Source organism: Notechis scutatus, chromosome 5, assembly GCF_049901735.1.
Source record: "Notechis scutatus isolate UNSWTSFEM ecotype Mainland chromosome 5, rNotScu1.2, whole genome shotgun sequence".
In the NCBI taxonomy this organism is placed as follows: Eukaryota; Metazoa; Chordata; class Lepidosauria; order Squamata; family Elapidae; genus Notechis; species Notechis scutatus.
Genome location: NC_142013.1, coordinates 67546524 through 67789152, shown reverse-complemented (window position 1 = coordinate 67789152; position 242629 = coordinate 67546524). Strand labels below are relative to the sequence as shown.

The 242629-nt window shown below is 38.5% G+C and overlaps 6 protein-coding genes and 1 non-coding gene across 20 annotated transcripts; 5 read left to right on the top strand and 2 right to left on the bottom strand.

The window, feature by feature from the left end:
- Positions 1 to 14469: 14469 nt before the first annotated feature.
- Positions 14470 to 20585, top strand: SAT1 (spermidine/spermine N1-acetyltransferase 1). The gene is made up of 6 exons (XM_026674900.2): positions 14470 to 14786; positions 15903 to 15954; positions 16042 to 16125; positions 18370 to 18471; positions 18563 to 18603; positions 20078 to 20585. Exons 1-6 carry the CDS (start codon positions 14721 to 14723, stop codon positions 20246 to 20248), a joined length of 516 nt encoding a protein of 171 aa, XP_026530685.1. The 5' UTR covers positions 14470 to 14720; the 3' UTR covers positions 20249 to 20585.
- A 30933-nt stretch (positions 20586 to 51518) lies between these two features.
- APOO (apolipoprotein O) lies at positions 51519 to 111041 on the bottom strand. 7 transcript variants are annotated; one of them, XM_087966909.1, is made up of 9 exons: positions 110910 to 111041; positions 94670 to 94780; positions 93680 to 93799; positions 93293 to 93347; positions 91432 to 91527; positions 87042 to 87133; positions 84562 to 84657; positions 77811 to 77894; positions 51734 to 52052 (listed from the first exon to the last, which is right to left on the bottom strand). In XM_087966909.1, the coding sequence occupies exons 1-8, from the start codon at positions 110916 to 110918 to the stop codon at positions 77838 to 77840; spliced, it is 636 nt and encodes a 211-aa protein (XP_087823035.1). In that variant the 5' UTR covers positions 110919 to 111041; the 3' UTR covers positions 51734 to 52052; positions 77811 to 77837. The 7 variants fall into 7 exon arrangements, with proteins under 7 accessions (XP_087823036.1, XP_087823035.1, XP_087823034.1 ...); XM_087966908.1 differs by having other exon boundaries at positions 84550 to 84657; positions 110910 to 111039; XM_087966910.1 differs by lacking the exon at positions 77811 to 77894 and having other exon boundaries at positions 51519 to 52052; positions 84550 to 84657.
- On the top strand, positions 70116 to 72958 carry LOC113414122 (FERM domain containing kindlin 2). Its single transcript, XR_015749978.1, has 2 exons — positions 70116 to 70242; positions 71820 to 72958. It is a non-coding gene; the product is annotated as an FERM domain containing kindlin 2 (transcript).
- An 8-nt stretch (positions 111042 to 111049) lies between the features above and the next one.
- On the top strand, positions 111050 to 154663 carry C5HXorf58 (chromosome 5 CXorf58 homolog). 2 transcript variants are annotated; one of them, XM_087966906.1, is made up of 9 exons: positions 111050 to 111223; positions 113520 to 113613; positions 115289 to 115388; positions 129744 to 129838; positions 130779 to 130890; positions 132330 to 132461; positions 136121 to 136350; positions 149948 to 150089; positions 152074 to 154663. In XM_087966906.1, the coding sequence occupies exons 3-9, from the start codon at positions 115341 to 115343 to the stop codon at positions 152209 to 152211; spliced, it is 897 nt and encodes a 298-aa protein (XP_087823032.1). In that variant the 5' UTR covers positions 111050 to 111223; positions 113520 to 113613; positions 115289 to 115340; the 3' UTR covers positions 152212 to 154663. The 2 variants fall into 2 exon arrangements, with proteins under 2 accessions (XP_087823032.1, XP_026530681.2); XM_026674896.2 differs by lacking the exon at positions 113520 to 113613 and having other exon boundaries at positions 111106 to 111223.
- Positions 154664 to 156554: 1891 nt separating this feature from the next.
- KLHL15 (kelch like family member 15) lies at positions 156555 to 197560 on the bottom strand. 5 transcript variants are annotated; one of them, XM_087966902.1, is made up of 4 exons: positions 189941 to 190080; positions 187752 to 187858; positions 165464 to 166175; positions 156555 to 159847 (listed from the first exon to the last, which is right to left on the bottom strand). In XM_087966902.1, the coding sequence occupies exons 3-4, from the start codon at positions 166166 to 166168 to the stop codon at positions 158738 to 158740; spliced, it is 1815 nt and encodes a 604-aa protein (XP_087823028.1). In that variant the 5' UTR covers positions 166169 to 166175; positions 187752 to 187858; positions 189941 to 190080; the 3' UTR covers positions 156555 to 158737. The 5 variants fall into 5 exon arrangements, with proteins under 5 accessions (XP_087823028.1, XP_026530673.1, XP_026530675.1 ...); XM_026674888.2 differs by lacking the exons at positions 187752 to 187858; positions 189941 to 190080 and adding an exon at positions 197472 to 197560; XM_026674890.2 differs by lacking the exon at positions 187752 to 187858 and having other exon boundaries at positions 189941 to 190158.
- A 208-nt stretch (positions 197561 to 197768) lies between these two features.
- Positions 197769 to 216695, top strand: EIF2S3 (eukaryotic translation initiation factor 2 subunit gamma). Of its 3 annotated transcripts, none has more exons than XM_026674894.2 (12): positions 197769 to 197849; positions 200068 to 200131; positions 202261 to 202388; positions 202500 to 202621; positions 206138 to 206232; positions 207395 to 207553; positions 210946 to 211080; positions 212241 to 212335; positions 213515 to 213659; positions 214492 to 214661; positions 214784 to 214956; positions 216223 to 216695. In XM_026674894.2, exons 1-12 carry the CDS (start codon positions 197781 to 197783, stop codon positions 216284 to 216286), a joined length of 1419 nt encoding a protein of 472 aa, XP_026530679.1. In that variant the 5' UTR covers positions 197769 to 197780; the 3' UTR covers positions 216287 to 216695. The 3 variants fall into 3 exon arrangements, with proteins under 3 accessions (XP_026530679.1, XP_087823029.1, XP_087823030.1); XM_087966903.1 differs by having other exon boundaries at positions 202261 to 202401; positions 202479 to 202621; XM_087966904.1 differs by lacking the exon at positions 200068 to 200131 and having other exon boundaries at positions 202261 to 202401; positions 202479 to 202621.
- A 4936-nt stretch (positions 216696 to 221631) lies between these two features.
- ZFX (zinc finger protein X-linked) lies at positions 221632 to 238341 on the top strand. Its single transcript, XM_026674885.2, has 8 exons — positions 221632 to 222278; positions 224201 to 224289; positions 225121 to 225684; positions 229502 to 229645; positions 230331 to 230474; positions 230560 to 230694; positions 231475 to 231612; positions 235942 to 238341. Exons 2-8 carry the CDS (start codon positions 224229 to 224231, stop codon positions 237126 to 237128), a joined length of 2373 nt encoding a protein of 790 aa, XP_026530670.1. The 5' UTR covers positions 221632 to 222278; positions 224201 to 224228; the 3' UTR covers positions 237129 to 238341.
- The last annotated feature ends 4288 nt before the right edge of the window (positions 238342 to 242629 follow it).

The following is a 242629-nucleotide window of genomic DNA, read 5'->3' as shown; positions in this document are numbered from 1 at the left end:
AAGTGAGTCCAACACTTGAAATCAGGTGACAGCAACAAATGGGAATGTCAGCCTCAAGATATTTTCCACATCTTATATTTTCTGCATCCTAACTATTGCATCTTCTCTGCTGCTATGCTATACTATTTCTTTCGGCTGTCATTAGCAACGGGGGGGGGACTTGGAGGGGAAGAAAGCTGGAGGTGTTTTGCATTCCTTTGCTGTGGGTAGCAAGGGGAGGGGGTATATGAATTCTTGTCTTTAACTTTCCATTTCTTGGCTAGCTTCTATCCCCTTTTGCGCAGCTGCGAAGTTTTATCAAAATATGTCAAGGTCAACGGACAGAGGCCTCATCACCACCTGAAGATGGCCACATGATCATATTCAGAACTTTTAATTGGAAGAGTCATTTGGACTTTGGGGGGTGGGAACAATTCCATTCCTTTGTATATGTGATCTGCGCGCCAATTCCTCAGATTCGGAATTAAATCTGTAGCTTCCACTTTGATTTCCAGTAAAAGGATAACTTTGCTCTAACCCATGGAGTCTGATTATTTCTTTCTTGGATTTTGAAGGGAGCACAACCTGACGGGTGGATATAGATATAGTGATCTACATCTGAAGGACTTTTGCTGCCAAGGGAATCAATAGTTGTATTAAAGTATTTAATAGGTGCTACCATCACAGCTACATGGTAATTTATGTAAAATTGTTGTGTACGGGTATCAACCTCCTGGACAGTTCTGTCAGAAGCAGCACAGTCAATAATACAAATTAAAGTTAGATAAATTAATTAAAATTAAGGCTGTAACCCTGACTGGATTGATAGTTTCCTATCTAGGCTGTTGGTTTGAGCTCCAAGTATAAAAAATTGGTTGCAAATGTTTCATTGCCATTCAAGAAGACATCATCGGTACATTTTGAACTGTGCTGATCTTTCAGAACACAGCTCTTTAAATACCTTTTTATAACATGCAAATTAGTCTGAATGTTGTTTCTTCGGATATTTCTGAGACATGGTCTGATTTAAAACTGTTTGATTGGCTGTCTGTTGTTGCTGGGCTGTAGTTAAGTACCATCTGTGTGATGCAGATAAGGATTAGAGTTGTTTTATGGGTGCTTCTGAGTCATGGTCTGGTTTCAGCTTGTTTGGTGAAGCTAGGCAGAATCACATTCTATACCTGTACAATCAGCACAGCCCCCCACCCAAAGCTGTGTGCTTTCTCTACTTCTCTTCTCCCTATATACCAATGACTGCATCTCAAAAGATCCATCTGTTAAAATACTGAAGTTTGCTAATGACACAACAGTGATCGAGACAATGATGAATCTGCATACAGACAGGAGGTTATACAACTTGCCTCATGGTATAACCGGAACAACCTGAAACTGAACACACTCAAAACTGTAGAAATGGTGGTAGACTTTAGAAGAAACCCTGCCATAGTACCACCTCTTACAATACTAGACAACACTGTATCAAGAGTAGAGACCTTCAAATTTCTAGGTTCTATCATATCACAAGACCAAAAATGGACACCTAACATCAAAAACGTCATGAAAAAAGCACAAGAAAGAATGTTCTTTCTGCGCCAACTCAGAAAGCTCAAACTGCCCAAGGAGCTGCTGATCCAGTTCTACAGAGGAATCACTGAGTCTGTCATCTGCACCTTTATAACTGTCTGGTTTGGTTCTGCAACCCAACAGGACAGACACAGACTTCAGAGGATAATCAGGACTGCAGAAAAAAACAATTACTACCAACCTGCCTTCAATTGAGGACCTGTATACTGCACAAGTCAAAAAGAGGGCTGTGAAAATATTTACAGACCCCTCACATCCCGGACATAAACTGTTTCAATTCCTTCCCTCAAAACAACGCTATAGAGCACTGCACACCAGAACAACTAGACACAAGAACAGCTTTTTCCCGAAAGCCACCATTCTGCTAAACAAATAATTCCCTTAAATCTTGTCATCAGTCCTTATCACCCATCCCCTCCCACTTGTGACTGTATGACTGTAACTTTGTCGCTTGTATACTTACAATTTATATTGACTGTTTCCTAGTATGATTGATTGCTTATTGTACCCTATGACTACCATTAGGTGTCGTACCTTATGATTCTTGACTCCTGACAAATGTATCTTTTCTTTTATGTATACTGAGGGTATTTACACCAAGACAAATTCCTTGTGTGTCCAATCACACTTGGCCAATAAAGTATTCTATTCTATTCTATTCTATTCTATTCTATTCTATTCTATTCTATTCTATTCTATTCTGTTCGATAGTTTGAGTGGCTGGCTGTTATTATTGAGATGTGGTCCAAATTCTTGTGAGCCGATGGGTGCCTATAGATGGATGTATCCTAGGGGTCTGCAACCTTAAACACTCAAAGAGCCATTTGGACCTGTTTCCCACAGAAAACACCTGAGTGGGTGTGGCCAACTCATAACTCACTCCCAAGTCACATAATCCCCCCAGCCATGCCTACCCAGGTTTTGTGGCTCCCTGTTTTCTTTTCTGTGGGAAACATCTCTCTCTCTCTCCCCCTGTCTGTCTCCCTCTCTCTCATCTCTCTGTCTCCCTCTCTGTCTTTCTGTCTCTTTCTGTCTCTTTCTCCCTCTCTCTCATCTCTCTGCCTGTCTGTCTGTCTCTCATCTCTCTCTATTTCTTTCTCCCTCTCTCTGTCTCATCTCTGTCTCTCTTTCTCCCTGTCTCTTTCTTTCTTTCTTTCTTTCTTTGTCTCTCTCCTCTCCCTCTGTATCTCTTTCTATCTCTTTCTCTATCTCTCATCTCTCTGTCTGTATCTCTCTCATCTCTGTCTTTCATCTCTTTCTCCATCTCTTTTTTTTTAAAACAAATTTTATTAATTTTAAAGACAAACAAACCATCATTAACCATTAAATACATGAACCTCTTTCCATTATAAATTTTACAAGTCAAATAAAACATTATTTTATACAATATAATTCTATTTTAGACCATTTCCATATGAGCATACAAATATCTCTTATCCAATTTCTCTTTATTACTCTTTACTCTTATCCAATTTCAATATTATTATTTTTCTCTATATTTATCCAATTTATAATTATCATCTATTTCTCTCTGACTTGGTTACCATTATTCTCATTCTATATTCCTGCAAGGTTTTATTAATTCTCCCACATACATAAACACACAAAACACAAAAATATAAGAGATCTTTTAGGAAAGTAACTTGGCCCCAGAAACCTCTCTCTACATGGACTTCAATTATATTCATGCTCATCTTACATGCCATTACCTATTTTATTTACCATTCTATATCTTCTAAATTAGCTTCTCCACACATTTCACTCTTCTTAATTCTATCTTATTTAATTCATTTTAATTTAAATCATTATATTTGTATCTTTTGTCCATTCTTTATTATCCATTTGTCTCATTCCCTATAGTAAAAAGAAAAAAGAGTTTCTCTTGAAATCACTAATCAGAGTACGATGCCTTTCTATCATCCCCCTAAATTAACATTTAAAATAACACCTAATACCCAATCTGATTCTGCTTGGTACATTCTATCTACTAATTTTTAAAAAGAAAAATAATAAATCCAAAATGATTAAATACATTACTAAACATTTCAATATTTTAATCTCTTATTAACTCTTAAACCATTCTAATTTTCTATTTCTAATACAAATGCTACAGTACCATCTTATGTACCTTGCAGAATCTTTTTTAAACAAATTATACATTACCCTTTGTCCCTAAAAAAAATTCATCTTTTCCCATCTGGTTTCAAAGCTTTGTGGCTTTTCTCCACCTTTTCCCTTTCTTTCTTCTCCCACCAGGCCTTTCTACCCCCCCTTCTCCTAGCCTCTGCCTTGTTAGCTTCCCTTCTCTGTTGTGTTCCTTTTTTCTTTTGTTTTCTAGCATTATATTGATTTTGCATCTTATTTTTCTCTTTCTTGGGTGTTTTTTTAAATCTTAAGTCCTTCATTTTCCTTCCTCTCTTTCTCCTTTCTTTCTTAATTAAATTTTGAGATTCATTAAAGATGGCTTCTTCTTCTTCTTCTTCTTCTTCTTCTTCTTCTTCTTCTTCTTCTTCTTCTTCTTCTTCTTCTTCTTCTTCCTCCTCCTCCTCCTCCTCCTCCTCCTCCTCCTCCTCCATCTGTTGTTGTGTTTGTTGATAGATAGCAAGCGCCATTTCTAAAAAGAGAAAAGCTTCCTTTACAGCGTCCTTGCCATCTCTTTTTGTTTGTTCATATTCTTTTCTCAGTTCCTCAACGGAAAAAGCCATTATAAATCTTTTCTTTTCTTTTTTTCATCTTTCTTCTTACAACAACCAAGATGTTTCAAAAATTAGAACAGTCCCAAAATCCCAAAGTCATCACTCAGTCCCAGCCAAAACAAAGTTCTCACTTTCTCTTCCTGGGGTAATATCAATCAAAAAAAGACCAAATCTGTATTTTAAAGCCTTATTGCAATAAATTTCAGTCTTTAAATCCTTAAGGCATCTCCTCCAACAAGATCTTAATATATATATATATATATATATATATATATATATATATATATAGTGTTCGGCTTGGTTCGGGTATTTTCCCACGTCATTGTAGTTCTTTTAAAGTTGTAGCAACGTTTCAGCAGAATCTCATCTGCCATCATCAGGCTTCTGTATTGTGTCCGTCTGTGGGTCAGACTTTTACAGTGGTTTCAGATTTAAATTTGGGGCAGCCTATTGCTGTGCCAGAAAGGTTTTTTCTTCATCCTGATTGGTTGGGAGTCTTGGTCTGTGTTTATTGGTCTCGGAGTTTGCTGTGTTCTGCTTGATGGGTGTCTCTGATATCTTCTGTCTGTTTTTTGGCTCTTTTTGTATCTTGATTGAGGACAATATATATATTGAGGACAATATATAGATTGAGGACAATATATATATTGTCCTCTCCCTTCCCACTTATCACAGAAAGCAAGTTTTAGCTTTCTATAAAAAGACAGGTTTCTCAATATCCATTTGTTGATTCCATAGGGAAGGAGAGTAAACTTTCCTTTCAGCACCTCAAAATTGCCGCTTATAGTTCTCTTCTGGAAAGTATCATTCAGAAAGCCATAATTTTCAGGATGTTAAATATGTCTTAAAGTCCTGGGTCAGCCAAGAAAAACTTTCACTTTAAAAAAACTTTCTCCTCTTCCTCCTGCACATTCTTACCCAGCTGCCGGCTTCTTTGTGGCGGCCATTACGGACCGCCGCTGCACCGTCTTGAGAAAAGGGGGTTTTGCCGGCCGGGGAGGGGGTCTGCAACACCCCCAAACCCCTCTCCGGATCCCCCTATCTTCAGCCGCCCCTGCAGGGCAGCCTTAGCCTCCAAACCCGTCCAGATCGGAGGCACCAAAACGGCTAGCACCGCAGGGATCGCGCAGTATCGCGAATCCCTGCCGCTAGCGAAGCCGACAAACCGGAAGTCCTCTTTCTCCATCTCTGTCTGTCTCTCTGATCTCTCTTTATCTCTCATCTCTTTCTCCCTGTCTCTCTCTTTTTTCTCTCTCTCTCCCTGTCTTTTTCATCTCTCTCTCTCTCTCTCTCTCTCTCTCTCTTGTGTGTTCCCTCTTGAACCATTTCCAAAAACAGGCAAGGGTTGGGGTTTTTTTGCCCCCCAGCTGTGGCTCCCTGTCAGATGAACCCACCACTGGCTGGCCCCACCCCTCGCCCTCCCCTCCCAGTCACTCCTCGCCTGGCCTCAAGAAGGTAAGGGCAATGGCAGGGGATAGAGGCACACTCCATGTTCCAAAACGGGAGCAAAGCGCCACTTGCCTCATCTCGCGGGTGCTTCTCCCAGTCCTTGTTGAAGTTGCATGGACCTCAGTCTCTTGGAGAGACACGCAACTTGCTCTCCACCCTGAGACACTGGCCCAGCCTGGATGCAGCTGATGCTCCGCGTCTTAATGGGCTCCAGGAAGAGGAGGGGATGCCATCTCCCCCATTGTGAAGCACGCTAAATTTAACTGTGCTGTGCAAGATGCTGCAAGAGTAGCAGGCAGGCTATGGAGGTGATGAGAGCAGCGGCTTCAGCCACAGCTGGGCCGGGCCAGTGTCTTGGGGCAGAGAGCAAATTGCACATCTCCCCAAGCAACTGAGATGCATGCAGCACCAATAAGGGCCAGAAGAAGCACCTACAAGATGAGGCAAGTAGGTAAGGGGTGCTACACTCCTGCTCTGGAATATGGAGCAAGTCTCCATCCCCTGCTATCACCCTTACCTTCTCAGGCCAGGTGAGGAGTTACTGGAAGGGGCGGGTGAGGGAAGGGGCCAGCCAGTGGTGGGTTCAGCTGACAGGGAGCCACAGCAGAGGGATGAAACAGTCGCATGCAGCTCTGGAGCCGTGGGTTGCTGACACCCGATGTATCCTGTAGGAGTTGCTTGACCTTTTATATGTAGTCAGACTTGTCTAGTAAGATTATCATTCGACTTTTGTCGTCTGGTAAGACAACGATATTGTTATAAGGTTTTTTCCCCAAAAGTTTTTTATTTTTTATTTGCAATAGATCTTTCCTTTAAACAGTGTCAACTGGTACATATATCTTGTGCTAACAATTATAGTTTAGTACTTTTCTTACCAATAAATAATAATATAATAATAATAATAATAATAATAATAATAATAATAATAATAATAATAATAATAATCCTTAATAAATCATTATCTCTTATATCTATTATCTTTATAAACAATCTTAACTTATTTCTTTATATATTCATCTACTCCATTTTAACTTGTTTTATTTTCCAACCATTGATAAAATAAACCCCAATACCATGTAATATTCAGTTTCTTCTTTTTCTTTAATTGCCAGTGTTAATCTATTCATCTCTGTACATTCAAATATTTTCTCAGTCACTTTTTCCTCTGCCGTAATTTTATTGCTTTTCCAATTCTGAGCAAATACAATCCTGGCTGCTGTTAATATATGGATAATCAAGTATATTTTTTCTTTACTGTAACATTCAGGTACATCCCTAGTAAAAATATTTCAGGTTTCAAATCTATATGTTGCTTTATCATTTTTTCCAACTATGTGTGTATTTTTGTCCAACATCTTTTTGCTTCTACACATGTCCACCACATATGGTAATATGATCCAGGTGTCCGGTGGCACTTCCAGCATTTAGCTGATTTATCTTTAAACATCTTTGCCAGTTTTACTACTGCAAAGTGCCATCTATAAAACATCTTATACAGATTCTTTGTATGCTGTCGATATTGTTAATTTACAGTTTCTTTCCCACAGCTTCTGCCATTTATCTAGTAGTATAGCATACCCGAAATTTTTTGTCCATGCTATCATCGTTTCCTTTACTTGCTCTTCGTCTAATTTAACACCTGGTAACAGTACAATTTTTTGATCAGCTTATCTTCTGTTCCTGTTAATATTTTATCCAGCTCTGTCAATTCCTTATGAATACCTTCAACTTTAACATATATTTCATATGTTGATTGTATTTGCATATATGAATACCAATTCATATCAACCCTTTGTTCATTCAATTCTTGTTTTGTTTTGAGCTCACCCTTTTCATTCAGTATATCCTTATATGTAACAATAGTTCCCATTTTACAAACATTTGGGTGTCTAAGTGTTTCTGTTGTCGATAACCAGACTGGGATTTTCAAATAATGTTGTTCTGTAGTTTTTTCCCATGTTAACAATAAAGCATTCCTAATAAAATGCTTTGAAAGTAACCATGTATTTTGCTTCCTCCATACCATAAAAAGGTGTGCCAGCCCAATTGCAAATCATGCCCCTCCAATAACGTTGTATTTCTTACAGTAATCCATTCTTTCATCCATGTTAGTACCGTAGCTTGATGATATAATTCCAAATTAGGTAACCCAAACCCTCCTCTAGTTCCTGCATCCTGCAGCATTTTAAAGTTAATTCTTGCTTTTTTCCCTTGCCATATATATTTCAATACTATTCTGTTAATGTCATAAAAATATTTTTTCTCCAGTTTTATCAGAATTGTTTGAAAAATGCAATAGTTTTGGTAGTATATTCATCTTAATTGTTGCTATTCTTCCTGTTAATGATAACTGCATATTCCCCCATTTTTCCAATCTGTCTTGATTTGTTGTTTCAATTTGTAATAATTATTTTCCTTAATCGTTCCACATCTGGCCGTTAACTGAACCCCCAGATATTTTACTTTCTTTGTAATCTGAATATCTAATCTCTCCATTAACTCTCTTTTCTGTTTCTCTGTCATATTTTTACCAATATTTTAGTTTTCCTTTTGTTTATTTTGAATCCTGCCACTTTTCCATATTCCTCTTTCTTATTTATCAACTTAGCTCCTGTTCCTAGTGGTTCTTCTAATATAAAAACCAAATCAGCTGCAAATGCCTGTAATTTGTATTCTTTTCTTATTTCCATCCCTTTTATCTCCTTGTCTTTCCTAATATTTCTATTTAACACTTCTAAAGTTAATACAAAAAGTAATGGTGACAAGGAGCACCCTTGCCTTGTTCCGTTCTTAATGTTAACTTTTCCAATCAATTATCCGTTTATCATCACCTTTGCATATTGTTTGTGATATATTATCTTAATCATTTTAATAAACCTTTCCCCAAAGTCCATTTCTTCCATTTGTGCCAGCATAAACTGCCAGTTCATGTTATCAAAAGCCATCTGTGCATCTAGAAATATTAATGCCATCTGTTTTTATGAATGTGCTTCATAATATTCCAGAGTGTTCATGATTATTCTCATATTGTCTTTTATTTGTCTCCTAGGTAAAAGAGTTTATGCCACTTCTAACAGGTTTATTTGCATTTTCAAAAAAGTTTTGTTTGGAACTTTTTACTTTATTCTTTGTCTATTATTTCCATTTTGTGCTTTATTACAGTGGTCGCCAACTGATAGGCTGTGGACTACTGATGGTCTACAAGAAAATTTTGGTGGTCCGCAGAGAAATTTTACCCCTAAAGCAATTAATCCAGGATGTATGGGAACACAAGGCTGCACCGCCCACATGGTCTGCGGGAACACAAGGCTTGCATCGCTTGCATTGCGAACAACATGAGGTAGTGAGGGGATGGGGAAAGGGCAGAGGGGGGAACTTGCCCCATGTGCCCCATGCGCCTTTCCTGGCTTCTTTCTTCTGCTTTTGGCTGCACACAAGGAAAGCAGCAAAAGTGTTTCTTTCTCTCTCCCAAACTCCACCAGAAATGAGTCTTTGGGACCCTTCAAGGCATCCTGCTCCACGAGGCTGCGCTGGCAAAGACTCATTTTTGGCAGAGTTTAGGGGAGAGACTTCTGCTGCTTCTGCTGCTTTCCTTGCATGAAGCCAAAAGTCTCTCTCTCCCCCTGAGAACGGAGCTGGAGCTGGTATCCTGCGATCCCAAATAAAGAATGATCGATCGGTAGGAAAATGGGGTGGGGAATTTTCCTGCAGAGTTTTTAAAAGATTTTCACAGGATCTCTGCAAACAGAGACCCTGGGAAAATCCCCAAAAAATTCTGCAGGAAAAGATATTTTATTTTTTGTCTCTTTATAATCTCTTTGTAGTCCGTCTTGTAATAATCCGAGCAAGTCAAACCAAATTTTAAACCACAATGAGGTTGCTATGACTTCTCCTAAATTTCTTTCTTCAGGTTCTTTTATACCCTAATCCAAGTCACATTTATTGTACTTTCCAAAAAGAAGAGAGTATACAAAAAACAATAAAAATATGGTATAACAGCATTATAGCAAAAAAAGAAGATAAAATATTAAAAAATAAAAAAATAAAAAATAAGCGGAAAAAGAGCAAGAAAAAGGAAAAAATTCCCTTGAAAATTTAGTTAAAAATTTAAAACAATAAAGAAGAAAAAAAAGGTAAAAAGGTAACATAAAATAATGTCCAAAAATTAACATGGTAGTATTATAATAAGTAAAAAGTAAAATCCACATTAGGCCACCAGCTTTCAAACTCCAACCATCAGTTTTTCTCCAACAATAAATTCCACAGTGCAGACTTGCAGTTGTTAGACAAAACAGTCCAGGAGAAAGGGATTTAGTCTTCTATTTCTTTGTGTCTCTTTTGTTCTTTTAGTTTCCTAGAGTTACACAGTTTATGATGAAAGTTGTATGTCATTATCTGTCTATTCACATAGTATCAAGATCATGTAGTCTTTCCCTCTTTCTCCCTCTGTCTTCTATTTTCCTCTTTTGCCTTTAGATGGCACTGTTGCACTGCTTTCTTTTTCTCTTTCCCTTTTTATTTTAGGCCCTTCATAGTTTATGTTCAGATGCAGTAAATTAAAAAGTCACAAGAAACAAAAAGGGAAAATCCAAATGTCTCTTCTTATTTCCCTTAGCTTAATCCAATAATTTCAACAAGTCAGGTCCAGTTTTAATATTACTCTCCATTCACAAATCCTTGATTAATGACTTCCTTTCACTATTTGTTCTGGAAACCACTTTCCTCATCGCTTTCTTCTGGGTGGGGGTGGGGGGTGGGGTTAACCCACCTCCACCTTTATCTTTGGCTTTCTCTTTCACCCTTTTCTCCCTGGGGGCTCTTTTTTTAAAGAATTTTTTAAAAATTCTTTTTCACTCAGTTCGATCACGCTTTCTAGTTCTTCTTTCCATTGGCAGCTGCCCCAGCCTCTTAGTGGCTCACAATGGCTGCTTTCCTTTCCAATCAGCTGGAGAGGTTGTCTCTGGCTCAACTAGGGATATTGCAGTATCCCTGGGATCGACAGAGTATGCCCCTCCTTGATTATCGCCCCTCCAAGGCGATTTAGGGCAAAATGGACCACCAGCTGTCAGAATTTTGACGGCACCCCAGGAGCTCTGAGAAACTCAGTCGTATCACCGTAATGTCAGCTCTGCCCCAATATTGTTATCAGTTTTGATGGACTTCATTGCTGTTCCTGTTTTATAAAGACGCTGGAATTTTGTTTGTATCTCAGCATCGGGACAATGGTCTGACATATTTGTTGTTAGGCTTCTTCGCTGAGATCTTTCTATTTTAAGGCGTTTTCTAGGCTTGCTAGAAATTTTGTTTTTGATGCATCTTCGTGGATGAAGTTGAATCCCTTAATCAGGACTTGTTGTTCCTCATCTTTGAGTTGTCAGTTGGATAGGTTCTTGATCCAGGCTTGTTCGTTGTTGTGAGAGTTGTTAGCTGTTACTCTGGATATCTTGCTTCACAGGGCAGTGTGCTTCTTTTCTCTTTTATTTATTGTTCTGTGCTCGATTGCTGCATTCAAACTTTGCATAAGTTGTGGTCATGCAGAGGTGGTATTCAGCCGGTTCAGCCCAGTTCAGCCAAACTGGTTGTTAACTTTGTGTGTAGTTCAGAGAACTGGCTAATCCCACCACTGCCTGGCCCCGCCCCTCCCCTCTCCAGCATTCCTTGCCTAGGTCGGCTTCTCCTAAGGCTATTTTGGCATCTCGGTGCTCCTTCATGGGTGGCAACCTGCAGATAGAGGCAACAGTGGGGCAGCCCTCCCTCCGTGGGCCTGGCCCAGTGCCCTTCCTCCTCCTCAGAACTGCTGCCATTCCTGCACCCAAGCGAGGCTGCCCTCTTGGCCTGCATCTGCCTCCTGAGTGCACTCTACATCTGCCTGCACAAGTTCATCAAGCAGTTTGCCGAGCACACCCTGCTGCCGCCTGCCATCCAACCATAGGTGCACCCTTCCCGGCCTGCGTGATGGACTGTGGCACCCGGTGAGGCCAGAGACACAGAAAGAGAGAGGTATAAATGGGCGATTGAGACTGAGTATGTGGCTGATATTTGGCTTCTAGCACCAGAGTGTGTGGGGAAGGGAAGCAGCCAGGCTGCCACTGCCTTTCATTGGGGCGCATGTAGCGAGATGGGATTCCTCTTGCCATCTCTTTTCTCCCTCTCGCCGGGCATGGCAGCACTTCCTGCCCTTCACTTAGCCACCCACCCCCTTTATCAATGCAATTTGTGGTTGGCAGGTGGGGAGAGGTGGGGAGAGGGAGGAAGGGTATTCCCAACTCCTGGGCCGACTGGCTTCTTCCTGGCAGCTGTTTCTCTGCCTTTCAGCATCAGCCATCAAAGACCAGGCTTTTGTGGGCAGAAGAGCTGCGCTACAATGGAGAAATGGGAAATAGAGCGGCCAGCATGAGGGAAAGACGAGGAACACAGAAAGAGGAGAAACAGCCTCCTCCTTCTTTAATGCTGGCCACTCAGTTGCCCGTTTCCCCATTACAGCACAGTACCATGGAGCTTGTCCCACCCACCACCACCCACATGCTCTCGCTTCCTCCAAACATTTCTTTGCCTGCCTGATTTCCAGCTCCGTTGTGTTCCTCCGTCGCGTTTCTCACCATTATGTACAGGGAAACAAAAGTTTGTGGGACCTTTGTGCTTTTCCTCTTTCCCTGCTCCTCATCTTTCCCTTGTGCCAGCCTCTCCATTGCAGCACAGTGCCCAGGATCCGCTTTGATAGTGAGGAGGGAGGGAAATGGAGCAGCCAGCTTGAAGGAAGGAGGCCGCTTTTCCTCTTTCCCTGCTCTTCTTTCCCTCATGCAGGCCTCTCCATTGCAGCGCAGCACCCAGGATCCACTTTGACAGCAGGGCTCCCCTAAGCCTACGATGGAATAATAAGCCCCAATCTTTACACTGGAGGACGGGAAGGGAAGGTTTTTTGGTGCAGGAGCATTGCTCAGGCACCCCCTCACTGCCCATCTCATGGCAGAGCAACTTCTCCATCGCTGGGTGTTAGACAAGGGAAAGCAGCTGGAGCAGGGGGCGGTGGGGAAGACTTGTGTGAAAACGTACGAGCCAGGGAGGCAAATTGGAGACAGAAGAGGGGTGACTGGAGAGGGCCTCTCTCTCTCTCCCCGATCCCTGATTTATTGGGGAGATGGAAGAGGCAAGAAGCAGGGTGGAGAAGGGAGCAGGGCGGCCGTCTCCTTTTCCATGGTTGGAAGCAGCCAAAATCTGCCCAAGAGAGCTTGGCGGTGATCCAGAGGACAAAATCAGTTTTCTTTTCTTTTTCTTTTTTTTTTGCACAAAAGGAGGGGGGAGTGCACAGGATGTGGGCCTGCTAATGTGTGATCCCCAAAGTGGCCATAATGCAGGGCAGTGCAGCCCTCTAAGCCAAAATGGCTGGTTTCCCAACTTGTTTGAGCTTAGCCTAATGCATGAATAGAGGCACGAAGCTGGACTGGCTGCATATCATCCTGGCTGTGGTTAGGAACCCAGCTAGGGCTAGCTGTCAGTCCCCAATGGGGTGGTCTCCAGCGGTGTCAGCCTTAACTTCTCAGGCCAGGCAAGGAGTGGTTGGGAGGGAAAAGACAGGGCCAGTGCGGTAAGAGGCAGGGTGAGGCAAGGCACCCCTCAATGTGAGTGATGTCGATGTAAGTGATTAGGGCAGAGAACCGATTGTTAAATTATTTGGATCCCACCACTGGTCCAATGGTATTATTGCATAAGAGCTTTTGCTCATTGAAGCATTTTATGTATTTGTTAAAACAGTTGTGTCTGTTATCATCAGTCAGATCATGCATTTACCATTCTGTTTTGCCATTCTGTTTTCTGTAATGTAGTTAATGCTTTGAGAAAGTATGTTTTGTTGTAGGCATTCATGAAGGAAGAATAGTTGCTAGTGTGTGGAAGCTTCTCTGCAAGTGAAGGTCTCCCAATGACAAGTGGCGTTGAGCGTTGGACGCCCAAAGGTGATTGCAATGTGTTTGAATATTAGTAGCTCGGGTTGGTAGGCTGTTGATTTGAGCTTGGCAATTTGGTTGCAAATGTTTCGTCACCATTCGAGGAGACTTCATTAGTGCATTTTGAATTGTGCTCATCTGTCAGAATACAGCTCTTTAAATACCTTTTTATGAGATGTAAATTAGTCTGAATTTTGTTTGTTGGGGTATTTCGGAGTCATGGTCTGATTTTGGGCTGTTTGGCTGGCTGTTGTTGCTGGGCTGTAGTTAAGTACTGTCTGTGTGATGCAGATTAGGATTACAGTTGTTATCTGGGTATTTCTGAGTCATGGACATGACCATGGACATGCTCAGATCATGACTCAAAAGCACCCAGATAACTAATCCTAATGTGGCATATGGAGTGGGGGTGAATATGCAAACCTCTTCTACAATAGCCTCATATTGATGCTGCAAAGTAAAAACTACTTGCAGTTGTTCTAAATATGGGGACCTTTTGAAAGAACATCTGCTACAGAATTGAAAGGGTTTGAAAGAGGATTAGAGTAGAATGATTTATGGTAGAAATAAGCAGTCAGGTTTCCCTCCAGATGTTTCCAGCTTGGAACTGATCAGAACTAAACCCCAAAGCATCTGGATATCCTAGCTGCCCACACTTAAAAGATCTCTGTACGGAACATGAGCTGCTCCATAAGATGGTGCTGTCCGCGCAACCCAAAGCCTGAGTAACTTTTTATGCAGCCTCAGTGCGTCATTTCCTAGAAAGATGAGGTAATCAGTAGGAGAATGAAAGTGGGGGAGGGAAGGATGTGTGAAGTGGCGTTTGTGATTGGCCGAGAGGACTATAAATAAAGGCTCTAGCGGAAGCTATTTAGGCAGTGTTACTGGCGCTCGTTCACCGGGTTTGGTTTTGTTCTCGGTGCTTGAGGGAATGCTGCCTGCCTGACTACCTAACTGCCTGTGCCGCCAACGCCGCGCCCGGGACGCGAATGAAGAAACTTCTTCTATTGCTCTTCAACTATCGGGGACTCGCGAGAGGGGGGGGACGCAAGGGAAAACGCCGCCGAAAATGGCCGCTTTCCATATCCGAGCCGCGCGGCCCGAGGACTGCGCTGATATTCTGCGCCTCATAAAGGTATACCTCGCTTCGTGTCGGTCTGGGAGCCTCTCCCGGTCGCCGCACGCAACTGCGACTGTTGGGGAAAATCTTAATAAAGTTAAGCCCAACGCCGTCCGGTTCGCCTCCTTTTGTTCTTATCGGAACAAATAACAATTTTTGCGTAATATAAAATATGGGGCTCTGGAGACATCGGAGGGAAGGGAGTGGGAAAGCGACGGTTTACCCCAGGAACCAGAAAAGCGGTGCGATTCCCCACACGGGTTCGGCTACTTTTCTCAACAGCCTTCCAGAGACCATGAGACACTCGGGAGACATCAGCACGGTCGACAGCAAAACGCACTACAATAACAGTCAGGGTCCTGACTGCCTTTTTTCTTGCTATTCTTTATATACAATTTCTCCTTTAAGAAAACAAAGGTTTCCTGGCATTTTAAGAATCAGCATTTTGTTTGTGCGATATGTTTTCATGTGCCGAACTCTACAAAAGCTGGCCTTTAATCTGTTAGAAAATTAAGTAGTTGTGATTAATTCTAGATAACGTGCATTGTATTTATATTGTTTAATTTCCCTCCAACTTTTGCTGTTCTTTTTTCTCCTGTTCAAACTATAAATTAGATATCATAATTATATTACCTTTTTATTGTTATATTACCTTTATTATGTAGAATAAAACAAAACTTAAGCAATTATGAGATGTATTTGTTTAAAATAAGCTCAAACTAATGTTTTTACTGCAATAAAGTAACAGCAGACAATATTTTACTGCCAAATATTGAACCTTCTCCAACTGAAGTTTTACCTTTGTCCTAAAGTGCTTTTCTTGTTTTTTTTAAAAGGTTAAATCTAACATTTCACTTAGGGGCAAAAGTCCTAGGGTGGGGTGGGGGTGGAGATTGCTTTGTCAACCCTGAAACAACCTTTCCTCCCTTTCGAAACACATCTTTGCCCTCATGAGTTGGCAAAGAATTCCTTCCTCTTAGGAGAAGGAGTCTTTATGATCACTAACCTCTGTGATACTATTAATAAGAAAGTGGGTTAAAACACATAACTTTCCAAATAAAAATAAATGAACTTGTGGCTCTTTATGCCTAATGGAATAGAAAATTAGCCATAATATTTTGTTTTGGACAGGAGCTTGCTAAATACGAAGATATGAAAGATCAAGTAATACTGACTGAAAAAGGTAATGGTATACTTTAAAATAAATCTAGTTAATTTACATGGGAGATTGGGAAATTAGTTAAATCATCCATATGTTATCATTCTGCAGATCTTCTTGAGGATGGTTTTGGAGAACATCCTTTCTACCACTGCCTTGTTGCAGAAGTGCCAAAAGAACACTGGACACCTGAAGGTGAAACAAACATTGTAATGTTTAGAAAAATATTAAGATTTAAACATCTTTAATAGAATTATACATAAATATTCCCAGGTTAATACTGAAAACATGAAAATATATATTGGATTCAGATCTTGTCTTCCATGAATGGAAGGGTTTTTTTTAAATCTAATTGATCAATTCTGCTGGCAGGGAATGGGAGGAGACATTTTTAATGATTCCTTCCTTCCCATCCGCATAAGTACCTACTCTGGAGAATCTGAGGACCATCCAGAATAGCATAATAGCTGACAGTGCAGGGAAATCTAGAGGGGAGGGTTAGAGAATCACCTCTCCTGTTCCCTGCTGGCTGGATTCTACTGAGCATTTCATTCAAGGAATGCTCCTATTGGCAAGAGCAAATTCTGAATCCAACTTGATGTCTTTTGTTTTTTTTAAAAAAAATTGCTTTGTTATCCTTAACACCATGGAGAACCAGGTATCCAGGTATAACAGTAGAAGAAAAAGTGTAATTCCACTTCATTTCATGGTTATTGTTTGACCCTAACTTATCGCAATGCAAATCTGTTAAATCTCATTTTCTTTAATTTGTCCCAATCTTCAGGTTACAGTCTCTAGCTTCGCCATGTACATGGCCCTTCCGTGTACATGGATGGGCGGGGAGGTAACTAAAAGATCCGTTACACAATAAAGTAGATGATCATGATATATGAGGTAAGGTCTCCAGGGACAAACACTATTCCCAAACATTTACCTCAAGTAAGAAGAAAGTATAAAAACACTCGGTAGATCAGAAATCATACATGTAATTTCTGTTTTTAGAAATCTATAAAGCATATTAGACTATAAAATCAAATTGGAGTCAGTAATGTCTTATGCAGATGTAACTGGAAAAGGCCAAAAATTGAAAAGTGAACACTTGCTCCTTTTTAAAAGTAGTACCCTGTTTCTCCAACAATACGGCCTCCCCCAATAGGAAGTCCCAGCATGTTTTATAGGCATGAAATGAAATTAAGCCCCTCCCCCCAAATTAAGGCCTATATTAAAACATGCGAAATGGGGGGAATGGTGGGGGGGGCTTGCCATTAGGAAGTACTTTTGTTGCACACCCGGATATGGTGCTGCCTGCATTGACCCTGATACGAAGTGCCCACCAACGCCGAGGTCAACATCCAAGCCGTCGCTACCCGCCCGAAGATGCAAGGGGGGGGGGGATTAAGTCACCCCTGAAAAGACGGCGTAGCCATTTTTTCGGGGCTCAAAAAAAAAAAAGACCCGGCCTTATTATATGAGAAACATGGTAGTGAAAAACACTGGTAGCAATTAACATGGCTGTTGCAATTCAACTGAAGATTCAGCTGCAATTCAGCTGCTCTTAATAATGTTTAGATGTCACAGATGAAACAAATGCTGTTGCCTCCTTTAAAGCACCTTTGCATTGTAAATAAAACTTTAGAATTTATTTAGAAGATAAATACCAAGGACTTTGATTTGGGAAAAGTCCTGATATATAAATGTAAGAACAGTCAATTACCACAGCATTCTGATCTGCCGTTGTGAATTTGTTGAAGTTTGTATTGATCCAACATGGTATAAATAGGATATGGAAGGAGTATTTTTAACAACAAAAAAATTCTAATTTTAATGGCAAACTGACACAACTGGCCATACATTTCAGCTGTACAGTTACTAGGCATGTGCAAGTTCAGTTAACTGCATCTTATTAATATGACATTTTCTTCTACCAGTTTTTAATTGATAGGGATCTGTACTCTGCTACTTCTTATTGCATTTATTGAATTTCAAATGTTTACTTTTGCAGCATAACAGATTACTGTATTTTCCACTCTATAAGATGCACTTTCCCCCCCAAAAAGTAGGTGGAAATGTCTGTGTATCGGTTGCCAGTCGGTTGCCGAGCCACAGGGGTGGGGTCCTTTTACAGTGCTGAACCCCGCCTCTTCTGTCTTTGTCATTGCCCATCTCTTCTGTCCCTTTTCTGCAATGGAGGAGTCAATAGGCAGAGCTGGCACATGAGACAACACTTATCTGTGGTCCTCTCAGGTTTTGCCTGATTTTTTTTTCCTCCTCTAAACCTAGGTGCATTGTATGGTCAGGTGCATCTTACAGTGCAAAAGATATGGTAATTTTGCATGATTACAATATCTATTTTGATAAATGCATGTAAAATATGAAGTACACTTAGTTCTGTTTTAATGATGTACTACCTATGTAAAATAAAAATACCTTTCATTGCAGGTTATAGTATTGTGGGCTTTGCCATGTATTATTTTACTTACGATCCATGGATTGGAAAATTGCTGTATCTTGAAGATTTCTTTGTGATGAATGAATTCAGAGGTATCTTAGATATTAAACATTAATATTTTAGAATCATGTTATAAGCTGTATACAAATCTGATTTATAAAATTAAAATTTTCCCATCTTTAGGCTCGGGCATTGGTTCAGAAATTCTGAGGAATCTAAGTCAGGTAAGTAGATGATTATGACTTTCCATTGTATGGGGGGGAAAGCAACTGATCAATTATAGTTATTTCCAGTACAAATGGAAATTTCATCTGATCCATTCATACTTTGTTTTACTCATTGATGACTATCTAGTGGGTCTCTAAGAACAATTTTCAAAGATCTTTGTTTCCAGGAAATAATTTTAGAAGATATATATGAATTACTGATAATGTAATTCCCTTTTGGTTCTAAGCCGAGTTATATAAAACATAGAAATTAGAAAAAGTAAGCCAACAAATATTAACGGCACGAAATAAGAAAAACATACTTAAAATTACTTTACCCCAAACCATTTAATTAATTCTCCATATTTTCCAACCTTGTAAACCATGCTTACTTCCCACATATGTACACTTAATTTGATATATTACTTTTTGTTCAGTTATTCAAAAACAATTTAATGATAAATCTGTTACACATTTTAAAGGCTCATTTTGATTAGGATTCTTTCACAGACAGGATGCTATATTCAAAATATATTTGTGCATTGAAGTGTGATACTCTTTCCTCAGCAAAAAAGTATTTGCATGATCTTAATTCAATCTACATTTGAGCTCTTTGTGATAACACACTGAATCATAGTTCTAAAACCTGTTCAAAAAATTATTTTTAAATACAGTTGAAGCAATAAGGAATTCTTAGTCCCATAAAGCCAATATTATTGAAATGCTATTGTTGAAATAGTATATGTAGTTCTTACTTAACTATGGCTATTGGGACTAAAATTTCCATTGCTAAGTGATGCAGCTATAAAACACCACATGACTATGCTGCTTAGTAATGGAAATTCTGGCCCCAGTTGTCATTCTTCAGCAAACCATTGCATGTTGTTAACCAGGAAAGTCACATAATTGCCATTTGCCTGCTTCCCCATTGACACTGCTTATAGGAAGCCAACAAAGGCTGTGATGTAATTATGAACTAGGTGCCGAGTCTTGATCGTTATCATGTGAGTAGGGACATTGCACCAGCTGTAAGTACAAGGAGCGGTCTTAACTACCACTTGTTCAGCACTGTCTTTAAGTTTGAGCAAATGATCATTAAAAGAGGAACACCTGTATGTTAAATGTATGTATTGCAGTATTCATCCAGTTTTTCAGTGACTTTATACTATGTTGTGAAAGTTTTTAAAAATTGATATTGAGGTTAACCTATAAAACACTCATCTTGGGTTGCAAAGCAATCAAAAATACATTTGGAATTATTTTTTTGTAGCTGTCTGGGAATCTGTAATTTTGAGGCATTCTTAATGCAATTCAAATGAGCACACAAGGAATATTTAAAATTGGCACTAATTTTAATATATATTTATATATAGATATATACATTTACAGTTACCATGTCTATATATACCATGTACCATATATACATTTACAGGTACCACAAATATGCCACTACTTTTACTCCTATGTTCATGTTCTTTATTTCTTTCTTCAGATTGCTGTCAAATGCCGTTGCAGCAGTATGCACTTCTTAGTAGCAGAATGGAATGAACCTTCCATTAAATTTTACAAAAGACGTGGAGCTTCTGATCTATCATCTGAGGAAGGATGGAGACTCTTCAAAATAGACAAAGAGTATTTGATGAAGATGGCAACTGAAGAATAAGTGTTGTCAACCCAATAACCCAAATACAAATTAAACGTGTAATTTCTCAGTTTGCTAGCCCTGTGTTACTTTTCTTTCATTTTAATATTGAAATAGTTAATATATATCTTAAACCTAAAGCTCTAATACTAATAGTGTAGATGTTACTGTATTGTGGAGTTCTGAGACTCCAACGTAGCAACCGTTTACTGTCAGTACATCTCTGATCCTGAAATGTCTTATTTGTAACTTCATTGTAAGTATCCTTCAAATGTGTACAGTGTACACTATGGTATTTTTTGTTTTCAATTATTTACATTTATAAGAAAATAAATGTTTTCTTATTAGTGATCACAAATGCTTACGTCAACTTTTATTTACTGGCCTTCTCCAATCGTTTATATCCATTGCTGTCTTTTTGCAATCTCATATATTATCACTACCTTATATCCCTTTTAATCCATCACCAATTTGAAGAGCACTCAAGATATTACTAGACATTTAATTCATTGGGAAGTTTCACACAGATTTAAGATAAGGCAACCTAGGAAAAGTAAACTATTAGGGTGCTAGTAGGGTGCTATCATTTTTAAGGATTTTCAAGCTTGACACTAGAGAGTACACAAGGTACACAAAGGGGAAAAAGTAGTGAAATAAATTAGGGAAGGAGAAGTCTTTCCACTTTTCTGTTCAAAAAATATTTTAGTCACATTGCAGATAAGCATATGATTCATTGGTTCAACTACTGTAGGCAATCCACTACATTTTTCCCTATCATAATGCCCAATGTTCCCTTCTACATTATTTTCCATTATTCAAAATACACAGTAACCTGCAATCCTATAATGCACATAATCTTTCTTGCCTGTGAACGTATTCTGGGTATAGCTAATTAAAGTTCTGCTTTCCTGTGGACATGCAAAGATATGTAATCTGAAGTGGGCCACAACTAAAAGGTTTTGGCATATGACTGTTCAGTTTTGTTTGATTTATATTCTGCCATCTCATCTTTAATATCCCTATTGCAATACACTTACAACTAGACTTTTGGAAAGTGTATTTTCATATATATAGATAGACTGTACAGGAATATTGGATTCCATGGACTATCATTTCTATTACTCAGCATTTCCTAATATTTTTGATAGAAACACTGATCAAAACATCACATACAGGTTTGAATTCCTTCATCTTTTTATACAGATCCTCTGTTGACTAATAGAGGACTATTTGTAGCTCAGGGTTGAAGTGAGGTGGTCTCTGGGCTTGGTTTTTTTCTTGCAGATGTTTCATTACCCAAACTAGGTAAAGTCATCAATGTCTGGCACTGATTATGTTACCTGGTTTTAGCTAATGTCTGCACAAAAATAAACAAGCTCAGATAGCACCAAGGATGCTGTTAATTAATTTCATCATTTTTTGGTAACTTCACTATCACCTTATGGAAAAGCAACACATCTTTTGAAATCACAGCACCAGTCTTAACATGGCTGTTACAATACCTCTGAAGAGAATGTCAGATCCATTTATTCACTTATTGCCCTCTTCCTGTTTCCTACTTATCCTGTAATCCCTTAGTTTATAACCCTAGCAATGACACCTGTCTGCCCTGTGCTTTGATTTATTTCTGCTCAGAAGCCTCTGGAGAGCAGTGCCTGGGAACAGTTCCTTATCTCCTTCCCAGGATAGCTGTTTTCACATCTTTGCACCTGTGGATTGGCCTATTCAACATCAGACTGAAGGGAGGGGTTTCTAATTCCTTTACCCTAATGGAATTGCCGAAGGGGAATTTAGATCCTGCTTTGCTCTTGTCTTGCAATCACTTCCTTTCAATAAAAGTTTCCTTTTGAAATGCTGCTGTTTCAAGAGTTTGTATTTTCTTAAACGGGGAGGAGAGGTGGGACCTTACATAAAGCAGGATCTGCAAAAGTGGTCAACCCGGAGAAGCAAATTCGCTCTACCGAGGGGACCTTATAAACAATGTCTGAACAAAGTGGTGAGCAAGGGGAGGCAGAATGCCACTGTGAGACCTCTGTCACCACCCAGGCAAATGCCGGCTCCATCTGCCCCATCAAAGTTATCGAAGCTGTGTTGGAAGGCTCCACAAAGTCCAGGTGGTCAATCAGAGTGGGGAAGAAAGACAATTGAGACAACAGAACCAGAGGAGTCAGTCTCACCCATGGCAGCTGGCAACCGGGCTGGAAATGTGAACTGGAAGCCATGTCAGACCAAGAAGAACTGACTGAGGAACTGGCCGGGGACAATCGACTTGAGAGACGTCATGTGATTCGTGATGGAAGTTTTGAAGAACTTCAGAGTCTGGGGGAAGTTGGATCCTCACTGGGGGGGGTGGCTGAGGCTGCAGCAGCAGTCAATGGATCTGGAACCGCCACCCCAGATCCAGCAGCCCATCCACTGCTGCTACAGACCAGCAGCTGCCCTGCCAAATCTGCCCCATGCAGTGCCATCTCCCACGAATGTCCCTGGTCAGCCCAGAGCACTGCAGCTGGAAACCCCACCCCCCATGAAGTAGAGTATGGCAACCCCACAACAACTGGGGTTCTTCCTGGCACATGTCCTCACATACATGCAAGAGTACGGGTGGGATTTCAAAACCCAGGGTACCCGAGTTCGAGTTGTCATCCTGGTGCTAGAAGGAGGGGCGGCCAGATGGATGGTGAGCCTCCACAATGCCAATGCTCCCAAGATGAGAAATTGCAACCGTTTTATGATGGCTTTTCACCACCAGTTTGACGACCCCCTGGTGGACCAAAAAGCTCGTGACTGCATCAGAACCATGAAGCATGGCCACCAACTGGTGGCTGAATACACCGAGGAATTCTGAGACCTCACCTGCAGGGTAGCCTGTCCAGAAGACATCCTGGTGAACTGGTTCAGAGTTAGCCTGAATGACGACCTCTACCAAGCCTGCTGTGATGACCCGGGACATTACACAAAGGCAACACAGTCAAATAAGCAAGAAGAGTCCCTTTATTATCTCCAACTTTGCTCTCCAGTGTCCAGGTTACCTTCGGCTGGAGAAAAACTCTCCTAGGAACTGTCTTTAAGTGGAGGAAATTCAGTCCAAAAATGAAATACATACAAACTGTAACTAAAAATCCAAACAAACCACACTGCAGTAATTAACTTGACAGGGCAGGAGAAGGAATTGCAGACTGGAAAGCACAGCAAAACACACAAAGTTGGGAAGATGCCAGGAACACACATAAACCTTGATGAAACCAGATAATTCACAATTTGCTCCCAACAACTTGCTGTGCGCAACTTCCCTTTTTAAACACTGTGTTCCCAGCTACAACTAATGAAGGGAATCAGGGCCCTTTCCTCCCCCGTAAGCCACGCAACTCACTTCCCTCCCTTCCTCCCTCCGAGGCCTAGGATGAAGAAGGGGTGGGCCTGGGTCCTCCTCCGAACCCCCTCTCCCTTGCTCTACCTCTCCCCTGCTCTGCCCAGCAGGACTTTGCCCTTCCCCAGTTTCTTCCACAGGCAATGGAGCCACACACCCACTCCCTGTTAGCTGCTCGGCCTCCCCCTCTGAATCAGATTCCAACAGGGGCATGACACCTGCCTAGCCAGAGGAGCCCCAAACCGTATACATGAATGATATATCCTAGCCAAAGAGGTAGAGATCGACCTGGCCAGTACTGAGCAGGGGAAGCTTTGAAGAGATCCCTACCCTGGGAAAATGGGAGGCATCCAAGCCAAACACCGCCCTAGTACCAAGATCATCAGCCTGTTACAAGTGCGGGAAGGAGGGGCACTGTACAGCTGAGTGCCTTTTGAAAACTCCTGCCTGGAAACCTGAATTCCTGTCAGGTGGGAAGCCCGTGAAAACCACCCCATGCAGAAAAGACAATGCACGGAGAAGTGGAGAGGCTGTGGAGTTTCATCCCCTCGCAAAATCGGGAGAAGGAACTTCGGCACCACCAGGAGAAGGACCAAGCCAGTTCGAAAGCAACCCTGAAGACGACCCACTGGTAAGCGAACCAATTGAACCGCTCACTCTACTCCTAAGACTATTGACCTCAGCCGGCGGAAAAAGGTAAAACTTTCAACCGTCCTGGACTCGGGGCGCACCTGGTGCTTAATTAGCCCAACTCTAGTGGGGAAACTGGGCATCTACCTGCGGAAGCTAAAAATCCCCATTGCATTTTGCCAGTTAGATGGATCAGTTGCGGGGGGCGGGAGAGCCAGCAACTTTTCCCACAGAACTCTAGACATAGACATAGGGACCCATGATGAGAAGCTCACATTCATTGTGGCACCCAGAATGGAATGGCTGCTAGTCCTGGGACTCACCTGACTGAGGAAGTGGAACCCAAGAGTAAACTGGAAGCAGGAGACCCTAAGATTTCAATCAGGAATGACCGGACCGAATGGCCAAAGGGAGGAACTGTGAGGAAAGCCAAACAAAGGAACAGCTGTGGCCAGGAGAGCCACGCCAACTCAGGGCATCCCCAGGGAATACAAGGACTTAGCAAAAGTAGAAATTAGGCTCCAAAAGCAAAAAGAAAGACAAAAGCAAGTTCCAAAAGGCCAAAGATCCAAATGACTATCACAAATAATAAGCTGATAAGGAAGGGGTTTGTTAAAGTAAGTAATAGCCCAGCTTAAAAAAGAGAAAAAGAACACACTGCACCTATTTAGTTATCCAAGGCTTTTGTTAAGTTTTATAACTCTTCTCTAGAGTCTTATCGTCTTTTTTCTGTAAACTTCAACACCAGACTCCAGTTACTGATAGAAACCCAGAAGAGCACCTGCAATAATACTCTCCCATGCTCTTCCCTCTATCTCATCAGACAGGCTCAAAGTCCTTGAAAAGAAGTCTCAATTCTTTCTCAGCTTTGTCGGGTAGAGAGAACAAAAAAAAGAGAAACAATATTTCTAAGCCTCTAGTTGGCAGTGTTGCAAAGTTTCCTCTGCTTTCACTTTCTCCCTCCTTTTCCAAACAAAATATAATAAAAATAATTAAAAAGGAAAAAGGGATTTAGAAAAAGAAGCTAAAAGGGAATCTCTAGCCTAAAATATTATAAAGACAAAAAGGAGAAAAGACAAAAAAGAAAAAATAAGGTAGAAAAGAAAAGACCAGTCCAGTTCAAAGCAAAAAATCATATATGAAGAGTCCAGCAAAAAAAAAGAAAAAATTAATTTGACTTCCTGTTTAAAATCTCCGCTTAATCACTTCTGTCTAAGATTTCACATATTCTTTCTTTTCCTTAGGGTGTCCTTTCAAATCTTAAAGCAAAGAAAAAATTCTCACCAAATCGGCACACTTTCTCTTTCCATTCTCTTCCGTTTCGGAGCTGTCCCAACTTCAGGAGCTTTAATGGCTGCCTCTTTGCCGCTGGAAAAAAGAGCTTCTCCTGGATCTACCAGGGACTTTGCGGTATCCCTAGGATTGACAGGATGCACTTATTACATTCACCGTCTCTTCAGGATGGTTTAGATCCGTTTGGACTGTCCAGGAGCAAAGATATTGGCGGCGATCTCAGACCTTCGCATGCCGTATCGTCGTGACGCCAGCTCCGCCCTCCCAAGGATGAGATAATGATAGAAATCTTGGCTGAAGCTCTGGAAATAACCAAAGAGAAGATGATGGATGGAATAGACGAGGTCTTTCGAGTCTTCACAAGATATGCAATGAGAAATAGCCTACCAAGAGAAGTTCACATCAGATTTACAAAGAAAGCCATTAAAACGCAAATATTGCAGGTGGCAAGAGAGAAAACATTGAAATATAAAGATAAGGAGATTGTGGTCCTGAAACAAGTGCCCAGAAGAGTGAGAGAGATGAGAAGAGAATATAGATTCCTGACTAAAATTCTACTTTAAAAAGAGGTGAATTATAGATGGTTGATTCCAGAAGGTTTAATGTTCACATGGCAAGAACAGAGGCACAGAATTGACTTAATTGAGAAAGCTGAATTATTTTATACAGAATACTTTGGAGGGAAAGAGGAGGAGACAGAAAAAGAAATGTCACTAATTGAATTCTAAGAGGACTGCCAAATAGCGACTGAAAAAGAAGGTGCAGTAGGCAGAAAGGTGGAAGCTAAAGAACAACGTGAACCAAGATCTATGTGAGCTGCCAAACCTACCTATAAAGTATAATCATGGAAGAGAAAAAACTGATTACAATTAACATAAATGTACTTAACTCAGCTGTTAAAAGATGGAAAACTTTCCATAAATTAGAGAAATTAAAATTTGATATAATCTGCCTACAAGAAATACATATTAAAAAGCAACATGAACTGTTGATACAGCCAAAGTTAGGGAAAATATTTACTTCTTTGACACAATGCAAGAAAAGAGGAGTGGTTTTATATATTAAAGATATTATCCCAGCGAAATTGATCTATACAGATGATGATGGAAGACTATTAATGGTGGAAATAATGGACAATAATATGGAAACACTCCTGATTGCAATCTATGCCCCGAATGACAATCAAGAAGAATTTTATAGAAAATTACATATGAAAATAATTGAACTGGACTATGCTAATATCGTTATGATGGGAGACTTTAATGGAATTGTAGGCAATAAATTGGACTATACAACAAAGAAAACAACAAAGCAAAGCAGAAAGACTCTCCCTAAATCTTTTTTTAAATGACAGATGAAATAAATTTAAAAGATGCATGGAGAGAAAGAAATACTAAGACTAAACAATACACCTTCTATTCAAACAGACATTTATCATGGTCCAGAATAGACATGATATGGATGTCAACAGAATTGTTCGCTAATATCCAAGAAATAAACATTGAAACAAGTACTTGGGCAGATCATAATCCAATGACAATTGAATGGAAAGGACAAAGAAGAAGATCTAGATGGACGTTAAATATGGACGTTATATTAAAGGAAAAAGACTTCACACAGTGGATGGAGAAAGAACTGGCTTTTTTCTTTAGGGAAAACAAAAAAGAAGATACATCAATCCAGAATGTATGGGATACAATGAAGGCATATGCCAGATGCTTGATAATAGATTATACAAGGAAAAGAAATACCACGAAAAGACTAGCCTCTAAGACATTAGAAGATGAGTATAAAGGACTTGAAAAAGAGTTGCAGAAAATGCCACAGAAAAAGGACATTAAATTAAAAATGGATATAATTAAACATAAAATGGGATTAATGGAAAAAGAAGAATTTGCACAGAAAATCAGAGGTGCGAAACAGAACTATTTTGAAGATGCAAATAAACCAGGTAGATGGTTAGCATATAAACTGAGAAAGGAGAAAGAATCAAGGAAAATATTGCAACTAATAGATAATCAAGGCCAAGTTTGCTATGGTAGTAAAGAGAAGAAGGAAATCATACAAGAATATTATGGGAAACTATACACACAAGAGAATATTGATGATGAAAGAGTTAAACAATACTTACAGAATGCTAATCTATCCCAAATACCTAAAGAGATTGAAATAATGTTAGAAAGCAATATAACGATGATGGAGTTAACTGAAGTACTTAAGAAGCAAAACAACGGAAAGGCACCAGGCCCAGATGGACTTCCGGCGGAATTTTACAAAACACTACAAGAATCATTGAATCTTCCATTACTAGAAGTTATGAATGAAGTTATGTTAAAGAAGAAGATACCTAAATCATGGTCAGAAGCCTATATTACACTTGTCCCAAAAGAGGACGCCGACCCATTACAAATCAAGAACTATAGACCTATTTTCCTACTAAATGCAGATTATAAATTTTTTGCTTCAATATTGGCAGAAAGACTCAAAAATACCTAAATAATTTTATCCACCCTGATCAAAATGGATTTCTGCCAAAGAGACAAATTAAAGACAATATGAGAGTAATCTTGGACACTTTGGAATACTATGAGGTACACCCTGAAAAACAAATGGCTTTGATATTCTTAGATGCACAGAAGGCATTTGACAATATGAATTGGCGATTTATGTTATTACAGCTGGAACAGATGGGCTTTGGTAAAAAAATTATCCAAGCAATAGAAGCTATATATCATAAGCAAACGGCAAAGGTAATGATAGAGGGAGATTTGACGGACTCCATTGATATAAGAAAAGGAACAAGACAAGGGTGCCCACTGTCACATTTGTTGTTTGTGTTAACCTTGGAAGTGCTAAACAGAAATATTAGAGAAGAAAAGGATATAAAAGGGATGAAAATTAAAAAGGAAGAATTTAAATTGCAAGCATTCGCAGATGATCTGGTTTTCATTTTAGAAGACCCACTAGAAACAGCATTAAAATTGATAGAAAAGGTAGAGGTATATGGGAAGGTGGCCGGTTTGAAAATAAATAAAGACAAAACAAAGATTCTGACAAAGAATATGTTATTAAGACAAAAGGAAGAATTGGTGGATGTTTTGAAAATCCAGGTCACAAATAAGATCAAGTACTTGGGGATACATTTGACAGCAAGATGTTAGCACACAAAAAGAGAATAACTATATTAAACTCAAGCAGCAGATAGCGCTAGATTTGGTGAAATGGTAAAATTTATAACTGTCATTAATAGGGAGAATATCAACAATCAAGATGAATATATTACCCAGAATTTTATATTTGTTCCAAACAATTCCAATTAGGCTTGGAAAATATTATTTTGAAGATTTAAATAAAATTGTGTTGAAATATATATGGCAAGGTAAGAAAGCGAGAATAAAACTAAAACTTCTGCAAGATGCTAGAGTAAGAGGAGGATTTGGTTTGCCTAATTGGGAGTTATACTACCAAGCTACGAATTTGATGTGGGTTAAGGAATGGATAACATTAAGAAACACTAGATTGTTGACATTAGAAGGACATGATCTGTTGTTGGGGTGGCATGCTTTTCTATGGTATAAAGGAACTAAAACACAGGGGTATTTTAGAAGACATTATATACGGGAGTCTCTGTGGTTAAACTGGGAGAAGACTAAAAGGCAATGTTATTTGAAAATTCCAGTCTGGCTATCGACTATTGAAGCATTTTCTCATCCTATAATATACAAAAAGGAACAGTTAGATATGGTGAAATATTGAATGAAAAAGGTGAACTTAAATCTATGCAAAAACTAGAGGAACAAGGTATAAAGATGAATTGGTTTTCATATGCGCAAATACATTCTAGGTATGATAAAGATTCTAAAACAGAAGGTTTCTATGATAAATTGACTGATTTAGATAAGATTTTGATAGGTACTGATGAAAAGATGATTAAAAAATTGTATGGATATTTATTAGAAATTAAACTGGAAGAACAAGTCAAAGAAACAATGATTGCTTGGGGGAAGAATTTTGGATATGGGATTGATCTAGAGAAATGGCAAAAATTGTGGTCTCAAAATTATAAAATGACAAATTTGTATAAGATGTTTTACAGGTGGCATTTCCCCGCAACAAGAATAGCAAGAATGTTCAAGAACAAATCTGAAAAATGTTAGAAATGTCATCAGATACCTGGCTCATATTACCATATGTGGTGGACGTGCGTGGATGCCAAAAAATATTGGACTCAAATCCACACATGGTTGGAAAAAATGACAAAAAAAAGCATATAGACTTGAAACCAGAGATATTTTTATTGGGAATTTTACCTGAAATATACAGTAAAGAATTGAAATATTTGATTGTAAATGTATTAACAGCGGCTAGGATTGTATTTGCTAAAAACTGGAAAAATGAGAAAATACCAACACAGGAGGAAGTTATTAAGAAAATATTGGAATGTGCTGAAATGAGTAGATTGACATTTGAAATCAGAGAGCAAGAAGATAAACAATTTTATAAGATTTGGGATCTATTCTATCAATGGTTAGACAATAAAGTACAGTAATGAAATATGTAGATTTTTAGAACATAATGAATATATAAAGATGTATTATTTTAATCATATCTACAAAATGATTATAGGATAGATTTGAGATGATAATATGAACTGTTATAAAACAAATTAAGTAAAATATGGATTATCTTGTAAAACATGAATGAATAATACTATAGTCAAATGATTGATTAACAATGATATTAATGTATTTAGGAATATTTGATTGACAATATGAAAACATATACAATGTAAGTGTAAGTGAAGACTATGAAGTGGAAGCACAAAACAATTTGTAAACCAACCGACACACTGTACGTACATATATGGAAGATGGCTTGATGTTTTTATGTTGTGTTTGTCTTAAAAACAATAAAACTTTAAAAAAATTAACAGACACTGAATAGAGATGGGCTGTCTGGGAGAAAAAGCCATACGCAGTGGAATGGGCTCTCCTGACTTGGAGGACCCTCCAAGAGGGGAACAAAATCCCTTTTGAAATGTGGACTGATCATAAGAATCTGGAGGCCCTTAAGACCCATGGAAACTTTCCCCAAAACAAGTGTGTTGGGCTCAATATTTTAAGCTTTTCAAATTCAGCCTTAAATACTTCCCTGGAGAGAAGAATTTTCTAGCAGACACACTGTCCAGAAAGCCACAGTATATGTCAGTGTGTGCTCCCTTCAAGATCCAAGAAAGAAATACTCAGGCTCCATGGGTTAGAGCAAAGTTATCCTTTTACTGGAAATCAAAGTGGAAGCTACAGATTTAATTCCGAATCTGAGGAATTGGCGCGCAGATCACATATACAAAGGAATTAAATTGTTCCCACCCCCCAAAGTTCAAATGACTCTTCCAATTAAAAGTTCTGAATATGATCATGTGGCCATCTTCAGGTGGTGATGAGGCCTCTGTCCGTTGACCTTGACATATTTTGATAAAACTTTGCAGCTGTGCAAAGGAGATAGAAGCTAGCCAAGAAATGGAAAGTTAAAGACAAGAATTCATACACCCTCTCCCCTTGCTACCCACAGCAAAGGAATGCAAAACACCTCCAGCTCTCTTCCCCTCCAAGTTCCCCCTCCCCCCGTTGCTAATGACAGCCGAAAGAAATAGTATAGCATAGCAGCAGAAAAGATGCAATAGATAGGATGCAGAAGATATAAGATGTGGAAGATATCTTGAGGCTGACAGTATAATTGCGAAAAAACCAAGGTGATCAAGCCCCTGCTCCCAGCCTTCCAGCTGGCAGCCAAAGTGATAACCAGAGGCAAGCTAAACAAGACCCTCTAACACAGGGGTCCCCAACCACCGGTCCCCAGACTGGTACCGGTCCGTGGATCATTTTTTACTGGGCCGCAAAGCTTGAGTGCTGCAAGGGGGAGAGAGGGACAAAAGAGTGCTATAGTATGCCCAGCGCTAGTCTCCCTTTTCCTCTCCTTCTCCTTCTCCCCCGTCAACCACGCACACGCACGCGCGCAGATAAAGCTGTTGCTGTTGCTGCTGCACCACGACCCGGAGGAACAGATTGAGCACAGGCGCTGAAGGAGCGCCACGGCGTCCGTCACCAGAGTGCAAAGAAGTGGCGGCGGCGGCGGCGGCTGCGCCTCCGACTTTCCCGGGGAAGGTCATTCCCTGACCAGTCCCGCTTCCCAGCCCACGCTTGCACCCCTCCCCTCCCCCCTGCTGCCCACTTCCTTGCAGGCGGAGGCGGGAAGCTGCGAGAAATTTGGCCGTGCTTTCTAGCCGGCTGTGCCAAGTCTTTTTTTTTTTTTTTTGCCCGAGGCTGGAAAGAAGAAGGGCGACAGGTCACTGAGGAAGGTGAGAGAGACTGAGAAGGGAGAGAGAAGCCCGGCTAAAGCAGCTCCGCGCTGCTTTAGGGACTAGTAGTAGAAGGTACCGGTCCGTGGAAGAATAAATAATCGTAAAACCGGTCCCTGGTTCAAAAAAGGTTGGGGGCCACTGCTCTAACAGACAATGCCATCAGTTTGCATTTTCCTTACCTATCCATGCACACGTCAATGCAATTTCATCAAATTGTTTTACCTTAATGTGTAAAACTTGTTTTTGTTTTGTAACTTTGAGTCAGACTTGATTTCTGGCAGCAGGTCTATGCAGCTTTCTTAGCAAGATTTCAGAGGTGATTTACTATTATTATCTTCTTCCTAGGCTGAAAGTGATTGGACCACTCTAAAGACATTCAGTTGGCTTCCATGTCTAAGGCAGGACTAGCTATCAAGTCTCCCGACTCCTGGTTTGCTTTCCTACATTTGCATCAGCACATCTTGTTGAGATGTTTTTTTTCTTTCCTGAGGGTTTTCTACAAAATATTTGGCAAACTCTTGCACTTTTAAAAAATTAGCCAGTTGTTTTCCTGGAAAATTCAGAAACAGAGATAAATGATTGAAAGGTAACATATCCTTCCATATCCTTTTCCTCTGTGAAGGTGGTACCTCCACCCTACCTTCATTATTTGTCAGGCTACAGAACTTTTTCCCATTCAATTAACAAGAATGAACTTCTGAAAACCAAACGTATCAAAAGGAATCCTTTATTGAGATGAGACAATTTATGTAGGAGTTCAAAGCAGCATCTAAGGTCCCTCAGACATACAGGGATAGATAAGGGAGTTTAGCACCCCTCCCCTTATCCCGATGTGTATTTAGTGAAACAAAACCTAGTATGTTAATTCCCCACCCCACCCCTTCTGTAGAAACAATCTTTTTCACAGTTTTCCAGGACACATCTCACTGTGGAATTTTTATGCCTCTCAGAGGTGATAGGTTCCGGCCATCTGGGTTTCCTCCCTCCATTGTATCATGTGTAGGTTATACAAATTCGCTATAAGATTAAATATATTCAGGTTACATCAAGAAAGGATTTCTTTATCAGTCTCCGCCCCCCTTTCCTCTTCCACTGAAGAAATGACAGATACACAGATCTGACATCCTGCCCTCCTTAAAAAACAGATAGGTCTACCTGGAAAAAAACAAAAATCATGCATTACATTTGCAATTCAGGATGGTTTATCAGGGTATTTAAGGTGGAACTTTCATAGTAGTGTGGGTGCTTTTACGTGTCGTTTGGCTACCCACTCATTTTCTGTGGAAGGTGTTTCCAAGCTACTAAATATTGTGTGGATCCATGGTGAGTGCGTGAATCAAGGATATCTTTAATTTCAAAATGTTGTTCCCCATGTACCATGATGGGGATTGGAGGTGTGGGAAGGGGGGGACGTCTGAAGTTTGAAGTGATCTCCGGTTTGAGCAAGCTACAGTGAAATACTGGATGAATCTGCCTAAGTGTTTTTGGAAGTTGAAACTCTACCGTCACGGGGTTAATAATTCTGGAGATGGGGAATGGGCCAATGAATTTTGGTGCTAATTTCTTAGAGGGTTGTAATGATTTTAAGAATTTTGTGGACAAATATACACGGTCCCCAATCTTGAAAGTTTTAGGTTCGCAACCTTTTTTGTCTGCTTGAGCTTTGAAAACTGCTCTAGCTTCCTGTAAAGATAATCTTACCACTGGCCACATGGCTTGTAAGTTATTTATCCACTCCTTAAGGAAGGGGATTTCAGGTTCTTTGGTGGGTAGGTCCGGCATGGGGTTGAATTCTTGGCCCGTGGCTACCTGGAATGGGGTGAACCCCATGCTACTACGGACTGAGTTATTGTATGATACTTCTGCAAAAGGAAGAAGGTCAGTCCAATTGTCCTGTTGGTAATTAATAAAGCAACTTAAATATTGTTCTAATATGCTGTTAACCCTCTACGTTGAGCCATCCATTACTGGGTAACTTGATGACGATAACCCCTAGGTGGAGCCTAATAGGTTTAAAAATGCCCGCCAAAATTTGGATGTGAACTGAACACCCCATCTGAGATAATCCGTTGGGGAGCTCCATGAAGGCGATAAATGTGTATTAGGAACATCTTTGCCAATGCCTTGGCAGTTGGGATCTTCTGGCATGGAATAAAGTGAACCTGTTTGGAAAAAAGATCAGTTACAACCCAAATGACAGTATTTCCATCACTTTTGGGAAGCTCCACTATAAAGTCCATAGAGATCTCTTTCCAGGGTGCAGAAGGGTCTGCTACTGTTTGTAAAAGTCCAGGATATTTTCCTTGTCTTCTCTTTGCAGCAGCACAGGTGGGGTAGCTTGCAACATAGCTTTCAATGTCCTTTTTGAGGGATGGCCATCAAAATTGTCTTTTGATGAGGTGCAGGGTTTTTACAAACCCAAAGTGTCCCGCTATTTTGGAGTCGTGGCAGCGTTTCATGAGGTCCATTCTCTGACTTGCAGGGACATAAAGTTTGTCCCAAGCCAGTCCATCTTTGAGTAAACAAGTGTTTTTGTTAGCTTGGAGCCAGTCGTCCTAAAGTAGTGCCTCCTTAAATATTGACGTCGTTGTGTCTTCATTCAGGGATGATTTTTTTTTCTCTTGTGCCCGGGTGATTACTTTGACTGCTAGTTGGGTCGGTTGGATCATCGGTTTTATAATCTCAATCTTTTTACTGTTGTATTGGGGTTTTCTAGACAGTGCATCTGCTAAGAAATTCTTTCTCCCAGGAAAATATTTGAGAGTGAAATTAAATCGTTTAAAGTATTGAGCCCACCTTGCTTGTTTTTCGGAGAGTTTCCATGGATTTCTCAGGGCTTCCAGATTTTTGTGATCAGTCCATACTTCAAAGGGGATTTGGTTTCCTTATAGGAAATGTCTCCATGTGAGCATTGTCCACCACACAGTATATGCCTCTTTCTCCCATATGGCCCATCCTTGCTCGGTTTCCATCAGTTTCTTGGATGTATAAGTGCATGGTTGTAATTGTCCACTTCCATTCTTTTGGAGGAGGACTGCTCCAACTGCAACCACTAGCGCCTGCTTGGATGACAAAAGGTTGTTCGGGATCTGGGTGCTTAAGGACCGGTTCTGCTGAGAATAGACGTTTGAGTTTCTCGAATGCTGCTTGGCATTCCATTGTCCAGATAAGGGGTTGCCTTGGTTTGGGTTTCGCAAACCCTAGGAAGCTTTGCAGTTGTTTGCGGGTGTGCGGTGGGTCCCTGTCCATCACAGCTTTTACTTTCTGTGGGTCCATCTCTATTCCCTCGTGGGATATTCTATACCCCAAGTAGACAATTTTTTCTTGGTGAAATTCGCATTTAGAGAGTTTTGCACATAGTTTAGCGTCTAAGAGTTTTGTGAGGACTGCACGGAGTAGCTTGATGTGTTCTTCCATTGTTTCCGTGTAGATTAAAATATCATCAAGATATACTAGAACTCCTTTATATAAAAATTCATGAAGAGTTTCATTGATCAATTGCATAAACACGGCAGGCACTCCTTGCAGTCCAAACTTTAAATTGGTAGCATCCCAATGGTGTGTTAAAAGCTGTCTTCCACTCATCCCCTTCCTTTATTCTTATGCAGTAATATGCCTCTCGTAGGTCTAACTTTGAAAAAAAAAATCCTTTCGAGAGGTGGGCTAACATGTCCTTCATGAGGGGGAGTGGATACATATTCTCTATGCAAATCGTGTTTAATTTTTTGTAATTAACACACAAGCATATGGAGCCATCTTTCTTTTCGTGGAATAACACTGGGGCAGCTATTTTTGGTCGGGCAGGTTCGATGAAACCCCTTTTAAAATTTTTGTTGATAAATGCTCTAAGTTCTTTCAGTTCTCTGGGAGACATGCAGTACATTTGTGGTTTGGGGAGTTTAGCCCCTGGTAGAATTTCTATAGTGCAGTCTGTGGCGCGTTGGGGTGGGAGTTCATCAGAAGATTCCTCACTAAATACTTGGACCAGATCCTGGTACTCATTGGGGATGTTAATGGGTTCAGCCGACTGTCTGGTCATGGCTGACTCTCCGTTCTCTGTTCCTTTCTTTATCCTTTCCTCTAAGCTATTTGCAAATACTACATCTCTCTGAAATTGTACGGTTCCTCTCCACCAATTTATTTTTGGATTCCATTTCTGCAGCCATGTGAGACCTAGGACTAGTGGCTCTTCCATTCCTGGGGCTACAATGAATGTGAACATCTCACTATGGTTCCCTAATCTTATTTTCAATGGTTCTGTGGTAAACCTAGCTGGCTCCCCCCGCTATGGTTCCATCTAATTGGCAGAAAGCGATGGGATTTTCTATTTCTTTCAGTTGGATCCCCAGTTTCTCTGCAAGAAGGGATTTATTAGGCATCGAGTGCATCCCGAATCCAGCAACGCTGCAACTTCCTCCCCCTTCCCTCAACTGGGGATAAACAGTCTTAGGGGTTCAAATGGGTTGCTTACCAGCGGGTCATCTTCCGGATTACTTTCGGACTGGCTCAGGTCCCCTCGGAGTGTTGGGGATTCTTCCTCTGGGTTGGGGGGGGATCGGAATCCCACAGCTACTTGGCCTCTCAGGCCAGTCTCCTTTCCTCAAGGGCTGGATGTTCCAGGTTTTCCCCCTGATGGGTGGTCTGGCTTTCTGGCAGGGTTTTTCGAACAGCATTCTGCTGCACGATGTCTCTCCTTTCCACACTTAAAGCAACCAGACGTTCTTGGAATTATGGTGGTTTGGGGTTTGAAAATTTTCCGTTTCCCCAGGGGTGGGGATCTTTTCCAAAACTTGCCACTGCGGTACCGGTTACGAGTCATGTCTATCTCTGCCTCCTGTGCCATCATGTACCATTCATGCAGGAGGTTTGGGGCCCCATGGGCCAGGCAGGCAGCGTATAGGTCATCATTTAGTCCATCTTTGAACCAACAGACTAGGATATCCTCTGGCCAGTCGACTCGACCAGCCAGGTCACGAAATTCCTCGATGTATTCAGCTACCAGGCGACAGCCTTGCTTTACAACTCTGATGTGGTCTCGGGCTTTTCTATCGGCAAGGGGGTCTTCAAAGCGGTGGCGTAGGGCTGTCATGAAGCGGTCGAGGTTCCTTAATTCTGGGGCGTTGACATTTTGGAGCGTCACCATCCATCTGGCTGCTGCCCCTTCAAGGGCCAGGGTGACGAGTTGTACTCAGGTTCCCTGGGTTTGGAAATTCTGCCCATATTCTTGCATGTAGGTGAGCACTTGCGCCAGGAAAAATCCCAGTTTCTGGGGGTCCCCATCGAATTTTACTCCCAGGGGTGGGACCTTCCTCTGCAGTTGTATGTCTCTGGGTTGGCCAGGGTTAATCCCCTGTTCTGGGGCATTTAGGAGTCAGGTACCTGGTATGGCTGCTGGTTCTTCAGCTTGTCCCACTGCCCGATCATTCTCAGCTGAATCTGGGGTGGCGGCTCAGGTTCTATCATTTTCTGGTTTCCTCACTCTCCTGCGTTGGCATCCTGGTGCATCCCTCACCTCGAGGTTCTCACGAGGCGATTTATGTACCATCTCAGTCGGTCATTGGCCAGTGGTTCCTCACCCCATCTTTCCTGATCCGATAGGGCCTCCAGCTCCAATTTCCATCCAGGTTTACGATTGCCTCGGGTGAGGGTTACTCCCCTGGTTCTTCCGTCCCAGCTGTCTCTCTTTCCTATGCCTATAGATCACTGGGGCTTTGTGGAGGTTTCGTAGGCAGCTTCGCTATCTTTGATGGGGTGCACCGAGTCAGTATCTGGCTGGGTAACTGTCGATATTTCTCCTCAGCATTCGGTTTCCCCTTGGTCCTTGCTGTACTCAGACATTTTCCTTTCTTGCAGGTCTCCTCGGTAGAGTGAAGGTTTTTTTTTTTTTTTTAAATGCTTTATGTCAGGCTACAGAACTTTTTCCCATTCAATTAACAAGAATGAATTTCTGAAAACCAAACGTATCAAAAGGAATCCTTCATTGAGATGAGACAATTCATGTAGGAATTCAAAGCAGCGTCTAAGGTCCCTCAGCATACAGGGATAGATAAGGGAGTTTAGCACCTCTCCCCTTATCTCGATGTGTATTTAGTGAAACAAAAGCCAGTATGTTAATTCCCCACCCCACCCCTTCTGTAGAAACGATCTTTTTCACAGTTTCCCAGGAAACATCTCACTAGGGAATTTTTTTTTTTTTTGAAACAAATTTTATTAATTTTAAAGACAAACAAAACATAAACCTTGTAGACATTAAACCTCTTTCCCTTGTAAATTTTTACAAGGCAGATAATACATTATTTTATACAGTGTGATTTTAATATATCCCATTTCTACTTAATTATCTTTTAACACTCTCATTTCTTCTCTTTAAATTTAGTCATCCTATTCATATTTCCCTCTGTCTTGTTTGCAATTATTCTCCTCCCGCTTTCCTCCAAGGTTTTATTAAATCTCAGATAAACATACACACACAAAACACATAAAGTAAAACTTCTTTTTCAAAAAAGTAGCTTGGCCCCGGATTACCTCTCTTTGTATGGACTTCAATTAAATTCATATTCATCTTATATGCCATTACCTATCTTAATTACCATTCTGTGTCTTCTTTATAACTTCTCCCGCTTTCAACTCTTCTTAATTCTATTTTGTTTATTATCTTAATTTAAATCATTATATTTCTATCCTTTGTCCATTCTTTTCCAATTGTCTATTTATCTCATTCCCCATAATAAAATAATAGAATTTCTCCTGAAATCACAAATCAAAGTATGATGCCTTTCCATCGCACCTCTAAATTAACATTTAAGGTAACACCAAGTTCCCTATCTGATTCTGCTTAGTACATACTACTTACAAAAAAGAAAATAGTAAATCCATAACATAATTAAATATATAATTAAACATTAAATCTCATAACATTCCAATTATCTATTTCAAAAACAAATATTGCAATAATATATTCATACTAACATCCACACAAGTCAATTAAAATCTATATTTAAACTAAATATTTTAAACCTTCCTTTTAATATTTTATTAAATCTTAAATTCTACCATTATTAAACCTTTAATATTTTAGTCTTTACTCAAGTCTTATAAAATTATAATTTTCTATTTCTAATACAAATACTACAACTATCTTATGTACCTTGCAGAATCCTTTTAAAACAAAATTATATTACCCTTTGTCCCTAAAAACAATTTCTTTTTCGCATCTTGTTTCATACCCTTGTGGCCTTTCCCCCCTTCTTCCTCCCTGTCTTATCCCATCTGGTCTTTTTACCCCCTTAACTTCCCCTCTCTGTTGTATTTCTCTTTCCTTTTGCTTTCTAGCCTTGTATTGATTTTGCATCTTATTTTTCACTTTCTTAGATATTTTTAAAGTCTTATATCCTTTTCCCCCTCTCTTTCTCCTTCCTTTCTTAATCAACTCTGTGGGTTCGTTAAAGATGGCTTCTTCTTCTTCTTCTTCTTCTTCCATCAGTTGTTGTATTTGCTGATAAGTAGCAAGCGCCATTTCTAAAAAGCAAAAAATTTCTCCCACATCGTCTTTCTTTATTTTTCCATATTCCTCTCTCAGTTCATCAGCAGATAAAGTCATTGTAAATCCTCTTTTTTTTCTTCTTCTTCTTCTTCTTAAAACAGCCAAAGATATTTCCAAGCTTAAAACAATTCCCAAAGTCTCACTAGGGAATTTTTATAGTCTTCTCATCTCCTGGCTGTGCCTCTCAGAGGTGATAGGTTCCGGCCATCTGGGTTTTCTCCCTCCATTGTATCATGTGTGGGTTATACAAATTCGATATAAGATTAAATATATTCAGGTTACATCAAGAAAGGATTTCTTTATCAGTCTCCCCTCCCCCTTTTCTTCTTCCACTGAAGAAATGACAGATACACGGATCTGACATTAATTATCATAATATAGCAGACACTGGGATAAAAATCCACGTCTCCAAGAGATGAATTTGAGCCAAGAGGTCAAAGTACTGATGCTTCTATTTTACCACTTGTCCTATGTTCAACTGCAAATGGAAAAAAATGGATGCAAAACAAGTCTTCAGGGGCAATATATAACTCATATTCAATAGATTATCTGCTAATACTAAGATTCTGGAAACTCAGCTGTCACTGTATTTTAACAGCATTCAACCTATATAATCCACAACTTGATAATTCAACCAAACTGCTATATTATGACAGTAATATAGAACAGGCTATTTCCTTATTACAATTTAATAGTCAAGTACAAGTCATACTTTTTCATTCAGTCTTTATAATCTATAGACTTTAGAGCCAGTTGGTTAAGGCACCAGACTAGAAAGCATAACTCCATGAGTTCTAGTTCCATGAAAGCCAACTGTGTTGACCTTAGAACATTTTCTTTCAGCCCAATTCACCTCACAAGGTTGTTGTTGTAGTGAAAATAGGAGGAGGAAGGAATATTAGGTATATTCTCTGCCTTGTTTGTAGAAATAATAAAGGATGGTTAAAATAAATATTTTAGTGATTATATTTTAGTGATTATGTTTTAGTGAGTCACCCAGAAATACTGAAATTGGATGGCATATAAATTTGTTAACTAAATAAATTACATAATCTTTTTGGTATCAAACCCATGGCATTGTTTAGATTTTTCTCAGTAACATTCATGTTAACTGAATAACCATCAATAATCATGTTGGCTGCAATGATTTGATAAGTATGAAATAACATTGAAAAAAAATCTATTGAGTTTAATTGAAGAGATCATGCAGCAATACATTTTGGTTTCAGTCTACTATTTCATCATTACTGTACTATGTAAATTGGAATATACATATTCAAACACCTCAAAATAAAGACTATCCTTTTCTTAGAGGGTTATTTTTAAATAACCAAAATTCAGCAGAATCAAGTAGCAAAATTTTCCTTAAAAGAGTGCACTGTATTAAATAGAAAATTGTGTAACTGAATTCAGTCATATTTACCCCATCTTTATAGAAAAACAATTCTATAGGCTGTTTGCTATTTATAGCTTATTAACACAACTCACATGGAAAAGCTATTGAGAATGCAATAAATATTAGATTACTTGATTCATGACAATCTTTTCATTTGTCCACATTCAGTTTTATCCAGCAACAACTTTTACATTCTTTTAGAAAATGTGACCTTGATTATCTGGAATTTTCTTTCATTAAACATATGTGCATGTCAGCACCAGAATCTGTTGTAGAACTACTGACCATTTTTGAACCACCTGTTTCTTATGTGATCTAAGTTAGTTATAAGATTAGGTTTCATCTGTTTTTAATAGAGTAGAATGAATAACCTAGAACATATCATAGAACATGGGTGTCAAACTTGATCATGTCACATGACGTATTGTGACATATCATCACTTTTTTTGCCTTTGTGGAGCTGGGATGAGTGTGGCCTGCACATGACAGATCTGCGGGCCACCAGTTTGACACCCGTCATAGAATAACAGAGATGGAAGGGATTTTGAAAATCTAGTCTAACTCCCAGCATAAGCAGAAGAGTCTATACCTGTGATGGCGAACATATGTCACACGTGCTGGAAGTGACATGCAGAGCCATCTCTCCAGGCACGCCAGCCATTGCCCGTTGCTCTTCTGGGTTCCGGCACGTGCATGTGTGCTGGCCAGCTGGTATTCACGTGTGCAGGAGTGCTGGAAACTGGAAAAGCAGCTCCCGGAGCACCTGCACACACTGTCCAGCTGGTCTTCCCGTGCACATGTGCATTAGAAACCAGAAAACCAGGTGGCCAGCATGCATGCGTACACCAGGAAGTTAAGCTTCCAATGTCCGGTGCTCCTGCGTGCTCAGGGAGCTGCTCTTCTGGTTTCTAGCACACGGGCGCATGCTCCTGTTGTGGCACTTGGTGCCAAGGCTCGGGTCCCCACTTTGGGTCGTGGGGGTGGGGTTGTTTTGAAAGAGCTGGGGACCGGAAAAGCTCACGGCACTTTCATCCAGGGGGGGGGGGGGAACAACAAAGGGGGGGGTTTTTTTCTTGGGGCCGGTGGCCGGACTGGGGGTTGGGCCCCTGGTCTATACCATTTCAAAATGTGACTGAAATGGCTGTGTCATTCTCTTTTTGAAAACCTCCAGTGATGGGACACCCACAACTTCTGAAGACAAGGCATTCCACTGATCATTGTTCTCACTGGTAGGAAATTTTTCCTTAGTTCTAGGTTGCTTCTGTCCTTGATTAGTTTCCATCAATTGGTTTTTGTCTGCTTTCTGATGCTTTGGTAAATAGTTTCCCCCCTTCATCTTTGTGACAGTCCCTCAAATACTGGAACACTGCTATCCTATAACCCCTATAGTCTTTTTTTTCATTAGACATACCCAATTTCTGCAATCGTTCTTCATGTCTTAGTCTCCACCCCACCAATCATTTTTGTTGCTCTTTTCTCCCCTCTTTCCAGTCTCAATCTTTTTTATATTGTGCTGATCAAAGCTGGATGCAGTATTCCAAATGTGGCTGAGAATGATATGCAAATACAGATTAGAATTACTTATGTGTTAGTGCATTAGTTGTTTTATAGTCATTGCTAGTAGTTGAAGAAAGAGGCCAAATTGCTGATGAGAAAATGCTGCTGCAACAGATTGAAACTCCTTGAAAGCTCCCCTTTCACAAGTTTACTTTCAGCCTATATGAACAGATTAGACTGTAATTTGTGGGTTTTGTGAAATATTGTGACTTATTTTAGGAGGAGCCCTTCTATTCTACTACTATACTATATTCAACAGCACAGTATTAGCAGTAGAATCCTTCATGTTTTTGGATTCTATAATCTCCCAGGATTTGAAATGGTCATCTAACAGTAGAACCATATATTAAAAAACACACACACAAAGAATGTTCTTCCTGTGTCAGCTCAGGAAGTCCAGACTGCCCCAGGAGCTGTTAATACAGTTTTACAGAGGAATCATTGAGTCTATTATTTGTACTTCTGTAATGTCTGGTTTGGTACAGCATCCAAAAAGGACAGGTACAGATTCCAAGATAGTTAAGACTGCAGAAAGAACTGCAACCAGTCTGCCTTCCATAGACCTATATATTGCATGGGTCTGAGGGTTGAGAAAATATGTAGACCCTCACATCCTAGACATAAACTGTTTCAACTCCTCCCCTCAAGATGCCACTATAGGGCATTGCATGCCGAAACAACTAGACACAGAGACAGCTTTTTCCCTTATGCCCTCACTCTGCTAAACGCCTAATTCTCACAATACTATTCAATATCTATGTACATTATATTGTCTATGTACCAATATTATATGGCTGTAGCATTAATAATAATAATAATAATAATAATAATAATAATAATAATAATAATAATAATAATAATAATAATAATATACAATACAAAAATGACAGTATACACAGCAAACAAGATAACTATGCTGGGTTTCGTATCACAAATCACTAGTCGAACACTTCCCAAGTGTTTAGGACTGCGTGATGTATCGGCGGATTATGCGAGCAGATCCTAGTAAGATGGCCTTCTATAGCTGACCAATGGTGATCTTGTCAGCGCCAATTGTTTTTAAGCACTGGCCTAGGTCTTTAGGCACAGCACCCAGGGCGCAGAGTATCACTGCAACCACCTGCAGTAGTTTATGCCAGAGTCTCTGCAGTTCGATTCTCAAGTCCTGATATCTGGTGACTTTTAAAAGTTGTTGTTGTTGTTGTTGTTGTTGTTGTTGTTGTTGTTATTATTATTATTATTATTATTATTATTATATCGCACATTGGCACTTTTGTCTACCTATCGAGTCCCTACCAAGGACATGGGATAGGCAACTCTGGATATTTGATGGTGTTAGAGACATCGTCGCAGGATGGAAGCAGTTCCAAGTAAAGCCACCTTCTGCAATTGACTGATGGCAAATTTGTCAATGCCAATGATGGTGTTCAAGTGGTGCTCCAGTTGTTTTGGGACTGCACCCAAAGTGCTATTTCTATTGTTAATACCCTTGCATGCCCTTGCCATTGTCGTTCTATTTCTATTATTATTATTAATATTATTATTATTAACTTTTATTCATTAAACATGAAACTCAGTCAACTAAACATTTAAAAATGTATCACAAATATCATTGAGTGGCTCTGAAGGCTGATAGGAGTTGCTGCCAGCATCCTAGATATCAACTAAGTATCTTCTTAAAATGTATGTTGTTCCAAGTAATGCAGTCTTTTGCAGCTCCGCTGGCGCTACAGCAGAAAGCTGCAACTTCTTGATGTATTTTACAAAATTCTTGGACATGGTACCAAGTGTCCTGATGACCATGGGCATCACTGTTACATGTTTCATCCATAATCACGTAGTTTCAATGGCCAGTCACAATATTTCGTGATTTTTTCCAATTTATTTTCTTCGACTCTGGCATCTCCTGGCACAGCGATCTCAATAAATTGTACATTTTAGTTTCTGACAACTGTGATATCTGGTGTCTTGTGTTCCAAATGACAGTCTGTCTGTATTCAAAATTCCCACAAGATCTTCACCTTCTTATTTTCGACAACTTTTTCCACTTAATGTTCCCATGACTTTTCGGATATAGGTAAGTTGTATTTTTTACATAATGACCAATGGATTAATTTAGCAACTCGGTCGTGTCTAGCTTTGTAATCAGTTTGTGAGATTTTGCTGCACTCACATATTAAATGTGAAACAGTTTCAACTTTGTTGTTGGAAAGTCGGCAGTTTGGATTGTCAGTGGAATTTTGTATCTTCATTTTCTTTTCTTTTTTTTTAAACAAATTTTATTAGTTTTACGAAACAATACACAAACAATCAAGGCATAATAACATAAAAGACCTTTTCTAAAAAAAAAACAATAGATCATACAAAATAGTTCCAAATTGTAATATATATATTTACGTTATCTGTTCAACCTCGTATCTTATCCCAACTTCTCCTTTTCATTCTATTATCCAAATTATATTTCTTGCTCATTAGAATTTTATTGCCTTTCAAAAACAATACACAAACATACAAAACATAAAACATAAAAAACATAAAACATCTTTTCTGAAAGCTGCTTGATCCCGGGTTAAAACTCTTCGCACAGACACAAATTCAAAAATCATATTTACTTTATATATCATTCCATATCTTATTACCATTTTCAATTTTCTATATAGCTTCTTCCCTCTTTTATCTTTCTTATTTTTATTTTATTTATCTTATCTCAATTCAATTCATAATACTTATCATTCTTTGTCTGTTCTATTTCCAGCTATCCATTCATCTTTTCTCTTTAAATATACTTCTCCTGTACACTGATTGGAGTGATGCCTTTGACTCTTTCCCCTAACTTAATAATACTTAATATAATACTTAGTTTATATTGGGATTCTGTTTAGTACATTCTAAAATTACACAATAAATTTTATGAGAAAAACAAAAAACAAAATAAAAGCATATAAAACCACTATCAATACCATTAAAAAGCTAATCATATATATTGATACTCATTTATATCTTAAACATTTTACTCTAAATACACATATAAAAACACAATCTTATGTACCTTCCAGAATCCCTTTTTCAATTAGATTTACCCATTGTCTCTAAATAAGTTTTGTTTCTTTAAATCTTGCTTCCCACCATTAAGGCTTCTCATCCCCTCCTTTCTCTCTTGCTTATTTTTCTCCTTGCCCTTTTTACCCCTTTGTCTCTCCTCCTCCCTTTTCTTCTTCTGCTTACCCCCTTTCTGTTGTTTTCTAACCTTGTATCCACCTTTCATCTCATTTTTCTCTTTTTTGATTGTTTTTTCAAACCTTAAAATCCCCTTTTTCTTTTCCTCTTTCTCCTCCTCCCCAAAAGGAACCCATTGTTCATCAAAAATGGCTTCTTCTTCTTCTTTGTCTCAGTCATCCCGCTGCGTAGTCAATTTTTCATAAGTGCATACTGCCATTTCTAGAAATTGAAAAAGAGTGCCCAAAGTATCTTTTCCATCTTGTTCTTCTTTTTTATATTTTTGATATTCAATTTTTAGTTCATCCACAAGCAATGCCATCGTGAAGAGAAAAACTTTTTCCAAAACAACCACCCAAGTATTTTTAATCAAGAATAATTCCAAAAAGTTCCAAAGTCACCAAAGAATCCAAATAAACTATTTCTTTTAATACTTTTTCTTTCTTTCTTGTATTTCTCTTTCTGGGGTTACTGTTTAATCAAAAAGTTCCAATTAAGATATATCTTTCTTTAAAGTTCTAGGCAATCTCCTCCTTTTTCAAATTCTGCTCCAATTTATTTTTTTCCCCTCTCCCTACCCACTTACAACAACAATTTTCCTTTAATTGTTCAGAAATCCATACCTCCAATACAGGCTTTCCGATTTCTTAAGTTGTTAAATCCAATGTCCAGGAATCCTTTATCGCTTGGCTTTATATGGGGTGGGAGAGTGAAGAAAAAAAAACTTTCCCTTGACAGCTTTCTCCACCGCTTTCCAATCTTCTTAGGGATACAATGTATCTTTCAGGCAATTCAAGCAATTCAGTTTCCAGGGTATTTAAAAGTTTTTATTCTCCCGGCTCAGCTAGCACTTTCACTTCTCCTGTTTCTTCTTTCTCCTTCTTCCTCCAGCACAATCTTATCCAGCTGCTGGCTTCTTTGTGGCGGCCGTTGCTGACCGCCGCTCCACCGCCTTGAGAAAAGGAGGTTATGCCGGGTGGGGAGGGGGTCTGCGATACCCCCTAACCCCTCTCCGGATCCTCCCTATCTTCGGCTGCCTCTACGGGGCAGCCTTATCCTCCAGATCCGTCAGGATCGGAGGCACCAAGACGGCTAGCGCAACAGGGATCACGCAGGATCGCGAATCCCAGCCGCCGCCGAAGCCTGGCAAACCGGAAGTTTCCGTATCTTCATTTTCATGGCATTAGTTTGTAGTGCTTGTTCTTGAGCAGCAAATATTAAACCTTCCGTTTCTTTCTTGATGGTTCCCATCTTAAGCCATGCCCATTTCAAGTTGTTATCACATTTTCCTTCAATGTTTTTCAAGTGCTGTCCATGCAAAGCTTTGGTTTTCCACGCATTTAATGTCATCTAGCTGTTTTTCCTTATATTCTGCCTTTGTTTCTATTGTTTTTATAATGTTCTCCGTTTTCACAGCCTCCAGCAGTTTCTCAAAGCCTTGAGCAAGTCCGGTAAGAAAATAGCAAGAGAAGGTAAGGGCGATGGCGGGGGATGAGAAGCGGCTGGCACCTCACTCTTGCTGTAACTTCTTCCGGCCCTTGTTGGTGCTGGGCATGCCTCAGTCTCTTGGGGAGATGTGCAATCTGTTCTCCACGCTGAGACACTGGCCTGACCCAGCCACAACCGACGTTGGCCTTGCTAACACGAGGGCTGGCGGGGTGGGAATGGGATTTGGGAGGATGGGATATCAGAAAGGGGGACAGCCCCACAGTGCCCAGTTGTGGCTTTAAGCTCAGGGCAGCAGGAAAAGGGGGCTGGACCCACCGAACCTTGCATGTCCACCCGAGGTTCGGCTTGGAGAAAGCTGGAGCGCCCTCGCCAAAGATGCTCGCCCATCAGCCGGTCTCCCCCTCTCTCTGTATCTCTCTCTCTCTGAGTATCTCTCTCTATGTCTGTCTATCTGTCTGTCTGCCTGTCCCTCTCTCTCTCACTGTCTCTGTGTCTCTTCTCTCTCTTGGAAAGCCGAAACTGGGCCAAGCCAGCAAGCCCTCCTTGGAGCCTTTTATTTCTTCTTTTGGGAAATCTGGGCTGGGTGAGGAATAAGTGCCAGCCGCAGCAAAGGCTTCCCTTTGGGTGACCCTCCTCCTCCTCCTGCAACCCCCTAGCTGGCTGTGGCGGGGCTGGGAGGGTGAGCATGTGTCGGGAGACCCTCAAGCGAGAAGCCGGGCTCAGCCAAAGTGCAGCAAAGGTGCGCACGGGGCAGGCAGGCACTCACTTGAGGGTCTCCCTGTACGTGTACACCCTCCTGGCCCCACCACAGCTGGCCAGGGGGTTGCGAGAGAAGGAGGGGGAGGAAGAGAAGGGAAGCCTTCACCACAGTTGGTGCTCGTTCCTCACCCAGCCCAGATTTCCAAAAAGAAATAAAAGGAGTAGCAAAGAGCCCCAAGGAGCTTGCTGGCTTGGTCCAGCTGGAGCTTTCAGAGAGGGGGGATACACACAGAGAGAGGGGGTAGAGAGGCATAGACACACACACACACACGATACAGATACAGAGAAAAAGTGGGAGTGAGGGGAAGATAGGGAGAGAGAGATACACAGAGAGAGACACTGAGATACAGAGAGGGGGGAGAGGAGAGAGAGATACAGAGAGGGGGAGAGAGAGAAGATAGGGAGAGAGAGAGATACAGTGAAAGAAGGGGAGAGAGAGAGAGAGACAGAGGGGGGAAGAGAGATACAGAGAAGAGGTAGAGAGAGAGGGAAGGGTTTTGTGGCTGGGTAGGCATGACTAGGGGTCATGTGACTGGGTAGGACTGAGTGACATCAAGTTGGCCACACCCACTCAGGTTTTGTGGCTCCCGGTGTTTTTTTTTTCTTGTAAGAAACAGGTCCAAATGGCTCTTTGAGCGTTTAAGGACGCAGACTCCTGCTATTGGCAAATATGATCTATGGAGATATTTTTTAAAAAGAACCATGCTCTTTACAAAATAAAACTAGAAAAAGCGGATTTCGGTTTGTCGGCCCGCGAGCGGCAGGGATTTGCGAGAAGCTGCGCGATCCCCTGCCGCGCTAGCCGTTTTGGGGCTCCGACCCAGGCGGGTGCGGAGCTAGGCTGCCCTGCAGGGGCAGCTGAAGGTAGGGGATCCGGAGAAGGGTTTGGGGTGTTGCAGACCCCTCCCGGCCGGCAGAACCCCCTTTTCCCAGGACGGTGCAGCGGCGGTCCGTAATGGCCACCACAAAGAAGCTGGCAGCCGGGTAAGAATGCGCAGGAGGAAGTGGAGAAAGTGCTTGAGAGGAGAAATTTTTCTTGGTTCCTAGGACTCTAAGACATATTTAACAAAATTCCTGAAAAGCATGACTTTCTGAATGATACCTTCGAGAAGAGGAAAAAAGCGGCAGTTTAATGGTGCTGAAAGGATAGCTTACCCTCTTTTTTTACGGAATAAAAAGTGAACATTAAGAAACCTATTTTCTTTAGGTGAAAATTGGCTCTAAGCGGTGAGTGGGAAAAGAGGGGATTTTAAAAAAAAAATATTTGTATGCTAAGACTTTGTTGGAGGAGATGCCTTAAGGATTGAAAGACTAAAATATATTGTAATAAGACTTTAAGAAACAGATTTGGACTTTCCTTTTCTTTAATTGATACTACCCCAGGAGGAGAGTGGGAACTCTGTCTTGGTTTGGACTGACTGAGAACTTTGGGATTGTCTTATTTTTCCTTTGGAATATTCTGGCTGTTGTAAGAGAAAAGAAAAGATTTATAATGGCTTCTTCTATCGAGGAACTGAGAAAAGACTATGAGCAAGCAAAACAAAATGGTAAAGCTGGTTTGAAAGAAGCTTTCCTTTTTTTAGAAATGGCGCTTATTAATTATCAACAAACATTACAACAGATGAAGACAGCAGAAGAAGAACAAAGAAAGGAAGCCATCTTTAATAAATCTCAGAACTCGACCAAGAGGGAAGGAAGAGGAAAAAGAAGAGAAATAAAGGACTTAAGATTTAAAAAAACATTTAAGAAAGGGAAAAACAAAGTGCAAAATCAATATAAGGATGGTAAACAAAAGGGAAGAGGAATGCGACAGAGAAGGGAAGCCAGTAAGGCAGAGGCTAGAAGAAGGGGGGCTAGAAAGGTTTGTTGGGGGAAGAAAGAAAGGGAAAAGGTGGAGAAAAGTTACAAAGTTTTGAAATTAAATGAGAAAAAAGAAATTTTTTTAGAGATAAAGGATAAGTATAATTTCTTCAAAGAGATTTTGCAAGGTACATAAGATGATATTGTAGTATTGTATCAGAAAAAGAAAATTTAAATGGCTTGAGAGTTGATAAGAGATTAAAATGTTGGAATGTTAATAATGATTGGTTTGAAAATATAATATGAGGGGAGATTTAGAATATTAAACTTTAATTAAAGAGTTTATTAAGATTATGGTATTGATGTTATTATAAAACCTTCATTATAGTATTTTGTTTTTAATATTTTAATCTATTGTTTAACTATGTATTTAATTGTTTTAGATGTATTATTCAGTTAGAATGTACCAAGCAAAATCGGATTGGGTATTTTAAAGATTAATTTGATTAATTTAGTGGGGAGATAGAAAGGCATCATACTCTGATTAGTGATTTCAGGAGAAATTTCTTTCTTTTTAAAAGGAATGAGACAAAGGTATAATAGAGAATGGACAAAAGATATAAATATAATGACTCAAATTAAGATGATTAATTAAGATAGAATCAAGAAGAGTGAAATATGTGGAGAAGTTAATATAGAAGACTTAGAATGGTAAATAAAATAAGTAATGATATGTAAGATGAGCCTGAATATAATTGAAGTCCATGAAAAGAGAGATACCTGGGTCCAAGTTACTTTCCAAAAAGATCTTTTATATGTTTTGTGTGTGGTGTGATTATGTTGTTTTTTTGGGGGGAAAATTAATAAAACCTTGTAGAAATACAGAATGAGAATAATGGTAACTAAGTCAGAAAGAAGCAGATGAAATAATAATAATAAAATTGAATAAGAGTGAAGAGAAATAAAGGGAAATTGGATAAGAGGTTTTTGTATGTCTATATGGAAATGGTTTAAAATAGAATTATAGTTTACCTGACTTGTTAAATTTATAATGGAAAAAGGTTTAAACATGTAATGGAAAATGATGACTTGTGTGTTTTGAAAATTAATAAAACTTGTTTAAAAAAAAAAAAAAACTAGAAAAACAAATGTGTTTCTTAATGTTTTGGCATTACAAACTGAACAAAGAAGTAAGTCAGTGCCCCATATTTTAGGAGAGAAATGACAACACAAAAACTTTTAAAAAGCTCCTTTATAAGCATCACTACAGACTAGATCTATTATGATTCATCTTTTCCTTTGTATATACGCATAGATGCTGAGAAGTTATGAAGGCACACAGAAAATTAAATAGTAACAATCTCTCCAACTAGTTTCATACAGAATTACATTCATACAAGACCTCATTTTCTTTATAACCTCTTGATGAATTCTAAAAGAAACTCCACATAATTGTCAAAGATATTGTACAAGATTTGAAAATGAAATGTCTTTAAAGAAAATGTCTCTGGTTTGAGTGTTTAATATCCTTACATATGTAAATTCTCAGTCTTTATTTTGTCTGCTTGTTTCAATTCATTTGTAAATGTTTATATTTGACTCTGAAATTGATAAAATAATTGTATTTTATTATTGTGCTAACCTTTTTTTTCCCATCAGAGACATTTTATGCAAATAGCTGTAAGCACTTCACATTTTATCTGTCATTCCCAATCTAGGGTTGCATATTTGGATTTCTATGCTGCATAATTTTTCTTTATGGATGCCCAAGAATAAATCATTAGTTATACTGTAATTAGTTCCAACCAGTTGAACATTCTAATCTATAATCAACGGTGCATTCAAACAAGAAAAAAACGCTAAAGGAGAGTTTTGTTCCCATCAGTCTAGAGAAGCAAGCTCACAGATGCTCCGTTATATACTTCCCATTGACTTCTGTTACCCAGAAGAATTTAATTTGCATAGGAAAGGGAAAATTCAGACAACCTATTGTATTTTTTGATATTTTTTACCCCTACCCACTTTGACCTTAGCTTTGTTACTTCTTACCAAAAATGTTGTTCATTTTATCTTAACTTGCTATACAAATGCTAATAAGATAGCACAATGTAATTAATAGAAAACAAAGAGATCAATGTTTTTTTCAATACTCATTTTAATTAAGTCTATAAACAGTGACAAGGGACTAAGAAGTTTTAACATTAATTTGCAGCCTAATCTTAAACATTTATATAGCATTATATCTCATTAAATTTAATTAAACATACTTCTTTGCAAGTATTGCTCAGGAATTCAGAGAGAGACTCAGGTCTTGAAGGAGTTTAAGATGATCATGCAAAACTTTGACCGTAAGTCCAAAGCTGGCAGAATACAATCATAGTATTTCTTATTCAGATAGATTCCAAGCCAATCTTTCCAAAGGCTGTGGCAAACCATGTTCAATCTTCATAGATTCTGTAATATTAAAAAAGTGTTGATTTATATATGTTATCTATCCATCTATATTCAAAAGAATAATGATATAAATTAGATTATCTTGAAGTACATCTCACCATCCCTGTACTAGGATATTCAAATATGGCTTATAGTTATCTGGAATGCAATGAGTCTTTTACATCTTTATTCATTCACAGAAATAAGATTGGCAAAAGTTAAATTCTGACTTAATACCGTGTTTCCCTGAACAAAGACCTACCCCAAAAAGAAGCCCTAGCCTGATTTTCACACTTGTGCCTAAAACAAGCCCCACCCCCTCCAAAATAAGCCCTATTTAAGCCCCACCCACCATCTGGTTGTATGAGAAGGGATGAGGCGCAGGCTTAAAAATCAAGCTAGGGCAGGGTTGGGGAGGAAGAAGCTGCTCCACGCACCCCGCACCCACTTTCCTTAGGAATGCTGTGGCCAGGCCTCCTATGCTCCGACCCATCATGCCACTACCCAACTTGTTCTGCAGCCACTTGTGGCCGCTCACAACGGGATGTGAGCGCCTACTTCTTCCTGCTTTAGCTTTACCCTCATTCAGGAGCGTGGCATTTCACCTATCTGCCTTTTGCGAACTTTTGGCTGCACACAAGGAAAGCAGAAGCAGCAGAGACCCTGGCTTGTTTCTCTCCTCCAAACTCCGCCAGAATGAGTCTTTGAAGCTCATCGCGCCAGCTCCTCGCATAGCCTCTCATGCCAGAATGCTTCAAGGCTTGTTGCACGTGTAAACAGCAACACTGCTGCAAGCTTTATCACACTGGCACAGCCAATGTCCTGCAAAGACCCTGCTTGTTTCCTTCCCCAAACTCCGCCAGAATGAATCTTTGTGAGGCCTCTTGCACCAGCTCCTCGTGCAGCTTCTTGAAGCATGACGCTACAAGGCTTGTTGTGGCATTGTGCAAGCTTCATCACACCAGCACAGCTGGTCTCCTGCCATGAGCATCTGTGTCAGTATGTCAAACCTCACGGCAATGCAGCCGTTTCCGCGAGCAATGGCACAACAAGCCTTGCAGCATCCTGCTTCAAGTCTCAAGGGTCCAAGGCCGGACGTGGGGAGGACCAAAGCAAACATGGGCCCTTCCTGCCCATGCAGGTATGGCAAGCCCCCGATTGTGGCTCAACACCAAGAGGCTGCGCCAGTATGACAAACCTCATGATGGTACTACCGTTCACATGTGCAATAGCACAAGCCTCGCAGCATCCTGGCATGAGAGGCTGCGTAAGGAGATGGCATGATGAACCTCACAAAGGCTCATTATAGCAGAGTTTAATGGAAAGAAACAAGCAGGATCACTACAGGACACCCGCTGTGCCGGTGTGATGAAGCTTGTGGAGGTGTTGCTGCTCACGCGTGCAATGGCACAACAAGCCGCAAGGAGCGCTTTTGGGAGAGGGCAAAGGGAAAGCGATTTGGCATTGCCTTCGCCCCTTGCCCTCAGCCCCTGCCTTTGGCTCTCCAAGGGTCTCTCCCAGAACCAAGTGCTGGTGGAGCTCAACCAGAGAAGTGGCCCGCAGGCTTTCAGGAGGAAAGTTGAGGCTGAGAGGAGCCAGGGCAGAGGGAGAGAAGGCAATGGGGAAGTGATCAGTCCAGTGCCACCCCAGCGCTCTTCTTTCCTCAGAAATGGAGTCTTGGAAATGGCAGCCCCAGGCAGGGTTGCTCGGGCGAGTCAGTGGAATGGCTCGGGAGGTCGCTTTGCACCTGGGACATTGGAAAGAGCCCTGCAAGGAGACAATGACGATGCCCAGAAAGACAGAGAGACAGATAGAGTGAAGTTCATTGAAGACGCTCCCTCTCTGGCCCACACAATGCTCAACCCTGGGGATGAATCAGACACTTCGCTGGACAAACCGTCCTGCACCAGCCCAGGCTTTCTAAATCTGTCACTCCCCAGATTGTCCCCCTCGCAAAGCCCACCCTGATGCAAATGCTGCCTCCAGCCACCTCTTCATCATGGTGAAACTGCTCTTTGAAAGGGCGATCTACAGGTGGGGGGTGGGGGAGATTTCCTGCACATCATCTTTTCAAAGAGGAGCCCTTCAACACACACACATCCAAAAATGCTTCTTCCATGGCTTCAGAGCCTCCAGTCTTGCAATCCTGTGCAGAGAAGGCAGAAATTTGCTCTGAAGCTGCGGCAGAGCATTGCTCAAGGAGACCTCCGCAGTAATATTTCATTTGCTAGAGGCAGTGGGTAGAGCGGCACCCACGAGACAGCTGTTCCATGGACGGAATTGCCTGCTGCATCCGTCACCATTAGGTAAGGAGGGTGCTAGGCACCTGGGGTGCTTCACTTGGTCTCCTGCCGCTTTTGCAGCCACAAAAACCACCATGCTTGCTAAAGGAGGCGGCCTGAGCAGCACCCACAAAGCAGCTGTTTCGTGGATGGTGGGATAGCCTGCTGCAACCCTTCAGGAAGCTGGAGCAAGGGGCCGCTTGTCCCTGCCTTAATATTGGTACATGGGGAGAAATAAGACCTCCATGAAAAGAAGCCCCAGCCATTTTTTCAGGGGTCAAAAGAAAATAAGACCCGGTCTTATTTTTGGGGAAACACAGCAGAAAAATGTGACAGAATTATCAGGAGCAGTATGAAGAAATCTCTTTGCTTTTCTGTACTATTTTCCAATTAATTGATACAAAGCCCTAGTTTCAAATTGATTGAGGCCTGGATTATTTTAATTACTCAGAATACTTCTGAGCACATGGGAAGTAAAGGTACAGTTTCATATGAAAAAAAAAGCAGCCCATCACTGCTTCTTAGAAAAAATTAAGGTGAATAAGTCAGCAGAACAACTAGAGTGGCTAATTCTATAAGCAGAAAAGGAAGTGGGATGAGAAAGTGGATTGTGATACAGAATGCATAGAATAGAAATGAACTAGAGAAATATGGCTGTGTCAAGTACAAGGAGTACAGATGAAAATGTTTTCCTAAATTATGTAAATAGAGAGTTAAATAAAAAAAATTTTTTAGTGTTCTTCCTGCTTGTTTGCTTTGTATTTAGACTCTGGAGCAGTTATTTGTCTGCTAGCCTCAACGGTTTGATCTTTAGATATACAGTAGTACCCTTGAGACTTTCTGAGTGTACCAGCTCAAAAGAGAAGAACAAGATTCCTATTTGATGTTAAAGAGACACACATTGGTATTTTGAGTAATCTGGAAATGTTCATTACTTCATGGGTAGAAATTTTTCTGTTTGTTTATACAATAACAAGAACTATGAATTGAATGGACAGGAACATAGGAAACATATGTTGGATTAGCTTCTTCTCCAAGTTGTTCAATGTATCTTTTCCAACTGGCATCAGCTAGTTCTCTACTTTCTGTCTGAAAGGTATTTTTGCTAGAGAAGCCAAAGTATTATTTCTCTTATTGAACAGCATAGCAGAATTTACACGCTGATTCCTATTTTAAAAGCCTTTAAAGAGTTACAATTATCATTGTAACTTAAAAAGCTGTGCATGTTACCTTATCTTTGGAATTATCAGAAAAGATATCTTCAGTAATAAAATACAATTAATGGTTTTTAAATTATCCCTATTGGCATGTTTGCTTTCTCGGCATGTTTAAAAATAAATAAAATCTAATCTAATTTTATTGAATATTTAAAATAAACATTTTTTTCTAAAATCCAATTAAACAAACAAAGCAAACAATGGGCATTAAGTGTTAAAAAGTTAGTAGTAAGAAAACAAGCCTGGACTTCCGGTTTGAGTTTCTTCGCTGACAGACCGAAACCGTGATCGTGCGCGGTTTCGATCCGTGCTCGCCGCTGGAGCGCCCCGAGACGGCTGGTTTTGGGGCTAAGCCACCCTGTAGAGGTGGTGAAGAGTGGGGAGACTGCCAGCAGGGTTGAGGAGAGCCACATCTCTCCTCCACAGCTGGCTATTACTCCCTTTCCCGAAGGCGGTTGCAGCGGTGGTCAGAAGAGTGAGAGAGATGAGAAGAGAATATCGATTCCTGACTAAAGTTCTACTTAAAAAAGAGGTGAATTATAGATGGCTGACTCCAGAAGGTTTAATGTTCACATGGCAAGAACAGAGACATAGAATTGACTCAATTGAGAAAGCTGAATCATTTTACACATAATTTTTGGGAGGGAAAGAGGAAGAGGCAGAAAAAGAAATCTCACTAATTGAATTCCAAGAGGACTGCCAAATGGCGACTGAAAAAGAAGAAGGTGCAGTAGGTGGAAAGGTGGAAGCCAAAGAACAACGTGAACCAAGATCTACAAGAGCTGCTAAACCTAACTATAAAATATAATCATGGAAGAGAAAAAACTGATTATAGTTAATATAAATGGACTTAACTCAGCTGTTAAAAGAAGGAAAACTTTCCATAAATTAGAGAAATTAAAATTTGATATAATCTGCCTACAAGAAGTACATATCAAAAAGCAACATGAACAACTGTTGATACAGCCAAAATTAGGGAAAATATTCACTTCCTTGACACAATGCAAGAAAAGAGGAGTGGTTTTATACATTAAAGATATTATCCCAGCGAAATTGATCTATACTGATGACGATGGAAGAACATTAATGGTGGAAATAATGGACAATAATATGAAAACACTCCTGATTGCAATCTATGCCCCAAATGACAATCAAGAAGAATTTTATAAAAAATTACACATGAAAATAATTGAACTGGACTATGCTAAGATAGTAATGATGGGAGATTTTAATGGAATTGTAGATAATAAACTGGACTATACAGCACAGAAAACAACAAAGCAGAGCAGAAAGACTCTCCCTAAATCTTTTTTTAAAATGGTAGATGAAATAAATTTAAAAGATACATGGAGAGAAATAAATGCCAAAACTAAACAACACATCTTCTACTCAAATAGACATTTATCATGGTCCAGAATAGATATGATATGGATGTCAACAGAATTGTTCGCTAATATCCAAGAAATAAACATTGAAACAAGTACCTGGGCAGATCACAATCAAATGAAAATTAAATGGAAAGGAAAAAGAAGAAGATCTAGATGGACGTTAAATAGTACTATATTAAAGGAAAAAGACTTCACACAGTGGATGGAGAAAGAACTGGCTTTTTTCTTTAGAGAAAACAAAAAAGAAGATACATCAATCCAGAACGTATGGGATACAATGAAGGCATATGCCAGATGCTTGATAATAGATTATACAAGGAAAAGAAATACCACGAAAAGACTAGCCTCTAAGGCATTAGAGGATGAGTATAAAGGACTTGAAAAAGAGCTACAGAAAATACCACAGAAAAAAAGCCATTGTTAAAAATGGATATAATCAACCATAAAATGGGTCTAATAGAAAAAGAAGAATTAGCACAGAAAATCAGAGGTGCTAAACAGAACTATTTTGAAGATGCAAATAAACCAGGTAGATGGTTAGCATATAAATTGAGAAAGGAGAAAGAATCAAGGAAAATATTGCAATTAATAGATGACCAAGGCCAAGTTTGCTATGGTAGTAAAGAGAAGAAGGAAATCATATGAGACTATTATGGGAAACTATACACACAAGAGAATATTGATGAGGAGAGTTAAACAGTATTTGCAGAATGCTAATTTACCCCAGATACCTAAAGAGATTGAAACAATGTTAGAAAGCAATATAACGATGATGGAGTTAACTGAAGCACTCAAGAAGCAAAATAATGGAAAGGCACCAGGCCCAGATGGACTTCTGGCAGAATTTTATAAAACACCACAAGAATCGTTGAACCTTCCATTGCTAGAAGTTATGAATGAAGTTATGTTAAAGAAGAAGATACCTAAATCATGGTCAGAAGCTTATATTACACTTGTCCCAAAAGAGGACGCCGACCCATTACAAATCAAGAACTATAGACCAATTTCCTTACTAAATGCAGATTATAAAATTTTTGCTTCAATATTGGCAGAAAGACTTAAAAATACCTAAATAACTTTATTCATCCAGAACAAAATGGATTTCTGCCAAAGAGACAAATTAAAGATAATATGAGAGTAATCTTGGACACTTTGGAATACTACGAGGCACACCCTGAAAAACAAATGGCTTTGATATTTTTAGATGCACAGAAGGCATTTGATAATGTGAATTGGCGATTCATGTTATTACAACTGGAACAGATGGGCTTTCCTAAAAAATTTATTCAAGCAATAGAAGTTATATATCATAAGCAAACGGCAAAGGTAATGATAGAGGGAGAACTGACAGACTCTATTGATATAAGAAAAAGAACAAGACAAGGGTGCCCACTATCACTTCTGTTGTTTGTGTTAACCTTGGAAGTGCTAAACAGAAATATTAGAGAAGAAAAAGATATAAAAGGGATGAAAATTAAACAGGAAGAATTTAAGTTGCAAGCATTCGCAGATGATCTGGTTTTCATTTTAAAAGACCCACTAGAAACAGCATCAAAATTGATAGAAAAGATAGAGGCATATGGAAAAGTGGCTGAAAATAAACAAAGATAAGACAAAGATCTTGACAAAGAATATGCTATCAAGACAAAAGGAAGAACTGGCAGATCTACTGAAAATTCAGGTCACGAATAAGATTAAGTACTTGGGGATACATTTGACAGCAAGATGCAGTACACTAAAAGAGAATAATTATATCAAACTTAAGCAGCAGATAGCGTTAGATTTGGCGAAATGGGAAAATTTACAACTGTCATTAATAGGGAGAATATCAACACCAAAATGCTTCTTCCATGGCTTCAGAGCCTCCAGCCTTGCAATCCTGTGCAGAGAAGGCAGAAATTTGCTCTGAAGCTGCGGCAGAGCATTGCTCAAGGAGACCTCCGCAGTAATATTTCATTTGCTGGAGCCAGTGGGTAGAGCGGCACCCACCAGACAGCTGTTCCATGGACGGAATTGCCTGCTGCATCCGTCACCATTAGGTAAGGAGGGTGCTAGGCACCTGGGGTGCTTCACTTGGTCTCCTGCTGCTTTTGCAGCCACAAAAACCACCATGCTTGCTAAAGGAGGCGGCCTGAGCAGCACCCACAAAGCAGCTGTTTCGTGGATGGTGGGATAGCCTGCTGCAACCCTTCAGGAAGCTGGAGCAAGGGGCGCTTGTCCCTGCCTTAATATTGGTACATGGGGGGAGAAATAAGCACCTCCATGAAAAGAAGCCCCAGCCATTTTTTCAGGGTCAAAAGAAAATAAGACCCGGTCTTATTTTGGGGAAACACAGCAGAAAAATGTGACAGAATTATCAGGAGCAGTATGAAGAAATCTCTTTGCTTTTCTGTACTATTTTCCAATTAATTGATACAAAGCCCTAGTTTCAAATTGATTGAGGCCTGGATTATTTTAATTACTCAGAATACTTTGAGCACATGGGAAGTAAAGGTACAGTTTCATATGAAAAAAAAAGCAGCCCATCACTGCTTCTTAGAAAAATTAAGGTGAATAAGTCAGCAGAACAACTAGAGTGGCTAATTCTATAAGCAGAAAAGAAGGAAGTGGGATGAGAAAGTGGATTGTGATACAGAATGCATAGAATAGAAATGAACTAGAGAAATATGGCTGTGTCAAGTACAAGGAGTACAGATGAAAATGTTTTCCTAAATTATGTAAATAGAGAGTTAAATAAAAAAATTGTTTAGTGTTCTTCCTGCTTGTTTGCTTTGTATTTAGACTCTGGAGCAGTTATTTGTCTGCTAGCCTCAACGGTTTGATCTTTAGATATACAGTAGTACCCTTGAGACTTTCTGAGTGTACCAGCTCAAAAGAGAAGAACAACATTCCTATTTGATGTTAAAGAGACACACACTGGTATTTTGAGTAATCTGGAAATGTTCATTACTTCATGGGTAGAAATTTTTCTGTTTGTTTATACAATAACAAGAACTATGAATTGAATGGACAGGAACATAGGAAACATATGTTGGATTAGCTTCTTCTCCAAGTTGTTCAATGTATCTTTTCCAACTGGCATCAGCTAGTTCTCTACTTTCTGTCTGAAAGGTATTTTTGCTAGAGAAGCCAAAGTATTATTTCTCTTATTGAACAGCATAGCAGAATTTACACGCTGATTCCTATTTTAAAAGCCTTTAAAGAGTTACAATTATCATTGTAACTTAAAAAGCTGTGCATGTTACCTTATCTTTGGAATTATCAGAAAAGATATCTTCAGTAATAAAATACAATTAATGGTTTTTAAATTATCCCTATTGGCATGTTTGCTTTCTCGGCATGTTTAAAAATAAATAAAATCTAATCTAATTTTATTGAATATTTAAAATAAACATTTTTTTCTAAAATCCAATTAAACAAACAAAGCAAACAATGGGCATTAAGTGTTAAAAAGTTAGTAGTAAGAAAACAAGCCTGGACTTCCGGTTTGAGTTTCTTCACTGACAGACCGAAACCGTGATCGTGCGCGGTTTCGATCCGTGTCGCCGCTGGAGCGCCCGAGACGGCTGGTTTTGGGGCTAAGCCACCCTGTAGAGGTGGTGAAGAGTGGGAGACTGCCAGCATGGGTTGAGGAGAGCCACACCACTCCTCCACAGCTGGCTATTACTCCCTTTCCCGAAGGCGGTTGCAGCGGTGGTCAGAAGAGTGAGAGAGATGAGAAGAGAATATCGACTCCTGACTAAAGTTCTACTTAAAAAAGAGGTGAATTATAGATGGCTGACTCCAGAAGGTTTAATGTTCACATGGCAAGAACAGAGACATAGAATTGACTCAATTGAGAAAGCTGAATCATTTTACACAGAATTTTTGGGAGGGAAAGAGGAAGAGGCAGAAAAAGAAATCTCACTAATTGAATTCCAAGAGGACTGCCAAATGGCGACTGAAAAAGAAGAAGGTGCAGTAGGTGGAAAGGTGGAAGCCAAAGAACAACGTGAACCAAGATCTACAAGAGCTGCTAAACCTAACTATAAAATATAATCATGGAAGAGAAAAACTGATTATAGTTAATATAAATGGACTTAACTCAGCTGTTAAAAGAAGGAAAACTTTCCATAAATTAGAGAAATTAAAATTTGATATAATCTGCCTACAAGAAGTACATATCAAAAAGCAACATGAACAACTGTTGATACAGCCAAAATTAGGGAAAATATTCACTTCCTTGACACAATGCAAGAAAAGAGGAGTGGTTTTATACATTAAAGATATTATCCCAGCGAAATTGATCTATACTGATGACGATGGAAGAACATTAATGGTGGAAATAATGGACAATAATATGAAAACACTCCTGATTGCAATCTATGCCCCAAATGACAATCAAGAAGAATTTTATAAAAATTACACATGAAAATAATTGAACTGGACTATGCTAAGATAGTAATGATGGGAGATTTTAATGGAATTGTAGATAATAAACTGGACTATACAGCACAGAAAACAACAAAGCAGAGCAGAAAGACTCTCCCTAAATCTTTTTTAAAATGGTAGATGAAATAAATTTAAAAGATACATGGAGAGAAATAAATGCCAAAACTAAACAACACATCTTCTACTCAAATAGACATTTATAATGGTCCAGAATAGATATGATATGGATGTCAACAGAATTGTTCGCTAATATCCAAGAAATAAACATTGAAACAAGTACCTGGGCAGATCACAATCAAATGAAAATTAAATGGAAAGGAAAAAGAAGAAGATCTAGATGGACGTTAAATAATACTATATTAAAGGAAAAAGACTTCACACAGTGGATGGAGAAAGAACTGGCTTTTTTCTTTAGAGAAAACAAAAAAGAAGATACATCAATCCAGAACGTATGGGATACAATGAAGGCATATGCCAGATGCTTGATAATAGATTATACAAGGAAAAGAAATACCACGAAAAGACTAGCCTCTAAGGCATTAGAGGATGAGTATAAAGGACTTGAAAAAGAGCTACAGAAAATACCACAGAAAAAAGCCATTGTTAAAAATGGATATAATCAACCATAAAATGGGTCTAATAGAAAAAGAAGAATTAGCACAGAAAATCAGAGGTGCTAAACAGAACTATTTTGAAGATGCAAATAAACCAGGTAGATGGTTAGCATATAAATTGAGAAAGGAGAAAGAATCAAGGAAAATATTGCAATTAATAGATGACCAAGGCCAAGTTTGCTATGGTAGTAAAGAGAAGAAGGAAATCATATGAGACTATTATGGGAAACTATACACACAAGAGAATATTGATGAGGAGAGTTAAACAGTATTTGCAGAATGCTAATTTACCCCAGATACCTAAAGAGATTGAAATAATGTTAGAAAGCAATATAACGATGATGGAGTTAACTGAAGCACTCAAGAAGAAAAATAATGGAAAGGCACCAGGCCCAGATGGACTTCCGGCAGAATTTTATAAAACACCACAAGAATCGTTGAACCTTCCATTGCTAGAAGTTATGAATGAAGTTATGTTAAAGAAGAAGATACCTAAATCATGGTCAGAAGCTTATATTACACTTGTCCCAAAAGAGGACGCCGACCCATTACAAATCAAGAACTATAGACCAATTTCCTTACTAAATGCAGATTATAAAATTTTTGCTTCAATATTGGCAGAAAGACTTAAAAAATACCTAAATAACTTTATTCATCCAGAACAAAATGGATTTCTGCCAAAGAGACAAATTAAAGATAATATGAGAGTAATCTTGGACACTTTGGAATACTACGAGGCACACCCTGAAAAACAAATGGCTTTGATATTTCTAGATGCACAGAAGGCATTTGATAATGTGAATTGGCGATTCATGTTATTACAACTGGAACAGATGGGCTTTCCTAAAAAATTTATTTAAGCAATAGAAGTTATATATCATAAGCAAACGGCAAAGGTAATGATAGAGGGAGATTTGACGGACTCCATTGATATAAGAAAAGGAACAAGACAAGGGTGCCCACTGTCACATTTGTTGTTTGTTTTAACCTTGGAAGTGCTAAACAGAAATATTAGAGAAGAAAAGGATATAAAAGGGATGAAAATTAAACAGGAAGAATTTAAGTTGCAAGCATTCGCAGATGATCTGGTTTTCATTTTAAAAGACCCACTAGAAACAGCATCAAAATTGATAGAAAAGATAGAGGCATATGGAAAACTGGCTGGTTTGAAAATAAACAAAGATAAGACAAAGATCTTGACAAAGAATATGCTATCAAGACAAAAGGAAGAACTGGCAGATCTACTGAAAATTCAGGTCACGAATAAGATTAAGTACTTGGGGATACATTTGACAGCAAGATGCAGTACACTAAAAGAGAATAATTATATCAAACTTAAGCAGCAGATAGTGTTAGATTTGGCGAAATGGGAAAATTTACAACTGTCATTAATAGGGAGAATATCAACAATCAAGATGAATATACTACCCAGAATTTTATATTTGTTCCAAACAATTCCAATAGGCTTGGAAAAGATTACTTTGAAGATTTAAATAAAATTGTGTTGAAATATATATGGCAAGGAGGGAAAGCGAGAATAAAGTTAAAACTTTTGTAAGATGCTAGAATAAGAGGAGGATTTGGTTTGCCTAATTGGGAGTTGTATTACCAAGCTACAAATTTGATGTGGGTTAAGGAATGGATAACATTAAGAAACACTAGATTGTTGACATTAGAAGGACATGATCTGTTGTTGGGGTGGCATGCTTTTTTATGGTATAAAGGAACTAAATCACAGGGGTATTTTAGAAGACATTATATACGGGAGTCTCTGTAGTTAAACTGGGATAAGACTAAAGACAATGCTATTTGAAAATTCCAGTCTGGCTATCAATTATTGAAGCATTTTCTTACCCTATAATATATAAAAAGGAACATACAGTTAGATATGGTGAAATACTGAATGAAAAGGGTGAACTTAAATCTATACAAAAATTAGAGGAACAAGGTATAAAGATGAATTGGTTTTTATATGTGCAAATACATTCAAGGTATGATAAAGACTCTAAAACAGAAGGTTTCTATGATAAACTGACTGATTTAGATAAGATTTTGACAGGTACTGATGAAAAGGTGATTAAAAAAATGTATGGATATTTATTAGAAATTAAACTAGAAGAAGAACAAGTTAAAGAAACAATGATTGCTTGGGGGAAGAATTTTGGATATGGGATTGATCTAGGGTAATGGCAAAAATTGTGGTTTCAAAATTATAAAATGACAATGTCAACAGCATCTAAAGAAAATTTGTATAAGATGTTTTACAGGTGGCATTTCCCCCCAACAATAGCAAGAATGTTCAAGAACAAATCAGAAAAATGTTGGAAATGTCATCAGACACCTGGCTCATATTACCATATGTGGTGGACTTGTGCGGATGCCAAAAAATATTGGACTAAAATCCACACGTGGTTGGAAAAAATGACAAAAAAGCATATAGATTTGAAACCAGAGATATTTTTATTGGGAATTTTACCTGAAATATATAGTAAAGAATTGAAATACCTGATTGTAAATGTATTAACAGTGGCTAGGATTGTATTTGCTAAAAATTGGAAAAATGAGAAAATACCATCACAGGAGGAAATCATTAAGAAAATATTGGAATGTGCTGAAATGAGTAGACTGACATTTGAAATCAGAGAACAAGATGATAAACAATTTTATAAAAACTGGGATCTATTCTATCAATGGTTAGAAAATAAAACATGGTAATGAAATATGTAGATTCTTAGAAAATAATAAATATATAAAGATGTATTCTTTTCTTATTACATCTACAAAATGATTGTAGAATAGATTTGAGATGATAATATGAACTGTCACAAAACAATTTCAGTAAAATATGATTATTTCATAAAACATGAATGAATAAAAGTATAGTCAAATGATTAACAATGATATTAATGTATTTAATACTTGATTGAAAATATGAGAATATATACAATGTAATTGTAATTGAATTCTACGAAATGGAAGCACAAAACTATTTGTAAACCAACCGGCACACTGTATGTATATATATGGAAGATGGCTTGATGTTTTTATGTTTTGTTTGTCTATGTTCGTCTTAAAAATCAATAAATATGAAAAAAAAGAAAGAAATGGCCACCTCAAAGAAGAACTCGACAAAAAAAGAATGTGCAGGAGGAAGATAAGAAGAGAAAGTCTTGGTTGACTGGGTTAAACTGCAAAAGCAACAACGTAAGGTACCCTGGAATTTAAACCATAAAAAAAATAACATTGTTCCCAAATAAGATTTTGAAGCAGCGAAGGAGAGAGGGAAGGGAAAGGATTTGGGTTTTTTTTTCTCTTCCCTTCCCTATACTGACAGCTAAGAGACTTCAATTTTTTTTTAAAAAAAAATCCACTTTGACATCAATAGGCATTTAAGCTGAAAATAAAATGTCAAAGGGATAATAAAGATTTCTGGATACTTAAAAGCTTTTAAAAGCAGGAAAGGAGAGAAAAAGAATAAAAGGGCAGGATCTGGAAAAAGGGAGGAGACTGCCTGGAACTAAAAGGAATTTACAGTGAAATCTCAACAAGATTTCTTTTTCTTTTTTTTTAAGCAAATTTTATTAATTTCAAAGACAAACAAATCATCATCAACCATTACATATTTGAACCTTTTTCCATTATAAATTTTACAAGTCAGATAAAACCTTATTTTATACAATACAATTCTTTTTTAAGCCATTTCCATATGAGCATAAAAATACCTCTTATCCAATTTCTCTTTACTTCTCTTTACTCTTATTCAATTTCGCTATTATTATTTCATCTATTTCTTTCTGACTTGGTTACCATTATTCTCATTCTGTATTTCTACAAGGTTTTATTAATACTCTCAAATACATAAACACACAACAAACAAACATATAAAAATCTTTTAGAAAGTAACTTGGCCCCAGGTACCTCTCTTTATATGGGCTTCAATTATATTCATGCTCATCTTACATATCATTACCTATTTTATTTACCATTCTATATCTTCTATATAAACTTCTCCACACATTTCACTCTTCATAATTCTATCTTATTTAATCCATCTTAATTTAAATCATTATATTTGTATCTTTTGCCCATTCTTTATTATCCCTCTATCTCATTCCTTATAATGAAAAAAAAAGAATTTCTCCTGAAATCACTAATCAGAGTATGATGCCTTTCTATCCTCCCCTAAATTAATTAGATTAACATTTAAAATAACACCTAATACCCAATCTGATTCTGCTTGGTACATTCTATCTACTATTTTTTTAATAATAATAAAAACGGAGTAATAAATCCAAAATAATTAAATACATAGTTAAATAATAAATCTAAATATTAAATTATAACATTCCCATTGCCTTTTCAAAAACAAATGCTACTATAATAGTTTTATAATAACATCAATACCATAGTCATATTAAACTCTTTAATTAAAACTCAATATTCTAAACATTCCCTTTAATATTTTATTAAATTTTAAAATCAATCATTATTAAACATTTCAACATTTTAATTTCTTATTAACTCTTAAGCCATTCTAATTTTCTATTTCTAATACAGATGTTACAATACCATCTTACGTACCTTGCAAAATCTTTTTTAAGAAAATTGTACTTTACCCTTTGTCCCTAAAAAAAATTCCTCTTTTCCCATCTAATTTCAAAACTTTGTGGCTTTTCTCCGCCTTTCCCCTTTCTTTCTTCCCCCACCTTCCTACCCCCTTCTTCTAGCCTCTGCCTTGCTGGCATCCCTTCTCTGTTGTGTTCCCTTTTTCTTTTGTTTACTATCATTATATTTATTTTGCATCTTATTTTCTCTTTCTTGAATGTTTTTTAGATCTTAAGTCCTTCATTTTCCTCGCTTCCTTCCTTCCTTCTTTCTTAGTTAAATTTTGGGATTCATTAAAGATGGCGTCTTCGCCTCTTCTTCTTCTTGTTGTTCTTCTGCCTCCATCTGTTGTATTGTTTGTTGATAGTTAACCAGCGCCATTTCTAAAAAAAGGAAGCCTTTTTCCATACCATCTTTACCGTCTGTTTTTGTTTGTTCATATTCTTCCCTCAGTTCCTCAAAAGAAAAAGCCATTATAGATCTTTTCTTTTCTTTTCTTTTCCCTCTTTCTTCTTACACCAACCAAGATATTTCAAAAAATAAAAATAAAACAATCCCAAAATCCTCAATCAATCCAAGCCAAGACAAAATTCTCCCTTTCTCTTCCAGGGTAGTATCAGACAAAAGAAAAAGAAAATCCAAATCTGTATTTTAAAGCCTTATTGGAATTATATTTCTGTCTTCAAATCCTTAAGGCATCTCCTCCAACAAAATCAAACCAGATGAATATCTTTTTGTCCTCTCCCTTCCAACTTATCACATAAAGCTAGTTTTACCTGAAAAAAAAAACAGGTTTCTCAATATCCACTTATTAATTCAGTCGGGAGGAAGAATAAACTTTCCTTTCAGCACCTCAAAATTGCCGCTTATTTTCTCTTGTGGAAAGAATCATCCAAAAGCCATAATTTCCAGGAATTATATTAAATATATCTTAGAGTCCTGGATCAACCAAGAAAACTTTCACTCTCAAAGGCTTTCTCCTCTTCCTCCTGCGCATACTTGCCCAGGTGCCAGCTTCTTTGTGGCGGCCATTGCGGACCGCCGCTGCACCGTCTTGGGAAGGGGGTTCTGCCGGCCGGGGGGGGTCTGCAACACCCCAAGCCCCTCTCCGGATCCCCTATCTTCAGCTACCCCTGCAGGGTAGCCTAGCTCGGACCTGTCCGGATCGAGCACAAGCGGCTAGCAGCGGCAGGGATCGCTCAGAGTCGCAAATCCCTGCCGCCGCAGCCGACAAACTGGAAGAAATCCTCAACAAGATTTCTAAAAAGATACATTTTAACTGAAACTTGGTAACAAAATAGTAGAACCCCAGGAAGAGAAAGTAGAAAAAAGAGGCAAGAAGAAACAGGTTGGGAGTATTTGGATTACTTGGTGATCTTTGGATTTTGGTTATTGCATTTAAATGACTAAAATCAATCGGTGGTTGTTTAAAAGTGTTTAAAATGGCACCACTTTTAGAAGAACTGAAAATGGAACTTAAAAAGTACAAAGAAGATACACAAGAAGGAGAGGTTCTTTTGGCTTCATATTCCAACTCTTAGAAATGGAGATCTGGAACTATGAGAAACAACGAAACACTTGCAGAACAAGAAGATTGGGACAAAGAAGAAGTTATCTTTAATGATCAAGTAATTTTATGGGAGGGGAGGAAAGGGGGGAAAGAGAATAAAAGTTTAAGATTTGTAAAAACAACCCCAAAAAGAATAGTTTGAAAAATAAGTATAATATTAGAAAGCAACAGAAGAGGGGATTACAGAAGAGAGAATTAGAAGTAGAGAGACAAGGGGGTAAAAGGGGGAGGGAGAAGAGAGAGAGGGAAGAAGGAAAGGAAAAGAAGTTATAAAGGACAGAAACAAGATATAGAGAAACAGGGAAAAGGTATAAGAATTAAAAGTATAGGCCTGTTTAGAGATAATGGGTGAAAACTTAATTGTAAAAGGGATTCTGCAAAGGTACATAAGATAGTATTGTTATATTACAAATAGAAATAATTTTAGAAAATATGATTAAAATGATGGATAAAATATTTATCGTAATCTAGTGGAATGTTTGTTAATAAATAAATGAAATAAAGTGAATGAGAGAATTAAATTAGGAAAGGATGGGAACATTTTAATTATTATTACTGATTTATAAAATATAAGTGAAGAGAAATATGTGGGGGGAAGAATTATGGAAAGTTTATAAGTGTTCCCAAGGAAGTATGATATTTAATAAGAAATGTTAAAGATGTTAAGATTTTCATGAATATTAATGATAGAATTGAATTGGAATGGAATGAGTGTTTTATTTACATATATATATAATCTTTTTTAAGAATATAGTATTTTAAGAATGTACTAAGCAGAATTCAATTGGACGTTATGTATTATATTGAATGTTATAATCTTAAAGGTACACATTGAAGCTTAAATAAGAGTTGAATGGATAAAATTAAAAGATATAAAGGTGTCATATTCCAATTAGTAACTACAGGGGAAATTTGTTTAATGAGAAAAGATAATATGAAATTGAAACAGGACAGACAAAAGTATAAATATAATGATTTGAATTGAGATGAGATAATCAAATAAAGTTGAGAAAATTAAAAGAGGGGAAAACTATGTAGAAAATGTAAAACAGTAATAAGATATGGAATAGAACACTAAAATGAGCATGAAATTGAGTTTGTGTCTGTATGAAGAAGTGTAACCCGGGACCATGCTATTTTCAAAAAAGATGTTTTATTTGTATTTTTGTTTTTGTGAAAACCCAAATAAAATTTCAAAAAAAAAAAAAAAAAGAAAAGAAAGAAAACAAGCCTAACCACCAACCTCACCCTGAGTTTGCATATCCTAGCAAATTTGCATATTTCTTCACTTTTTTTTCTTAGCAAGGTTGTCAGGATTTTTTTTTGTTTGAGGTCTATTCTGAATATATTTTGCTGTTGTATTTTGTACTAATTGACCTCCTAAGATGTTCAAGGGCAATTTTGTGCAGAATGTATTGCAGTAATCTAAAGAAGATGACATCTGTTACGGATTATTATGATTAGGTGTCTTTGTGCCTTGAAGGCTTGCAAGCCTCAGACTGGACATGCACTAATGCACTTCACTGAGGCCTTGAATGGCAAAGACACATTTAAGAGTGTGTGGCAGAGCTCCACATTGTGCTCCTTCAGGGAGGTTGCAGCTTTTATCCAGAGTCAGAGACTCTGGATGAAAGCTAAAAAGATGGGAGTCCCATTTAAAAGGCAGTATTAAGGCAAAGATTAATTTTGCATCAAATAGGGGAAATAAGATTGGGAGAGAGCATATTTGGAATAGATGGCTTATTTAAATTATAGCAGGGAAGGTTTGTACAGTATTGGTTGCAAGAGGGAAGGAAATTTTCTGTTGGAGCATTGCATCTTCTGACCTTAAATGGTCTGTTGTATTTCACAGTGGCGCATAGCATTCGATCAGCTAGAAAAAATGAGAACTTTGTAAAAAGTTTATAGATACTTTTTGGGGGGGTCTCTGGTAATAAGAACTGTATACTGCCCATAGGGTGGGTTATGAATCGATAATTTGGTTATGTCTCCATAGTACGATGCAATCAGAATAAATCAGCTATATGAACAATCCAAATGGGCTATTCTTTTGGAAGAAATCGAGTGCACAGAAGAGGAAATGATGATGTTTGCAGCACTGCAGGTAAGTGTTGGCCCTGAAGACTCAGAGCTCTTTTAACTCTTGGTTTCTGTTTTCAAAGAATCCTTAGCAAACTCTGAAATCCTTGCTGTCCTAAATTTCATATATTGCATGTATTCTTTTTTGAGTTAGAACATTTTGTCCCAACAAGTATTGCCTTTTTTTTTTTCCTGTAAGGTTTGCTTGAACCATTTTAGGGAATCTAAAATAGATTTGCCTCCTTTCAATGTCTCATGCAAAATAATTTGGCTTCTTTTTTCACAAACATGTTTGTATCTTTTTATTAGCTTTTAAGCAAACAACGAGTACATTAGGTTACTGAACCACAAGATTCTGGCACTTAGCCTCTCAGGCAGCTGGTGATAATTCCTGGGTTTCCCAAAAATATCTTTGCCCCTTCCTCCGTGTTCTCAGTCTGCAGCACATTTGGCAAACAAACTTATAAACACATTTAATGTATTTTTCACTGTACTTTCTTTTTCCCTTCTAAAGAAATTCCTTTCTATACTAGCAGTTTAGGGAGTCTCACATTGAACTCATTTGTGGTCTGTCTCTATACATAAGACGTACCACCTAGGAGCTCAAAATCTTCCTGGATTATTAGAACTCTCTAGGTACAACATAATCTTTTGAGGCCAAAGCAGATTGTGTTAACTATATCTAGAACTAAATGAAGTTTTGACATCAAAGCCACTTTCATTCTCTTAATATTTTACCATATGTGGAAATGCTTAGTGGCCACTTAAAAGAATCATAGTTATGGTAATAAGCAACAGCTTGTTATATCCAATTTCATTAATTAATACTGAAGCATCATTGGAAGCAGAATTACCTAGTATGAGAAATGGGAGGGCTTTGTATCATGTAAGGTACTCTATTTAGTAAAATAGTAAAAAAGACTAAGCTATTTCTTTCCTGGTTAATATAGGTATAGATATGTTTAAAGTTGTTGTTAGAAAAAAAAATAGAAGTAAAGGGAGATACATAGTTGGGAATATGCTTCTACAAAATGTTATACTCATTGCAGTGTGCTAAGTGAAGGGACTATTCATCATGGACCAAGTCTTTCCACGTAAAGAAAATTATTTTTGCTCTAAATCATGGGTCTCCAACCTCTGGGCCACAGCCCATTACCAGGCCGTGGCCCATTTGGAACCAGGTCATGCAGGTGGCAGGTGAGCCCATGCATGTGAAGCTCCATTTGTGTGGGCACATGCTCTTGTACAAATGGAGCTGTGTGCACACAGATGCTTGTCACGCCATCCCCATCCCTGCCAATCTGCCAAGCCAGAAAAGTTGGGGAATGCTGTTCTAAATACTTCTTATAGAAATGAACTAAGGGATATGAACCCAATCATGTTAACTACTGAATCAAAAACAATGAGCTTTATTTGTAAAATGAATTCTACATTAAGAATTAGCTGAGTTAAATCACAAAACATGTCCCACACTTGTCTTCTAGCTGTCATTTAGATTTTTTATTAGATATGATACCAAGTGCTATGAAGGCTACATTGTATTATCACCAGCGTTTGAGCAGATCAAGAGGATACGTACAATTATTTTTCATTTTATTTCAGTACCACGTCAATAAATTGTCAATCATGTCATCTGAAAATCACTTGAATAACAGTGACAAAGAAGTTGATGAAGTTGACGCTGCCCTTTCTGATTTGGAGATTACTCTGGAAGGTGGGAAGACCTCCACAATTCTGGTAAGAACTGAGAAGTAAGAGCTTAATATTTTTCCCAAGAATGTGAGACTAATAGTCCAGACGCAAGAGAAACATGCTGGTCATATATGGGCAGTTTGAGAAGAATTCAGTTCATAACTAAAACAATAGGTATCTGGGTTTCTGGAGCATCTTTAACTGGATTAGGTAAAATCCTGCTAGTCCTTTTCATTGATTATTCCATACTGAGTTAGTAAACTACAGGTAGTCCTCAAGTTACGACTGGTCAAAGTTACGATTAACCTCCTGCTTATGATTTGTTTTTGGAGTGAAATGGCCATATAGTCATCACATACACATGGTCACATGATTACATTTTGGGTGCTTGGCAAACCACTCACCTTTATGGCTGTTTGAAGCATCCCATAATAATAAATGCGATTTGTTGACTTCCGGTTTGAGCTTCTTCAGCGACAGACCAAAACCTCGTCTCTCCGAGGCTTCGATCCGTGCTCGCCGCTGGAGCGCCCCGAGCCGGCTGGTTTTGGGGCTAAGCCACCCCATAGAGGTGGTGAAGAGGGGGAAGACTGCCTGCAGGGTTGAGGAGAGCTGCATCTCTCCTCCCCAGCTGGCCATTATTCCCTTTCCCGAAGGTGGTTGTAGCGGTGGTCAGAAATGGCCACCACAAAGAAGAACTCGACCGGGAAAGAATGTGCAGGAGGAAGATAAGAGAAAGTTTTGGTTGACCGGGTCAAACAGCAAAAGCAACAAATAAGGTACCCTGGAATTTAAACTTAACAACATTCTTCCCAAAGAAGATTTTGAAGCTGCGAAGGAGAGAGAGAAGGGAAAGGATTAGGTTTTTTTTCTTCCCTTCCTTATACTGACAGCTAAGAGACTTAAGCAAGAAACTGGAAAAAAAAATCCACTTTGACATTAATAGGCATCTAAGCTGAAAATAAACATCAAAGGGATAAATAAAGATTTCTGGACATTTAAAAGTTTTTAAAAGCTGGAAAGGAGAAAAAAAAAAAAGAATAGAAGGGTAGGATCTGGAAAAATGGAGGACTGCCTGGAATTAAGGAATGGAACTGTAATTAAAAGGAACTTACAGTGAAATTTTAACAAGATTCCTCAAAGATACATTTTAATGGAAACTTGGTAACAAAATAATAGAACCACAGGAACAGAAAGTGGAAAAAAGAAGCAAGTAGAAACAGCCTTGGATTATTTGGATTACTTGGTGATTTTGGATTTTTTGCATCTAGATGACTAAAATTAACTGGGTGGTTGTTTAAAAGTTTTAAAATGGTATCACTTTAGAAGAACTGAAAATGGAACTTAAAAATGGAAAGAAGAACACAAGAAGGGAGAAGTTCTTTTGGCTTCATATTCAATTCTTAGAAATGGAGATCTGGAACTATGAGAAGCAACAAGAAACACTTGCAGAACAAGAAGATTGGGACAAAGAAGAAGCCATCTTTAATGATCAAATCATTTTAAGTGGGGGGGAGGAAAAGGGGGAAAGAGAGTAAAAGGTTTAATATTAGAAAAACAACCAAAAAGAAGAACAATTTGAAAATAAGTATAATATTAGAAAGCAACAGAAGAGGGGATTACAGAAGAGAGAGTTAGAAGTAGAGAGACTAGGGGGTAAAAAGGGGAGGGAGAAGAAGAGGGGAAGAAGGCAAGGAAAAGAAGTTATAAAGACAAAACAAGAAATGGAGAAACAGGGAAAAGATATAAGAATTAAAAGTATAAGTTTGTTTAGAGATAATGGGTGAAAATTTAATTGTAAAAGGGATTCTGCAAAGGTACATAAGATAGTATTGTTATATTATAAATAGAAATAACTTTAGAAAATATGATTAAAATGATGGATAAAATATTTATTGTAATCAGTGGAATGTTTGTTAATAAATAAATGAATTAAAATGATTGAGAGAATTAAATTAGGAAAGGATGGGAACATTTTAATTATTATTACTGATTTATAAAAATATAAGTGAAGAGAAATATGGGGGAAAAAGAATTAATTATGGAAAGTTTATAAGTGTTCCCAAGGAAGTATGATATTCAATTGAAAAGAAATGTTAAAGATGTTAAGATTTTCATGAATATTAATGATAGAATTGAATTGGAATGGAATGAGTGTTTTATTTACATATATATATAATCTTTTTTTAAGAATATAGTATTTTAAGAATGTACTAAGCAGAATTCAATTGGACGTTATGTATTATATTGAATGTTATAATCTTAAAGGTACACATTGAAGCTTAAATAAGAGTTGAATGGATAAAATTAAAAGATATAAAGGTGTCATATTCCAATTAGTAACTACAGGGGAAATTTGTTTAATGAGAAAAGATAATATGAAATTGAAACAGGACAGACAAAAGTATAAATATAATGATTTGAATTGAGATGAGATAATCAAATAAAGTTGAGAAAATTAAAAGAGGGGAAAAACTATGTAGAAAATGTAAAACAGTAATAAGATATGGAATAGAACACAAAAATGAGCATGAAATTGAGTTTGTGTCTGTATGAAGAAGTGTAACCCAGGACCATGCTATTTTCAAAAAAAGATGTTTTATTTGTATTTTTTTTTTTGTGAAAACCCAAATAAAATTTCAAAAAAAAAAAAAAAAAAGAAAAGAAAGAAAACAAGCCTAACCACCAACCTCACCCTGAGTTTGCATATCCTAGCAAATTTGCATATTTCTTCACTTTTTTTCTTAGCAAGGTTGTCAAGGATGATCTGAAAGCTCTTGCTTCAACTTTACATGAATCATAGCATACCATGCTGTAAATTATAATGCGCTGTGATATATTGGTTTAGAACTATATCTATTTGATTACAGAGAGTCAGATTCAAGTTTGCTCTCAGCCATGGAAGCTCTTCAGGCGACTTGAAGCAGTCACTTTCTCTCTTTCATCCCAATCTAGCTCACACAACAGTTTTTATGGGGGGAAATTTATTTATTTATTTGATTTGTCAATCGCTTACAAGATAATAGGTATAAGTATATACATAGTTATGAATACGTGAGATGGATACGTATAAGAAGAATAAAAAGAAACAATACGACAGGGACGGTAAGAATGATTGGTGCGCTTATGCACGCCCTCTACAGACCTTTTAGGAAAGGGGTGAGGTCAATAGTAGACAGTCTAAGGTTAAAGTTTTTGGGGTTTGGGAAAGAAACTACAGAGTCAGGTAGAGTATTCCAAACACTGACCACTCTGTTGCTGAAGTCGTATTTTCTGCAATCAAGTTTGGTGCGGTTAACCTTGAGTTTGTATCTATTGTGTGCTCTTCTATTGTTATGATTGAAGCTGAAGTATTCATTTGCAGGTAGGACATTGCAATGTATGGTTTTATATACTATATTTAGATCGGACTGAAGGCAGTGTAGTTCTAGGTTTTCTAGGTCTAGAGTTTCAAGTCTGGTGGCATAAGGTATTCTGCAATGAGTAGAGGAGCAGAGAACTCTTCTTGAAATATTTCTGGACTTTCTCAACTGTGTTAATATCAGATACATGAAATAGGTTCCAGACTGATGAGGTGTATTCAAGTATAGGTCTAGCAAATGTTTTGTATGCTCTCATTAGTAGTGTGATATTACCAGAGAAGAAGCTACGTAGGATTAGATTAACAACTCTTAATGTCTTTTTGGCTATGTAGTTACAGTGGGCTCTAGCACTTAGATCATTAGAGATGAGTACTCCAAGGTCCTTGACAGAGTTTGATCCTCAACAAGGTCTTGACTATTCAGCTTGTATTTTATTTTCTGATTTTTTTTTGCCAATATGTAAGACAGAGCATTTATTTGTTGAGATTTGAAGTTGCCATTTGATTGACCATTCTGATACATAGTCAAGGTCCTTTTGGAGGGTAGTAGTATTGTCTGTGGTGTTGAATAGCTTTACATCATCAGTGAAGAGAACACAGTTGCTCTTAATATGATCACAGAGGTCATTTATGTAGAGTATGAAGAGAGTTGGTCCTAAAGCACTGCCTTGGGGGACACCACTGTTGACAGGTACAGAATTTGATAGAACGCTCCCAATTTTGACCATTTGTTGTCTGTTTGACAGAAATGCTTCTATCCAGTTATGTAGGTGTCCAGAGATTTTAGTTTCAGTAGTAGTTTGTACCACTGAATCAAAGGCTTTACAGAAGTCTATGTAGATTGCGTCTATTGCTTTGCCCTGATCGAATTGTGTACTCCATATGTTTTTGCAGTGAAAGATTTTTATTAGAGAGTAGGTTGTTTGTCTCTAAGTGGAGGAAAATGGATTGGTTAATAATTGATTCCATGACTTTACAGGTGACGCAGCATAAGGAGATTGGTCTGTAATTTTCAACTAGGCTGGGGTCTCCCTTTTTGAAGATGGGTGTCATGCCCCTGGTGGAGACTGACTCTGAGGAAGAGGAGGAACAGCCAACAGGGAGTGGGAGTGTGGCTCCAGAGGTGGTGGAGGAGGCTGGGGAAGGGCAGAGGCCAGCTGAGCAGTCAGAGGAGGATCCAGGCCCACCCCCTATTCATCCTAGATCATGCAGGGAAAAGCGAGGTCTAATCAAGAGATTACCATGATCCTCCTCGTGGCTTGCAGGTGGGAGCTATGTATATAAGTTTGCAATTGTGCAGTTAGAATTTGCAGGAGTCAATTTAGTGTTCACCTCGAAAGAGGTTTATCTTTGCTGGCGTTCTTCCCATGGACTTTTCTCGGTTATTTTCCTGGACTTTATGATTAGTTATCTTGGCTTGCTTCGGAACTCTCATCAATGTGGTTTGTTTTGGTTTTCTGTTTGCCTCATTATTTACTTTTGTGACTTTAAACTGTGCCTAATAAAACAGTGAAGTTAAGTTGAAGGCCTTACCGGACTTTAATATATGTTTTGGGTTATTTTTGAGAGACTACGGGTCATCACAATGGGGATGACCCCAGCCTAATTGAAAATTACAGACCAAATTGGAAGAGGAAGTGATAGAGACATTATGTTGAGCTCCTGACAAAAAGGCAGGATATACATTTAATAATTCAAGTGAATATGATGGCCAAATCTGAAAAACTTATTCTCACTTACTGAATCCAAAGTTTATACAGTTGTTAGGAGGGCAACATATTTAACAATGGCCATTAAATGGAAAATTTTAAACTGCTAACAGCTATGGTGGAAAAAATGGAGGGGGAGGGAATTATTTATTTACTTAAATGATTTATAGAGCAACACATTCACAGCAATTATTCTGAACAGCACACAAAGATTAAAACCTTTGTAACAATATAACCCCACGGTGTATTGGTTAAATAATAACCCTCCATACAAAAGGCAGATCACCATCAAAGATCACTGAACTACCTGGCCCAAATGCATATGGAATTGTGCAAGAAGAATTCAGCATGTTTAAATGTATTCTACTTAGCCCAATTTCATTTATTCTAATTGTTCATAGGTTTCATTGTTGCTGTACTAATATTATAAAGCACCTCAAATAATTTATTTTAGATAATCTTATGATTTAGTATATACTTTCTGTATGAAAAGTGGACCGTTTCTGGTCAACTAAAATTGCTCATCTTCATATAGTAGATTAGTTTGATTTGGCATGTGCGTTAAATTATTCCACTTGTTAATTAGAATATTATTGGAATAATTTGGAGCAGAATTCAGAAATATGTATTCTTATTCTGTTTCTGATTAATTGTTAGAATAAAAATAAATATTTCTGAACTTTGCTCCAAATTGTTCTAATAATGTTCTAATTAACAAGTGGAAAGATAGCAGTAAATGGATCTTTATTCTATCACTGGTATTCCTTATAAAGAGTACAATTTTAACACTACAATTTTATCCTAAGAACAGTACATGCTTGCTTTTCTTACCTGTTCAACAAGTAGTAATGGAGTAGTTTATTTTACTGCTCTTTCTTCTTGTACTTTCAATTCTTTATCACTTTCTGCGTTGGACTTAACAAATAAACAAGAAAATAAAAAAATACAGATTGAAGATATTTAGAAACAAAGTGAGAGATAACCAAGAAAGAAAGTCTTACAAAATTACCTCCTGAAATATTTATAAATATTTAACACCTCAAATACCATATGTTCATGTTAAGATGGTACCTAATTTTTATTTCTCCTAAGCATTCATTTTGAAATATTTGAGAAAAAACTGATACGTGGGCTTGGATTTGGGGGACAATGACACAAAGTGACTCCTTTGATTATATAACTCTGCCTATGGACAAAAAATATTTTGAGATAAATAATCAAATATCTGAGTAAATGAGACACTTAGTTGAAAAAGCAAGATAGTATTGTGTATTAAAAGGAAAAATGTCTGCATCTATTTTAGAAATAAAATAGGTGTTAGCAAACTTTTCATGATATATTGATCACATTAATTTATTTAATTTTAACCTCAGGGGGATGGCGGTATTGCTTTAGAGACTAATACATGTTACTCATAGAAAAAAACACAAACCTATTACAAAAACCTGTCCAATCCAATACCCTCTGATGCAGTGACAATGGTGCTGAGCAATTGATTTCAAAGAAACCATGAAGAAAACATGCAGTTTTCATAGAAAACTGGAATAAATGCAGACACTTCGAAAAGAAGTATTGTCAAATGTCCCTTTAAAATAGCATCATCAAGTGCTTCTATGACAGGTAGAAAAATACCCCTAAACCTCCCTAGGAAAAAAAGGTAAGTTTTGGTGATAGGAGATTCAATTCTCAAGGGAACAGAACCAGCCAGTGGTGGGATTCTACCGGTTCACAACTATTCGGTAGAACCATTTATTAATTTTCTGAGAGTTTGGAGAACCGGTTGTTGGAAGAAATCTCCTTTTGTTTTTTCCTACTTTACAGGGCTAATCCTGTAAGGAAGGCAGGAAGGAAACATTCTGGTGTAGTTTCTAGTCTAATCTTTATTGCCCTGCTTACAGAAACTGCCTCTCCATTAACCCTTATTACATTCTTGGCAGTAATCCTAGACCTTGCTGTCACCTCCAGAGCCGGAGGTGTTTTTTTTTCTTTTCTGGTACTTTGTTGGGGCTTGATTTTCTTAAAGGGGAAGGATTGTTTTAAACTTTTTACACTGCTGTTGGGAGGAAATACATCCCTGTTGGAGTGCTTCCAGCCAGGATGCAACAATAAGCACTTTGAAGAAATAATTGAATAATGAAGCAGAGCTGCTGGAAAGAAGCTTTTAATGACAAGGAACCAAGATGAGTGACATTCAGTAAGGCTTCTTGGCTTGTTAGAAAGATTGACATTCAAACGCAAGTTTACATACCCTTTCTGAGTTTTGGTTTAAAACTGGTTTTTGGTGAAGTTTAATTCTGTGCTTGATGACGTTTAATACTGTGTTTATTGATGGGATAATTTTCCCTATTCAGCTTTGTTTGGAAGGAAAAAAATTTATCTCTGTTCCCGAAAAGAAACTGGGTTGAGAAATCTGGCTAGTTCCTGTGTCTATTTGTTCTGGTAATTGGTTTAATAAGCAACAGCTACTGTGTTTGCTCCTTTGCTACATTCTAGCACTAATTGCTTTCTTTGTTATTAAGCTTATCTCAAGTGTTTACACTTGAGCTTGCCTAGGGTGTGAACTCTGGCAATGACCCAGACAAGGCTTGTGTTTTAGTTTTAAAAGCATTTAAACTGTTATGATTTAATTATTTGTATTGTGTTTGAATTTTTTCCTGCCTCATGGTTTCTTTTTCGATCTGGGGAGGGGGTCTTCCTTCACTGCATTAGTGGTTCCTAGCACTGTCCTTTTGGGGTGTACTTCCAAGAGGCGGGATGTAAGCTTGGCATTGATTTTTTAACTGCCTTTCTGGGGGGCATGTGATCTTTCCTTAAATCTGGATGATTTCCTTAGGATATCTTTTGAGGTGAGTGAGTCCAGCTGGTATCTTTAAGTGGTGCAATGGATCTAAGGATTGCTTCTCCTGGGTGTGCTCTTTCTGGACAGCTTAAATGACCTCTCTGCAAAAGGGTTTCACTTTATGAGCAAGAGTTGGCTGCTGATAGTTATCATTGCATTTTAATTATTTTAATTCTTCAAGGTGCTCTGGCACCCTGCCTGATTTGTAACTCGGGCTTGCAGGTCTTTTTAATCTAATAATTGGTATTTGGAGCAGCTTTTTGCAAGCAAAGAAGCTTTTTGTATTTTTGTACAGGTAATTCTTGACTTACAACGGTTCATTTAATGACCATTCAAAGTTACAATGGCACTGAAAAAAAGTGACTTATGACTGTTTTTCACACTTATGACCCTTGCAGCACCCCCACGGTCACAAGAGGCCAGGCGAGGAGAAGCACCCCTCAATGTGAGTGATGTCAAGTTGGTGATGCCCACCCAATCACATGACCACCCAGTCACGCCTACTCAGCTGGTCATTAGGGCAGAGAACAGGTTGTTAAATTATTTGAATCCTACCACTGGAACCAGCTGTCTGAAGACCAGACACTCAATCCAAAGAGATATGTTGTCTCCCTGGAGCTAAAGTCAAAGATGTGGCTAAGAACCTAACCAAAATAATAAAACCCAAAGATTACTACCCTTTTCTACTACACGTAGAGACAAATGACATGAAAATGGACCTGAAAACAATATTGAGTGATTAAGAGCAGCTAGCCAAGAAAGTTAAGGAGTTATGTGCACAAGTAGTTTTTTCATCTGTACTGCCAAAGGAAGGTTGAATAAAAGATTCTAAAAGTGAACCACTGGCTAAAGGATTGGTATTGCCAAAATAACTTTGGATTCCTGGACCATGGTCTGCACTACCTCCACGATGGGCTTCTGGCAAGGGATGAGCTGCACATCACAAAAACTGGGAAGAATGTTTTCAGAAAACAACTGGCTCAACTTATCAGGAGGGCTTTAAACTAAAATTGAGGGGGGAGGGTGTCCAAACTTTAGGATTTTCAGGACCTAATTCTAAGCAAAAACCCCTAGAAAACAAATCAAATAATGAGGTAAGAAGGGATGGGAAGGAAGAGAAACTCAACCATCAAATAGGAGACATAGGAAGCATACCAAGAGTCAGACATAAAGATCTCAAATGCCTGTATACAAATGCACAAAGTTTGGAGAACAAACAAGTGAACTTGAATTATTAAGCCATGAAGGTAGATATGATATAGTTGGAATCACTGAAATATGGTGGGATGAAATCCAATTACTGGAACATAGTAATAGAAGGATACAAACTGTTCAAAAAACCCAGGCCCCATAAAAGAGGAGGTGGATTTGCACTCTATATAAAAGACATTGCTACAAAAATGTACGAATCCAAAGACAAAAATCTCCTAGAATACATATGGGTCAATATAAAAGAAAAAACGAATGACATTGCCATAGGTGTATACTACAGGCCACCCAACCAAGTAGAAAAAATAGATGTACTTTTTGGTAACCAATTAACAAATATATGTAGGAAACACACTATAATAGTAATGGGGGAAGACTAAGAGAGAAATCGAATAGGTTCCTGACCAACTAAGGTGACAACTTTGTTGCCCAAAAGATAGACGATGGAACTAGAGAGACAACCATACTGGACTTAATTCTCATGAACAGAGAAGAAGTGATAGAAGGAGTTGAAACTACAGAAACGTTGGGTGAGAGTGACCATGTCATAATAGAATTCAACATAAACACAATCAACAGAACACAATGATACCAGAGTCTTAGATTTTAAAAGAGATGATTTTAACAAACTTAGAGAGAATCTGGGAAAGATTCTTTGGATGAAATTCCTAAAGGAGAAAACAACTCAAGAAGCTTGGAAAACTCTGAAAAATATGATCATAAAGGCCCAGACCAGCACAATACCACTGAAAAATAAAAACAAGAAATTCAAGATGAAACCAGCATGGCTGCACAAAGATCTTTCTGATAAACTGAAAGTACAAAAAATGGACACATAACTAAGGCAGAATATCAGCAGATAGCCAGAATCTGCAAAGACAAAATCAGGAAAGCAAAGGCTCAGAATGAACAAAGACTTGAACAAAATAAAAATAAAGTTTAGATAAAGCAATAAAAAAAGTTTCTTTCAACATATAAATAGCAAGGAAAAAAATCAATGAAACAGTTGCTTACTTGCCATCTTTTCTCTAAAGAGAAAAGATGGCAAGTAACAGGCAGCAGAGAGAAAGCAGAGCTGCTTAATTCATTCACAAAAAAGAAACTATAGTCCAACCTACCAAAAACATAACTGTAAAAGACAGACTAGAAATAAAAATTAAAATAAACAAAAAAATAGTAAGAAAACATCTGTCTGATCTTGATGAATACAAATCACTGGGACCTGACTGATTATATCCCAGAGTTCTAAAGGAGCTGGTAGATGTCATATCTCAGGACCACTGTACCACATCTTTCAAAAATCCTGGAGCACCAGGGAACTTCCAGAGGACTTGGAAAAGAGCTGATGGGGTTCCCTTCTTCTTCTTCTTAAAAAAAAGGGGGTGGTGGGGGTGGTGATGGAACCAGACTCAGGAAACTACAGATCAATCAGCCTAACATCAATACCTGGGAAGATACTGGAAAAGATAATCAAAAACCAGATTTATGATTGGCTTACGCACAACAGTGGAAATGTAAAGAAACTCCAAATGAATTAAAAATAATTAGGAAAATCTGGATGTGCGCAGAGATGGACAAATTGACAAAAGAATTAAAAAATAAGGATGAATCGGATTATTACAAAGTATGGGGTAAGTTTTATGGTTGGTTAGAAAAGAGAAAGGATCAAGACAATAAGAAATAATTAAATGTGTGTGTGTGTGTGTGTGTGTGTGTGTGTGTATTATATATAGAATATAAACATGCACTATTTTTATATGTGATTTCACAATGTAAGACAGTTGTGGGTTAGGAGGATTGTACCATGTTCAATGTTTTTAATGTTTTTGTTTTTGTTTGTGTTTGTTTAATAAAATTTTTAAAAAAACACACCAGATCTATGAACATATACAAATGAGTAAAGTAATAAGTCAGCACAGGTTTGTTAAAAACAGATCATGCCAAACCAATCTTACTTCATTCTTTCATATAGTGACTAAATTAGTAGACCAGAGAAATGCTGTGGACATAGTATACTTAAAGATTTCAGCAAGGCATTTGACAAAGTAGATTACAACCTACTTCTTGGTAAGCTAGAAAAAAGTGGGATAGATAGCATCACCATCAGATGAATTTGTAACTGGGTGACAAACCATATTCAACAAGTAGTCCTTAATGGTATTACGTCTACATGGAGGGAAGTAAGCAGTGGAGAATAATAAGGTTCCATCTAAGGCCCAGTACTCTTCAATATCTTCATAGATGAGGGTATAGAAGGGAAACTCAACAAATTTGCAGATGATACTAAGCTGGCAGGAATAACCAACACCCTAGGGTCTGCTGCTTGAGTGGGGAGTTGAACTAGATGACCTACAAGGTTCTTTCCAACTCTATTATTGTTATATATTGGCAATCATAAACTTTATGTTGTCCCCTTCTGGCTTAGAGAGACTAGCGAGACAAAAATTTAAATATTTATTCTTTCTACTAAGATTTATCTCAAATTGTAATGATCAACTAAGACAGCGGGAATAAAGTTCATGTTCTATAGTTGTTATAATATACAACTGCCATTCGGTATATCCAGCATAGGCAATGGAAGGGAGTTGTAGTCCAAAATACATTGAAATTATCTAGAAGTTTATCTTTACCCTAAAGTATAATTTGTTTCTTTGTTAAATTTATTTGCTGCCCATCTCACCATGGGGCTACTCTGGGAGGCTTACAATAAAATGGAAAAAATGTAAACACAACATTTTTATGTTATGCAAAGGAACAAAATAATAAAAACAAACAATGGAAGCACAATAGTATGAAGTTTAAAAAGATGGGAAGAGAGGGAGCAGGTAACAGAGGGGGGAGGGGGGGGGGTCAGTTAATTAGTTTGATAGCCACCTCCAGTGATGTACTCCCCTAATGCAGCAGTCCTTTCTGTCTTGGTAGGCCAGTGGGCAGGGGGAGTCAGACGGGATAGTTCTGTGTGACAAGCAACAAGCATGTGAGTGCCCATCAGTGGTGGGACTCAATATTTTTTTACTGGTTCTGTGGGAGTGGCTTGGTGGGCATGGCAGGGGAAGGATACTGTAAAATCTCCAGTCAGAGATAGTATTTGTCGGTTTTCCGAACTATTCAACATTTTCCATACTGGTTCTCCAGAACTGGTCAGAACCTACTGAATACCACTTTTGGTGCCCACCACTCACAAAATGGAGCTGTATGTGAACACAGGCTCGCTCACCGTTCATGTGGCCTGGTTCCAAACAGGCCGGAGTTCAATTTTGGGCAAGGCCAAGGGGTTGGGGGCCCCTCCCCAAATGGATCTCCAGACCAAATGGCAGAGCAAGGTCTTCAGGCCTTTCCTAATTATTACTGAAGTTTGTGGAACCAGCATATGATAGCTTGTGTTTATCCATAGCATTTATAACTACAATACAATATAAGGACAAATCAGCAGAAATGAAGAAGTACATGCCAAATCAAAACAAAAAAGCCAAGAACCACCAAAACAAACTCATCAGGAAAGAAATATTTCAGATACCATACCTTGCTACTTGCTTTTGCAGACTTTTTCTTTTTTGAACTATCTTTCCAAAGAGATTCTAGGCTTATATATGCTTGTAGACTCCAGTCATATAGGCGAAAGCCAGTTACCTTTCAAAAACCAGTGATATGATGATAGTCATCTTAAGAGGTATACTTTGGCTTTATCAATTTCAATAAATAGTACATTTCTAAGTTTAAGTAGTATAGCAAATCATGACACTGAGAGAAAAAGCTATAATTATAATGTAAACCAGATAGCAAGATATAATTGCTACTTTATTCAACTTATACTAAAATACTTTGATCATATACAAACACTGATATTCCCATTATACAACATTTTCAATTTCTCCAGTGCCACCATAAAAGTGAATTTATAGGTCAGCCACAAGTATTGCTCAGTATGACTTTGTTATAATATAAATAAAGTATATAGCTGACATTTATTTGGAAAAGGCAACACAAAACAAAAAAAGCATCTGATTTTCTTACCACTTTTGAAATAAACTGTAAGTAGAAATCTTGCTTTAAATTATTGCTTACAAAACAAATAGAAATTCCTATTTTACATAGCAACATCTTGCACAACCCCGTATTGACAGGAAGTATTTCCAGAAAGCTTTTAAGGGGCCGCAAATCTGTATAGAGAGGGCAATTTTTTTTCTGCTTGTGTAAACACCCTTAAATTTCCATGCTATGATTCAATAGAGAACAAATTATAGAGTTACAAAATGTGAACAGATGTAGCTAAAACTATGATTTTGAAAAGTGTGAGACTTGACAGAAACAAATGAAAACATTTTTCTCTGAGAACATTTACAGTTTAAAAACTGAAATTCTGAATTTCAGCTGCAAAAGCAGGTATGCATTAGTTCTGTGCATTTATTAACAGAACTGAAAACTCCCACCCTAAACAACTTCATCTTCCATCATTTCACGTTTAAAAAATATTATACTTTCAAGACTCATTTAATAGATGTCAAGAATGATTCGCTCTTTCACCTAGTTACTTCTTTGCTCTCAGCTTGCCTACAATTGGGAGGGGGGTAGTTGGAATGTCTGCAGTGGGAATGGAATGCCAAGACTGTCTGCAGATCCCGAGACCCTGCTGCCAACCCCAAGATCATGCTGCGCAGGTGTTTGAACGATACAGGCCGTTCTCATAACAAAAGGAGCTGATTTAATTGGACAACACAATGAACTAAAGGGGGTGGCCAAAGGGTTTAATTCTGTGGGCTTTTGCATGGGAAACTCAGCTGGTTTCGTTTCTTCTGTGCCAATGTAGTGTATTCAATAAAGTTTTACTTTTTGGGAAGAATAATGTCCTAGGAGTTCTTTTTTTTTTTGGGGGGGGGGGGGGGGGTATTTGCTAGCTGGACAGCTAACAATAGATAGCTTGGTTGGTTCAGTATTTACTATGTTTCCCTGAAAATAAGACCCAGTCTTATACTTTTTTTTGCCTCCAAAAGAGGCACCAGGTCTTATTTTGGGGGGGGGTGTCTTCCACTGTTTCACCTCACGGCGGCATTGACAGCCCTGCCCAGCAGAAGCCCATGTGGTCGCTGCTGGCCCACTTCAGGAAAGTCTTCTGCAGTCAAGAAACAAGTTTTGACAGTGCCTCTGATGGTGAAAACGGAGGCCACGGGGTGCTGCACACGTCAACCTGGAGCTCTTTTATGGGCTGCAAAACAGAGATGGGGGGCAATGGTATGTAGCAGCAGAAGAAGTGGGCCGGCAAGGTGAGACCTGGCTGCAACTGTTTGAAGATAAAGCAGTTCCACCATCTCCATCACCACCCTAGCTTGATTTTTACCTGTGTGCCTCACCCCACCCTGTGCAACTAGGTACAATGGAGTGGGCAGGGTCTTAATTGAGGGTAGGGCTTATGTTGGGTGCACATGCAAAAATCAAGCTAAGGCTTATTTTCAGGATAGGTATTGTTTTCAGGGAAGCACAGTATCATTGGAAAATATTGCACTGTCTCAAATTATATTCAAGAAAGGATGGCTATACAGTTCTAATATACTTTTTTAGCTGCAACTGGTTAAGTAGACACACTTTATAAAATAAAACAAAGAAATAAATAAGCTGTCTTCAACATTACTAAGAAGAGGAAAACGTAACTGACAAGAAAGGAAACTACAGGAACCCACACATTTTTTTCATAAGAGGCTCTGCAGAAAAATAGTGATATTAAGTATGTGCTAATGAGAACATTTTGTCTCCTGGATTATTCATTAAGGAATTAGAATTAGACTTGCAAATCCCTAAGATCTCCCTAACTGATATACCGGGATAAATAAAAAATCATGATGGACTGGGACTAAGTAGACTCAACTATATTTGTATGTGTATGCACCCAGACATATTAACTCATGTCTATATTTACACTTTAGCCCAACACTTTGGACTAAATGTATTATTTAAGTAAAATTACAAGATTACAAGAAATATACGAGTACATAAATAAGAAAGATGATTTTAATAATTACCTTGGCAACAGCAACTGTTTGCTGTGGATAGTAGACAGCAGTACCAATCCCCACGAAGCTTATTGGATACACCAATCTTTTAATTTTGGAACCTATTCCATAGAAGAAATGTTATTTCTGATGTGTGATATACTGAATAAGATGAAATTAAAAGGGCTTACTTAGAGTACAGCATACAATGTCAGGGAAATCTACAAATGCTACACACAATGCAGTCCTGATAGCCTAAATTGCTAGTTCATTCTGTTTAGTGCTTGCGTGCCTATCCTTGGTGCACCACAGGGGACAAACTATTTTACACTAGCTGACTAGCAGTGTTCAGGTTGCTGAGTCTTCCAGACTCCTCTGCTGATCTCACCTCGCCTTATGTTGCGTTGTCTCACATCCGACTAGGTCTAGAGCTGGCTTCCCCTCACATCACACACAAACATAGCTAGGTTTTTCCTGTCGAAGTGGTATCCATTTATCTACTTGCAATATTGCATGCTTTCAAATTGCTGGGCGGGTAGGATCTGGGGAGTGAGCGATGGGAGCTCATTCTGTCTCACACAGATGGGCTCGAACCGTGTGCAGACCATTTCTGGCCAACAGTTCCACTGTCATTAAGTCACTGCACCATGTCTCCAAAAGGGTAGATTCTCAGCCTGACAAATTACTTTGGCAATAAGTAGGCAGGGAAAAGTATATAAAATGATGACAATTAGATATAAAGATATAGGAAAAGTGAAGTGAAGAGCAAAGGAATACTAAACACTGTAGCAAGATGATGCAAGCCTGGCTTTGATCATTGAAAGTCCCTACCCACATATTCTTACTTTATAATTCAATCTCCAAATTCTAAAACATCTGAAAAAGTACATATTGTCTGGTCAAATAGATAGATTCAACAAATGATAAAGACTTGCTCTGGTAATTAAATGCTGTTTATAAATAACTAGTGTTTATATTGTGTCAGGTTATTCATTTATCAATCTATCCTGGAAGGATTTCTGATTAATAGAAGATATAAGGTTTAGTCAGGATTTTTTTCTACCTCTACTTCATCTACTAGAGACTGAGAACTTATACCATATACAAGACATACCTTATAGCTATTATCTTTGACATGAATTCAGCAATAATATGAATACAATGCTTATTTGTGATGTCATACATACATACATACATACATACATATGTGTATGGTATTCAGCTTTGTTCAGGTATTTTCCCACGTCATTATAGTTGTGCTTTTAAAGTTGTAGCAATGTTTCGGCAGAATCTCATCTGCCACCATCAGGCTTCTGTATTGTGTTTGACAATTATAATGACGTGGGAAAATACCCAAACAAAGCTGAATACCATACATATAGATACCCGCAAAAACTCATTCGGGTTTTCTCCCACATAAAATTGGAAGTATCTAGGCGACGTTTCGATGAAGTCTCATTCATCATCTTCAGGCTTGTGTCTTCGGCTTTGTGCTTCTCAGAGTAATGTGAGCTGGGGATTTGAGCTGGTGAGCTGTGATCCTGTTGTTTGGCTTCATGTGGTTATGAACACATCTGACTACCAAACCAAGTTAACCAACCTACTCCAAGACCCCACATACAAACCCCTAAAGACAGACCCCACCACCTACCTAGAAAAAACCACCAGATCCAAAATAAAGAAATCCAGCAAAGAATCATACCCAGAGAGAAATCATCCAGTTGCCCTAAGCTTTATGGTCTCCCCAAGATACACAAAGGAACCCCACTTAGACCAATAGTCAGCTCCATAGGCTCACCTCTACAAAACCTAGCCAAATTTCTCACCAAACAACTACAACCCTATGCAGAATCCATCAACTCACACGTAAGAAACTCATTCCAGTTCATCGAGATCATAAAGAAACAAAACTTACAACCCAGCGACCTACTAGTGAGCTTCGATGTCATATCCCTCTTCACCCAAGTGCCAATAAAAGATGCCTTGACAGCCATCCAAAATAAATACAACCCCCCCAAGCACATCCTAGATCTGACCAACCACTGCCTATCCAATACATACTTCACCTACAACGGACAAAAATACAAACAAATAGAAGGAGCACCCATGGGATCACCCCTCTCACCTGTCATCGCAAACCTCTACATGGAACACTTTGAAACACAAGCTCTAGAAAAATATGATCACAAACCCAAACTCTGGCTCAGATACGGAGATGACACCTTCATAATCTGGCCACACGGGAAAGAAAAACTGAACAACTTCCTTACACACCTCAACAGCCTATACCCCAAAATACAATTCACCATGGAAACAGAAGCTAACAATCAACTTCCCTTCCTAGATGTCTTAGTATACAAAAAATTCAATGGCTTCCTAGGACACACCATCTACCAGAAGAAAACACATACAAACCGCTATCTACACGCACTCTCACACCACCACCCAGCACAGATCAATTCCGTAGCCGAGACACTCATCTCCAGAACAAAATGCTTAGCCAACGAACAACAGCTAAAAACCGAACTAAACACTCTCACTAACGTACTAACAGCCAATGGATTCCAAAAAAAGAAGATTACCCACCTAATCCAAAAAGAAACCCCAACCAAAATCCAAGACAGAGAAAAAGAGAACGGCAAAGCCCTCCTCCCATATATAAAAGGCACTACAGACAAAATCAGCAAGATCCTCCAAAAACACAACATTAAAACAGCATTCTGCACAAACAGAAAACTATCCACCATCCTAAGAAACCCTAAAGACAAAATCGAGTTAGAAAACCAAGGGGTATACGAAATCCCTTGCACCGCCTGCCCCACCACATACATCGGACAAACTAACAGAAGAATAAGTGCATGCATTGAAGAACACAAGAACTCAATCAAAAAAGAAGAACTGACCTCTTCCCTGGTCCAACACCTCAAAGCCACAGGACATGAGATTGACTTTAAAAATACCAGAACTATCACCAAAACCAAACACTTCAACAACAGAATAATCAGAGAAGCCATAGAGATAAAAAAAACGCCCACACGAAAAAACGCCCACACGAACAAATGAGATGATACCTCCCGCCTACCAGCCATTTGGAAACCCGCCCTCATGAACAAATGAGTACCTAACATGAAGAATGACACCAGACCCACACCCACGAGGGCCACACAAGATGCTACCACCACACTTCCACGTAGAAAGCAGACTCACACGCACACAGATGATGAGACATGACCATGGACCAGAAGCCGTACCGCAGCTGCATCACTACCCGCTTCAAACCCCTCCAACCCATACATGAAGCGAACGGATGCCCACCATGAAAATGTGGCACGACCACGAACGCGAAGCCAAACAACAGGATCACAACTCACCAGCTCAAATCCCCCGGCAATTAAGACTAACCTGAGTACAACCAAGCCCCCCACCTGAACAGAACACACCCCCAGCCAATCAAAATACAGCCAGACCCCCCAACCAATCAGAACACAGCCAAACTCCCAACCAATGAGAACACACCCCAACCAATCAGAACACAGCAAAGCCCCCATCAGGTCACACCCCCACTAGCAGTTAAAAGGAAGAAGCAGCTGAAAGCTCACATTACTCTGAGAAGCACAAAGCCGAAGACACAAGCCTGAAGATGATGAATGAGACTTCATCGAAACGTCGCCTAGATACTTCCAATTTTATGCGGGAGAAAACCCGAATAACCAAAGATATATATCTATATATCTATATCTATATCTATATCTATATATCTATCTATCTATATACACACACACACGCACACACATATATATATATTGCTACAACTTTAAAAGCACAACTACAATGACGTGGGAAAATACCCTAACAAAGCTGAATACCATATATATATATGTATGTATATAGATAGATAGATAGATAGATAGATAGATAGATAGATACATAGATAGATAGATAGATAGATATAGATATAGATATAGATATATAGATATATAGATATATAGATAAATATATACATATACATATATATATGGTATTCAGCTTTGTTCGGGTATTTTCCCACGTCATTGTAGTTGTGCTTTTAGAGTTGTAGCAACGTTTCGGCAGAATCTCATCTGCCATCATCAGGCTTCTGTACTGTGTCCGTCTGTGAGTCAGGCCCCCACAGTTGTTTACTTTTGAATTAGTTGGTACAATTGTTGGTTTGTAATAAGTATTTTTACACCTGTGTTATACATGGTCCTCTTGTCTGAAGCATGTTCAGCTTATTCCAAATAAATTCTAATGCTGATGTATTGAATTTTTTATTTTGAGTTTAATGATGGTAACACTCTGGTTAGGCATCACAGTAACAATTAACTGTACATCGCAGTTTAAATTCTACCTTGCTTAGAGAAAAAGGACACCAAAATTTGAAGAAACATTGAAAACATACCTCTTGCCAAGAATAATCCAACAATACCAGCAAAACTTATAACACCAAGCCTTGGATAAAATCCTGGAGGTGGAGCTTTGATGATTTCATAACTCTCTTTAAAAAAAACAGTATTACATTACCTACTGATACCTATTTACTAGAGTATTTAAATAGTATTCTGGAGTATTAAATTATTATTTGTATATTTCCATTATAAATAGCTAGTTACAAAATTAGAAATACATTTGATATATTGGTATCTAATATAATAAATATTGTTAGTTAGAAAGATATTTGCACAGTGTCCTTGTGACAATCTTGCTGGTAGGTTAGACTAAGAAACAATGATTGACTAGGAAGTATCAATCAACTTTTATGTTTAATTGGGATTTGAATCAGGTATACCTGCCATAATCAAATATTAACAATTGGTCTTCTGTTTTCACTGTTCTTTACTGTTGCTATTGTTCACTGGTAATTAGCATATCAAGATCAATTTTCCAGGCCAGCATTAAATTTGAAATGTAATTGTATCATATTTCTTTTCTTTGTTATTTATAAAGCTGTTCTCTTGGAAATTTTAAAAAAATATAATTTAAATGTTATTTATTTATTTATTTTGCATTCAGATGAAGACATTTAACATTTTGATCAAGTTTTAGACTTTTTACTAGATTGACATACTTTATCATACAAATAAATACAGTATATTATACATTACTTTCCTGAAATCCCTTTCTCTTCAATCTGTTCTGTGAGAGGAGGAAGGATAACAAATAGGACATTGCTTACAGAAATTGTGTGCTTTTTAAAAAACTGCACCCTCTCAGAGTGGCGAGATCGGAGAGGAAAGCATTTAAAGAGAGTAAGGTAGTTGCATAGTGTGCCCGTTTTAGGCTGTCAGTGCAATTTACTGCTTTTGATGTTTGGAAGACTTAATGTTTGGAAGCTTAATCTCTTGTAAACCTTTCCTCATCAATCTCCCCACTTTTGAAGGAGAAAATAATACAGATCAGGCATAGGATAATGCATATTGCCTGTAATGGCAATCATGGATTAAGGGACACTGTAAAGGTAATAAATTGTCTTAAATTGGCTATAAAATTATTTTTTCAGCCATTATAATTTTGAATGGTTGCTGAATAAGTAATTGATAAGCAAGGACTATCTGTGTTTGCTGAAATGTATGAAAGCACCTGTAGAGTACTAACTTCTCTGTTAAAACAGTTGCAAATGGTAACTGAAGAAATGGATGTTCAGCAAGGACTACCTACATCATGGAATTCATAAGAATTGTTCCTTATTCCTCACCTCCAACCCTCATGTTATTAAAGCAGCCTAAACATATTTTTGCTCAAAAAGTAACTTAATGAAATTATCTGAAAGGATGTTATGGCCTGTTATAATTAGGCAACAGGAAAATATATGCCAGGGGAATGTTAAAAGAAGAGAGAGAGAAAGAGAGGTATTGGGTTCTGGAACTGTTCAAGTAGACATTAAATAGCATTTATTAAAGATGCTTTGGTTTGGATTTCTAAACAGAGCACAGGGTTTGTACTCTGGATCCCAAATGATATTTTCAACTGTATAAACATTAACTTACTTTCACTATGAATGCCTATATCTAAACCGAATTTAGATATTTGAAGTCTATTTATATAAAATATCTTCCAAATAATCTTTTTAAGTATCCTTCTACTGTTGTCAGAAGGGTGTATACGACCTTATTCATAAAACAATCATAGGCAGTGGGAATGTAAGCAGATTGTATAATGAAGTTACAGTACTTTAAAAATATGTACAGTAACACAAGAACATAACAGTGTATTGTAATATTTCCACAATGCGTATAGTTTAATTTCTGGAAACATGCTCTCACCTTTAACATACTCACAGGCCTTTTCTACCTTAGGCATAGCTTTCCCAGTACAGTCCTAAAGAGGGCAAAGTTGAAACAACTATTAGTATACTAAAAGATTGCAGCATTTCTTCCAAAGCAATTTAAGTATGAGATATTCCTTGGTCTTCCCAGTGTAAACCATAGGCCCTGGCATTTTTAACCCAACCCTGATTAAATTTGTGAGATCAGACAAGATTGGCTACCACCAAAATAACTGAGTTGACAAAGTAATAATACTGAAATTATTGTGTTTACAGTTTAGATTGCAAAAGAAGTAGATTCTACTCATATAATTTGTGCGATAAAAGCTACTTGCTTATACAAATTATTCAGTTATTGGGATGGTAACAAAGTTAAATGCTGTACCTGAACCCAAGCTGCATATGGCTCCAAAGAATGCCGCAGATGAGAAATAGTTTGTTCCAGTTGTGACTCTGGATCTTCCACATACTTTGATTTTGGTGATGGACTGGTATAGAGTGAAAGCTGTAAATACCAGTAAATACAGTTATTACTTATGTTCTAATAAGTGTTTATTGGGGGTTCTCCACATGGGAAATTCTTCTACATTAACCAGAATGAGGCAGCACTGCAACACACCTTCATAAAAAAGAAAAACGTATTGGCAAAAATGTATAAGGATAGATCTGCTAAATATTGGAAATGTAATCAAACACCTGGTTCATATTACCATATATGGTGGACATGTCCATAAGCTAAAAATATTGGATGAAAATACATACCTGGTGGGAAAAAAATGATAAAACAGCATATAGACATGAAACCAGAAATATTCTTATTGGGCATTCTACCAGAAAAATATGATAAAAAGACTATATACTTGATTTTAAGTGTATTAACTGAAGCTTTGAATATGCTCAACAATGGAAGTGTGATGTGATCCCGACAGATGGGGAATGTAATTATGAAAATACTAGAATGTACAGAAATGGATAGACTAACACTTATTATTAAGGACAAAGAAGAAACTAAATACTTTTTGACATGGGACATTTCATCGATTGTTAGGCAATAAAAACAGAAGTTAGAAAGAAAGGGACATAAAAAGGATAAATGTTAAAATGAAAATTTGTTAAAATGGACAAACAAAATGTTGTTACTACAGTATTAATATTATTGTGATTAATTTTATTGTGAACATTTTGATTATGATCACCTAAAAACAACTGTACAATCAGACAACACACTGTTTGATTGAAATGGAATTTTTTATATTAATAAAACAAATAAAACTTGAAAAAAATAAAATAAATAAGAATAACTTCATTAGAAGAGAAGAAATCTAAATTATGAATCTACATACTGAAATCATTTAGAGAAGAGATAGACTCATACCTCATCAATTTTTAGTAGGTTCTTTTCGGATGATTTATTCTCAGCAGAATCAGCATGTACATGTACAGCAAGCAAGCTTAAGGTAGCAGGTGTAGCAATCAACTGCCTTATCTAAATATAATAAAAATGGAAATATTTCATATCTACCAATGGAACTGAATAGATACATATTTTCGCAATTCAAACATGAATTTAAGCAAAATTATTGTCAAGCGTCTGCACAGTTTTAGTAAAGTAGAAACTTAAAGATACATGCAAATCCACAAAAGTATATTTTTGAGTCTCAATAAGTCTGTTCCTTGTATCTCCTGTACTTGATGTGTACTACCATATTTCACCAAAAATAAGATACGGTCTTATTTTCTTTTGGGCTTGAAAATAAGCACTCGGGCTTATTTTCGGGGAGGTCTTATTTTTTTTAAGTGCAGGAGGCAGCAAGTGCAGGGGCGAACAGGAGTGGGAGAACAGCTGCTGTTGGCCCCACCATCCCACTGTCTGCTTGTCCATGGCTGAAATGGGCCAAGCTCTCAGCATGCCTTGGTCTCCACCTGCCCTGCCTGCTGGCCCAGCTGCTGCTGGGAAACTTCTTGGCCATGGCGCCTCACAGGGACTCTTTGCCCTCCTGGCAGGGTGGGTGGAGATCGGGGTGGCTTGAGATCGGGGTGGCTTGAGAACTTGACCCTGATTGAGGCTGCCGGCAAGTAGACAATGGGACAGAGAGGGCAGGGCCAGCAGTAGTTAGGGCATGTTTCTGGGGTGGGTCTTATTTTCAGGGAAACACGGTATGTCAGATATGTAAGTTTAGATAGCTGAAACCTGTGTTATTGGAAGAAAAAATTCTACAGGAGCCAGGAGCTTAAAACAAAGCACTGGACTGATTGTGGGGGAAAAGCCAATGACATTTTCCAAAAAGAGATGTAAACATGTTTTTGAAAAGAATTCATTCTCTTGATCAAATTACAAGGTCAGGTTTTTATGATCAATTAGTATTTGTTTTGGACACCATGACCTAATTCTAGAAACAAGGGAGTGGCATATGTTTCTTGTACAGCAAGGTTTACTTTTATTCAAATGGTTCATCAAGTATAACTCTCCTTTTGGAAGTTCAATGCTTCTACAACTCCCTCAAACATAGCAGAAGCTTAAACCAAACTCAAAACCTTAATGCATACAACTAAGTCCTAGTATTTCTTGCCATTAACATGTAGAGTTCAAAACTCAAAAACAATCACATAACAAACAGATCTGTGCAGATCCTTGTGCAATAAACACAGGATGGTTTCAAAGCAGCCACAGTGAGCTTTCAAGGGAATGCAGTTACTCTGTAAGATGTTGTATTTGGGTGTTAATCAGCAAAAGCAATAGTGATTTGCCATAGCTACAAATCATACAATTTGGAAGGGAAGGTATATGTTCTTCCATAATAAAAGAAGGTAAGCCTACTTTAAAAAATAAAATTGCTTATGTCAGCTCCCAGTCCGCCAGCCGGCCTGGAGCTGCCATTCAGGCGGGGGAGGAATGGCATGGGACGCATGCACATGGCCGCTGATGGCCACACCAGGTTGCCTTTCAGGCGGAAGAGGAGCTGCCAGCTGGGATGCCCACATCAGTTGCACGCCTGCCTACCTCACATCTGGCATGTCGCAGGTATCCTACAGAATGCCTGCTGCATCCATGGAGCCAGTGGATGGCCAGCGGAGGCACAGACTTTGAATACAGCTGATTCATGGCAGAACAGCTAATTATCGGTGTGTGCAGGTGCAGGGAGCTGGACGTGCTGGCCCAGGATGAGCAGCTAGGATGCTTCAGGAACACAAAGAGCGTATTGGCAGTGAGTGATAGGTGCGAAAGGGAAGGGTGGAACCGCAGGGCGGGCCTAGAGCACAATATAAGGGATGGAGGAGTAAACCATGGTAGCGCTGACTTTGATAACTTTGTTGTTGGTCACTCCATGATAGGTTCACATTTACAAGATAAAGGTTACCACACTGAACTATGTTGCTGGACTTTCTTGACATGGGACACTGCAATGACTTTCTTGACGTGGGACACCAGAACATGACGGGAAGTCAGTGCTACCTTTATTTTAATTCACCCCAGCTAGTACCTCTTCCCTTGGAGGGGGAGCTGTAAGAGATGGCAGAGGGAACAGAGGCCGGGGCAGAGGCTGCAGTACGAGAGGAACCATCCACCTTGGAATCCCTGACAGCACCACAAGACGCCCCTGCCCTGGATGTGTGTCCCAAGGAGCGGGCTGGCTCAGGTATTCCAACTGTCAACCAGGAGTCATATACGTCCATGAGGGATGCAGGTCAGAGGGATGTTCCAGCAGGGGAGTGGTGGAAGAGTTTGTCGGTGACTGCAGGTGCTGGGGAGTCATTGCCCACATTGATCCTGTCTGGCAGCCATTTAATGAAGTGGCAGGAAAGGCACCTGACTGAGGATGATGAAGGGGAGTGGAGCTACTCCACTGCACTTGGCAGCCAAACCATGGACTGGTTGAGGGAGAGGTTTGGAGAGGTCAGTTTTCGGGACATTGGGTCCTGGTATAGTGGGGACCAGGGGGAAGAGGCTCAGCTGGCCTGGTGCCATCGCTATCAAACCAACAACTGACAGTTCCTTCTGTGCATTTCCACTTAGCCAGCCCGAAGTTGCAAATGGAGGCAGATCAAGGGCGCGCTAGGAAGCCCATGAGGGGATCAGAGCCTGTCTCCACTATTGGACATCCAAGTTACTACCTAGGGGGGAGTGGTCATCAGTGGGTACCTGCCAGTGTTGCCAGCCCCCCAGGCACATGCTTGGCCGGCGGGTATCGGCCAAGAGCAAGGGGTCTGGCAATTGTGGGGCCCACCAGCGCTGAGAGTAATATTTGATGGCAGTTCAGATAAGGTGGCTCTCCTCTTAGGCCTCTTTGGCCAGGTGGATTGGTACGCACCCCTTTACACCTCCCAGTGGGCCATGGTAATGGCCGTAGAGGCAGTGGAGGATGAGGCAGCTGACTGGGTGACTGATCTGTATAGCGAACATGGCCGGGAATTAGGAAATGCCAGCCTGTTCTTGGAGGCACTGTATGAAAGGTTTGAAGACAACACCAGGGCCCACAGGGCAGAGGAAGAAATGCTGGCATTATGGCAAAAAGGTAGGCCAGTTATGGACTACATCTGTGAATTCCAGAGACTGAGGGGCTAGCCAGAATGATTGCTGATGCACCAGTTTAAGACAGGCCTTGACTGCATGTTGCACCAGGGCTGTCTACTGGGGCTTACCTCCATGCTTGGGTGCCTGGTATCCAAAAGCTACGGAACTGGAGACAAAGTTGCAGGAATACAGACCAAAAGGGGAGGTGCCTGTGTGGCCACAACAGTTTCTGGACTGAACTCCAAGCAGTGCCCCAGGGGCACTGGACCCTCGGGTGGCTCACCTGAAGGCCACACCAGGCCCGCCATCTATGTTATGTTTTAGGTGCAAGAAATTGGGTCATTGGGCAGCTGAATGCACCACCTTCACTCCAAAAGCAAAGGTGGGGACATGAATTCTGAGGAACACGGCCAAGAAAACTCTGGTGTGTTAGGAATAACATAGGTTACCTAACGTAGTTTGGGTAAAATAATATATATAAACTATGATAGTGAGTTTAAGTGTGTGTCACTTTAACTGCAAAGCATGTAATTTTGGGTGCGGCTGTAAATCGCCATAAGAGGGAGCAAGAGAACTTGATTGATTGCTGGCTTACTGGATTGCTTGCAGACGATGATGGATTGATGGTTTGTTAACTGCGTGTTTCCCTGCTGTTGCTGAAGGAAGAAAGGAGGTTTGACTTCTTCATATCTCTACTGCGAAGAGATATATTACTGGACTGATATTTGTAAGTTTAATGACCTCTTTTTCGACACTGGACTTTGCAACTGATTAATCCCCGGACGGACTGAACTAGTGAATGATATATGGACTGTTCTTGACTATGCTAAAATCTATTACTGGAATAAACTATTTAACTAGCACATTGTATCTGTTTTACTGAGTGTAAGCTACAACAACGTTTATCTCACATATTTGCCTGCCTGCCTGACTGCCGTGCAGGTTCTGCTAGGGTGTATATCCCTAACACTGGTTATGGGCCCAGCTGCACAGTCAGACTAACCAGGATATAACAGGCTTATATAAAGTGAGAGTTTGTGTAGTTACACAATACTGTAAACAGACAGCTGTGTTTTATTAATTATAGTTTAATATCCAGAAAAAGATGGCACAAGTCAATTTACCAAGTTTGTCTCTAATATCCAAACTGGATGGAACAAACTATGTTTCATGGTCTATGAAATGCAGCCTACTTCTACGCAGAGAAGGTTTGTGGAGTATAATTCAAAACCCACCAGAGGTAGATGCATGGGATCCGGAAAATGAGGATGATGCCCAGAAAATACAAGAATATAAACTGAAGAATGAGCAAGCTCTCTGTATAATAGGACTGACACTCTGTGACCAGCAGCTTGTCCATATTCGTGGAGAAGAAATAGCTGCTAAGTGCTGGGAGAATTTAAAGAAGATTTATGTTCGAGACAGTGTAGGAGCACATATAAATCTTACACGGAAACTGTTCAGAACACATCTTCAAAAGAATGGAGACATGTTGACTCATATAAACACAATGAAGAGAATTTTTCAGGAACTGCATGAAAAAGAACTTATCTTCACAGAACTCCATCAGGTTTATATAATTTTGTCTTCGTTAGATGAGAGTTATGACGACTATGTAACTTCACTGGAAGTACTGCCAAAAGATAACCTCACGTTAACTGACATTACTGGCAGATTAATTGAAGAAGCCAGGAGAAGGCTTGAAAGGGATCAACTCAGAAGGGAACCACAAGAAGAGAAAGAATCTTCGACAGCCTATACAATTAGAAAATGTTTTAATTGTGGAGGAAAAGGACATTTGGCTAGATTCTGCAAGAAAGGAAAACGCCACAATGCCAGCCAGAATGCTAAAAGGCATCAAAAGGATGAAAAACGCATAGAGTTAGCCATGTATAGCAATGAAACTGTGAATAATAATTTATGGGTTGTAGATAGTGGAGCATCGCACTGCATAACGAAAGATAAGAAAAGATTTGTTAAGATGTCCATGAGTTCACAGCAGATATCTAATGGCTGGAAAATGAAAGCAAAAGGTGAAGGTATTGCACATTGTTCTTGCATAAAAGAAAATGTAAAAATGTTATATGTACCACAACTTAAGTTTAATTTGCTTTCGGTTAGAGTTTTGGTTAAACTAGGTTATGTAGTTACCTTTAGGGGAGAAAACTGCATAATAGAAAAGGAAGGTAAAAAAGTGACTGCAACTTTAAAAGGTGAATTGTATGTGTTAAATGATAATTCATTAGAGGTAGCTAACACAGTATATAATAACGTTAAACCTCATGATGAATGCATACATTTGTTACACAGACGTTTAGGGCATATAAATTTTAAAATGCTCAAGCAAACGGTTGAACTGTCTGAAGGTATAAAACTGAAGCCTTGCAGTAAGTATTTGCACTGCAATGCTTGTAGTCAAGAAAAAAGCAAGGTAATACCAGCAAATAGAATAAATGGATTTAAAACTAAAGAACCTCTAGAGGTCGTATTTGCTGATATTATAGGTCCTAAAAAACCAAGTGTGGGAGGTGCTCGTTATATACTAAGTATAATGGATCATTATTCTAGATATGGTTTCTGTTATTTAATGAAGAGTAAAACGGAAACATATCAGAATTTCTTTAATTGGTTGAAGTTTGCAGAAAGAAAAACTAAAAGGAAACTAGTAACTCTTGTAACTGATAATGGTACGGAATTTATAAACAATAAATTCCAAAATAGACTGAAGATGGCAGGTGTTGAACATAAAAAGTCTGCACCATATAGGCCACAACATAATTCCTTTATAGAAAGACGAGGCCAAACAATACAGGCAATGGCTCGTACTATGTTGTCGGATTCAGGATTACCTGAAACTTTGTGGGGAGAAGCAATAATGTGTGGTAATCATATATTGAATAATGTTGTTAACTCAACAACAGGTGAATTACCATTCACACGGTGGCATGGTAGAAAACCTGACCTAAGCTACATGCACACATTTGGAGCACCAGCATGGGTGCATATTCCTACACAACTGAGACATAAGGGGCAGCATAGGGCTAAAAAGTTATTCTTTGTAGGTTATGAATCTAATCACAAATCATACAGATTCTGGGAAAAAGGTACACCTAGAGTTTACTGTAGTGCTAGTGCACAATTCCTTGAACATGTAGGATGGGAAAAACTGGAGCAAGATTCAAGTAAGGATGTAGTCATAGAAACCTACAAAAGACCAAAATCACATATCAGTAATAAGAAGAGTACAATTAAAGAGGAAGTACAGGAAGAGCACATAGGACCAGAAGAGGAAGAAATAGTTGAACAGGAAGAAATAGATAACCAGGAACAGGTAGTACATGAAAGTCCACCTGTAAGCCCTGTAATACCTAGACGATCAACACGTGAAACCAGACCACCTGACAGGTACCAAGCAAGTGTAGTTTGCCAAGTTATTAAAGTTCCAACTACTGTTGAAGAACTTAGAATGTATCCAGCAAAGGAACAAGAAAATTGGCATAGAGCAATGGAGAAAGAATTAAATTCATTGAAACAAATGGAAGTTTATGAAAATGTTAAATTACCTCCAGGTGAAAAGTCCATTGGATGTAAATGGATATTTAAATTAAAAACAGGTAAAAATGGGACTGTTATCCATAAGGCTAGGTTGGTAGCTCAAGGATTTAATCAAACTGCATGTGATTATGATGAAGTATTTGCACCGAGTCTAAAAGCAACAACCTTGAGAGCAGCTTTAGTGTGGGCAGCTAAGAAGAATTATATTATAAATCACTTAGGTGTAGAAACTGCCTATCTGCATGCACCATTGCAGCACACTATATACCTAAAGAAACCTGTAGGAATTAAGGATAATAAAAATAATAATGACTGTTGGAAGCTTAAAAAGAGTCTCTATGGATTAAAACAATCTGGTTACAAATGGAACCAATATATTGTTAAAGATTAAACAATATAGGGTTTAAAGCAGGTTTAGCTGATCCATGTGTATTTAAGAAAAAGAAAAATGGAACAGTGTCATTATTATTGTTGTTTACAGATGATATTGCCTTAATTACAAAAACTAATAATGAAGCTACTGAAATAATACCATTATTAGGTAAGAGGATAAAATTAAAGCAATTAGGAGAGATAAAACAGTATCTAGGATTGACAATAAGTAAAACCAAAAGTGGCTATAAGATATCTCAAGAGGATAAAATTTATCAATTACTAAAAACATACAAGATGGAACTTTGTAAACCGGCTAAAACTCCAATGAGTCAGGAATTTGGCCACACTGATGCTCAAAGTCCAAAATTCGATAAGACTATTTATCAATCACTAATTGGTAGTTTATCGTATATTAGTAATTGGTCAAGGCCAGACATTGCTTATGGCGTTAATCAATTGGCAAGATTCAACGCTGAACCCACTGAACAACACTGGCAAGCAACAAAACGTATATTAAGGTATCTTAAAAGGACAATGCACTATGCATTGTATTTGGAGCCAAAAGATGATCTGATTTTAAGTGCATATGCTGATGCAAGTTTTGCAACAGACATAAACACTAGGAAATCAACTTCAGGTACGGCTATACTATTAGGAAAAGCACTGATTGGTTGTAGGTCAATTAGACAGCAACACATAAGTATGTCCACAATGGAAGCAGAATTTTCATGTCTATCTTTATTATGTACTGATTTAATTCTGTATAAACAGTTGTTACTAGATATGGGAATAACTGTTAATGATTCTATTGTAGTTTATGAGGACAATCAAGAAGCCATACGGTTGGCTACAAATATTGCTGTAAAAACGAGATCTAAGCATACAGATCTTAGATATCTGAATGTAAGACAATCTGTAAAAAATGGTTTAATAAGATTGGAATATTGTATGACTGAAGAAAATATTGCTGATCAGTTTACAAAAGCCCAAGGCTCAGTCAAACACAAAGAAAGTTGTGATGACTATGGTTTAAAATTGTAAATAGATATCTTCAAAAAAGGTGACCCCAGCCTGGTTGAAAACAACAGAGCAATCTCACTGTGTTGTGTCATGTGCAAAGTCATGGAATCAATCATTAACCAATCCATTACCCTCCACCTAGACTCAAACAACCTACTCTCCAAAAAACAATTTGGTTTTAGGAAAAAATTGTCCTGCAATCTGCAACTCATACACTGTAAAAACATATGGACTACTCGACTCGACTAGGGTAAAGCAATATATGCAATTTACATAGATTTCTGCAAAGCCTTTGATTCAGTGATACATGACAAACTACTTTTAAAACTAAGCTCTTACAACATTTCCAGATCCCTTCATAAGTGGATTACTTTGTTCCTGCCAAATAGGCAACAAATAGTAAAAATAGGAAGTGCCCTATCAAACTCTGCACCAGTTAACAGCAGTGTCTCTCGAGGCAGCATTCTAGGACCCACACTCTTTATACTCTACATAAATGACCTTTGTGATCACCTTATAAGCAACTATGTCCTCTTCGCTGATGACATAAAACTATTCAACACCACCAACAATGCTACCTTCCTTCAAAGCGACCTTGATTATCTGTCTGAATCAGGGGTGGGATTCTAGCGGTTCGGACCGGTCCGGTAGAACCGATTGTTATGATTATGTGCAGTTTAGAGAACTGGCAAATCGCGCCACTGACTGGCCCCTTCCCTCCCTGCCCTTCCCACTCACTCCTTTTCATGCTGCCTGGTGAGCCTTCCTTTGCTTACTCGCCCAGCTGCCTCCCATGCGAACACTCTTCACTTGGCCTGAGAAGGTAAGGCCAATGGTGGTGGGGGCATGCTTGGCCAAAAGGAGTGCAAGGGAGATGGACACAGCAAGGCTTACTACCACCACTGCATTGCCTCCCTAACGACTTACTGCTGCCACAGTATTGCCTCCCCAAACAGCCTCGTATTGCCTCCCCGAACGGCCTCTTATTGCCTCCCCACTGCCTCCCCACATGGCCTTGTATTGCCTCCCTGAACAGCTTCATATTGCCTCCCTGAATGGCCTTGTATTGCCTCCCCGAATGGCCTCGTATTGCCTCCCCAAATGGTCTCATATTGCCTCCCCGAACGGCCTCATATTGCCTCAGCACTGCCTCCCCACATGGCCTTGTATTGCCTCCCTGAACAGGCTCATATTGCCTCCCTGAATGGCCTTGTATTGCCTCCCGAACGGCCTCGTATTGCCTCCCTGAATGGTCTCATATTGCCTCCCCAAACGGCCTCGGTATTGCCTCCCCATTGCCTCCCCACATGGCTTCACATTGCTCCCCAAACGGCTACCGCTGCCACTCTCCTCACCCCTTCCACCTCTTCCCCCTTCCCCAGGGAAGGGAGAAGGCAAAAAGCAATTCCCAGCCTTGAAGCTGGTTAGCTAGTGATGAAAGGGTGGGGGCTAACGCTAATCCCCTTCTCTTGGCAAGGCTGGAAAGGAGTAGAGATGGGAGGGGGGAAACGGGCAGAGGCTTCACAATCAAAGGGGTCATTCTCAATGATCTGGAGCCGGAGCCACCTCCAGTTAAACATACCTCTCTGAGATTCAGTGGATACCTCACGCATACGCACCTCAACTTGGTCTGCCGGGGCAACGCGGCCATCGCCAAAGCAGTACGGGGTTCAGAGCAAAGCCTCTCCTAAAAAAGTTCTAGGGAGACGAACCCAAACTTGCACAAACCTGCTGTCCCTTCCACAGCCAAGAAAACTTCCATTCAAACCAGCACTGCCTCACTCCTAGGAGGTGTGGGGGAGAAAGAGAATGAATGGGAGAAAAGAAAAACTTGGGCGACGAGGGAGATTGAGAGGAAACGAGGGAGAGGCTCTCTATACCCTTCTCCCAGGCTGATCACAAATGTTGAAAAGCTTCTGATTGCACTGTCTTGCTCTGTCATTCTTTCTCTTTCTTTCTCTCTCCTCCCATTAGTCTTTTTCTTTTCTTTCCAACCGCAGAAGCCTCCCAGGCAGGTAGGAGCATAAAACAAAAGAGAGACCTGAGAAATGGGAAAGAGGGAGTAGAAGTAAGGAACAAACTTGCCCCAAATGCCATGTCCGAATAACTTGCCCTGGGGGCAGGATGGGAACCCAGGCGTCTCACTCTAGGACAATCAGGGGACGAGCAAGCAGCAATCTCCATGTCTCGGATGCACCAGCCGTGGCCACAAGGAAGGACCCTCATCTCCTTTCTCTCTGCCGCAGGGAATTCCAATGTGTGGCAATGTAAACAAGCCGCCCGTTCCCTGCCCCTTCCAACTCCCTGCAAGTCCACCTCCTCCCCACAGCTGCTCCGGAGATGCTTGCTTCTGCCGATCCAAGTGCCCTGCCAACACAGTGCATGCACCCCAATCAGTCAATCACCGGGGTTTCCTGGGAGGCGGGCGATGCTGCCGGGCACTTGGAAAGTACTTCGGTGACCGGCCCAATGCTAAAAACAAACAACGAGGTAAGATGCGAGAGCTGATTGGAAGCGTGCATTTGTATTTGTGTGTGTGTGTGTGTGTGTGTGTGTGTGTGTGTGTGTGTGTGTTTGTTTCAAGTGGGTCTCCTAGCTTTAGAAGGAGAGAGGAAAGGAGGAAAGGAAGGGATAGAAAGAGAAAGAGAGAGAGAGAAAAAGGGAGAGAAAGAGAGAGAGAGGGAAAGAGAAGGGGAAAAAAGAGAGAAAGAGAGAAAAGAATAAGAAAGAGAAAAGGGAAAGAAAGAAAAAGGGAGAGAAAGGAAGAAAAGGGATAGACAATGAAAGAGGGATGGATGGGACAGAAAGAAAGAAAGAAAGAGAGGAAGGGAGGTAGGAGAAAGTGAATGAGATATATGGATGGATGAATGGATAGATACATGGAGGGAGGGGGGAGGGAGGGAGAGAGAGAAAAAAGGAGAGGAAGGAAGGACACAAACCCTGGCTTCAGAAGACTCTTTGAAACAGCACAGCAATTTAGGGCTAAAAGGATCTCAGAGGTCATCTTCTAGTCCAATCCCCCTGCTCCAGCATGAGATCCTTACAAAATAATAGAATAGCAAGGTTAGAAGGCTGTGTGTGTGTGTGTGTGTGTGTGTGTGTGTGTGTGTGTGTGTGCATGGCTGTCAAAACTCCAAAAACAGGTCAAGTAGAGATAATGTGAGGATTGTTTTGAATATGACTGATATTTACAATATCATAATGAGAAACAGGCAGCCTTGATATTTTAAGATGCAGAGAAGGCCTTTGACAATTTAAATTGGGTTTTTATTTTAAGTGCCGGAAGAAATGGATTTTGGAATGAATTTTATTTAAGGAATCAAATCAGTTTACATGTCACAGAAAGCAAAAATTGTCATTAATGGTGATTTAACTAACTCTTGGGAAATTCAAAAGGGATAACCCTTGTTCCCTCTGCTGTTCTGAATAGAGCAGAGGTGTTACATCGATTTCATTGAGTGCTGCATCAGAGTTGTGTTTGATCTCAGTGGGCCAGGGTGGGCATGGCTAGTTTCATGTCACTCGTATCAGGGGTGCCTACAGTGGCCTGAGCACTCTGCCAGTTAAAACGGGCTCCAGAGCTCCATTTTTGGCTACGACGCCCTCCTGCAACCCTCTGCCAGTGAAAACGGAGCTCGTGAGGGATGCACGGAGCCCGCCCGAGCTCCGTTTTCACTGGCAGAACCATCACAGGCTGGTCCTTTGCTGTTTCCAGGGCAGCCCCATGGGCCAGATCTAAGCACCCCATGGGCCGGATCCGGCCCATGGGCCTTGAGTTTGACATCCCTGGAATAGAGATATTAGGCAAGATGGGAAAATAAGGGGTATAAGTATCAAGAAGGAAGTTTATAAATTGAGGGCATTTGCTGATGATTTGGTTATATTCTTGCAACCCCAAAAATAATATAGAACATTTGATGAGAAAATTAAATGGGGTTTTAAGGGGTTTTAAACTAACAAACAGAAAACAACATTGATTAAGAATATGTTACTCAGGACAGTGGCATATTGACTAAAAAGTCAGGTTTTGGGGTCGAGAAAAAGGTGAAATACTTGGGGATTATGTTGACACAAACAAATATAAAATTGTTTGAAAATAATCATGTGCTTATTTGAAGGGATATTAAAAAGGACTTACAAAAATGGGACAAACTGCATTTATCACTATTGGATAGAATTTCAATAATTAAGACGAACATCTTACCAAAAATGCCTTTTTTATTCAGACATTACCAATACTTGCAACTGATAATCCATTCAAACAATGGCAGAGGGATATTTTCAAGTTTATATGGCAGTGGAAAAAACCAAGAATTAGATATAAGCTACTGCAAGATGCTAAGGAAAAAGGGGGCTTGGGATTACCAGATTTGAAATTGTATTTCAATGCATGCTGTCTGGTCTGGTTAAAAGAGTGGGTGAACCTCCAGAGAGTAAGGGGCTACTTGATTTAGAGGGTCATGATTTAAGGTTTGGATGGCAGTTATCTATGTATGATAAAGTTAATATTGATTTTAATAATCACTTTGCTAGATGTGCCATACTGAGTTTGGGATAAATATAAAACAAGGTTCTCCATGAAGTTGCCTCTTCGGGTGTACCCCCAGGAAGCCTTTTTTAGAAAGGAATGATGGCAAAACCAGAATGGTGGATGTACAGTAAAATATCTTTCACCTCTGATGACCCAATACTAAAGTCAAGGGGAAAGCTTGAATTAAAAGGCTATGTTTGCCATTACATATCAACAATTAAAAGATTTAAACTAGATAAAAAGAGTTATGGGTTTGACTTTGTTAAAAATGAATTGGAAATCTTACTGTGTGATAGTGATGAACACAGTACTGCTAAGATTTATAAAATGTTACTGAAATTGAATTTGAAAAGTGAACATGTAAAACGTATGAGTCAGAGGGCAAGGAACTTTTGATATAATGTGATGCTTGCAAAATGGGAAAATATGTGGACAAAAGGTTTAAAGTTCACATTAAACTATAATTTAAAAGAAAACTTCTATAAGATGACGTATCACTGGTATTTAACACCAGACAAATCTATAAAGTATACGGGTATTTCAAATGACTGTTGGAAATGTAAAAGCAAAGAAGGGACTTTTTATCATTTATAGTCAACATGTGACAGACAAATTTTGGAGTAAGACTCATGTTTTAATACAGAAAATTCTTAAAGATAAAGATGAAACCAGAAATTTTTCTTTTAATGGGTTTAATGGAAAAAGGTTTGGAAAATAAATTTGGAACTTGATTATATATGTTGACAGCAGCAAGACTACTGTATGTATAAAAATGGAAGGACGCTTCAATTCCCATGATGGATAAATGCCTACAGAAGCTGATGGAGTTGGCAGAAATGGCTAAACTGGTCATTTTGATCAAAGAAAAGAATACTGTATGAGTACTTTTGTTTTACTACATGGAGACCACTTCAGGACTTTGTGCTTGAGATGGAAAAAAAATGAAACTTTGATTTTTGGTTTTATTGATTACACTTTTTTATAGAAATGCTAGTTTATATTATTATGAAAAAAATAAAAAGTTGAGGTTCAATATTAATGCTTTATTTTACTGCAACAGAGGGAGTCGGAAGTCAACACTTTTTTTCTTCTTTTTCCCTCCCCCCCCACTTCTCTCCCCCTCCCCATTTTCCTATTTGCTTTTGTATTTTATTCTATAATCTAATAAAATGTTTAAAGAAAAAATACTTTTTTGTTGCTAGTGTTGATACCATCTCGAGTTCTACCGTAAAATACACGCAATGTTTTTTCTGCCTTCCACTGCCCAGCATGCACACTTTAGTCACCATGAGTACCAATTATATTAAAAATGGATTCAGAGAAGTTAAATAGATTCTTTTAAATATATATTTAGAACTTACATTGTAATATAAATATACGGTATATAAGCATGATGGTTTGACTATTGCAATGTGCTCCAAATGGCAGTGTTCTTGAAGACTATCAACTGGTGCAGTATGCAGTGCATGCCTTAGTATGTCCATGTAACTCCTGTGTTTTGCATGCGGCACTGTTGACAGTTTAATCCTACATAGCATAGGGCCTGGTTATTGGTTGCCTGTCTTCCATAGTATCTGCCCAGTTCAATTTGATCTGGCAGGGTTGATTGGGATCTAGTTACCTTCGATTAAACGCCATCTATCAAGACCCTGAAAACCTGCCTTTTCTGTCACAGTGCCTGCTCTACAGAATGATGTTTCCCCCAAGACCTAAATGCCCCTCTGATATTTTGAAGGGGCCTGAAGAATTGATTCTTTATCCAGACCTTTGATAGGGATGACAGAAGCCTCATTTTAATTTAGGTAATGTTCTTTTGTTTAAACTTGGTTGGTTATACTGCCATGTCTACTTTTGGGCTTGTTGTTGTTTTTGTTATATTTATGGTCATATTTTCATGTTTTCTCTCATTTGTAAACTTCCCAAAGTCTCTGGGAGTTGGGCAGCACATAAATTTAATAAATAATAATTACTATACTGTATATCCTAATTTTCAAAATGCTACAAATTTCCAATACCAATCTATCTTACAGGATTGTTCTTGTGGGGAAAATAGAAGGGAGCACTGTGTATATTCACTTCTTTTAGTTACTTACAAAGTTATAAAGGTGGGATACTTATCCTTCTAATAAATAGATTGAAATTATGTATTATTTATTTATCTAAAAATTCAACAGTAAAATCAATTACCTGAAGAAGTGAAGTCTCTAGATTCTAGCATATGTGCAAGCAGGAGCTAGACTGCCATCTGTTGGATATATTTAACTACATTTGAGTAGGGAAGCTGAACTCAATGGTCTCTATTTTATTATTCTATTTTAATTAATAGGTATTAAAAGCTGTTAACTGACAGCACAAGTAATTAATATGTTATAATTAATTAATTAACCAACATGTCCAAACTATACTATAAATGAACATTCAGCCTGGAGTCTGAAAACAGATTTCCCATTCAATAGTGGACATGAATTAGTTGACAATATGAATTTGAATGACATATAGCCGTGATGGCGAACCTATGGCACGCATGCCAGAGGTGGCACACAGAGCCCTCTGTGGGCATGCCAGCTGTCACCCCAGCTCAGATGTACGTGCATGCGCACGCACCTCCCGCCTGCTAGCTGGTCTTCAGGTCTCTGCTGTGCATGCGCAGAGAGCAGGGGGCATACACGGGGCACGTTTGTGCATGCGCGGGGCACATTTGTGCATGCTTGGGACACATGCATGGGGGACACTAGCACATGCATGGGGGATGGGACACATGCACGGGGAACGTGCACATATTGCATTTTGAGGATGCACGCGCACATGCACACTTTGGGTACTCAGTGCCGAAAAGGTTAGCCATCACTGACATATAGATTATGAACTGGATTATTTCTATACCATTACTTGTTGGTATAATTCCTCCATACCAGGTTAACGTTTAGCTTTGTTAATTGTTGTAGTTTATTCTTTTTTATATCTGCTCTACAAGACAAACATGTTTTCAAAATAAGAAGTTCCTTTTACTACATCTTTCTCCAAATCTATGTCCTCTAGATATGCAAACGTAATACTGGCTAGGAACCATGGAAGTTATGGTTCAGGACTTCTGGATGCATTCATTCATTCGTCTAGCTCAATCTTGCGATCAACTTTAAATACAGCAGCTGAACTAACTTTTAAAAAAATGTAGGCGTTTTAGTCTTTTTTCCATTTCATTTTTGCATCATTTAACATGAGAAAGAATTAACATTTTGTGACTATTTCCTAATTCTAATAAAGATAATACTCAACTGTACATTCGGAAGTGTTACTTTAGTTTTATCGATCATCGCTTTATTAGTGATTGAGCTGTTCATATCTCATTACGCGCTCGTCTTTTCTCCTCTCTTACCGTTCCTTATTTATTTATTCGGTAACAAATGTTGGCGTTCGAGGCTGGATAAACCTGCACGAGTGCAATCCCGTCCCTCTTCACCTAGCCTTTCTCCAACTAACAAGCAAAAGCCCAAAGAGTAAGTATTGTTCTACAGTTGATTTCAGACAGCTCAAAATACGCACATTGCGTGGGCAGCACCAACGATGGAGAAGACTATGTCGCCAATTTTGTTCCTGAAAGTACTAAGGAAACTTTCTCACCTTGAACATAGCGGTGAAAATGTGTTCTCCTGATGTGTGGCCAGGGCTGATGACGTAAAACGTATGCGCTTGATCTACGGGTACTGTAACGGTAAAAGACGGCGGACGTTACGTGCCACTTAAAAAAAAAAAAAAGCACTATTCAGAGGCGGGTATTGCTTGTCCTGCTTGCTGTTAAGTAAAGCGTCTAGTATCTAGGCAACCGCTAAAAGCGGTTGAACTGGAGATGCTGCCAGCCAAAGGTGCGGGATGATGTGGAACGATACACCCAGATCGCCTTTCGTCCTAAACGAAAAGGAAAAGGAAAAACAGAGGTAAACCTTCCGCTCTGTTATTCCAGGAGTTTGACTGTAATATGACACCGGGATAGCATAAGCCAGGTTTTGAACTCTGTTATGGACGACAATGTGTTCTCTTTGTAGTTTACAAAATCATATAAGCTATATGTTAGATCTAGCATACTTGCCTAAAATAAAAATCAATAGTCACTTTCCAGCATGGAAATTGAACTTACTTTGTTGCCACCAAACTCAGGGAACCTGAATGTGGCGCAGAATTGATAAGAAATTGATGCCTGGATCTGAGAGACACAAAGGGGCTTCTTTGCCCACCTGAAAATATGAATCACCAAGTAATTCAGGCGAAGCAAAAGAATTAAAACAATTAGTCTTTTTTTAATAATTTAAATAATACAACCAAAAGAGGAACAGAGGTAGATGCAAGCATTTCATATTGATTCATCAGTACCTACATTGCACTAGCACGGTTAAAATCACCCTCTAATATAACATCTAGCAAGAGCATTAATTAAGCCTATAACATGCAGGAAAGCAACCAATGACAAGCCTTATGCCCACAGGAGGCATAGATTGACATAAAGCCGTTTCTGCATGCACAAGGGGGCTTCAAATGGTTAATTTATTTATTTTATTTATTTATTTATTTTGTCAAGCGATTATGAGATAACAGGTATAAGTATAAATATGGTTATGAATACATGAATTGGATACGAATAAGGGGGGGGAAAGCAATAGGACAGGGACGGTAGGAACGTTGGTGCGCTTATGCACGTCCCCTACAGACCTCTTAAGAAAGGGGTGAGGTCAATAGTAGACAGTTTAAGGTTAAAGTTTTGGGGGTTTGGGGAAGAAACCACAGTCAGGTAGAGTATTCCAGACATTGACCACTCTGTTGCTGAAGTCGTATTTCCTGCAATCAAGTTTGGTGCGGTTAACCTTGAGTTTGTATCTATTGTGTGCTCTTCTATTGTTATGATTGAAGCTGAAGTATTCATTTGCAGGTAGGACATTGCAATGTATGATTTTATATACTATATTTAGATCGGACTGAAGGTGGCATAGTTCTAGATTTTCTAGGTCTAGAGTTTCAAGTCTGGTGGCATAAGGTATTCTGCAACGAGTAGAGGAGCAGAGAACTCTTCTTGTGAAATATTTCTGGACTTTCTCCATTGTGTTAATATCAGATACATGATATGGGTTCCAGACTGATGAGCTGTATTCAAGTATAGGTCTAGCAAATGTTTTGTATGCTCTAGTTAGTAGTGTGATATTACCAGAGAAGAAGCTACGTAGGATTAGGTTAACAACTCTTAATGCCTTTTTGGCTATGTAGTCAGTGGGCTCTAGCACCCTGTCCTATTGTTTCTTTTTATTCTTCTTATATGTATCCATCTCATGTATTCAAAACTATGTTTATTCTTATACCTGTATCTTGTAAGCGATTGACAAATCAAATAAATAAATAAAGTATAGTGTTTTCTGTCTGAGCAGGGAATTGGAACTCCAAGGTCCCTGGCAACTCTGTTATTCTGTTAAGTGTATTCAAGGACTTCTGAATACTGTTCTGCTCCACTCAGTCTCAAACGGTGAGATGGGCAGCAATAAATTTAATAATAATAATACCTACCTTGACCATCAGCGAGCCACCACCTTGACATAATTGTGGGACTTGTGTGTTTTGTGGAAGATAATTCAGAGAACTATGCCAGAAATTCAGCCATATGGACAGGTCTCATCAGAGGAATGAGACAGAGTGTCTCATAAAAAATGTGGTGAGATGTAAATTATAGAAACCCATACTGGCTCAATCATTGCCCGATCACAAGGATCACACTAGGTATTGGAGTTCCAGGACATCTGGTGAAAAATGGGCTACATGATTCAGGACTATTGGCTGAGTAACCAGAGCCAGCAGCTGCAGAAATGCTGAAAGAAAAGGTATTTGCCCATTGCAAATATACAGAGCAAAGAAATAATCATCTGTTATTACAGATCAAACCCAGCAAGAAAAGGATATTTAACAAGAGAGCAAAGATAGTACCAATAATAATAGGTATCTTGGTTGCAATCCCAAAACAACTGGACCACCACTTGAACACCATTGGCATTGATAAATTCACCACCAGTCAATTGCAAAAGACAACTTCACTTGGGACAGCTTACATCCTGCAATGATACCTCTAACACTATCAAATGTCAACATCTGCTTGTACCAGGTCCTTGGGAAGGACTTGATAGGTGGATAAAAATGCCAAATTAGTCTGAACATCTGGCTGACTGTGCTCATCATATTATGCTCTCTATTGCTTAGTGCTGAAAAGACAAGTTCTCCCATATCAGTAGAAACAACCTTGGATAACAAACAAAAACATATTTTCCTGAAGTTAGAAAAGAGGCCTAGCCTGGTAGGTTAAAATGCTAATATCATTTTTAAAAATGCTAATAATATAGCCTACAATTCCAAATAATACTATTTGGATGATGACGATGGTGATGGTGATGATGATGATGATGATGATAAAAAATGTTTTGAAATACCATGCTTAATATGGTAAAAAAAACCAGAAATCGACATACTGGAAAGTTATCCCAAAGCAGCTAAAATATATGGCAATTCTTCTATTAAAATTGTTAACACTATATTCATATATAATGAGTAATAAATAAATACATTTCCAATGAATATAAAAGTTATTTCTATATTTTTAATAAAGATGAAAAATGTTCATATAGAAAAAAACAGTAACATTAGGAATAATTTAATAATTAAAGTTGTTCTATGGTTTTGTGGAACTGATGGAAGTGTTTTGATATTGCATGGTGAAATACAAAGTCATACACTGGTATGACTAGTCCATATACAAAGGAACATACAATAAGAAATAAAGAAGTGAAAGAATAGGTGGACATGGACCTATTCAGGTGATTTGGAAAGTTAAAATAATTTGACAGCAGATATGGGTAGATAATAATATGAAAGGAATTATGAGGGAGATACAAGAGGCATATATATATATATATATATATATATATATATATATATATATATATATATATATATATATATATATATATATATATATATATTTTCTTAAGTTTTCACGGTACTTACATGTATGGTATTCAGCTTTGTTCGGGTATTTTCCCACGTCATTATAGTTGTGCTTTTAAAGCACAACTATAATGACACTGAGACAGTTTTATGGCATGATCTAGCGATTGACTGAAATGAGACCAAAGGAAAAGGAAGTATCAAAGAAAAAGTCAATATGTTTTAATAACTTTCTCCATGTGCCTCTCCTCTCAGGGAAATCCCATACAACAATTCCAAGAAATAATAAATATACCTTTTAATTCATAAATTATTCCCCTTATTCCTACTTATCTTTTTATATGGTCATTAGTTTCCTTTTTATTGAAAATATAAATTATCATTACAAATCATATGCAATTAAGCTTGTAATAGTGTGAGATAAAATATCTGACTGACTGACCAACTGATTAACCTAGATAAGCTGTCAAAATAATATATGGGAAAACAGGATGTAAAGAATTCAATAAATGTTGGGAAAAGACTAATTAGGAATATAAATGGAATAAAGTCACACTAAGATCAGTAACACAAAACATTACAGTTACTACATCTCTCAAGAGATAAAATCCCTAAAATAATTATATCTCAGGTTTTTTTTTAAAGTATCATGGCTAGACAGTTTAGATGTATCAATCATAAAGCTATGTCTTTTCACTTTCCCAATTTTCTAGTTAAAGGAAGGATAAAAATGAAACCATGTAAAGACAAGAAATACTATCTGAGGCTGGTCCAAGATCTTGGGGTATTCCATATCATCTCAGACTAATTTGACCTCATTCTAGATTTGCTCTGAATATTATTGATGTTGGGATGTACACCTCTTATATGTATCACATGTAAGGTTTATGAATCATAAACAATATAGGAATGTCTGACTTGTTACTAATAATTTCAGTCTAGAAATATTTGACTCTTCTAAATTGTCTGTTCAAATAATTTTCCAATAGTGGCACACAAAGTTGGAAACATTTACTTTTTTCCACCAGGGTTAAAAGAGAGCAAGCAGCTGTAAAAATTCAGAAGAGATGGTGGATACATATGACAAAAAGACTATTTAAACTTCTGAAACACACAGTTCGTGCAGCGGTAATGTATACAGTGATGCCTGACTAAATGTAGCATTATTATTCTACCCCTTAACTTCTTTTTCTTTCCACACACCATATTTTAAGATAGATCCCCTACATGCAGACATGTTGGTAGTGTTCACATAACATAAAGATTTCTGATGTATAAAAGTTTCTGTCTTGCTTCGTAATATCAAAGTTGTAGAAACAGTACAACTACCATCTGTGGCAAGCTATGTCAAGAGGCTGCTGAACAACTAAACTGAAATCCAGGTCAGATATCAAGCAAAAGTTTCCAAACAATCATAAAACAACAAAAATAGCATCCAAGGATAAATTCAGGGGTTTATGAAACAGAGATCCATACATGTTAAAGGAATGAATGAAATAGCATTGTTCCAGCTATTAGCATGTATTCAGAGCTGGTATTCTAAAGTCAGAACTCTCAAAAACGTATCCAGAATCTACCACAATTAGCCGTCAGGTCAGATAAAAATTCATTTTGACAAATGGTGCCTGATGTCTAAATAAGGTCAGCACTCTTATTTCTCAGCTAAATGCCATGTTTTTTTCAGATTCACTTTTGTGCCATCCAACTGTTTTACCATTTTCCCTGATTCTGTTGAAGGTTTCCAACCACGTGAAAATTTGAATCTTTCCTTTACATTACAGACTACAGAATTTGATGCTATCTGGAAAATTAAAATTCTGAAGGTTTGGTGTGTGTGTGTGTGTGTGTGTGTGTGTGTGTGTGTGTAAAAATATAAATGTACCATGTTTCCCTGAAAATAAGACCCAACCAGAAAGTAAGTAAGTGCTATGATTTTTAGGATGCTTTTAATATAAGCCCTACCCCAAAAATAAGCCCCAGTTAAGATCATCAGCCCTGGTGGGGGGTCAGCATAGGAGGTGGCAAGTGTGCAGGAGCTGACAATATTCAGCAGCAGCCCATTGGCTGGCACATGCTGGGGATGTGCAGCCCATGCAGCGCAGGTGTGTCCGAGTGTTGCAACCACCTGGCCATCCATCCAAGCAGCAGGCGGAGGCAGAGATATATTTATTTTAATAATTAAAGCAGATCCATATCTGAGCTTAACTTTCACCATTCAAAATACATTAGAGTGCAGTATTGCACCTTTACAATATATGCTCTCCAGGAATATAGACCTGCAAACTGTATATACATATTCAGTATATTGGCTAGGTTTTATGGCTTGATAGTGGCACCAGTTGCATTTCTTTGCATATATCACAGTTTCTTCACTCTTTTCTTTCAGCAACCCGCTACAAATTTTGAGAGGGTTTCTGCCATTAGTAATGGGAAAGTAAAGATTTATTTTCATCAATGAGCTGATTTTTTATTGGCAGTAAGAAACCAATTATTCTGTTTCCAAAACAATTGAAAGAGGAAACATTTAAATTATAGTACATATTCTAAATTAATTTTATATAGTATAAAAATAAAATATCCCCACATTTTTAAAGTCTCATTTTTTCTTATATGTATAACATATTTAGCTTTTTTGCATCATTGTCTCACTGCCTTTTTTTCCACTGAAAATTGTGCAGCCATGGCCACTTATCTCTGTCTTACATTTGTAGTAATTACAAATAATATATTGCAAAATTTATTTTTAGAGTTGAACAGCATTATCTTATATTTCAATTACTGTTATTTTGCCTAGAGACGGGATGATTTAGTAGTCTTAGTGCCAATAAATATCTCAATATTCTAATTAAAATGTATTAAAAAGCAGATATTCTTTTTTCTGAGTGAAAAATTTGAAAACCAGGTCTTTAATATTGTAGCATGGATCATGTTATTCAGTGTTCCTCCAAATAGTGATATAATATGATTTATTTCAGGATTTTCCATATCACTCTCTTTCCCACATCTCATCCCAGTGATATTCAAAACTGCATAAATACTGAGTATGCAGAGTGCTCATTGAGCTATTTGCAAATACTGAGTATGCTGGGTGCTCACTGACCTATTTGCTTGTTCAAATATTTCTCCAAATATTTCAATTTCTAAATATTGGGATATTTTAATAATACTGTTGCCTCTCTGTTTCTCCCCTGAGCTGTTCAGAGCATCCAGTAGTGGGAGGTGCTTCAGTCTCCTCTTGGATTTGCAGGATGCTCGTCCTCCTCCATGGGACTCTTCCTCAGTGTCCCCCAGTTTTTAGCTCAGCCTTTGTTGAGATAGGTAGCTTTCCAGATTGGCCGGAATAGCAGCTAAAACAAAAGAGAATGAAACATCAGGTTTGCTTTTTCACTAAATTCAGGGGCCTCTTTTTTGTCATCTAGGAGTCCCAATAGCCTATGATGGTCTCTTTAAACTCTGACTGTTGGCACTAGCAGCACTTTTCTAGAGGGGATAAACTTTCAAGGAGATCGAATTAGCAATTCAAAGCCTCTACAGCCTCCAGTGTTTTCTCTCAGAATTGAGCATTGGGGCTCACTTCCTCTTTAGGAAAAGCCATCGTAACAGCAGTTCAAACGTATTTTACAGCTGCTTAATTTCCCAGTCACCTCATGTTCGGCTCTTAAATGGCTGAGGCTCTTCCCCCGTACAACACCAAAGGGGATTGGAAGCATAAGCGCTTCTTATCCTTTCCTGCGTAGTCTCTTTTCACTGTTCAGAACAGTGATTCAAGCAGGAACTAGGCTGCTGGACTCTCAAGGCCACACCAAGCAGGCCGCAGGCACCATTTTGACCACGTGGCACCCATTCACCATATAAAAAAAAAAACCTGTGAGAGGATTATTGTTCCCTACTGGGATCCCCTCGTAGAGACCACAGGATTGGCTTCCCTGTTCCCGAAGCATCGGAGCAGCGGCCCTGATTTGTTGGCTAACCCGCACAGAATATAAGTCCAGTGGCTTGACGGTGAGCACCGCCTGTGTAGAGCAGCTGTCGCAGGCCATTGTTACCATTGAGTTCTGGCTTGAAGAGGTGTTGATAATTGGATTTTAATTGATTAGATTGGAGATCAATTCTACAAATACCAAATTTGAAGGGGATTACAAGAAGTTTATAAGGATACCCTGCAGCTTCAGGAGCAGGCCCCGGGTGTGCCAACCACCTTATATTTTAAAGCTTCATTGACAAATTTATAGTGGAAATGGCAAGCGGCAAAGGCTCAAAGGCCTCTACCTCCAGAACAATGACCAGGGCCCTGGGCAAATCCAAAGCATCCATAGGCCTTCAAAGGCTGAGGAGAAGGACGCCATAGACACCATCAGGCTATAGAGAAACAAATGAACAAGCATATAAGGGAGACAGACCGGACTTCACCAACCCCATCTCCCACTTGCAACATCCAGGCCTATACACCCCTGCCTCCTCCCCTAGATATTTCCCTTCCAGACAGAGCTCTGCCAGGCAACCTCCGCCCGGTACCTCATCCATAGCAGCCGCACCACAGCGGGCCCCTGAGGCCACATTTACTCCAAAGGCAGGTGGCCTCCGCCAAGGTTATTCCCTCCCTGTGGATGTGCCACCCAGGATGAGGGCATGGATGGAACTAGCAATAAGACACAGGATTGCAGCTGGCGTTCAGCAGTCGATATGGGCCAGAAGACAGTCCACTATGTCAGAATGTGAATCTCATTCAGGCCGGTCACTTATCAAGATGGACCCACAAATTCTTCAGGTACATCCCCAAGGGGAATTTTCTACCTTTCCCGACATGCCTCCCTAAGGGTTTCAGGGGTCAAGAACAACAGATGGACCACCTAGAGGCAAGGTCAGCTCATAACATCGATCCAGCCCTCTCAGAGATAGATCCACTGAAGAAGGGCATGTCAGAAGATGAGGGCCTCACTCCTGACCAACCAATTTTCATGGGACTTTTTCTCCTGCAGTTATTCAGATCGCTCTTTTTTTAAAAAAAAAATATTAAAAAACAAACATACACATACAAAACATAAAAACATAAAACCATCTTCCATTTTTTACATACAGTATGTCAGTTGGTTACAAATCTTTTGTGCTATTCTTTTGTTGTCATTTACTCACAATTTATATCAATTTTCACATTGTCGAACTAATATATGCTTGTATATTTATCAGTTATTAATCATCCATGACTAAACTATTTATTCCATCATTTTATATGAGATGTTCCAAGTTTTATCTTAAAATTTATGTTATACTTTCAACCAATGGTTATATATGTCAATATTATGTCTTATATCAATCTATTCAATTTCTATCACAAAATTATCTAGTCTATTATATTACCATGCCTTTTTGTCCAACCATTGATGAAACAAATCCCATATCATATAAAATTGTTTATCTTCTTGTTCTCTAATTTCAAATGTCAATTTACTCATTTCAGCACAGTCCATAATTTTCTTAATAACTTCCTCCTGCATAGGTATTTTATCATTTTTCCAATTCTTAGCAAATACAATCCTAGCCGCTGTTAGTATATTTACAATCAAATATTTCAACTCTTTGTTGTATATTTCCGGTATAATTCCCAGTAAAAAGATCTCTGGTTTAAAGTCTATATGTTGCTTTATCATTTTTTTCCAACCATGTGTGGATTTTAGTCCAATATTTCTTTGCGTCCGAGCATGTCCACCACATATGGTAATATGAACCAGGTATCTGATGACACTTCCAACATTTATCTGATTTATTCTTAAACATTCTCGCAAGTCTCGTCAGGGGTAGATGCCACCTGTAAAACATCTTATACAGATTTTCTTTATATGCGGTTGACATTGTCATTTTATAATTTTGAGACCACAATTTTTGCCATTTTTCTAAATCAATCTCATATCCAAAAATTTTCCCCCAAGCAATCATCGTTTCTTTAACTTGTTCCTCCTCCAATTTAAATTCTAATAAATGTCCATAAAATTTTTTAATTACCTTTTCATCAGTACCCATCAAAATCTTATCTAAGTCAGTCAACTTATCATAAATACCTTCTGTTTAACATCTTTGTCAAATCTAGATTGTATTTGCAAATATGAAAACCAATTCATTTTTATACCTTGTTCTTCCAATGCGTGCATAGATTTAAGTTCACCCTTTTCATTCAATATCTCACCATATCTAACTGTTTGTTCCCTTTTATATATTATTGGATAAGAAAAAGCTTCAATAGTGGAATTTTTAAATAATATTGTCTTTTTATCTTCTCCCAATTCAAAAACAATGCCTCTTGAATATAATGTCCTCTAAAATACCCCTGTGTTTTAGTTCCCTTGTACCAAAGGAAGGCAGGCCATCCCAACAGCAAGTCATGCCCTTCTAAGGTCAATAGTCTATTGTTCCTTAATGTTATCCATTCCTTTACCCACATCAAATTTGTTGCTTGGTAATACAACTCCCAGTTAGGCAAGGCAAACTCTTATTCTTGTATCTTGTAACAGTTTTAGTTTTATTCTTGCTTTTTTGCCCTGCCAAATATATTTCAACACAATTCTGTTTAAATCTTAAAAAAACTCCTTCCCTAGTCAGATTGGAATTGTCTATAAGGGACAAGGCAAGGTTGTCCACTGTCGCCCCTGCTGTTTGTGTTAACATTGGAAGTGTTGAATAGGAATATTAGAGAAGATAAAGAAATAAAAGGAATGAAAATCCAAAAGGAAGAGTAAAAATTGCAAGCTTTTGCAGATGACCTGGTATTTCTATTAGAAGACCCATTGGAAACAGCACCTAAATTAATAGAAAAAATAGAAGAATATGGAAAAGTAGCAGGTTTGAAAATAAACAAAGATAAAACAAAGATACTAACAAGGAATATGCTAGTAAGACGAAAGAAAGAGTTGGAAGAAGTTTTAGAAATACAAGTCACAAACAAGGTTAAGTATTTAGGGATATACATTACATCAAGATGTAGTACACTGAAGGAGGATAATTATTTTAAACTCAAACAGCAGATTGCAACAGATTTGACAAAATGGGGAAACTTACAATTATCATTGATTGGGAGAATAAGTACAATTAAGATGAATATTTATTCCAGACAATTCCAATCTGACTAGGGAAGGAGTTTTTTTAAGATTTAAACAGAATTGTGTTGAAATATATTTGGCAGGGCAAAAAAGCAAGAATAAAACTAAAACTGTTACAAGATACAAGAATAAGAGTTTGCCTTGCCTAACTGGGAGTTGTATTACCAAGCAACAAATTTGATGTGGGTAAAGGAATGGATAACATTAAGGAACTGATTTGTCGCTTTCTGTAAATATTGCTTAACTTTTTCTTCTTAAATATTCTCTTGAAAATACAATTTCCCATAGTAATCTTGTATATTTTTTTTCTTCTCCTCATTTCCATAACATGTATGTCCTTCTTCATTTATTAGTTGACTAATCCTTCTTGATTCTCTCTCCTTTCTCAATTTGTAGGCTAGCCATCTGCCTGGTTTATTTGCATCTTCAAAGTAATTATGTTTAGCGTTTTTAATTCTTTGTGCTGGTTCCTCTTTTTCCATTAGTCCCATTTTATGTTTAATTATATCCATTTTATTTTTAATGTCTTTTTTGCAGGGACTTCTGTAAGTCTTTTTCTAGTTTTTTATAATCATCCTCTAATATTTTGAAAGTCTTTTTCTGTTTTATATTTCTTTTCCTTGTATAGTCTATTATCAAGCCTCTTGTGTAGGCCTTCATCGTGTCCCAGAGGTTCTGTAGAGATGTATCCGCTTTTCTATTTTCTTTAAAGAAGAAAGCAAGTTCTTTCTCTATTTTCTGTTTAAAGTCTTTTTCTTTTAATATTGTATTATTTAAGGTCCATCTGGATCTCCTCTTGTATCCTCTCCAAGTAACTGTCACTGGGTTATGATCTGCCCAAGTGCTTGTTTCTATTTCTCTCTCTCGTATGTTAGCCAGTAGTTCTGCTGACATCCATATCATGTCTATTCTAGACCAGGGGTCCCCAACCGCCGGTCCGCGGACCGTACCGGACAGCGGAACAAGCCTTACCGGGCCGCTGGTTGCTGGGCGCCGCCATCTTTTTGGTAAAAAAGCAATTTTTCGTCAAAAAGATGGCGCCAGCGCTTCGGTGAGCTTTTCCAGGTAGAAAGCCATTTCTACCGAAAAAGCTCACCGAAGCGCTGCGCCGCCGCCATTTTGACGAAAAAATCGCCCGGTGACGTCACCGGAAGTGATTTTTCGTAAAAAATGGCGGCGCCCAGCTGACGCGGAACCGGGCGCGGCGCCAGCTGACGCCGGAACCGGGCGCGCAGCGTCGAAAGGTTGGGATCCCTGTTCTAGACCATGAAGCATGTCTATTTGAGTAAAAAGTGTATTGCTTACTCTCCACGTTTCTCTCTCTCCAAGCATCTTTTAAGTTGAATTCTTCTGTTACTTGAAAGAAGGATTTTGGTAATATCTTTCTAGCTTTCTTTGTTGATTTCTGCGTTTTGTTATCCAACCGATCATTAACTATTCCATTAAGATCTCCCATCATACAAATATTAACATAGTCCAATTCAATTATTTCATATGTAATTTTCTGTAAAATTCTTCTTGGTTATCATTCGGAGCATAAATTGCAATTAAAAGTGTTTTAGCATTATTGTCCATTATTTCCACCATCAAAATCCTTCCATTATCATCTGTATAAATTAATTCTGCCAAAATTGTGTCTTTAATATATAAAACCACACCTCTTTTTTTAGATTGTGCCAGCGTTGTAAATATTCTCCCTTTTTTTTGTTTAAGTATATATTCATGTTGTTTTTTAATATGTACTTCTTGTAAGCAAATTATATCAAATTTCAATTTCTCTAGTTTATGAAATACTTTCCTTCTTTTAGTAGCCAAATTAAGTCCATTTATGTTAATCGTAATCAATTTTCTTTCATCCATGTTAGGCTTTGTGAGAGGTTTTTATTGCTCTAGTAGGTCTTAATTCTCATTGCTCTCTGGGTACACCACCTACTGCACCTTCTTCTTTTTCTTTTTCAATTACTGCTATACACTCCTCTTGGAATTCAATTAGTGACTCTTCCTTTCTAGCTTCTTCCTCTTTTCCTCTAAAATATTCTAAGTAGAATAGCTCAGCTTTTTCAACTGTGTCAATTCTGTGTCTTTGTTCCTGCCAGGTGAACAAGAGGCCTTCTGGCATCAGCCATCTGTAATTTACTCCTCTTTTAAGTAACTCTTTGGTCAAAAATAAATATTCTCTTCTTATCTCTCTTACTTTTCTTGGTACCTGTTTTAGCACCACAATTTCTTTATCTTTGTACTTTAAAGTTTTCTCTCTTGCCACCTGCAATATCTGTGTCTTGATAATCTTTTTAGTGAATCTGATGTGAACTTCTTTTGGTAGTCTGTTTCTCATTGCATATCTTGTATAGACACGGAACATTTCATCCATCCCATCCATCATCTTCTCTTTGGTTATCTCTAACGCTTCTGCCAGTATTTCTGTCATTATTTCAGCAAGATTTTCACCCTTTCCTTCTTCTACATTTTGAAATCTTAGGTAGAATTCTGATCTGTCAATTTCCCATCGTAATGGTTCGCATCTGCCCTTCTCAATATCACTTAATCGAGTATCAATATCTCCAATTTTCTTGTCCCTTTGAGTATCTTCTTCAATTTTAAAAAATCTATCTTCATATTGCATCATCATCTCTTGAATATTTTCTACTTTCTCATCTGTCTTTTCAATTCTTTGCTCAATATTCTCCATTTTCTTTTCAATCTTCTGAATTCCTTACCTAATCATCTTTAATGTCACTTCCTTCTCTTTCTCCGGTTGTAAGATTGTCTGTATTGACCGTTGTCCTCCACATGGTGAAGAGGCTATTGGTATTGAGGAAGCTGGTGCTGTTGTCTTTCTGCTCATCTTGTGTTTACCTGTAGAAAGGAAGAGAGAAAAAGGAAAAAAAAAAAAAAGGAGTACAGGCAGGCAGTTGCCACTCCAAAAAAAAAAAAAAAAAAAGGGAAAAAGAAAAATCTTCAGGCACTTATGTACCTTAATCCAATTATTTCTCTTAATAAAAAAGAGAAAAGGAAGAAGGTAAAAAAGTAAAAAAATAATAATTACATTCTAGTTTCTGGAATAGAAGGTTAAAATCCAAACATAAAAATCCAAACTGGGGGGGAGGGAGTAGAAAAGGAGATGGAAAATAATCTAGAGCTAAGCCAGCTGCTGCCACTAAGTATCCAAGGCTCTTTAATAAATCAAACTCAATGTTTCTGGTTCCGGTATTTTCAAGGTCACTTCAATCTTCTTTCTTTCAACTTCAGCTCAAAACTCTAATTATTTAGTTTCACAGATGAGCACCTGTATAAACAATCTACCATGCTCATCCCACTATCTTTTCCATTGCAAAGCTCAGAGTCCTTGAGTATAGCAAGTACATAAACAAACTGAAAAAGAAACAATATGTCCAAGCCTCTAAATGGCAGTGCTACTTTTTTCCACCTTCACTTTCACTCCCCCCCCCCCTGTATCCAATACCAGAAACAAAAAGAGAAAATGGAGTCCTTCCTTTTTTTTTTTTTGAAGAAAAAAAATACAACTCAAATCCAAAAGAAGAGTCTTAATCAAAACACTTTCAAAAAATTATTTAAAAAATAAAATAAAAATAAAAACAAGGATGAAAATTTAAAAGAAACCAGTCCAGTTTAAAGTTCAGTAACTTTACCAAATTCAAAGTTCCAATAAAAAGGGAAAAAGAAAAAAAAACTTTCACTTTAACTAGTTTAATTTTGCCGCTTAAACTCTTTCCTCTTCACTTTTAATTTCACTTTAAATCTTGCAGGATGTTCTCTTCAAGTAATAATAAGTTTATCTCACCAAACTGACACACTTTCCTTCAATCTCTTCCGTTCCGGAGCTGTCCCAGCTTCAGCAGCTTGAATGGTTGCCTCTCCACCACCGGCAAAAGGGACTTTGCGATGTCCCTGGGATTGACAGGATGTGCCCTTCTCAGTCACCGTCTCTACGGACGGTTTAGGTCCAGTGGGACCGTCCTGCAATGGAGATATCAGCGGCAATCTTGGAGCTTCAAGATTGCACGCTGTACCGCTGAGACACCAGCTCCGCCCCCGATCACTCTTATTCAAGGCCAAGACAACTGCGCGCCTTGATAAAGTGACTACCTCTCCTCAGCAACCAAATTCACAGGAAGAGGCAGATGACTTAGTTTTTTCTCAGCCTGTAAATGAGGCTGATGTAATACTAGTCCTGCAGATGTTTTCCGACTGCAGAAACAGTGGGCTTCCACATCAGTGATCCCTGCCCCTACAGGATTTGACCGGAAATTTTATAACCTTGCCCCTGAGTTTTCCAATTTCCTAAACACACCCTCAGTTGATGATCTGATAGTGGCTTTGGCTTCCCCCTCCGCTATCCCTAGTGAATTGGAGGAGGCCCTTAAGCCGGAGGATAAGAGTGTAGAACTAGCTCTTCATAGGGCTCATCAATGTGATGCGTGGGCTATAAGAGCGACCACAGCCGCATCTTTTTTCACACGGTCTTCCCTCAGATGGCTTCACCACCTGCAGGAAACCATCCCATCCTCCAGTATACGGGCACACTAGGACATTGCCAAACTGCGGCGGTGGAATTTTCAGTGGACGCAACCTTTAATGCAGTAAAGTTTTCTTCTAGAGCCATCGCATCTCAAGTATCAGCAAGGCGATTACTTTGGCTCAAGCATTGGCAAACTGACACCAAGAACAAGTGAAACCTTGCCTCAGCGCCTATTTCGGGTGAAAAGTTGTTTGGCAATGCCGTGGATCCGCTCCTTATAGAAACAAGGAACAAAAAAAGAATCCTTCCTTCCCTTTTTCGGAAGTCAGACTCCAGGAGCTCTCAGCCATTTCAGAAGGGCTCCTTTAGTTCCTTTTATCAGGGACCCTTCTCCCCAAGATTTCAAAGGTCCCCCGGATTTCGGCAGGGACAGCAATCTGAGAGGTCTGAATTTGGGGACAGGAATAGAAGGGGAAGACAATCCAAGAGACAGTTCAGGGGAGAAGGAACTAGGGGTTTCCAACGCCCCAAATAACTCTTACCTAGACACCCCCATTGGTGGGAGGCTAAAGTTTTTTGCCGATCAGTGGGATGCCTCAACATCTGATGCTTGGGTCAGGGACACGATTAGATCCGGGTTAGCTCTGGAGTTTTGCTCCACCCCTCCGAACTTTTTCATGAGATGCCCAAGGTCTAGAGACCCCGAGAAAAGATCTCTTATGAAAACTGCTATCAACCACCTATTGGAGATTCAGGCCATCTGACCAGTGGCACCAGACCAACAGGGCAAAGGTTTTTACTCAAACCTCTTTGTGGTACCCAAAAGTTCGGGGGGATGGAGGGCAATTTTAGACCTCAAATGCCTCAACCGTTCCTTAGTGTACAGAAAATTTAAAATGACAATTCTACAATCTATTTTACTCAGCATCAGACAGCGTGACATCCTAACGTCAGTGGACCTCACAGAGGCATATTTACATATTCCAATTCGGCCTTCCCATAGCAAATTCCTCAGATTCTGTTATGACAGTTTGCATGTTGAGTACATCTCCCTCCCTTTTGGTCTAGCATCTGCCCCCAGGACCTTTACTAAGGTTCTGGCAGTCCTGGCCGCTCATCTCCGAAATACTCCAGTCAGACTACAGTGCTTTCTTGATGATATTTTAATTTTGTCATCTTCCTGTCAACAGGCCAGGGCAGATACTCTTGTTACCTTACAGTCCCTACAACAACATTGTTTCTGTATAAATTGGGCCAAAAGTCACCTAGCGCCCTCAACCCAGCTAATTCACCTGGGAGCTATTATAGATACAGTGTAAGGTAAGGTCTTCCTCCCTCCACACAGGCATGAGAACATTAGTCAACTATCTCAGGATATCAGAACCATCAAACAAGTGCCCCTAGCTCTTTTATCTAAGTTATTAGGGAAAATGATCTCCTGCATTTCTATTGCTCCCTGGGCTCAACTCCATACTAGAACCCTGCAATGGTACCTGCTGCCATACCAATGGTCAGGAAGAGACAACTCCAATGCCTGTGTCACTCCTCCACCAAAGGTCTTGAGAACACTTTGTTGGTGGACCGTCCCGTCTATCAACAAGGGATGTCTTTTCAAGGACCCCCACAGGGCCATCACCACAGATGCCAGTCTATTTGGCTGGGGGGCTCACTACCGGTCTCACATGGCACAAGGGCGTTGGACCATACCAGAGCAATTGTGCAGTATATATTGGCTGGAACTCAGAGCAGTTCACCTGGCTCTTCGCAACTTCCTCCCGCACCTGTGGTCCAAGCAGGTCCTCATTCTGACAGACAATGTTACGACAAAGGCCCACATCAACAAACAAGGGAGCACCCATTCCAGACAGCTGATGAGAGAGGCGGAGAGATTGTGCCTCTGGGCCGAGATCAACTTACTTTCCATCAAAGTGGAGCACATCTTGGGTCTGTCAAATACCCAGGCAGACTGGCTCAGCAGGGCCACAGTCGATCAGGCAGAGTGGCGCCTACATCCAGATTTTTTCTGGAAGTGACACAGAGTTTTGGCCAACCGGTCATCAATCTGTTCGCATCCCCCAACAACACACAACTATCCAGGTTTATCTCATGTTACCCTTCTCAGGGAGTGGAGAACATCAATGCACTTCACTGCAGTTGGCCTCCGGGCCTGCTGTACGTGTTCCTATAATTCCCAAAGTGGTCTGGAAATTCCTACAGGAGAGGCGGAGTTGTTGCTAGTGGTGCCATACTGACCCAAGCAGACTTGGTTCACAGACCTTAGGGATCTGTCATCTGCAGCACCATGGAGAATACCGCCAGACAAGGTCTAACTCTCTCAAGGGCCAGTTCAGCACCCAGAGCCTCAATGGCTCCACCTAGCCGTATGGAGATTGAGTGGAGACGTCTGAGGAGCAAGAAAATTTCCACTAAGGTTATTTCTACCATCGAAGCAGCCAGGCGCCCTTCTACAAATCGCATATATATAATGCAACTTGGTCCATCTACTGTCGTTGGTGCACGAACTCTCACATTGATCCCACTTCTCCATCAGTGGCACAGGTTTTGGAGTTCCTGAAACATGGCCTAGACAAGGGATTATCCCCTAACACCTTGCGCAGACAAGTGGTGGCCCTAGTTTCGGTCTCTTGGGGTGATCTCTGCTCTCTCATCACCCTCGCATTCTCAGTTTCCTTAGTAGGGGCAACAAACTTACGACCCCCAGTAATACATCGATACCCAACCTGGGACCTTGACAAAGTCTTAACAGCTCTCACAAAGGGCCCCTTTGAGTCCCTAAGGACTTCGAATCTCCGCTTCCTAACCTATAAGATGGTCTTTTTAGTCGCAATAACTTCAGCATGAAGAATTTCCAAACTAGCAGCCTTATCGGTGAGACAGGACCTTTTCCATCCTGACAGAATTGTCCTCCGACTAGACCCAACCTTTATACCAAAGGTTAATTCGGCCTTCCATAGGGCACAAGAGTTGGTCCTTCCTAATTTTTGCCCACAGCCAGCCCATAGACTTGAACGTCATAGGCACCGACTGGATGTGAGAGGAGCATTACACTTTTATATAAACCGCACCACAATTTTTAGAAAATAAGAGGCCCTCTTTATTTCATTCCAACCTACCTCTCTAGGATGTAAGATTTCCTCTTCAACTATCGGCAGGTGGTTAAGGGCCACGATTGCAAAAACATATGAGATGCAATCACTGCTAATTCCCAGGGGTATAACAGCCCACTCTACCAGGAGTGTGGCGACTTCGGCAGCATGGGCCACCCAGGCACCAATACATGAGATCTGTAGGGCAGCAACCTGGGCCTCTCCATCGCCCTTCATTAGACACTATAAGATTGACATTTATGCCTCTGCTGAGGCTGCATTTGGTAGGAGAGTTTTACAAAATGTCCACAGGGACCAAGGAGGGACTTCTAATTAGACGGAGGCCCTCCCGTAGGACAGTCCAAGCTTTGGCATGTCCTACTACTGGATGCTCTGAACAGCTCAGGGGAGAATGGGCATTGGTATTTACCTGATACGCCCGTTCTCTGTGAGCTGTAAGAGCATACAGCCCCACCCTTATCCATCTGGTGGGGCACTATTCCGGCCAAAAGCTAGATAGGGTGAAGTATAGAAGGTTTCCACACTTCGATTTCGCCAAAACTGGGGGACGCTGAGGAGGAGTCCCGTGGAGGAGGAGGAGTGTCCTGCAAATTAAGCCCAGCCTATCCAAGAGGAGACAAGTACCTCCCACTACTGGATGCTCTTCACAGCTCACAGAGAACGGGCATATCAGTAAGTACCAGTGCCCATTCTCTTACCAACCTCAATCTGTGCACACAGTGATCATAATATCTCTGTAAATAGAACGTTGCAAATTATTGGGTAAATACTGTATTTCTTTCAGGAATACTGCATTAGCTATGACATTTTAAAAAGAGTGAGTCCTTTAGAAGCTGAACTTCTTAAAGAACCTACTATTCAATATAAAGTCCGATTCAGGTAAAATTAGTACTTTTATTTTCTTGTTTCCATGTATGAGATTACTTTTGTCAATATGACAATGTTTTTGTATACAAAGAATTCCCCTGGAAGCAGTGCATTGTAAGCACCAATCATATTTTATAGGCAGCAGAGTCAAACAGTATGAGGGAGACTGCCACTATATTCTACACAACAAGTCAATTGTGATTTTTTTACCATATTGTTCAAACATATTGCATGGATCAGATTGTGATTAAGGAAAAATGTAGAAACCAGACTAATAGCAAAATAAGAAACGTGAAGAAACAGAGATTAAAACTTTATTCTTTAATCTTTATTCTTTAATCAAAAAGTGTTTATTTATGCCATAGGAGAGCATTCAGATTTTCAGATGGGAAGTTTGAAATATTATAGTTTCTATTCAGTAATTTTTGTGAACATGTAGTCTTTAACACATACATATGTTGATCTGATTAAACCGATCACTTATTGATAAGAAAGATAAAGCAAAAGTTATACTGTACATTCAGAATTGGTTTTTATTATGATTGCTGAGAGATTTTTCAGAATGTTCTATCCAGTTGTAATTTCAGAAAGGGGAGACATTCACTAAACTCTTGGGAATTGTATGTGGACAAATGGAAATTGTTTCTCTTCATGACAGGAAAATATTTACTGCAAATAGAGTCAATTACCAAAAGGAATTTTTGCATAAAGTACCTATGCTGACTCAGATTATGATAAAGAAAGCAGACTAATTTATTTCTACATTGTGCTTAAATCAGAAATTTAGTTCTTTTGGTTCCCTTAATTTACAGCCGTATAAAATTTTTAAAACTAATTATGACTCATATTGACAATAGGAAACACTTAAATAAGTTATGATTTCTAAGGCAGAACATAACAAATAAGTTTTCCATGAAAATAGTTACTCAGTTTTGTTATTTCCTCCCTTCAGATTTGCTGGATCTGATTTCCCCCCTTTTATTATATTTAAAATATTTTGTAAATCAAGAACCAAAACCAACCAATATATAAGTGGGAAAAAAGTAATAACATCAGAAAGTAAGGTAATTATTGTTGGTTTTGATTATTTTCTATTTATCCAAACTTTTTTTGCATGTTTAATATCTATCATATGTTATTTCAGCTGGAGTAGACATGTAACATACTTGTCATAACTTGCAAATTTAAGCATTTAATATTTAATCAAATATGATTTGAGGATGCCTTTACCTTTTAATATATCTGTTAAAACTCTTTTTAATAAGTGGTTCTTGAGGGTGAAAGAATTCTTTCAGTTTTTTTAAAGAAATAGTTATTTTAGGAATATAGTTGGATCTCTGAATTCTCAAGGGTTAAATGTCAATGTTTCCTGCAAAATATGTGAAATTCCACAAATATCTGTACTCCAGCTCAAATAGTCGCAGATGTTTTTATGCATGTCTATATACTTCAGATGTGACCTGTAACCTAAAATCATGTGGCCTGAAGTCCCAAAAAGAAAATACTTTCATCCAGACTGGGAGACAGAGGAAGAGAGTGCTCGTCACCTCTTCTAGCAGTCATTTGATGACAGCTTTACCTGCCATCTGAGCATAAGCAGCTCAACAAGTCCTCCATCTGGCACTGGCGACAGGAAGCCAAGAGTGGAAGAGGTGGAAATGGTGGCACAGGTGTGATTTCAGGCCTGTATGTAAAACAGTGTTTCTCAACCTTGACAACTTGAATATGTGTAGCTAGGGAATTCTGGGAGTTGAAGTCCACACATCTTCAAGTTGCCAAGGTTGAGAAACACTGATGTAAAATATTAGTATAATAAATTTCACTATTGCTACCACAAAATACATGAATATGGAGATCCAACTATAACAACAGTGCTAAGGTATTGCTTGGTAAATAACTACCTTAGAAATGTAAACCTTGAGAGTAAAAAAAAATCATATTTATTCCTCAAACTATACTTAATTGATTTATGTTATGTTTTTCTGCTCAGTAATTTTTTTAAAATATTGCTTAGTATCAATAACAATACTTAAAGCAATGAATTATAGAATACAAACATTAAAATAACTATCAGTTAAAATATGGTGAAATATGGTAACAGTTAAAATATGCTGTTTCTTGGTTACTGTTTGGAAGGCAGAGTAATACAAGTTGAATATAATTTACAAAGGATTTCATTCCATAGTCTGAAAATAATAAAAAGAAAGATTTTCACAAACAGATAAATGGGAATTTAAATGGGCAGAATTTAAATGGTCACCATATTTTACCCAATTTTGTCCCTCTTGCCCACCCCAAAAATGGCATGGGAAGAGAACATTGAGTTATCAAGTTTTCAATATATTGGCTCTCATGATGTGCTAAATTAGATGTTGGGGTAGATTTGTGAGGGAAGAGGAAATGCCCTTTTATTGTAGGAATAGGAATATTTTCCATTAAGCATCTGAACTCATTCTTAGTAAAATATTATCAATTTTTACTTTATATTTTCTAATATTTTTAGGCAGCTGTTGATGCTTGCAAATTAATGGGATATCGGATGTATTATCATCAGATTCTTCAAGATGAGCTTCAGAATAAAAGGCATGGAATAACAGATGAAATAGATATTGCCACAATAAGAGATTACATGCAAGTAAGCAGTGTTTAGATTTATCTATCACATGGGATTATATAATTTAAAAAAATACTAAAGTTCCATTCAGTCAAGTCCAATCCCCTTAGAATCCAAATTAAAAGCATTTTCAATACATAGTTCTTGAATAGTTCTGTTGAAAGGACCTGTAGCATTTATGATAAATGGTTCAATTGTTAAACTGCTCTTGCTGTTAAGAAGTTTTTTCCTAATATTAAATCAAAATCTACTTCCTGTAATTTAAAATAATCACTTCATATCTTACATTCTGGGACAATACCACAGGAAACAGGCCCTGATATTCTGTTTGACAACTCTTTAGATATTTGAAAATAAAGATTGCCCTCATCATTTGTTTAGCAACCATTGAAAATTACAATACTGAAAAAGTGATTTATGACTAGTCCTAATACTTACGACTACCACAGATTGCCTGTGGTCACATGATCAAAATTCAGGTACTTGGGACCAGCATGTATTTATGATGGTTGCAGCAACCTGGGTTCATGTGATCATTATTTGTGACCTTCCCATCCAGTTTCCAACAAGCAAAGTCAGTGGGGTACCACATGATTTGATTAACATCTGTGTGATTTGTTTAATAAGCATGGTTAAAAAAGTTCATAAAATTGGATGTGGTCATATGATGCCTCATTTAATGACAAATTACCCCTTAATAACAAATTTATTGATCCCTATTACATTTGTAAGTAAAGGACCGCCTGTAGTTGTCATAATCTCCACCCATCTCATTATAAGCAATCCTTGACCTATAGCCATTTGGTCAGGTATTGTTCCAATAGTGGTTACAACTGGTGCTCAGAGTTCAGGCTGTCTCAGCATCCCTCTGGTCACATGATAGGGATCTGATTGCTTGGCAACCCATTAATGCTTATGACCAATTACCAAGCATCCCACAATTAACCCATTAATTTTCTGGGGAAGACAACAGAGAAGGTTCAAAGTTGCTGGAGTAAGTTGTCCCCCTCCCATGCACCTTCCCCTAGGCTTTTTGCACTTGTGCCATGCTTGCAACTCATACACTCACATGCAACATCACCACCCTGCACTGTGCCTTCCCTATACTTACCCAACTTGCACCACATCTCTGAAGCACCCTCTTCTTTATTTTTACTAAAAAGCATTATGTGAAATACTTAGCTGACTAAAGCCATGATGAAAATGATGAAGGTCAATATTTACGGTTCTGTCTCTTTACTATGAATATTTTTATTGCACATTCCTTGATTTAGAGAAAGTGTATCATAAAATGACTAGGATAGCATTTTGGAATATTTTACATAGTGTGACAGAAACTTGTTCGCTGAATCTGATAAAAATAGTAAATGATAAAAGTTTAGCCTAAGAAGGAATAAAGGGAGTGTTTAAAGCTATTCAGTTTGGATAAAAGGACAAAATGAGCATGTATGGTGGTTCTTTTGTTGCTAAATGTATTCATATATTAATACATAAATGTTACCTGTGGTAACACTAGAGATGTGATGATTGGTGATATACATATGTGTGTATATCTATATCACCAATATATGTATATGTTTCTAGCTGAAAATGGAATAGGTTACAGCAAATTAATCATAAAAACAAAACAAATACTAAAAAAAAATACATTAGGAAAAAGCAAAGGAAAAACATGTGTCAACATGTAACAATAACAATAGTGTAACAAAAAAATCATTTATGTATTTATGTTTTTAGAATCTGTTTTGTTTTTATGATTTGTCTAGAGTTGTTGGTTCTGTACTCAAGCCCCACACTATCCTATGTGTATCTCGTCTGAATTTGTAGATAGGACCACCACTCTAAATTTACCTTCTGTGCAGTCAGTTCTGTTCTAGTTTTCAGTTCTCCTTGCCCATTCAGTATATCTCTATATCTGACAATTTTCTCCATATTTATCAAATTAGGGTGGATTGGTGCTTCTAAGTGTGGAGAGCCAAATATGGGTTTCCATATAATTTTGGTGTTTAATTTTATTCCATACTGTTAATAGTGCCTGTCTTAGATAGTGTCTCTGGAAATATTTATGCGCTGTACCTTTTCCGTACCACAAGAAAGCATGCCAACCCGTTTGGATGTCATGACCTTCCAACATTAGCAGTCATTTGTTCCTTAACCTGATCCATTCTTTTAGCCATGTAAGTGCTGCCACATGGTAATATAATTCCCATTCTGGCAGGCCAAAACCTCCTTTCTCTTTGGTGTCCTGCATTAGTTTCAGCTTAATTCTCGGCCTGTTTCCTTGCCATATGAATTTTGACATTAATTGATTTAAATTCTTAAAGAAGCTTTTCTCTGATTTTATAGGGATATTTGGAAATAGATAGAGTATTTTTGGTAGTATATTCATTTTTAGAATGGCTATCCTACCCATTGAGATTTGCAGATTCTTCCATCTTCCTAGGTCTGTCTTGATTTGGTTTATTAATTTAGTATAATTGTCTTCTTTGAGGGTTATGCATCTTGCTGTTAAGAATATGCCTAAATATTTCACCTTTTTCACTACTTGAATGGTTCACATGCAAAGCCCTGTCTCCCCAGAAGAGCTGCAATGGCAGTCACAACAGGGCAAGAGACAGGAGCAAGAACTGCCACCACCCTTTTGCCCCCAGCGGCAGCAGGAGCAGAGGGGGAGGGAATGTTTGCTGGATGGGCATTCAACTGCCCTGCCCGCTGTCCTACTGCCACTGGGGGTGAAAGGGTGGCAGCAGTTCTCGCTCCTGTCTCTCGCCTGTTGTGGTTGCCGCTGCTGCTCTTCTGGGGAGGCAGGACTGTGCAGAAGCTGACTCCACACAGGAGAAACATCTGTCCGGTGCTGGGGTAAGTGGCACGCTGGCCAGGAAGCAGTCGCGCTCCCTTGGCAGAAGTGGGGGAGGTTCCACTGTCTTGTTCTTGGTGGCGGGTTGGAGAGGGGCGCTTCATCCTGGCCAGAGTTGGGGCAAAGTTCTCCCACCTGCTGGCTCTCCAACCCAAGCCCCAGGAACACTGACACCCCTGAGGCCAGGAAGGGGCCCTGGTTTTCCAGCAGAGGGAGGCAGCATTCCCCTCCCAACTTTCTCTCCCTGTCTCAGGCTGTGGAACTGGGTCATTGTTGGGGATGTCCCGCCATCCCAATGAGGAACAGGTAGGCAGGCAGGGAGGCGAGAGGATCCCAAAAGGCCAGGTGAAGCCGGTGCATGAGCACCAGCCAGCTGGTCTTTGTGTGCATGTGCACCAGATACCAGAAGACCAGGCACACTGGAAACCAGAAGACCAGGTACACTGGAAACTGGAAGATCATCTGCTCTTTTGGTTTCCTGCAAGTGGGTGGGTGCGCGCTTGCGTGTGCATTCCCATTTTGGCACTCAGTGTTGAAAAGGTTTGCCAACGCTGTCATGGAGCCTTTTAAATGGTTATATTGCCACAGTGCATAGCATTCTCTTCTGTCTTTTTATTATTGTATTTTAAATGTAGGTTTTAATTGTTTTTTCTTGGTAGAAGATTATGGTTTTACTTATGTTATATATGCCATTGAGAATTACATGCACGTGAGATAGGAAGCCATATACATTTAATAAAATAAAATAAATATATAATTAAGCTACGCAAACTTAATTGAATTATATTTGACATTTCATAAATGTTTCTTTATGACTTTTTAGTATGCCAGTCATATGGATGAAACTCCAGCATATTATGGTGGCAGACATAATTGTTGGAGAAGGCTGACATTGGAAAATTGGCCTAGAGCAATGATAGTGTATGACATCATGGATTATGCACAGTCTGGGAAAGTGTCTGCTAGACTTAGAGCTGAACTTCCATTTCTGTTGCTGAAACCACAGAACGAAGAGACATGTCGTGCTCAAATCTTGGCTGTTTGTCAAATTAGGTAAACAATGTCAATTGTCGCCAAATTTGATTGCTAACTTTCTTTGGAATGTCTTTCCTCCCCTTTATTTTTATATGTTAAACACAGATAAGAATTAATACCAAGCAAAATGTCATATTTGTAAGTACAATTCCAATTTCTTAAACCTAATCCACTAATGTTATTTGTTTGTTTGCTTAATATGGCTGTTCATGTCAAATATATGATTTAGGTGCCTAATAAAACAGGATAAAACAGTTAAATGAAATTATAAATAATATAAATTGTAAATAAAAAAACAGCTGTAAAAAAACAACCAACAGCGACAATTAATATTACCCCATACAGCAGGTTCCCATACTTCTAGGGCCTAAGGTTCAACAACAAAACCAGGTTGTCAAGACTCTACAAAAGGCCAGCAGAGTAAGTCCGGTCTAGAGGAATAATGTTCCACAGGGCCATGACAGAAAAGGCTTCCTTCCTGCCCACCACCAGATGACATTCCCTGGTGGACAGGACTCAGAGCATGCCTCTCCCAGATCTAACAGAATGGAAAGATAACTACCAGCACCTCAAAAATAGAAAGCCATTGGTACAGAATGCTATTTCATCTAAACTATTGTGAAAGGTTTACTAATAACCATATTCCAAAGTTGTAGCATTGTCTACCATATGGAAAATGGACAGTGTTCAGGTGGTAGAAATGTGGCTTCTTGGTTTCTTGGTGTTTAGAAATCTTCATTGCGATAAGGTCTAAACTTGCCCTGTTATTTTATTGGCAAATATTGATGCAATGTCAGACAAGTGCTAAAGATCATTCATGTTTCCCATTACATTGCTGTTTCTAGCTGGGCTGCCAGTCATATCATTTCATTATATTTTAAACATGTTGTTTATTTTGCCTTATCCAGATGATTTCCTCTTCTCAGTTTAATAAAATTTCCATTGCTATTGAGTGCAATTATACAAATGTTCTCATCTAAAATAATTGGCACACTTCTTCATAGGACTTGAATCTTTTTTTCGAGAAGCTTGTGAATACCTGTTTCTATAAGCTGTTCAAGATTCTGAAATGGAACATAGTATTGGTTCAGCCAGGGGTCATGGTTGTTTATGACAGGTTAGAAGAGCTAAAGGCTGGTTTAGTAGCATCATGTTTCCCTGAAAATATGACCTACCCCAAAAATAAGCCCGATTTTCACACCTGTGCCTAATATAAACCCTACCACAAAAATAAGTCCTAGTTAAGCCCTGCCCACCATCTGGTTGTACGAGGTGGGGAGAGGTGCATGTGTAAAAATCAAGCTAGGGCAGGAGGGTTGGAGCTGTCCCACAGGCCCCGCACTTGCTTATGTTAGGACACCCTGACACCTGTCGCACTGCTGCCCAACTTGTTCTGCGGCTGCTTGCAGCCATATGCCACCTAGTGCATCACACCGGTGCCACCGCTCATGGCATGAGGTCGCATGGAACATCGCACCAGCGCCTCCCTGCTGCATGGTTTGTTGTGCTGGTCCTGGCGCTCACAGCAGGACACCGCATGACATGCCACACCGGTTCAACTGCTTGCTCACACAATGCGCCACACAGCCTCCTGCCGTGAATGGCTGCACTGGTGTGATTAGCCATGCAGTGTCAGGCATTGAGTGACCACAACAGAAGTCAGGCAGCGGTGCGACATATGTCATGGCGTGGGAGGCCTGGCTCCGATGGTTCTAAGGTAAGTGGGTAAGACTTCCCCCTAAAATAAGACCTGGTGCTTATTTTGGGGCCCAAAAGGAAATAAAACTGGGTCTTATTTTTGGGGAAACAGGGTAATTACATCTTAATGTCTTCTTAGTACTACAAAAGGAAGGCAATATAATTTTACATGTTGCTGTAGGAATATTCAGTTTGCCCATTTGTCCATTACTTTAATTATTATATTATATTATATTATATTATATTATATTATATTATATATATCATATCATATCATATCATATCATATTATATTATATTATATTATATTACATTACATTACATTACATTACATTACATTACATTTATTATATTATATTATATTATATTATATTATATTATATTATATTATATTATATTATATTATATTATATTATATTATATTATATTATATTATATTATATTATATTATATTATATTATATTATATTATATTATATTATATTATATTATATTATATTATATTATATTATATTATATTATATTATATTATATTATAGAATAGAATAGAATAGAATAGAATAGAATAGAATTCTTTATTGGCCAAGTGTGATTGGACAAACAAGGAATTTGTCTTGGTGCAAATACTCTCAGTATATATAAAAGAAAAGATACATTCATCCAGAGTCAAGAATCATAAGGTACAACACTTAATGATAGTCATAGAGTATAATAAGTAATCAAATCATACTAGGAAACAGTCAATATAAATCATAAGGATACAAGTGACAAAGTTACAGTCATACAGTCACAAGTGGGAGGGGATGGGTGATAAGGAGTGATGAGAAGATTAACAGTAATAGTAGTGCAGATTTTGTAAAAGTTGAACAGTGTTGAGGGAATTATTTGTTTAGCAGATAAATATTAGAGTGGATGTGATAACACAGATGTGACATTGGTTGCTCTCAAGTTAAAGAGAGTTAGAATAGGTTAGTACTCAAATGGGAGTCTACCAGGAAATACCTGGTCTGTGGAGTAGACTTTTTCTAGAATATTTTTCAGCCTTCCAAATATTATATTTAAACCATAGCTGATGTACAGACATAAAAAAACAGAAAATTATTTCAATGATAGTATTATATGCATAGGAAGATGACTCTTTGTTTAAAATACCTCCCTTTCCCAAATGAAAAGGATTTAGGAAAAAATGTGAATATAGAAAGTTCGCATAATATACAGGAACCTACATTATCAATTGAGGACATACAAATAAAGTATGCTTGTGATATATTTGGTATACCTGTTTCAGAGGTGGTATTCAGCAGGTTCTGACCAGTTTTGGAGAACCGGTAGCGAAAATTTTGAGTAGTTCGGAGAACCAAAAAATGCCACCTCTGACTGGCCCCGCCCACATCTATTGCCTGATCAGCTGGGTCTTCTTTTGTTGCCCTGCACAGAAGAACGGAGCTGGAAAACTGGTCAGTGGGGTGGGGAGAGAATGGAGATTTTACAGTATCCTTCCCCTGCCATGCCCACCAAGCCATGCCCACCAAGCCACATCACGCCCACTAAGCCATGCCCACAAAACCATTAGTAAAAAATTGGAATCCCACTACTGACCTGTTTGTGTCTATGTTTACATATCTGCTGCAAGTTACACTCCTCACCATCCAACCCCCAAAAGGCAGAGATGATTGCATTAGTAACTATTCATTAAAAAACAGCTTCTTGTTAAATAGCTCCATTTAAACAATAAATCATACTGATCTGCATGTACCAATTGTTCTTTCTCTCATACATAAATATCTGTTGCACATAGAAACATATCATGCATGCATTCCCCTTCCTCTTCCATCAGGAACAGTTAAAAAAAATGAGAAAAGCACGCCAGCAAATAGAGTAAGAATAGGTGAAGGAAAGGAATGAGAACACATCTGGATGGAGGTGAGAAAGAGGGAAGCAGTAATTGGATAGAGAAAGAAAAAGGAAAAGAAACTATTTGGTCATTATGAAAAAAGACACATACAGCAGGCAAAAAGTCCCCTCCCCTTTTAGTCTAGATTCAGATCAGGACATGGTATGAGACAGCATAGGTCACATTTGTTGCTTGCCTGTGGAAGGCAGGAAAAGCATTTCTTTTTATTTATTTTATTTATTTGATTTGTCAATTGCTTACAAGATAATAGGTATAGGTACCGTATTTGCCGCGTATAAGAGCGACTTTTGCCCTGAAAAACATGCCTCCAATTGGGGGTCGTCTTATATGCCGGGTGTCGCCCTATCGCCCGGCAAATAGTAATTGGGAAGCACTGCGGCTGCCCGCGGCTGAGGCACTTTGTGCACCGTGGAAGCGAATCCCGTGAAGCCGAAAGGAGCAGCCAGCCTTCTCCCAGCTCCCAAGGAAACGAGGCTCGCACCGCCCGAGCTCCGCTGAGGTATCCGGCTGGGGCTGTCAGGAGTTGTTACTGGCATGGCGGCTCCGCGCGGCTCCAGTCCCGTTGCCTCGGGAAGGAAGGCAAAAGTCGCGGCTCTTCCTTTTGCCTTTCCTTCCCGAGGCAACGCTGACTGAGCAACGCGGAGCCGCGCCGCCAGCGGGCAATAACTTCTCCTGACAGCCCCAGCCGGATACCTCAGCAGAGCTCGGCGGTGCGAGCCTCGCTTCCTTGGGAGCTGGGAGAAGGCTGGCTGCTCCTTTCGGCTTCACAGGATTCGTTCCACGGTGCACAAAAGTGCCTCAAAAAAAAAAAAAAAAGTGCAAAAGTGGAGGCGTGCGGAAGAGGGGCGAGTATATAACAAACTATATTTTGAGTGGAAATGTTGGGGGTCGCCTTATACGCGGTCGTCTTATACGCCGGCATATACGGTATATACATAGTTATGAATACATGAAATGGGTACATATAAGAAAAATAAAAGAAACAATAGGACAGGAATGGTAGGCATGTTGGTGCGCTTATGCACGCCCCCTACAGACCTCTTAGGAAAGGGGTGAGGTCAATAGTAGACAGTCTAAGGTTAAAGTTTTTGGGATTTGGGGAAGAAACCACAGAGTCAGGTAGAGTATTCCAGACATTGACCACTCTGTTGCTGAAGTCGTATTTCCTGCAATCAAGTTTGGTGCGGTTAACCTTGAGTTTGTATCTATTGTGTGCTCTTGTGTTGTTATGGTTGAAGCTGAAGTATTCATTGACAGGTAGAACATTGCAATGTATGATTTTATATACCATACTTAGATCAGACCAAAGACGGCATAATTCAAGGTTTACTAGGTCTAGAATTTCAAGTCTGGTGGCATAAGGTATTCTACAACGAGAAGATATTTCTGGACTTTCTCAACTGTGCTAATATCAAATACGTAATGTGGGTTCCAGACCGATGAGCTGTATTCGAGTATTGGTCTAGCAAATGTTTTGTATGCTCTAGTTAGTAGTGTGATATTACTAGAGAAAAAGCTACGTAGGATTAGGTTAACAACTCTTAATGCCTTTTTGGCTATGTAGTTACAGTGGGATCTAGCACTTAGATCATTAGAGATGAGTATTCCAAGGTCCTTTACAGAGTTTGGATCATCAACAAGATCTTGACTATTCAGCTTGTATTTTATTTTCTGTTTTTTTTTGCCAATATGTAAGACAGAGCATTTATTTGTTGAGATTTGAAGTTGCCATTTGTTTGACCATTCTGATACATAGTCAAGATCTTTTTAAAGGGTAGCAGTATTGTCTGTGGTATTGAACAGCTTTACATCATCAGCGAAAAGAATGCAGTTGCTCTTAATATGATCACAGAGGTCATTTATGTAGAGTGTGAAGAGAGTTGGTCCTAGAACAGTGCCTTGGGGGACACCACTATTGACAGGTACAGAATTTGATAGGACACTCCCAATTTTGACCATTTGTTGTCTGTTTGACAGGAATGCTTCTATCCAGTTATGCAGTTGTCCAGAGATACCATAAGAGTTTAGTTTTAGGAGTAGTTTGTCATGTACCACTGAATCAAAGGCTTTACAGAAGTCTATGTAGATTGCGTCTATTGCTTTGCCCTGATCGAGTTGTGTAGTCCATATGTTTTTGCAGTGTAAGAGTTGCAGATTACAGGATAGTTTTTTCCTGAAACCAAATTGTTTATTGGAGAGTAGGTTGTTTGTCTCTAAGTGGAGGATAATGGATTGGTTATTAATTGATTCCATGACTTTACAGGTGACGCAGCATGAGGAGATTGGTCTGTAATTTTCAACTAGGCTGGGCTCTCCCTTTTTGAAGATGTTGATGACCGTGGCTTGTGACCATAGGTTAGGCAAGGAGCTGGTCCTGAAAGATTTTTCAAAGATTATGCTTAGAGGTTCGGCTATGGCAGTGGATAGCTTTTTTAAGAAGTAGGCACATATTCCATCCGGTCCAATAGATAGAGATGGTTTTAGATTGCGTAGTGATTTTTCAACATTGTCTTCTGTAAAATCAATATGTATTAGATCATTGTAGTTGTCTGTGGTTCGGCTAGGAAATACTGGTCATGATCCATTGCTGTTTACAAATACTGAGCCAAAGAATGTGTTAAAGATGTTGGCTTTAATGGTGTCGTCGTTGCAGTCTTTACCATTAGGTCCTATCAGGGGTGGGATGGACCTTGAGTCTTTTAGTTTGTTGTTTACAAAATTGTAGAAAGCGTGGGTGGAATTGGTGGGTAGAAGGTTTTCCTTTTGTTTAATGTGATAATTGGTGCATTCAGTCTTTATCTGGTGGCATAAATTTTTGTATCGGCTTTTGAAATTGGCAACGTGACCAGTTTTGTTTTTCCGCCAGAGTGATCTCTTTTTGGATTGAAGTTTCCTTATTGTTATGGGTAATTTGTTTTTTCTGGTTTTGGGAGTTGTTGGTATATATAGTTTGATGACTCTTTTGACTTCAAGTAAAAATATGTTGTAATGGTCTTCAACAGTATTGCATCCAGTGAATAGAGATTGCCAATCAAGAGATGAGAGATCGTTGTCTATAAGATCATAGTTGCCTTTTTTTGAAGTTATAATTGGGGATTACGTCATTGTGATGATTTTTGTGTGGGCGTATGTTGAGACAAAAGTCAATCATATTGTGGTCACTGCTGGAAAAGGGTTCTTTAGTTTGTATTCCGTAAATTAAATTCAAACTATTGCAGAAGATGTGATCGAGGCAGTTGTTTAGTCTAGTGTTGTTGGTTACTAGTTGTTCCAGTCCCAGATTTGTAACAGCATTGTAGAAGGTTGCGTGTATGGGTTCAGTTGTACATTCTTTTAGGGTCCAGTCAATATGAGGTAGATTGAAGTCACCAAGAAAGATAAAAGTGTGTGGGCAGGATGCTGCCCATGTTAGTAGTGTATTTAGCTTGTTTACATGTTCGATGTCATAATCAGGTGCTCTGTAACATGGTAAGAATCAAAATGTTATATTTAAGGATAATTCACAGATGATGGTCTCAGGAAGAGCAAGCTCCTGGGTAACTTGGATGTTTTTTAGATGTAAGGACTTTTTATAGAAGATAGCAACACCACCTCCTCTGCGAATTTCACGATCTGATCGGTAAACATGATAGTCTCTTACTGTGGTAATGGAGTCAGGGAGAGATGCATTGAGCCATGTTTCACAGACAAATTTGATGTCGAATTTAGCCATATTTAGTAAGAGGAGAAATTCAGGTATTTTATTCGCAAGGCTTCTTGCATTGAGTAGCTTGCATTTAAGGCCAGCAGTAGTTGGAATTGAGGTAGTTAGGGGCGTGCGTTCCCAGTCTTGGGTGATGGTGGATTGGTTGAGGTAGGGTTGTGGTTGAAGGTTAAAGCTGAGTTGCGGGTTGTGTGACTTACTTTTGATACAGTCAGCATGGTAGTCAATGTACAGGTCCTTCTCTCCATTGTCTAGACGTTTTTTTAGTTCAGTGCAGAGTACACGGGAGCGGGCACATTGCTGTATGGTTAGGTCAGGGCAACAACAGAGGTTCTTATGGTTGGTGTTGGTTTTGGCGAGTGAATTTATAGTGTAAATGAATTTACGTTTGCTTGATTCATTTTTGAAAATGACCCTGCAGAAGCGTGGGGACACAGAGCCATCTCTGTTTTTGAGCTCTCGGCCAATGCGGGAAATGTCAAGTATTTCATCAGGGGAGATGGTTGATGCTTGATAATCACTGATGATGTTTCGGACAGTTGTGATGTCATCATTATCATTGATGTCCTCTAGACCAAATAAGATGGCATTTGGACGTTTCCGTTCATGCTCAACAGCTTCTCTGATGAGGATTGGGATACCATTATTTGTCTGGCTTATGTTTTTTGTGGATTGGGTTGTGGATTGGATTGTGGTTGTTGGGTAGAGATGTGGTTTGTAGCTATTGGATGTTCAGGTTTTTGCGTTGTGTCTTTTTTTTCAAGATTGGATAATCTTTCTTTTAAGGCGTCCAGGGATGCTACTATGGTGTCAAGGGATGTTATTCATGTTTCAATGGTATCAACTCTTTCCAACAGATCCAGTTTGGGTCTGCATGATTTGCAGAGATATGGAAACTGATTGGATGATTCTAGGTATTGAATCATTTGCTCGGGTAATCCCAAGCAGTCATGATGAGCGTATTTGTTACATAGAGAACATTTGATGGAATTTTCATTATCCTTTAGAGTTTTGTAGCATTTAAGGCATGTGCAGGAGTCTTGTGGTTCATTGGTGGGGATTACTTTCTCTTTAGGTTGTGGTTTGGCATTGGATTTTTTTCTTGGCATGGTAGCTTTGTTAAGATGGTACGTTGATTAAATTAATTAATGGAACAATTTTGGGTAATCAATATAGCCAATATCACACCAATCAATCAATTGCAGTAATCTCTCTAGTCAAATAATTTTCCTAAGCAACAATCAGCCTAATCAATTAATTACACTAATCGCTAATCAATTAATTACACTAATTATTAATCACACTGTTCAATTAAATTCACTAAATCACTGATTTTACTAATCAATTAAATTACACGACTCTTGATCTTTTAAACTAATCAGTAATCACACTATTTGCACTAAACACTCTAATCACACTAATCAATTAAAAGAATAAATCAATTAAACCATTGATGAAATATTTTATAGAAATTGATTATCTAATCATTGATATAGGTGATGAGGTAGAAAAGTTGTAAGTTTTGAGGTAATGAATTAATCAGTGTTTGATTAAAGTAATGAGGTAGTATTGAGAGTCTGCAAGGAAAGGGTTAATTGTTTTACTAGCAGCTGTGATTTACTGGGTGAGAGGAATTTATTGCTGTGATTGCTGCTGCTATTACTCTGTAAGCAATAGGCTGTAACAAGATGTTCAAAGCACACTGGATTTTTGAAAGAGAGCAAAACTCTCTGAATTAAAACACTTTAACTACAATCAATATGTCTCTGAATAAGATTGTTTTCCAATAGTTTCCTAAAGTTCTTCAAGTTGAGTAGTAGTAAAAATACAGTCCAGAAATTTGGGTTAACCAATCCAATCTGTCCTTTACTTTTAAAGTTACTTCTAGTTGCAATATCTTTTTTTTTTTTAACTAAATCTAACAGTAACTCCAGATCATTAATCGCAGCTATTTTCCTCCTTTGAGTCCCACTTTCCAAGGAAAATTCCACTGCAGAAATTGGAGTGATTCTTACCAAGACTAAGCACACTGTTACAAGATCTTTCCTTTCTTTTTCACTTCTGTCTCAGCTGCCTTCCTGGCTTCGATTTAGCCATGCTGGCAGTTCTCTTTTTAGTTCGGATGGAGGGGTTTTCTTCGGGTCAGTCGAGGAGACTCTCCTCTCCTCACGACAACTGACCACCGAAGCATTCCTCTGCCTTTACCACCCGTCCAGGGTGACTTTCGGCTCCTAAGAGCCTCAGGGCTTTCTTGTCCCTCCTTGTTTCTCCCTGCCAGCTGTCCGATGTGGCTCCGGGGAAACTGTGTGGGGATATTAATGGAAACACGTTGTCTGGCGTGGAAGATACTTCTATCAGCTGTGTGAGGGTTTTAAATGAAGGTACATTGTTTGCACTCCGCTGGCTCCAAGTGATCCAGTTCAAGAGCTCCACCAGTGTGGTTAATAGGGCTCGATGGAAAGAGCTTCACTTCTCCGGATCAGTTAGCAGGAGCTCCGTTAGCATTATTAGGGCTCCATGGCTTCAGAATCTAGTGTTTTGGGGGTTGTTTTTTGGGCTCTGGTTTACTCACGGTAACTGGTCCAGGTGGCAGCTTTAAAAGTGAGTTCTGGTGCAGGTGGTGGCTTTATAGGGAGATAGTGCTCCAGGAGCGAGAGCCTCACCTTCCTAGTTGGGCGCCGCCATTCATCCTTCTTGACCTCTCAGCAGCTTTTAATACCATCAACCATAGTACTGGAGGTTGTCTTGGACTCATATCTTCCATTCAATGAGCAAATGGAAGCTATGGCCAGGAAATCCTTGCACAAGTACATGTAGTGCAAAAATTCTTAAACTGGGACAATCGGCTCAACATCACTTAGGCTACAATTACTTCTCAAGTAACTTGGATTATTGCATGAGGCTGCCCTTAAAAACAATCTGGAAGATGCAGCTGCTCTAGAATCTAACAGTGCAAGTGAGTTATAGATGCATCTTAATGCATCATTGTAGTGGATCTCCTTTGCAAGCTGCCTTGTTTCCCAATAGTCTTCCAAGTGCAATTCAAAGTATTGGGTCATGATCTTCAAAGCCCTTAATGGCATGCATCCCAAACATTCCAACAGATGTGTGCTCAGCTCCCTGACTTTAAAATGGGTGTTGGCAACCCACAGCTCCAGATTCGCATGCAGCTCTTTCGTCCCTCTGATGTAGCTCCCTGTCGGGTGATCCCACGACTGGCTGGCCCCATCCCTTGCCCTCGCCTCCCAGTCACTCCACACCTGAGAAGGTATAAGGGCGGGAGATGGAGATTCCATATTCCACGGTAGGAGTGAAGCACCCCTGTACTTGATAGGTCTTGTAGGCGCTTCTTCTGGCGGCTCGCTCTCGCCTCCTGGATGTCAGTTGCTCTGATGCACTGTCCCCCAGCCAATTATCGGTACACTGCTAGCCTGCCATCCACAGTGGGCTCTGAAGTGGCAGCGGCAGCAGCAGTGCCAGAGCGACCTGCGTGTCCAGATTCAAGACATGCACATTTCTCCCAGCCTCCTCCTGTGGTGGGGAAGGTGACAGGCCTGTGGCCAAAAAGTGCTGGGATTGCACCTTGGATGGAAGGGGGAGACTCCCCAGTTGCCAGCATGCTCCTTGGTTGCCCTGCACCTGATCTGCTTCAGAGATGCTGCAGCTCCTGTCACTCCATTCGTGCATTGGCTCATCCTGGAAACTGAGTACTGGATGAGTGTAAGGATCTGTCTCTATCTGTGGCTAGCCTACCGGACCTTGCCAGACACACAAGAATTATTCATGTGCCCGATTTATCCCAGATAAGTGGCTTTGCATCTGCATGGGCAAGTTACATTATTCTGTTCTTGTGCAAACACACACAAACACACAGATTCAAAGGGGAAGAGCTGTCTTTTATACCCAAACACGTATTCTTGCAGCTACCTGCTCTTGCACATGGATGCAGAATGGCTGGGATGGGGGCTGCTTTACAAACATGCACTCGCTTGTGGGGTTGAGGTTTTTTTTAGGATTCTTAGAGCAGATCTTTCACATCTGCTCTCTCTCCAGACGTCAAATTCCCACCACCAAGCACCAGTTCATGGGTTCCTTACCTCTCCGAGGGCGGGGGGGAGAGAGAGAGAACACACACAGAGACAGAAAGAAAAGAGACAGAAAGAAAAGAGACACAAAGGAAGAGAGAGGGGGGAGAGAAAGAGAAAGAGAGAAGAGACAGAGAGAAATAGAGAGGAGACAGAACGAAAGAGAGAGAAGAGACAGAGAAAGAGAAGAGACACAGAGAGAAAGAGGGAGAGAAAGGAGACAGAGAGGAGAGAGAGAGAGTTGTTTTCCACAGAAAACAAAACACCAGGAGCCACAAAATCTGTGTAAGTGTGGTTGGGGGGGGTCACGTGACTGGGTGGGAGTGATTTTGAGTTGGCCACACCCGCCCAGGTTTTGTGTCTCCCAGTGCTTTCTGTGGGAAATGGGTCCAAATGGCTTCTTGAGTGTTTAAGGTTGCAGACCCCTGTCTTAAAACAATGCCTTCTGGCAGAACCAGAATTCCTTTTCATTTGTGGTGCCTGCTCGATGGAATGATCTCCCCTTTAATATTTGAACTGGCCTCAATCATGTTGGTTTTAAGAAGGCCTTGAAGACCTAGATGTTCTTTCAGACTTTGGGACCAAAATGTTAGATGGCTTTATTCTGAGAGGTTGAATATATGCAGGGGTGGGATGCTACCAGTTTGCACCTATTCGCTAGAACCGGTTGTTAGCATTCTAAGCAGTTTGGAGAACCGGTTGTTAGAAGAAATTACTGGCCTAATCCTGTAGGGAAGGCAGGAAGGAAACATTCTGGTGTTGCTTACAGAAACTGCCTCTTCATTAACCCTTATTACATTCTTGGCAGGACTAGACTTCCTGTCCCAGGAACGTCTCTGGAGTTTTTTTCCCCCCTCCTTTGCTGGTACTTTGCTTGTGTGGAGTGACCATTCAAAGTTACAATGGCACTGAAAAAAGTGACTTATGACCATTTTTCACACTTAGACTGTTGCAGCATCCCCACAGTCATGAGAGGCCAGGAGAGGAGATGGGTGCCTCAATGTGAGTGAAATTGAGTTGGCCACACCCAGCCAATAACATGACCACCAAGCCATATCCGCCCGTCACATGATCACCAAACCACGCCCACCACCTAAGCCACACCCACAGAACCGGTTGTTAAAATTTTTGAATCCCACCCCTGAATATATGTCCAATTGTATTTTCATTTTTAGATTTGTGATATTTTCTACTTTGTGATTGGTTTTATGGCTTTATATTGTCCAAAGTTTCATACAATATTTAATCATGTAATCTTAAATTAAAAATAACGTAAATAATAACTGAGGTTTAGAGATTATTTTTAAATGCATCCATGGTTTTCTGGTATGCATAGATACTTGAATTTCTTTCCCATTTCTTCATTTTCATCAGTCATGTCATCCTCCAGTTCAGGGGTCCCCAACCACCGGTCCGCGGATCGGTACCGGACCGCGGAACAAGTCCTACCGGGCCGCTGGCTTGCTGGGCGCCGCCATCTTTTTGATGAAAAGTGCTTCCGGTGAGCTTTTCCGGTAGAAAGCTCACCGGAAGCACGTTTTCATCAAAAAAGATGGCGCGCCAGCGCTCCAATGAGCTTTTCCGGTAGAAAGCTCACCGGAAGCACTTTTCATCAAAGAAAGATGGCGGCGCCCAGCTGATGCCAGAAAGCTCACCGGGCCTTTTCATCAAAGATGCGGCGCCCAGCTGATGCCGGTACCAGGCCGCAGCGTAAAAAAGGTTGGGGATCACTGCTCCAGTTCACAGGTATCATTTGGGAATAGTGTCTTGGGTACTGCTGGAAACTTTAACTTTTCTACTTCTGAAAAGATTCACTTAAGTTGCTGCTTTCCAGAAGTGAGAGACGAGAAAGTAATAGCAATGTAAATTTGCACACATGTTCCTTAATAGGAAGAAAAAAATAAGTTAGCAACTGGACCTTCCAGAAGTGTCTGTAGCGACATTAATTAGCTTCAAAGTGTGTGCAATTTTGTGACTGAGGCCACACCTTTTTTATGTGCACTGCATGCATATAAAGAGGGCTGGGGTTTCAGTTATTTGGCCACACTCACTATTTTGAAGCCATGACTGCTGCTATATACATCTCTGCTTCAGAGCACAAAAATAGTAGTTTTCACAGTATTTATTTTAATATTTAATGAGATTTTGCATCCATAGTAGCATTTGTAGTGTAGGATCTGTGAAAATGATGTTCAAAACATCAGTTCTTTTCTAGGTCTATGTCACCTGGTTTCATAACTACCTCGCTGTCAAGACAAAAACAAAAGGCAGCCCAGAGAATGTCACAACGCCGCTCTTATCAAGCTAGGCAGAAGATTGCAAAAATGAAGAAAGTTTATAAAGCTGCGAAAGAAGAGGTAAGCAAGGATAAAGCACATGAAATATTTGGTATTTAGAATAGTACTGCAAGATCATTAGAAGTCTATCAATATGTTTTAAAGGGATTTAATCAAGTTTGTTAATCAGGTTTTTGAAAACTACTTTTAGTAGAGTGTTCAAATGGTAGGATATAGTTTAATTGTACTGTATACGGATGGCATACTTGTATATGGTATGAAATAACACCTGGGGAAAAAAGAATAAAACAGGTGCCGTGACTAATTTTTTCTGTTATTCAAACTGATAAAAATATTTGAAAGGGGGTGTGCTTTGCTGGCCAATGAATTTTATGATTACATAATTTGAATCAAATTATGAATCACATTATTAGAAAATGGTTTCCACCTTCCAAAACCATAGTGGTCTAGAGAAGTACATAATTTGGCCAGGGATTTGCCATAGCTCATTTTACCTCAAAAGTTTAAAAATGAACCTTTCCATCTCTTGTCATCTTTACTTGAAAAGAACTTACTATGACTTCAGTGGGATTTATTACCTAGTGATAAGACTTTTATATAGACCTGATCGAAGCTCATTTTAATTGTTTTAGTAACATCAACATCTTCATACATTATATTCTTTCTTTGAAGATTTAACTTCATCTGTTATAACTTTATATTATAGTTTTCCAATGTTGTGTAGTTTCTTTTGTCCTGACATGTAGGATATAAATGAAAGGGATATATAGGATAATGAGACTGGGGTATAACATAAATGAATTAATATCCTAAAAAGTATTCAGGATAGTCTCCAAGAACCAGGTATAGACTTTGCTATAGATAGGCAAGGAGGTCCCAATATGTGGGATTAGTTGGGTACATCTAGCATTTTGAAAGCTCACCAGCTATTTCAAGAGAAAGTAACAAGGCATAAAGGAAATGTTTGTGCTGTATTCTTTCCTCTCTAGTCTTTACCTAGGGTACTCCCCAATTCAAAAGTTCTTTTCCTCAAAAAGTAACCAGAATTTCAAACAAAATTGTTTCAGCTGGGGCAACATGTTATTTTTTTTTCTAAGAAAGTTTATGGGACCCATTTGATCCAAAGACATTTTGGAAGCAATAACAATGTAGGACATTAACAATGTACTATGTAGTATTTATTTTTATGTTATAAATTAAAATGATTTTAAATAGAATTTCCCAGATTCCAAGTGAAGTGTATCCCAAGATATATCACAAGTATGGAGAACATTATGTACTTTGTAATAGCTATCTGCATTACAAATAACTGGAATATAGTTTAAGCTGACACAAATTTTTTAAAAAATATCCAGGAAATTATAGGGATGACATACTATCTTTCAATTTTCAAAATGTCTTTGAGAACATCTTTTGAAGGTACCCAAGGACAATTAGTAATCAAGAGATAAGAGAAGCTGTCTGTGGGAAAATTTGGGCAGTGGTTCAGAACATTGCTCACAGCTCCATTTTAAGCCAACTATTGCCTATCTTTTCCTTCTGATCATGGGAACCATATGAAACTCACCCTCTAGCATAATGGCTATAACACAAGGGGCAAGCAAACGTATGTGCACAAACACATACAACCTGTTCTGTTACATAAATATGCTTATATGATCACCGCTGGCTAAAGGAGTTAGAAGGCCATACAGTACTGTGCCTGTTTACTATTTCTAGTTGTTTTAATTTACTAAAAAACCCACACCAATCTAATACTTTGTTTGGATTAGATAAAGAATCTAATTCCAGAGCTGCAGTGGGCATATGAATTTTATGTCCAAGAATACTGTTTGTCCAAAGATAGATTGCTCAAAGAATGCTTAATTCTGAGAAGAAATGTGCTTAGTTTTGGTTGAAATATTGAAAAACTACAACTACATTCTAAATCTCAAGACAGCTGCATTTGTATTAAAAATCTCTGCAAAACAAGAATTTAGTTTAAAACGTATACCATTAGATTTCACTTTCAAATTATGTTTGCTGTTTTATATTTTGTGTTTAGGACTTAAGCAGTCCTTCTTTGAGTGATCATTCAGCTGGAGATCCAGGGCCAGAAAATCAATTTTGTAATGAAGATTGGGAGCAAGAAGCAGTAACGCTTTATGATTGGGCAAGATCACTCCGAACTGAAGATATTTGAGAAGATTAATCAGAGATAATTTTTTGTTCAAGTGTTCATTTCTATCATATGGTTGCAGCAACAGTTGAAATTGTTTTTCCCCATATAGTTTTTCTGCTCTTTTTGCAGACATAACCATGGCAGATTACACACAATTCTCTGGCTTCAGGAAATTCCTAACAAAACAAGTTACTGTTGATAGAAAGATGTGATATTATGTGAGAAGAATAAAGTGATATAGCCAATGTGCATCTGTTACAAGTAATAACTTGAGGCATCTAGGTGGAAAATAATAGGAAAGTTGATAAATACTAAAGGTAACTAAAGAGATGCTTCCCAGTATGCATTAATAAAAAGGAAACACCTAAAACCATCACGTTTCAGAAGATTTACACAACTGCTTCAGAAGTAGTTTCTAGTTCTTTCTGTACATCTGCGCAACTACCCTTCCATTCAGTCTACCAGGAAAACATTGATTTTTCATGCTTATCCATTTACTTATTTATCAAATTTGTATGGCCGCACATCACACCAAAGGCAAGGTTGACAATATACAACACTAGATAAACTTATGTGAGACATCTGTGGACTGCTTTCAAAACAGCCACATCAGCCTTGCAAAGGTTGCCACTAGTTTTATGTTTTGAAGAAAGGCAATTCCTTCAATTAATAAAAAATTAGCAAAATAAAGTAAATTGGCTGTTACATATTTTTTAAAACAATTCTTCTAAATGCTTTACATAGCCATAGTAGTTTCAGCTTATCAATAGGCAAGGCTAAGCACTTTTAAATATTGCTTTCAAAGAAAAAAGTACAGCTTCATTACTTTTCCAATCAAAGTTATTAAGGCTCTAAAGCCTGTCAAACTTGCGGCCATTGGGCCAGATGCATCACACACTGGCCATGCCCACGCCTGGTTTAGTGAAGGAGAAAAGTTACAATACATCATATGACAATGCGAATTTGACACCCTTGCTCTAAAGTATTCAAATTTCATTACATTGTTAAAATTTACAATTGGTCCAAACTGTTCTATTTGCATTTCAGATCAGCTGAGAACTTTCACAAGTAAGCTGTCATCATTCCGACCAATGAACTCAGGAAAGTCAGGACTCTGACACTTGGGTTAGGTTCAGAAAGTCCTTTATTGAGTACATCCTGTTGGCAATTAGAAAGGTGAAGCCAGCTCTAAATAGTCCCTGCGCTTAGGGATAGTTAAAATAATAGGATTCTCCCCTCCCCTCTGTCTTTTAGGTCACATGGGCCAATCAGATCAGCCACAGGTTCCCGCTCAACCAAAAAATGAAAAAGCATGAGAAAGAATGGCTTCAGCTGAAGTCATTTTGCAGGTTGACATAAGCCAATATATATGATTTTAAGAATGTGAGGAGACTTAATTGAAAAGGAACAAAAATAATATAGAAAATCTATAGTGAAAATTAAAAATATTTTATTTACATTCTTATTTATATACAATTTTTACACCTCGCTTAAAAACAGAACAGAATATATATGCATGTCTGAACATAATGCATTCACAGGATGAGCTGGATTAACATTTACAAAAAAGTAGAAAGAAAAATGTTTTTAAGACTATTAAAAGATTGCAGTTTCACAACTGCTTCAGGTAAATTATTAGAACTGCACAGTGCATATTTGAATAAGTATTCCAATTTATTGTAGCACAATTCAAAGGTAACTCTAACATGCAAACATTTTGTGTTGAAAAGCAGCATTGGATTATGCACAAATAACCATCCTGCAACAGCAACTTCTCCAACTATTGTTACTAATATATTCTCAAAATTTGACATAGTATTTGAAACTATTGATAAAACTTATAAAATGTAATCCTAATTAAGATTTATTAATTTAATTCAGAATAACCGGTCCTGATTTTCATTCAAATGTCTGTCTCTGTCCCTTTCCCCCCCCCAAAACTGAATAAATCTTGTAATGCTACAATACCATAAAAATGAGAGAAAACAATTTTCTGGTTATGGAACTTTAAGCAAGTTTTGTTTTCAGGTATTGGCCCTTATTTCCTTTTCTTGTTTATATTGATAATAACAGAGGCATTCTTGAATTATGTATAAATATTCTTGCTTTAGAAATTGAATTTTATTCTTTAATTCCATTTCTTTAGAATATCAGTAGTTTATGTGATAAGGAAATTCAGAATTATCATTCAGCCACTTTATCATATCAATAAAAAATGAGCAGTGATGAACTCTATGAGGTTAGCCTAGTGGTTGTTATGGTTTTACATGTGATCATCTTTTTTTTTGTACTAACTTAGTGTAAGAAATGGATCTACAAATCATGTTTTAAGTTTTTATTTGGGGTCTGATTTTTATATGGTATCCTTCTCTTAGTTGTACTACTTTTCTCCACTAAAATAGTATTCACAAGTAAGTTATATCAACATGGACATGTCATAAAATAAAATGCAAGAATAGGCTTTCTAGAGTAATCTGTTTAAAAAAAATAATCTATAAAGCACATGTAAACATTCATTAATGCAAGACACTAAAGTTTTTGGATAGCCATTTCTTCTTAAGAATAAACAGTCTTTTTGTCTTCTTCTAACACCACCAAGTGTTTTTTTTTTATACAGACTCCCAAGTGAAATGAACAGGTCTAGTGCACTATGCCTAAATCCTGTAAAAATGTTCATGTTTTCTTTCTCTTCCATTTTGGCACTAAAGTTGGCATTTTAATTATCAATGAGATGAAACTGGTTTAAACCAAATAGTGAGCTTTTAGGAAAGCATGGAATCAATAATTTGGGAACTGCCCCAAAGTTCAGTAAAAGTTGAGTAGCTATATTTTAAATACATTTAAATAAAGAAATTATACTTGTGACAGACATGGATGGAGAAATACCAAAGAACTACAATTCTTAATACTGAAAGGATGAATAATTTGCTGTACTTGCTACATTCTTACATTCTTTTCTTTGTAACCTTAAGTTACCTTTATATGCATAGGAATTTCAAGAAAGTACCATTAAGAAGAGTATCATAACCACAGGAAGATACATAATAGGTGAGAAATCATCTGACATTTATAAGCTGAAAAATATCGGCCTTTTAATCAAAGAAACAAAATCAACATTCACATTTAGATAGATAAGTTGTATTTTTGTGCAACAGTAGGATTGAAAAACTTGACATCCTAAGTAGGCTAACTTTAAGTATCGGTTCAGTAACTTATTTGAGCTAACTTTCCATTAAGTATGCAAACAACCAGGCTTTTGTATTACAATGGATGAGAAATTAAATAAAAAGCACAAGCGCCATAGACCCACTACATTACATTTGTTGTGCCTTTTCAGATAGCTTACTATAATTGAGAAAGCAATTCATAACATATCTATTAATATATTTCATAATTTTACTATTGTCTCAGTGGTAAATTATTTTTTAAAACTCTTCTATATGATATCCAGGCTGATTCAGATATTGATCAGGCCATATAGCATATAAACTTGGCTATGGAGGATTCTGTTTTAAAAGCATTCCTAGAGTAAAAATGCCTTTAATTTATCAACTCTGCATGGATAGACACATGTTGGTACATTTTATTTAAAAAATTATATATAAGCAGTGAAAACCTTGGCCTTAGAAGCCCTTTGAGATATAGCTGCAAAAAGACTGCCAAATTCTCCTAAAGGTGCTTTTTTTCAAGAGGCAACTAGGCAAGTCTTGGAAAAAAAGCATCTTTGGGAAAACCTGGATGACTGAGAATCTCCATAGACAGGATTATCAACTTAACTTTAAAAGAGTTTAGAGCTATCACTATTCAAATATTACTTAAAAGCCAGGCAGATAAGCCATTGCTGAAATTTAACCTAATGATTTCCCCCAAGTTAGATGTAAACAAAAACTCTCATTCTCTTACAGACATAAGTCTTTGATCTTATAACAACCATAGTGAAGCAACAACAGTTAAGTGTCTAAGCTTCTCTGCTATTCATACATGTAATAATTAACATTATACAGAAGTGGCTCTTTAACATACTTGGAATAAAATTCCCTTCCATTTTTATCTGATCTTATCCTGCTATCACAAACACTTATAGAATTAGTTAATTTTAGTCTAATGAATAGACTAAATAAAAGCAAAAATTCAAGAAGTTATTGAAAAACTCTATACTTATTTTGAGAGATTTAGATTATGTTCCTCTAGCAACGTAAGTTCTTAAAACGGGATGTAAGAAGTTATACATCACATTCTGAAACATGCTATGGATTAAACTCATTTACAATTTCCCCCTCTTTATATACTATATTCTATATACTAATATAAAAATGAATAGGTCCGTAGCAAAATAGGAGAAATAATGGATGAATGCGTATATATAGACATTAGTATGCTGCTTTTATTTTATAAATAAAAGATCAGCATTATTTTATTCATTCAGGAACTACTGGCGGTATATACCAACTGATATGCCTTCAAAACTGAATCCAAGCAGGGTTGTTTTGTCTTAAAACAGAATAAAATATATTTCTGTGCTACATTTTCCCTAGCACATAAATTCTGTTATTATGTTGTCAGTTACAGAATTAAAATGTGGTTACATCTTAGTAAGTTTAGTAGCTGTCCAATGTCTACATTAAAAGAAGTAAACAATAAGTTACACAAACAAGAGGATCATTTTTGGTTTAACATGCATTTGCATTTGTGCTAGTAAGATATTTTCAGAAACATATGCAACTTATGAACATTCAAATTTGTCTGTGTGCAAGAAACTAATGAGAAAATTTGGCCTATCATTTTTAATAACATGACTTCAGTAAATATAGCACATTATAGGGGTAATTTATACTCTTGATCTTTGAGATAATCACAAAGTAATATTGCCCCATGAATTTATCTTTCAGAGAGAAAAGCTTGGAAAGAACACAATTATACAATATAATGACATTATATATCATTTGCTTCAGTCAAGTATGTTGTTGTTTACCACAACAAAATTGGGAATTTATTACATGCATAATGTTAAACTCCAAGAATGTAGCATATTGCTATATAGAGGTTCCCAAAATGCTAAAATAAAATTGTGCAGCTTATATCTTTCTTTTACATGAGCTCTGAATCTCATGAAACCGTTTCAGCAGTCTGCCTAGAGTTAGCAAGTTTCAAATTGTCAGGTATTTTTCACATTTCCAAATTACTTTAAAGAGATAATGAAAGTTCAATGTCAATCCAAAGTTTTATTCAAATTGAAGGAGATCACTCATTTTCAGACATGTGTCCACATATTTAGAGAGTGCTTTTAACAAAATTTTATTGTCCAGAGGTGGGAACTTCAAATTTTGCCAACTACAACTGGCCTTGTGGAGTGAGGTTGTTCAACAAAATTTCAAGGGATACAGGATCCCTCTACTGGCCAGCCACCCTATTTAGAAATAGTGAAGCCAGTAATAGTTTCAAGTTTGCTGAAATAATGCTGAGTCAGTAAAATCTCTGTTTTTAAGTACAACAGCTTAATCAGTGGAAGGAAATGGTTTTGTCAATAGCTGATAATACCTGGAGAAAATTATCTGCTCATAGAGAGCAGACTTTTATGCTTATTATACACATTTCTGTTCAGTATTTTGGGGCAAAGCACTAAGAAGATAAAACTTGGATTTTTTTTAAAAAAAATGCACACACTTCTTCCTTATTTGCATTAAAAGGAGTTCAAATATTACTCCATCAGTCAACATATACATTGAGAATGAACCTTTAAATTATCCAATGAATGTATATATGAAAAGATACCACCACAGCTAAAATTCTACAGATATGGCTGATATCTGTGCACTATTAAAAATAGATTTTTAGCTGCACATAAAAATATGCATTTTATCTTGACCATACTTTATACATAAAATTTATTCACAAACAATTAAAACAAAGGCAGTCTAGGATTTTCATTAAAAAACTTAAATTACTTTTAGAAACTTATTTTTCAGCAAGACTAACTGGAACTATTGCATAAAATTAAGGAAAATCATATAAAAATAGAAAACTATTTTAAATTGTGACCAATATCAAAAGATAATGTGTCAAATTTGTTCAGGGGGCATAAAAGTAAAAAAGTATTGAAAAAACAAATAATGTACTTAAAACAAAAGGCCCATTGCACTGCTATATTAGAAGAGAATCTGTTCTAGTAAGGGTGCCCAAATTTTCACCTGTTTAAAAAATTAAAATCCACAATACATTTGCTTTTAAACTATTTTTCAAAAACTGTATTTTCCAGTACTTTCCGAACCACAAAGTTTTCTTTAAAGACATGTGTTCATGTGTATCTATTATGGTTTTACAACAAATAAAATGGAAGAACATCTTTTATTTTTTCTTCTCTCAAACCATATATGTAAAAAAAAAAAAAAAATCATTATGAAACTGCAGTCATTCCTAATAAACTTCGTAAATACATTCCTGTATACTTTTTCTTTATTAAGATATTACACAGGTCAATCACATTTAATTTGCTTTATTTCCCTCTACTTATTCTGCTTTTCTCATGAGTACTTTCTTCTTGAGTCTTTTAACTACAACGTCTAACATGTTCTAGCACATATTCGGGAAAATGTAGGCTACAAACTTGTAAACCATCAAGTTTGCAGGGCATTCTTGGATATTCATCTTCTTTCCATTTATTATCTTCAGGATCAAAAGTAAGAATTGAATCACTGTAGTGACCATTATAACAAAGGCCTCCAAGAACCATTATCTGCTTGTCCAGAACAGCCACACCATGGCCGCTTCTACCAATTGGCATAGAAGCCAAAATTGTCCATTGATCAGTATCTGGATCGTAAACCTCTGTAGAAGGGCAGCCTTGAGATTCAAACGAGGCTCTCAGGATTACACAGACACCTCCAAAAACATAAAGCTTGCCATTATAGGAAAGCATTTTGTGAAAACATCTTGCATAATTCATTTTGCATTTGTTTTCCCAACAATTAGTCACCACTTGAGTCCTCCTTGTTCGCTGCTCCACAGTTCCTTCTTTACTGGGATCAAATACACACACCTGCTTGGATGTAGAAGATGACGTTATTCCACCAGTGATGTACAATTTGCTGCCAAGAACAGTTCCTTCATGTCCGTATTTATTGACCGGATAAGGATCTACAAACTCCCACTTGTCTTCTGTAATATCATATCGTTCGGTTGAATAAAACGTTTCATCTCTTGTTCTTCCAGCTACTGCATAGATGTATCTTCCAATAACACCAACAGCAAATTCTGACCGTGGCACAGACATATCTGCCATTCGCAACCAAGAGTTTTGCCTTGGATCATATCGGAACACCTTGGAGGAAGCATGAAATTCACCATCTGGCCCCAACTCTTCCCCACCCAATAAGAACACAAAATTATTAACAATAGCAAGGCAATCTGGTCTCAAAGGTACTTGTGGGCCTTCTAACTCCCACCAGACCCTTGGCTTGTGCAGGAGGAGGATTTTGCTATTTACCATGCTGTGTCCTATCATTCCTCTAAATACTGCAGTCTGGGGTTTGGCAGAACGAATACGATTTGATTTCATTTCCATCAAAGGCTGTTGATGCACACTATGGAAGTAATTCATAGCCTGCTCCACTTCATGCCGCAACTGCCTGGAATAACGATAAAATTCTGAAGTTTTCACCTAAGGATAGAGCAAAATACATATATTTATTTTCAAGGTGCATCTACCCTCTGAAACTAGGCAGATTCTAGGTATTCTAGATACTAGCTTACAGAACTTACCACATAACATGCAATTTAAGTCAATATAATTTAAATAGTAGTCCAATCTCAAAGTAATGCTAAAAATAATATTCAGTTTACCAAATATACGCTTGCTAGTTATAATTATACCCCAGGACTTAAGAACAGTCATATTTTTACTTGCTTCTAAAAGTCCATGAGTGTGAAGGCTATCCTTGTATCAGAGTATTTCAAAGTATTTCAAAGGACCACATATCTACAAATACCTCATGCTGGGATCCTTCCCACCATAACACTTGGCCCGTTTAGGAAAAGGGCATCATCTGTTAGGGAGAGGTGTCCAATGTAGGCTCCAAACTATCTATGACTTTTGTATGTAGCATGAAAAATTATAGAAAAATTGTTCAGAAATAAGTTGGCTAATTTCCTGAATTAAGGGAAACCATGAAACAAATACTTCAAATACGATTTACTAGCTGAAATAAAAACCCAGAAGAGCTTTTAAATAATCTGATCAACCAGTGTCACTTCTATTGCTGCTCTTCAGAATTGCACAATTCAGGTGGTTATCGGTCACACTGAACTTTTTTCTCATTTTCAGTACGACAGAACCCAACACTGATTTGTTTAGGCATCTTTTAAAGTAACATTTTTAGATTGGCCTTCTTCATAATTAACTCCTACCATTTATATCTTTAATATACCAATACTTTCAATAAATAAGAAAATCCCCTTTTCCATATTTTTATATCTATTTCTCCCAGGCCATAAAAATTTGCAATAAAAGAAACTAATTAAAATATCTAGTCCTCTGAACATGCCTTTCAAATTCTAATTCAGAAGCTATCAGGCCCTAAACTAAAATACAAAAATTAACATATCAGCTAAATGCAAACTTGTATTTTACTAGTTCATTTATGCAGTTCGACATAACAACATAGCATCACCAATAATGAATTCCCTAATACTAATACTGAATTCCCCAAAGCTCTATTTTTATAGAATATTAATGTCTACTCTAACATTGAGGTAAGCTTAGTCCAATTACATATTAAATCAACATAACGTGATTTACTGTTCCTTGTAGTTGTGGTTGTCACTTTTGTCATGTGATTATAGATGTCTTGCAATTACATTGCAGCATCCCATGGTTGCATGATAGCCATTTGTGACCTTCAGCCTCCATTAATAGGAAGCCAAATAACAATCACATAACTGTTCTGACCCAGCCTTCGTGAGCCACAGTAACTGTGGGATGCTGTGACTGCATGAAATTCACCTAACAACGGCAACTGGAACAACCACAACTGCTATTATAAATCAGCAGGGTCATATTATGTCACACTTTATGACCATGTCTTTAGTGAAAAGAATTGCCAGTCCCAATTACCATAGTTAAACAAGGACTACCTGTATTTTTAAATTTTTAAAATTAAATATTTCCCTATATATATAAAAATAGGGGAAAGTCTCCATTTACTAGCAATTGCATGAATGAGAATTATGCTCTCTCATTTTCAACCTACATGAATTGGTTTTTAATACAACACACCTTTCTTAGTGCAAGAGTGTGTCTCTATCTTGCATCTTATTTATCAACATATTGAGACCACGAACCTAGAAATATATTTTAGTTGATAAGGTTTTTTTGTAAATTACATTAGAGATTTTGAAATTAACACCTACTTGATATTTATGACTACTTAATTTCAAAAAGTATTGTTAAGCTTAATTTTAATATTTATATTTCTAGACATCCATCTTTAAGACAGCCTCAAAAATAATGTGTTATAAGTTACACCCCTTTTGGTCTTCACCATGAAAATGATTATTTACCAATTAATGTACTTTATTTCATAAATTATTTATATGAAACTTTGAATCATGTGATTAGTGTACAGCATGGATCTTGAACAGTCTACTTGTTATATTCATAAAACATGAATTCTGAACACAGAAACAAATGAAAAATCAATTTATGTAATAAGTCTTTAAAACAGTTTTGATTGGTCCACATCAAGTTCCTTTTCTTAACAGTACCCATTTCATAAAAAGGAAACATTTCCTTCTTCTATATTTTGCCAATGAAGGTTCTGGAACTTTTAATTTGTCATTATTTGTTTTAAGAATCCTTAATTGTCATTCTAGGTCTAAATGCTACCAGCTACTAGATTGAGCATTATTACCTTATTCCTCTTTTTTACCACCCCACTCAAAAATGCATATGAAGATACCTTTTACTTAATAAATTTGGATAAAAGAGATGGTGCTAGAGCAAAGCATTTTGAAAATAAATGGACAGAGTTCCTGGACAAAAAGTTATTACAGGTAGTCCATGCATAATTATGGAAATTGGAATCCACAATTCTATTGTTAAGTAATGGAGTTCTTAAACAAAACTTCAGGTGTCCTTGACAGGGTTATCAACTCACTTCCACCACAGTCATTAAGCAAATTGCATGCTTTAACTGAGACATCATGTGGTTGAGACTTGCAATTTTACTGCCAAATTCTCTACTCCAGGGGTGTCAAACTCGTGGCCCACGGGCTAGATGTATTACATGTTGGCCACGCCCACTTTCATTTTAACAAAGGAGGGGAAGTTGCAATACATCATACGCGGTGCAACACACTGCGAGTTTGATACCCCTGCTCTATTCTGTTTGTTAGACGCCAACTGTGAGGTGTATAGATGACAATCATGTGATTGTAGTACACTGTGACAGTTGTAATCACCCACTAGTTATGAAGTGCCTGAATCTCAATCATGTGACTGCAAGGATCCTGCAAAGGTTTTAAGTGTAAGGACCAATCATAAAGTTAATTCTTCAGCACTGTCAAAACCTTGAATGTTCACTAAACAGGGCAATCGCTAAGTGAGGACTACTTGTACAAACGAGACTAAGTATATACTGCAAATAGGAGATGAAGGACAACAATATGGATACAAATGGATGCACTAAGAAAAAAAACCCAGAAACAAAAGGATGAAACAGATATAAATATAGTATCTAAAAGTGAATGATGCAATTAGCAAATATCATATATGGAAAACAAATTAAAGTTCAGCGCTTTAATCAATTCAAATATTTGTAAGCAATGATTACAGTACACAGCAATCATATTATTTATTTTTAAATATTTTTTTTTAAAGTCTAAGTAGCATTATAGTTAAATGTTGGAAAATATACTTGTAATACTGTTGGTTACTTAGCTTGATCTCTTAGCATGTAGTTATTTTATTTTTAGCTCAAAATATATAATTTAAGAGAAGTTGTGTTTGTGTGTGTGTCTGTTTCCTTAAAATATAAACACAGTAATAAAGACTTCCTTTGCTCTGGAAATTTGCTTTTAATGTCAACTACATCAATTAAGTTTCATCTAACTCATACCTTTATCAAAATATACATAGATTTTAGTATGTTACAGGCGCAATATTTTTAATTTTAAAAGAAATGCTTTTAATATTAAGAGAAAACTGGGCAGTTGACACATCTTTACACTATTATAGTTCACAGTACACTGTTATAGTTCACAGATAACTTCAATTTTACAAATTATATTTGTGTATTAGTGACATCATAAGATAATAATTTTTGAGCCAAGGTACCTCAAATAGATTTACAGAATATGTCCAAAATCAAGGAGCCATGACTTCAGTGAACTTGAAATTTGACAAATTTTATAAAATATTTTATCACATAAAAATTAATATAAAGTATCTTATGACATAATACAAAATGTCATAAAACGTTTTGTTTAAACAGATACATCGCTGAATATCTCCTTGAATTTTAAAGAGCTTTTCTAGTGAAGGCAGTACATTAGAAGCTCTGTCACTGTTTACGTCATTGAGGAATTTGGTAAGGAAGTATGTCTGAAATAGCGATCTGTGGGTCATAAATAGTCTGGCACTTTTAAAATTAGTCACATATTCTAGTCATCAAAAGGGAGATTCACATATTCCAGGGCAAGATTTTCCAGCCCACACTGACACATTGAGGTTGTCCAAAAAGTCCAATTCTAGATAACATGAACTATCTCTTGAGGTTTTTTTCTCCCATTACACTATTGGGATTTTTTTTTATTTAGAAATTATAGAAGGGCAGTTATTTATGCCATCAGATTTAGGGGTCAGGGGAATGTAGGTATCCTATCCAAGAAGGATGTTACATTGCTTACAGGCTATATATGCATCTGATGCATAAGTAAACTTAGAAGGTAAAAAAAGTAAAGGAGTCCCTGAGGATCTTACTCCACTAGCTGTTGCCAACTCTAGAGGGCGGTGCTTATCTGTATTTCAAGGCCTTTAAGCCAGCACTGTCTGAAGAAATTTCCATGGCCATGTGGCCAGTATGACATCAGGGAATACTGATTCCTACCAAAATGGGTACCTATTTCTCTACCTGCATTTGTAGACTTTCGAACTGCTAGGCTCGCAGGAGCTGGGGTGAGGGTAGGAGTTCACCCCATTGCTTGGCATTCAGGACTCGAACCCGGCTGCCGACTTTCCAGCCAAGCCGTGTCTTAACCACTGAATCTCTGTGCTGTCAAAGCATAGAAGACCCATCCTTTAATTACATAAAGAGGAAGTTCTTATAGTTGGCCTAATTTAATTTTTTATATTTAATTTGCTTAAGGAACATTACATAGGTTGTACAGACCTTACTTTCTATGTTTCTTCATCCTTATTCATATTCTATCTGGTTATTTTTTCTTTAATATTTTCTGTCCTGACCTTTCCAATTTAAAGAGGCTTTCTAAAGTCAAACTGTGCTCAACTTCTTAAAGTCATACTGTATGTTATCAGTAAATCTGGTCAATAAACCAAGTCCTAATTGGTTCTTGTAATTTCTTACACTCCCAACAACCAAAGATTACCAATCTCAATGTAGAGAACATCTACCATAATGCCTACTGTTCTGCCATTGAAAAATAATAATGCTGGAAGTGGAACCACAATTTATATTCCCAGTCAGAGAAGAGAAAAGAGAACTATAACTTAGTACTTCACATCTCTTTTTATAAAGTCAAAAAACAGTACCTATTTTTTAAATTACTGATCCTGCACTGAATCTGTTAGAAGAACAAAATAAAGCCAAGGAGGGAACACTTATGTACCCCCTTTTGAGCTCCTGTACCAGTGGGATATGTATCAGATCAATAAATCAAGTTTAAAATCTAAAGAGATTCATTTTCTAGCAGACTCTTATATTTTTAAATATATAAAACTTCCACAACTATGCCATGTCAATACACAAACCTCAGATTTCACTGATTATAATAAACAGTCTTGTAGGCTTTTTGCTACTGAATGGTTTTCACTTTGATTGATAATCAGAAAAGCTGTAAACCTACCAGTTTTCTGGTTGTAAATTCTTTTAGCTTGTAACTGGGAAACTTTGCTTTAAAATGAAAATGTCTCATTTCAGACATGATTTCAAGGTTCCACTTTCTAAAACACTCTTACATTTCCCCTTCAACTAATTTTACCTACGAATAGCATGCTGCCCTAAACACATGAATGCTATCTACTGCTTTCAAATGCACCAACCTTTTCAAAAACACTGCATGGTGTCATCAAACAAAACCTGATATTCTGAATGATGGTGTCAGTATGTCTCCAGCGTCTTCTATCATGCCGCAGCCATGTCTGAACAGCCTCATAGAGTTCTATCTCTGGGAATCTGCTCAGATGATCGTTATCCAAATAAATCATAAGCTTTTCAAAACTGAGACAGGACAAAAAGTCAGGTCTGGCCATGAGAGGCACAAAATTTTCTAACAAAAAGGAATCCAGTTTTTCTCTTACTCCTTCAATGTTTACACCAAAGTCATCTAAAAGTCTCATAATTTCTGCACAGTTTTCCAAACATATTTTTGCTAAAAGAAAGGAGCAGCAGAACTTCACCACTTCAATAAGTTGAACATACATGGCAGCCTGCAGGATCTCATGAACAGTGCTCATGCTCAGTTCAATAGTTCCATAGTACATGAACTGGAGAACATGGCTGAAGCCTGTTGCTGTCAGTCCTTTTAAGTAGATTTTGTCCTGATCTCGTTCCCTCATATCTGCAGTAAACATAATCCTGAAGTAATCGCTTTGGGTGGCAAGAAGTGCTTTATGAGCTTGAAATTGGTGATCCTCAATGACAAGAGTGACATCAAGCAGTAATCCCTCCTCATACAATGTTCTGAACCCAGCTGAGACACTGGTGTCATGGATCGAGGAACTAAATCCTTCCACGTCCCCTGCCATGAATCACCTGGAGAAATGTAAACAAAGAAATCTTTAGAATTTCATGAAATTCAGAAGGCTGAAAACCTTAATATTTAATCCATTGTCTCATTTTTTAATCTTGAATAATAGAATTGGCATCTTATACATCAAGACAGTATAGAAAATCTTGCTTTAGCAAAAGTAATCATAACAATCAGTTAAATATTTGCTTAAATATTAACTTTTAAACACTTTATCCCCAACTATGCATATTAATGATAATTGCTTCATGGAACTAGGTTTAAACTACAAAATATTACATTTGAACAAAGACCAGCCTTATTTGCAAATGAAGGGATGATAGGGCAAAAGATGCTACATTTAGTAAAAAAAAAAATTAAACATCTTTGAGTCATTCTTGACTAATTATGATTGGTTAGATGTGTTCAAGCAGTTGTCTTGGCAAGATTTTTAAAGCTTTTTAAAATTTATGTCACACAAACACATTTATACCAATTTAAGATCATCCTAAACTTCTGTAAAGTTGAACAGCATCAGTCATAATGGTGAAGTGAAGATTAAAAACTATTAACATAGCACAAAAACCAACAATCAAACCTTATAAAATACTGAGATCAGGTAAAGTCCACAGTATTTCAGGTGCTAAAAGGCATAAAGAACTAGACAAATGCATCTCTACTGCAATTAATAATATGCTCATTTTAGGGAAGATTCAGCAATGTAAAATAAGCAATTATGTTTCATAACCCCAATCTTTTAAACATTGTTTGGAAACGGGATAAATTAAGCTAAACTTTCCTTTTAGTATTTCCAAATATAAAGAATTTGCTTACAATTTATATTCTCAGCTGTTCTAGATAAATAAGATAGGAAATACAACAAGATGAACTAATCCCACTTTATTCTAAGGCTACATTAACAGAATCTTGCAAATCTGAAAGTAGAAATCTCCCTCCGTCTCTTTTTATCACCTGATTAGGATGGATCCTTTCTAAGTTTCTTTCTCTGCCCATTATGCGGTTGGGACTCTTTCTCAAGGTCATATCTACTTACAATTATAATATAAAAGACCAAACGATAAATTTCTTAATATAACATTTATAGACAAGCAGCATACAGAATCACAATGCAAGTGTATTTTTTAATAATATTGTTATTAGTATTATTATTAAATATTAATATTTAATATGTTTTAAATCAGTTATATTTTAATTCTTCATCTCCTCTGCAGGGGTGGGATCTGACCAGTGTAACTACCGGTTCGGGTGATTTATGATTTGCTGTGCGCGCGTGTGAATCGTCGTCAGTTTGCTGCCTGGACAGCTGAGCGGCGCTGTGCATGGGTGCGCAGCGTTTGAAAAAGCATTTTTTCTGCTTTTTCAACTGCAGCTGTGCCACGCAAAGCAGCTGAGGTTGAAAAAGCAGGAAATAAAAGTCAGGTAAGAGCCCAGGCGGGCGGGTAGGCCAAAACAGCAGCAGGCATAGAACCGGTTTCACGTCTGCTGCTCTTCAGAGCTACCGGTTCTACAAAGCCGGACAGAACTGGCAGAATCCCACCCCTGCTCCTCTGTATCTTCAAACAGATCAGTACAGTAATATTCTGGAGCATGACTCCAAAGACCTTATTTCAAAGTACTCTTCCTAAATTTCTGTCCTAATAAACAAATAATTAAGAATCATTTTTGAAATATTAAGTTACATAATTTTAGATTAATTAGATTGTTTTAAAAACTTTATTTTGTAAGTTAGCATTTTCAATTTTGTTTTGTTTTTGAATATTTTCTTTGTTAAATCAATAGCAGAATAGTATTTTGAAAGTACAAGACATAAATAAATAAATACATTGTGATGAAGTTAAGAATCACAAACTTACTCTCTCTACTGGAGGCCCTATGGATTATTCTGAATCTTAGTTCTAAAACAGACAGACAAATAGAAGCTTGCACTGTAGGGTCTAGTTCAAATATGAAGTCAGTAAGATGTAAAACATGTATTTGTAGGAGATGACTGGGCTGAGTCTGAGGGATGTGTCAGCCTGGTTATCTCCTACAGCAGTGATCCCCAACCTTTTTGACGCCGCGGCCCGGTACCGGCATCAGCTGGGCGCCGCCATCTTTTTGATGAAAAGTGCTTCCGTGACCTCACGAGCACGTTTCATCAAAAGATGCGGCGCTCAGCGCTCGTGAGCTTTTCCGGTAGAAATGGCTTTCTACCGGAAAAGCTCACGAGCGCTAGCGCCATCTTTTTGATGAAAACGTTCTTCCGGTGAGCTTTCTGCCCGGAAAAGCTCACCGGAAGCACTTTTTCATGAAAAAAAGATGGCGGCGCCCAGCAAGCCGCGGCCCAGTAGGAGTTGTTCCGCGGACCCCTGTCCTACAGCATTTACAGAATATCCTACACTGCAGGTGATGGTTGATAACATGGAATACTCATAGGTAGCCAGAAATTTGTCTCTCAAAACAATTTTGCTGGTGCCACTCAGTCAAAGTTGGGACAACCCAATTCTTCCTTCCTCCTGGCCGATTGCCAAGAATCAGGCCATGCAAACGAACAAAGTGCCATCCACACAAATGCAGGATTCAGGCAGCAGGCAAAACCACCCCCAGTCAGCAGAAAAACCATCTGCCACTGAACTGATCCTTGGCGTCCAAAAGTTGGAAGGGGGCTCCGTTATATGATGTTTCAAGATGAGATTTTAAGATCAATTTGACATTCAAAGAATGATCTACAACAACTCTAAAGTTTATTTTTATAATGAAAAAAATAATGTAAAAAGATAAATGTGAAACTTAAAAAAAATGGAAGTCGTGAGTTGCAGCACTTGGAATAGCTTCTTTTCAGACCCAAGCTATATGCTAGTCAGAGACTGAAATAAATTATCTCTCTGTTTCTCAAGCCTAAGCCTTCTCCTCACTTATTTTTTAATTTTTTTAATTTTGTCAAGCAATTATATAACGGGTATAAGTATAAACATGGTTATGAATACATGAAATGGATACATATAAGAAAAAAAAGAAACAGTAGGACAGGGATGGTAGGCACATTGGTGCGATTATGTACACCCCCTACCGAACTCTTAGGAAAAGGGTGAGGTCAATAGTAGACAGTTTAAGGTTAAAGTTTTTGGGGTTTGGGGAAGAAACCACAGAGTCAGGTAGAGTATTCCAGACATTGACCACTCTGTTGCTGAAGTCGTATTTCCTGCAATCAAGTTTGGTGCAGTTTACCTTGAGTTTGTATCTATTGTGTGCTCTTGTATTGTTATGGTTGAAGCTGAAATATTCATTGACAGGTAGGACTTTTCAATATATAATTTTATGCACTATACTTAGATCGGACTGAAGACGGCATAGTTCTAGGTTGTCTAGGTCTAGAATTTCAAGTCTGGTGGCATAAGGTATTCTACAACGAGTAGAGGAGTGGAGAACTCTTCTTGTGAAATATTTCTGGACTTTCTCAATGGTATTAATATCAGATATGTAATGCGGGTTCCAGACTGATGAGCTGTATTCAAGTATTGGTCTAGCAAATGTTTTGTATGCTCTAGTTAGTAGTGTGATATTACCAGAGAAGAAGCTACGTAAGATTAGGTTAACAACTCTTAATGCCTTTTTGGCTATGTAGTTACAGTGGGCTCTAGCACTTAGATCATTAGAGATGAGTACTCCAAGGTCTTTGACAGAGTTTGGATCATCAACAAGGTCTTGACTATTCAGCTTGTATTTTATTTTCTGATATATTTTTTTTGCCAATATGTAAGACAGAGCATTTATTTGTTCAGATTTGAAGTTGCCATTTAATTGACCATTCTGATACATAGTCAAGACTTTTTGAAGGGTAGCAGTATTGAATAGCTTTACATCATCAGCAAAAAGAACGCAGTTGTTCTTAATACAATCACAGAGGTCATTTATGTAGAGTATGAAGAGAGTTGGTCCTAGAACACTGCCTTGGGGGACACCACTGTTGACAGGTACAGGATTTGATAGGACGCTCCCAATTTTGACCATTTGTTGTCTGTTTGACAGGAATGCTTCTATCCAGTTATGCAGTTGTCCAGAGATACCATAAGATTTTAGTTTTAGGAGTAGTTTGTCGTGTACCACTGAATCAAAGGCTTTACAGAAGTCTATGTAGATTGCGTCTATTGCTTTGCCCTGATCGAATTGTGTAGTCCATATATTTTTGCAGTGTAAGAGTTGCAGATTACAGGATAGTTTTTTCCTGAAACCAAATTGTTTATTGGAGAGTAGGTTGTTTGTCTCTAAGTGGAGGATAATGGATTGGTTAATAATTGATTCCATGACTTTACAGGTGACGCAACATGAGGAGATTGGTCTGTAATTTTCAACTAGGCTGGGGTCTTCCTTTTTGAAGATGGGGATGACCGTGGCTTGTGACCATAGGTTTGGCAAGGAGGTGGTCCTGAAAGATTTTTCAAAGATTATGCTTAGAGGTTCGGCTATGGCAGTGGATAGCTTTTTAAAGAAGTAGGCACATATTCTGTGTGGTCCAATAGATATAGTTTTAGATTGCGTAGTGCTTTTTCAACATTGTCTTCTGTAAAATCAATATGTATTAGATCATTGTTGTTATCTGTGGTTCGACTAGGAAATACTGGTCATGATCCATTGCTGTTTACAAATACTGAGCCGAAGAATGAGTTAAAGAGGTTGGCTTTAATGGTGTCATCGTTGCAGTCTTTACCATTAGGTCCTTTCAGGGGTGAGATGGACCTTGAGTCTTTTAGTTTGTTGTTTACAAAATTGTAGAAAGCACGGGTGGAATTGGTGGATAGAAGGTTTTCCTCTTGTTTAATGTGATAATTGGTGCATTCAATCTTTATCTGGTGGCATAAATTTTTGTATTGGCTTTTAAAGTTGGCAACGTGACCAGATTTGTTTTTCCACCAAAGTGATTTCTTTTTGGATGGAAGCTCCTTTATTATGGGTAATTTGTTTTTTCTGGTTTTGGGAGTTGTTATTGGTACATATAGTTTGATGACTCTTTTGACTTCAAGTAAAAATATGTTGTAATGGTCTTCAACAGTATTGCATCCAGTGAATAGAAATTGCCAATCAAGAGATGAGAGATCATAGTTGCCTTTTTTGAAGTTATAATTGGGGATTCCGTCGTTATGATGATTTTTGTGTGGACATATGTTGAGACAAAAGTCAATCATGCTGTGGTCACTGTTGGAAAAGGGTTCTTTAATTTGTATTCCGTAAATTGAATTCAAACTATTGCAGAAGATGAGATCGAGGCAGTTGTTAAGTCTAGTATTGTTGGTTACTAGTTGTTCCAGTCTCAGGTTTGTTACAGCATTGTAGAAAGTTGCATGTTTGTTGCAGATAAAATTACTTTCTTCTGCAAACACATTCTACTAAACAGAGTACTCTCCAGGCTAAATTCATGGCAGTTTCAGCCTGTTTCTCTCTTACTTCAACTAACTAAAGCAAACTAAAAACCAGTACAGTTAATCCCCAAGTTACGAGCGTTCAGTCAGTGCCCGTTTGAGATCAACACCCCCTTGTGTTTACAAGCAAATCCCAAAATTACGAATGTTACAGCACCATGGCAGTTGTTCGCCCTTACGTCTGCAACATTCACCCTATTCCCCCTGCCCCCGTTCCCCACTCCCATCCTACCATGCCCAACCGAATTACCTTACAAGATCGGTCTCCTCTCTTGCTGCCGTTTGTTTGCTTTTGAGGAAGAGGAGAAGCTCCTGGGGGCGTAATATCACGTGAGTTGAGGCACCCATCCTCTTTTGCAGAGGCTGGGTGCCTGAACTCTCATGAGATCACGTACCCCAGAAACTTTCATTCTCAGCGCAAAATGTGTTTATGGTGCCTGTCTCCTGCTCCTCCCACCAACTCCTTTCCACCACCACAGGCACACTTTTTGCCCAGACAGAAACTGGAAGTTTCATCTGCATGTAATTGAGGCCTTTGAAAACAGAGGGATTCACTCCATTTTTAAACACCCCATAGGCACCTATGAGACCTTTGAAAAACAGTGTTGGTCTTACCTGAAATGCAACTTCTAGTTGTATTGAAGGAGAATCCAAAGCATGGATTGTCTCTGCTTCCTTGCTTGAAGACTGAGCCAATCAAAGCTTAGTCCCTACTGAGCATGCCCAGTTTTTGATGAAGACTAAATGATTGACTGGAGATTTTCTTGGTGCTCTTCCTGGATATTCCTGAACTCAGGACCTGACATAATCAGGATGGGTTTGGATTCTCATCCACTACAACTAGAAGATGCGTTTCAGGTAAGACCAACGCTCTTTCTCAGTTGTACTGGTCGGAGAATCCAAAGTGTGGGACAAACTAAAGCAGGCTGTCCTAAGGGTCGGCAGTAGTCTGGTCCTGAGTCTTCACCTCCATATGCACTCTCTGCAGTACTCTTCTTCCAAAGGCTGCTTCTGCTGATGTGAAGACATCTAGTTTATAATGCCTGATGAATGGAGATGGTGATGACCACGTTACTGCCCTACAGATTTCGATAGAGACCTGCGTGTTCCAAGCTGTCATTCTGGCTGAACTCCTGAATGGGCTGTCACCCAGCCAGGCAGTGGCAATGATTGGATCTCATAAGCCTTTGCAATGCATGTCCTAATCCACTGCCCTATGGTCGATGGCAAAACTTTGTGTCCCAAGGAATCAGGCTTGAATGATTACAAACATTGATTCTGTTTTCCTAATAGAGCCTGTTCTCTTTATGCATATATGTATTACCCTGCTAACATCCAAAGAATGCCACTTCTTCTCCAACCCATGGACTGGTTTCAGGCAAAAGTCCGGCAGTACTATCTACTGCACTCAAATGGAATGTGGAGTTCACCTTTGGGATAAAGGTAGGGTCTAGTCTCAACACTACTGTGTTTGGGTGACATATGCAAAGGTCCTCCCTTATGAATAGGGCTGCTAGTTCAGATATCCATCTAGCCAATGTAATGGCCACTAAGAAAACCACCTTCAGAGTGAGCAAACATAAGCTAGCCGACTGCAGTGGCTTGAACCGCTCTATCATGAGTGCCCTCAGCACTTTGGTCAGATCCCAGGTGGGATACCTGTGTATTACTGGCGGTTTTAAATTGGTTGCTCCTCTGGTGAACGGACGCACCAGTGGATGCAGGGCAAGGGACTCTGAGGTAGCACAGCCCAAAATTGATGCTATTGCTGCCACCTGTCTATGTAAGGTATTGGAAGACAGGCCCTCATCTAGACTCTCCTGGAGAAAGTCTAGAGTATGTGTCACCGACACAGTGGTTGGTTCAAGCTGAGCTTTAAGGCACCAGCTACAGAATGCTCTCCAGGTGGCATCATAAATTCTGTTGGTCGAAGGCGTCCTAGAAGCCTGGAGTGTCTGTATGACCTTGGTTGAGCATTCCAATTTACTCAGTGCAGCCCTTTCAAGTGCCAGATGGTCAGTTGGAGCCATTGTGGTTCTGGATGCTGTACTGGCCCCTGGGTCAGGACTATCCTGTCTGGATTCTCCATGGTCTGCCTACTGATGGATCAACCAGACCTGCGTACCACGGCCGTCGGGGCCAGTGGGGTGCTACGAGTAGGACCTCCGCCTCATCCTCTATCACTCTTTTGATTACTCTGGGGGTCAATGGGAGTGGGGGGAATGCGTAAAGTAGATCCTTGGGCCACGCCCCTCAGAGGGCAATGGCTCTTTTTGCCCCCAGCGTTGAGAACCCTGAATAAAATCTCAGCAGTTACGTATTCGTTGGGGACGCAAACAGATCCAGGACTGGCTTCCCAAACCTGTGTGACAACTCCCTGAAAAGGTCTGGGTGTAGACACCATTCTGCATGGTTGACTATTGTCCTGTTGAGCCAGTCTGCCTGCACGTTCTCCATCCCCGAGATATGTTCGGCTCTGATCGATAGGAGATGCCTCTCTGCCCAGTGGCCTAAATGCTCTGCCTCCTTATAAGCGCTTGGGAGTGGGTTCCCCCCGCCTGTTGATATCTGCCTTAGCAACCACAGGATTATGATGTGCTGATCTACTGTATTTGCCTTGAATGTCCTTAGGACCAGGTGCATAGCTCTGAGCTTCAGCCAGTTGATGTTGTTTCTGAGGTCTTCCTTGGACCACTTCCCTTGTGAGATTTGAGACTGGGAGTGGGCCCCTCTGCCAAATAGGCTGGCATCTGTTGTAATTGTCATTCGACTGGATTCCTTGAACCGGCATCACCTGGTCATTGCCTGTGATTTCCACCACTGGATTGCTTCACTTTTGGTGGGACCCGCACCCTGGTTTTTGCTTTGCCCTTGCCTGCTCTCTGGTAAGAGGAACCATTATAATGTTTTTGCGTGCAGCCAAGCCCAAGGTACTATCGAGATGCACGATATCATTTCCCCTAATAGTTGCAAGAGCAAGTCCAGAGCAACCACTGGTGCTGTGAACACCTGACCTATCATTGCTTTTATGCTGTTCTGCCGCTCCTGCGACAGATAAACCTTGTAGGAGTGGGTATCTATGACTGCCCCCAAGTGTTGCAGTCGCCTTGTCAGATCCAGATGGCTCTTTTGGAAGTTCACATAAAACCCATGTTCTTGTAATGTCCATACTGTGGTCTCTACGTCCTCCTTCACCCTTACGGGGGAGGAGGACTGTATTAATATGTCATCTAGGTCGCATTGGACGCGTATTGGTATTATTCTGAGATGGGCCTGTCAGTACGATAGTGCTGCCAGTACTTTGGTGAACGTTCTGGGCACTGAAGAGAACTCGAATTTTAAGGCCCTGTATTGGTAATGTTTTCCCGTGTAACAATCTCACAGGAAACTTCGATGTGGTTGGACAATCAGGATGTGCAAGTATGCCTCTGTGAGGTCTACTGATGTCAGGACATCTCCCTCTCAGACACTCCCCAGGATTGACTGTAGGGATTGCATCTTGAATCTCTTGTACTCTGTGTATCTGTTCAGTCTTTTGAAATCTAAAATCGGTCTCCATCCACCCATCCCAATGCCTTCTGGACTACAAACAGGATTGAGTAAAACCCTTGCCCCTGTTCGTCCCTTGGTACCAGGTGGACCGCTTGAATGTCCAACAGATGTTGAACTGCTGTCTCCATGATGCCCCTTTTGGTTCTCTCTGTTATAATTGGGCACCTTCTGAAGGCATTCAGAGGTATGGAGAGAAATTCCAGAGCTAAGCCTTGTTTTATTGTGTTCAGGACCCACTTGTCTGTTGTTGTTGCTTCCCATCGGTCAACAAATAGGCCCAGTCTTCCGCCGATGGGTGCGCTGTTCTGGTTGTCACTTTGTGTGTCAGAAGATCCTGAATGGTCACTTTCCTTGAAATCGTTGACCACCCCGTCTCTAAGTCCGGTTCTGTACAGCTGGCATGCCTGTGTGTGTGTATGGTCTCTGGGGGTGCTGGTGACCAAAGCCTTCCCCAGTGGCTGGAAAGGACTGCCTTCGCGTGTAAGGTGAAGGCTGCCAATCTGTTCGGCCATATATCCTAGGCAAGATCTTCCTCGTCCTTGGTCTCTACCAGCATGGACTCAATGGCTTCCCTGAATAGTTTATTCCCCTTAACTAGGGCAGAAGCTAGTTTCCACTTGTGCTTCAAATCTGCCTGCCAATGGCAGAGCCAAACCAGGTGCCTGTCTGTCACCGAAGTTGCAATGGCCTTGGTAGCATATTTGACACCATTAAGGGTGGTGTCAGCTATGAGCTCCAATGTTGCTCTCATCTTGTTCAGATCCTGTTGTGATTGAAGATCACCAGGTGGCGCCCTTTCCTGCATTTGACAAAGCCATATCAGGGCTGCCCTGCTGAAAAATTACACAGTTGAGGTAGCCTTTACTGCCCATGCTACTGCCTGGTGAACCTTCTGGAGGGTCTGCTCCGCCTTCTTGTCTTCTCCCTTCAGACCCTCTTCCACTTCATTGGCCAAGATGGTTGCTGATATAGAAGCTGCCACTGGCCCATCTATTGTTGGGATCTGAATCATTTTGGCCAATTCTATGTTGTAATTCTTCTTTTCATTCCCACCTAGTGTTGGGAATACCACTGGTGACCCTCCATCACCTTCTTGAACAGCTCAAGTGAGGGTACCATCTCGCATTCCACCTTAGTTCTTGCAAAGAGACGATCTTTTGGGTCTGATGAATCTGGTACCGATAGCTTTGTTGCTGTGAAAATGCCCAGGCTTGTTGCTGCTTTGGCTTTACCTAGCAACATCTTAAACAACTTTTGGCAAAACAAGCCAGTGAATGCTGGAGCCTCTGTCACCTTCCTCATCAGAAAATGCTGTTTCCTTCTGTTCCTCCTCCTGAGTCTGAAGCCTCACTTTGGGTGTATGACCACATTGAATTGGTTCTGTGGAAACTCAATTCCTCCCGTCTGTCTGGCTAGCAAGAGATGCTGTTTGTTAGGTATCCTTTCTTTATTCATTGGTAAGGGTAAGGCTGAAGGTCCTGCTCCTCCCTAACCTCTGTTAGTACTTCTAACATCAGGGCTTTCATCTCATCTCTAAAGGTAGGCTCCCTGAGTCCTACAGCTGTAGGATTAAAACTAGCTTCTGGAGCCAGTCTCCTCCTCTTTGGGAAAGGTTCCCAACTATTACTGAAGTCCTGGGAGCCTCCCTACATCTCTGATAAACACTCTTCTTTAAACAAAGAGCAGGCTGAATATACTGCACACCAGCTCCCTCTGGCGTTTGCTCACCAGCTCCCTCTGGTGTTGCAGTTCTGGCACTATTCTCTTGTTGCCTCGTTTCTATTGGTTTATTTGTTGAAGCGTGGGAATTTCTGTTCCTCTCTCCCTCCCTTTCTTCCTTTGCAAAACTCTTCTCAATGGCTCTTTGTCTCCTTAAAGCCTCCCTTTCATCAGCCTTGGACACCTTGTGCAAAGGCTTTTCTTTCTTTCCCATTACTGCTGTTCTACTGGCCGCCTTAGGTCCTTTAGAGCCCTGTTCTCTAGCTGGGCTTGGGTCAGGCAATCCCTGAACCTCCAAGCCTGCCTCCATTTCCGAGAATTCAGCTATGTTGTCCCCTTTTTTCCTTGAGACAGGCAGCTTTGCCCATGCTGGAGTTCTGCTGTTGCGGTCTGATGTTTTTTGATCGCTTGAGAGTATGCTCAGCTGCAACTGAGTAGTGACTCTGCTATTGCTTGGGACCCTTCTTTAGGGAAACGGCTCTGGCTGCTTCAGGATGAATGAGTTCTCAGGCGTCTGCTTGCTTGGGGCTGCGGCTTTCTTCTAAGCCCAAACAGCAGTTTGGTTCCGCTCCATGACCTCAGGATGGCCAAGCGTCTGTCTGCTTTTCCCCCTGGGTCTCTCTGAGTGGCAGCTATGTTTCAGGATGGCCAAGCGCTAGCCCGCTCGCTTGCCGCTTCAGAATGGCCAATTCTATGTCAGGTCAAAAAGTGTCCCAGTGATGGCGGAAAGGAGTTGGGGGGAAGGAGGAAACAGGCGCCACAAACACTTTTCGTGCCCAGGAACTTCCATTGACTCGTCTCTCTCAAAGGGAAAGAAACTGCAGCAGAAAGGAGACAGTTCTTTGCAAGGTGAGTCCAGCATGGCAGGGAGGGAGAAACATGAGATATCTTAGTGGGTTGGGAAGGCCTCGGAGGCCTGTTCCATCACTAGGTCTCCCATGGCCTTCCTTACCCTGAGTACTTCATGTGCACTTAACGAGCCACACATTCGTCCACGTATTAAATTAATGAATGTGAAAGCAGGGAGTGATCTTCTTCAAGGTACAAGATTCACTCCCATAAATATTCAAGATACAAATGGAATGGGCAGGCTCCATTACATTTATAACTTGAGGACTACCTGTATTATCACATAATTAGAGAATAAGTCTGTTTTTACTTCATACCTCGAAACATTTACTATTAAAATGTATCATCTTTTAAAGAAAATATAAATGTCAACTTACATCTTCCCTTTCTTTCAAGCTTGCTGCCAGGAGGGCAGAGCTGATATCACAGTAACATGACGTGTCTCACAGAGAACTCCGTGGGACTGTTGAAATCCTAACTGCCGGGTGGTCGTAATTCGACCTAAATTGCCTGGGAGGGGCGTGAATGAAGAGCGTGCACTCTGATGATCTCAGAAAGCCCACAATCTCCCTGATTGATCCGGAGAAGGTTCTCTAAATTGACAGCAGGGGAAGGCCATTGCGTGCCATTCCCAAGCTGGAACAGTCACCGGAAGAAGTGAGAAGGCAGAAAGAAGGTGTGATCAATCTGGTGAGAGATTTCCAACACTGAACTTTTAATTTTAATAGAAGACACCCCCCGGGGGGGGGGGGAATAATGTAGTGAAAGTGAGACCCAAAGGGGGAGGTGGAATTGGTTTGTTTTTTAATATTCTACCTCCAGAAGAAAAGCATCGAGGAGAGCTTTAAAAGCCATTATTGAAATAGGAATTTGGCCAAAAGGACTTGTTGAAAGAGCATATTTAGAAAACTGGTCTGGGTATTTTAATTTTTAAGTTAGAAATTACTGGACACTATAAAAACTGACTATATTGGCATCTTCTTTTTATAAATATTGCATTTTACAATTTGAATTAGGATATACAGTAAAAAGGAGGAAAGAAAGAGAGAAGCAGAGCAACAGTGCCATCTATAGGCAAAAGTGAAAATTGGAAGACATAAGAGAGAAAGGGGAAACTATACACACAAATAATCTTGAGAGCCTGAACATTTAATGATAAGAAGTTGTTTTGACCGAAGAACTAAGATAGAGAGTGGAATACGAAAATTCTTTTTTCAAATAGTGTAGCTCTTGGAAGTTAAATGGAAATAAACCAGAAAGCAAACAGAAGCTGAACAGTAAAAGACCTTCCTTTCTTTTTTATTTGGTTTTTTTTTTTCCTTTGCTCTGTGAACTCTCTCCTTGGATATAAAATAACTGGTGGTTGAACTTTTGGGGAAGAGGTAATCAGGTGGCACACAGTTATCTGTATGGGCACGCGAGCCCTAGCTAAACTTACCTGCACTGCGCATGCACGCACAACCCAGGTGATTTTTGGCCCATTTGAGGCCGTTTTCACCTTTCTTGAGCTTCCAGGAGGGCGAAAACGGCCTCCCCCGGGCTCCAGAGGCTGAAAAATGGGCATTTCCGGTATTTCCTGAAGGCCCATTTTTCAGACTCCTGAGGCTGCAGAGGCATTTCTCGAGGGCGAAAATGGCCTCAAACAGGCCAAAAATCATGCTTTCGCACACCACAACAAAAAAAGTTCATCATCACTGATATAAGCCCTCCATGAAGACATGAAGGAAAGAATAGGAAAAGTAGAAGAAAAAAACAGAGAAAGTAAAAGACAAAATAGAGAATTTTCAACAAATGATGGTGAAAAATGAACAACATATACAAAAAGTAGAAGAGAAAGTTGAATCCACAGAAAAAAGAGTGGGAAAGCTTGATTATAGGCTTACACTAGCAAATCAAAACAAAGTAAAAATAAGATTATTATTTGAGATTTCAGAACTTGGAAGAGGAGAAGGGAGAAAATTTAGTGGAGATAATGCAGAATTGTTGATGAGGGCTTTGGAAGTGCCCAAAGAAATTTTTTTTGGCCGAGATCAATGAAATATTTAGAATGCACACTAGATATGCAATAAAAAATAGACTTCCTAGAGAGGTCCACATGAGATTCACTAAGAAAGCAATAAAACAGATTTTGCAGAGAGCAAGAGATGATCCCTTGAAATATAAAACTAGAGATTTTGGATTACCAAATTGGGATACAGACTACCAGGCTGCGGTGTTAACATGGATGAAAGAATGGATTGTATTGAGAAATGTCAGATTATTGAAATTGGAGGGACATGATTTGCAATTGGGTTGGCTGCCTTCTTATGGTATGGGAAAAGTAAGATTCATGGTTACTTTCAAAGACATTATATAAGAAATGCTTTACTGTTAGTGTGGGAGAAAATTAGAGAACAGCATTATTTGAAGACACCAGTTTGGCTTTCGAAGCACATTCACCCAAATATTATTAATATGGGAAATATTGTTAGATACAAAGACATTTTGGATGAAAAGGGTGAGCTCAAAACTAAACAAGAATTGAATGAACAAGGGATTGATATGGTTTGATATACACAACTGCAAATAAAGTCTAGATATGAAAAAGATGCTAAACTATATGGTTTTTATATAGGATTGACAGAATTGGATAAGATATTAACAGGAACAGAAGACAGGTTGATAAAAAAACTATATCTATTTATTGGGTATCAAATTAGAAGAAGAACAAGTGAAGGAGGCCATGATAGCATGGGCAAAAAAATTTGGCTATACAACAGAATTAGAAAAATGGCAGCAATTGTGGGATAGAAATTATAAACTAACAATATCAATTGCATATAAAGAAAACTTGTATAAGATGTTTTATAGATGGCATTTTGTGCTGGCAAGATTGGCAAGGATGTTTAAATGTTGGAAATGCCACCAGACACCTGGGTCATATTACCATATGTGGTGGGCATATGTAGAAGCCAAAAAATATTGGACAAAAATACATACGTGGTTGGAGATGATGATACAACAGCACACTGACTTGAAACCTGAAATATTTTTGCTGGGGATTTTACCAGAAACTTATAGTAAAGAAAATGTATATTGGTTCACTTCAGCTTGTTTCTTCATGTGAATTTTCTTCAGATCTTGCCCAACCATTGTTGTATTCAGTTCATTCCTAGTAGAAGTACCTTTTCTATAAATCTATGGAGTCAAGGGCTTTTCTTTCCTAGGGATTGAGCGCAGGCAGCCCTGACAATAACTTCATAACGTACAATTAATTTTCAGGAGTTTTGCATGGTATTTTTTTCAGACCTTCAACCGCAATTAACAGGTTAAGGAAAAAAGTATTTCAAAAACAAATATGAACTGAAGTACAAGTAACATCGCAGTACTTGATGTTTCACTGTTTACCAGAGGATTAATAAAATCTGGTCCTCATCTCATCATCATCACTTTAGCCATTCTCTATCTACTGCAGGATGGAGGCCTTTTCCGCATGTTTCCAACCAATACGGTCTTTTCTTTTGCCAATTGGACCCACAATTGATGTTGTCGATCCATCTTGTTTTAGGTCTCTTTCGTGGTAACTTATTATCAAGTGGGATTCATTCTGTGACTGCCTTGGTCCACCTGCCATCAGTTCTTGCTATGTCACCAGCACATTTCCATTTCAATTCCTTTTACTCTCTTTTGATGATATTGTATACTTTTGTATCAATTGTGAGGCTAGTGTCCATGTTTCACTGGCATATGTTAGAGCACATAGCACACACTGATTGAAAACTTTTATCTTGGACTTCTAGTTTGGTCTGCCTCGAAGACGGACTGAAATCTGCTGGGTTGAGGGGAGCCGCATCTCCCCTCCTTGGCTTGGTAATTACTTCCCTCCGAAGACTGCTGTGGTGGCCAATAAAATGGCCACCCCGAAGAGGTAATCTGATCGGGACAAGATTGTGCGGGTGCGGTGAAGAAGAGGACAGCATAGAAACCAGGAGAATTGGGGCAGAAGGTACCCCGCATTTAAATTTTTCAAAATTGTTAAGAAAGTGGATTTGAGTGGTGGACAAAGAAGAAAGAAATATTTAACAGCTTAAGTGGCTTTGTATCCTAAAAGGAAGAAGCTGGGAGAAGAAGCTCGCGTTTGAATTAATTAAATATATAACCCTGACACTAAATAGGCATAATTAAAGCTGGATTGGATTGTGTCAAGGTGGAAAATAAAATTAAAAATTGACATTTGGACTTACTGATTTTGGAACTTTAAAAATCTGAATGAGAGAAAAAGCCGGAAAAAAAAAAAGAATTGATTCTGAATACAGCAAAGTGTGCCATCTAATGGAGAAGGGAATTGTTTATTTGCATCCCTTCCTATTTTAAAGTTTGGATCTGCTAAAGACTTACTTGATACGAAATAACCCAAATTAGGACACTACAAAATAGAGACCCTGTAAAGTGAAAGTGGAACATTAAAACAAAGGAAAAATCGTGGGATAGTTTGGTGTTTTTCCATAAACTTTAATTTATGGACATTGAAATGTGAATTAACCTGGAAATCTTCTGAAGAGGAACTAATAAGAGTTAAACATTGGAAAAAACTTTATGGACATTGTTTAAAGATGGCAGGAATGCTTTTGGAACTAAAATTGGAACTTAGAAACATGAAAGACGTGCTACAAGAAGGCAAGTCGCTTGGTTTTGCTCTACAAGTTTTAAAAATGGTGATTTCAGAATATGAAGAACAATAAGTAGGGCTAGAAGAGAAGGAATCAATTAAAGAAATGGCCATCTTAAATGAGCATTTGCAACAATGAAAACTTAAGCAAAGGGGGAAAAGAAAGGGAACTAAAAATAGGAGGTTTGAAATTGTAATTAAAAAGGTGTTTAATTTGAAAACCAAACAAAGTGAAAGGAAACAGGAGGAAAGAGAATTCCAGGAGTACTGAAAAAGGAAGGGGATAGAAATCGGGGTAATAAAAAGAGGGAAAGAATGAAGCAGAACCATGAAATAAAGAAATATGGTAAGCAAATAACAATTAAAAGGAACTGTTTATTTAAAAGGCATAGAGATAATGGTTAATTGAGATTTAAAGAAGGGGATTCTGCAAGTTGACAAGGGGTAGTTTAAATAAATTAGAAATAATAAACTATCAAGAAAATAGTGGAATATAGATTATTAAAATGGGAATGGGAATGATACTGTTCTGTTATTGTAATGATTGTTTGCTCCTTTCCCTTTTTGTATGGAATTAAAAGAGGTAATTAGAATGACATTAACAATGTTTAATGAATTTATAAGTTATAGTTGAAATGGAGTACAAGTATTGTTGATAGGAGAATATTAGTTCTTGCAAAGAAATGAAGAGATTAATTATGTTGTTTTTTCATTCTCTTTAAATCAAATATACTTTTTATGTAACCAAAAGGGAAACTTGTAGACCCAGGCTTGAAAGAGACATATGCAATGTAGTAACTACTACAAAGTTATTATGGATTTTTTCTTTAATGTTAATTCAAAATTAAAACTATTGGAATCTTAGGGGGGATTAACTATGTGATATGTTAACCACAGGGATGGCATCTCGAAATTGGCAATAATAGGGGTGTTTCTTTGTTTGTTTTTCTATACTTGAAATGTTTGAATTGAGATTAAATTCTTGGAATGATGAATTAAATATAGGTGAGGAAATTGCAAACCTGACAGAAGAGAATATAAAATATGACTGTGAAGATATTTAAAGAGGCATTAAGGAAATAGATTAAGTAATGTACTGAAAAAAATTATAAAATAAGCTGGAAGAAGCTAGATGATCAAAACTAAAGAAAATATACACTGCTCAAAAAAATAAAGGGAACACAAAAATAAGACATCCTAGATCTGAATGAATTAAATATTCTTATTAAATACTTTGTTCATTACATAGTTGAATGTGCTGACAACAAAATCACACAAAAATTATCAATGGAAATCAAATTTAGCAACCCATGAAGGTCTGGATTTGGAGTTACACTCAAAATTAAAGTGGAAAAAAACACTGAGGCTGATCCAACTTTGATGTAATGTCCTTAAAACAAGTCAAAATGAGGCTCAGTAGTGTGTGTGGCCTCCACGTGCCTGTATGACCTCCCTACAATGCCTGGGCATGCTCCTGATGAGGTGGCGGATGGTCTCCTGAGGGATCTCCTCCCACACCTGGACTAAAGCATCCCCCAACTCCTGGACAGTCTGTGGTGCAACATGGCGTTGATTGATGGAGCAAGACATGATGTCCCAGATGTGCTCAATTGGATTCAGGTCTGGGGAACGGGCGGGCCAGTCCATAGCATCAATGCCTTCATCTTGCAGGAACTGCTGACACACTCCAGCCACATGAGGTCTAGCACTGTCATGCATTAGGAGGAACCTAGGACCAACCGCACCAGCATATGGTCTCACAAGGGGTCTGAGGATCTCATCTAGGTACCTAATGGAAGTCAGGCTACCTCTGGCGAGCACATGGAGGGCTGTGCGGCCCCCTAAAGAAATGCCACCCCACCCCATTACTGACCCACTGCCAAACCGGTCATGCTGGACGATGTTGCAGGCAGCAGAACATTCTCCACGGCATCTCCAGACCCTGTCACATCTGCTCAGTGTGAACCTGCTTTCATCTGTGAAGAGCACAGGGCACCAGTGGTCGAATTTGCCAATCTTGATGTTCTCTGGCAAATGCCAAACGTCCTGCACGGTGTTGGGCTGTAAGCACAACCCCCACCTGTGGACGTCGGACCCTCATGGAGTCTGTTTCTGACCGTTTGAGCAGCCACATGCACATTTGTGGCCCGCTGGAGGTCATTTTGCAGGGCTCTGGCAGTGTTCCTCCTGTCCCTCCTTGCACAAAGGTGGAGGTAGCAGTCCTGATGCTGGGTTGTTGCCCTCCTATGGCCTCCTCCACGTCTCCTGATGTACTGGCCTATCTCCTGGTAGCGCCTCCATGCTCTGGACACTACGCTGACAGACACAGCAAACCTTCTTGCCACAGCTTGCATTGATGTGCCATCCTGGATGAGGTGCACTACCTGAGCCACTTGTGTGGGCTGTAGACTCCGTCTCATGCTACCACTAGAGTGAAAGCACCGCCAGCATTCAAACGTGACCAAACCATCAGCCAGAAAGCATAGGAACTGAGAAGTGGTCTGTGGTCACCACCTGCAGAACCACTCCTTTATTGGGGATGTCTTGCTAACTGCCTATGCTTTCCACCTGTTGTCTATTCCATTTGCACAACAGCATGTGAAATTGATTGTCAATCAGTGTTGCTACCTAAGTGGACAGTTTGATTTCACAGAAGTGTGATTGACTTGGAGTTACATTGTATTGTTTAAGTGTTCCCTTTATTTTTTTGAGCAGTGTATAAAGTAAGGTTAAGGTATGTTATCAAATGTGAAAGATGAGTAGGAAATGAAAGTCCAGTTTGTATGGAAAATGTATTAACCTGGAATCATGCTGTTCACTGAAAAAATATGTTTTTAATATGTGAAAATTAAATAAAACTTTTTCAAAAAAAGAAAACTTATCTCTTCAGGCATAGGGGGAGGTCGTTCTTGAAAATTATATTTATCTTGCTGAATTGCCTGCCAACCACATTTAACAGGTCGTTCAATTTCCTTTATTGTATCACCTACCATTGAGATCCATTGGCCAAGGTATATGTAGTGGCCTACAATATCTAATTCTTCTCCAGATATAAAACTTTATTTGGTGAATTTATTAAACGTAACCTGGTTCTTTTTCAAGTTTATTTTTAAGCCAAATGGTTCTCCTGGTTTGTGGAGCTCTTGTGTCTTTTGTACCTCTTCTGGGTCTTGTGAGAAGAGAACACCATCATTTGCAAATCTTAAGTGATTTAAATAGGTGCCATTGATTTTTACTCCATCTTTTGCATAGTCTAGTTTCCTACATACTTCTTCAAGGCAGGCTGTGATGACCTGGGGCGTGGCACAAAGGCAACACAGTCAGATAATCAGTAGGAGTCCCTTTATTAGCCCCAACTTTGCCCCCAATGTCCTGGTTACCTTCTGGGCTGGAGAAAAACTCTCCCAGGAACAGCCTTTGGCTGCAGAGAATCAAGTCCAAAACGTGGTCAACAAAAACTGTAACTATAAGTCCAATCAAGGAAAGATGAGGTAATTAGTCCAGCATGGCAAGAAAAGGAATTCCAGACGTGAAGGAACAGCAGTAATTCAACACGGTTGGGAGGATCCAGGAATGCAGATAACCAAAGACAACATAAGATAAACTCAAGTTTGTTCCCAGAAGATGCCGCACTCAGCTTGCATCTCTTTTAAACTGTCATTCCCAGGTGTGGCTAATGAAGGGAATCAAGGCCCTTTCCTTCCCCATAAGCCATGCAACCCACATTGCTCTCTTCTCCGTTCCTCCCTGTGTGGCCTAGGATGAAGAGGGGGTGAGCCTGGGTCTTCCTCTGAACTCCCTCTCCCTTGTTCTACCTCTCTCCTGCTCTGTTCAGCCGGACTTAGCCCTTCCCCAGTTTCCTCCACAGCCAACAGAGCCACACTCCCACTCCCTGTCAGCTCCTCGGATTCAGACTCCGACAGGGGCATGACACAGGCTGAGAAAAGGATAGGTGATATTGTGTTGCATTGTCATATACCTATATTGATTTCCACTTTAAGATAATTAGGGAAAATTGTTGCCATTGTTTTTTCATATATTCATTGTAAGTTTATGCAAGCAGTGTCAATGCTTTGGTTGAGCAATGCATTAATTATTGCTTGCTGGAATACTGACTCAAATGTCTTTTTGTGTACTAGTTGTGCCTTTCAATGACTTGCTGAGTAACCTGGATGTGATCCATTTTTGAACCCTGTCTGCTCTTTTGGTAATGCATAATTTAATGTTCTCAAAAAATTTTTTTTGCTATTATCTTGGTGAAAACCTTTTAGATGACTGAACGACGGTTTATTGGGCAATAGTTCTTTAAATCATCTTGGGCCCCTTTCTTGCGTATAAGAATCAGTTCCACATTTTTCTATGCATCGGATATTTCTCTTCTCTGAGGCATCTCAAGTATAATTTTGCTAGTATCTTTGTAAGTTGTGATCACCAGCTTTCATCATTTCAACCATAATACAATCATTTCTTGAAGCTTTGGCATTTTTCATTGATTTCATTACACTTGATACTTCCTTCACTAGGATATCTGGCATTTCCTCTTTTGTGGATGTTGTTACTTTTGAATGATCTTAACCTTTGTATAGCTCTGAATAAAATTTTTCAATGATTTCTAACTCATCTATATTACTGAAAATTAAATTACGCTTGCTTGCCTCTATCATGATCCCCACAACCATGTATGCCAGTGAGACCTGGAAGGTGTCAGCGAGTATTAAGAGACTCAATGTCTTCCAAAAGATGTCTTCACCGAATCCTAACGTTTAGCTATTTTGACCATGTTACTAACAAAGAAGTGATCCAAAACAGTATCTCTTGCAAATTATATAACACTGTCACATGCAGAAAACTTCAACTTGCAGGTCATATTCTTCATATAACAATCGAATCCCCAAGATGGCAATGTGATGGACTCCCCTGATGCCAAACATCTAAGAAGACACCCTCAAAATACATAGCGAAGAACGTTCATAGAAGACTTAAAGACTTTAAATATCACATGGCAAGATGTTGAAGTACTCACTCCAAACTAAAAATATGGAGACCCCTTCCTACCTGATATGCTGCCTTGCATGGGAAGATCTAATGTTAATGCTAACGCAGTAGTCATATATCCATTCAGGTCCATCAAATACTCTCAGCTACATACATTTTTCAAGTATTTTAATCACATTTCAATTACTACAACAAGCTAGCTATCCAGTTTTTCTACAAGTACAGAATATGAATTGAAAACTATGACACCTTTCCAAATTCCTACTGTTTTCATACTTAGTCCAGATTTTGGCTAGTTTCTAGTGATACAACATGCTAATTTTCTGAAATCAGCAACATATAGATATATCTATCACCCTGTGGTTAAAAAAGCAAAATTAAGACCATTCAGATTTCCAGGTGCTAATACTGCCTTCACCAACCTGGGCATTCTCCAAAAGTATGGATTCCAGTTTCCAATATTCTGCAGAGCAAAATGTGAGCATGCAATCAGCAAGGGTCATAACAGCATACAACAGACTGTTTATGTCTAGGAATAATAATAAAAATCTTATTTATCATTAGAAATAAAAATTAACATGATATAGTAACTGCAATGAATTATTTTTCCCACACATTTCTTTTTGCCTAGAACCAATTATGAATGTAAAACAGCCTGCTCTAGAACTTAATTATTTATGTACCCTTACTACAACTATTTGTTTAGCTACAATTTGAAGTTACAACAGCACTGAAAATTGACTTACAAGTGATCCTCGCATTTATGACTGTCACAGCATCCAATCAGGTGATCAAAATTCAGGCTCTTGGTAGCCAGCATGTATTTAGAATAGTTGCAAGCATCTCAAGGACATGTGATTGCCATCTGCAATCTTCCCAATCGGCTTCCAAAAGCAAAGTTAACAACCATGTGATTCATTTAACAACCATGGCAAAAAAAAAGGTTGTAAAATTGGACGCAATTCACTTAGCTGCCTTGCTTAACAGAAATTCTGGTCCCAATTGTGGTTGTAAGTTAAGGACTACTTTTACAGAAGGCTGAAAGCAAGTATGCACACTGTATTTCATCTTGAAATCACTAATGACAAATGAAGTGATGTCATGGGAAAAGACATCCATATTATTCCATAAAGATCTTATTATATTGAAGGACAACACTTATTTCTATTTTTATAATTTTCATTATACAATCAATTAAACTAACTGAAAAAGCCAACTGTGGACTAACCCTGTAGCATATTTTGTTCTTAAAAAATGATGCACTGGTACCCTACTAACATCTAATTACTTGAAAAATGACCCAGAAAACTATTTTTAATATTGTTACAAAAATGACACTGCAAAAAATATATTATTATTCACTGATAAATACAAAAAGAGATCAGTATTGCAAAATATAAACGCATTATCTCAAAATAAGTTATTTTTTCCTTTTTCTCTGTTTAACTGGATGGCAGTTAAGTGAGCTCAAGGAAAGTTACACTATTACACCAGATCAAAGTTCAAGTTAACTATGATACCAATTATCTATATGCAGGATTAAAGATTGTCAATACTGGAATAAAGTATTGTCAGATACTGTAATTCATATCAACATAACTTTTGAAACATTTTCCAAATATTGCTGGGAGGGAACAGGATGAAGCTAAATTGAAATTAAAGCTAAATAGTTCAATTCACTCAGAATTAACACAGAGACCGAGAAAATGGATAACTTATTTTTGATATAGTAGACTGAAGTTCTCTGGAAACATCACTAATGCACAGAGTCACCCATACTCTAACCTGCTTTTCCACCTTTTTTGTTTTGCTGAATTAAAAGAGAAAAATAAATGCCACAACAACAAAAATATCTGAATATAAAATATACTTTTTGTATTTATTCCTAAAGCCATTATCCATTATCCATATTCCCAATTATCAAGAAAAGTAGCCAACCACCCCAAAAACGCACCCCCTTCCCCAACATGGGACAGTAGCATCTATAAACAGAAAATCTTTCCAGCATTTCTCTATTGCAAATTTGAGCGAAGATTTCCTCTCTTAAAATGAAAGTGTTGCCCCTTCTACATTAGAATTTCGGAGAAAAGTAAAAAGGCCTAGTTTAAGCGTTCATTTTGTGCCAAACATGGTAGCAAGAGAATGAAAAGAAGTAGGAAAGCTTTATCTGAGAACGATCCAAAGGAAAAGTACAACCCAAGTAACCCTCAAAGAACAGCAGAGGCCAAGAACAGGGATAGCTACGAGGGAGAACATCCCACTCCCAGCTTCACATACCTCTCGGCAGCGCTGAAGGCACAGATTTTCCCGCTAACCCTACGAAGAGGGGCGGTCTTTGGGGGACATAACGACAGAGGAGAGTCTCACAGTGGGGCTGAAGTATCTGGACATTGCAACTGTGTTGAGTCTAGGATATCTCTTCGTCAACGCGTTCGTGAGAAAGGCCTTTTTCGGCGATAACGTCCGGGCACTGGCTTTTGCCGGGCCCTGCTTCGTCCCCCTCCCAGAATCCCTGCCTTTCTCCTTTCCCTATCACAGTTGTTTACCTTCTGGTTTGCCTAGAACAACCACAGTCGGCATCTTCCCCCAACGACAAGCACCCCACACTGACCGTCACTTCCGCTGTTGTTGCTGCCACCGCCACCGCCACCACCTTAGGAAAGGCAGAGAAATACAGAAAAGGAGGAGGAAAAATCTCCATGAATACGAAGTCGCTACTGCTGCTGAGGGCGTCGCAATTTTCCAGTGTCGCCACCTTCCCATTTCACGCAGAGCAGCCGCCCTATTCGCTGCCTTCGCTGCCTCACAAAAGTCGACAACCGCGTACGCAACACTTAGCCCCACCTCGCCCGGCGCCCTGGCCTTTGAATCTCCTCCCCTTGAGGTTTTCATTCATCTTCGCCCTTCTCATTCGGCATCTTCTTCGCCGCTAGGATTCCCCGGCTTACGTTCTTTTTCCATCCAAAGTTTTATCTGTTTGGCTTTAGCTACAATCCCGTTAATTCATATTGCAAACCAGGTAAAAATACCAGATTTATTTCATGGGATATACATGAAGAACTAATATACTCAATATACTCAAAAACTAATTTACAGTAAAAGATGTCGCTTAAAACGTAGTCAAATCTACTTCAATTTATACTGATTCGTGGACACATTTAAAATTTAACTGCTTTAAACAAATTTAATAAAGTTTACAAATTGTCACATATCCTTTATATTTAGGGAAATACCGGTATCTTTCTGGAAACTAGTTTGATGAAAAAGCTTAATGGAAGGAGATTCAGTTTATTAGATTTGTAAAAAATGCTATGGAAAACAATTATCCACATCATTTTTCCTCAAAATAATTCTATGAAACGTTAGACTGAAAGCATGATTAACTGCGGGACAGTCTACATTTTTATTTATCCTTTCTAGGCATTAACATCACAATTTCACAACTCATCTTGCCTCGAATGTCTACCTGCAGAGAAAGAGTACATACTAAAATGCTAAGTGCATGGTGTAGCTAGGACTTTTAAGATTATTAATACAGATTCACTCCAAAAACAACTGCGGCATAATCATTATTATTCAACACAGGGATAAAAAGCAATCTTTTTAATAATAGTATTATGCCTCCTTGATACTAAACAAACAAGGGGAGGCAGAGAAATAAACCAGGTGGCTGATACTGTCCTTTCAGGTACAGTTTTAAATAGAATAGAGTGCAGTTGGCATTGATTAAAAGATTAGGGGCATTAGAATCCAATATCCAAAAGGTTGTCCACTTTTAGACAGGTATAATACTGTAATGTTAATTCATTTTTTTCTGATAGGAACAAATTAGGCAATGGTTGTTTTCCCAGATTAATTAATATAAAATCAAGGGAATGTTAAATATGCAACATTGTCCAATGACCATAATTCAGAGACATTGCAATCGTGTTTAAAGTACCTTAACTCATGCTTATTAAACAATGACTTACCGAATTAGCCAAACTGCTTTAAAATAAATAGACTGGGCCATAACCTAGCCCTAGCTATTTCATTTTAGTGCATCAAAATTTGAAACCTAATTACATATATTAATATATTTAACATCAGTGCTTCTTAAGTTGCATAGATCAGGGTCCCTAACCACGGGCCGCGGACCGGTACCGGGCCGTGGAGCACTCTTTACCGGGCCGCAAAGAAAAAAATTAAAAAAAATGGCGGCTTTCTTCGCTTCGGTGAATGCTGCTGGGATCGGGATCAAGGACACAAATGAAAGAAGGGGAGGGAGGAAGCAATCGAAGCCTGTCCTGCTCTCTGGCTCAGCTCTCTCAGTCGCTTCTCGCTCCTCCACCAGCCCAGGAAGAAACTGTTAAAGAAGCCGGGTGGGGGTGGCTTCTTCTCGCCGCAGCTTCCGAAGCGCCTTTCACCCACGGCCCATGTTCATCCACAGTGCTCCGCTGCCTGCCTGCCTGTCTGGTTGTTTGGGAGCAGCTTCGGCTGAGAATAATAACTATTCGCCTTTTATCAGCCGGCTGCTCCGAAACGAAGAAGGCAGGCAGGCAGGCAGGTAGAACGGAGCACTGTGGATTGAACCGCGAGCGGGCGGGCGGGCGGGGTGGGGTGAACGGGCGCTTCGGGGAAGCTGTGGCGACAGGAAAAGCCACCCCCGGCTTCTTGGGCTGCTGTAGGAGCGATAGAGTGACTGAGAGAGGAACGAGGCAGACACCTGAGGGAGGGAGGGAGGGAGACACCTGAGGGATGGGGCTGAGGGAGGCAGGGCCGAGGCGCTCCTGAACTTCCCAGTGGTTTGCTGGCAGACGCTTTATTACCCGACTAGGTAACAACATCAGATGTTACCTAGTCAGGTAATGAAACGTCTGCAAGCAAACTACCAAACTCGGATTCTCTCCCCGGTCCTTGAAAAAATGTTTCTGCTTGAAACCGGTCCCTGGTACAAAAAGGTTGGGGACCACTGGCATAGATGATATTCAATTTTTTCATTCATTTCCCACTACACAATGCTGGGAATACAAGGACAATGTGGGATTAGGCTAAACCAGTGGTTCCCAAACTTTTTCAGTCCACAGCTCCCTTGGTGCTACAAACTCATCCTCAGTGCCCCCCACCCAGGGGTGGGATTCAAATTTCTGTGGGCGTGGCCTAATTTGAGGGTGTGGCTTGCTGGTCATGTGACTATGGGCATGGTTTGCTGGTCACATGACTCGTGGCTTGTTGGCTGGGCGTGGCTTGGTGGTCACATGATCGGGTAGCTGTGGTTTGGTGGTCATGTGACTGGGTGGGCGTGGCCAGGTGACTGGTAAACCAAATACAAGTGATCCTCACTTAATGGCCGGTTGTTTAGCAAGTGTTCTAATTTATGACTGGCCTCCCCAGAGCCACTTGACCTCTTTTTGGAGTTTTGACAGCCATGCACACACATACACACACACACCCTTCTAACCCTGCTGGAGCAGATCATTGGACTAGAATTGGCAAAGCATCTGTGATTAGATTCTAGTAGTGAATAGAATATAATCAGAGATGCTTTGCCAATTCTTGTTGATTTGTTTTATTTGTATTTCTTTATTTTATGTTTCTGAATTGCATTGACATGTGTGTCCCTTCTTGTGCACAGCCCAGAAGCTTTTGTGATTCTTTGCAGCAAAAATTACCGACCTCTGGCTTTGCTCGACTTTTCAAACGCGCGCCACTGCCACTTTCTAGGTGCCAGCCCCACAGGTCCATCCCATTGAGTCTGCTGCACCAGAGGGACCTGCCCAAGCAAGTCCGAGTGGAGTGGTGCACCAAGTCAATGGGGTGAGCCTGAGAGAGGGAAAGAGAGAGAGAGAAAAGAAAGACAGGGAGAAAGAGAGAAGGAAGAAAAGAAAGAGAAAAGAGAAAGAAAAAGGGACAGACAAAGAAAGGGGGAATGGAAGGAAGGGACAGAAAGAAAAAGAAATAAATAAGGAGGGAGAGAGGGAGGAGAAAGATAATGAGATATCTATTCTAGTCCAATCACCTGCTCTAGCAGGGTTAGAAGGGTGTGTGTGTGTGTGTGTGTCTCTTAATTTACCAGTACATTTTGGTTTTGCCTTCTTCAGAATTGGCACTGTAATACATTGGGGGAAAGTAATTTTTTAGGGTGGAGGTCTGGTCCAATGGATCCTGTTTAAAGCCTCAACAAAATGTGAGAGCTTCCTGATAGTCCTGACCATGTTTCGTCCACAATAATAGAAGCCAAAGATGTTTCAATATGCTGGCAAAGATGCTGGCAAAGATGTTTCAATGTAGAAAAGGGCCTCAGTATAAACTAGGACTCATTTCAATCTGATGCATCATCTCTCTCTCTCTCTCTCCCTCCCTCCCTCCCTCCCTCCATCCAGCCCCCCTTTCTTTGACTGTCCCTTTTTCTTTCTTTCCCTTTTCTCTTTCTTTTCTTCCTTCTCCTTTCTTTCTTTCCTCTCTCTCTTTCCCTCAGGCTAACCCCATTGACATGGTGCACTGCTCTTCTTGGACTTGCTTGGGCAGGTCCCTCTGGTGCAGTGGGCTCAGTGGGGTGGACCTGTGGGACCGGCACCTCGAATGCCGCGGTGGCGGCATGTTGGGAAAGTAGAGCAAAGCCAGAGTGGCTTTGCTCTACTTTCCCAATGTGCTGCCGTGTACGAGGCCCAGCCCCGCAGGCTTACCCCATTGACTGTTGGTGCAACCACTCCGGTGCAACAGTCAATGGGGTGAGCCTGTGGGGCTGGTGCCTTGAATGCGGCAGTGGCGGCACATTGGGAAAGTAGAGCAAAGCCACCAGAGTGGCTTTGCTCCAGTTTCCTAATGTGCCGCCGCTGTGTTCGAGGTGCCGGCTCCACATGCTCACTCTATTGAGCCCCTTGCACCGCTCCAGTGCAACAGTCAATGGGGTGAGCCTGCGGGGCCAGCGCCTCTAATGTGGCAGTGGCAGCACGTTGGGAAAGTAGCGCAAAGCCAGAGTGGCTTTGCTCTAGTTTCCTAACATACTGCCGCCATCACGTTCGAGGCACCGGCCCCGCAGGCACGTTGGGAAAGTAGAACAAAGCCAGTCTGGCTTTGCTCTACTTTTCAAACGTGCCGCCACTGCCGCGTTTAAGGCAGAGGCACCGGCACCAGCACTGGAGCAATGCAACAGTCAATGGGGTGAGCCTGTGGGGCCAGCGCCTTGAACGCCCCCCTGCCGCCGCTTAGTGCCCCCCTGCCGGCCCCCTTGCCTCTTAGCACCCCCCTAAGGCATCCCACCACCACCCAGTGGGCAGTACCGCCCACTTTGGGAACCACTGGGCTAAACATCACTTTCAATCTCCCCATTATCTTTCCTGGGTCTCTTGGAAAGCAGTAAAAATGCCAGTGCAGCCAACCAGTGGTCATAAAAATACTTAGAAGGCAGAGGAATGTTGATAACAGAAGTGATGTTTGAAGTTGAGGAATGCTCTGCAAAACAAGACCAAGGGAGCTACAGTTATAAATAAAAAAATTAACACTAATGGCTGTTCTAATACACAGCCTCTGCATTTTTAGTAACACAATTAGCTTTGTAGGCTCATCTTCATTACATCAGTACCTCTGACTTCATGAATTACATGTATTTTTTGATTTGCATAAGTCTATATAAAAGGATTGCATTCCCACCCCTTTTTGGATGTGCTATTGCAGTCCACCATACTGATATTAACAGAATAGAGTTGGAAGGGACTTTGGAGGTGTTCTAGCCCAACTCCCTGCTCAGGCAGGAAACCCGATACTATTCCAGACAAATGGTTGTCCAGTCTCTTCTTAAAAACCTCCAGTGTTGGAGCACCCATAACTTCTGGAGGCAAGTCATTCCACTATTTGCTCTTGTCAGGAAATTTCTCCTTAGTTCTCCCCTTGGTTAGTTTCTATCCATTGCTTCTTGTCCTGCCTTCAGGTGCTTTGGAGAATCAGTTGACCCCCGCCTTGTTTGTGGCAGCCCCTTAGATATTGGAATATTGCTATCATGTCACCTCTAGTCGTTCTTTTCATTAAACTACCGTGTTTCTCCAACAATATGGCCTCCACCAATAGGAAGGCCCAGCATGTTTTTTTGGCATAAAATCAAATTAAGCCTCTCCCCCCAAATTTAGGCCTATTTTAAAACATGCAAAATAAGGAAGAAGGGTGGGGGGACTTGCCGTTAGGAGCACCCCGTGGGCAGCAATTCCTCGCCACCAGCCGCTCCTAACGGGTGATCATGGCGAAGCACGGAGAGCTCCCTACTCCCACCTTTGCTGCAGACATCTCCGTGTGATCGCGACCCTGTCCTTTCCACCTGGCGCCCTTGCTGCTTTCTGGCTCTTTAGAAACCGGCTTCGCGTTTGGAGCACTGCCGCTGTTTGGAGCTCCAAATGGCAGCGGCAGCTCCAAATGCGGAAGCTCCAAACATGACGGTGGGCGATCTTTTTATTTTGGTCCGCGCAAAGTTCAGAGCGAGCATGAGAGGGAGACCGCGATGCCTTGCTAAAGAGCCAGAAAGCAGCAAGGGCGCCAGGTGGAAAGGACAGGGTCACGATCACACGGAGATGCCCAAAGCGCGGAGCGCACATAACTAAAGGCGGCGCACGCAGTTGGCTTGGGGACTACAAGGCAGCATCTGCGCCTCTTCCCAGGCGCGTCTCTAGGCTGCTTCCGGAGCTACGGGACGCTCTCCGTTGCCTACCGGCCCTTCTTCCTGGGCTCCCTGCCGTGGGGTACACCCACTTCCTCCTGCAAATTACTCCTCGCAACTCTTCTCTCCCTTTCCTCTCGCTCCAAAAAGATCGCCATCGTTCCCGCCGATTTGGGCTTCCAGCCACGTTGTGATCCACTAGTGAGGTTGCCATCTCGGATGGACGCATCGCAGTCTCCCTCTCTTGCTCGCTCTGAACTTCGCGCGGACCAAAATAAAAAGATCGCCCGCCATCATGTTTGGAGCTGCCACTTCCGCGTTTGGAGCACTGTCGCTGTTTGGAGCTCCAAATGGCGTCGGCACTCCAAACACGGAAGCGGCAGCTCCAAACGTGGCAGTGGAATGGGCAGAAGGGAAAGCAACAGCGGCGGGTGCCAAAGGTGTCTGCAGCAAAGGTGGGAGTAGGGAGCTTTCTGCGCTTCGCCATGATCACCCGTTAGGAGTGGCTGGTGGCGAGGATGCAAGGGTGGGAATTAAGTCACCCCCGAAAAGACGGCCTAGCCGTTTTTTTAGGGCTCAAAAAAAAATAAGGCCCAGCCTTATTATGTGAGAAACACGGTAGATACACTCAATTCCTGCAACCATTCTTCATAAGTTTTAGCCATCTTTCACTTTGTGAAAGAAATTTGCATTTCTACTGATGGGTATTCTGGTCTCCATCGTTATGTCCACTCTCATAAAGGAAGTACAGTTATACAGGTGGTAAAGTGGCTCTCTTCTAGTCTTGTGCATAAAAGAATTTGAATCAACTTGTGCATCATGACTGTCTTTAAATCAATTTCTGAATTGTATTAATGGTGTTCAAAATACACATTTAGTTATAGAATTGGACCTACTATCAACTTTTTTTTCATTATTTGATTATTTTATTAGATTGCAAAGCTACTCAAATCAAAAAATATTCTGGGCAATGTACAATATCAAAAGCAAATAAAAACAACTTACAGAAAATTATAACAAAAGATTAATATCAATTAAGATTATACATATTATACATATATATCTGATTTAGTAAATCATTCCTGCAATAACATTTTTTCAGTATTATGTTGGTACCACAGTTCATCTGAAGAGCTTACAAATTTGCTTCGTACAGGGCAGAGAACAATATATTTTTATAAAACAGTGGTTGGGAAACTAACGTTTATAGATTAAGATGGTGTACAAACCAAGTTGTGTTTTATAAAGTATGATTAAAATAATATAGGTTTAGAATAATGATGATTAAGGACCGCACACACCAAGTTAGAAGCTCGGCCCAAATTAGCAACAGGCACACACCAATGAACTCTGAGCAAAATCGTATCTATAGTATGGTAGTACAATTTCTGCAACTGACAGTCTCTTTACATACACTTTTAGTACCATGAGGTGGAATGGTATTAGGAAAAATTATAGTAGAACTCTAACGAGACATCCCTAAGCAACGATACTTCCGGTTTGGTCGTAAACTTACGGCCCTCAGCACCACCCATTCCGCAGCTGGCCGAAGAAAACGCGCTCTGTCGCTGTCATGCCTTTCCTTTACACGCCGGTTGCATCAGCAAGGCCCGGGGTCCTTTGAGAGCAGCCCAACATATTGCCTGAGCCAACCGCGAATTCTTTCCAAGCTCCTCCCTGGACAAAGCAAGGCGGCAAGATGTAACTCTGTTCCTAAATATTTTGTAGCATCGTCTGGGAGTAAGCTGCGTGCCCCTGAAATTATTGGGTTATGTAGAGAAAGCTCAGGCAGACTCGGCGGACTTCTAACTTTCTTTCAGGCAAGATGGCGGGGACTGAGGCGGGAGTGACACTGGGGCAGCCGCATCTTTCCCGGCAAGACCTGACTACTTTGGTAAGAAGAGAATTCGGAGTGGGGAGGGTGCGTCATCTGAGTTTTGCAGTATTCCAACGGCTGCCCTACGCTATTTTTTGCCCGGTACTCGAAGGCTGGGTGATGGTCGGCAGTTCAGAAAATCCGCCTCGCATTGCTTGTCTTTTGCTTTTTGTTCCTATCAAAGGATAGTTAGAATGGGAAGGAAAGGCTTTATTGACCGGTGGGAAAGAAATCTCCCAAATATTCTGACGCTTTCCCCCCACTACATACAACGTTACTTCATTTAGTACGAAAGTACATAATGCCAGGCAGAATGATTTCCTACCCTTACAAGCTGGTTCCAACGAAAGAAACGTGATCTCTATCGATAACTGAATTCCGACGTTATATAATTGTGTTCAGAGAGAATGTTTCCCTCTCTTTCTGCTTCATTTTGTAGCGCAATCAATACAGGATAGAACAGAGAGAAGCTGAGTTCCTATTGCATACTGTACAGGCTATGCTTTACTTAACAAGTTATGTTCGATCAGGTTTGCATAAAAAGTCACATTATAAAGTTAGAATGGTAGTGCATTCCCAATCCACACCTGGCCTTAAGTATACAGGTAGTAGCTGTGATCTTCAACGCTACTAATGATAATTATGAAAAATTGTCAGCATGGAATGTTTTCATTTCATTTGAGAAATATATGCTTACAATATATGCATTTGACAATAATAAATTGGGTAAAAATGTTTCTTTGAGTAACGATGCATTAACTCATTACCCATTGCAACAAGAACATTTAAATAGCCATATACTAAAATATATTCAAAAATCTATAATATTCCTATTATGAAATTCAATAAAATTGACAATAATAATTTGTTGAAATGACAAAAAGCTCATTCAGTGATATTTTATTTTGATTTATTAAATTTATAGACAGACCACCTCACTGTTAGTGACTCTGGGCTGCCTATAATTTTAATAAATTAGTATTTTTATAATATGGATAGCCCTCAAGTTAAAACCATTAATTCACTTTTGAAGTTACAATGGTGCGGAAAGAAGAGATCTATGACCGGTTGTCAAAGTCTGGTAATACTTTCTGATAAGTGGTTTGGGGTAATGAAAAAACAAATTTGTAAAGCACTGTTTCCTGATTAAAGGTAAAGGTTCCCTTCGCACATATGTGCTAGTCATTTTTGGCTCTAGGGGGTGGTGCTCATCTCTGTTACAAAGCTGAAGAGCCAGCACTGTCCGAAGATGTCTCCATGGTCATGTGGCCGGCATGACTAAATGCTGAAGGTGCATAGAGCGCTGTTACCTTCCCACCAAAGTGGTCCCTATTTTTCTACTTGCATTTTTATGTGCTTTCAAACTGCTAGGTTGGCAGAAGCTGGGACAAGTAACGGGAGCTCACTCGATTCGAACCGCTGAACTGCCGACCTTTCTGATCGACAAGCTCAGCATCTTAGCTACTGAGCCACTGCGTCCCTGTTTCCTGATTAACCACATATAATTTTCTCAAAAGTTGCTAACATCTCTGAAATCCCATTCTTTATGTCTTGAATTATAGTATTTTCCCATCTCCTAAGGATAGGTTTTTTGCTATTATTAGAGCACAAAAGCCACCTTTGTTCTGAACATATTAAATTCCAAAAAGTTGGCATTATTCAATATACACATGGTATCTTTAAAAACAATTTTCTCAATATTTCTGTCAATGTATAAATTTTTTACAATGCCATTGTAAAATTCATCCTTAATGGAAGATTATAGATGTTGTCCAGTAGATATGAAAAACAATATTTTGATAAATTCATTTTTAAACCACAGGACATCAATTTGATAACTTTGTATTGTGCGCAAGCTTTATAGCTAATCATCAGATGTATATAGGATAATTAGAAGATAAAATAAAATGTTTTATGGCATGAACAGCTAGTGGATAGTCAATTTATATAACTACTTTTTAAGCATTATTTCAGGCCACATTTAAAACTATCTCATCACTCTAAAAACAGTGGAGGGAAAAGTGGTGTATTAGAATTCAGTTTTATTTAGTTGCAAATTAATCTTAAACTATGTGTAGAATTCATAGTAGAGCAAGTATCTAAAGTACAATTTTACTTGAATAGTAAAATCTGGACTTGAGATTTCTCCGTTTTTATATTGTGGAAACAAAATAATCCTATATGCATTTTGGGATCTTTAATGCTCTGGAATTTACTAATAATCTGTTATTTGCAGGATGTTACGAAATTAACACCTCTGTCACCAGAAGTGATCAGTAGACAAGCTACAATTAATATAGGTAAGAATATAACAAATTATAACTAGAAGTTGGTGACTGGCATTAACTGCATGCTATTCACAGTGCAATGCTTCAATAGGAGCTGTTAGAAAATACTATATGTTTTTTTTTATTCATTTGTTTATTAACCTAAAATGTGAGCCTGTAAGACATAAGTGCTTGGGTAGATACTCTGGAGGCCTGGCAGCATAAGAGCATAGAGATGGGAGAAATGTTTAGACTGAACAGTGAAAATACAGATGTAGATAGAGACAAGGATCCAAGAGAGGAGTATGGGAGGCAAGCTAAAAAATGAATAAGAATTGAAGTATTAAAATGGAAAAGAGATGATGGATAGAAAGGAATTTCCCCCCTTTTTAATGTAATGATTGCCTGATTAAAAACTAGAATAGAGGTAGAAATAAGAATACACGCTCTTATATAAAAGTAATAGCTAGATGGAAAGATTAGAGATTGAAAGATGGTATTATTAAGTATGTTTAAATAATATGGTGATCGGCACTAAAATGGCACATTGAAACATTGAATAATTAAGTAATAAAGGACTATTATCTTAATATAAACATATATATTAACACTATGATTAGTAATGGTGACCTGACTAGAAGCCAGAATAGAGGTAGAAATAAAAAAATAGGGGGAATATTAGCACATGTATTTTTTATAAAATAGAACAAAAGTAATAACTAGAGGGAAAGATTAGAGGTTGAAAGATGGCATTACTATGTAAGTTCAAATAATATTGTGATTGGCATTAAAATGGAACATTGAAATATTTAATAATTACTTAAAAACATGTATATTAATACTAGGGTTTCTTAAGTTTGATTAATGTAACAAATATTATTAATATTGTTGCCACTTGTCCCAAAATGAATAATACTCAGATGCCACACTGTTCATGTATTGATGTTGATGTCTATTTTAAAAATAAAAATCCAAAAAAATGATATGTGCATATACGTAACTCTGCAGGTATACTCTGTATTGTTTAGTTGGTTCACAAATCATAATTCCACTGTTTTAATCAGTTCTAATCTGAGTTGATATATGTATCTGTGGGTAGAGATTAGAAAATTTTGAAACTTCTTTTTTCTAGGATGTATAATGCTTTATGGCTTGACTGTTCAGTTTCTTTAATTCACCACCTAAATAGTCTGAATTTGTTTTAATTTGTAAGTCCTAAATGGTTTCCATCAACACCCCAACACCCCATTCTATACCTTTCTGGTTCTTTCTTTGAACTTCTTTCTAAGAAATGTCTTAGTCCGTGTGTGTGTGTGTGTGTGTGTGTGTGTGTGTGTGAAGGAGAGGGAGAGGATGAATAAATTCATCTCATTCCATGTTATGTTCTAGTTAATCTTGCTACACTGAAAATAATTAAATTACATAGAGTACAGTCTGCATGGGAAGGAAGGTTAGAATTCAAAAGATCATCTTAGAATTCAAAACATCATCATAGAACTGATAGTGCTTCAAGTATATTTAAAAGGTTAACTGTAAATAAACATATTGCTGACAGTATTAAATCAGGCCACCAGTTTATGAGATGCGGTGGCTCAGTGACTAAGATGCTGAGCTTGTCGATTAGAAAGGTCGGCAGTTCAGCAGTTTGAATCCCTAGCACCGCGTAAAAAAGTGAGCTTGTCCCAGCTTCTGTTACTTGTCCCATCTTCTGCCAACCTAGCTAGCACATAAAAATGCAAGTAGAAAAATAGGGACCACTTTGGTGGGAAGGTAACAGCGCTCTATGCACCTTCAGCATTTAGTCATGCCGGTCACGTGACCACGAAGATGTCTTTGGACAGCACTGACTCTTCGGCTTAGAAGAGATGAGCACTGCCCCTAGAGCCAGAAACGACTAGCATGTATGTGCAGGGGAACCTTTACCTTACCAGTTTATGTTGCTCACTGAAATATTTTTCCATGAATGCACGTAATCTAGGCATTGTTTTATGTCATTTTAGTTCTGTTGTCCATTATAATACAAGAAAAATGAGTTTTTCATAAATACTTGGAGATAACATTAATATATTCAATATTTAAACAGATGTTGGAGATTATATAATTCATTCACTTCTTAGGCAATTTTTATGAAATTCATAACAAATTTTGCTTTTAAAATCTAGGTACAATTGGCCATGTAGCTCATGGAAAATCAACAGTAGTAAAAGCCATTTCTGGAGTTCACACAGTCAGATTCAAAAATGAACTGGAAAGAAATATCACTATCAAACTTGGCTATGCCAACGCTAAGGTTTGTCCCCACTGTACGTCTAATCAAATTATAAGTTTTTATTTGAATCATAATCTTGTTTTATCTAAACTCAGCTGATTGCTAGTAAAGACTTATTGTCTTTCTCTGCAGATTTACAAGCTTGATGATCCAAATTGTTCCCGACCAGAATGTTACCGATCCTGTGGGAGCAGTACACCTGATGAATTCCCTACAGATATTCCTGGGACCAAAGGGAATTTTAAACTAGTCAGGTGACAAATCTAATTCAACGTGATTTGTTTTTATACATAAATTTTGTGTGAAATTATATGTAAGTAAAGCAGGTAGAGTTAAACTTTGATTTCACTGGAAAACATTTTTTTTTCAAAACTTTTCAAAACCTTTTCCTGATTATTATAATCCTTCAAACTGAACACAAATATAATTTCAGAATGATTGTATCATATAGGAATAATGAGAAATATGAAATTAACATTTAATGACTATAATGTATTTAATCATATAATATTCCAACACACTGCAGGAGTTCAGTAGGACAAAAAATATTTTGCTGCTGGTTTTCATTTGTACTCAGTGTCCAATGTAGCCTTTTTAAATTTCAGTCTTATTAGTTGTTTTTAGTGATTAGAAATGGAATCAGTATGTTGATTAACTGAACATTTCCATAAATTCTATTGTGCTTTATTTATAATTATTTTATATATCTCAAGTCATTAATGTTTATATTTCAAACAAAACATATAATAGAAAAAAAGTAAAATATAATCTTTATATATTCCCTAGCCTAGGCCAGTGATGGCAAACCTTTTAGAGACCGAGTCCCAAACTGCAACCCAAAACCCACTTATTTATCTCAAAGTGCCAACATGGCAATTTAACCTGAATAATGAAGTTTTACTACCTAAAATAATGATAAATAATGCAGAGTTCAGCTAATTGCTCTAAGAAAAATGTAATAAATGCACTTTTATGCACCTTCATTTTTTTTCTGCTTTTGAAATATTACGTTTAGCAACAATAAAAAAAAAACTTTTGTAATATCATTTCTCTTTTCCTCCCCTTCTCTTTACCCCTTCTCTTTCTCTCTCTTTCCCCCTTCTCTTTCCCTCCCTCCCTCTTCCCCCTCTCTTTTTCTTTCTTTCTCTTTCCCTCCCCCCTCTCTTTACCCCCTCTCTTCTCCTCTCTTTCCCTCCTTCTCTCTTTCTCTCTGTTTTTCTCTCTTTCCATCCCTCTCTTTATATCTCTTTCTCTGTCCTATCTCTTTCTCTCTCTTCCCGCCCTTTCTCCCTCCCCCTATCTATCTATTTATCTATATATCTATCCGTGCTCTCCTGTCCAGCTTCACATGTCCTGTGAATCCAACTACTTGGGCTGTGAAGGGGGAGTGGAGGCAGGGTCTCCAACTTTTTGGACCTCAGGGACCACCAAATTCATAATTTTAAATCCCATGGACCACTAATATGAATCCAGCATGCCACTCGCTGAAGCGCCTGGACTTCCACTGACAGGATGGGGTCCTTCAGGCACTTAGCTTGGCTACCTGTTTCTGCAACCTTAAATACTCAAGGAGTCATTTGGACCAGTTTCCCACAGAAAACAAAACACGGGAATCTCTCATCTCTCTCTTTCCCTCCCCCCCTCTATCTCCCTTTCTCTCCCCACTCTCTCTTCCCCTCTCTCTTTCTCCCTTTCTCCCTCTTTCTCTCTTTCTGTGTGTGTGTTGTCTCTCTTTCCCTCTCCCCCTCTCTCTTTCTCCCTTCCTCCCCCTCTCTCTGTGTCTTGTCTCTCTCTTTCCCTCTTTCCCTCTTTTCTCTTTCTCCCCCCTCTGTCCCTGGGGGGAGGGGGAGAACCTCTGAACTGGTGCCAGGTGGTGGGAATCTGATGTCCAGAGGCTGAGGAGCCATGTGCTGAAGACCAAATGCTGGGGGGGAGGTGAGGCAATCCTGCAGTCTCCCTAGCAAACCCATGCCGTGGCTGGTGGCTCCTGCCTCCTGTCTCAGGGCATCAAGGAGGCCGAGCAGCAGTGGGAAGAGCACGGACCTCCTGAGCCACAGGAAGCTGCTGCTAGCAATGCCCTCAGGTGAAGATGTTGTGAGGGGGAGGCTTGACCCCTCCCCTCAGGAGCCACAAAGTGCTCACCACCCCTCTGGCACCCGCCAAGCCTCCTCCTTCCTACTGGGCGTTTGAGCGCTTCTGGCGAGGAGGAAGAGAAGCACGGTGGGAGGAGGCTTGGCAGATGCCAGAGAGGCGGCAAGCGCTTTGCGGCTCCTTGCAGGCCAGGAAACACCTGGGTAGGGCTCCGATGCCATGATCTCCCACGTGTTACCCTCCCTCCCCACTCTCATCAGTCCATCCACTGCCGGTATCACCCCTGTTGCAGACACGGTGCACTGCGGACTACCAAATTTTTCTCAAGGACCACCAGTGGTCCGCGGACCACTGGTTGGCACCTCTGCGTTAGAGAGCCACACAAAATAAGGCAACTCCAAGCTGGATCCTGTTGGGGAGACCCCCCCACTTCCCTCTCCCTCTCTACCCCTGCGGCGGGGGCCTGGGAAGCCTGAGTGCAGCTCCCTGCTCAAAGGTGACCAGCAAGCAAACAAATGTGGTGCTCTGGCTGGGAGACAGCAGCATGGAGCCCCACCTCTGGCCAGCGAGAGCGGAGCAGGCAGGGCACGCACCTTCCCTGCTACTGTGCTGGTGCTGGCCGGGAGGGACACTTGAGCTGAATTTTTGGAGCTGCGCTCATAGTTTGCAAGCAGGCTTGGGAGACCCCAGCTCGTTTGGTTCGCATCAGCACGGGATAGGAACGCAGAAGGCAGAGAAAAACCATGCCTCTCGGCATTCAGCCCTCAAAGACTCCTTTGGGTGACTTTTTCTGTTTTTGAAACATTGCGTTTAGCAACAATAAAAAAAGAAAAACTTTTGTAATATTACTTCTCTTTCTCCCTCTCTCCCTCTGTTTTTCTCCCTCTCTCTCTCTCCCCTGTGGGGAGGGAGGAAAGGAACCCATTACTGGTGCTGTGTGGTGGGAATCTGACGTCCGTAGGCTAATGAGCTCAGGAGCAGCGCGCCAAAGCTCACCAACACAGGCAGCTCTGCAGGAAAAGAAACTGCTTTTTTTTTTTGGCCGAGCTGAGTTGATGCAGGGTTACATTGTAGCTCTGTGTCACAATGGGCTTCAGGAGGAGGGCAGGACCCTGTCTCCTCCATTGTGAAGCGCATGAGTGAAAAAGTTCACTCAATCAAATACAACTTCGCGAGTTCTTTTTCTTTTGTGAGAAGTTGGAATTGATTGAGTGAAACGCGATGAAGAAACACGATTGGAGCTGGGTTGGGGAGACCACGCGCGTGCCCACAGAGAGGGATCTGCATGGCACGTGTGACAGGTTTGCCATCATGGTCCTGGGAAGAATACAGATCTGTTTTATTTAAACTCATCAAATATGTTAATATTTGGCACAGGAAAAAAGTTAATATATGGCATAGGAAAAACGAGGGCGTGTATATCACACACACATGCACATATGCACAAAACATACATGGTGCAATATGTTATTTAAAAGCAATGAAATTAATACAATTTTTAAAAAAAATAATCTATTAGAATCTTATAATCTCTCAAGAAAGATACATCTTTTTTCACATTTACTATAATATATACAAATTCATGTTTTTTACATTTCTACATCTAATAACTAATATAATTCTTTTGCGAGGAAATATTTTTTGTGGTAATTCCATTTTTTCCTTTCCTTATATTATAGACATGTCTCTTTCGTGGATTGTCCTGGCCATGACATTTTGATGGCTACTATGTTGAATGGAGCAGCTGTCATGGATGCAGCTTTACTGTTAATAGGTAATTATTATTAGGAGTTAGATATTGCAATAGACCCATGGCATTATTGTGGCTAAGTAATTTTACTGTTAATATTATGCTTGCAAGTTACATTATATCATGTTATGCTGGAGACGGCAAAACTCTGGAGGGATTTTATTGATAGATATATGCATTCCTAAAAATATAGTGGAAAGTAGCTATTGGGACAAAGAGTGCAGGGAAATGAATGACCACCAATAGAGAAAGACAAGTGATTCTCATTTCATCCTCATTATTTTTCTTAGCAACGACTAAGAAGTTTTAAACACTGCTGTGTAAGCATCAAACATATTGCCTGATTGAATTTAATAAGGTTTTGAAGCAAGTTAATATATTATGTACTATTTTCTCTGCTGGAAATATATGTAGTTTCTACATATAAACCTATCTTCCAATTAACTGTCATTCCTGAACAAGAAAAGGCAAAGAGAATGGTGTCAGAGGTATGCATTTAGATCATGGAGAGCTGCACACCTCATTCAATCAAAGGGAAGTATAGGCTTCTGGAGTCACATTCTGTGCATGCTGATTACTTGTTCTGCTCTCAGTCTCCTGAAATAAGGATAGGGAGTTTCTCGTCTGCTGAGTTATAGAATAGACATAAAATTAGTGTCTGACATTAGCAGACACTAAAGTAGGCTTCCTGCTATCTCTGCTTTAGAAAGGAAGAAAGTGAAATTCACAGCAGTGTGAAATAAATAGAAATCCTTTGCCAGATCTCTTCCTAGATACTGCACTGAATAGTTTATAGTTAATGCATTCAGTCAACCTCACATCTAATACATTTTCTCTCTTTTTTGTCACATATGCATATGTATGTTAGCATTGAAATATAGGGGTTTACAGAGATAAGATTGTGCTAGTGTTCATATTGCTGCAAGGATACATTTCCCGGATTACATAATCAATTAGAGACACAAGCTTCACATCCTTGTAAACAAGGTTTCATTAATTGTAATCCTTATTGTAACAAACTATATTTATTACATGAAATTCACATGTACAGCTTCACTCTCAGGTGTTCTAATTATTCCTAACTATAATTTACAGGAAGATTTGTATCCTGTATTTTAACCTTTTTATTAAGAAGTCGATCAGTGTTCTATATTCTGTTGTAAACATTGTTTTTCTGTTATTTCAGCTGGCAATGAATCATGTCCTCAACCTCAGACTTCAGAACACTTAGCTGCTATTGAAATTATGAAACTGAAACACATTCTAATTTTACAGAATAAAATTGATTTGGTCAAAGAGAGCCAGGCCAAAGAACAGTATGAACAAATCCTAGCATTTGTGCAAGGTGAGTTTCCAGGTCAAAATTAAGAAGTCTCTCTTGTTTACTACAAGCCAACTTTTTGTCTGGCCTCACAAACAGCTCATTTTCACAGTTATTGCCATATCAAATCTGTCAAACTAATTTTGCAAATTTTAGTAAATTTAATCCAAGATCAGAACTCCAAAACAAGCAAGCAAGCAAAAAGCGACTAAAGGTTAAATGGGGAAATTCAGTAAAGAAACCAAGTCAAACTCCATGAAATTCTTCATAGCAGGGACCTTGACAAAGTGAGAGTCAAACCAAACCTTCATATATCAAGATTGCACCAATAATTTAGACTTGCTCCTTGTTCCTTAAAAGATCTTAATCTAGAAGAATAGTAATGGGTTCAGCAAGAGGTTCTTTTTCATGGTTACATATTTTTATTTATTAAATTGGGTTTGTTAAAAATAGATCATGCCAAACCAATCTTATTTCATTCTTCAACATAATGACTAAATTAGTAGACCAGTGAAATACTATGGACATAATATACATAGACTTCAGCAAGGCATTCGACAAAGTAAACCACAACCTACTTCTTGATAAGCTAGAAAAAAGTGGAATAGATAGCACCACCACTAGATGGACTCACAATTGGCTGACAAACGTACTCAACAAGTAGTCCTTAATGGGTCTATGTCTACATGGGGGGAAGTAAGCAGTGGAATACCACAAGGTTCCATAGGCCCAGTGCTCTTCAATATCTTCATAAACTACTTAGATGAGGGAATAGAAGGGGAACTTACCAAATTTGTGGATGATACTAAGCTGGCAGGAAAAGCTAATACCATACATCAGGGTTCTGCAATCTTAAACACTCAAAGAGCCATTTGGACCTGTTTCCCACAGAAAAGAAAACACCAAGAGCCACAAAACCCTTTTGACTTCTAAAATGAAGATATTACTGCATATATCGTTTTTTAACCTTTATGCTATGTATAAAAAAAAAAAAAAACTATAGTGGGATTCAAGTAATTTAACAACTGGTGTGACTGGGTGGGCGTGACCAATTCAACATCACTGCCACCCAGTCACATGACACACACACCCAGACATGCCTACCCAGCCAGTCCTTAGGACAGAGAACGGGTTGTGAAATTATTTGCCCCACCTCACCCCTCCCCTCCCAGCCACCTCTTGCCACACCCGGCTTCAGGTGTATTGTCTCTCTATCCATCTTGGTCTCTCTCTCTCTCTTATTCTGATTCTCCAACGCTTCATCTCTAACTGGGTCTTGTTGCCCGAGAGACAGCAGCAGGAAATGGCAGGCGGCTACTTCTGGCCCTTGGTGGTGCTGGACGCATCTCGATTGCTCAGGGAGATGCACGACCTGCTCTCTGCCCCAAGACACTGGCCTGACCCTCGGCCAGCGCTGCTGTTGTTGCCAGGAGCGAGTGGGGCAGGGTCTCATTGTGGCCAGACGAGGAATAATGAATGGAAAGTGATCAAGGAAAGATTCAACCTAGAAATTAGGAGAAATTTTCTGACAATGAGAATCAAATCAGTGGAACAACTTGACTTTGGAGGCTGTGGGAGCTTCATCACTGAAGGCTTTCAAGAAGAGATTGGACTGCCATTTGTCAGAAATGGTATAGGGTCTCCTGCTTAGGCAGAGAGTTGGACTGGATGACCTACAAGGTCCTTTCCAACTCTGTTAATCTGATTAAATAGATAGATGTTTGTAGCCACCCAGATAAATGTACATAGTCACCCAACTTACACATAGGTGACTCTGCAGCTTACAAAATGATGTGATGGAATGTGTGGATAACCTTAGTGAATGAGGGGTAGAGATGCTGCCTAGGAAATAATCAGATGAGTCCCAAATGTGTTTTTTCCAAAAGGCAACTGGACTCACTTAGTTTTTTCTTTGAAAACATTTCACTTTTCATCCAAGAAGCTTCTTCAGTTTTAAATGAAGAAATTAGAATTGAAGAAGCTTCTTGGACGAGAAGCAAAACATTTTCAAAGGAAAAAAAAATCACCCAGTTGCCTTTTGGAGAAAGCTCTTGGGACAACCATTACCTGTATGATTGAGAATCTCCATAGACAATCAGATGAGAGATGGAGGAGTCTCCAGTGGTTGGATAGAAAGAAACTTTAAGATTAGTCCTAATTGATCAGATGTTTAAAAGGGACAAGAGGAAGTTTGTACCTTCAGTCATGCAAGATTCTGTTACTGTTAACTTATAGTAAAGTAGAATTGCTTATTTACTTGTGCTTCTTGTCTGACTTATCTAGGAATGTTATCATAACAAACTGTAGTACTTCTAGTAGTTTGGTTGAGCATTAACCAGTCACTTTTCGTTTGCAGTGGAACATTTAAATGTTGAACCAACAAATACATGAAGAATAGAGACAGGCAATTCCATTTGTTTGCAACAGTACTGTCTGTGTAGAATTTGTAACTGGTGTTGGTACATATTACAATTATACTCTTGTCTGAAATTTTAAAGATTTTCAAGATTTTCTATTTGTAATAGCCTGTATCTGTTAAAAGTAGAATATTTATCCAGTTGATTTCAAGTCATTGTAGATTGCTCATCTCTAAGTATTGTATATTGTTGCTGTCTTTTGCTTATCTGTTCTCATGCAAAATTATAGACTCAGATTTTGCACTAAATACTCTTGCATTCTAATAACAAAAAATAGTAAAGAACATTAATCTGAATGACATTCCATTTGTTTCTTGGTCTTTTCTTAAAAAAAAATTATTGTAAGGGATTATCAAACATCGGTGAAAGAAAAGATGAGGGAGTTTTTATTCTTTTAATCATCAGACCAGCTTTTGTTTGTTTTTTTCTTATATAAAACTCTTTCATTCAATTCAGGAAGCAGAGGAATATACATATATTTCCTAGCAGAAAATAATCCTGAAAATGCTCAATTACTTTTAGACAAGAAGAAGCCAGAAAAGCCATTTTTATGATTAGAAAATAATCTTTTTGCTGATTACTCAGAGGAGGAATTTGGAGTGTTGGCTAATTGTAACTACTACTTCAAATTGAAGACCAGTAGATGAACTGAAAATAAATTTATGCTTCAACAGAAGGGAGCATTTTTTCACTACAAATTCTTTCCTATCCTTAATTGTGACATGAAGAGCTCTTTGAAGCATAAAAATCAAATTACTTTGGACCTTGAATCTTTGCCATTCTTCCTCAAACATTATTTTTTGAGGAATAGAATTAATTCATTGAAAATTATTATTACTTCCAAACCAACTTTTCTTTAGCAAACCATTCTGTTAGTGAATCTGTATGGTTTCTTTTTTTCTTCTTCTCCAAAATATATGTATTTTGTAAATATATTTTTGTTCTGGAGTTAATGTTAATCATAATAGATATTATATATGTGACTGTTTGTTGAAATAGGTACAGTTGCAGAAGGAGCTCCAATTATTCCAATCTCAGCACAGCTAAAATACAACATTGAAGTTGTTTGTGAATACATTGTAAAGAAAATTCCAGTGCCTTTAAGGGACTTCACATCAGAACCAAGGCTTATTGGTAAGTCTATTTGAATCACTGTTCGATTCTATGTAGAAAATACACTAACACAGGAATTTGGTTAATGATGTGATTACTGTAATCATTGATACTACTGTTAACCTAGTATCTTTTCTACATAGACCTTATAGGAAATATTTTGATATGACAAATTTAGCTCAAATTCAACAGTGCTATATATCATTAATTCTAAGTGAAAGTGATATGTTGTGTGATTAGAATCCAGCAGACACACATTTAGATGAATTGGAACACATTAAAATAGTGTATTTATGTAACATATTTTATAACTTCATAATGATGTAAATTTCTGTGCCCTCTTAATGGAGTGATGGTAAGAATAGTCATAAGAAACCTCACTGATTTCATATGGCCAGTATTATTGATTTGAGGACTGCAACATTTAACAGGTTATAAGTAGAACTCATTATTTTGTATGGATAATAGACTTTTTTGTCAAAGCAAGAGCAGTTTGGTTCATAATCATGAGGTCCTTATTCAAGAAAACTGAATAGATGGCTCCCATAAACTGATTTTGAAATTCCAATTTGTAAATTACATGTCTTGAAAGTTTCTGTTTAAGAGAAATTAATGAAATTAATTAGGGTATCCGTCGGAATCCTGACACTGATATTGTTTTGTGCTCCTAGAATTAGTAACTTTTTTTGAATTGAACCTTGTCAGATATATTTTTGTAAGTGGGTAAAATGTCTAGAAATTTATTTCTAGACATGCAATGTTTGTTTCAAGGGTTTGTAATAATGTCACATCTATCACATGAAGGTCGATCAAGAAACTGATTTGAGGAAGCAGTCATATATATTTTTAGTTTCTTTATAATTATTTTTAATCAAATAATCTTACCATCTTATCGTATCATGAGGACCCAGATAGTTGGGGGCAATATTCTGACTCTGTAAACTGCTCAGAGATGCCTGTAAACCACTTAGAGAGGGCTGTAAATCACTGTGAAGTGGTATATAAGTCTAGGTGCTATTGCTATTGCTATCTTCCAAAAAGAAATATGGAGCCAACAATATACACCAAATCAGTGGCTTAATGAAGTATTAGATCCAGAGTGTGACTAATCGATAAATATATTATGGTATTAAAAGTTTAAAGTTTTTTGCAAGCTGAACTTAATGGAATATTCTTTTCAGTTATTAGATCCTTTGATGTTAATAAGCCTGGATGTGAAGTTGATGACTTGAAGGGAGGTGTAGCTGGTGGTAGCATTCTTAAAGGTGTATTAAAGGTAATGTTTCTTTTCAATGCTGATTAACAGGCTGTTATCATTTTATGTTAATGATAGAATTGTATGTATTCTTCCACCTATTCCTTTTGCATATGTGGAAGTTGAGGCATTCTCCAGAACTTGTTTGGGGAACATTAAGGCTAGATTAAAACTAAATCCTGTTGGATGAATCAAAGTCCATAAATTTAGATATAATACTAGTATAAATTGATGTTTATGACAGTAACTGTCCCAGGCCGTGTGTGTACAAGCATGTGCATGCACACACACACACACACACACACACACACACACAAGTGGTTGTTTTTTTTACTAAATGAGGATTGCAAACAAAGGCGCTTGCAGTATAGAGCAAGTTCCCACTCCTGTCCCCCTCAAGTTCAACAAGTTTGGCTTAGAAATGTTCCAAATCAAAGCAGCATGCAAAAAAGTAGTGAAGCAAAGTCCAAGGGTCAAAGCTTGTGGTCAGTATGTCCAGGCTCAAAATCAGGGTTGTAAAATTTTGCAAGTCAAGCTACAAGGAATGAGAGTTAACAGGCAGTTGTCAGTTGAGAGCTCTATTGCCTATTCTACACTCTTTGCAGCCCACCAAACTGATGTGTTGGGAGGGGGTGGTAATTCCACACACTCATTTTCAGAAAGCTAAGGCAACTGTGAATGCTATGTTTTGTTTTGCCTTACTTCTTTTGCCTAATTCACATGGAAGTCCATTTGGTGGTGCTAGAGCTGGCTGCTTATCATCAGTCAGCATTTCTGAAGTTCACTTTGGTTCTGGTTGCTCATCATTAGTTCCCTCCTGTGAATCTGAGAATGGAATTAGCCCAAGAATAGAATCAATGACATTGTTTCAAGGTCTTTGTTGTGATCTATGGAATGGTTGGTGTTTTCTTTAGAACAATGATCTCTATGCCATACTCTCCATCATTTATGTTATCTCCTTAATTTCTATGATGCTTATGTAAACTGGTGATTGGGGGGGGAAAAGCACTCCCATTGCTTCTGAAACTAATCATGAGTGTATCTAGACACATTATATAGAAAACCAGTGTTCTACATAAATCTGTACAAACCATAGCTATAGTGAACTGATATAGACAATTGGCTATAAAATCCATTAACAATGCACTATATAGAAATTGATGTGCATTAACCTACCTTTCTAATATCTTTTATTATTAGGTTGGCCAGGAACTTGAGGTGAGACCTGGCATTGTCTCAAAGGATAGTGAAGGAAAACTTATGTGCAAGCCTATTTTCTCCAAAATCGTATCTCTGTTTGCAGAACATAATGATTTGCAATATGCTGCACCAGGAGGCCTTATTGGTATGTCTGTTTTATATTTATATTTAAGAGATCATGGAGAACATGGAAGATAAGACTTGGCTATGAATATACAGTTTCAGGAAGTTTTTATGCAACAACTATAAATGTTTGTATACTTTTTAAAACAATTTTAAAGTAGTTATAGTATTATATGTGCATTATGTACATATAAAGTAATTCAAGTTAAAATTGAATACTTTTCAGTTTCATTTAATAAGTTTCATTTATAGCACAACACAAGGTGATAGAATGAAGATCTATAAACAATAGAGGAAAACATAAGATTTTTTTTTAAATTTTAGCTCATACACCAATGGCTCTTGGTTGAAGGGGAAAGAAAACTATAACTCTTACAACACTTGTTTGTTTTTCTATGTAGATGATTTAGGAGTCTATATTCCTGGTAGTGATGCTGTTTTACTGTCAGCTGTGTCCTTACTAACTGTCACTTTTACCCCTGAGAATGTGTTTTGAACAACTTAGTGTCTTTTAAATCATCTAGAATTCAACAAATGTTATAATATTCATTTATTAATACATATTTATATAGTATTACAAATAAAATTATAAAAGAGTGATAAAAGAAACTTTGGAAAAGTGAAAGCTTATATGTGGCCTAAACAGCAGAATCTATTTTTGGCAAATTCATTTGAATTATTAAACTGTTCTTACAAGATCCAGGAAAAAGAAAAGAATCCATTGGAATGGCCACCTAATCAATTTAAATAAATAAATACTACCCTAAAAGCACTGAATAGTGTCAGGTGATTTAAAAGTAATTTAACAATTGAAAATCTGTGGCTTTTAAAAAATAAAAGTATTTTGTTATTAGGTGTTGGTACCAAGATTGATCCAACTTTGTGCCGAGCTGATCGAATGGTAGGGCAAGTTTTAGGTGCAGTTGAAGCACTACCTGAAATATTCACAGAACTTGAAATTTCCTACTTCTTGTTGAGGCGACTATTGGGTGTCCGTACTGAAGGGGACAAGAAAGCTGCCAAGGTTAGTTAAATTATTTCTGGTGAATCTGGATATTCTGTAAATTTCTGTATTTTAAAAGGGATGCTTGAAATTTAAAATGGTACAAATTGCATGTCTTTAAAATTCTTGACTACTTGTTCTAGGTGCAAAAATTATCTAAAAATGAAGTACTTATGGTAAACATAGGATCTCTTTCAACTGGAGGACGGGTCAGTGCAGTAAAAGCTGATCTGGGGAAAATAGTGCTAACTAATCCTGTATGCACTGAAGTAGGAGAAAAAATTGCCCTTAGTCGAAGAGTTGAGAAACACTGGCGGTAAGTTGATTTGAAATAAAACATAATGTATCACTTTAATACATTTTAAGCTAAACACAAATTATTGGATGAATCTAGCAGAAAAAGCAGAAAATATAAAATTGGTATCTATTCTACTGGGTGTAATCCATGATACTTAATACTAATTAATAACTTGTTGGACCTGACATAATGTTTCAAAGAACACTAAACACTATGTTTTTAAATGCTGGTAAATAGATATTCCTTTCCAGTCTACCCAATAGTTTTCCATTTATACTTACATCCTGCCATTCTATAGAGGTTGAGAGTGTTTGTTGAGAGTTGCCTCAAACCACTAGATGGGCGGCAAATGTAATAATAGATAATAAAATAAACTCCTCCATAAATTTTTCAGATTACTTTTGTATTTTTGCAAACCCTTGTGTTCCCTGATGTCTCTTCCTATGCATAAATGTAATATTTTAACAACGTAAAAACCACTATTTAGAGATTGCAATTTGTATTTATAATGGTAAAAATTCTAAGTTCAATAAAATAGTATTGTAGTAGTAATTTCAGTTATTGGAATGTCACACAACTCTAAGGATTGTTGTTGCTTGTGTTGATGTTTCTTATCAAATATAATAAAATGTCAAAGATGCTAAATAAATTGGACACAGGTAGTCTGGTTGAAGACTGCCCTGTTTAGCAACTGCTGAAAATCATAATAGAACTGAAAAAGTAAGTTTATAGTTGGTCCTCAAACTTATGATGGATGCAGAATTCCAAGGTCATATGATCACAATTCAGACATTTGGTAAACAGAATCTATTTTTGATAATCTCAGTCTTCTACAATCACATAATCACAATTTGTGACCTTCATGGGTAGCTTTTGATGAAGTCAATGGGGAAAGTGACTGTAATTGCAACTCACAGTCACGTGATGTTGTGCTTAATGATTGCATGTGATTTGTTTAACTACATCAGAAATTACGTAAGTCAAGCATGGTCATTCACATGTTTCACTTAACTGTGTTGCTACCAGTTCCAATTCTCATGTGAGAATTTACTTGTATACAGTGGTGTACAAACATTTCATATTGGAGCAATTAGACTTTTTGTTTTTGTTTTTTTCTGATAATGGCCAATCCCAGCATTCCAAAGGTGATTCATGAATTATCTGGATGGGAAATGTTTACTAATGTTTGCATAATGTTATCTTATATATTGTATTTAGAGGATTTTCTTCTAATTTATTTTTGATGCCTCAAAGTTCTTCTAATCTGCTCTTCTTGTTTTCTAGTTTAATTGGATGGGGACAAATTAGAAGAGGAGTGACAATCAAGCCTACTGTGGATGATGATTGAAAGTAAAAAAGCAATTCTTCAATTTGTAAAAAAAATGCCGGTGTTTCCATACAGTTGGAATGCATTTTAGTGAGGAAGCTGTTGCAAAGATAATGTCCATATTGTATTGAAAATCAAATCTCTCACTAAAAGTCTTTACAGTATCTGCAATAAATTAAACAAATTAGCAAAGATGGATCAAATTCTCCAGTATTTCACAAAAACTAAATTTGTTTTATGTTTATGTCAGTTTTTAGAGACTGTGTGGGGCTGACAATTTGATTTTAAACAATGTAACTCAAGACCCCATAATCTGATTTGGAATTTTGCAAATTGCTTGTTTTTTCATTTAACTCTTATAGGTAACAAAAAGTTGAAATGTTTGTCAATGAAACAAATTTCAATAAATAAACTTTTCTTGGAAGATGAATTTCCTTTCTTGTTGTATACAATACTTTGACCTTGCAACAAATATGATTCTATGTATTATTGAATACTGTTATATTTACAGTTAGATGGTCCCAAACCACAGATCTTATTTATCTGTCAGATGTTTTTTAAAAACTAAACCCCTTGAGAATTTTGAAATATAATTCCAATTACACAGCCAAAATAATATATTTGCAACCACAATGGACAGTATCCAAAAAGGGAAGTGAATTACTGTCTATTTTAATTCTATTTGGAAAAGGTTGACATTATTGTATAGAAATGCCATATAACTGAATTGCAAGTTGAGAAGTGAATAGTGATTTATATGGTAGATCCAGTTTAATGTAATTATGATGCAATACTTTATCAGCAATTCCCGACATTTAGCTACTTAGTATCCTGTGGGATTGCTAATAACCATGAATAATTATTTGAAATAGTTTAGCTGGGGTAATACATTCATTTTGATGATAGCAATTGATCCTAACCAAGGTAACTTTAAGTTTATCTACTTTTCAATGTCTCTTCTCTTGCCATAATTTAAATAGTTATCCTTGGTTGTTACCTGTTAGGTGCAAATCTTGGCATTTAATGGAGTCAGCTATCTTAACAACTATCTTGACAGCAGTAACTGGAGTTACTGCAAAAATACTGATTACTTAACTGCATGGCAGTGACTCCTGATTTATAAGCTCCTGATTGTCATCTCAGGATTGGGACTGGAACTCCCAAAATATCCTGGGAAGAAAGACTGATGAAACTTGTGAATCCATAACCTCCATGGCAACTATGGTCCTTTTCAGGTAATCTGACCTGAGAGGATATAGATTGGTTTTTATTTTATTCCAGATGAATTGTGATCTAGAAATGAAATATACTGTATATCTCGTGACTGTCCAACATTCAGGCAGACTGATTGAGCAGGGCCACTGTCGACCATTCCAAGTGGCGCCTGCACCCAAGCCTCTTCCGGGAGATGTTGGATTGTTTCAGCCAGCTGATCCTCGACCTCTTTGCCTTACCAATCAACGCCCAACAACCCAGATTTTTCTCAAGATTCTCAGCTCAGGGAGTGGAGGGAGTCAACACTCTCCGCTGCCCCTGGCCCCGGGGCCTCCTCTATGCCTTCCCCCTCCCTCTGATATCCAAGGTAATCAGGAAACTGTTAAAGAAGAGGGCGGGAATTCTTCTCCTGGCCCCATACTGGCCGAGACATTCGTGGTTTGCGGACCTCATGGACCTCTTGATTGTTGACCCCTGGAGATTGCTGCTGGACAGTCTCCCTCAGCCAGGCCCCCATACAACATCTGGAGTCACAATGGCTCCACCTGGCCATCTGGCGCTTGAGTGGAGACTTTTGAAAGGTGAGGAATTCTCCAACAAGATCATCAAAACTATACAAGCCACGAGGCATCCGTCCACTAACTGCATTTATAATGCCACTTGGAAGAACTTTTGCAAGGGACTCTCCCCGAATATGCTATGTAGGCAGCTGGAGGCCCTAGCATCAGTTCTCTCCTGTGGGGATCTACAGTCTCTCGCACATCACCCGAGGGTATGTAGTTTCCTCCGAGGGGGCTACCAATTTAAGACCTCTAGTTGTCCATAGATACCCCACCTGAACAAGGTTCTCACAGCGCTCACCATTTGAATCCTTGAGAACTACCAGCCTCCACCTTTTAACCTATAAGGTGGCTTTCGTTTTGGCTATAACGTCCGCAAGGAGAAGGGAGTGAGGGAGGACCTTTGTGTCTTCCACTCCGATAGGATGACTCTTGGCCTAGACCCAGCTTTCATACCCAAAGTCAATTCCTCTTTTCATCAGGTGCAGGATTTGATTCTCCCCAACTTCTGCCCAAGGCTGGCTCATGCCTTAGAGAGGCAATGGCATTTCTTAGATGTGAGAAGGGCCTTCGCATTTATATCAACAGGACTGTTTCTCACAGGAAGATGGGAGGCCCTCTTTGTCTCATTCCAGCCCTCTACCCTAGGGAGGAAAGTCACAGCTTCAACAGTGGGCAGATGGCTGCGGGCTAACGATTGCAAAGTAGTATGAACTACAGACCTTACTGGTGCCGAGAGGAACCACAGCGCACTCCACTAGGAGTGCGGCCACACCAGTGGCTTGGGCTATACAAGCCTCGATTGAAGAAATTTGTAGAGTAGTGATGTGGTCACCGTTGCCCTTCATAAGACATTACAGATTGGATGTCTTTGCCTCTGCAGAGGCTGCCTTTGGCACACGTGTCCTACAAGAGAATTCACACAGTGAGGGAGACTACAAACCAGATGGAATCTGTCCCGTAGGACACGCCAGCTTAGGTATGTCCCTGGCCTGGATGTTCGGAACAGCTCACTGGAGAAGGGGCTTTGGTTCTTACCTGATACGCCCATTCTCTGGGAGCTGTGAAGAGCCTCCAGCCCCACCCAGATGATCGTCTGGTTCTGGTTCTGATCCTGGTCAAGAACAAAGAGCAACGGTGAACGAAGTATGGTATAACCTAACACTTCCATTTCACAAAAACTGGAGACAAGTGTCAAGGAGGTGGGTCCTCAGAACTTTGCTCAGCCTATCGAACAGCAGATGAAACATTACCCTGGCCTGGATGCTCTTCACAGCTCCCAGAGAATGGGCATATCAGGTAAGAACCAACACCCCTTCTGTTTTCATTTTTTAATCTTTGTATGAGTAATGCAGTTGCTATACTCTGCAAGTATTCATATGGATGGTTTAAAAATAGTTTAATGTTAACTGTATTTTTTATCCTTGAAATTTGCATATATTGGATTTTTTTCCTGTTCTATAGTTTGAAATAGTCAGATTCTGTTCTGATAAAAGTTTATCCTGTCTCCTTTAAAGCTTTGGTCTGGGAAAATACTTAATAATGTTCTCAGACTGTTCATCAATCTATTTAACTATGAAACACACCTAGCATTTTACTGGGATCAGTATCGAACTCCAAGGAATTTCTGCCATGAAAACAAAATTTATGGGGGACAAAAACACAGCCTTAACCTAGAATTGGTTCTCCTGTTGCATAATTTCTAGAGATCCCCTAGAAACAAAATATTTACATTGCCTTAAATATTGTATTAATCATTCCATCATAAAAAAATTTAAACCAAAATATCTTGATTTTCCAGAAACACAAATTATTATTCCAGGCTTGGAGATTATGCCAAAGAACACAGATGTTGACTATTATTTTTGTTGGTTAATAAACAAAAAGAGAAAATGGATAACTAAAAAAGGCTTGGTTTAGATATCACACTAGGTAATATTATGTTCATCTTAATTCAAAAAATGTTTTATTCAAACAAATCCTAGCTTAGGATAATGTACAAAACTTCCTATTATCTATTGTATCAGTAAGGATTGTAACCATGCAATTGCAAGATATACTTGGGAGTTTAACAAACTCCCATTAATCACTGATGCAGTTGTATTGTCCTGTTATAGTTGCATTTCAGCCAATATCAACAGAATATCAATATGACTGGCGTTCATAGCTTACATACAGGAACTGTACTTTTCAGGCCTGAAAATTGGCTAAGAATGGCACAATGTAGGAAGAAATCTATACTGCTCATAATATAATTTCCAAACATTTTTTTTTACCTCTATGCTTATCATTTTTGTGATTCCATTGATCCATTTATAGTTTTATATTTCTGTATGTTTGGTGTATCATAAAATTTTTGCAAACCAGCCAATTTATACAATTAATATACCATATTTTATTTGGTTATGAAGAAAAGGTTTGCTGATCAAACCAAAAGATCCCTCTAAGTCAGAATTTTGTTTGCAAAGTAACCAGTTGGATGCTTCTTGAAAGCCTCAAGTTTTAAAATGGATTTAATGCAGATACTTTGACAAAGAACCAGCTTAATCCTATTTTTAATTCTGAATTTCCAACATTACATCATGTGACACTGAATTCCATAAACTTGGTGTATAAAATGTTATTTGAGAATGGATAGTTGTTCCTACTTCAACTTTTAATATAGTTCTTCTAAATATCCCCCTAAATGTCATACATTTTATTAAACCAAATGTTATTAAAATAATTAAACCATGCAATTAAAATAATATTAGAGAAACAAGACACACAACAATTTACTAAATGTGGTAATGTATTTTATTGCTAATAATTGAAGATACACAGAAGAAAATATAAAAACAAGAGAAGTCTTCTCTAACCTTGTCATCCCGTTCCAGAGGATGGATTTCAGTTCTCAGAATTCCCCAGCTAATTTGCCTATACTGGACCTGAGAATTTTGCAACTTGAAATTTACTTAAACTTTAAAAATGCTATCTAAGCTTAATAGAAAATATAAAAATATTTTGAGCATCTATATAACATAAAGACACAAAATTATGTTCTGCTGTTGAACACACATTTTTAATAGAAAGAATGAAATGGGATATGATACATATATGATTTGCATCTTAGGGCTCCAAAGGAAATGATCCTTAACTTGATTCATAACCATATCAAGTATCCACAATCTGATTTTGATATCTGAAACCATCTACATAACTTAAATAATTGTGTTATTAACAAAATACTAGATTGCTACAATGAATTATACATTAAATGTAAGTTTGCAACAATGAAACTTGGAATATTTTGAAACATTCATTTTACAACAAAAAAAGGTGCATAAAGACACACAGGCACCCAATGTCTAATGCTCGCCAAATTTGTATTTGCTAACTAAGGTTGCACATTCTGATTTGGAAAAATAGCTGTACAATAAATAGTACCCCTGACTCCCTATAAAACCAGAAACAGAAAACATGGTAGATAACCGAATTTACCAAAACGATTGATAATACATGAACCGGGCTTAAAGCACAGTACTTCAGTTTCCTGGCCTCCTGTGTAAGAAAAATACTCTCCATCAAATGGAGAAGGGGAGGGCGGAGGGAAGAGATAGAGAGCGGGATAAAACTTTCATTAAAAATGCCGTAATAAGGTACCTCTTATTTTCTTTTTCAAAAGGCTGTGGATAAATTTATTTTCGGCAAGCGAGGGGGATGTTTTACGATTCGGGAGGCGGGGGTGCCCGGGGCAATGCCTGTGGAGAAGCCACCCCAAAATGTTGGGGATTTTCCAGGCCTAAAGAACTCATTCCCCGGCGCCGATTTCAGCAAGTCTGAGCCAGGAGCGGAACTTTACGGCCGAGCTGGAACGGAGGCGGCGGCAGGAGAGGCAGCTGCAGCGGGAGGGGTTTGCAGGGACCCACCACCCTTATACTTCATCCACCCGGCCCGGCCCGGCTCCTTCTCGGTCGCGCGGCCGGTCTGGCCCGGCCCGGGGCCGAAGAGCAGGCGGCTCAAGCAGCAGCGGCGCCGGCAACTCCTTCCGCATTTCCCTGGTTCTCTCACGGGCAGTGACGTGACGTGCTGACGGCTGCCCGGCCCGGGGAGCTTGGCCGCTTCCACTCAGCTCCGAGCTCGGCCCCTCCCTCCCCTTCGCTCCCGCCCGCCCGCCCCGCCGCCGCGACACTACCACCGAGATCGGCCCAGCTACGCGGAGAAAGGCCTCCCAGAGCCCGCCGCCACCGCCCCGCCTGGTAAGCAGCACGGGACAGGCCCAAGCTAGGCCCTTACCCCAGCGCGGAACCAGGCCTCGACTCCGGAGAAGGCCGCAGCTAGGCCGCGCAGCGTTCCTTCTTGCAGGAACGCGCCGGAAGCCTTGTAGGGGGGTCGGGCAATTGTAGCTCAGCTTCCAGAGAGAGAAAGGCGGTGGGCTGTTGTAGGATGCACGAGAAATGGGGGTCAGGCATTCTTAGAGGACAGTGGGGCCAGGCCTGAAACGAAGGGATCGCTGCTAGGAGGAGACAAGATGGCGGCGGCAAGGGAGGCTTTAGGAAGAGTGCCGGACGCCATCTTGAATTAATCGCTTCTGGCCCCAGACAGTCCCCATTACAGGCGGGCAGGGCAGGGCAGGGCGGAGACGGCGCCAGTGGGGGAAGCTTGCCCCTCCCCTCTCTCCCTCCTTTTCTTGTGCCCAGTTGTCCTGCTCGGCTACTCCCGATCCCTGTATATTTTAGTCCCGCCACATTCTTCCCTTTCACGTAATATCCAGCGGGTGCAGAGGCATTTTCTGCCTATTATTGCTTTGCCTCCTAACCCTGCATATCAGACAATGACCGACGGAACACGAGTGATTATTCACATAGTTCCCCCTCCCCCTTATGCTGATACAGGAAGGGCTGTTTGCAGCGCTTGGTGGTGGGTTTTGTCTTTCCGCAAAAAATAACTTCCTAACCATGAACCAACTGCCAGTGGCGACAGATACCGAGGAAAATATAGTCTGGATCAGTTGCATTAATTAAGAAAAGCTGATTGCATGATGGGCTTGAGGGAGCAAGCCTGTCATGAGGGAGCATAGTGGTGCCACAGCTTAAGCACCAGAATTAAATTCAAAATCCCACCAGAAACAAGCTTCCAAGTGCACACTTGTGCAGAGAGAAAGTAGTCAAGGAAAACATATGTTCTAATAAATTTTTTAGTAATTAGGTGTCATAAATCCTGTGGCCTCTTGTCCATTTGATAATTTTAATTTTAGTAATCAAGCAATCATCGGTACTAAATACTACCATAGGATGGCTAATAATTTATAATTTGAATTGTAGAAATTGAAAAGCAGCCTAGAGATTTTTTCCCCTATTGGTGTGATATGCGAAGTAGGTAAATTGAATTAGATTTTGTTAAAACCCTCAAAAGTAAATAATGGTATTTTATTATTGTTTTGAAACAACATATTGCAGTCAGTAAACAAGCATCTGAAAAACAAATGTGATAGCTTCTGAGTAGTAAGGGTTGATGTAAAGAATACTAACTTGCACTAGAAGAGAAAGTATTAGTCAAGACTTCTACAGAAGATACACAATTTAGGCAGGAAAGCAAAGATGTAGAATGTATTTATGGGAATGCATATTTCAACAGATGCATTCACAAAGGCATGAGCAGGAAAACTTTTTATACATGAAATGAATGGAAGCAGAAATGTACGCCAGATACTATAGTACTGGTATTACATTTTAGTATAATGTATTCAGGACTCAGCAATGCCAGTCAAGCAAATAAAAAGTTTTTAATTATCCAGAAGCTTTAGGTATTAAAATAGATGATATTGGGAAAATACAGTTAGTACTTGCTAACTTTAAGATTCAGATTATACCAAAAGACTATAGTCTAACCGAAAATGCCACAATGTTCATGTATAGGGAGAAAAGCATGAAATGTTACAAAGAAGGTATTGATATTTTGTTCTGGTACAAGTGAATTCTCTCATTGCTTATAAGAGGCAATGAAGGGACATCAACATAGCCATTCTTTTTGTGCTTACTCAGGAATGGGGCAAAATGTTCAAGTCTCAAGGATATGACAATTTTTCCCCCAATGCAGCTCTGATTGCAATATATATGACGTGCTAGTCTGGGACACTTATTAAAAGTCTATACAAAACACATTCATTTTGATTTTATAGACATTGTGACTGATGAGATTTAAAGGCCATGGATGAGGATGGGCTTGAACTACAGCCACATGACCCACGTGCATTTTTTGATCCAACAGGTATGTAAGAAAATAATACGTAAGCTTCTTTTCCTAAACTCTATAACTATTGGGTCTTTAGTAATGAATCCAGATTACTTTTATTACTCAAGTCTGGATCTAATTTATTTAATAATTAATCTAATGTAGAACTATTTTAGAATAGTTAATCTATTTTTAGGCTGAAAAATATAAGGAATATTATATATGTTTCAAATATTTACATATGATTATTGTTGTGTACCAGGAAATATTGCTGGTTGCTAGCAAGTAGGAAGCAAATTATATAGAATATAGGTAGTCCTCGACTTACAACCTTTCATTTAATAACTGAAGTTATACTGAACTGAAGTTATACAGTACTGAAAAAGTGACTTATGGCCGTTTTTCATGCTTACCACCATTGCAACATCCCGACAGTCACATAATCAAAATTCAGATGATTGGCAATTGTCTCATATTTATGATGGTTTTAGTGTCCCGGGGTCATGTGATCAACTTTTGCAACCTTCTGAGAAGCAGAGTCAATGGGGAAGCCAGATTCCTTTACAATCATATTACTAACTTAAGAACTGCAGTAATTCACTTAACAACTATGGCAAGAAATGTCATAAAATGGGGCAAAACTCACTTAACAATAGAAGTTTTGGCCTCATTGTGGTCATAAGTTGAGGACTACCTGTGTATGACTTCCATAATTTGCATGTCAGGATGAGTAAAGCCCTTCAGATTAAGTTTGTTTCTGATATGGTAAATAAGTTAGAGGTATCCCTGTTATATCATAATCAAAATTTGATGATTATTCCTTAACTAAGATGTATGATAATATAGGATATAATTTATATATTCCAGGAGCTGATGAAACGCATTTGAACGGAGATGAAATTGTTGTCGAAATACAGGAAACTGTATATGTATCAGATGTAGAAGATTCTGACATAGCTGTACATAATTTTGTCCCTGATGATCCAGATTCTGTAGTAATTCAAGATGTCATTGAGGATGTGGTTATAGAAGATGTTCAGTGTCCAGATATCATGGAAGATACAGATGTATCTCAAACTGTTGTTATTCCTGAACCAGTGCTGGACACTGATGTCACTGAAGAAATGTCTTTATCACACTGCAGTGTTCCAGAAGATGTTTTATCATCTGAAATAGCTTCAGCAATGGCAATACCTGAACATGTACTCACAAATGAATCAATACATGTACCTGATATTGAACATATGGAACATGTTCATGACCATAATAGTGTTGTAGAAGCAGAAATTGTCACAGATTCTCTTGGAGAAGATGTAGTTTCAGAAGTCTTAGTGACAGACTGTGCTTCTGAAGCTGTAATTGATGCCAGTGGAATATCTGTGGAGCATAATGATGAAAAAAACAACTGTGAAGACTACCTGATGATTTCCTGTAAGTGTCTGGGTAAACTATTTTAAGGACTGCAGTTTAAACTACAGAATTTTCATCCAGGCTATCCCACTGATTTTGTTCTTGGATTTTTGTAGTGCTAATCTATACAACTTGTAGGCAGTTTTAGATCCTGACATTTCATGTATCAGGAATGTAACAAACACATTTAACTCTATTTCCATTCTACATAATAATTGAAGTGAATTAGTTTCTGGTGCCTAATATAAAAATAATTTGTTTGGTAACAAGAACAATTTTGTTGTTAAAAATAAATAATTTAAAGTTAAAATAATAAAATTAGCATTAGCATGCCTATGACTTTAACATTTAAAAAAAAATGTTTTGCAGTGAACATTCCCATTTCGTTGGGATTGGGATTGAATATTAGTATCACTTTAGTGGGATGGTAACAGTGTTCAGTGCACCTCAGCATATCGTCATGTCAGCCACATGACTACTGTAATGTCTTTGGACAACACTGGCTCCTTGGGCTAGGATATGGAGATGAGCTCTGCCTCCTAGAGTCAGACATGACTGGATAGGGGAAACTTTTACCATTACCTTTTTTTACTATTAAAATATCCATTTGTTGCTGCATCAATCACCTATCATTCTTTGATCATTGGGCTGCAAGCTTTGAACTAATGTGCAAAATCCATCACTTGACACCTGTTATTATTAAAATCATAGAGTTACTATATGTTTTTGAGACTGATAGACTAGTACTTTACACTTATTCATAGGATCTGAAATACTCTTCTTCCCCAATTTGCAAGGTACCCATTCTTACATTATTTAGTTCCTACTGGAAATCCAGAGCTTTCTATGGATCATCCTTATATGTAAATTTTGTTATTTTTGTTTATTTTCCATTCTTCCATCTTTTTAATGAATAAAAGTTGTATATCATTTTAATCTATTCTTGTATTTCAATAATTTTAGGTTTAAGATGCAGTTGTTTAAGAAATCTGTATAGGGATATATTAAATAAATATATTAATCTCTGAATGGTTGCCAGCAGAAATACAGGATGGAGAGCTAACTGGCAACAGTTAAAGGATTGAAGAAATATTGATTTCTGTTTTTTTTAATCAGAAAAGAATAATAGAGGAAGTGTACAGTGATGAACAGTATATGATAAGTGAATATGGTAGCAAAAGAAGAATGAAGTGAGAGGGTCAAATATACTGGTAGTCTGAAACTTACAGCCACAGTTGAGTCCAAAATTTCCATTGCTAAGCAAGACAATTGTTAACCCTATTTAACCTTTCTTGCCACAGTTGTTAAGTGAAACACTGCAGTTGTTAAGTTCATAACATGGTTGTTAAGTGACTCTGGCTTCTCCACTGATTTTGCTTCTCAGAAAGTTGCAAAGGGGATCATATTACCCAGGACAAATGTCATAAATACAGGCCAGTTGCCAAGTGTCTGAATTTTGATCACATGCCCATGATGATCCCACAATGGTTGTGTGAAAAACGGTCATAAGTCACTTTTTCAGTATTGCAACTTTGAATGGCCACTAAATGAATAATTGTAAATCGAGGATTATCTGTAACTGGAATAGGAAAAAAAAGAACTATTTCCTAAATTGAGAACTACTTTATATAAATGTGCACACTCTTGTGGCTAATATTTCTAGGCAAATACAGATCTTAAAAACAAATGTATTAGTATCTGTGATTAACAGGCAACATGTTGCAGTCTATTTCTTAAGTCACAAGCTCTTGATTTGCTGTTCCATGAAATTACAGTTTATTGCTGAGTTCAGTGTCTTTTGCAGGGTAGTGATAATGTGCTTTGTTGCCTTTTTCTTAGTACTGTAGTACTATTGTTTGCCAGATGCAGAATTGCAATAATATTTAAAGTTGTTGAAAAATACAGTCCTAAACGAAGGAAGTATTCCTGCATCATTAACAAAGCCGCATTATACACTAGAAATCTAGGAGTAATCTTTCATGATGTAACAGCAGCTGACCAACAGTAGATGATGTGAGGACTTCTCTATATCCTCTTAAAATTGATTTGTCTTTTTTTCTTAATAATATGCAGACTGCTAGACTCTTATTATGCATGAGCGTGTTATAATCCTTATTTCCTAAAAAATATACTTTACTATTTTTCTTGTGGAAATTATAAATCTGTATTTGTTATGATTTGATGTGAATAGCTGTTGTAATGTGCTAGGTGAAAGTTTCCCACAGCGTTAATTTTTTCTTACAGCCTTATTAGAAAGTTGTACATGTTTTATACTATTTGTATAGTCTAGTCTATCTATAAGATTATTGCAAAGTAATACGAAAACTCGCTTTTCAAATTCAGTATTTTTTACATAATCTAATTATGCAATGTGACATACTGTAGACACTTATTTTGTTGATTGTGATGGAAATTTAATTTATTCCTGTAATATGTGAGATATTGTGGAGGATTTTGCTGATAGTGTCTTTCCCAGCCTTTTAGTTGTTTAAAATCATTCCCAATGTAACTGCAATGCATTATTGCAAAATGACAAACCTATGGAAATTACAAATTATATGAAATGACCATATATAGAATGCTATTGTATATGGGAGATATGGAAAATAAGAGGAACAATTGATAAAGAATTAACAATTCTTTAATTAATAAATTGAATTAAGAAATGCTGTGAAACTAAGAAAAACAAGAATGATATCGCAGGTCTGAATAAAGGTAATTGATTTTGTAGGTTGAAGATCATGAATGCTTTGATAAATTTGAATTAAAGACAAATATGTATCAGAAGCTATGAATGAATTTCATTTATATTGAGGTGTATAAAATAGTATTTCATAGATTAATTATAATTTCATGTTAAGAGTCATGAATGGATGATAGAAACAAGATAAGCATGATCATGCATACCTATTCAAAGGAAAGGCTTAGCGAAGAATACAAAAATGATGAGAAGTATTGAATGAGGAGCAGAATATTAGGGTTAGTGTTGGGGTTGGCATGTGAAGCATGAGTTTGAGAATAAGTAGCATGAGCATGAGTAGCATCAGTAGTGAATCAGGAAGAAAAGGAACAAGGGGAAAATAGAATGATTGCAAGAAGTACAAAGCCTGCTTGTAAAACATAGAAAATGAATGGAAAGTAGACATCAGGAAAAATGTGGAAATGTCTTGGGAAAAATGGAAATAATTAAATGAAGAGTTATACTAATGAGAAGTATACGAAAGAATTGTGAAATTGTGAGGTGAAAGGCTGTGGATGGGATATATAGATATAGATATAGTAATATTTCTGTGTAGAGAAAAACAATTGCAAAAAATGTAATAAAAATACAAGAAATTGTTATGATTAAAAGATGGAAAATGTAGACAGATTTGAAATAAAAACATTTGGCGAATGAAAAAGTTAAACAAGAATTCTTTTAATTGGAATTAAAAATAAAAGTTATTCAATAATTGGGGTAAAACTCAAAATAAGGGAAGACTGAAGAATTTAGCAAGTATGGCGCAGCATTTTCCTGAGCAGATTGGATACAGACCAGATTTCTGCTTAATGGATATTGAAAAATGTATGAATGTGAGGAAGAAAGTTTATTGTACTTTTGTGGATTTAAAGAAGGTGTTTAATAAAATAAATAAGATTTAGTTATGGAATGTTTTGTAGGAATATGGAGTTAAAGGCAATAACAATAGTGTACTGTGGAAATAAAGTATATGTGCAAATAAATGGAATGCTTGGCAAATAATGGATGTCCCCTTGGGTTTTAATGTATAAACACATAAATGCTTGTAATTTATGTTAGAGGTATGTTAATGTGATAATATTGTGGATTTTCTTGTAGTGGATGATGCTGTCAAAACAGAAGCTGACAACTCTGTTAACCTTAAATCTGAGTCAGAAAGTGATCCATGTAAAATGGATGGCATTTGCCCAGAAGTCATCAAAGTCTACATTTTCAAAGCTGATCCTGGAGAAGATGACATAGGTGAGGTTTTCTTAAATGAAAGAAAAATAATAATATTTTGATGCTTAGAGGTCTCAAGATGAAAACTGAATCTTCAAGAAATGTTCTGAGAATTTGTCATACTAAAAGTGAAAAGAACCTTGAAACACCCTGTGAATGACATCCCTAACTGTTGTTGTTGCTGTTGTTGTTATTATTATTCATGTAGTATAACATATATAGAGCCAGTTTGGTTAGGGTTCTGGCCTAGGTGTCTCTTACGCATAAAAGCAGACTGAGTGACTTTGGACCAGTCAATCTCTCAGGCCAACTGACCTCAAAGGGTTGTTGTGGGGAAAATTAAAAAGCAGGCAAACTACCTATGCTTGCCCCCTTGAGGTATATATATTTAAAGGTGGGTTAAAAATCTACTAATAAGTTAAACTTTGGTCAGTTATCTCACTTCGTAAAAATACAGACTATATACTTAGTCTGTGATCCTATACATGTTTATTAAATTAATATAATGAAGCTTATATTTCAATAGGATTTTCATAATATCCCTCTTGTTTTACTCAGTTCTTTCCAAATGTCTAGTTAATAGATCTTCTTTCACGCCTTTTAAACATTTGTATTACGCTATTTTTTTTCCAGTTTCTTGAAGTTGAACCATAGTGTAATAGAAGCATATTCATACAAATAATGTTGATAATTTTTTTTAACATAGGAGGCACAGTAGACATTGTGGAAAGTGAATCTGACAATGACCATGGTGAAACTTTAATTAACCAAAATAGCAGTGTTCGCATTCCAAGAGAAAAAATGGTCTATATGACAGTAAATGATTCTCAGCATGATGATGAAGATTTAAGTAAGTATGTGACCTTCATTTGGAGTAAAGATTTTAAAGGTTTTTAAAAATATACAAAACACACATTACATGTTTCTTCTATTAGATGTTGCTGAAATTGCTGATGAAGTCTATATGGAAGTGATAGTGGGAGAGGAAGATGCAGCAGCGACTCATGAACAGCAAATTGATGACAGTGAAATCAAAAGCTTTATGCCAATAGCTTGGGCAGCAGCTTATGGTAGGTCATTACTCCCCAAAATTAAAGATTACTAGTAAGGATATTGGTTTTTGGTCTTCTGTATTAAAAAAATTAATCTTTCTGAATTTCAGCCAGAATTACATATGAGTACATATATATTATTTGAAATGATTTATCGTTTATTTGAAACTGTACAGGAATTAAGAAGAAAATTGTAACATAACATTTAGATTTTTGTCATGTTTATTATACTTATTTTCTTTTCATCGGAACTTCCAACCTGGGTCCATTTCTTTTACATGCATCCATCAATGTGAGAGAAAGTTTGAAGCTCTCATCCCATAAAGGTGGAAGGTTTCTAGTTGACTTACAATCAGCCACAATATTACATGCATCTTCCAGTGGCCTTGGAAAAATAGACTTTGGTAATTGGATTCTATGGTGTCTGTTTCCCAAGAGCATCTTATCTATCTTTTACAGTATTCTTTCTACCTGTATGTTTGTCATGATGTGATTAAATTCATGCTGCGAATATGTATGTATAATACTTGAGGCTCTTTCCATGGTTAGTGAGGACAGTGAGAAAAATATAGATATATATTGGCAAAAGCCACACGTGAATAACTCACTGAATAGAAGAAGACTTGATTTTTTAAATCTAAATCTTGCTTACTGTCTTTGTTGACTACAAAGGTATCCAAATATATTTATTAACACCAAGAGCTCATTTTTCAGACTTATCTTTTAAAAATATAAAAATCATATTCAGAGATAGTACATGGACTAATCCTTAGAATGCTAAATTCTGATCCACACTAGGAAATAATGATGCAGTTGAAAACCGAAATGGAACTGCAAGTGCCCTCTTGCACATAGATGAGTCTTCTGGTCTTGGAAGGCTAGCAAAACAAAAACCAAAGAAAAGGAGAAGATTGGAATCCAGACAATATCAAACAGGTAATAACTCAGCTTCTGTTTGCTTGAAAATAGAATTGGAAATGGAAATGCATTCTCCATTAGCATTTTTAAAAGCATCTATCTGTATACGTTCTTGGTGGGAGTTTTGTGTAATATTGCTGCTTTATTGGGGTTCAAATATCAGCACAAAATGTATTTGAAATGGTTTCAAATAACTTTTTTTTCAGGAGGAAAATTATGAAACTTAGGTTGAATGCTATAAAATAAGAAAAATGGAAAAGAAATTAAACCAGGGATTGGTTGAAACTCTGCATGGAAGTTTCAACCAATAGAAGATGCTGAATAATACACATTGGGGATCATTTTTAAATATGTTTGAATATATCCACCTGTTCTCTGGATACATCCAATATGATATAAGATTTTGAACATAGAATACATTTTTCTAATGATTAAAAAAAAACTCATAGTTTTGCTTAGGGAAGACTTGTTTCAAAATCTTATAAGTTTTAGATACATACAGAAACTCCCATCAGGTTAGTTATGCCAACTAATGCATTGCTTACAATTCTCAGGATATGATACACACTTTGAAAAGAGGTTGACACAAGTGAACTTGTCAACAGAAAGTTATGTCCTAACCTAACACACAACACGGAAAGAAAATGAAGCTGCACTGGCATAGCATTCAAGAACTTATTGAAGGAATGCAAGAATTAAAGGAAATTATCCTAGGCATACTGCAATGTTACATTGCTACACTGTACAAATGGGTTTTGGTGAGACAGAAAATGGGAAGGTTTGCAATTGTACTGCACTCCTTTGGACAGAGAGCTCTGATGTCATTCTTGGGATCTGCTGGAGCCATTTTCCCATTTAGGAGTCACAGTTCTAAGTGCTCCTATTGGGACCATTTTGGCCATTATTCTTCTCTTCTCCCCCCATTCCCTGCCCCGAGACACATATAATAAGAGACAGTTTGATATACTAATTAGGGCATCAGATTAGAAATTAGGAGTCTTAGTCCTGCCTTTAGGCACAAAAACCGTCTGAGTGACCTTTGCTTAGTCACTTTTACTCAATCCTAGGAAGGAGGCAATAGCAAACCATTCCTGAAAAACCTTGTCAAGAAGACTGAGAATTAGACACGAATGGAAGAAATACCATATATGCACACAAATACACTACATAATTGCTTCCCAATGTCCATTGTTAATTTATTTGGTTACATGGCTACATATGGTTACAATCTTATGTTTTGAAGAAGTAATAGTACATATGGTAGGTTACAACTGATATTTAAAGTGAAAAATACGTCTTATGGTGGGGCAAGTGTGACTAAAAGTGTGGATGTGGCAAGAGATGGGATGTAAAGTAGCTGAGAAGGCTGACATTAATAAATCTTACGAGGGTTGGACAAGAAAGAGTTGGACCAAAAGACAGCACTGAGGCATTGGTCACAGCAGAACAAGACCAGCCATTAAGTACCAGATCCATAGAAGCAGGGATGTATCACTAGAACAGGACCTGAGTTGTAAAGTGCAGACAGGCTTCAGGGATAGTCCAATATGTAGTAGCAAGTAGTTGGCATTGTATATAGGAAGAGTGTGTGGGCTAGTTCCCTTCCAAGTCCAGATGGGAAATTCCACAGAAGGTTGTGGAGAATAATGGCTAATATCCTGTGGAACTTCCAAATCAGAGGTGGTATTCAGCAGGTTCTGACCAGTTCTGAAGAACCAGTAGTGGAAATTTTGAGTAGTTCGGAGAACTGGTAGTGGAAATTTTGCGTAGTTCGGAGAACTGGTAGTGGAAGTTTTGAGTAGTTTGAAGAATCAGCAAATACCACCTCTGACTGGCCCCGCCCCCATTTATTCTCCACCTCCCAAGTCCCAGCTGATTGGCTGGATTTTCTTTTGTTGCCCTGTACAGGAGAATAGAGTTAGAAAGCAGGTTAGTGGGGTGGGGAGAGAATGGGGATTTTACAGTATCCTTCGCCTGGAGTGGGTGGGTATTGAGATTTTGCAGTATCCTTCCCCTGCCAATGCCCACCAAGCCACACCAAGCCATGCCTACAGAACCGGTAGTAAAAATGTTTGAATCCCACTATTGTTCCAAATCCATGCAGATTGGCAGGAAAAGTAAAGGTCAAAGTTGTCCCCAGTGGTGGTAGAAGAAGAGTGACTCCTAAACTAGGAAAGTGGCTCCAACAGATTGCAGGAACATAAGAGCTCTGAGTCCAGAAGAATGCAGTGCTAAGAATAGCTAACATACTATGTAAAACCCTCAACTTTCCAGGTCTCTGATAGAAGATTCAAGATTGAAGAAAACTCATAATGCACACACATTTTTTTAGTAAAGAAGGCAGCTGACATACATTATATTCTTTCCTTCTCCTATTTTCCTCACAACCCCCCTGTGAGATGGTCTGTATTGAAAGAGAGTGACTTGCCCAAACTAATCCAGATGGCTGTCATGCCTAAGGCGGGACTAGAATTCACGACCCCCTGGTTTCTAATTAGCATCTTAATCAGTACACCAAATTGGCTCCCAACATAGTCCCAATCTTATATTTTCAGGAAATAATAGCTTATGTATTTGGTTACATGCGATGTTTCAAGTGAGATATATTAGATGGTGGGGTAAGTATGACTAAAAAGTACAAGTAGTCCTCGACTTACAGCAGTTCCTTTAGAACCATTGAAAGTCACAAAGGCATTGAAAAAAGTGACTTATGACCTTTTGTAACCCTTTGTGGCATCCCCACAGTGACATAATTAAAATTCAGATGCTTGGCAGCTGACTCATATTTATGACAATTGCAATGTCCTGTGGTCATAAGATTACCTTTTGCCACCTTCTGACAAGCAAAATCAGATTCACTTAACAACCATGTTATTAACTGCAGTGATTCACTTAATAACTGTGGCAAGAAAGGTCATAAAATGGGGCAAAACTCACTTAACAAATGTCTCACTTAGCAACAGAAATTTTGGGCTCAATTGTTAAGGACTACCTGTATAAATATCGAGAGTTGAGAAGTGAAAGGAAATAGGCAGTTTACCAAATCTTCCAAACTGTTGGGATAAACACAATTATTTTAAATCAATTCTATTTCTTTTGTAGTTAGGAAAGATATTTAGGAGCAGTTGCATCTCAAATTTTAATAAATAAGCAGTCAGTATAGTCAGCTATTTTACCATGTTATGGTCATGAACATTTAGCAGTAACTTACATTGTTTATGGATGGACAGGGCAAAACCATAGCAAACTATAGTGACATCATTTTACAAATGCTACCACCAGGTACTTGCTTCTTAACATCTGATGCAGTATGCAATTTATAGCATATTATGGTGATGTCACAGTCATCCGTTGCTCCATTCCACAAAAGTATAAGGATATGGATATTAAAGAGAAACAACTGCAATAATGAATACAATAAGATTATGTATGTATTGATGTGTGCCTGTTGCCAAGACAACAGGCACACACATTGTTATAGGTGTGGTTAGTGTAGAAGCCATGGACACACACTTCCTGGCATCTTTAGCAATTGTGAAATGCATTTGAGGCCTGGCCAGTTAATGGAAGAGCAAGATTGCTATTAAAATTCGGCCTTTTGCTGGAATAGTTACAGTGACTATCAAGGGGTATAGATATACTGTGTAAGTATTTGCATTAACTTTTCTATGATGTTATGTAATATCTTTCTGAAAATCTCTGTTCAAAAACATAATTTCAATCTATAGTTAACATTACATTCTATGAATGACTGGTAGACTGATTTCTCATTTAAAAGTAACATACTATCTTCAACTTCTGTCTTGATGGATGTTTTCCATCAATACACACAGGTATATGTGTATATCTGTGTTGTATACTTTTGGAGAGTATTATCTTCAAACATGTCAGATATGAGTCATTTCTTGAAAATATATCTATTCTCACAAGGTTCCTTTGAGAGAATGCAGATGTTGCAATTGCTGACATATCAAGATATTCCTTTCCACAGGGTTAATTTGTCTAATTAAGTGATATGTTGGCACTTGACATTGCTCCCAATTATTGAAATTCAATAAGCCTTTCATATTTCTGTTGGAAGATTTTTAATTTTGAGGCACAAAGCTGACATACCATTGTAATTACTTCTTGACAATTAATTGATCTGAACTTAATTTGCAGTTTGAGCAGTGTTCAGGATTTGATATCCTATGTATGTCAGTGTGAAACTTAAGCATGTGCTTAATTTTGCTACTAAAGCTAATAGGAATTTAAAATGTATAACTTCTGTGTAATTATGCTAGTGCTTGCCAGGTATTTAGTAAATGCCATTTTTATTATTTTTTTCTTTTTTCTTTTATTATGCAGCCATAATTATTGGGCCTGATGGCCATCCTTTGACTGTCTACCCTTGTATGATTTGTGGAAAGAAATTTAAATCCAGAGGCTTCTTGAAAAGACACATGAAAAATCACCCAGAGCACCTTCTTGCTAAGAAAAAATATCGATGCACTGATTGTGATTACACTACAAATAAAAAGTTAAGTCTGCATAATCACCTTGAGAGCCACAAGCTTACTACCAAGACTGAGAAACTAATTGAATGTGATGAATGTGGGAAAAGTTTCTCTCATGCAGGAGCTTTGTTTACACATAAGATGGTGCACAGGGACAAAGCAGCAAACAAAATGCACAAGTGCAAATTCTGTGAGTATGAAACAGCAGAACAAGGATTACTGAATCGTCACCTTCTAGCTGTACATAGCAAAAACTTTCCGCATATTTGCGTGGAATGTGGAAAAGGATTTCGGCATCCATCAGAGCTCAAGAAACACATGCGAATCCATACTGGTGAAAAGCCCTATCAATGCCAGTATTGTGAGTATAGGTCTGCTGACTCTTCTAACCTGAAAACTCATGTAAAGACTAGGCATAGTAAAGAAATGCCATTCAAGTGTGACATTTGTTTTCAAATATTTTCTGATACCAAAGAACTGCAACAGCACATTCTTATGCATCAAGAAAGCAAAACACATCAGTGTCTGCACTGTGATCACAAAAGCTCAAACTCAAGTGATTTAAAAAGACATATAATTTCCGTTCACACAAAGGACTATCCTCACAAGTGTGACATGTGTGATAAAGGCTTTCATAGGCCTTCAGAACTGAAAAAACATGTTGCAGTGCACAAAGGAAAAAAGCTGCATCAGTGCAGACATTGTGACTTTAAGATTGCAGATCCATTTGTTCTGAGTCGTCATATTCTCTCAGTTCACACAAAAGATCTTCCGTTCAGATGCAAGAGGTGTAAGAAAGGATTCAAGCTGCAAATGGAACTCAAAAAACACATGAAAACACACAGTGGTAGAAAAGTTTATCAGTGTGAGTACTGTGAATATAGCACTACAGATGCCTCAGGTTTCAAGCGGCATGTTATTTCCATTCATACAAAAGACTATCCCCACCGTTGTGAATTCTGTAAAAAAGGCTTTCGAAGGCCTTCAGAGAAGAATCAACACATTCTGCGGCATCATAAAGACATTGGGTTACCATGAGGATTCAAAAATAGGGATTTGGGAAGGGTATAAAAGATTTGCTATTTAGGCCGTCATTGTATTTTAAAGCAGATCTTACAAATGAAATACTGCATTTTATTTAGTGCTGTATACAGATAGGAATATTGCTTCTAGTTGACTTTTATACATTTTGTTCATTAGTGTGTTCTGAATTATCTTTTGTTTGTTTAATAAATGAGGAAAGATGGCAACAATAAAGTTGCGTTTAATAAAGTAAACTTCGTCTTATACTGAATTTTTCAATTACATTAATTCTTTGAAATGTTTGCCTGCCAGTTTTGACATAAATTAAATTTCTAATTTGCTCAAAGATGTCATCTAGAAAGCTGTTCAAAAGTCAGCAGAATTAATGTCAAAATACTGCATTGTACAATAGGATCCACTTGATTGTCCCATTGGTATTTAAAGAACTTACGACATGCTATTCATTTGAGTGGTTATTTAACTTTTTTCCAATACTGATGTTATTTCTTTATCGTATTGAATACTTTCATAATGTAGAAATACATTGGTTGCTGGGAGCATTTATTTTCAGTAGGGTGAATTTTAAAGAAAAACTTGAGGCACTTGTTCATTAAGTATTCATTACCTGCTTCTCTGCTTTTTTGTTCTGTGTTACAAATGTAATTGTATTTTTGAAACATATTGTTTCAGTTGTTGACAACAGATATTCAATTGACTGTTGCTAGGTTTATTCCAAATTAAATGCAGTTTTATTACAAGACTCTAACTGTATGGAATTTTTGGTTTGGTCTCATTTTTATCTACCTGGATCTTTGGATAGCTTTCAAAGATAAACCATCTAGAGGGAGAACAGGTGGAGGAATAAATAATAGAAGCATGTCATTTTAAAGAAACATTTATTTTCTTCCATTTTTAAAATGTTTCTTTTATGGACGCAGAATTTTCCTTACCAAAATAATTTCAGGAGAAAGGAATTAGACCTTCATGCCAATGGCTATTAAGCAGTAACTTTTTAATTATCCCATTATTTCTGTCCATTTATACACTTATGGATATGACCATGACTTATGGACATGTTGAATGACCACCATATGCTTTAAAATTATTGCTAAGTTAAAGCTGCTTCAATCTGTTTCACAGTAAATGTTTCATTAGTTTATAATGTTCTAAAGCATGCTGGAAACTTGACAAATAAAACATTTCATGTTTCAAATGAAATCAAAGCTAATTTTTTAAAATGTGGTATTCTGATTATGTTCTGTTAGCTTGCTTTTTCTCATCTGTCCTCCCTAACTTTGATACTTAGAATTCACTGATTAAATGTATTGAAAGTGAACAAAAGTTTAAGCAGTTTTGCATCATGCTTTCCCATGTCTCATCCCTCCTTTCCTTTCATCAAAAACATAACGATTCCAAATCATCAGTTTTATATTATATTACATTGTCAGAGATTATAATGTGTGTATGTACATTCCTTCACATAGCTCTCTATTCCCTGGGTGATTCATTTTAATATAAAATTAGAATTATAATACAAATAGTTGTGATACAAACAAAAAAGCTTAATGTTAACATCTTATTTTGTATGAATTGTAAGATGTATGTGGAATTATGTTTGTTTCTGACCTTTTAATGTGTATGAACTGTTGCATGTTCACCAAATTCTTAGAAAATATTGGTAAAAATTATTATTGTCAAGCAAGCTCTTGAGCTCTAAATCACACAGCTACAGTGTGCACATTATACTGTCATGAATTAAGTGGAACATTTGATATTGTATGGAACCATTTAAAACTTTTGCATTGTGGTGATAACTATTGCAGGGTTGAGGCCTAAAAGCACCTCAGTTTATTAAAGCAAGTGTTTTCAAGATCCAGCAGTTATCTATGGAATGTAGGTGTCTCATTTTTTTATTGAAGTCCTACATAGATTCCTTTGCACACAAATAATTTTCACGCTATTAAGATCTATTAACGTTTGTCATATTCAGAGGTATTATCAGAAGTATTACCATACTGGAATATTTTTAACAAATTTCAGACATAAGAAATTCGGCTACTTCCTATTTCACTAATACCACCTGGAATCATAAATACATACATTGAAGCATAATTTTGGCAAGGTAGACAAAGCAATTAAGAATTTATCAGTTGAGTGGATTTTGCACAATGTGGCTGTATAAAAAGCAAATGAAAACTAGTTATTGTTAATGTACTGACATTAGTTATAAACTAGTTTTATTTGATTAGCAAATGCTATAAAATAGATGTTGAAGTTTCATGTTTTAAAATGGTACATTAAAAGGACATAATATAAATAATTGTTCTGTAAAATGCTTGTTAAGTACTTGATGTCCTTCCCTCTTGTACACTATGTAAAAATGAAAAAAACAAATTACATACATACATATATATATATATATAGGGATGTTTGACGTAATGTGTACTTGATAATGTGAAAAAATAAAAATCAAATTATTTTCCTGTTATATGTTTCATTTGCTACATCACTGTTTTCACCAATAATTCACACTACTTTAGCAATACAATTTACAATTTTAAAATTCAGTTGTGTAATTACTTCCATGGAATACTGAGAGATGCCTGAAAGTGAATCTGGAAACATTCCTTTCTTCAGGAAACCATGCTCATACAATGAAGCTGAGGCCTTACAAGCTACTCCTGTTTGGATTCAGTCAGTTCCTTCCCTTCTGTGAAATGAATTGTGTCTGTGTAATGAAAATGATTCTACTGCTGGGAATGATAGCTGAATCTCAGCTCACTCCTCTTTACAAAAAGGTGAGTATATGTTCTATTGGTCAAAAATATAAGTGGAACTGTGTATTACAAATTGGGCCTCCCATAGAACTATTACTACACTACTTCTTTCTCTGATTCTCATCCAGCTGCAAAGGTGAAGCAGGCCTCAATTCATCCAGACTACTTTAGGGGCTTAGGAAGGACATGCTAACAAGTTCTACAGCAGCACATTGGAAGGGTTTGGGTCAACTTTAAGACCCAACAATCTCAGGAGTGGATTCCCAAGTTCAACTTGAGAGAAAAGTGTGCAGGCCTCTGCCCACTTCAGAGGACTCAGATTTATGTGTTGGATAAGCAAAAGCTGGCAATTGAAAGAGAACTCGGGCTGCCGGTTCCTCTGTTTCACTTCTGCTATGAACATGGAAAGAGGAGATCATGTTCATATGCCTTTATATTAAACTATACAATAATTGGAATAGATGGTCAAACTAATACGAATGATAATTTTTCTAACTTTAAAAGGAGATGTCAAACGAACAAAATGTTACCAAAAGGCAAGAGACAGCCATTCAGATATTTAAGTACAGTCTATTAGATTTTTGTTCTCTAAGTCTTACCAATAGATGGCAATAGTCTATAAGGGCTGAAGGAAGTTCAATACAGTGGTGTGTTTCCTAAAGAAACAAATGGAAAGGTTTGCCAGCAAAGAAAAGTTAATGCTTTTGTGCTATAGTAAGGGGTGGTGGTGGAATTTAATATTTAATTCTAGGAAATTAATATCCCCTTTTAATTTCATAGATCTATCTTTCATCTTTCCATCTGTGGGGTTTTGATGTTCTCTATGCTTGGTTGTTTTCTTGCAGAAGTTTCACTACCAAACTAGGCAACATCATCAGTGCAAGTAGTGGGGTTTGCTCTCGTTTTATATACTAGTAGCCCCTGTCTGTTGGTGAGAGTGATGTTGGTAGTTCCTTGATTGGAGTATTGTTTGTTTCTTGATTCTTGATTCTAATGTTAATCTTGGTGTTAATTTCTGCTTATTTAAATGTTGATTGCTGGTGAGGAGATAATTCTGTTTTGTTTTTGGTTTTTTTTGTTTCCTTTTTGGCTTTTGGGGTTGAAGGAGGACCCATGGACCCCAGAGTTATTGCTTTATTTTTTTTAAAGAATTTTTATTTTTTTAAAAAAACAAACATACACATAAAAAACATAAAAACAAAACCATCTTCCATTTTATATACATACAGTGTGTCAGTTGGTTACAAATCTTTTGTGCTATCCTTCTGTAGTCATTCCTCACAGTTTATATCAATTTTCACATTGTCAAACTAACATATGCTTATATATTTATCAGTTATTAATCATCCATGACTAAACTATTTATTCCATAATTTTATATGAGATATTCCAAATTTTATCTTAAAATTTATGTTATACTTTCAACCAATGGTTATATATGTCTATATTAGGTTTTATATCAATCTATTAAATTTATATCACAGAATTATCTAGTCTATTACATTACCATGTCTTTTTGTCCAACCATTGATAAAACAAATCCCATATCATATAAAATTGTTTATCTTCTTGTTCTCTAATTTCAAATGTCAATTTACTCATTTCAGTACAGTCCATAATTTTCTTAATAACTTCATCCTGCATAGGTATTTTATCGTTTTTCCAATTCTTAGCAAATACAATCCTAGCTGCTGTTAATACATTTACAATCAAATATTTCAACTCTTTGTTATATATTTCCGGTGTAATTCCCAATAAAAAGATCTCTGGTTTAAAGTCTATATGTTTTATCATTTTTTCCAACCATGTGTGGATTTTAGTCCAATATTTCTTTACGTCCGAGCATGTCCACTACATATGGTAATATGAACCAGGTATCTGATGACATTTCCAACATTTATCTGACTTATTCTTAAACATTCTCGCAAGTCTCGTCAGGGGTAGATTCCACCTGTAAAACATCTTATACAGATTTTCTTTATATGCAGTTGACATTGTCATTTTATAATTTTGAAACCACAATTTTTGCTATTTTTCTAAATCAATCCCATATCCAAAATTTTCCCCCCAAGAAATCATAGTTTCTTTAACTTGTTCGTCCTCCAATTTAAATTCTAATAAGTGTCCATAAAGTTTTTTAATGACCTTTTCATCAGTACCCATCAAAATTTTATCTAAATCAGTCAACTTATCATAAATACCTTCTGTTTAACATCTTTGTCAAATCTAGAATGAATTTGCAAATATGAAAACCAGTTCATTTTTACACCTTGTTCTTCCAACGCTTGCATAGAAAGTTCACCCTTTTCATTCAATATCTCACCATATCTAACTGTTTGTTCCTTTTTATATATTATTGGATAAGAAAAAGCTTCAATGGTAGATATCCATAGTGGAATTTTTAAATAATATTGTCTTTTTATTTTCTCCCAATTCAAAAATAATGCCTCTTGAATGTAATGTCTTCTAAAATACCCCTGTGTTTTAGTTCCCTTATACCAAAGGAAGGCATGCCATCCCAACAGCAAGTCATGCCCTTCTAAGGTCTATTGTTCCTTAATGTTATCCATTCCTTTACCCACATCAAATTTGTCACCTGGTAATACAACTCCCAGTTAGGCAAGGCAAACCCTCCTCTTATTCTTGCATCTTGTAACAGTTTTAGTTTTATTCTTGCTTTTTTGCCCTGCCAAATATATTTCAGCACAATTCTATTTAAGTCTTCAAAAAACTCTTTCC

What these genes read in the sequence shown, in the direction of transcription:
- SAT1 (XM_026674900.2), top strand. Translation starts at nt 14,721, where the DNA reads ATGGCCGCTTTCCATATCCGAGCCGCGCGGCCCGAGGACTGCGCTGAT. An exon ending in ATATTCTGCGCCTCATAAAG is followed by an intron (nt 14,787 to 15,902) that starts GTATACCTCGCT and finishes TGTTTTGGACAG; the next exon opens with GAGCTTGCTAAATACGAAGA. An exon ending in TGTGATGAATGAATTCAGAG is followed by an intron (nt 18,472 to 18,562) that starts GTATCTTAGATA and finishes TCCCATCTTTAG; the next exon opens with GCTCGGGCATTGGTTCAGAA.
- APOO (XM_087966908.1), bottom strand. An exon ending in ACCTACTAAAAATTGATGAG is followed by an intron (nt 93,800 to 94,669) that starts GTATGAGTCTAT and finishes TGGTATTTACAG; the next exon opens with CTTTCACTCTATACCAGTCC. An exon ending in AAACAGTTGCTGTTGCCAAG is followed by an intron (nt 84,658 to 87,041) that starts GTAATTATTAAA and finishes GGTTTTTGAAAG; the next exon opens with GTAACTGGCTTTCGCCTATA.
- C5HXorf58 (XM_026674896.2), top strand. Translation starts at nt 111,159, where the DNA reads ATGATGTGGAACGATACACCCAGATCGCCTTTCGTCCTAAACGAAAAG. An exon ending in AAGGAAAAGGAAAAACAGAG is followed by an intron (nt 111,224 to 115,288) that starts GTAAACCTTCCG and finishes TTTTTCCACCAG; the next exon opens with GGTTAAAAGAGAGCAAGCAG. An exon ending in ATAAAGCTGCGAAAGAAGAG is followed by an intron (nt 150,090 to 152,073) that starts GTAAGCAAGGAT and finishes TTTTGTGTTTAG; the next exon opens with GACTTAAGCAGTCCTTCTTT.
- KLHL15 (XM_026674888.2), bottom strand. Translation starts at nt 166,168, where the DNA reads ATGGCAGGGGACGTGGAAGGATTTAGTTCCTCGATCCATGACACCAGT. An exon ending in CATGCAGTGTTTTTGAAAAG is followed by an intron (nt 159,848 to 165,463) that starts GTTGGTGCATTT and finishes CTCTATCCTTAG; the next exon opens with GTGAAAACTTCAGAATTTTA.
- EIF2S3 (XM_026674894.2), top strand. Translation starts at nt 197,781, where the DNA reads ATGGCGGGGACTGAGGCGGGAGTGACACTGGGGCAGCCGCATCTTTCC. An exon ending in ATCAGAACCAAGGCTTATTG is followed by an intron (nt 211,081 to 212,240) that starts GTAAGTCTATTT and finishes TATTCTTTTCAG; the next exon opens with TTATTAGATCCTTTGATGTT. An exon ending in TTCTTAAAGGTGTATTAAAG is followed by an intron (nt 212,336 to 213,514) that starts GTAATGTTTCTT and finishes TTTTATTATTAG; the next exon opens with GTTGGCCAGGAACTTGAGGT.
- ZFX (XM_026674885.2), top strand. Translation starts at nt 224,229, where the DNA reads ATGGATGAGGATGGGCTTGAACTACAGCCACATGACCCACGTGCATTT. An exon ending in TCCTGGAGAAGATGACATAG is followed by an intron (nt 229,646 to 230,330) that starts GTGAGGTTTTCT and finishes TTTTTAACATAG; the next exon opens with GAGGCACAGTAGACATTGTG. An exon ending in GCATGATGATGAAGATTTAA is followed by an intron (nt 230,475 to 230,559) that starts GTAAGTATGTGA and finishes TTCTTCTATTAG; the next exon opens with ATGTTGCTGAAATTGCTGAT.